The 288,358-nt window shown below is 40.2% G+C and overlaps 11 protein-coding genes across 24 annotated transcripts; 8 read left to right on the forward strand and 3 right to left on the reverse strand.

Moving 5' to 3' along the window:
• Nucleotides 1-1,180: 1,180 nt before the first annotated feature.
• Nucleotides 1,181-13,981, forward strand: marveld2a (MARVEL domain containing 2a). Of its 6 annotated transcripts, none has more exons than XM_085414556.1 (10): nucleotides 1,230-1,283; nucleotides 2,184-2,534; nucleotides 2,682-2,773; nucleotides 3,742-4,710; nucleotides 5,958-6,178; nucleotides 7,238-7,273; nucleotides 7,399-7,562; nucleotides 9,620-9,791; nucleotides 10,390-10,440; nucleotides 12,122-13,981. In XM_085414556.1, the coding sequence occupies exons 4-10, from the start codon at nucleotides 3,759-3,761 to the stop codon at nucleotides 12,239-12,241; spliced, it is 1,716 nt and encodes a 571-aa protein (XP_085270682.1). In that variant the 5' UTR covers nucleotides 1,230-1,283; nucleotides 2,184-2,534; nucleotides 2,682-2,773; nucleotides 3,742-3,758; the 3' UTR covers nucleotides 12,242-13,981. The 6 variants fall into 6 exon arrangements, with proteins under 6 accessions (XP_085270680.1, XP_085270684.1, XP_085270681.1 ...); XM_085414557.1 differs by having other exon boundaries at nucleotides 2,682-2,740; XM_085414554.1 differs by lacking the exon at nucleotides 2,184-2,534 and having other exon boundaries at nucleotides 1,181-1,283; nucleotides 2,682-2,740.
• Nucleotides 13,982-14,997: 1,016 nt separating this feature from the next.
• On the forward strand, nucleotides 14,998-25,601 carry oclna (occludin a). Of its 2 annotated transcripts, none has more exons than XM_085414561.1 (9): nucleotides 14,998-15,108; nucleotides 15,616-15,693; nucleotides 16,065-16,716; nucleotides 16,800-16,967; nucleotides 18,390-18,520; nucleotides 19,347-19,529; nucleotides 19,740-19,911; nucleotides 21,965-22,006; nucleotides 24,864-25,601. In XM_085414561.1, exons 2-9 carry the CDS (start codon nucleotides 15,641-15,643, stop codon nucleotides 24,885-24,887), a joined length of 1,425 nt encoding a protein of 474 aa, XP_085270687.1. In that variant the 5' UTR covers nucleotides 14,998-15,108; nucleotides 15,616-15,640; the 3' UTR covers nucleotides 24,888-25,601. The 2 variants fall into 2 exon arrangements, with proteins under 2 accessions (XP_085270687.1, XP_085270686.1); XM_085414560.1 differs by lacking the exon at nucleotides 24,864-25,601 and adding an exon at nucleotides 23,625-24,303 and having other exon boundaries at nucleotides 15,001-15,108.
• A 3,827-nt stretch (nucleotides 25,602-29,428) lies between these two features.
• ankrd34ba (ankyrin repeat domain 34Ba) lies at nucleotides 29,429-31,303 on the reverse strand. Its single transcript, XM_085411369.1, has one exon. The coding sequence runs from the start codon at nucleotides 31,301-31,303 to the stop codon at nucleotides 29,705-29,707; it is 1,599 nt and encodes a 532-aa protein (XP_085267495.1). The 3' UTR covers nucleotides 29,429-29,704.
• A 21,701-nt stretch (nucleotides 31,304-53,004) lies between these two features.
• On the forward strand, nucleotides 53,005-100,912 carry rasgrf2a (Ras protein-specific guanine nucleotide-releasing factor 2a). The gene is made up of 29 exons (XM_085414563.1): nucleotides 53,005-53,791; nucleotides 60,892-60,998; nucleotides 67,543-67,690; nucleotides 67,936-68,025; nucleotides 68,103-68,356; nucleotides 68,713-68,792; nucleotides 72,881-73,074; nucleotides 73,759-73,868; nucleotides 77,110-77,228; nucleotides 77,318-77,481; nucleotides 79,046-79,112; nucleotides 79,217-79,344; nucleotides 79,429-79,511; nucleotides 81,429-81,677; nucleotides 81,863-81,955; nucleotides 82,039-82,547; nucleotides 85,347-85,472; nucleotides 86,155-86,244; nucleotides 90,635-90,741; nucleotides 95,682-95,794; nucleotides 96,736-96,796; nucleotides 96,894-96,923; nucleotides 97,147-97,250; nucleotides 97,819-97,903; nucleotides 98,461-98,658; nucleotides 98,742-98,821; nucleotides 98,900-99,017; nucleotides 99,683-99,751; nucleotides 99,976-100,912. The coding sequence occupies exons 1-29, from the start codon at nucleotides 53,513-53,515 to the stop codon at nucleotides 100,069-100,071; spliced, it is 3,951 nt and encodes a 1,316-aa protein (XP_085270689.1). The 5' UTR covers nucleotides 53,005-53,512; the 3' UTR covers nucleotides 100,072-100,912.
• Nucleotides 63,712-64,851, reverse strand: LOC146666488 (uncharacterized). Its single transcript, XM_085411487.1, has 2 exons — nucleotides 64,601-64,851; nucleotides 63,712-64,284 (listed from the first exon to the last, which is right to left on the reverse strand). Exons 1-2 carry the CDS (start codon nucleotides 64,676-64,678, stop codon nucleotides 63,712-63,714), a joined length of 651 nt encoding a protein of 216 aa, XP_085267613.1. The 5' UTR covers nucleotides 64,679-64,851.
• A 1,682-nt stretch (nucleotides 100,913-102,594) lies between the features above and the next one.
• On the forward strand, nucleotides 102,595-111,513 carry ckmt2a (creatine kinase, mitochondrial 2a (sarcomeric)). Its single transcript, XM_085414564.1, has 10 exons — nucleotides 102,595-102,651; nucleotides 104,158-104,334; nucleotides 107,145-107,343; nucleotides 107,843-107,938; nucleotides 108,033-108,254; nucleotides 109,048-109,133; nucleotides 109,385-109,508; nucleotides 110,501-110,635; nucleotides 110,905-111,030; nucleotides 111,147-111,513. The coding sequence occupies exons 2-10, from the start codon at nucleotides 104,192-104,194 to the stop codon at nucleotides 111,261-111,263; spliced, it is 1,248 nt and encodes a 415-aa protein (XP_085270690.1). The 5' UTR covers nucleotides 102,595-102,651; nucleotides 104,158-104,191; the 3' UTR covers nucleotides 111,264-111,513.
• A 1,143-nt stretch (nucleotides 111,514-112,656) lies between these two features.
• Nucleotides 112,657-117,127, reverse strand: ube2l3a (ubiquitin-conjugating enzyme E2L 3a). Its single transcript, XM_085414565.1, has 4 exons — nucleotides 116,992-117,127; nucleotides 114,279-114,374; nucleotides 113,564-113,750; nucleotides 112,657-113,460 (listed from the first exon to the last, which is right to left on the reverse strand). Exons 1-4 carry the CDS (start codon nucleotides 117,016-117,018, stop codon nucleotides 113,306-113,308), a joined length of 465 nt encoding a protein of 154 aa, XP_085270691.1. The 5' UTR covers nucleotides 117,019-117,127; the 3' UTR covers nucleotides 112,657-113,305.
• A 1,848-nt stretch (nucleotides 117,128-118,975) lies between these two features.
• On the forward strand, nucleotides 118,976-166,458 carry zfyve16 (zinc finger, FYVE domain containing 16). 3 transcript variants are annotated; one of them, XM_085414567.1, is made up of 19 exons: nucleotides 118,976-119,164; nucleotides 125,509-125,618; nucleotides 130,465-131,507; nucleotides 131,550-132,557; nucleotides 138,394-138,490; nucleotides 142,868-143,044; nucleotides 143,134-143,273; nucleotides 149,948-150,164; nucleotides 150,316-150,438; nucleotides 151,132-151,287; nucleotides 151,378-151,602; nucleotides 152,007-152,089; nucleotides 152,443-152,547; nucleotides 154,116-154,266; nucleotides 154,384-154,464; nucleotides 154,552-154,714; nucleotides 154,861-154,966; nucleotides 155,105-155,281; nucleotides 160,482-166,458. In XM_085414567.1, the coding sequence occupies exons 2-19, from the start codon at nucleotides 125,549-125,551 to the stop codon at nucleotides 160,656-160,658; spliced, it is 4,299 nt and encodes a 1,432-aa protein (XP_085270693.1). In that variant the 5' UTR covers nucleotides 118,976-119,164; nucleotides 125,509-125,548; the 3' UTR covers nucleotides 160,659-166,458. The 3 variants fall into 3 exon arrangements, with proteins under 3 accessions (XP_085270693.1, XP_085270692.1, XP_085270694.1); XM_085414566.1 differs by having other exon boundaries at nucleotides 130,465-132,557; XM_085414568.1 differs by lacking the exon at nucleotides 142,868-143,044 and having other exon boundaries at nucleotides 130,465-132,557.
• Nucleotides 166,459-166,608: 150 nt separating this feature from the next.
• LOC146666492 (SEC14-like protein 2) lies at nucleotides 166,609-181,162 on the forward strand. Its single transcript, XM_085414569.1, has 12 exons — nucleotides 166,609-167,121; nucleotides 167,729-167,804; nucleotides 174,356-174,399; nucleotides 175,279-175,341; nucleotides 175,488-175,676; nucleotides 175,756-175,851; nucleotides 175,932-175,992; nucleotides 176,076-176,159; nucleotides 177,032-177,138; nucleotides 177,232-177,371; nucleotides 177,525-177,694; nucleotides 178,746-181,162. Exons 1-12 carry the CDS (start codon nucleotides 167,068-167,070, stop codon nucleotides 178,874-178,876), a joined length of 1,215 nt encoding a protein of 404 aa, XP_085270695.1. The 5' UTR covers nucleotides 166,609-167,067; the 3' UTR covers nucleotides 178,877-181,162.
• Nucleotides 181,163-181,223: 61 nt separating this feature from the next.
• LOC146666493 (metal transporter CNNM4-like) lies at nucleotides 181,224-223,009 on the forward strand. Of its 2 annotated transcripts, XR_014912775.1 has the most exons (8): nucleotides 181,228-184,018; nucleotides 193,642-193,785; nucleotides 194,794-194,928; nucleotides 195,209-195,378; nucleotides 199,228-199,324; nucleotides 209,224-209,399; nucleotides 210,251-210,323; nucleotides 210,437-217,651. XR_014912775.1 is itself a non-coding variant. In XM_085414571.1 (7 exons), exons 1-7 carry the CDS (start codon nucleotides 182,509-182,511, stop codon nucleotides 218,203-218,205), a joined length of 2,778 nt encoding a protein of 925 aa, XP_085270697.1. In that variant the 5' UTR covers nucleotides 181,224-182,508; the 3' UTR covers nucleotides 218,206-223,009. The 2 variants fall into 2 exon arrangements, 1 of the variants encoding a protein (XP_085270697.1); XM_085414571.1 differs by lacking the exons at nucleotides 210,251-210,323; nucleotides 210,437-217,651 and adding an exon at nucleotides 217,660-223,009 and having other exon boundaries at nucleotides 181,224-184,018.
• Nucleotides 223,010-245,887: 22,878 nt separating this feature from the next.
• cnnm3 (cyclin and CBS domain divalent metal cation transport mediator 3) lies at nucleotides 245,888-278,723 on the forward strand. Of its 5 annotated transcripts, none has more exons than XM_085414574.1 (11): nucleotides 245,889-246,612; nucleotides 246,703-247,037; nucleotides 248,137-248,313; nucleotides 248,731-248,888; nucleotides 249,967-250,110; nucleotides 250,186-250,344; nucleotides 254,708-254,877; nucleotides 268,020-268,116; nucleotides 269,900-270,030; nucleotides 271,767-271,893; nucleotides 276,007-278,723. In XM_085414574.1, the coding sequence occupies exons 1-11, from the start codon at nucleotides 245,917-245,919 to the stop codon at nucleotides 276,063-276,065; spliced, it is 2,253 nt and encodes a 750-aa protein (XP_085270700.1). In that variant the 5' UTR covers nucleotides 245,889-245,916; the 3' UTR covers nucleotides 276,066-278,723. The 5 variants fall into 5 exon arrangements, with proteins under 5 accessions (XP_085270699.1, XP_085270698.1, XP_085270700.1 ...); XM_085414575.1 differs by lacking the exon at nucleotides 276,007-278,723 and adding an exon at nucleotides 273,857-275,978; XM_085414576.1 differs by lacking the exon at nucleotides 276,007-278,723 and adding an exon at nucleotides 273,628-273,832.
• The last annotated feature ends 9,635 nt before the right edge of the window (nucleotides 278,724-288,358 follow it).

Below are 288,358 nucleotides of genomic sequence, written 5' to 3' on the forward strand. Positions count from 1 at the left end.
ACTCTGGTAGAGTTTAGAGATTATTGACTTACATCCCTTAAAGTATGTTTGCAAAATCAGATTCATTATTTCATTAGGTTGAGTATTAATTTCTTTAGTCACTTTTGAGGACAAATATTGCTGTAATTGCAGGAATCTGAAAAAGTCACTTTTTCCTAACTCATATATATTTTTTAATATTTGAAAACTTTGAAGGCCATTCTTATCCATAATTTCACAATATACATTAATCCCTTTATGTGACCAGTTTTTAAATTTTAAATCCATTTGGTTTGGTTTAAACTCACAGTCATAAGCCACCCACTTAAGTACTTGAAAATGTGGTTCCTTAGGTTTAGTTCTTTTACTCAATCAAACCAAATAAGCAATGTAAAAGATGCCAAGGGGTTCAGTTCTTTCTGACAAGCTGTTGTCAGTTTCTGATCTCCTATCAGGGCTTGTATTGGAATGACCCCACACATATTATATATTTCTTTTCCATTGGGCCTCACAAGTATCATCACACCATTGTATAACTATTTTGAGTTGAGCAGCAAAGTAGCAATCTCGGAGACTTGTGTGAGAGAAGCCACCTTTATCTTTACGAATTAATAATATGCTATATTTAATTCTAGGTTTGCACCCCCTCGACAAAATATTAATTTTACAGTACAAAATAAATAAAATAAAATAATAATTTAAGTGTGTATTATTGTGTCGTTGTTTTGTCACTGACGTGTTCTATTAACCATTCTGTCTCGTTGTGAAAATTATGTCTCTGTGTAGGTATACTGGATCTCTCTGTTGTCATACGTGTCTTTTTAGCTGTCTTTGAGAACTTTGTCATACTTTGTCCTTGATCATTTACTTTTCTTTGTACATCTAAGGAGAAATGTCAACAGTTCAAATTCCGCGCAGTTCAAAAAGCTGCCAGCTAGGACCAGTTCTCTCTGTTATTGTTGTGTTATTAGCGTGGTATTCGAAAGCACAGTATGTCTTATATTTGATTACTGTCCTGTCAGCAGCAGCAGTGACACTTTATTATTATATTGCAGATTAAAGTGGTAGCGTCTACATGGATGAAGATCTAAACGAGCCAGCGTCAGTTTGTGGTGGCGTCAGTTTGTGGTGGCGTCAGGTGAGCTGCTGCTGAACTTCTCTTTTTTCCAACCAGGTAAACTGCTCCTCTGTGTAGTGACGTCAAAGGGATGGGCGAGTCACGTGCTTGCCTTCGAGTGAAACCTGCGGTTAACGTTACTGAAATGGGAGAGAGAAGAACGGGAAAAGGAAGGAAAGCGAATAAGGTAAGCGACCTCCAACGCGATGGTTCCACTACACAGAGCGCGGAGTTATGTGTTTCGCAGAATAATAGAAGGAGTCGGTTGGCGTGTCGGAATAAAAGTTTTTATGTCGAAAAGTAGGCGGTAAACAGAAGGCTGAGTCAAATTGTTGAGTGCTCGAGTGAAGTTTACCTCCTGTTCACTCAGCCAAACATGTGAAAACAGCTGTGTTTGGAAGAAAAACTCATATCGCGGTCTCCAAACTACGTTGAAAACGATATTAGCTTAACATAGAGTCAGACCAGAATATTGGGCTGACCTGTTCTCTTGCCCGAACCCTCATGCTGTGTGCCAGCTCAAACTATGAAGTCCACAGGTCCAGGCCTCCTTCCTTGCGCGCAGTGATATCATTTGATACGGACTACAAAGTGATCCTATTTTCTCGTTACCTGTTTATTATTAAAGCAAGTAGAGCTTGGGAACAGCTTCGTGATAACAGTAGCAGGCGTCTGTCTGACTTGAACTGGTGATAAAGTCAAAAGTGAACTAACAGTCCTCGTCGTGAGCCGCTACTCTACAGTTTAGTCACAGCTCAAGAATTCAGGTCCTTTACTCCAGCTATGAATACCATACTAGAATTTAAAATACTACTCTACGGCTGATGATAATAATCTGTTAAATAAATTAATAAGACGGTTATTTTCATTATTGACCCTTTATGTGATATTAAAAGAATATTTTTCTCCTTGCATTGACCAGTTGTGATAAGCCTGAACCAAAGGAGACGTTTGATTGGTCAATACTCTGAGAAAGCTTAAAGTGAACCTGTTACACTTTTTATTTTACATCTTTTTCACAATGGTGAAATTAGTTGAACATTAACTAGTTAATGTGACTTCTTCCTCATTACTTATGTTGTTGCAGGGCAGAGTCAACATCTTCCCAGTGATATTGAAAATGGTATCGAATAGCAAGTCATTTCCTGGGTATGGGTGTAGAGTTTGAAATTCTAGTGATGTGACAACTCTGGAGCTATGTCCACCCCAGTGTACTTTAAGGTCCTGTACCTTGGATAGTTCTCATAGTACAACAGTAAAATTTTGATTGTTTAATAGCTTCATTAAGCATAATTAGGTCATACAAAAAACAGCCGATTCTGAGATGGTCAGGTGAAAGGCACTCACTGACTGGCAACTCAATTTATGTTAGTTTTGGCTGGAGAGGCGAGAGGGAACAGAAGTAGCTGGTTAGCAGAGACTGAACTTTCAAACTAAGGTAAGGTTAATGTGCTTGTGTGAGAAACATTGCCAGCTTTCGCCAGTTTAGCTTCAGCCTAAGTACAGTGCATTAAATGATAAGACAGTTGATCAAAGCATGGAGTTTACAACTCATCTTCATATCTTCCCTTGTCTGTCTCTACAGGTGATTCATCTGTACACTGTATAGTCATACAAGGTTTGCATTCTGACCTGCAAGCCAATGTAAGTCGTGTTGAGTGACTGCGTGTAAACGAGGTATTCAAGCATACTTTTTTTAACCTCTCAAGATCAAATCTGCCACAAGAAACTGTCTTTCAAAGGCTCATTAGTTAGTAAGAATGTATTTTTGTGCTGTCTGCAGTAGCAGCTTGCAGTAAGTAAAGCATTCCTGAATAGCTTATTGAGGCAACAGGGGAATTCATGCTCCATACTTGTTTGCAGCACAAAAATACAGTCTTTATTCAGCTTGCATGGAGGAGGCTTGGATAACATCATAAATCACAAGGGCTTTTTGTATGAAGAGGGTTTTTGCTGGTGGCTTCTGGTACTCTGGGGCTTATCTTTTTTAGTTTGGTGTACTTTTTTCTCCTCGTGAATGTTGGGCTTGAGTATCATTTATGAGATCATCATCAATCTGAGACTTAATTAGATTTTTTTCTTCCTTTTTTCTTTCTCCTTTTTTTCTTTCTTCTGTTATTTAAGTTGATAATAAGAATGAAGCTAAAACAAATGCACACTTCATAATTACTTGATGGATCACACTTCATTGAATACTTAATTAGGGAGTGTTTATTCAACCAGTCAACTATGTTTCAAGTCTCAAAAATTAATGGACTTGCTCAGTGATGAATTGTTAAGAGAAGTTACAATTAACAGGATCAGAAGGCACTGTCTGTTAGGGACCATGTATGTTTAAATAGTACATGTATATATATGTATGTATGTGTGTGTGTGTGTGTGTGTATGTGTATATATCTCTATATCTCTCTCTCTCTCTCTCTCTCTCTCTCTCTCTCTCTCTCTCTCTCTCTCTCTCTCTCTCTCTCTCTCTCTCTCTATATATATATATATATATATATATATATATATATATATATATATATATATATATATATATATATATATATATATATATATATATATATATATATATATATACACACACACACACACACACACACAGTACACCAAATATTTACTTATAAACATGTCTGTGCATTTAGGGACCATCACCATCCTCATGTCCTATGGAGGAGGCTCTTACGGACGCACTGAGCGTGTCCGCCATGCGCCCCACTATGACCAGGTACCCAGCTCTTTACCCCGATCAGACTCCTATGATCAACAGCCCCTGAGAGAGCAGAGAGCTCCTCATCTTGCTCAGAGCACCGACCCTCTTCCACCTCCGCCTTTGCCTGCTCAGCCTCCTGTTGGCCTTGAGTTTGACCCCAGTGGAAGTGAAGACAACACTGATCTAGAGCCTGATCCTGCCATTGACATCAAACCAGTCCACCGCTTTATCCCCAACTCATGGAAGAACTTCTTCAGAGGAAGCAATCGCAGTAGTAAAAAGACGTGGTCCATGCCTACGTCTTCAAGCAATAACAACAGCACAACAGACGGAGTTCGCTGCTCCCCCCCACACTCCCCCTCTCTTCCTGCGTCATTCCAAGATAAATATGGCGGATCAGGCGGCAGCTACAATTCACGCAAAGAGCTTCTGGAAGCAAGGGATGGGCACGACTCTGTGTCTGGGCACACCTACCATACAGGTCTGACCTACAGTGAGCGAGTGCAGGAGTACCATCAGCGCTATGCCTACATGAAGTCCTGGGCAGGACTGCTGAGGATTCTGGGCTGTGTGGAGCTGCTGCTGGGAGCAGGTGTATTTGCCTGTGTCTGTGCTTATATCCACAAAGACAATGAGTGGTTCAACATGTTTGGATATTCGTCTCCTGGTGGAGCTTATGGAGCAGGTTACTATGGTGGCAGCATAGACGGGACCTCCTACTACACAGGCCCCAAAACCCCTTTTGTGTTGGTAGTGGCAGGGCTGGCATGGGTGGTAACTGTGATCATGTTAGTGCTCGGGATGACCATGTACTACCGCACCATCCTGCTGGACTCCTCCTGGTGGCCTTTGACTGAGTTTATCATAAACTTGGCCTTGGCATTGCTGTACATGGCAGCAGGTAGGAAACATAGCTGCATCTTGTCAGTGAAGACAGTTCAGTGGATTATTCAGAGAATCTGTTGTTTAAAAGAATATTTTTAAATAGTTTTTTTCAGCGTGGTAGACACCATCAATGTAATTTCATTGAAGACTTTACAGCAAGGGTTATAGAAAGTACCCAGACATCACCATAGACTGCCGTGCTAAAATCTTGGAATTTTACTGTTTTGTTTGTTTTTACTCAACCTGATAAATTTTGTTAAAGCAATTCTAGGTCTAGTTACTTGGATTTTTACCCAGACAGCTGTATGTTCTTGAAATTAGAAGAAAGTTGAACTCTTTACAGTGTGTTCTGTGGCTTGCTAACCAAGTTTGCCAAGACTCCTTTGACAACTAAGGACTTAAAAATTATGCATTAATTTCAAAATGCATAGTCCAGAAGTCAGTGGGTCACTTTTCAATGCCTACATTCATCTTTTATATACAGTGAAAGTTGTTCCGGGGACCTAAAAACATCTTGTTTTGTGCAGACAGTGAACTGAGAAATGCACCATGGCCCAGTATGAATGATTATTTTAAACTGTGAATCATAGAAATCTTCTTTAATAGAGTCCAGAAATAAATAATATCAAGCAAGAAATTGGCACAGTACTCCCTCTTAATTAAAGCTTAAGCGGTTATGATGCATGATAGGCATGATAGACTCATTAATAGGCAAGTCCTGTATTTCAAACCCAGTTATTGGTGGAATGCAGTTAAAAATGTAAAAGAGAAAACAATTTTCAGTTCAACTATTTTGCCATTGTAGCAAGGTTGAAGTGAAGCTATTAGGTATACTTGGGTTAATGACAACTTGGTTCTCAATATATATGTGGAGCCAGTCTGAGTTAATCAGTAACCCAAGGGTGTGTGAAAATTGACAAAGGAAAGACAAAGATAAAGGCTGTGATTTGGGGTTCTGGGTCATGTCATGTACTTCTCATACTCTCTATAGAACCAAACACTGAATTGCAAATATAAAGAAGTCAGATATGTTAATATTAACTACAACTCTGATTAATTTGCTGTGCTTAGAAATACAGTATTGCAGAGATTGAAGCATCAAGTAAAAAAAAATAGATTCAGGTAAAACTGAGGTAATTCCAGTGCATAACTTTGTCTGGTGGTATAATGTAATGATTTTAAAATTAAAATGAATTAAATATTCAGTCTCTTTTTAAATCAGTTTTTGATCTGCATATATAATAGAATATTTTTATTCTCCAGGCATTGTCTATGTTCGAGACACAACTCGTGGAGGTCTCTGCTCCTACCCAATGTTCAACAATGGTATTAACGGAGCGTTCTGCAGAACGGAAGCAGGCCAGATTGCTGCCATTATCTTCCTCTTTGTCACAATGCTTGTGTATCTGATTGGAGCCATTGTGTGCCTCAAGCTGTGGAGACACGAAGCTGCACGTAAATACCGGGAGAGGTACGGCCAGGAGGTAAGCTTGCTTTGTTTAGGTTTGCTCTGTTTATGAAATTGGGTCTAGGGATTCCTTACATTCAGTCAAGAGTTCTTCACTTTGATAACTTAAAAACAGTCTCAAACATGTCCACACATGCAGACGCAGACTGCACTGCAACAACAAACCACATAATTTGCACACAAGCTCCAGGGGAGTGAGTGAGTGGGTGGGGTCTGCCAGTCCTGCCCATGTGTTGCCAAAAGGGGTACACATAGTTCACTCTAGTTTTGCCTTGTATTCTTTCTCTTTTATTAATTGTGCAACATGCAAGTGACCGTTTTTAATTCGGAGATTTAAAGGAGATGATTTATGCCACTGGTCATAACTACACTAGTCATTTTGCCTAGTTATGCACTAAAATTGGAAGCACTGTTAACCTACTGAAATTGTAATTGTGAGGGACAGTTTGTGTAGGTACTCTGTGCGCACATAGTGGGTGAAAAGAGAGAGGGAGACACCAGGGAGTTTATTTCTTAAGTCATTTGCAAGTAAGCGCCTAATCACAGTTAACATTGTTCACATGTAGCAAAGAACAATTAAGCCTTCCATAATTATTGTTTACAAGTGGAAGGATATCAGACAAATGGGTATTAATGTAGTTTAATTGGTTATTAATTATTTTTTAAATTTCTTTATGGTATTTTTGTAATGGCTAATGGCAACAGTTGGTTAATAGTACAGATTAGCTAGCTTATAGTTGTAGCTTTAGTATCCTTGCTTGCAAAACCCTGAATGAAGGTTAAATACATGTGTGCTGGATGTATAGTCCTGCTTTTCACACTAAGCCAGTGGGCTTGTGGTCCATTTGAGGGGTTTATATAAAAAATAAAATAAACATATTTGCCGTCAATTCAAGACATATGAGCTCAGTAGGCACACAAGACAACATTTTAAAAATAACAGAGCAAAAACAAAATTTACAAACTCCTATTGTTATTGTAGGGTTTAATGGCAGCTCAAAAGTAAAACATAGAGATGTAAAAAATATAAATCACATGTTAATGAATTATATTTTTATATATCTTACATGTGCAGATGCAGCCATCAAACATACGAGCTGTGCAGTCATTGGTAAGGATTCTGTAAGAAAAGACTTCACACATTAAAGATGGAATGCAGAAAGAATAAATGCTTGTTTGATGATTTCTCTGTAAGTATTACAGTAATGCAGTAAACATGTTGCTGTGTCTCTGCAGATGGTAACAGATTCTGCTCCTGCTCCCAGAATTCCAGAAAAGGTCCAGGGCTCTTCAGTGGTTCCCATCCATACTGCACCAAAAGCAGTTCCTGCAAAGGTTTTGCAGGGAGCTATACCTTCGGGGCACATTCCTAAACCTGTTATAGTGCCAGACTACATTGCGTAAGTGTTACCTAGAAAATAGAAAAAAAAAGTCAAGAGAGTCAGACAAAAGTAGATACAGTACACAGTCAATCTGCAGTTGTTCCTTTCAAATGTTAAATAAAAAGGCTCAGACATCACAGAAGACGAGGGAAAATCACACCTGCACACACTTAAACATAAACATATCTATTCAATTCAATTTTATTTATATAGCGCCAAATCACAACAAAAATCGCCTCAAGTAGATACAGATCATATGACTCCCTATGAGCAAGCACTTTGGCGACAGTGGGAAGGAAAAACTCCCTTTTAACAGGAAGAAACCTCCGGCAGAACCAGGCTCAGGGAGGGGCGGCCATCTGCTGCGACCGGTTGGGGTGAGAGAAGGAAGACAGGATAAAGACATGCTGTGGAAGAGAGACAGAGATTAATAACAGATATGATTCAATGCAGAGAGGTCTATTAATACATAGCGAGTGAGAAAGGTGACTGGAAAGGAAAAACTCAATGCATCATGGGAATCCCCGGCAGCCTACGTCTATTGCAGTATAACTAAGGGAGGATTCAGGGTCACCTGGTCCAGCCCTAACTATATGCTTTACCAAAAAGGAAAGTTTTAAGCCTAATCTTAAAAGTAGAGATAGTGTCTGTCTCCCGAATCCAAACTGGAAGCTGGTTCCACAGAAGAGTGGCCTGAAAACTGAAGGCTCTCTCTCCCATTCTACTTTTAAATACCCTAGGAATAACAAGTAGGCCTGCAGAGCAAGAGCGAAGTGCTCTAATAGGGTGATATGGTACTACAAGGTCATTAAGATAAGATGGGGCCTGATTATTTAAGACCTTGTATGTGAGGAGCAGGATTTTGAATTCAATTCTGGATTTAACAGGAAGCCAATGAAGGGAAGCCAAAACAGGAGAAATCTGCTCTCTCTTTCTAGTCCCTGTCAGGACTCTTGCTGCAGCATTTTGGATTAGCTGAAGGCTTTTCAGCGAGTTTTTTGAACATCCTGATAATAGTGAATTACAGTCGTCCAGCCTGGAAGTAATAAATGTGTGAACTAGTTTTCCAGCATCACTCTGAGACAGGATATTTCTAACTTTAGAGATGTTGCACAAATGGAAGAAAGCAGTCTGACTCCAAGGTTCCTCACAGCGTTACTGGAGGCCAAGGTAATGCCATCTAGAGAAAGAATCTGGTTAGATACCATATTTCTAAGATTTTCAGGGCCGAGTACAGTAACCTCAGTTTTATCTGAATTAAGAAGCAGAAAGTTAGCGGCCATCCAGGTCTTTATGTCTTTAAGACATTCCTGCAGTTTAACTAATTGGTGTGTGTTATCTGGCTTCATGGATAGATAGAGCTGGGTGTCATCAGCATAGTAGTGAAAATGTATGCTATGTCTTCTGATGATACTGCCTAGGGGAAGCATGTATAATGCTTTTCTAATAGGAAATTTTTTCTGTGAGTTTTCTATTTTGTTTGCACTGATTTTGTTTTTACAAAGTCAAACACACTGAAACTCAACTAGCAAATGGTTTTAATATAAACTGGCAATCATTTTGTCAGTTACCATGAAGTGTATTATTTGTAATATAGGTGTTTCAGTAGTAGATGAATATCAGTTTGTCCACCACATCTTGTCCTCCAGCAACCAAACAGCAATTTTTGATTAACACTGAAGTTTTTCCTTTCACAGTGTGCATTAAATACAGCTGTTTACTCGGAACACATTTGTAAATACAAAGAAAACTGATAAACCAATATACACACATAGATGTACAAGGCAATTAAAACTCCATGAAAATAAATCGCAAATTAAAAGCTTTTCTAATTTGTCTAACTATTTACCATTTTTTTAAACACTTATGAAACTTTAAATCTTTCTCATATTTCAGACAAAAAAAATACTTATTTCATTTAATGAAATAAATGAATAGTAAAACACTATAAATAGAAAACACAACCATGATAGCATATTGGATCTTTATCTCCACTATCGCCATGTATAACTTAAATATGGTTAGGAAAAGATGTGACATTAAAACTGTGCTCTTTGTATTCCTGTTTCCTACAGTAAGTACCCAGTGATCCGGTCAGATGAGGAGCGGGACCAGTACCGGGCCGTGTTCAACGACCAGTACGCAGAGTACAAAGAGCTCCACTCAGAGGTGCAGGCAACCCTCAAGAAGTTTAATGAGATGGACGCTATGATGGGCAGTTTACCTCAGCACCCTACCAACCAGATGGTGATTGCTTATATACACCTCTTAAATTTAATTTAACAAGAACTGATGTTGATTTGCTTAGCACAGCTTCACATTAAGCTTAAACTACCCATTGAGGCCTTTTTGGATGTGTATAGATGTCTACAAGACTGAGTTAGCCACCGTCAAAAAGTTCTGTTTGTACTGTTATATCTACATTGACTCCCTTAAATTTTGCTTGTTGCATTTGGCATAAATACAGTAATTATTTTAAAAATAAAAGGCACTAATAGGTTACACTGAAACTAATAAAATGAAACTAAAATTAAACATTTTAAACTATAAAAGCTAAACTAAAACAAGCAAACCCACTCAGGAATCAAATGAAACTAAATGGAATAAGGATGCATTTTGATTGCATGTTTGGAATATTACACTCTGTCTTTTTGTTTTGAAATTGTACCTCATTTCCTCATCCCGTAACTTCCCCTGTTTGGACTTCCTGTCCCCTCTGCATTTCCCCTCCACCCTGAAATTCCTCACTCTCATCAGAAAGCTGCTGGTACTGCGTCACTGCAACTCATTTTCATACTGAGTTTCAGTGTTTGAGTTAACTATGCCTCTCTTTCTGTTCTTGTAGGAGGTGGATCGCATTAACAGAATCCTCCAGGAGTACCAGAGGAAGAAAAATGTGAGCTTATTGTCTTGTTACTGTTTTATACAATGGGGGGAAGTAATTATTTCCCTACCAAATTTGTGATTTTCTTCACTTACAAAAGTATAAACAGTCTCTACTTCTTCTTAGTTTCATTTTAATGCAGAAGAGACAGATTGTCGACCACAAAATTCCATAAAAACACATTACAGAATTACAAATTGATTTCCTTGTCACTGAGTGAACTAAATATTGAAACCCCTACAACCCAGCCAAAATTTTGGCGCTCACATATTAATAGTGTCCCTCTTTTGCATTGATTACAGTCAGTCAGTCATTTAAAGATATTCCTGATCTGAACTCATCATGTGTAGAAAGAAAACCTGTCCACTTTCTGCTAATGGTGATGGCTTAACTTACATGGGGAGCAGCTATGTGCTTTAAAATGGATGAGAACCATAGTCATAGATGGGTCTTTTAGCAGAATAGTGACCCGAAACTTTCCATAAAAATTTAATTACCATAAAACGCTTTTCCTTTCTTTGAAACTGTGCAACAGCAACATTAACCATAAACAAGGGAGGAGCAAAAAAAAACAAAAAAAAAAACCCCCCAAAGAAAAGATCAGATCATCAAGAAGGATTGCATGACAAAGACTGTTTGTGACACTGCCCCCTGGTGACAGTAAACAGTTGCAACATGTAGACAATCTTTCCTTCCCACTGCTGCTATGTGCTTTTTTTTGTCTTCTCAAGGGTTTTCATTCTTACATTGTTGGGTTTTTATGAAACACCTTAAGGGGACTTTTCTTGATTAGGTGCTATATAAATAAAGTTTAATTAAACTGAATGGAAATGTTCTCAGGTCCACAGCCCTCTGATACTTTTTTTATACCTTTATAAAGTCTTTATTGATTAAACATGGTGTAATTTTTACAGACATATCTTTTATTGCTCTTACATATTTTTTTATTGCTCCATAAATGATCAGGTTTAACAGAGCTTTGAAGGGCTAAAGGTCGACAAAGGTCCTATGCGTATACCTCGGAAAAAAACTGGAAGCTCTTTCTATGTCAAATACAGCTGGAAAAATGTCCAGAGAAACAAAAGTGAGCCAAAAGCTGTAGACAGAAGAACTTTTTTAAGAGTTTGCAGGAAAAGTACAGGATTCTTATTATTCCTTCAAAAAGTGACCCTCTGCAACAAATTTTTTTTGTTCAGTTATTTTGAAGCTAAATTAACTTTAGTTTCAGTGGTCACTGGGATATAATAACCTGTCAAATTTATAATCAAAATCAAAAAGATTTGCTGTCTCTGCTGTAATGTATCAGGTGTTAATGCTGGCCTGATTCCTTTTGGGAGAGGATCCACTGACATAGTATATTGTAACTTCAGCCATCATTAATTCTACATGTGCTTTTTTTGCATTTACAAGTCAAGAGGTCTGTTATGAAAAGGTCTACTAATCTCCACGGATATTGTGTAATTTTAGAATGTAGTTATTGTTGTGTTGAGTATTTGGGATAGCAGGACTATCTATGGAGTCATCGAAAACCACAGTGTTGTAATGAAGCAACATGTTGCCTATTGCAACAGCGTTGCACATTGTTTTTGATGGACAGCAATGTCAGATTTAGGAGTTTATTTAGGCTTTGTCTTTTGGTGGTTAAAGAACAGTAGACTATAATCTGATCACTGTTTCTGCCTTACCTTTACAGGATCCCACTTTCCTAGAAAAGAAAGAGCGTTGTGAGTATCTGAAGAACAAGCTATCACACATCAAACAGAAGATCCAAGAATATGATAAAGTCATGGAATGGAATGATGGCTACAGCTGAAAACCTCTGAGAAATTCCTGTACTGCAGCACAAATACTGAACTGCTGTCGCCATCTCTACATCACCAGTGCTGAAAATGAACACTTGATGTTGCAAGTTGATGCTGAATGCAGTCAAAACCATGAGCTTATCAAGCTTTCCCTGCCTTTTGAAATCTGTTCAGCGACAATAACTGGAAGAAAACACATCTGTCAACAATTTCTCTTTTGAATGTGTGGTTTCTTAAAGCTTTAGAGTCCAAAGCAAATGACCACAATGTTTCATCTTTAATAGGAATACCTTATATATATGTATAGCTTGTTTTTTTTTTTTTTTTTTGGGGGGGGTTGCGTGGATGATACAAACTTGCAGCTATAGTAAATCTTAAAAAAATGTGATGCAAACTGGAAATGGAGAATGTTTGCTTTCAGAGTGAAAGTTGTCCCTGACTTCTACAACCAACACATTTCAAAATCTGCAATTTATACTTTGAAGGTGAATTGTCTACATTTCTGGTTTGCTACTGCTTAGTGAGTAGTTTTGTGAGTGATTGCAGACAAGTTAGCGTCTTCAATGTAAACTACTAGCACACTTAGATCAATGCTAGCAACTGAAGCAATTGCAAGTTTTCCGGTGCTGCACCATATACCCTTATGCAACCAATGTCATGCTAACAATTGTCAGCAATTTCTAGCAACTACTTTCCAACCAGTTAAGAGTGTACACTTTTCCCTAGTGAATAGAGGTTGACAGTGTGTCATTAACATGTCTTTAGGCCTTAGTGAATAATTCTTTAGCAGTTGATTTCACAGTGACTGCCAGCAATCTTCATCACCCATGCCAGTTAGTCTCACATTGCTATATGAGTGCTCACCACTCCCTAGGCTACACTCTTAACCCTGGAGAACCCATGGGGTCAAATTTGACCCTATGGTTTCCCTAGAAAACCAATGGGGTCGACTCTGACCCCATTGGTTCTCCAGGGTTAAATTTGGGTGATTAGCTTAGCTGGATATTAAGGAACTAGGATAAATAGCACGGCTAACTTTAATAAATCCCTAACTTGAATAAAAAACCCAAATACCCCTCTCCCCAGCCAGACCACAGTTCTGTCTATGTACCACCCTTTAAGCTTGCTGTCACTTTGTAGCTTTATAATTTGATTGAATGCAAACCAAAAAATTCTATGTGTGTGATGCTGTGACTAAAAAATGTAGCTGAGGTTGTCCATTTAATTTCATATCTGACAATAGTTTCAAGTGAATGTCTGTATAATTATTGATAATGCTACATTATTTCTGTCAGGGTTTAATCCGTTGTTTGTTTGTTTTTGTCAGTTGTCTGCGTAATTTGTTTTTTCTTACTTTTAACCTCATGAAAACCACTGTTTATATACTCTTTTAAGTGCACGTTTTCAGAATCAGAGTCTTTATTTATCCCCAAGGGGAAATTAGGATACATTACATTAGGATACATTTTTATGTTGCGGTGTCTGAATCTGAAAGTAAGGAATTGTAGAATTGTAGCTGTTTGCTATGTGTACTTTGGATGCAACTTGCACAGACTTTGAGTGGAAAAAAACATTTTGTACATTATAGTCACGTAACTGCCTAAAAATCTCAATTTATTTGCTTTATAACACTGTGAACCTTTTCACTGAACAGAAAATATTTTCCAAGGTTTTTTTCTCTTTAAATGTGTATAATTTTTTCATAATTTCATGCTTTCTGTTCTCCAAATACAGTTCTGCTTATTGGACAATGGTGTAGTTATATTCTTTGTTAATCAGCAGCCAGCCATTTTGCTTTGTGGCAAAAAGTAATAAAATATTGATGGGCAAGAACACCAAAGAAAACAAAAGGCTGGATGGGAGATGAAAGAAGTGACTGAGTAATCAACTGATTAAACAAATTTTATCTTTTGAGTTGCTTTCCCAGTAATACTTTTTCTGGCTTTTGGACTTTATAGTGCAAATGAGCCCATTGAAATACTTTTTCAAAAAAAAAAAAATATTAAAGAAGCTCTTGCTTTAGATGTAGTGTTAACTTAAAAAAACATTTTGTAGACAAAAATAGGACAATTCTTTAATTAGTAGTAAAAATATTAGTTGATGCAAATCTGGACTTAATCATAACATGAAAATCCTGACTCTAAAGTTAAATGTTTAACCAATTAGGTAGATCGACATCTGGTCACCTACCAAATTGAAGGTAAGTGGTTCGATCGCATCTCCTCCTCTCTGCATGCCAAATATCCATAGACAAGGTGCATCCATGTGTGTAACTGTCAGAATGAAAAAAGCTCTGATGTGAATGAGAAAAGTTGTGTTAAGTGTTTTTGAGTAGAAAAGCGCTATATAAGAACCAGTCCATTTACCATTATTAAAAACATTTTGCACTGGGTTATGTGCGAACATTAACAGAAAATCAAAGCTCAGAATACATTCAAACTTGTTTCTTGTCATTTTATTCAGTTCGTGTTAATTAGTCTTCTCTTGCTTACTTGTGTACGAGGGATACGTTTGTTGGAGTGACACTCAAAGATTGGCGAACTTCTTTATAATGTCACTCATATTAGTTTCCTTCTTTGCCAGGCGAAATAGGTTTGCACGTAAGTTGTTGGACACGTTTGTTAAAATACATTGGTTTAACATTTGTAAGAGACATGCACAACCAACTTAAAGTATTTATAGAAACGTTTTGTTTTTTAATTCAGAGGGAAAAGGCTGACTTCCGCTCATGTTCTGTAATGTGACCTCTGTGATTGTGAGGCGGGGCGTGCTGTTACCGAGCGAGAGACGAACCTGTCTAGGTGTGGTCAGGATGTTTTTATTGGAAGTCGCAGTTTCACTTGAGCTGTTTCAGCTGAGGACTCTTACAAAGCAGCAGGTTAGTGTATCGATTTGAAATTGTGGGACTATCAGCAGAGGCTTCTTTCATTTTAAAATAACGATCTAAAGATAAGTGTGTCGTTGGATACTCAAATCAATTATCCTATTAACCCTATTATCTCTTCTATGAAGCAAAATTGCTAGGAGGATTGTCATGCTAGCAATTGTAATCTTGGGTTTTTATCGCTGCATACTAGCACGGTTATGCTGTGGGGAATAAGTCTCTGAAAATGTCTTACAAATATCTTACTATGTAGGTGTTTGCAGCAGAGTAATTAATAGAGTCAATCATTGTAAATAAAAGAAATGTTCTGTTCCACTTTTTAGTTGAAATGCTGCCTTTTTTTTTTTCTTGGTGAATGTCATAATAAAGTCAGCAGATCCATGGACCTTAGGAAGACTTCAGTTATCACCATTTAACAATGATGATACTTAATAGCTATGACAACACTTATGAACCCTAAATGAGATCTGCTTTAACCATAAATATTCTTGTTTTTTACAGATCAGCACCAAGTGGATCAGAAGTTATGTCTTCCAGTCCCGTAGGAAGCCCTCCTCCTTACGAGGCAGATGATGACCAGTGAGTGTTTTTCGATTAATATTTCTACTGCTGATCATTTTGTATTGTAAGTGTTCATCAGAATGTTCAAGATGATAATATAGAGTATTTACGTTTTTCTTTCTGACTTTGTCATTTTTTTTTTAGTTTGTCTTTATTTTGGGTTGAAATCAGTTTTGTTAAGATTTTTGTTGTAGCTTTCATTTACCTTACATGCAAATAAAAAAGGTATATAATTAAAAATATTTACAAACTAATTAACTTTGACAAATCTTGGTAGAAATGTTGTTTATCTTATTAAATAATCACTATCACTATATATATGTGTGTATATATAATATATATATATCTCACCATAAACACTGTCTCTTTTGTCTCTCCCCCCTACACAGTAAAATCGTTCCGCAGCCTGCCTATTCTTACTACCCAGATGATGAGTTCCAGCATTTCTACCGCTTGACGTCTCCACCAGGCATCCTCAAAATCATGGCTGTCATTTGCACTTTTTTGTGCTTGCTTATATTTGCTTGCGTTGCCTCCACACTGGCTTATGACTCTCGGGGAGCATTGTCTGGTTTTGGAGGCATTGGTGGCTATGGTGGCGGCTATGGTGGCGGCTATGGTGGCGGCTATGGTGGCGGCTATAGCGGTGGCTTTGGCGGCGGCTATGGCGGTGGCTATGGATATGGAGGATATGGTTATAGTTATGTTGAACCACGTTCAGGCAAAGGGTTTATGATCGCCATGTCAGCCATTGTGTTCATCTTCGTACTCACGGTCTTCATCGTCATTGTATCCCGTCAAAGCCTATCAGAGAGCAGGAGGTTCTACCTGGCTGTGGTGATCATCTCTGCCATCCTAGCCCTGTTTATGCTTATAGCCACCATAGTATACTTGGTGGCAGTGAACCCATCGGCACAGTCATATGGAACACTTCAAGGCAACACCCTTACTGCATTGTGTGCTCCCTACCAACAACCGCAGTCCTCAGCACTATTTGTTAATGAATACCTTTACCGTTACTGTGTATTTGAGCCACAAGAGGTGAGGGCACAGATTTGATTTATGTCCATTTCTGTCTTTAACTTTTTTCTGTTTCTAATGTGGTGGTTTATTTCCCATTCCAGGCCATTGCCGTTGTGTTTGGCTTCCTGGTGACAGCAGCTCTGCTTATCATGCTGGTTTTTGCACTGAAGACGCGGCAGAAAATCCAAAATTTTGGCAAAAGCAACATTTTGTGGAAGAAAGTGAAAGTCATTGATGACTTGGCACCACCTCAGGATGTAGAGGCATGGGTGAGTGACAGCTTTATATGGGCTTTTGTAAAGATACATTTTCGCAAAAACATTTGTTATTGCAATGACATAAAAAAACAAAACAATTCGTTTCCAATGACGTAAAAACAGCTATTTTTTTGACAAGGACAGCACATTTGAAGCCTTTATTTCATTATTTTTCATTGAGTAATCAGTTCAATTTCTTAAGATCCATTGTTAGGCCTTTATGTTTAGTGTTAATTCCACCCAGCAGTCCAAAGCATTTAGTTTACAATGATTGTTTTGTGGTATCACATATGAACACATATGATAAATATGATAAAGGATTGGAGCATTTTTGCCATTTTCTGAGAAGAGAAGTTATAGCCCAGAACTGTCTTTGTGATCTGATGTCATGCAGCAGTAGAGGACTGGTAAAACCAGTTTGATGGTAGTCACTTGTTTATCAGCAGAGAAGGTGAAATGTGGACCAATGAGCTCTTTCTGTCTAGCACTGTATTTTTGGTTTCAAGGTGTGGCGTGCTCTCAGATAACAGTTTCAGTCTCACTCTGGCATGTCTTTAGTCACATGCTGGCATGTCATGAAGTAAGGAAGGAATTTACACAACATGAACCAGAGCTTATTATTGTTACTATGTTCAAGCATTAAAACAAAGGTATTTACATTTCACAATGAATGCTGTAAAACGAGTTTCATTGGGGTTTAGCAATATATTCTAGTGAGTAGCAACGAGACAGTGAGTCATTTTGAAAGTCGTGATGATATTCACCACAGCCAAGTCCTTGCTGTACACTTCACTTTACAGTAGTGAACAGGAAAAGCAGGTTCTACTGGTACTTTGAATTGTATTTATTAAAAAAAAGAACGAAAGAAAGGAAAAAGTCATCAGTTAGCCCATGCGTAACTCCACATAAACAAGTTGATTCTTAGAAAGTATTTACTTTACTGGAGCTTATGGGAACCTGCCTGAAAGTGCTGAGGCAGTGTGAATGCAGCACACACAGTACATGTAGACAGTTAAAGTGTATCTCATTTGTGATATATAGTTTGATTTAGCTAACTAAAATGCATATCAAATGGTGAGAGAAAGTATCTGAAAGAAGAAAATGAATAGTTGGCTAAACTAAAGCTAGCTGGTGAATGGAAAAAGTGATGAGGTTTAATAGTTAATGATTTTGCTCAAACTTGCAAATGACCAGTGAGTTTTGGCTAGATGTTGGCACTGTAACCTTTACACATTCACTTGACAAATGAAAGGTTGCTGCTTTCCTGCCAGAGACACTAGTCCCCTTTGGGGTCACATGAGGAAAAGCATCTGGCGTAAATGTGCCAAATCAAGCATGAAAGTAGCTACTTACTGATGTGCAGTAAAAGTTTTGGATATGGGTTTTATATATTATTTAAAAATATGTTGCTAATTTGTTTACATTTTTGGGAAGGTGAACCATGTGTCTGCTGTGCCTGGAGAAGTTCCCATTTCAGACTACCCAGAAAAACTAAGGAGCTCGAGGAGTCATCTGGATGATGAAAGCACAAACTACGACAAACCACCATACAGCTACAGCCCTCAGTGAGTATGCGCCCTGATACAAGTGCAGGTGTTTATTTCTCAATCCTAATTCAACACTGAATCTCATTTTGTAAGACTGAGGACAGCACCCTAAGACCACTGAGATGTCACAGATACGCATCACAGTTTTCCTCCCAGAATCAGTACTGAAGTCTTGATTCTGGGAGTCTAATTATCCATGTGTTTGCAGCCATGCTAGCAGTCACTGCGGTTACTGCATATAACCGTAGAGTATATAAAAAATGGACATAATGTCTGGGTTTGAAAAGTGAAGCCAGTGAGGAAGAAAGCAGGAAACCTGCTTTCTTCATAACGGCCTGCAATTATGATTCCTCTGGTTCCAAAAGATTTCCAGTTGTGTAGACGTCTGTGGGGAAACTGGCCCTGCTCCTAGGTCACAGTGCTATCAGTACAATCTGTATGACATTGGTCTGCTGCAGTGTATTGCAGACTCAGCTTGAGCCTTGTTTATGCAACCTTGTTTTGCTCCTCGAAACTGATTGAAATTTTTTCTCATGACCCAGACCTAAGCAGAATGAGCTGATTATTATATTATTATACAGAATATGAAGAAAACATGTCAGTGCTGGCCTGGTATTGATGAGGTAACACACCAAGCTATAAGGAATTAGGAGGTTATTAAAGGTTGTCTCATACAGTATGAATTTGCAGGTTATTTATGGCGGTGTTTTACTTCCTCCTACATTAGTAGAAGTTTCCTGACACTCGTCTTACATTAAAATCTTCCATAGTCAACATCTTCTATTAATGTACTAACCTTTGACATCGATTTTCTAAAGTAATTATTGTTATTATTGTCACACAGGCCTGTTGTCCAGGAACTGCCACTGCAAAGCAGGCCTCCCTACAGCAGTATCTCAGAAGTGGCAAGTTCAGCCGGATATTCCAGAACGAGACGACCAGGTCGGCCTCGCCACATAGACGGACAGGACTACGACACAGATTACAACTCGTCTGGAGACGAGCTGGATGACAACGACTTTGACAGGTAAGACATAAGTTTTAATCCTCATAACCAGACCGCTGGAACTGATCATCTTTGAAACATTATTACCCCTCAAGTCAAGTCTATCATATATCGGTCTTTTTTTCTTTTTTCTTTTAATTTTTTAAGAATGTTTTCACATATGAACTTCTAATATTATTATAATTATTTTCATTCTTTTCTCTTCTCTTTCTTCCCATTTCCTTCCTCCAGTGAATTTCCTCCAATTGCAAATGAGCAAGAGCGCAATGACTACAAGCGTGAATTTGACCACGACCATCAGGAGTACAAAGATCTGCAGGCAGAGCTTGATGCAATTAACCAGAGCCTTTCAGCAGTGGACAGAGAGCTGGATGAACTGGAGGAGGGAAGCCCACAGTACCTGGTGAGATTTTAAAATATTTCTAGTACTTCTGACCATAGCTGGACTGGCCATCGGGCATACCGGGCATTTGCCCGGTGGGCCGCTGGCAATTTTTTATTTTTATGGGCCGATGGATTTTTTTTTATTATTATTTTTTTAGGAAGGGTATATATAATGAAAGGTGTTGGATTGGCCAATTGGTCATGATCGACTCTGGGCTGGACCAATTACAGCCGAGGAGGCCGAATGCACCCGCCCCCTTGTTTAGCAATCACGTGATTTTTCGCGCATTGCAGGCCGGGAACTCGTGGCGAAACAATCCAAGTACCGCATCAAATGCAAGCATTTGCAGCACCACAAAACGTTCATTCTCCGGTTCCAATGCCTTCTTGTTTTTTCTTTGCCGCACAAAAAAGGAATGTACAAAACAAAAGTAGAACAATGCCGGTCCGTACAAAGACAGACTCGACGAAAAGACAAAGAAAAGATACGAGGAAAAAATCAAAGGTGTGAAAGGGTTACCCTTACGAGCACACAGAGGGACAAAAGACGTCAGCGTGCTGCCCAACTTTCACCACGCTCATATTTATAATTATACGGTTCTTGGAGTGAGTGCATACACTCATGAAGTTTAGTAACTTCAGGTCACTGCAACAAGCCCAGGTACAGTTTACCGCCGGATGGGTGCAGGACCTTGAAATGCACCGTGTAGAACGAAAGACCATCGTACGAACAAAGGTAAGTTTACCAGTCTCACAAATCGTCTTCATAAATACACATTCGTTAACAGTTTATTAATAGGACCTTTGAGCTCAACGGTAATTAATTAGTAGTGGAAATAATTTCTGGTTCATTACAGAAATGTAGCAGTGACAATAATACTGTATGCTGTAATCGTACTGGGCAATTAGTGATACAAAACAACTGTTTTATCCTGTGAATAAAAGTATGTTTTTGTCAATGTACCATGGTAATAACAGAAGCGAAACACAATATTGTGTCAGGACAATTTACTATTTATGCACAATAAACAAAGGAGCATAGCGCGACAATTTCTGTTCAGCGCCAGACTTGCTTGTAACCTATATCACCAATTATGTTAAGAAAAATGACGTATTAACTACTACAAAACTCTGACCTTTGTGGGAATGCTTGGAGCAGACTAACCTGTGAGCTGGAGTGTTCTGGGACGTTATATTTGGTATATCCAGACCATCCGTCGGCTCTTACTTCGGAAACATGGTTTAAAAAATTTCTCTTCAACGACGTAATCCGATAAAAAAAAACAAAAACGATCGGCTTCCCGTGGCTGTCATGCGACCGGCTATTGCAGTTAATAATACAACAGCTTCTTGCCATTTTTTGTGTTTCTTTTTATCGCTGTGTAACTGAGTTCAATTGAAAGCCTGCGTGCGCTAGTACCTCTTGCCACAAGTTCCCAGAATCCTTTGCGGTTTTACCCCTGAATGACGTCACATTTTCAATCTTTATCCTGGTGGGCCGGTCTCTAGTCAAAATGCCCGGGCCGATTTTTTTGTCCCAGTCCAGCCTTGCTTCTGACATTGATAATCTGAAAACCCAAGTTGCTGATGGATAAATGTTGGATATTGGATGCGTGATGATGAAAAAGTGCTTTTTCACTAAATTAAAGCTTTTCTAAACAAAAAAGAAAAAGTAATAAATCAGTAATAAATTGACTGCTACTTATGTAGCACCATTTTTCTCAGTTTTTAGCACTCAAAGCATTTTCTACTGCAAGTTTCATTTACCCATGATGTCCATGGTGTTACACACACACACACACACACACACACACACACACACACACACACACACACACAGTCATGCGGTACTTTTATCTAAAATTCACACACTCGCACTCCGATAAATGCATCGGGTGCAAGTATTTTGTATCAGTATCAAGGATGCTTCAACACATGGAAGGAGAGACAAGAGGCCGAGCCTTCCAGTTGGTAGACGCCCGCTCTACCACCTGTCACCCAATCAATGAAAGTTAAATGTGAGACTTTAGTAATCTGACTAAACTTGAAATGTTTGTCTGCCCTTTCAACAGGATGCTTTGGATGAGTACAACAAGATAAAGAATATGAAAAAGGTATGTGGGGAATATTTAATCTATACTTGTCAGTTTTCATTTATTTTTTATCTATGTCCTGTCACTGTGATACATGTGACTGGACACTAATTTATCATGCTGGTGTCTTGTTAGAATCCATATCAGCTGTAGACACATTCTTGTAATAACTCAGCGCTGATGCATAGTAGGGCTGCCATGATTAGTCGACTAGTCACGATTACGTCAACTATCAAAATCGCGTCGTTTGAAGCTTTATAAGATCCCTAAAGACGCAGGAATAAGTAGTAGGATTTATGAGTGTAATAATGGACTGAAACAGAAGATGGCAGCACTGCGTGTACAAGGATGCCAGCTGTCGTTAAACTCCGAAGAAGCAGTGTCCAGTATCGTACCTGTGTCCAAATTCAGGAACCGCATCCTCCTGTGCCCGCATTAGTAGGCCAATTACGTTACAGCGACACGACGAAGACTGTCCAAATTTGAAGACTCTGACAAATGCCGCCGACAAATGCGTCCTTTATTTCCCTAGATTTGAAGGATGGGTCGGGCATATACTTCGTGGCCCAACCTATCCCAGAATTGATAGCGCGGCCCAGCTCATTTTCCAACAATGGCAGCAGCTAGTTAGTTTTAATATTACTGTTATTATTCTTTCTGGGTCACAACATAAACTTTTAACATATTTTCAGGCGAGAATGTAGCTGTGTAAACTTCAAATATCTGCTCAGTTTATCAAGACACCACATATTTTCAAAAGCGCTCCGACGTTTTCGGAGACGTCTGTTACCCACCAGCTTGATAGCTAGCCGGGGTTCAAGGCTCACTAGAGCCGGTGAGAACACCGGACTCCCGGCAAATCGTTTTCAAACCCACCACCGTCTTTCGCTACTCAGGTTAAACATGATATATAAGACACTTAGATAACTTAAAAATGTTATTGTTTGGCTTTTTTCAGTATTTTATTTGTTCCTGAGTAAATCGGTTTGGCTGAGATTAAAGTTATAGTTTTTAGACAGCTGAATAAACGTCAAGCAGACGACTGATTATCAGAAGTGTGAGATGCTTGTGAATATACTTCGGTGTCCTGTTATATTTTAGATAGCAAGGAGCAGACGGCTGAGTTTATTAAACTCCACCAAAACAATCTGAAATTTCATTAAAATGTAATAAACCATCATCTTGTCTTTATTTTTAGTTAGTACATACCTTAAACACTTAAAGCTGTAAGCTAATAATAGTTATATAATTGCAGATGCATGCTGGTGCAATAAGCTCTAAGTTTTACGTCCAATGGATGCACGATCTGATTAGTCGACTATTCACAAAAATAATCAGCGACTAGTTGACTATCAAAATAATCGTTTGTGGCAGCCCTAATGGATAGCAGAAACGTTATAGACAAAATGGTGACTCTCTAAACTGACCATACGTGTGACTGTAAAAAGTTTTCTCTGGACAGATTGGTCATCTGTCCAGGGTGCACACTGCCTCTACCCTATGACAGCTGGAATAGGCCCCACCCCCACCTGCCCATACCCATCCTGAATTGGAAAAGAAAATAGTTGGATAGACGTAAGATATATAGGTGCCTTCTGCTGTATGTATAATTTACAAGCTTCACCTTTTTTATCCACAGTCTTCAGATTATCAGGTGAAGAAGCGCAGGTGTAAATATCTGAAGTCCAAACTGAACCATATCAAGAAGATGGTCAGTGATTACGACCGCAGGACCTGAAATAAAAATGTGTGAGGACTGTACGCCTGTCTGAGACTGGATCGAGTCACTCTGGGGTTAACGGCTGGATAAATCTACTGTGACTTACACTGAAAGAGATAAAACTGCCTAGCTGTTCATATTTTAGCAGAAAAAAACAACAACAACAAAAACCCCAAATTGTATTTCTGTCTTGTATTTTGTGCTACTGTTTGTATTGGTATAAGTAAGGACTTTCATAGATTATATTGTATGTGTTTATTTAGCCCCATTTGATCAGTCCTACTACGTGGCTATAGACTGTTGAGCACAAAATCACACACAATTCCAAGTTTGAATGTTTTTTGCTCACAGTAACTTGCTTTTACTGTCTCTGAAGTTTTAAGTCCATTCTACTTTTACACGATAAACAAAAACATGTAAATATGTAGCAAACAATGTTTTTAGCAGTTTGTGGTAATAAGTGACCTTATGTGTTAAAGTCTGTTAATTGAAGACAGAATAGACATTTTGACTAAGCATGTTTAATGCATAATGATGTGTTTTTAACAGTGGTTTGTGGTACATTTTTAATATAATAAAATCATTTTTTTCCTTCCAATTCAGTGTCCTTTCCAGCTGACAGTTTTTTAACTGATGTTTAATTGAAACAAGCGTAACATTCAAAGTGGTTGATTTACCTGCAGGGAGCTATCAGCTAATTTGGCCTGTCACAGATACCTTACATAAACATATGTTACCTTACATTTGCCAATAAATATGTTTTGCATAATAAACCAAGCATAATATAAATAATGCTTAGTGCTGTTAGAAAATTGTAACATCACACAACCTATAAAACAGTGTGTCTCCAATTCTAATCTACAGGGTGGGCCATTTATATGGATACACCGTAATAAAATGGGAATGGTTGGTGATATTAAAGTCCTGTTTGTGGCACATTAGTATATGTGAGGGGGCAAACTCCTCAAGATGGGTGGTGACCATGGTGGCCATTTAGAAGTCGGCCATCTTGGATACAACTTTTGTTTTTTCAATAGGACGAGGGCCATGTGACACATCAAACATATTGGTAATGTCACAAGAAAAACAATGGTGTGCTTGGTTTCAACATAACTTTATTCTTTCATGAGTTATTTACAAGTTTCTCTTTGTTCACAGCCACTGACATGTCGAAGAGGTTAACACGTGAGGAGCGGATCGAAATTGTGTTAATATCTGGTGAACACAGTAACCGGGTCATTGCAGCAGATTACAATGCAAGACACCCTACGAGACCACCCATCTCCCATGCTACAGTTAGCAAACTGCTTGCTAAGTTTCGTGAAACTGGTTCAGTGTTAGATTTGTCAAAATGTGGACACAAGAAAACTGTCACTAATGAAGAAACATCAGTGGCTGTCCTAGCTTCATTCAGCAAGAGCCCACAGCGTAGCACTCGCCGCATGTCACTGGAGAGTGGCATAAGTTGAACATATTAGCAAAGATAGTGGGTCCATTCTTCATCAATGGAAACCTCAAGGCCACTTGATATTTGAAATTGCTACATGATGATGTGTTTCCCTCTTTATGCACTGAAGCTGGCACGTTCTCTGAGTTTTTCCAGCAAGATGGTGCACCACCACATTATGGGTGCCAGGTCCAAGCATTCCTAGATGAACAGTTTCCTGGAAAGTGGATTGGTCGCCGTGGGCCGGTTGAATGGCCCCCAAGGTCTCCCAATCTGACCCCAAGAGACTTTTATCTTTGGGGTCATCAGAAGGCAATTGTCTATGGTGTGAAGATATGAGATGTGCAGCACCTGAAACTACGGATACTGGATGCCTGTGCTGGGATTTCTCCTGCGGTGTTGCTATCAGTGTGTGAAGAGTGGGAGAAGAGGGTTGCATTGACAATCCAGCACAATGGGCAGCATTGAACACATTTTATAAGTGGTGAGAAACTTGAAATATGAGTAAATAACTCATGAAAGAATAAAGTTACGTTGAAACCAAGCACACCATTGTTTTTCTTGTGACATTACCAATAAGTTTGATGTGTCAAATGGCCCTCTTCCTATTGAAAAAACAAAAGTTGTATCCAAGATCCAAGATGGCCGACTTCTAAATGGCCACCACCAGAGATGGGCAGTAACGCTGTAATCTGATGACTTTTTTAAAGTAACGAGTAAAGTAAGGGATTACTATCGCAAAAACGGTAGATTACCGTTACTTTCCTGTAGGAACGCTGCGTTGCTTAGTTACTAAAACCGTGATTTTTTTGCGAGAATGTCTCATGACAGTGACGTAAGCGAGTGTGACGTTCGTGACAACAGCTATGTGCAGATCAACAATGGATAATATATCGAGTACGGGAGAGAGTATGAGCGTGCAGCGTTTAAAGTACTGACCTTACTTACTGAGTTTGATTCCATAAAAAGTGAGAAAAACATTAGTGTCCGTTGTGCGTGGGAAGAAAACTTCTTTTTACAGCGAAAAAAACCCCCTAAACTTCCAAGCAAGCACCGAGTGCGCAACGACGTAATGGGAAATTCACAGAGAAACTCGTGGATTCTTCCACTGACCGCTGCCGCACACCTGCACCAGGGTAAACCTCCGCATACCCCACTCCTGCTTTACAGGTGAAAATAGAGCAAAAGGACCGCTAGTCTTTGACTTTATTTATTTTCTGCTGTGTTTTACTTGCATCTATTTGAAAGAGTGAGTGTAAACACAAAAAATATTTTATTTTATGTGCTGGAATGTGCAGAAAATAGGTTTAAATGTTAAACTAATTTATTCAAGTCAGAGAATGGTGCATATAATTTAATATTTACTTGATGCATAAAGTAAAAAGATTAAAACTGATAAAAGTAAAAGTTAAAAAAAAGAGACTTTTCCATTTGATTACATTTTGTATGATGGATTATGCAGAAAAAGTAGAACTGGGCTGAAAGATCTATCGCTGTATCACCTATTCAGGTTGTAAATCGTTTTTAAAAAGTAACTAAGTAACTAAGTAATTAATTAATTTCGAAAATAAGTAATAAGTAAAGTAACGGGATTACTTTTTTGGGAAGTAATCAGTAATTAGTTACTGATTACTTTTTTCAAGTAACTTGACCAACACTGGTCACCACCCATCTTGAGGAGTTTGCCCCCTCACATATACTAATGTGCCACAAACAGGACTTTAATATCACCAACCATTCCCATTTTATTACGGTGTATCCATATAAATGGCTCAACCTGTATATAATGCACCATCTGCAGCACATGAACACATTGCAGCTGAGAAGAATGTTGGATCATTTCATTGGACTTTTTTGTGAAATGTAATGAAATAAAAGTGAAACTATAATCCCATCATTACCTGATTTAATTCGTACATAGATCTGGAATTATTTGAACAGTGACAGTTTTGATTCTGTACTTAACAACAAATATAAACTGAAACGATCCAGATTTTAGCTTTAAGAGGACGATCGAGCAGATTGTATTAACTGTTTGTTACAGCCATTTTTATACACAATACCCTAATTTCAAGAGTACAAATTAACTGCAACACTTTTTTAAAAGCCATTGGTGGACAATTGCAGGGTATTGTTTCGTTATTCTAATCAATTGCACAGTTGAACTCCAGAGTGTTTATTCTGGAGTTCAGTTTGCATTTTGAATCCATTTCTTTTAACACACGACATGAGCTACTGCGGCAAACCTAACAGGCAATCCTTAAACCTAAAACAAGAAAATAGCAAATCATTAGCATAGAACATAGAGAATGAAGAAAACAACTGATCTTCCAAATTCTGCAGGATCTACAGGATCATTTCCATGGTATAAAAGAATGTTTCTAAACACCCTGAAAAGGAAGGTCAACGTATTATAACCTTACTTCTACCCAAAAAGACATTATGGGAGAAAATGTAGAGGGTTAACAACAAGGTACAAATTGGACATGAGCTATTCTAAAAAAAAAAAAGAAAAAGGAAAAAGCATACTAAATCATTCAATTTAGTGTGCTTGTTTTTAGTATTCAATAGTACTGTACTGGAATCATTCAATTCCAATTGAGCCCCTGAATGTAAGGACTGTGTCTAAAAATGACTTCAATTACTCAAGATTTAACATAGTTGTTTTCTTTAACAGCCCAAATTAAAATTACAGTACATCTAGAAAGTATTCACAGTGCTTCACTTGGTCCACAGTTTGTCATGTTACAGCCTTATTCCAAAAATGCATTTTAGTTTTTTAGTTTGTTTTTTTTTTTTTTACAAGAATGATCTGAAAAGAAAACTATGGAGAAGGACTGTGTCACTGTGCTGTCTGAAGGATACCACATTATCTGCCAACGATTGTGCAATGTTATGGTATGTGCTAACATACACATGCCACAACACTGCATTGACTATACTCTGCTTAGATTCAGCCAAATGCAGCAAAACACATTTGCCAGCACTTTACGGTGCAAATACAATGCAACCCAAAGCATTACAGTAAAATCAACCTAAGAATTCCTCATGATAAAGAAATGGTATATTCTGTAGTGGCCATGCCAGTCACTTCAACTCAACTGAAAGGGAGCATGCTTTTCAGAGCACTTTGCTCTCTGACTGCAGGCTTACTTGTTCCTAGAGTATTTAAAAGTAGAATGGGAGGCAGAACCTTCAGTTTCAGGCCCCTCTTATGTGGAAACAGCTTCCAGTTTGTATTCAGGAGACAGACACTATCTCTACTTTTAAGATTAGGCTTAAAATTTTCCTTTTTGCTAAAGCATATAGTTAGGGCTGGATCTGGTGGCCCTGAATCCTCTTTTAGTTACACTTTTGGTGCAGGCTGCTCAGGATTCCCATGATGCATTGAGTATTTACTCTTCAGTCACCTTTCTCAGTCGCTATGTGTTAAATAGACCTCTCTGCATTGAATCATATGTGTTATTAATCTCTGGCTCTCTACCACAGCATGTCTTTTATCCTGTCTTTTGGTCGCAGCAGATGGCCACCCCTCCCTGAGCCTGGTTCTGCCAGAGGTTTCTTCCTGTTAAAGAGAGTTTTCCCTTTCCACTATTGCCAAGTGCTTGCTCACACGGGGTCATATGATTGTTGGGTTTTACTCTGTATGTATTATTGTAGGGTCTACCTTACAATATATAAAGCGCCTTGAGGCTGTATAAATAAAATTGAATTGAAATAAATTGAATAAAAAACAATACTGATATTTAAAAATACATTTATTTGTCTGATTACTTTAGACCCTCTGAAAATGGTACTGTGTATAAAAGTTGGTGTAATTACTAAACTGTTAATGTAATATTTTTGTTACACCTTTTCAATGAAAGCTGAAAGTTTTGTTAGCACATTTCTGCACATAAAGATTTTAAAGCTGCATTAACTCAGCTCTTGAGTGTAGTTTAGCATTTCATTCGATTTTGAACTCACATACTCTTATCGATGTCTTGTGGAAAGAAGTTCTGGTGTGTAATGGCCTACAGCAATAAAAAGATGATTTGCAAAGATAACAAGTAATTAAATTAAGAGAGTGGAATGTCCGGCATTTTTTTCTTTCAGCTGTTGGTGAAAGAAAAAGCTAAACTAAAAAGAACTGAATATTAAACTTAAAATTGTTAAGTAACCAGAGGCATGCCTGCAAATTAAAGCTAACATTTCTTTAACTCCCCTGGATATACTTTCTACTAACTTTCTTCCACCAGAACAATTTATTAAAGTCAAACAAGCAGGTTTTTAGCTGGACTTTCTGTCATCCGAGTGACCAAAATGTCTAAATATAATTTGAGAGAAGATCTATATTTAAGAACTGCACACTAAAGCTATTTGACAAGACAGCACACCAAAGCACAGAAAAATCTATAGTTTATATGTTGTTAAATCCATGAATGTCTGAGGATCCAATAATTTTGCATACACTCTTTGGTTTTCCTCAATTAATATGCACACACCATGGCTCACAGGAGAACAGAATTCACGTCGGAACACGCTTGCACTTTTCTTGCATCCTGGCTAGATTTCAAGCTGTGGCCTTGAACTGTTCAGTCTGCATTGAGTGTCTTCTTAGAAGCATCCGCCTAGTAAGCTCTTTCCGGGGCCCAGGAGGAGCAGAGGGAAAAAATTGCTTTTGGCCAGACTCTTTCTCAGAAAAACTACTTCCATTGCTGAGGTTACAAACATTAAGGATGGGGGTGTTAGTAAGAGGTGGGAGAGATCTTGGTCTGGCCTGTGAGTTAAGATCCAGCAAGAAGGCACCAGAACCTCTGCGCTCATATCCAGAAAGGATTCTCTGACTCGTTCCTGATACCAACTCCCTGGAACCCATTGTGCTAGAGGAATGCAAAGGCGCCAGCCTCTTGCCATCTGTCAGGTCTCTAGCTTTCTGCTCTTCAGGGACATTTTGAATGTTTACAGCTATTTGTGGGTCAGAGTTGTATATGTCTGCACCTAGCTTGCGTCTTTGAATGACATTATGAAGGCTTGATGAAGCCATGCAAGGTTGCAGTTGTGTTACAAGAATTTTACCAGTGGAAAGCGAGGAGGGGACTGAATCTGTACCAAGGTTTTCAGAATGCAGATTAGGATGGGAGGCAGAGTGAGATGAAATGAGACCTGGTAGTGGTATCTTTTGTCCAACTTGTTTGGCACTATCATTTTTTCCATCTCTTGCTTTTTCATTACTTGCTTCACACCATTTGTAGCTGTCAGAGTTTTGGCTGTTATCCTCATCCAGTCTAGGAACTCTGAATGAGAAGTTATCAGTCCGACTTAAATCCTGGGCTTTTTCTGAGACTGAAGCTTCAAGAGGTTGCTGGGTGAGCAGAGATGCTGGGATCTTCAGCCAGGGTTCAGAATTCAGCCTCAGTAGAGGCTGCTGCAGTCCATTTAGAGGTGCTTGGCAAAGCCCGCGAAATCTTGACGGGGAGCACGGATGGGAGCTTATGCCACAGATCTGTGCTTCTTTAAAAGAAAAGACTGGTTTTGGAGGGCACAAGGTAGAGGAGGTGCACTGGGGAGATGTGATGAGCTGGATTTCAGATGGAGATGCAGGAGCTGGTAATGTCATTTTTTCTGCCTGGTCAAGAGGACGAAGGGGAGGCATGCTGAGGTACTGCTTGGTTTGCAGTTTACCACATGGGAATTTGTCAGTTGTTATGATGATCACCTCCTTTCCCTTGTCTTTGCATGCATCAAGCAACAAGTTCAGCACCTTTAGGTCTCCAGTCATGACTGCGTAAACCAATGCTGATGTCCCAGACTGATCCTCCAGACTGATGTCTGCCCCACTGGCCAAAAGCAGAGAGACCACCTCTGGGCCAGCCTGCTCCCGGCAGGCATGCATCAGTGCAGATCGACCTTCTTTGTCCTGGATGTTTGGGTCTGCTCCCTTCTCTAGAAGAAACTGTATCAGCTTGACTCGACTGGCACTCTGGGCATCAACATGCTGGGTACGGCAGGCCACCATCAGTGGGGTCTGGCCTTGGCTGTCACTCTCATTGATGTAGGCTCCCCCTTCCAGGAGCAGTCGTGTGAGCCGCAGGCGACGGAGAAACACTGCTTTTAGTAGTGGATTACCTGAATCTATGGTTACACCAGGATTACAGCCTTCTGCCTCCATGCTTCTTGGTCACAGATGGTGATTTTGAAGATGTAGAAAGACAGATTTCTGTGGAAAATAACAAAACTATTTAAGGTTCTGTAGAAGAAGAGCAGTTGCTTGCCATGATGACGATATCAGCAGGAAACCTGTCGAAAAACAGTAGCAACCCACACATACAACTCTAGAAATCTTCCTTAATTCTATACCAATATGATTCTTGTTTAGTTACGTCAAGGTGCAAAAGGACACAGTTAGAGCTTAGATAAGTGTCATGGTGTGGGTTAAAATTCCAGTCTTCGGGCTGTTGTTAGAAAAGTTGAAAAAAAAGAAAGTGCCAGGTAATGCATGGCGACACCTGTCGCATATTATATGTATGTGCTAATGTATTTGTTATCTTTAGTCTTACTTTACAATTTGCTTTTTAATTAATTAACTTTTAATTTAATCTACTCTGTTTATAAGTGATAATTTCAAATGAATTGCATATATTACAGTTTCTTTACCAAAGTGTGAAACAAATAGTCAGGAAAAGCAAGAAACTGATAATTGTCATCTTCATTTTCAGCAGTTCTATGTCTGCAGCACAAGCAGAGCCAGCCTCTTTCTATCCGCCTTTGTGCTGTTTGTCCTTGCCTTTTTCTATCAGGCGAGAAAAGGCTGCAGTTAACAACGTCTCAGACAGTAACACAACATTTTCTTCAGTTAGTCACAGAAACCAAAACACTACAATGAAAAACATTCCTAGACTGTTTTTTTGGTAATTCTTCTGCTTTTTGTATGTAAAGTAGCAACAGTGGGTTGTCGTGGTTCGGATTTTTGAGGAAGAGACATACGACTGAAAGTCCATAGTGAGTCAACACAAATGATTTTATTAAAGCACATATATGTGGTGAAGATGGGCTCTGCAAAACATCTGCCTCGATCTCCTGCCTGACAACAGGTGGGTGTGATATTTACAGTGGGGCAAAAAAGTATTTAGTCAGCCACCGATTGTGCAAGTTCCCCCACTTAAAATGATGACAGAGGTCAGTAATTTGCACCAGAGGTACACTTCAACTGTGAGAGACAGAATGTGAAAGAAAAATCCATGAATCCACATGGTAGGATTTGTAAAGAATTTATTCGTAAATCAGGGTGGAAAATAAGTATTTGGTCACCTCAAACAAGGAAAATCTCTGGCTCTCACAGACCTGTAACGTCTTCTGTAAGAAGCTTTTCTGTCCCCCACTCGTTACCTGTATGAATGGCACCTGTTTGAACTCATCATCTGTTTAAAAGACACCTGTCCACAGCCTCAAACAGTCAGACTCCAAACTCCGCCATGGCCAAGACCAAAGAGCTTGCGAAGGACACCAGGAAAAGTATTGTAGACCTGCACCAGACTGGGAAGAGTGAATCTACAATAGGCAAGCAGCTTGGTGTGAAAAAATCAACTGTGGGAGCAATCATCAGAAAATGGAAGACATACAAGACCACTGATAATCTCCCCCGATCTGGGGCTCCACGCAAGATCTCATCCCGTGGGGTCAAAATGATCATGAGAACGGTGAGCAAAGATCCCAGAACCACACGGGGGGACCTGGTGAATGACCTGCAGAGAGCTGGAACCAAAGTAACAAAGGTCACCATCAGTAACACACTACAACGGCAGGGAATCAAATCCCGCAGTGCCAGACGTGTTCCGCTGCTGAAGCCAGTGCATGTCCAGGCCCGTCTGAAGTTTGCCAGAGAGCACATGGATGATACAGCAGAGGATTGGGAGAATGTCATGTGGTCAGATGAAACCAAAGTAGAACTTTTTGGTATAAACTCAACTCGTCGTGTTTGGAGGAAGACGAATACTGAGTTGCATCCCAAGAACACCATACCTACTGTGAAGCATGGGGGTGGAAACATCATGCTATGGGGCTGTTTTTCTGCCAAGGGGACAGGACGACTGATCCGTGTTAAGGACAGAATGAATGGGGCCATGTATCGTGAGATTTTAAGCCAAAACCTCCTTCCATCAGTGAGAACTTTGAAGATGAAACGAGGCTGGGTCTTCCAACATGACAATGATCCAAAACACACCGCCCGGGCAACAAAGGAGTGGCTCCGTAAGAAGCATTTGAAAGTCCTGGAGTGGCCTAGCCAGTCTCCAGACCTCAACCCCATAGAAAATCTGTGGCGGGAGTTGAAAGTCCGTGTTGCTCGGCGACAGCCCCAAAACATCACTGCTCTCGAGAAGATCTGCATGGAGGAATGGGCCAAAATACCAGCTACTGTGTGTGCAAACCTGGTAAAGACCTATAGTAAACGTTTGACCTCTGTTATTGCCAACAAAGGTTATGTTACAAAGTATTGAGTTGTATTTTTGTTATTGACCAAATACTTATTTTCCACCCTGATTTACGAATAAATTCTTTACAAATCCTACCATGTGGATTCATGGATTTTTTTTTTCACATTCTGTCTCTCACAGTTGAAGTGTACCTCTGGTGCAAATTACTGACCTCTGTCATCATTTTAGGTGGGGGAACTTGCACAATCGGTGGCTGACTAAATACTTTTTTGCCCCACTGTATACTTATGATGACCAGTAACTCGCGTCACCGCAGATGAAAAACAACATGCATGTTCAGTAATTCTATGTCAGGAGATAGTCTAAAACATAACAGTTCCTTTCTCAGTTCCTCTACCGCCTCCCAGATGCATCCTGTTATTACACTTTTCTGGACTTGCACAACATTTGCAATCAGTTTACCCAGACAGACTATGTGTCTGTGTTGTTAACCTAAGTGCATGACCTCCCTCTACGTCATCTGTTACCAGGCAAACTCCAATGCAGCAAGCTGCTGAATGCACACAGGCAATATGTGAAAGATTATTATGTGCTTATGCTAACACCTGAAATACAGACTTTAACATAACATCACCAGTTTCAATAAATGTGTCAATGAAATGACAATAATGATAAATCACAAATGATGCAACAGTAATAATAAGGATTAGGAATAGTAACATAGATTATGAACGTAAAATAATATTTCATTCCGACAGGGCGTTTATGTGGGACATACAGATACCTGCTTTACCAGTCATATTAGAGCTGTGATGACAGTGAAAATACACACACACACACACACACACACACACACACACACACACACACACACACACACACACACACACACACACACACACACACACACACACACACACACACACACACACACATATATATATATCTCAGGAAAACATTACTGCTGTTGTCTAATTTTTCTGGATTTGAACTACAGAATATAGTTATTGCGGTTTTGCATGAGAAAACAGACATCAGCTGTGCTGGGTGGGAATCACAGATGTTGTGCCACTTATGCATATAATGAACCTTACTTCTTGATTGCATTACCATTCATATGAGCAGGCAACATGTTTTCATCTTGCAACTGATGTCAGAAGTAAAGTCTGTCTGCTGGCAGCTATTACCCATCAGAAAAACACACCACCTACACCATGTTTGACAGATGAGGTGTAGGTGGTGTGCATTCAGTTATCCTGTTCCGTATTTGGTCAAAACCTCTTTGCTGGTGCCCAGGTCAATCACTTGGTTACTGAACTACAGGGAGTGCAGAATTATTAGGTAAGTTGTATTTTTGAGGAATGATTTTATTATTGAACAACAACCAAGTTCTCAATGAACCCAAAAAACTCATTAATATCAAAGCTGAATGTTTTTGGAAGTAGTTTTTAGTTTGTTTTTAGTTTTAGCTATTTTAGGGGGATATCTGTGTGTGCAGGTGACTATTACTGTGCATAATTATTAGGCAACTTAACAAAAAAATATATACCTATTTCAATTATTTATTTTTACCAGTGAAACCAATTCCACATTCACAAATATACATTTCTGACATTCAAAAACAAAACAAAAACAAATCAGCGACCAATATAGCCACCTTTCTTTGCAAGGACACTCAAAAGCCTGCCATCCATGGATTCTGTCAGTGTTTTGATCTGTTCACCATCAACACTGCGTGCAGCAGCAACCACAGCCTCCCAGACACTGTTCAGAGAGGTGTACTGTTTTCCCTCCTTGTAAATCTCACATTTGATGATGGACCACAGGTTCTCAATGGGGTTCAGATCAGGTGAACAAGGTGGCCATGTCATTAGTTTTTCTTCTTTTATACCCTTTCTTGCCAGCCACGCTGTGGAGTACTTGGACGCGTGTGATGGAGCATTGTCCTGCATGAAAATCATGTTTTTCTTGAAGGATGCAGACTTCTTCCTGTACCACTGCTTGAAGAAGGTGTCTTCCAGAAACTGGCAGTAGGACTGGGAGTTGAGCTTGACTCCATCCTCAACCCGAAAAGGCCCCACAAGTTCATCTTTGATGATACCAGCCCAAACCAGTACTCCACCTCCACCTTGCTGGCGTCTGAGTCAGACTGGAGCTCTCTGCCCTTTACCAATCCAGCCACGGGCCCATCCATCTGGCCCATCAAGACTCACTCTCATTTCATCAGTCCATAAAACCTTAGAAAAACCAGTCTTGAGATATTTGCCTTTGGCATTGATTAGAGGGGTTGACTCAATTTGTTTTAACATGTTTCAATTAATTTTAGTTTTTTAGTTATTTATTTTATCTTATCTCATTTTAATTTTCTTTACTTATGCTATTAGCATGTACAGCACTTTGTGAACTCTGGTTTTATGTTAAAGTGCTTTATAAATAAAGGTGGTATGGTATTTCTTGGCCCAGTCTTGATGTTTCAGCTTGTGTGTCTTGTTCAGTGGTGGTCGTCTTTCAGCCTTTCTTACCTTGGCCATGTCTCTGAGTATTGCACACCTTGTGCTTTTGGGCACTCCAGTGATGTTGCAGCTCTGAAATATGGCCAAACTGGTGGCAAGTGGCATCTTGGTAGCTGCACGCTTGACTTTTCTCAGTTCATGGGCAGTTATTTGGCGCCTTGGTTTTTGCAATTTTGCAATTTTGAGACTGCTGCATCCCTCTGCAAGATATCTCACTATTTTTGACTTTTCTGAGCCTGTCAAGTCCTTCTTTTGACCCATTTTGCCAAAGGAAAGGACGTTGCCTAATAATTATGCACACCTGATATAGGGTGTTGATGTCATTAGACCACACCCCTTCTCATTACAGAGATGCACATCACCTAATATGCTTAATTGGTAGTAGGCTTTCGAGCCTATACAGCTTGGAGTAAGAGAACATGCATGAAGAGGATGATGTGGACAAAATACTCATTTGCCTAATAATTCTGCACTCCCTGTATACATGCATCTCTTGGGTTCTGGCCTTTGGCATTTGTGTCTTCATAACCTTTTCAGCCACATTATTACAGTATTAGCAGAGGAGTTCGAGCAGTATCTCACAAGCCCAGATGTGACACTGACATATATAATTTATAGTGTGCACATTATAAATGTGGATCTCTAAGGTAGCATGAAACTAGCATACAACAGATTTGGGATAACAATTTGGGATGACAATCTACAATGTAGCTTAAAATCTTCACTCTACCCTTATGCTGTCCTTATTTTCCCTTCAAATGCTTACTAACTGCAGTGCAAACATTACACCTTTTGTCTTCCTCTCTGCAGATCTCTAACAGTTCTGCACATTGAATATCAAAAAAATCCACCTCACCTAAACAGTATTAGCTCAACATTCATCCTGTGGAAGACCACTGTGTGTGTGTTTGTGTGTGTAGATATATGTTTACTGCAAGTGTGTTGTTCATGGTGAGGATCCTAGAGCCATATAATTACAATGCTATCTTTGTTACTTCAAAGATTAACATCTTTTGTGCATTAAATTCCATTCAGAGTTATTAACTGGTTGTAAGATAAGCAAAATAATAAAATTAAGTTGCGAAGTTGAAGAATCGCTACTGTGTATCTGTGTGACTCACCAGCCTCCAGTCAGTTAAGATTAGTCCTCTCCTGCAGACATTCACTCTCCTGTTGCAGAGCTGCGACTGGCGTGATGCTGGAAGGATTGTGTCACAATAACTGAGAGGAGAAAGAAACTGCAGCAACCAAGGTTTTCCAGAATGAGTCTGCTTCTCAGACAAAATGTGTTATGAGCGCGAGTGATACAGACTTGATTTCAGGGAGGTCTAAGAAATGGTTAATCCATCGCTACAGCAGCAGCAGCAGCAGTTGCAGAGAGAGAGAAAACAAGGAAGGTTGACAAAGATGAACGCACAAGGTGAAGCACTATAGCAACAACATGTTCTTTCATCAAAGGGGGTCTGATTCAGCAAAGGCTTATTAATTGTGAAATTAGCCACAAAGGACTTTTTTTTTTTTTAACTTATGTACAGAAAGGAAACTGCATTTTCTCCACCTTATCAATGACATCTCCATGACAACCATCAAGAAGGCTGAATGACGGCACACATTGTAATTGTGCTGGAGGAACTGTTCTTTGTCTGTATGAATGTGTGTGGGGGGAGAGTGTGTACACACCTCTGTGAGAACCAGATTCTTTGCATGTACCTTATTTTTTGTAATATGAATGCTTGAATGTGAAGGCTTGTAACAGGGACTCAAGAAAGACAAGGATTACTTACAATTTATTCACCATAAAAAGACTTGTAGATCTTAACAAATAATTATCCTATAATTATCCTATTATTATTTTAAGTCTGATGTGTTTCCCATTAATGCAAGTAATGTGGCTCTATAGATCATATTTACTTTGTGTTGTCCAGCCCAGCTGGACCAAATGTTCAGTTTTCCATATAGTATGTAAAAGCTGTCTGTGGTTGTGTATGTTTTATATCTATTTTACTGTGATCCACCCAGTAGGAAAATATGCTCAGCAGGAAGCTGTCAGTAGCCTCATAACAGTTTTCAAAAGCTTCAGTTTCTCTTGTGGCTACCTTAGGCTGGCTCCAGAAGTCTCATAGTAAAATGTTAAAGCTAAATTAACTAATTAAAAGCTTTAAATGCAGATAGAAAAAAATTGTTTTAGTGTCAGTGAATAGTTCCCTCATTTAAAACTAATTTACAAATTATAAATTGGTTTTATAACATACTTTCTTTCTTCCGTTCTTTCTTTTAGTTTAGTTTTTAAGGCCTAAAGTTACAACTGCAACAGACCCAGTGCCGCTACTGCCAAATATAGTCACTTCTGGCTCCAAAAAATACCATGAAGGTGGCCAGAATGAGTTTGAGGCTTCAAAATGTGAAGTTCAAAAACCATCAGGTGATATCACTGTGGCCACGTCCATCTTACATATACAGTCTATGCACACTTAAACAAATCAGCAAGTGCAGATAAATATGCCATTTCAAGGTGACTGGGTTGGATCATCCTTAATTCACTCACTGGCTACTTTTAATCAAAAACAATAGTTTTAAATGGTTCAATAAAAGATCATGCCAGAGATGGGGAAACAATTAACAGGTTATAATGAAATGAATGGCCATAAATAAATGCAAAACCATTAGAGCACAGTATTTATAAAAACTGCCATGCTTCTGACTTTTTTATATTCTTTGCACATTCTGCTAAGGCTGTTTGTAACCCAGCTGTTACAGTAATTGTCCAAACAATGGTACATGGTTTTTATCACTTTGCTGTAGCCATAGAAACAAGTGTGAGGTCACCTCTGAAGTCTGAGCTAGAAGTGATGTCACTTCCGAGTTGAGCAAAGAAAACAGGGTTTTGCTGCTTACAGCAACAGTGTAGAGCAATTCATGGATTACTCGGAATAGGTATTTTTTCCTCTACCTTTCTTTTTTAATTCTATTGTTATTTAGCAAGCCACACCCACACACTAGTGACAGTATCCATTGCAAGTTTTACTTATATTTGCAAGCCCAGTCTTATATCTTAGATTGTTAGGTAGGCTGTAAAGGGGTATTCCAGTTTGAAATCCCAAGTGGGAACTCGGAAAGAGGAACTAAGAGTGCAATATATAATCCCTCCACAAGATGTTAGCATCGGACAGCGTTTTTCCATATGAGGTCTTATTGATATTTTATGGTCATTTGGATTTTATTTATCCATAATAAAAGCAAAAAATGTAAACACGCCTTTTGTTTGTATATTAAATCAAATACTTTTATTATTCAGTTTTTGACTTAGAATATAAATAAAGCAAATTATTTGAGTAAAATGCAATTTTACTGAGCCACTTCTGTGCTACTAAGTCTCTTGTAAAGGTTATGTCAAATTATGGTCCTTCAAAATACTTATATTTAGTTTAAAAAAAACTATTTCAAAGTATATGTAAAAAGAATCCTTAAACAAGCACTTTATATTAACTCATGCAGCTCATATTTATTATTTTTTAATTGCTTTTTTTCTCATTTTAGTTAGTAAAAGATTAAACATTCCACCCATGATTAAAAGAAAATGATAAATACACACTTGTAAGTTATTGATATTTTTATTGTACGTGAAACAGAAATTTCTCTAAAATCTTGAGATCTTTGTATGTGTGTATATACACACTAAAAAATGCTGAGTTATTTTCATAGCTCAACTTTTGGGGAAAAGTCATGGGTAAGTTGGATTAGTTTGACAAAATATTGGTTTAAAAGTCATGACTCAGGAGTTGGGTTGGCAATATGCTGGGTTCTTTAATTAACTCCCCGGTTTGAATAATTAAGTTGGGTAGCTTTGATCAAGTATTGGGTCAGAATTTTACCCAATTGTTTGCATTGAAGACAATCCTCAGAAGAAGCAACATCATTCTTCACAAACTGCCATTTTCAACTACACTGTGACCTGATCAGATATCACTGGACTTCTCCTCTACTATGAAATAAAACATGGTAAGTAAAAAGTGAATTCTAACAATTTCAAAGTCATGCGCGCTGGGGTAATGAAAGAACAATCTGCTTTGAATCTAGTTTTTGTATGCTGAATTTTTTTTTCTTAGCCTTATTAGACAGATACAGTGAAGACTGACAGAAAAGTAAAAGGGGGAGATATGCGGCAAAGGGGAACAGGTCAGACTTGAACCCAGGCCGAACTGCTTTCAGCCATGCAGCATATGGTTAACTGCTCATCTAACTGAGCTAAACCAGCACCTAGTAAATCGAAGATTAACCCAAATGTTAATGGTAATATAACCCTCATGGAGCGTTATGAGTTTCAACCCAATTTTTGGTCAGTTTAACCCATTTTTGGATAAATATCCTACCACAGTGTGCTGGGTCAAACCAATAACCCAGCCCTGTTACAAATTGGGTTATTTTTCACCCAGCGTTTTTGGTGTGTATGTGAGTGTGACTGTTCTTTGCTTTTTGACAACCTTTGCCCCATCTGCTTCAAAGCAGTAGTACTGGGAACCCGAGTATGAATTATGTTGCATTCCCAAGTTTAACCAGTAAATCCTAGTGTAACCAACTTTAGAGATGTAAAGGTGAATTACAGCACAATAACTACTTGGGCTCGTAATAAAACCCTGGCCAGAATCAGAAGACACCAAATTCATGAGGGGACAAAGTATTGAGCAGCAATAATGACTCGGACACGGAATTAACTTTTGAGTAGCCACTGTTGTATTGTTACAAAGTGTAAAAAACAGTGTCCAATTTGTACAGGGGAAAGAAAAAGAGTATAAAATAAAATAAATAGTGTGCACACTTAAACAAAATAAAAGTACTTGTTGGGGCCCTTTAAGAATTCAAGTTATGTTGACAACAGCCAACTTCAAAGGTCCTTTTGAGTGTAATTAGAATATAAGTACGAGTGTGTGGGTGTGTATCTTCTTCAGGGTGAATTGTCCTCAAAATGGTTGGCTCGCCATTAGCGCAGGGCGATATGACCAAAAATATTTATCACGATATACATTTGAAAATTTGCGATAACGATATAACTGACGATATAATTGACACTTGACAAAATACTTCACAACTTTATTAGTGCAAAAAAACCCCAAAAACCCATCAATGTATTTTCACTTAAACAAGCAGCTGTTTTTTATGTCCATTAAAGTTATATAAAAATTTAACAGTGCAAATTCCTTGCTGACAGTTTAACCAAAAGGTATTTCCAGTGGAAATTGGCCGACATATCCTCAGCATAACCATGTATAATATCCACAAAACTTAAAAAGAGGTTATACACACAATACGGTAATATTATGTTGAAACACAGTACGTTTCACTCCGCGAGGCTCCTGCCTACGATAGCAGTAATGCTCCGACAATCCATCAAGCGGTGCGGGTTTGTAGCTTAGCACAGTCGTACTAAAACATTTGACAGATTTTCGAGCGCCGTGTACGATGTAAAATCATTTCGAGGTCAGTAAACACAACCAGAATTCATACATAAGGCACACGGGATTATAAGGGGCACTGTCGATTTTCAGAAAAATCAAAGGATTGATTTTAAGTGTGCCGTATTTTCCAAACAACACGGTAATAACGACGGCCCGCTAACATGCTCTACCAAAAGTAGTGCTTTGTTGTGTATCTGACGGACGAAAGCTAAACCAGTTCCACACCACTTAAGTTGCAGCATTTTTACAAACCAATTCTGGTTCATCCGTTTCATTCAACGATCCGCTTTTGCCCTTCTCATTCTCCATTTGCTGCCATACTTTTTCCGCCATGTGCGTATGAAAAGGAATAACACTTGTCTTACCAACGTTGCTTCTCTCCTTCATCCAGCCACTCAACTGTGGACTTCCAGCAGGTAAGTATTCTTGCTTTCCTTCCTCTCAATTCTGGATTATTGCTCTCTTTCGTCCCTGCATTTCTCAGTTTAAGTAGGAGATGCCTCCACTCCTGTTCCTGAGATGAGAAAAACCGGGGAGGACCACGCACCTTCACCTCACTTCCTGGCTGACAAGGTGAATGCGGCCTGCATAGGCTCTGATTGGTCGCCGAGTGCTAGGTACCCCCACGTGGGGTGAACTGAGAGGTGCATTTAATTGTCATAGGACTTATGATGCTTTGTTGATGTGAACAGTTAAGGTAAAGGAAATAACACCTCCTCTTCCTTTATCATTGGTGTAAATATGTTTTTTTCATCTGGGCTACACCCTCCCCTCCTGAACTCATGCACATCCCTGTGCATGGTAAACAGTTAAATGATGATTATTCAGGGGGTCAAGGAAGGGGGTGGGAACAGGCTCTTCACCATCACTGATGACCTCTGCCCAAGCTAAAGACAGTCCTTGCACGAATGATTTTGCTGCTGTGATCAGGGGATTCCCTAACTCTGTATAATCAAGCTGTCGTGGCGGACGACGGTTTCTCTCAGATCTCCTGACAGAATCATTTGTATCTGTTGTTTCCCCTGTATCCATTGGGACCCTTTCCTCCATTCTTTCCTCAGGATTCGCACCTCTGGTGCCAGCCTCCTCAACTGGAAGTTGCTTTTCTTAGACGTCTGGATCATCAACGGGTGAGTCATTTTCAGTCGAGGCTGTTTCATCCACTTGTTCGATTGATGTGACTCCATCGGTGGGTAAGTACTCAGTATTATCTGTAGTACTGGCCGGCATATCAGGTATGTTGCCAAAATGAGATTGGCTGTCAAAATCAGGTGGGTTGTCAATATCAGGGACATTTAGAGGACTCTCACTGACCGTGGGGACAGGGGTGCTCAACCAAACTGGGATGAGCAGATCATCTTCTTCATCTGAGGAGTTCTCTTCCTCTAGCACAGGACTTGCATGGGTTCTTGGCCTGCTGACACTGGATTCTGTACATGCTCACTGGTTTCCTCCACAGGTAGGTAGCCACATGATAGCAACAGATCCCAGTGTAGTGTTCTTAGGGGACCATCTTTGCTTTCAGGCTTAACTGTATATACTGGGAAGTTGCCTGCTCTACCCACCACTACATGCACAGTGTGTTCCCATTTGTCTGAAATCTTATGTTTCCCCCAGATGCAGACATTCCTGACCAATACTTGATCTCCAGCTCCAAGTCTGAGGCAGTTACATATCTGTCAAACCTCATTTTGTTCTTGTGAGCTATCTTTGCAGCCATGTCCGTAGCTAGCCTGTAGCTTTCTTTGAGACGTGACTTGAGTTTTTGCACATATTCAGAGTGAGACGAGTGCTGTTCCTCCTGAACACAAGGTCAACTGGTAACTGATGTTGGCGTCCGAACATCAGTTCGTATGGGGTGAAACGAGTCACCTCATTCCTGGTGCAGTTATAAGCGTGGACCAGGGGTCTTACATGGTCACGCCAACAGGACTTATTTTGATCACGTAGAGTGCCCAACATGTCAAGCAAGGTACAATTAAATCGTTCCACCGGGTTGCCCCTAGGATGGTATTGGGTTGTCCTCATCTTGTGGATACCAGCCACCTGACAGAATTCCTTGATTGTGCGGGACTCGAAATCTGGACCCTGGTCACTATGCAACTTTTCTGGGATGCCATAGTGTAACATAAAGTTTTCCCACAGACACTTTGCCACTGTGCGGGCCTTTTATTAGGTATTGGGATAGCAACGGCAAATTTAGTGAAGTGATCTGTGATCACCAATATATCCTTGGTTACACTTTTTTCAGCTTCCAGGGAGAAGTCCATGCACAAGAGTTCAAGAGGTCGTGTTGTGGTAATGTTGACCAAGGGGGGCGCTCTTTCAGGTTGTGCCTTCCTCCACACGCACCTGCCACATGTCTTCACTTTCCTTTCCACGTCCAGAGCCATCCTTGGCCAATAAAATCTGGTCCTTACAAGGTCCAGTGTGACCGATATGATCATGCAGGCTGGTGAGGACTATGTTGCGAAGCTCAGCTGGAAGTACAAGCTGGTAGGTTGTCTGGGACCCCTCTTGGCGTCGCCTGTACAAGACATTGTTGCGGAGCTCGAGACAGTTAAGCTCTCGGAGGAGGAGTGGAAATTCGGGGAGCTGTGTACGCATGGTTGGAGGTGGTGTGTCTCTATGTTCGATCTGGGAAATAACATGCTTTATACACTGATCGGCACTTTGCACGTCTGTCAGCTCTGCCTCAGTTAGATGGGGACTGGTTGGCAGACCTCCAAACTGTTCCTCTTGCCCATAGCTATCAGGTACAGCGTTAGGAGACATTGCAAGAACCTCCACCAAGGCAACACAATCTGCATCTGCCCCTCTTTCATCGTCAGGACTGACGCTGTAGGTGAACTGCCTCTCACAGATTGCTTTCACAACAGACTGATTGACTCCATTGACGTTGTCTGGATCACAAAGGTGATCTTGAGTGAACTGTTGTATGCGTTCAATCTCTTTTTGTGATTTCAGCTCATCCGCTAGCCCTCCATGTCGTCTGCGTGATAATCCATCCGCATCTCCATTCTGCTTCCCTGGATGTAGAGGAGTTTGAAAGAGAATGTGGACAGTGCTGCTAGCCACCTATAGCTAGTTGCGCCAAGTTTTGCTGAAGTCAGAATGTAAGTCAGCGGATTACTATCCGTTATCATGGTGAAGTGGTTGCCGTAGAGATAGTGACTGAACTTTTCTGTATCTGACCACTTGAGTGCCAAAAACTCCAACTTGTGCGCTGGATAGCGATTTTCGCTCCGTGGCAGCCCTCTACTTGCGTAGCCTATGACTCTAAGTTGGCCTTCTTGCTCCTGATACAACACAGCACTGAGCCCGGTGGTACTGGCGTCGGTGTGCAGTATATAGGGTTTCTGGGGATCAGCGAAGGCAAGTACAGGGGCTGTGGTGAGCCTTTTGATGACTGACATGAAGGCTTGCTGGTAAGCTGGCGTCCAGCGACCTCCAAAGGACTCCTTTGGGTCATGGTACTGATGTGCATTTTGTCTTGAGTTTTCTTTTAATTTCTTGTGGCTAGGTGGATACCCCGAGGTTAAGTTGTGGAGAGGTTTCACAATGCTGGAATACCCTTTAACAAACCTTCTATAGTACCCACCAAAACCAAGAAACGACTTTAACGTTCGCACAGTCTGAGGGACAGGCCATGTTTTAAGAGCCGAAATTTTCTCAGGGTCAGTCTGAACACCATTTCTGGAGACCACATGTCCCAGATAACGGACTTAAGTCTGGAAGAAGACGCATTTCTCTGGTGACAGCTTTAACCGAAACTCTTTCAGAAGAGTGAGAACTTTCATGAGTCTTTCTTCGTGTTCCTCAAGGGTTCGGGAGAATACTATCACGTCATCAAGGAAGACCAACGCTTCCTTCAAATGCATATCCCCCATGCTCCATTAACCTCTGGAATGTGCTGGGGGCGTCAGTGGTCTCGACATGTGTGGGGGAAGGATCTTCAGTGGTAGGTGGCATGGCTTCCACATCCCCCCCCCCAATATGACACATCATCTCCTTCAGCACCTCACCATAGTCTTTGCTACTCAGCTTAGCTAGTTCCTTGAGCTCAGCTAAGTAGGTCTTCGTAACATTACTCCCAACCTTGGTAGTGTACACGCTACTGAGTGTCTTAATTTCATAGACAATGCTGGGGTCAATGAACTGTTCGTCTTTTTCAGATACCTGTGTTATCCCAGTGACAACAACTGCATTAGATATTTTAACAGCAGACTTTTGTATGAAATCCAAACTGGTCATCAGTGTTGGGTAATTAACTTTAAATGAGTAACTTAGTTGCATTACTAGTTACTTCTATCAAAAGTAACTCAGTTACTTCAAGTTACTCGTTACTTTCAAAGTAACTAGTTACTAGAGAAAGTAACTTTGGTTTTACTCAGAATTCTCTTGTTAATGTGTTGCTTCCCTAACTTCCCCAGCAAGATTGCCAGTCTTCTAGCTTGCTTACTTGCCACAAATGCACTGTACCATCTACCAACAGAAAGGAAAAAATAATGTACATATTTCCACGACAGAAATCCCACGCCTGGGCCCTCATTGACTGCCGCCATGATTCTAGCCTACGTCACAGCGTCATGTGCGCTTTTTACATTCAACACGAAAACTGCAGTCATGGTGCTTTCGATTGTACTCAGAACTCAGAACTCGGAAATTCTGCCTAGATTGATATATATATATATATATATCAATCTATAAATTGTTTGTTGTAAGATTCAGATAATTATTTTTTAAAAGCTAGATATTTTAAATGAGAATAAGAAAGAAAAGTATTTCTTTGTGCCCCCCTCTGATGTGAACAGTTAAGATAAAGGAAATAATACCCTCTCTTCCTTTATCATTGGTGTAAAAGTGTTTTTTTCATCTGGGCTACACTAGTGTTTAGGAAACACATGATTTATATTCTTTTATCAATGTGTCATTTTTTAAATTTTATTTCAGTCTAACTCTACAGTATCAGTAGTAAATGTTGTTTATCATGCATGCCTATGCAAGGATCCTCTGTGGTTCAAAAACCACAAAACTGCTGCCTGATATAGCCATATGGAGTGTTTGAGCCCTGCACAGCAGCAAAAACAAGTGCCTATTACCTGCAGTTTCTCTACCCTGTTCTGATGAAAATCACCACTCTGAACAAGTACTCTCAGCTGGAAGCAAGAGACACCCACAGCACTGTATGTTTAGCCATCATGACTAACCAGGCACCTGCTTGATTTCCCTTTGAGGGAAAGAACACACTTTTGATATTTTTTTTATAGCTAACTTTATAGCTAAGTTCACTGAATAGCAGGTCTATTACTGACACTCTGCTTTGGAAGAGAAAAGAACAAAGAAATTATGGAGGTGTACATGTATCTTTTTACATTAGCGCAACTCGCTTGTTCATTTGTAATTAAAATGCATTACAAAATTACATATTACATATTCAGAGAGAAAAAAAGATGAGGATATCCAATTCATGTGGCTAACAAGGCTCAACACCAGAACTTCTCTTTCACCGATTCCCTTTGTTTGTGTTATGTAGTATAAGAATGAGCCATATAAATCATTGTCAGCTTGGTCAGAAACTGTTGATGGATCAGTCCCAGGCTATGGAGTTATTATATTACATAATATTACACTGGTGGAAGAATCTTATCTTAATATCTCTTTGGCTTATGATTGCCTTTGATGATAATGAGACTTGTTTTTCCAGAAAGGAGACGCTGCTCCACATCATCACACTGTCTAAACAAAAACCTTTTACCCTAATGGTCCAGCAGTCAGAATAGCCTTCTCACCTTCTTCTCCATCCATCGAACCTATGATCCAACTGCTATAGGCAGAACCTGGACTCATCGCTGAAAACAACCTTCAGATTCCAGTGCACAAGTTGTTGACACCAGTCCAAACATTCCTGATTGTGAAAGGCACTAATAGCAGGCCTACTAACTAGCAGTCCTGTGAGACTAGTTGTGTGCAGTCTGTTCTGGATTGCCTGGGTACACAGCTAGATTGGCGGTATCTGGGTGTCAGCAGCTCAAAACAAGAGTGAATAACAGAATAAGTTGTTTGGCATTGGCAGGGAACAGTTGGCAATTTTTTCATGGGTATAAACCACCCTTCTGCTGCTCAACACACAAATGCATTTTCATTACAAATGTGGCACCATTTAAGCGAAAGTAAACAGGCTTTCCAACAGTATACGATTTATTGCCAAGAAGCACTGTTACAACACTTAATACATTGATCAAGCATAAATTTCCTAACTTTTGTGTTAAGTTTAGCTATGAAATAAGAAAACAGTAATATATATTCTGCAAAACTGGAAGCTATTACACTTTTTCCCAATAACATATGGATACAGATTATGGTCAGTAATGTTTAGAGATGTATAGTATATGTTTCAGGCATAGTGGTAGGCATGTAGTAAATAGTAATCCTCCTTAATCCTTTGCCGGCTATATCTAAAGTTGTCAGATGGAGATCTACAGAGAGTATTAAAACTCTGTATGGCCCCACTAAGGACCACCCACCATGCAATGCTGCTTGCATGGTGTATTTTACTGCCTAAAATGTAAAAAACATTTTACTTTATTTTGACAGGCAGAAGGAAAGAAGGAACGGCACACAGAAAATTTATGGATATAGTGAAGGAGGTGCATGCAGAGGGTCTTCACAGTGCTCTTACAGTTTTGATGAAGGGAAAGCTGAAATTAAGAAATAATTTTGGCTGACAAATTTTTACCACAAATGAGCCTACACATGGCTCTGTATACATACTCAACAGTTTTCATAACTTCAAAAGAGAAATTAAAAAGAGAGTTACTTGTGGTGAAGACTATTTTAACAGCACTTTAACAGCTTTATTTTTTTCTGTTTGCCATCATCATTATTATCATCACTACAAAAACCCACCTCTGAACTCTAGACATCTGTTAGATGTGTAATAAAGTAACTCTTTTCTAACAATGAACAACTTCCATGCATAAACCCCCAAACAAAACAGCCATAATAAAAGTAAACAATTATTACTGTTTTATTATTTTAAGATAACGCTGTAAAACCTTGTCTTTATGAGTACATAAATGCCTCTGTTTACATTGTACATGAACACAAAGAGACATGCAATGGATTATACAGTCTTGCTACCTGTTTCACTCTCCTTTGCTGATGGAAGGTGTAAACAATGTACAATATGAATTATCCAACAGCAGATGTTGTGTAAAGATAAAAGAACACTTTCAGTACATTTGTTAGTTATTAAGGTACCCACAGTGCATAAAAATAATTTGTTAGCTTGCCCACATAGTCTTTGCTGTATAATGTTTAGCTTTTTATTCTAAATGATACAGGTTCTTAGCCATTTAGTAGAGGAAAAGCTTCACTGATGTACATTCAAAATTGTACATTTATTACAGCATACTGCTACAGTGTATAACAAAGGTGTGTTCTGACAGTTGGTGTGATGATTATACTGCTTTTAAGCTTACAAATTCTCAGAATAAGCAGTATTCCCCTCCAAGCTAAATACAATTTAAACTGAGCACTATGTGTCTAACGGCAGGCGCTGATGCAACATGTCCTTGTCCACTCCTTTAACCTCACAGGGTTTGTTTGCCTATTTGCTCTTCCCCTTGTAGCTCTGCTCATGATATTAAGCTGCAAAGGGACTTTTCCCCCCCAATTGTCAGCATTGCCACTGTCTGCCTGTGGACACAGTAGTCAGATGTGGCCTTTTAATGCTCTGAAACTGATCAGACATGACAGGATGAGGTTAATCTACCTCAGGAGTTAATGGGCTAGCTCACCAGGACTTCATAGTCGGCTGTTTACAAAAGCGGGGATTATGTATGTGCAATATCAGTATTTTTTTTAGTATTTATTTATTTATTGTCATTGTCAAGAACAATGAAATTGCGTTTGGGGCTTCCATACAACCCAAAAAAAAGAAGAAAATAATAAATACCCCTTAAAACCCAATGCCTTACTTTCAGTCTTAACACATTCGTTAATTCTCACTTTTTACCTTTTTAGGGGGAAAAGAATGTGCTTACAAAGTGCTTACTAAAACACTTCAGCATTACCAGTTGATCATTATAAACTTAGATTTAAGGAAGAGTTAAAAGGCAATACAACTAGGAGAAATTACACAAACACATACACACACACAGGTGCAAATACATAGAAAATACTTTCTACAGTTTTTCCAGTTACATTTTTCCCTTATTAGCTTCTCATTATTGGCTTCATTCAGAACTGCATTTACAATCCATCTCCTCATATACTATATCTTGAATAATCAGGACCCATTATATCTTAAAGACCTTGTAGTATCTTACTATCCAAAAAGAGGACTTCATTCTCTCATTGTAGGTTTACTTGTGGTTACTAGAATTTTCAAAACCCTCACTCAGTTATGCTGCATTGTGCTTAGGCTGTTGGGAGGCCTCCCATGATATACTGTTTCTTTTTCATTCATTTCTTTTCGCTTCTATGTATTTATAAACCTCTACTATATTTAATCAAAAATACTTATTAAACATCATAAATACTTATTAAACTATTAAACTAAGCTATTTCTTCCATAGTGTGTCTTTTGTCCTGTTTCTTTCTGCTCTCTCTCTCTTTCCCCTCACCCCCGACTGGTTGTGGGGAATGGCCGCCCCTTCGTGAGGCTGCTTCTGCCTGAGATTTTTTCTTTGTTAAAAGGGAGTTTTTCATTCACTCTATTGCCAGTAGCTTGGTTGTGGGGTTCCATGTGCTTGAGGGAGTTTCTTTCTAATATTGTAAGATCTTAGATTTATAATATAAAGCACCTTGAACAGAGTCTTGCTGACAGTTTATGTGGGTTGTATGTAATTTTAATAGAACAAATATGGATTAAATTAGATTTTTAATAACAAAAAAAATCAAACAGTGGCAGTGTTTTTCTACTTTTCACACTCACATTCACACCTATGGACGATTTAGAATTATCAATTAACCTAACCTCACCTCCCCCCACTCCATGTCTTTGGACTGTGGGAGGAAGCTGAAGTACCCAGAGAGAACACGGGGACCACGGGAGAACATGCAAACTCCACATAGTAAGACCCTGATCTGATGGTAAAATTGAAGTCAGGACCTTGCTGTGAGGCAACAGTGCTAACCATAGCTGCTCCATGATGTTATTCAAATTTCTATTATTTTACAGTACTATTTTGACCCCTCTCAGAATATAACCTTTTTAACAGGTCAATGCAGAGTGGAGTGGAGTTAGACTTCATCATGGTAACTGATACTAAGCTGCCTAACAGATTACACAGGCATTGGCTCTGTTTCACTGTGCCTTTTGATAAAATAATCTGTAATAACTGAAAGTAGACATAGATGATTAAACTAAAACTAGGTATAAAAAATATATTATTTAACTTTAAACTAACAAACAAATCCAACAAGGGCGGAGGTGGTGCAGTGTTTGGCACTTTTCCCTTATAGCAACTATGTCTTGGGTCCAAATTTACAATCCGACTGGGGCCTTTCTTTCTTTCTTTCTTTTCTGGTGGGCCTTTCTGCATGGAGTTTGCATGTCCTTTTTATGTCTGTGTGGGTTCTCTACAGGTACTGTGACTGCTCCCACAGTCCTGAGATATGCAGATAGTGGAGTAAGGTAAATTTGTGATTTTAAATTGGGTTTAGATATGAATGTTAGTGCGAATGGTTGTCTGTCTCTCTGTGTTAGCCCTGTCCAGGGTGTACCCTGCCTCTTGCCCCATGGCACCAGCACCCCTGAAACCAGAAGAAGATGGATGAAATAAAAATAAAAAATAGACAAGAGCTAGCTGAAATTATACAGTGTGCTTACAAAACTATCCTAAATAAAAGAAATTTAAAAAAATAAAATACAGGAACTGCTTTTTACTTTTTGTCAGTCTGACATAAAGAAGAGGTTTCCTAAGAGGTTTTGAACAGAGATCTACGCACACAAGTGAAATGCAAAGTCTGTGGCACCTTAACTCCGTCAGTCATTTGTCTCTGCATGTGTGCGACACATACAAACACTGACTACTAAAGCATTACAACATCTGTTTCAGGCTGGATGGGACTTTCAACAGCCATCTTTTGATGCAAATAACCACTTTATAAAAATAGAAACTTCTGCTTTTGTCCACCTTACAAATGTGTGTTAGAAATGGACACACAGAGACACACACACACTTATTAGTGCTGAAGGCATATCTACTCTAAAGGGAACTTCCATAAGAGTGATAAATATTTATTTTGTTATATTTTAAGACTCCTTGAGAACACAAGTGCTCAAAGTGATATGTTGATTTTAAAGGTCAAATCTTGATACAAATACACTTATGCTTAGACATCACTTAGTATAACAACTTATTTTGTAAAAGAAATAATCTGAGAAATAAGTAAGTAGGTTTGCTTTTGATTTAGGTGATTTGGAGTCTGAAATGTATATCAGTCAGACTATCAGTCAGACCTTTGAAAAGTCACTGCAATACTTGCTATTTCATGGAACAAATTTCACCAAATGTTTTGGAGGACTGCAATTAACATTACTCATAGAGCCACATGACTAAGTTGAAATAAATCACCAGAGTTGTTTATCATGCTATTGTGATTTGCACATATCCATTTCTCTGGCCACTTTGTTAGGTATACCTGATCAACTGCTCCCTAACATAAACATCAATCAGCCACACATGGCACTAGTTTAGGTAGGAACCACAGACATGGTCAAAATGAACTGAAGTTCAAACTGACATGGGTTTTTAACGTGTGCTGTTTGTCTCAAAAACCCCAATACAGCCTGGTTTGAAACTGTTGGTCTGCTGGAATTTTTGTTACACAACCAACTCTAGGTTCCTTGCTGATTTCAGAGGTCAGGGAATAATGCTCATGTAAATGTAACAAAATTAGGCTGAAATAGCTGGTAACGGACCCCCACCTCCCCCCCAACACACACACACACACACACACACACACACACACACACACACACACACACACACACACACACACACACTTAATAGCAATACACCTTACATATACTTTGTAAGGTGTATTGCACACACACACTTAATAGCAATACACCTTACATATACTTTGGTCTCTTGTTTTGACAAAATTGCTTGCTTTTGGTCATCAAAAACCAAAAAGAGGCATTTGGAGAAAAAAGTAGGCTACAAGATTTATCCGGTTTAATATGGGCACCAATATCCAAACTGCTGAGTAAAAAAAAATCCCCAAGTTTGATGTCAACAAACCTGCGAACAATTTTATACCAAACCTCTAAAGGAGGCAGATTTCATGAAAAATATCACTATCCACCTGAGAGAACCAACAAACTGGACCTGAGCAAAGCGGGAACCAGCCCTCCTCAGCAGGGACGTCTTTTTTTTGTTTTTTCACAGCGAAACGTGTGCTGTGTAAAACTGTGGGTGTGTAAACTTTGGTGCACTTTGGTTTGCGCTGCTTAAATGGAACTCCTGCGAGGCTCCGCGCTCAGAGAGCAGCGCGCGGGCTGCGGCGATCTAAGTTGATGTCAAAGCCGATTAGCGCTGATGTCCGTCGTGATTCTGTTTTCACCGTCTGTTCACTGAGTCTATTTCTGTGTGCTGTTGTTGGCGGTACTACACACTCCGTCGTTTTCCTCATTTTTTTAACCACCAGGACAGAAACACACTGGCTTTCTAGGTCATGTCCGAACTTTGCAGCATGGAGATGTGTTGAAGCGGTGCTGCTTTTCAACGGTTCAGCTGACACTGGAGCGTGTATTTGACAGTCTGGTAAGAGTGATGCACTCTCCAACTTTTTATGCCATGGTAAACCTGGATTACCTTTTTCTGCAGTTGAGATGTTAACCACTTTCTCTTCAGTATCCATCCGGTAGAGATAACGGTAGCGATATCGAGGATGCGTGATGTGATACATATGTTTGCTCTTTGAAGTTGGGACCAAAATAAGGACAGGACTCAGTGTAAACATAATGCAGAAGAGCGTGCGGTACAATGAGGGCCACGCTCTGTATCTGTCAGTGGTTGCGCGCAAAGAGGGGACCAAGCGCGGCTACCTGAGCAAGAAGACCACAGAGAACAGTCGCTGGGCTGAGAAGTACTTCGCCCTCTACCAGAATGTGCTCTTCTACTTCGAGAACGACCAGAGCGCACGGCCCTCAGGTATATACCTGCTGGAGGGATGCACATGCGAGAGGGCGCCGGCGTCCAAAGTGTCCGCCATCAGCAAGGATGCTATTGAGAAGCAGCAGGTGCGTCCCACGGTAAACGTGCTTTTAGCGTGAAAAACCGTCAATTTTCTTTGCTCTTTCATTTCTGTCTTTCTTGAGTCCCTTTAAAAAGTCCTCACCACACATACACGGTGTCATGAGTCTTGCTCAGCGTTTCTTTATTTTCCCTCCCAAAACTCTAGCTATCAGGAATTCAGAAGGTAATTAGATATCCTTCATGATACAACCTTTAACTTATGGTGGAATATCCCACCAGGTAATTTTGATGAATTTAGGTTTAAAGCTTTTGCGCTTAAAATGAAGTGTTATGTCCTAATTATACTTAAAAAGTATTTTCATTCGAAACTGTGTCCCTTTTGTACTCAATGCATACACGTTTACATTCAAATATACTTATAAAATAATTCGTTTCTGGTTTGTCTTAAAACTGGCAGTTGCTCAACTATACTTATGCAACACTATTAAATGGTGAGTATTTTTAGGTATGAAAAGTTACACCATCATTCACAAGAATTACTTAGTAAAAGTTGAGAAAGAACACCGTCATTAAAGTTAGTTATTAACTTTACTGACTGACTAACTAACTAACTAACTAAATAAATACAAACATTTACAGTGCTTATAAAAACATACGAACCATTAGTAAGAATTATGTATAGCGGTTTTAGTTAGTAAATAATTCTGTCACTATTTAAACAGCAGAAATTTCAAGAGAAACCTATTAAACAAGTCACACAAAGGGAGTTGTGTTCATTGTTGTATTCTTTTGTGATTTAAAGTCTATATGTCAGGCATATGTCAGGGACCAATTTTGGGGGCATCCTGTTTTGGGGTTTAAAAGCCACGGAGACGCGGTGTTTAGAAAAAATGTGTCTCAACTGTTCTGATACTCCTGCCACATACAGGATACACCGTGGAGAGGTGGCCAGTTGGTTGCAGGGCTAACACAGAGAGACCATGCGCACTCGTGGGCAATTTAGAATCACCAATATAAATCAGAACAATGAGCTGAAAGAGGCTAAAATGAACTGTCAAATAATATTAAAATAATTGCTAAAACCGTTTGTACTATAGTTAGTAGTAGGAAAATATAAAGCAACTAAAAGATCTTTTTTTTCTTCCCCCTTCTCACCATGCTTAATGCTAATGCTGCTGCCCATTATAGCCTCACCTATGTGCCACTTGACTGATGTGTTTCCATAGTGATGAAGTTGGTAGTTGGTGAAATGGGACATACAGTAAGTTTGACGTTACACAATCAGAGATATGAAAATATGGACGTTTTCTTGAAAGGATATTTAACTGAGGCTAAAGGCTAAATGTGATAAATCACACTAGTGTGCTTTTAAATAATGAAAATTGATTCTGCTGTGAATATGTAATACTTTCTGTTTGTGAGTTTGTATCCGACATGTGGTACTGCTCTAGGATGATGCTGTGCTAGACTAAGAATAGCATCCTTGCTCGTTGTTTTGCCTGCAGTCACTGTCTGAATACCAAGTCAACACAACTGCATCTCACACATGGATGCTGCTACGCACTAGTGCTACCTGTGCTATTGGGAGACTACCTTTTACTGTACTCTACTGCCTTTCTATGAGTATGGTACACGTGTAACCAAATAACAACAAAACCTAGTGTAATTTCTTCAAAATAAGTTAAGTGAAAAAGTCCAAAACAATGTACGTATTTTAAATATGGCACAGTCCTCCTTGGTATGTGTTTGCACAGTGAAGTTGTGATGTAAATCCTGTGTTTGATCATAATGCTTGATCTGTAATGCTTATTTCTACCTCAATATTTTTATTCTTGGATTCTAGTAAGGTAGCTTTGGATGATTCAGAGTACAAAATAACCAAAGCTTGGGTGCTGCCCCGCAACTCTTCTTTTCCTCTTGCCTTTTTTGATTGGCTCCTTCTTAGAAATGGAAGTGCACTGTGTGGACCATATTAGGGAGATCCACTCATACTGACAGACATTCGGGAATAGAGAAACTGTTTGTAACTGAGCTTTAATAGAAAATCTATTTGATCTATTTCAACAGTAATTTTTATAACCACAATGTAGGTTGATCATTTAATGAGTGTGCATTTTTGCTCATTTAATAGCATTAAAAAGTGCAATAACATGAGATCAAGTTTTTTAGTAGTCTTTTCTAATACAAATCATCAAATATTCCCATTTTCTAGTTTTCTGAGCATTCATAATTGTTGCATTACTGAGTTTAGCAATCATAACTCCTAACTCCTGTTCATGTCAGTTTAAGTTCAGAAACAAGCTAAATGTCACAAAAACACTGTGTTGTGTTTTATTTCTGTGAGTGTTTAAACACTGAGACCGGTTTCCAGTTTATAACCACTTTAGCTGACTTATTATTAGAATTAGTGCTTATGAATCACTTTTCTAACTAACGAAGGCCTCTCTTCACAAACAGCAGCTACTTATTACAACCTGGGACAGCTGAAATGTTAGCCAAAAAATGAGACAAGAAGTTACCTTAGCTCAGATCAACTAAATATTTACTTTAATCTTCCATGTGTGACACAAGCACACTGCTTCATCTTCATTTCAACACTTTTTAATGAATTGAGTGGGGTACATGTGAATTTCTCAGTCCCAAAGGTGTTTTTGTAATTACCTTGACATTTTATTGACATTTTATTTAATTACACATTAAATAAAATTATTTATACTCTTTATACACAGATGATATTATCTTTGAAAAACAGATTTTAATGACATCCTAATAATATAGTTAATGTCTATTATATTTTTTATATAATTTAAAGACAATGATTCATGAAAATAACTGTAGTGAAAACCACACAAATATGTATTGCATAGTATAAAAAGTAGCCCAGACCGCAGCTTATGTCCTCAGAGAGACGAAGGAAGTAACACAGCACCATTGTCCTGCAGGTCAGGTCGTGTTGAAAGTGGTCCTGGCTGTAAGCGGGAGCTCTCATGTTTGCATCTGTGCATAGCAGACTGATGAAGTGTTTTTTTGTGAGTGAACGCGGTGATGCTCGATGCAGGGCAAGGCAGCTTACAGCTCCCTATTTCTCACTCTGTCTGTCCCTGTCCGTCTGTTCGTCTCACTTATTGTTATCCTTGTGCTTAAAGCAGGCTTGTGACCAGGGAAGCCGCATTAGCAATGCAAGGATGCTGCACAAGCCTTGATGGTTATGTAACCCCCACCCTACCCCCCAACGCACACAAACAAGCCCTTAAGCCTCTCTGGTCTGTAGCCGACACACGCTAGCAAGTGTCCCTCACCCGCTTTTTGTTACATCATTACTATACAGACCTGCTTTCTCTCTGTGGCACCCTTTTAGCAAACTATATTGTCAGACATAGGAAAGGAAAAAACTGATATTCAGCAAGTAATTTATATGTTTATTTGACCCATATCTCATGGATTAGAGGGTTGTGACTTTGTTAAGGACTTAATGTTTGGCAAATACAGACTATAATGACTTAAATACAACTCAGTTTAGTAACATACCCATGTATGGGCTGGAGGAGCCAGAGATTCATCTCCTACCTCCGGATTGGTAGATGATCTCTACTGCCTGACCTCAGAGAAAATCTATCGTATTTCTCTGAATTAATAAAATAGTAATTTTCCTGGAAAATTAGTGCATAACCATGTTCAAATTTCTGCAGTCGTATTGGGTTAAGTTGTTCTTGAGAAAAAACAGCAATTTATTTTGAATTCATATTAATTTATTAAATAAAAAACAGAGTTTGTCATGTGAATGCACCTCTGCAGTTTCTACTTTTAACATATTGCCTATTGAAAGTTTGTGTCACTCCTGGATAATTCTTTTTTTTAACGTTTTGTTGTATTTTTTTTCCTCCTGAGCCCGTAGGGTCCCTTATGTTTATGAGCTTACCAGTGTGGAACATTGGTAAGACCGTAAAATATAACGCAGGGGTGTGTGTTAAAGCTCAGTTTTAATTATTTTTTTATGACAAATGCAACAATACAAGTTATTTTATGTGAAATGTTGAAATACAGGGTTTAGCTAAGGTAGTTAGAGACATGCTAAAGTTTTCAGGTTACTGTAAGGTTATTTTTGTGTGTCTTTTGCTTTTAAATGGATAAGTACTCCTAAAACTGCCATGCAAAGGAGTTTGGTGTATTATGAAATCCAAGTCTTGATGAACTGCTGTTCCTTGTTACACGTGCTAACCTCATTAGTATGGTTTAGCAAACAGCTGAAGGGACAACGATATGACAAATGAAAAAAAAAGGACTGAAACATGCATTGAGTTACTGGTGACTGCTTTTTGAGTATTTGATGATGGGCTCATTCCTGTCAGACTTTACTTAGTGCATTTTTAAAAAACAAACAAACTTGTAAATGAAATATGAAATTTGAAAATGTGATATGGGATGGATTTTCACTATGATTTAAAGGGATTAGAATCTTGTATTCATGCATAAAGTGGAACAGGTGGAGTCAGGATTTGTATTTGTGTCTTTTCTAAATTATGTATACCCTTGTCAAATGCCCCAGTGAACTTAAACACGATAAGTACTTGTAAAAAATAGATTTAGCCTGCAATATATAGAAGTAGAAGTCCCTACTGAGCTTAAATATTACAGCATATTCATAAGCTTAGGAGTCAATGGTGGTATTGTTGTCTTCAGAAACGACACAAAAAGAGAACAAATTGGCTTTAAAATGAGAAGTTAGGCAGTCTTTTACCGCAGAGGCAGCAGCAATCTATATCAACTGGACGGCCAGCTAATGCTAATGTAAAGAAAAAATCAGCAAAAACCATGTGCATAATTATAATCATACATCCAGATTATACTCAGAAAAATGTGATCAGAGTTCTAAAACTGCAAAGATCTCAGCCTTAGATTGCAGAGGCAAAGTGGGAGAAAACCTGGAGACATTTTCTCTAAATGCAGAAGGGGCTCAGCGACCTCACAGGATAGTTGATTGTGAGCTCACAGAATCCTTAACAAATTTCTATTTATTTTTGAAATTTTCCATTAAGACCTTGCTGTAAAACTAGCTTCACAAACAAATGAATGACTGTGAACATGACCCAGTTGTGTACTGTACATTTTTATTGTTCTGTGCACATCAACACCACCAACCCAGTCAGGACCCAGTCCCATATTTAAGATGGCGAGGCATGATTGTGGAAGCCGCGCAGGTGCGTCCACCTTCCCTGCACAGCACCACAGGCCACGCCCCGCCACATACCCCCATCGCCAGGCCAGGGAGCCATCCGGCTGATCCTGCTCCCCTCCCCCCGCGAGGGGAGCAGGCATCCCTAGCCCCTCTTCCTGCCAACGGCGTGCTACCACCACCACCTGCTACTGCTGCGTGGCCGCCAGCTCGGCCACCATTCTGGCCAGCTCCTCATTCTGCTGGCCCAGTCCTGGGTCTGCCGTGCCTGGGTCTGCCTTTGAGAATACAATTCCCGACTTTCTCATTCATTTGCTCGAGTCTTGGGAGTTGTTCTAAGGGTCTTAAGACACATTTTTCTCTAGTTTTCTTTCCTGATTCTTTGCAATCTTTTACTCCAAACCTCTTCCAGGAGAGTTCTGTACTGTGTGGCTTTCTTAAGTGACAACTCTTGCTGAAGTTTTACACTGTGTGTGGAGATAACCAAACTAAAGAACATCATTGCACAGAAAAGATTTTCATGGGCTAAAAATGTTGACCCTAGTAATTTTTTTCTGAAATAATAATAATAACAATAATAACAATAATAAGAATACTTTAAAGAAAACTAGTATGTTTAGAATTGCCCTTGTTGAAAATTTTGACAAAACTAGGGGTAATACCCTCCTATTGGGATGTGGACATTTTGGAATGTCCAGACAAAAATACTTAGGGCCTGATATCCACTTACGAGGACATTATACTGCCACTGTTCTATCAAAATTTAAAACGAATGTCCTCATATGTAGATCTCATTTTTCTCAGAAAGAAAAATTAGGTTAAAAAAAAGAAGTGGTAATTCTTTGTTTTTACATTCATCAGGTGCCAATCAGCCCAAATAGCAAAGTAAAATTAAAAATGCATGCTGTGGAAGCGTTCAGGTCTTAGGAGGATACTAATCATTTTGTCCTCATCTTTACAGATGCATGTGTGTAAGTGCATCTGTATGTACTTCGTATTATTTGCACTAATTCTCATTTTGAAGTGGAGTCCTTGTACTCTTCCAATTATTACCTCCACTCATGAGGAAGCAGGTCTGTTTTCTGTGTGCTATTTTAGTGTTACTTGTGCTCTTTGTGCTGTTACTTGGGGCAAGAACTCTGACGAGGAAGCTGAATATGAAAATGTGAACCAAGTGTGGATGTTCCTTAGGGCTGCAGCCAACAGTTATTTTCATTAGTCCGTGTATACAAGGTGTATAACAATTGGCTTAAATTATGGAATTTATCACCGCAGCTGGAGGATGTTCATTCATCTTTTCTACTTTGTTGCCAATAAACAAATAACAGATTTGACACAAAAACTCTAATTTTTGAGACATACAAGGAAAGTGGCTTTTTGAGGCATTTACTTACTGATAAAAAATTATATTTAAGCTGGTTCTAGTTTTCTCTTTTGAGAGATCAGCTTTATAGGACTCTTGTCAAAGACAATTTCTTTCGATTTCCACCATAGAGTTTCAGCTGGATTGAAATCTGGACTGTTTCCTGGCCTTGTCACTGAATTATTTATGTGTCCAACACTAGACCTTTAACAAACAAAAGATAATAGCAACAAAAAATGACATCAAGCAAGAATTCACAAGACAAGTGAAATTAAAAAGGGAAATTAAAAGTGCGTTGGTGTCTCACTCCCATTTCTTCTTGTTGCATGTTGAAGCTCTACTTGGAACCTTGTTAAGATCCAATCACGCAAAATAGTATTTCTTTTTCCATTTTTCAAGTGGTCTTAATCTTTTGATTTGGACTGTATGTTGCACACATACATTAATGTAGTTTCATTAAACTTGAGTTAAAAACATATAATAATTCTGTCATTGTCTAGATTGTAAGCCTGAATAAACCTGTTGAAAAAAATACTCTGACCTAAGATTAGAGATCTTTTTTCCAAGCATGAAGTCACATTACTTTTTGTCTCTTTTCTTTCACATAGTACTACTTCATGGTCAATTTTGGCCACGATGGGCAGAAACCTCTAGAGATGCGAACAGAGGATGAGTTGGACTGCAATGAATGGGTGGGGGGCATCCAGCAGGCCAGGTATGAAGTGACAAGAGTTTTCACTCTTTTACAATGTTATAAAATATTGTAATTTATGTATTTTCATCTGTATACGACTTGATCTTTCTAATGGCTCCATACTGCAGTGGTTTAGATATTTCCTTGTAAGTGAAAGGTTTTTAGTTTAATTCCAGCCAGCGATTCAAATTTCTCTTGGTTGCATCAGGAAGGGCATGTAGCATAAAACTCTGAAAAATACCTGCTGTAGAGCAAGAGTGTGTTTATTTCCTTTTTTTATGCCTGTCTCATTTGTTCTGTATAGTGTCCTTGGGTATTTTAAAAGGCGCCTTTAAATAAAATGTATTATTATTAAGAGATGGGAAAGCCATGCAGCAAAGGGCTGCAGGTCAGACTCAATCCTGCATTGCTCCACTCAGGCCATGTAACATATGGTTACCAGCTCAACCACTGAGCTAAACCAGCACCAGACGGCTTTACCTGTCTAGCACTCAGAGTCCCCCGAGAGCAGCACTGCCCAGCCTTCTACCTTTCTACCTTTAAAACTCGCCTTCCAGCCAAATGGCTGGTAGGCTTTTAGCTAGGCTTTAGCTTCAGCCAAGTGGAAGCTAAATTGTCTAGTCATTCATATGTAAATTAGGTTGTTATCTGGGAATTCTGGAGGGGAGTGGGGGTGTGTGAATGAGGGGGTGGGGGAGCTGCTAAAAGCTGTGCACTTCCTTTTGTGTTTCATCTTGATGCATTCTCAATCATCCAGGGAAATAAATCTCTAAAAGTCACCAACTTGGAGTGTTTCAGTTTGCCATCTTAGGGAGAAATCAACACACATGGGTGTATGTCCTTTGTTGCTGAGATTTATTGATAAAAACAGTACAAAAAACCAACCATTTGTACACATATTTACAAATAATAATAAAAAGTGAGTGAGTACATTTCAACATTTTCAGCAATCACTCACAATCCTGGCACTGCCATGGTATCTGTAGTCTGCATTTACCACATGTGTATCTGTAGCAGTGAACACATCGCACAGTGGCATGATTGTTCTTGCATTTGTGTTTGACCTGACACATGGCTCTTTTTCCAGGGCTAGGTGTGGAGGGTTGTGCCCGAAGCAACTGTTCTTTTCTTGCCTTTTTCCCAGCTACATGAGAGTGAGCCAACTCTCTTGCAAGCTCCACCAGGAAGTCCACCCGTCTTTCCTTCGTCCCGGTGTATGCTTGATACAGCACATGTGCATTCAGTGCTGCCATGTCAATCATGTTGTAAAACACGGCAACTGGCCAGTGCCGTGTTCCTCTGCAGACAGTGTACTCCCGAACCATCTGGTCCATCACATCCACGCCACACTTTGTTTTGTTGTAAAGGGTGACAGTGTTTGGCTTCCTTTTGGTAGTGTTGGGAAGCTGGGAAGAAGGCAAGAAAAGAACAGTTGCTTTGGACACAACCCTCCACACCTAGCCCTGGAAAAAGAGCCATGTGTCAGGTCAAACACAAATGCAAGAACAATCATGCCACTGTGCGATGTGTTCACTGCTACAGATACACATGTGGTAAATGCAGACTACAGATACCATGGCAGTGCCAGGATTGTGAGTGATTGCTGAAAATGTTGAAATGTACTCACTCACTTTTTATTATTATTTGTAAATATGTGTACAAATGGTTGGTTTTTTGTACTGTTTTTATCAATAAATCTCAGCAACAAAGGACATACACCCATGTGTGTTGATTTCTCCCTAAGATGGCAAACTGAAACACTCCAAGTTGGTGACTTTTGGAGATTTATTTCCCTTGATGATTGAGAATGCATCAAGATGAAACACAAAAGGAAGTGCACAGCTTTTAGCAGCTCCCCCACACCCTCAATCACACACCCCCACTCCCCTCCAGAATTCTCATGTAACAACCTAATTTACATATGAATGACTAGCCAATTTAGCTTCCACTTGGCTGAAGCTAAAGCCTAGCTAAACACCTACCAGCCATTTGGCTGGAAGGCGAGTTTTAAAGGTAGAAAAGCCAAATGGCTGCTCTCGGGGGCTCTAAAGCCCTCTGATGCATGAATTATGAAAGCCTTGGTCAAGATTTTTTTCTTAAGTGCTTTTATTCTTCTCAGGACATGAAAAAAAATGTCCAACTCTTTTTTTCCCAAAAATAAGTTTTTTTTATAAAGTTATAAACTTGTCCACTCCAGTGGACTACATGCGCCCGAGCACTTAGCATGAAATACTGTGAATTTACTGTAAAAATTAATTACCTTGTGTTCTATTGTAAATATACAAACACTTGTTTGCTTGTATCCTTTGAAAAACATCTCAGCAATTTTTTTGGAACTTTCAACTCATAAGGCCCCAATGTTTAGACGTAAATAACAAAACCAATCAACAGTCCTAGCTGTGAATCCTACACCTGAATATGGCAAACTATCTCCAACAAGAGAAACATTTTTGAGTCTACACAGTTCTATAACGATGCAGGACAGTATTACCAAGCCCTTATTAGCATGCTGGAAGAAAACACAAACTGACATCTTAGTCTCTGCATCTCCGAACACTTCTATGTTCATCACAGCTAGGCTGTGTGAAAGTTTGCAAAGCATCCAGGGCACAATGGCACACAGCATTGCATGCAGATGTATTTGGTCTTCCGTGTGCACGCAACATCATGGCATCTGTTTGCATTTTTCACCTCGGTCAGTTGGGGCCAGTGATATCCTGTGGCAAACCTGACCTCACAGGCTACTTTGGTGACTGCTCTCCGCTTCACGGGTTGTGGGGTCCCACTGGGTCTTCCTCTTTTGCATTGCTGGAGGGTGAATCTCTTCTCCTGTTACTGACAGTTCTTTCCCATACAAGTTGGTGTTGTATGTTATATTATCAATTAGATCTGCTGGAAACAGATGTCTGAAGAAATCTATGAGATCCTTCCCCTCCACATTCAATTTCCACTCTCCTAGAAAAGGAGGCAAGTCTCCATCAAAGTCATTGTCTTGGACTTTCCAAATATTTTTGCGGGCTTGAGTATGGTCAGGTGCCATGTACCCATCTCCCACAGCTCCCTGATCATGCTGACCTTCCTCTTCATCCTGCCCTTCATCGTTCTCACTTTCTGCATCCTGACTGTTTGTGTCTTCATCATCCGTAGCTCCTATGTCTCTGTTCTGCTCTGGCAGCCACTCATCATCACTGGACTTATCACTGAACTCATCATCACTGCACTCATCAATGAAATCATCATCACTGGAGCTGGATGGAATTTCCTGGACTATTCTGTACCCTGCCTTATTCTTTGCTGCATTTGAAGTCTACAAAATATGATAAAATAATTATTATAGTAACTCAAACTACAGCTGATCTGCACAAAAATATATATTTTAAATGAGTAGTTTATAAATGTAACAATTATATGCTTACTCATAACCAAAACAGTCCCAAAAAACAGTGAGACAATTTATGACTTATGTTAAAAAAAATATAGTGGGTAATGCATGATGTCCACTTCATTGGACACATGGTTCATCATAGTTTTCTACATATTAGACACAACAATTTCTTATTCCAAACAGATAATATCCTTCCCTAGATGTTACTGCATATCATCTTTTTTTTTTTTTTTTTTACCTGTTGGGCTCTTTTAGCATAGAAGGATTGACAGGATATGCCAGCAGTGGTCGGCAGGGGTGACAGTTTGTCTGCCATCTTTGATTCAGAGGAAATTTACTTGCAGTTGCACTAACTGAACACTGAATTGACCTCAATGGAGCATGGCAGCAGAGAGCACTCTAGAGGCTAATATGCAGTTCCACCATAGAAACCAATGCATTAAAGAGATATGTACGTTTTAGTAGCTGTCCACTCCAGTGACCACTATGCATCAGAGGGCTAGGGTAGTTTTAGAGTCTCAACGTGAACCTTAAAGTAGATAACCCATAAGTAACGCGTAAAAAATTACATCTCACTAATTTAGAAGATCTTTATTTTGTGGAAAAAAGCTTTTTTGCTCTATAAAAAAGCCAACTGTGAAGCTAAGAAGCCGTACTACTCCTCACTGATTGAAAAAAATAAGAAAAACCTTTCTCTCTAGCACTGAAGCCATGCTGGCCAAGAGTCAGAGCTCTGTTGGAACTTAACTAGTAATGACGTCATGAATTTCTTCAGAGGTTTTAACAGTTGCGAAAGAAATGACTCATAAACATCACACATACTATCTATACTATTGATACTAATTTTCTTTCCGCCTGATTGATACTGATTCTGATTCTGAGTTAACTTCAGTAATCATTTCCTCCAAACCATCAACGTGTCTGTTAGAGACCACTCCTTCATTACTGCTCAAAGTCTTACCATTGATTATTGTTTTAATCTTACATATGATATTATATCCATGACACAATATACTATAAGCCAAATGTAAGCACAAAAGTAGTCTAGGTATTAGTTTCCTTGAAAACTTGCACTAAAAGTATAAAATAACTGCTTAACACTTCAGTTTAACAACAACTAAAGTAACTTATCCTTGTAGTTCATCAGCAACCTGCATCCATCATGTAAGTACATAATTACTTTCTATCCACCATTTACTCGTCCAGTTATGGAGGGTAGCTTAATTCAATTCAATTCAAATTTATTTATGCAGCGCCAAATCACAACAACAGTCGCCTCAAGGCGCTTTATCAATATAAAGCGCCTTGAGGCGACAGTAGATCCTACAATAATAGATACAGAGAAAAACCCAACAATCATATGACCCCTATGAGCAAGCAGTTTCGCGACAGTGGGAAGGAAAAACTCCCTTTTAACAGGAAGAAACCTCCGGCAGAACCAGTCTCAGGGAGGGGCGGCCATCTGCTGCGACCGGTTGGGAGAGAGACAGAGATTAATAATAAGTACGATTCAATGCAGAGAGGTCTATTAACACATAGTGAGTGAGAAAGGTGACTGGAAAGGAAAAACTCAATGCATCATGGGAATCCCGAGCAGCCTACATCTATTGCAGCATAACTAAGGGAGGATTCAGGGTCACCTGATCCAGCCCTAACTATATGCTTTACCAAAAAGGAAAGTTTTAAGCCTAATCTTAAAAGTAGAGATAGTGTCTGTCTCCCGAATCCAAACTGGAAGCTGGTTCCACAGAAGAGGGGCCTGAAAACTGAAGGCTCTCCCTCCCATTCTACTTTTAAATACTCTAGGAACAACAAGTAGGCCTGCAGTGCGAGAGCAAAGTGCTCTAATAGGGTGATATGGTACTACAAGGTCATTAAGATAAGATGGGGCCTGATTATTTAAGACCTTGTATGTGAGGAGCAGGATTTTGAATTCAATTCTGGATTTAACAGGAAGCCAATGAAGGGAAGCCAAAACAGGAGAAATATGCTCTCTGTTTCTAGTCCCTGTCGGTACTCTTGCTGCAGCATTTTGGATTAGCTGAAGGCTTTTCAGGGAGTTTTTAGGACTTCCTGATAATAATGAATTACAGTCGTCCAGCCTGGAAGTAATAAATACATGAACTAGTTTTCCAGCATCACTCTGAGACAGGATATTTCTAATTTTAGAGATGTTGCGCAAATGGAAGAAAGCAGTCTTACATATTTGTTTAATATATGCATTGAAGGACATGTCCTGGTCAAAAATGACTCCAAGGTTCCTCACAGTTTTACAGCTTAGTCAGTGCGAGTGAGATTCGGAGAACCTCAAAAAGTAAAGTGTGCTGTTAGCACAATTCAGTGGAATTCTGAGGTGTGCAGAATAGAGAATAGAGACTGGACTGTCCCCCCTCTCTGTTCCTGAGAGAAATGTTGTCTTTCTTTCTAGGTATTATTGTTTTGTGTTTTGGATCAAATGAAGGCATTTCAGGGATGAAGACATTTCTTATAATGTTAGGTGTAACATAATACTGCAGAAGTTACTCTTGATACTTCTGGTACATTTTGATGGTAAAACTGACAACACAGGGCCTTTATTTGTAATGAAATATGTATGTACATGATAATGCTGTTTGTTTCACTACCTTCCACTACAATGAAAATCTTTTCTTTCTTATTATCTTGTAGTAAAAATGTTCCACAATTTCATCTTGTTGTTCCTACACTTTTTGTGAGAAAATGTGCTGTGCTGAAAAGTGCGACTCAAACTCTACCTTCTGCTCTTTTTGTGTGTTTATGCAGATTTGACACTACTACCTCATGTTGTTCCATATTTGTTTAACATGCCTGTGTGCATTTGTGTGCAAGTGTGTGTTCTTTCTGCTCGCAGCGGTTCACATTTAGGTCACACTGGTGCTGTAGTGCTGCATGGTTACATCACAGACTTGATCTCGTAACTCGACCTCTGTTTTTCTCTGGTCTCACTTTCTGTGTCTTTCCTATTTTTAGTGTAACATTCAGTAGAAAGTATGCCTCTACTTGCCCACAATGACATATTACTGCAGGTGTCAATAATATCAGGTTACTGCCTGATCATTCGTTTAAGTCTATAACTAAAACAAATTGGCACACAAAGCTCTCTGTACATGTTAAATTACCACACTAACCGACTTCAGTACTGTCCTCCTGTGCTCCTTTTAGCTACTCTGGTATCATCATTGAACGTGACATCCTGATGCAGAAGTACATCCATCTGGACCAGATCATGGAGACTGAGAAGGTTGCAGCCAATCAGCTTCGTACTCAGCTGGAGGACCAGGACACAGAGATTGAGAGGCTCAAAGCAGAAGTATGCATGAGTGCATCTGCATGGCTACATAAATGCACATACTGTCACACACAGGCACCCACATGCACTCTAAAATCAAAGCATGCAGATTCCTAAATTAAATCACAGCAGGACTCCACTGATTCTGGGGCCTATTATTTGGGATTTTTCTTTTTTTTACCTTTTAAAATGTTCCCATGAATGTTTTATATTTTGTTATATTTTGCACATTTTTTCATATGGACGCTGTTGTTGTGTTGTTGCAGATTACAGTATTGAACAAAGCCAAGGAAAGGATGCAGCCGCACCAGAACAACCAAGACGAGGAAGACCCCGATATTAAAAAAATTAAAATGGTAAAGAATTGTAACTGCATATTAAAATGTAGAGAGACAAGGTTGTGAGAGAAACTTAGTGTGCAATGGCTATACAGGTGCAGAGTTTCATGCGTGGCTGGCTGTGTCGGAGGAAGTGGAAAATCATTGTCCAGGACTATATCTGTTCCCCTCACGCTGAGAGCATGAGGAAGAGGAACCATATTGTGTTCAACATGGTGGAAGCAGAGACAGAATACGTGCAGCAGCTTTCCATCCTGGTGAATTGCTTCCTTAGGCCGCTCCGCATGGCTGCCAGTTCCAAGAAACCTCCCATTCGCCATGATGATGTTAGCAGCATCTTCCTCAACAGGTGCAACTCTCTTTTTTTTGTTTTGCGTAACTTTTCACACAAATCCTGTATTTCAGCTGTTTGTAATAGTTTATAATAAAGTTTGTAATAAACTATATACTAGATATAAAATACTGATGTCACACATCAATTTCTGAACAAATATGAGAATGTAGTAAGTCATCAGCTAACACTTGCCAGCCTGGTTAGCAAACGGCTTCTATAAACTGTCTAGGTGTAACGCACCAAACCTAGATCCTTCTTGCGGCCTTCCTGGCCTTATAGTTATACTACTAAACTCATTCTTGGTGAATTGAACTCACTCCTCTCTCTCTCTCTCTCTCTCTCTCTCCCTCTCCCTCTCTTTCGCTATGAAGTGAGACCATCATGTTTCTGCATGAAATCTTCCATCAAGGTCTGAAGGCCCGAATTGCCAACTGGCCTACTCTAGTTCTGGGTGAGTGTTTCCAAGCTTACACTTTTTTTAACATAAGCTGTGGTCAGAAGGTTCTACTACTACATGTATAGAGACAAAAAAAAACCAACAAAAAAAAAAAACCACACCTCTGATTTACATGTAGCTCATCTCCTTGTATATCAAAGCTTCCAGTGGAGCTTTCTGACTGCTTGCATAGAACAGGGTGGTCTGTGGAAGTAGACTAGAGTGGTACATGATAAATGAACTGGTTCTTTTCTGCACTTCCTGAGTAGTCAACAAGTTGCTTCATTCAGTCAAGCACTTTTTTAATGCAAGTGCTTTTTGTCTAACATTCACACAAACATTCATATGTCCAATGGATGCACTGAAGAGCAACTTAGGAATGGCATCTTGCCCAGGAATATTTGGCATGTAGACTGCAGCAGTGTCAGGGATTGAACCACCAACCTCCTAATTAGTAGATGACTTACTCAACCTCCTGAGCTACAGCCACCCCAAGTTGCTGTCTGAAATCTTGATTGGATAGAAGGCACGTGGGTAGAAAAAGCATGGAAAAAAGTGCCGGTGTTAATGGGTGAGTTAGACATGTTGTATATATTTGAGTGGTAGAGTAGAAAGTGCTGTACAAGAATCTCTCCATTTTTCATTTACGATGGTCAAGGCTAATGATGAGAACTGAGTTTCTGACAGCAAGACAGAAAACAAATAGAAGTTTTAAGTTTGGAAACATGAAGCCAGCAGGAGCTTTCACCGGGAGTGTGTTAATGGTTTCTTTGTTAGATTCACTGGGTTGTTCACCATTAATGGATGCAAACTTCTACTATTACATCCTAAGGCATCTGAGGAAGAGCTTTTGGTGCAAATGAACTAAAGTGCAGCATGTGTCATCAGGTGCCTGCTCATAGCATATCAAAGGAGCAGGATTATTTGCAAAGTTTTTTTTTTAGGTGAATGCAAAATTAGATTGTTTAATGGATTTTTGTTTTGGTCAGAATGGGACAAACAGGGATCGATCTGCAAATTAGCAGAAGACATGGGATTGATGCAGGAATGCTTGAACAGATAACTTGAAAGGGAGATCAACCAAACTGATCACTTTATCAGGTGTGCCTGTCTAGTTGTGGGTTGGACCTACGCTTGCCTTCAGAACTTCCTTAATTCTTCATGGCAGTGATTCAACAAAGTGCTGGAATTCCTCTGAGATTTTCACATTTACACAATAGCAGCATGCAGCTGGTTGCACGTTTCCCGTTTTCACCAAATCCCGAAGGTGGTCTATTGGACTGAGATCTGGTGATTGTGGAGGCCATTTCTAGTACATTGAACTAAACATGTAATGTGATGGGATGAACAGGGTTACCAAAAGTACTGAAGCAGGCTGTGGTCCTAAGGAGCCCACAGTGTGCCAAGAAACCATCCTGAACACCACCATCATCAGCCTGAACATGGCACATGATAGATGGCAGGACAGATGGCCTGTGTGAATTGTGGGCTCACTTTCTTGTTCTTCACTGACAAGACTAACACCCAGTATGGTTTTCTGCTGCTGTAGATCATCTGCTTCAAGGTTTGATGTGTTGTGTGTTCAGATTTCAGAAATACCTTGTTTGTAACAAGGTGAGTTACTGTCGCCTTACTATCAGTTTGAAGCTGTCTGGCCATTCTATTCTGAAGTCATCAACAAGATATTTTTGCATCGCGCCAGATATGTTCTCCACTGGCCATTTTCCATGAACCCTAGACATTGTTATGTAGAACAATATCAGTGCATCAGCAGTGTGTGAAATACTCAAAGCAGCCTGTTTGCAGACAATAATCATACCACGCATCAAGTCACTTAAATCTTGCTTATTCAATACATTGTTTGAATTTAGCAGGTCTTCTTGACCATGGTCACGTTGATAAATGCACTGAATTGCTGCATTATGATTTGTATGAAGTAGATTAGGGGTGCAACGATATTCGTATCGATATTGAACCGTTCGATACAGTGCTTTCGGTTCGGTACGCATATGTATCGAACAATACAACATTTGTAATTTATTTTATCAATTTTCCTTCTGACGATGCTGTCTGTGTTGAGCACTCAGTGAATCTGTGTTCGACTACTCCGCCTAGGCTGCACTGTCCAGCGCAGATCCAGTGAGCGCTCAACACAGACAGCATAGTCAGAAGGAAGAGCGCAGGGCACCTCCCCCACCCTCATTCAGATCTGGCGTTTGGAATTATTTTGGTTTTCATGTGACGTATGACCCTGAAGGTAAGCGAGTCATGGACTAAAGTAAAACAGTATGTTGGATGTGCCATGCAATGCTCAATTACATTGGTGTGAACTAGTGTGCTAGCGCAGTTAGCTCGTTAACGTGTTGGCCGTCTAGCCCCATGCACAGAGCGATCGGCGGTAGCTCGTTAACGGAGATTTGCCGTGTTGTGGCGTTAAGGTCATTTCAACGAGATTAACCTGAAAGCACTAGTGGGAACACAACGAATATGACTGCACATTTACGCCGACATCATCCTAGTGCAAAGACAAGTGGAAGCAGACAAAAAAAAGCAAGCATGCTACTAACTTTAGCCGAGTCATTTAGACAGCTGTTAGCACATGATTCTCCTTATGCTGCTGAGAATATAGCCCAGAAGAAGCGGATAGTATAGCTTTTATTTTGGAAAGAGCCATTTCTCTGCAATAAACTCTCTTTTCCAACGATGAGTGATTCCTCAATCAGATACAGGGCTTGCAATATCGCTAGCCCGATGTCCCGGAGCTAGCGATTTTTTCAGTTGGGCTACCAAAATCTATCTCTGCCCTGCCCGTCGGGCTATTGTAGGAAAAATATATGTCAATGCTTTTGCATTCTTTCAGAAATGTAGCTGGGTAATTATGTCATTGGCATCGGTGAGCCACTGTCAATATGTGACATATTGAAGTCGCGTTTGAATTTGCGCTCGTTTTTTTGCTTTCACTTTGCAATCGTGTGAACTGTGTATAGAGAGCGACAGTACTGATCTGTGAGTGATGATAATTTGTGCACCAATTCCTCTGACATCGTCTTATTAATCGTTAGCTTACTATGCAAACATGACAAGTGAAATCTCCCGCAGCAAGCTTAAACATGTGAGAGGTTGATCGCACAGAGAATCGCTGAGCTTATGTGAGTGAGTGTGTAAAAGCATTTCAGTTCTGCTGAGCCAAATAAGACAGGTCAGGGTGAAGAAGTGACAGCCAAAGAAAAGCTTACCACAAAACGGAGACGTTATGACAAATCAGACTATAAGGCAAAAAGAAAGTGCAGCTTTATGGTTTCATGGACAAAAGAATTTCTGTGGCTGCGATATGACGAGCTAAATAACCAGGGCTGCACATAAGTGGTCCGCAGGTGCGCATTCGCTGTCAAAATAAAAAACAAGCACAAGGGTTAGGGTTAAATTTAAAAACTGTACTTTTGAGTTAAAATATATATTTATAATTTTAATAAATGACAAATTAAAAAGGCATGAACATTTTTTTGTATCGAAAAAATATCGAACCGTGACACCAAAGTATCGAACCGAACCGAACCGTGAATTTTGTGTATCGTTGCACCCCTAAAGTAGATATGTGTGGGCCACAAATAAAGTGGCCCATTATTATAAATCACTTGTTTTTTTGCTTTTTATAGTAGAACAACCTTTTGATAATACATTGTGTAGTATGCAGTATGCAAGACCTGAACTCTTCAATGGCATGCATTTTAAGTTCTCTTTGATATTTGGACATATTGGGACATGATGAATGTAAAAACAAAGAATTACAAGATTTTTTTTTCTACCCGATTTTTGTTTCTGAGAAAAATGAGATCCACAATTGAGGGCATTTGTTTTAAATTTCGATAGAACAGTGGCAGTATAATGTCCTCGTAAGTGGATAGCATGCCCTTGTAGAGCAAAATTTAGTATTTGGGTCTAGACAACCCAAAATGTGATGTCCACCACATGTGGACGCCAGGTCCTAGGAGGTTAAATATACATCTTGGATTTTTACATGTGATCTTCTTTTTTTTTTAAGCTTAATAAAATCTAGAAAACCTTCAATGATGTTGTCTTTTAAACTTCTTTTTGACACCCAGCGGACCTGTTTGACATTCTACTGCCGATGCTGAACATTTACCAGGAGTTTGTGCGTAACCACCAGTACAGTCTTCAGGTGCTGGCAAACTGTAAACAGAACAGAGACTTTGACAAGCTGCTGAAACAGTATGAATCCAACGCAGCCTGCGAGGGTCGGATGCTGGAGACATTCCTCACTTATCCAATGCTTCAGGTACTTTTTACATTAAACAATGTAATCCATTAGCTGCTGTTATAAAAACTATGTAATATGCTTAACTGTAAGGCTTAATAATTTGCAACAAACACTGATGATACAATAAATAAAGACAGCGTTATATAGTCAAAGTATAATATTTAGTCATATAACATGGTTACTTTTAAATGCCTTGACCTGATATATTTGCCCTCATATACTGATATACTGTGTATGAGCTCAAATGGCAGGATAGTAAATTTATTTGCATTAATCTAAATAACTTTGTTTTTTCGTCATTCAAAGATCTCTAATATCTTCGTTTCAGTCTGTGGTGGGGCGTGGTCTGCAGTGCCACTGCAGGGGAGGCAGACACCTGAGCGGCATCTGCAATCACGCCTCGTCGGCTTAAAGGCTGAACTAGGTCCTGCAGTGTTGGTGTTGTTGTGTGTGGCTGCAAAGCTGCAGCCGTCTGAAGTGTATTGCAACCGTATTAATAATAGATGCTGAAAAGCATGAGTACATGGTTTGGTCTGTGGTGGATCTTTCACACAGTCTCTTATTTAAAAAGTTAATTTCCCATTCGGAACTTTTTTGGAATAGCTTGGATGGGATTTCATCGTTTAACCATTTACAATTAATTCTTATAGAAGTGCTGTGTGTATTTCACAAATAGTCACATGGGTTTTTTTTACATTTTAGATTCCCCGTTACATCAGAACTCTCCACGAGCTGCTGGCGCACACACCTCATGAGCATGTGGAGCGCAAGAGTCTTGAGTTTGCCAAATCCAAACTGGAGGAACTGTCAAAGTGAGTGTGTGCTTATGAATACAGTTTAAGAAAATGATTGTATTGATTAAATACTCAGACTGTTGTTGAATAATAATAATAATAATAAAAATATGGTTAGCTTGAATCAGTTATTTGGTTTCTGAGGTTTATATGAACCACATAAACATGAGTTACCAGTGTTCTGCTTAAAATTGGCTTCACCTGCAGCACATAACTGCCTCAATAGCCTCAGTACTGATGTAGTACATGAAAAGTGACAGTGCACTAGACTAGAGCGTGCAAAAAAAAAAAGAAGAGATAAAAACAACAACAGTGTTTGAAAAGTAGTGAAAGTTCTTAAACTCTTCATTATATAGAAACAATTACCCCATATTAGATTTCATATCATATTAGAAACAAAGTGGCTATTGAAAGGAGAACGGTAAAGATTTTATGCTGGCAATAATTAGGTGGAAAATGAAATGAAAGACAAGTATCTACCAAGCTACTTAAGTGAAATGGCAACACGCCATCTAACAGAAGTTAAGCAATCTCTAGATGTTGTTTAAGTAGTAGGAGTACTGTGAGTCATGTTGTTGCTTTAAAAAGTTACATTTCTCAGAACAAGAATGCTATTTTAAGACATTGTTTTAATCCTGAGAGCAGTGTATTGAAAGGTAATGGTTTGCAATTATTCTTTAAAAACTGCAAAATGGGAATCTGCAGGTTTAAATCTGCAGCGTGTGAAGTGCATGCTGATGATGTAGCCAGTAATATAACAGCAAAACCTTCTAGGAAAAAAAAATAAACCCACAAACTGTATCAGTGTGTTCCTCGTAAGTAAACTATGGAATAATTATTCAATACTTATAGATCAGAAATAAATTAATTTAAAAGTTTGGGAGTAATACTTGGGCCAGGCAACCAAATCAACAATGTCAAGCTACAAACAAGCTTTAAAAACATTTTGGATTAGAAACCAGTCATTTTTAATTTTGGAGGTTTATATGTTAAGCTTTGATGGATGTCTGGCTGTGTAATCTTTGGACTTCTATGAAATTGCTGTAGGCAAACCTGAGTTCGTGGATCGAATTAGGTTGATGTCTACTCTTCGTTATAGTCAGCTTTCAACAGGCTTTAGGTGTAATGGTCTGTGTGCAGCAGGCAGGAGTAGAGGACCCAAAATGCAGATTTCTGGAGGCAAACATGGAGGCACAGCAAAAAAACCCAAAACGCTGACTAAACTGAGAAAACAAATAACTAGCAGCCAGGCTGGCAGACACAACACACGGCAGAGAATGATGGCAATCATAGATAAATCAAGGAAAACAGAGGGCTTAAATACAGAGAGTGATAACGAGGGAAATTAGACACAGGAGGAGAGCACAGCTGGGAGTAATCGAACATGACAAGACCAAGGGGAAGCAAAACTGAAAATATTAACATGGGACGTAGAATGGCGATGCAGACCTGACACTGAGATAGAGACATGAAAAAGGCATAACACTGAATAAAGGAAAGGCATATTAAACAGAACCTAAGACTGGAAATCAGGAGATACTAAAGAACTTAGGGCGCTAGAAATATAAACAAACAAAATAAAAACTAGACCTAGGCACACTAACATTAGCCATGAAGGAAAATATTTTTAAAGAGCATGACTAGCAGACCAGGGCCCTGTGCTTCGTACGTCGCTTACTACATCCAAGATCAAATGAAACATCCAAGACCAAATCATCGCGCTAACTCTGAGCTCGCTATTCCGGTTCCCCGAACACACCTGTTGTTGACGATTAGTATAGCTGGATGAAGTAATGTGAGATCACTGGGTGGCCCAACAGGGGCTACGCATCGATAGTAGAAACATTGATCGGCAACCCTTTGATTGGTCGGCGAAAATGTCGAAGGAGCGCGCTCGGTATTTTTCGGCAGCAGAGCAAGAACTCTTGAGTGAGGGATTTCAGGAGTTTCAGAGTTTAATTAAAACGCAAGGGAACACTGCAAAGGCTGCAAAAGCAAGGAGAGAGGGCTGGCAGAAAGTTGCTGACAAATCAAACTCGTAAGTAATTCAATAATAACAATAATAATGGAGTGGATTTATATAGCGCTTTTCAAGGCACCCAAAGCGCTTTACAATGCCACTATTCATTCACTCTCACATTCACACACTGGTGGAGGCAGCTACGGTTGTAGCCACAGCTGCCCTGGGGCAGACTGACAGAAGCCAGGCTGCCATATTGCGCCATCGGCCCCTCTGGCCAACACCAGTAGGCGGTAGGGTAGATTTATAATATCACACCATATTATCCAATATTATATTACATTATATTATATTATAATATGTTATATTATATCCCCTTTCACATTAGAGCCACAACAGGACCCACTAGAACATGGGAACAAGTAAAAGTGAAATATAAGAATATTCTACAGAATGGTAATATTTATCACTTATATTGCTTGTCGTCTCTTGGAAAGAGACCCTGGAATACTCTGTTTGTTTGTTCATAACAGCAACCAAGAAAAGGGCAGAGCAAAAAAAAAGACAGGTGGTGGTCCTGCACCCCCTCGTCAACAAGTTGGTTAAGTAAATAATACCCTCACGGGAAAATCGATATCTCTCTATGAGCACACTGTCGCGCTGAGCTAAAGGATCCTGTCTGTCCCGCAATATACGCTGAATTCTGAGGACTCTCCTTATCAATCTTGCACCTTCCGCAATGGGTTGCTCGCGTAAACTGACAGGATATGACTGCGACAGACTTCCCAAATCCACCTTCGCTTTTATAGCCGTGGTCTCTCATCTTGATTACACGAAGTAATTTACAATTACTACTCTGAAATATGAATTACATCTGTAATAATCACATACATGTAATAGAATGTTAATAGTACATTTCCCTTTTTTAGGGAATGACCTGTATGTATCTGTGTGAAATCAATAAAAGGATCAAGTGCTGCATTATCTTTAGTTACATTGATGTTATTTATTTATGGTGAAACAGTGGTGGAATATCGCTGTTGCTTTCGTATGAATGACGCGGACATACCTGCGTGGCCGCGATCTAATCCTGTTTACATAAAGTAAACCTGCTCCCCAGCAGGTTTACGCTTACGGCTCTGTTGCTATGACAGCAAGTCCCGGATGGGCTTCGGGGAACCGAACGATCCAGGATCACGCGAAATCGTCAACAATCTCATCCAGCTAACTCACTTAGCGCGGTACGAAGAACAGGCCCCAGAACATCCATTGTCCATCCATCATTGTTTGTTTTGGCAGGATGATACATGATGAAGTCAGCGACACAGAGAACATCAGGAAGAATTTGGCCATTGAAAGGATGATTGTAGAGGGCTGTGACATCCTTTTAGACACAAGTCAAACTTTCGTCAGACAAGGTGAGCTTCTGTCTTTGTATTTCATGCTTTACCAAGTCATGTTATTCCAGTTCTTAATCAGTTTACTCATTCTCATTGTTTGTGGGCAGGTTCTCTCATCCATTTACCATCCAGCAGTGAACGGGGTGTTCTCAGTAAGGTGCGCCTGGGCTCTCTCTCACTGAGGAAGGAAGGAGAGCGACAATGTTTTCTCTTTACCAAACACTTCCTCATCTGTACCCGAACATCGGGAGGGAAGCTTCACTTGCTCAAGGTCAGCTTCACCTGTTCACAACTTTGCATTTTATTTATTCAGTGGGCAGTGCCCTTTGGTTTGAAAACTCTTTGCTAAGGTAGACCTAACCAGCACTGATGCATTAAAAGTTTTAAACCACTAAGCATAATATCAAAAATAAAACAATAGTAAAAGCCAACTGGTGGTCTTTAAAGGTTCAACAATTATACCATTTTTCAAGGTTAAAATGAGCAAAATCAAAATGAAAACTAAAAGGAGCCATCTTGGTTCCATTGTGGTTAGCATGTTCATGAATATTATTTCCCATCAAAGCAGAAAACTTGAATGCCTTCCTTGCTCTGTTTTTGCATCAGCACACACAAAAGATAACGGTCTTGTGATTTAAGATAATAGGGAAAAATATTAAAGGAAACATATGCTAATTCCCATCTCAACATTTTTATTATTGGAATCTTCCATGATTCATACTTCAAAATATTTTTAACTCACACCAGGCTTTGGTGTAGCCCCTCAGTTTGCTATCTGTCTGATACAAACCATATCTATATGATCCAAGCCACAGACTTCTAGTAAATGGTCGGTATTTATATAGCGCTTTACTAGTCCCTGAGGAAAGTGCTTTACACTGTCCAAGTCGGGGCTCGAACCGGCAACCTTCCGATTACAAGGCGAACTCCCAAATCTTGAGCCACGATCGCCTTCTCTGTTAGTTGCAGAGAACACAAGGATGTCTCTAAGTGCACATTGTACCAGGACATGTTAGTTCGCAGGTTGATGATTAATATTGTAATTGCATCATCAGATTTGCAGCTGCATGTTCTGGACACTTGGGTGAAGAGAGGAGCTGTGGTGGTGAGTTGGATCAGGTGATGGGGGAGGATGCTGGACAGACCTGGCACACCCAAACATATTGTGAGGGTGTGTTGGGAACGCCTGGCAGAGGCCCTGATCTGTGAGATCTATAACTCCCACCTCCTGCTGAACTTCAAAAGCATTCCAAGGGAGGCTGGGGACATTGAGTCCAAATGGACATTGTTCAGCACCTCCATTGCTGAGGCTGTAGCAAGGAGCTGTGGCTGCAAGGTGGTTGGTCCCTGCCATGGTGATTTTGGCCAAACCAGTGGGGTTCTGGAAATACTGTCTGGAGCTATGGGGCAGCATCTCTGATTTGGCAGACTGGGGTGGTGGTTCCTCTCTTTAAGAAGGGAGACCAGAGGATCTGCTCCAACTATAGGGGTTCACACTACTCAGCCTCTCTTGGAAGGTCTATGCCACCGTACTAGAGAAGAGAGGATGTAGATTAGTTGAACTTTGAATACAGGAGGAACAATCCAGTTTTTGTCCTGGATGCAGTACACTGGACCAGCTCTTTATCCTTTCAAGGATATTTGAGGAATATTTGAGGAAATGTTAAAAACAGCAATCAGCTGCTTCCTAATTTTTTATTTAGAAATGTTCATATTATAATATTAACGATTATTTTGAATTTTTACTTTGCTTTTCCCTCTTCCTTTGGGAAATATTCTTCTAAATAAAAAAATGACATAACTAACTTAAGCTGTGTTTTCTCTTCCAATAACAGCAGGGAGGAATGTTGTCCCTGATCGAGTGTACTCTGATTGAGGAACTGGATGCCACTGATGAAGACTGTGAGTGTCTTTCTTCAGTCATTATTTCCTTTTTCCATGCATAATAGCTCAACTGAGGTGCGACTAATGTTTTGGTTTGTTGTTTGTTATTTCCGACAATGCAGCAAGTCAAGGATTTAACCATCTGGAGTTTAAAATTGTGGTTGAGCCTCCTGATGGTCAGTCCTTCTCCATTGTTCTCCTGGCTCCTTCCCGCCAGGAGAAAGCTGCCTGGACAAGTGATATCAGCCAGGTAAGAAGTCAATGGTACAAAGATGGAATTGAATTTACCTACCTGTGGCAAGGTTTCATGCTTTTTTTCTGCTTTGTGTTTTAGTGCATTGATAATATCCGATGCAACGGCCTGATGACAAGCGTGTTTGAGGAAAACTCCAAAGTTTCTGTGCCACACATGATCAAGTAAGAAAAAATGAGTGAAAAAGTGCAGTATAAATAACTACAGTCGTAGTTGGAAGTTTATATATTTGTCATGGTCATAAAAAGAAGAATTGGTTGTACAACTCTGAATTTATTTTGGGAGTTTAACAATGTTAGAACTACTTCAAAGAAAGTTTCACTAACGCTGGCTAACAGCAAAAACAGAAGCACTTGTCCGATAGAAAAGTTCAGTATATGCTCAACAATTCACCTCAGTATTGCTACCACTGAATGGAAGTGAACTTAACTGAGTCATTGACTCATATTGGACTTCTTTCACAAAGATTTACCAGAGCCAGTTTTATAGGGGGAAAAGCCTATACTTTGTTGACTGCAGTTTGCAATCTTACAGAATCTAGCAGTGAGATGTTGTATCTTTAAATTAACAGTACTGTGCTAAAGTTTTGAACCATTCCTGATTTCTTAAGATTTGCAATGACAATTGAAATAGAATATGGGATGAACCAGACTTTCACGTCATCATGTAGTATATTCTTAACATCCTCAAGAGGACATCCTGGGCTTTCTATTGATGCCACATTTGTGGGGGTTGGGGTACCAACGCATATGAACTCTGTTTTAACAATAACAGGAATTGCAGTTTTTTTTTTTTAAGTGATCATCGTTTTCAGATATTGTGATTCTATTGCTAAAAATCTGATTGTTTCTTCAATTTGAGAGCCTAAACTTTGTTTTGGTAGGATTTCAGAAATAGGGTAATAGAGGAAAGGGTGAAATTGTGGTAGGAGACCCAGACCCAGAGCTGTCAAGAGATGTTGTGAAGGAAGGCCAGACATTAGAACTGGAAGGTGAAACACTCTGGAGAAGACCAGTTTTTGAGGCACCCAGGTTGCAGTCTAGGGCTCTGAAGGTTTTAGACATGTTTAGAAAGGGAAATAAGAACTTGTTAATTCCAATTCACACACTCTTATCTTCCAGAGCTGTCCTTGTCCATATCAACCTAGGAGGTTTTCATTTTGCCCAAGCTCACTGTCCTCAAAATCTGGCATGTCTTCCTCTGAACTTTCACCTCTGCTGTAATGTCTGGCCTTCCTTCACCTCACCTCCTGATAGCACTAAGTATGACTCCCTTCGACTGTTCTACATAAAATCCTATGTGCCTGACTTAGTCCTCTGTTATACCATCCGTGGTCATTGTCAGTGCCGTGGGTGACATGACCTAACAACCCAGGTTAAGATGAATATTAGGTATGGACATTAATAAAAAAGTTATTCGTTAAAATATATGTTTTAGTGTTCCATTTTGTTTTCATCATCTAACTGTTTTAATATTCAGTGAATGGAAATTTTACCAGAAATGCTGGAGAACAGCCTGCAGCATCTGTTGTAGTTTTCAAGAAGTCTCACACGTCTCCTGAGCAATCCCAGCTTATTCTTCTTTGACAAATCTGCCAAGCAGATACAGATTTGATGGTCTCTCCTCTCCCTTCCTGTGCAGGGTTCTAGAGATAGTCTTCTTCAAAACTACAATTCCCAACTTGGCTAAATTACTCACTAGTGTCTTGGCAGTTGTTATGGGGTCTTTAGGCACATCTAAGTTTTCTTTCGCTTCCAACTTCTGAACAAACAGAACAGCTTGTCATCTCTCAAAAGCAGCACATATATTATCAACTACAGATCCTATGAAAGATAATATATGGTTTAAGCTGCTGCTACATGCTGGGTGTTTTTCTGGTGGAAAAAGTCAGTCTGTGCAGCTGCATATGGGAGAACACCAGGGCTGCACAACACTATGGCTGATTAACCCCCCTAAACATCCATCCATCCATCCATCTTCATCCGCTTTATCCGGGGCCGGGTCGCGGGGGCAGCAGCCTAAGCAAAGACACCCCCCTAAACATTCTGATTTAACCTGACTGTGGTATTTTCTTTCTGAAGGTCTGATGCTCGACTGCATAAAGACGATGTTGACATTTGCTTCTCAAAAACGCTCAACTCCTGCAAAGTCCCGCAGATCCGATACGCCAGTGTGGAGCGCTTGCTAGAGCGTCTGACAGACCTGCGCTTCCTCTCCATAGATTTCCTCAACACATTCCTCCACACTTACAGGATCTTCACCACAGCTACTGTGGTCATCGACAAGCTGGCTGACATCTATAAGAAGCCGTTCACCTCCATACCTGTAAGGTACATGTCATCATTTGTAACAGGCATCCAAATATTCATGAATCCTCTATGTATTTCCCCCCCTTCATGTTTAGCACGTATAGCTGCCTGCAGCACGTCTTTCCATTTCCACATTTTGTGTTGCTCCTTTCATCCTCCTCATTCCTTCCTTTTTCCATGCTCTTTTTGTTCTGTCACTGCCCCAGAATTGAGCAACATTCATGTGACCGTCTGTCCATCATGTCACTCTGTCCTGACTACAGTCTGAAGATCACACAACTTGCACTGGACCAGTCCAAGTAAAGACCCTCAGTAGGACTGATGAATCATTTGAGTGTGTTCTTGTCAAGCACTGCACATCAGCTAGTTTCCTTTCTCTTAGATCCCTGGAGCTCTTCTTTGCAACCAACCAGGGCGTGTGGGGAACTGACCCTTTGAACAACAAATCGCCAAGGCTGTGCCGCAAGTTTTCCTCTCCTCCTCCTCTGTCCATCCCCTCTCGTACCGCTTCCCCTGTGCATTGCCGAAAGCTCTCCCTGAACTCCCCTATCAGTGTGAAAACAGGAGCCCTAGACCTGTCCACCACTCGTTCCTCTTCTGCAGCCAACTCCCCAACCTCTAGTCACAGCCCATCCATTGCCTCTCCTCCACCTGGCTCTACCAGAGCGCCCTCTGGCTTTTCCTCCCCTCCACCCACCGCCACAAGGTCTCCTAGCCTCCCCCAGGCCTCTGGGGTATCCTCACCACCCCCTGTCTCCACCAAGGCACCGCTGGATCTCAGCCGTGGTCCTAGTTCCCCAGAGCTGAGTCCAGCTGCAGGGGAGGATGCCAGTGGAGAGCCGCCTCGCATTGATGCCTTCTGTGGGAAGCTGAGGCGCAGCTTCCGCAGGGGTGGGTATCTGCAATACAAAGACATATGAGTCACACTCTGTGAGACCCCTATATCAACACATTTGTAAGCACATGCCTGAGAGTCAACTACTATAAAATAATACATTAAAAACAAGTATGTTTAAAAATTTGTATCATCTGTTTCAGAAGTAGTCTTACATTTTTCTCCTCTAATGAACTTTTTCTCCTCTAATCATTCATTTATTCCTGATAAGGCTTGCCCACCTAAACAGACTCAGTGAAAGACATAAATGGGTCACCATTACCCAACACAGGAATAATCGTGCTCTTACATCACCATCTGGCCACAGCTGACAGCCTGCTCACTATAAAAACAGCACTGAAGCATTAGATCAGAAACTCTCTAACAAACAACAAGGAAGAGAATGACAATAAGGAGATAAAGAGAGCTTTCTACTTTGCTATTGACCCTCTCCAAAGTCCAATAGCAGTCAGAAGAGCAGCTTGTAATCCACAAGTTCAATCATTCACATGAACACTCTGTCTGGTGTTCATTTGAAGGTTGCTTTCTTTTTTGAATACATAGCTTAGTTATCTGTGGAGCCTTTTAGATTAAAAATAATAACAATTATAATTTTCTAACTGTTGGTACGATTTCTTTAAACTGTCACAAAAGATATGTAGAGCTGTACAATTAATGCAGACATGTTTTTTTTTCCTACCATCAAAGTGTTTTCCATGTAGACTTTTCTTGGGTGGGTGGGTGGAAGGGGAGGGGGGGGGGGGGGTGTATATTAATGGTTTAGCATTTTAGGGTTGTCTGAGACCATGATCAATTTACTAGTAGACAGTCCTCACACTTTTATTTTGTAAACCTTCACTTTTATTTTTACAGCAAACCAGTAAGCCACTGGCCTTGTTATATCTAGTTTTTCCCTACCAGCAGGCAGGTTGCTTTTTTTTTGTCACAGCCAGGCGGAAGCTGACTGTGTGTTGAGGGAATAATGGACCCAAATGCAGACAAAACGGAATGTGGAACGTCACTTGAATTAACAAAAGGCAAGCCGTTTATTGAGGCTAATAAAAAGGTGCAAACGAAGGGGCAAGCTAAACTGATGCAAAACTAAACTTAGTAGAAACACATGGAGCTGATTAGAATAATGACACCACAGGGGAAGTGAAACTAAACAGAATGAACATGGGACACCACAACTCTTCAAACTAAAACAGGAACATAACCCGTTATATTCCTGTTTTATGACATGACATGACATGACATGACATGAGCTTGACAACATAGGACACGCAGACATGAAACGCATGACAGGCTAAGACGCGGACTTAACATGGTGCACAGACAAGGAACATGAACACTGTAAAAACATACAGAGGGAAAAAGGGGCTGGAGATGACACAGGGACATAAGCACAAACAGAACAAGATGACTGGGGGGGAAACAAATGACAGAAGGAATGGGTCACAAGGGGAAAACGTGTAAACAAGAGGAGGAGATGGGAGACAAAGACTGAAACACATGAACGGTTAGGGAGACTTAAACACAGGGGGTGAAGATACAAGGGGAACCTAATAAACAAAGAACTAACATGGCAACCTAAGCAAAATAGAATGAGCTTTAGCTAACTAAATGAGACTAAAACATAAACAACGAATATCAAAATACAAGGAAACTCAAAACACTGGGTCACACAGCAATTTTTTTTGGTGGTCTTTGATGTCACTTAACTGCCTCTACAGTCTCTTGACCCATGTTCCAGTGTCTTGGATTATAGGTGGCCATGACTGTTCTTGTTCTGCTCTGGGGTTTCACTGCAAACTGGAGGACCATTCTATCCTGAACCTGCAGCAGGCAGAGAACAGGTTTATATGCTGCCTTGAAAAGATTACTAACACTGCAGAGCAGAACAAGGGGGGAAGAGGGGGGGGGGGGGGGGTCTTAGGGACTAGGAAACGTTTTGTATCAGAGACAACACAAACTTCAGTACTGTCATGACTAGGTTCAAGCTGTTAATCCCCTCATTATCCCTGTTAATCAGAATATCATTTTTGGTTTTTCTTACATTGTTTTCCCCAGTCTTAGGAGTCAGGCAGCAAAGAAAGAAATCATTCTGATGCACATCATAAAGTACACACATTTCTCCTAAATGTATGTTTAGAGTACAGTTAGGGCCTTTGAAATCTATGTCATCATAGATAAATGGTAAATGGCCTGCATTTGTATAGTGCTTTTCTAGTCCCTAAGGACCCCAAAGCGCTTCACACTACATTCAGTCATTCACCCATTCACACACACATTCACACACTGGCGATGGCAAGCTACATTGTAGCCACAGCTGCCCTGGGGCGCACTGACAGAGGCGAGGCTGCCGGACACTGGCGCCACCGGGCCCTCTGACCACCACCAGTAGGCAAACATGGGGTTAGTATCTTGCCCAAGGATATTTGGCATGCAGCTAGGAGGCAGCCTGGGATCGAACCACCGACTTTCTGATTAGTGGCTGACCTGCTCTGCCACCTGAGCTACAGCCACCCGATCTCAAAGGGTTAAGAGACTAGGTTACCAGTGTAACAGTAATTGGGGTTGTGTTTGGTCCATGTCACTTGGGATTGCTTGGCGGCTCAGTTAACTTGTTAATCTTAGATAGGAGATGGCTTATTTTCAGCATGTGCTCGATAGTCCCTAATAATATTTTAAGTTACTTTTGTTCTCTGTGTGTTTTACACTCCCACGTGATTGTTTTCTACCCTCAGTACTGTATACTCATTAAAAAATGCTCCAATACTTGTTTCAGATGTTACATGCAGTATATTCCTTAACAGCTGTCCTGGAGTCAGTATCCCTGGACAAATTCATTCCTGAGTCACCAGCTACCAGTGAGCCAGGTGACACATCCCCCTGCCGCTCGCCTTCAACACCGAGGCATCTCCGTTACCGTCAATCGGGAGGTACCAAATACACACACACACACACACACACACACACACACACACACACACACACACACACACACACACAATTTTCTAAATCTCTAGAGGCATGGAAAACAATGAGTACACTAAACATGGTTTTATTTTTTCATGGTGCAGCATAGAAAATATATTTGTTGAAACTGATTCATTTCATTATTTCATGAAAAATATTAGCTTATCTTAAATTTTATGGCAGCAAGATGTTTCAAAAATGTTGGGATCTGAGTATGGCAGCATGGCAGCTGAGGCAGACCCTTTTTAATGGTCAAGGTGGCTGACAATAGAGGTGTAACCCCTACCAGTTACACTTCTATTGTAATTTTATAGCTATAGTAATTTTTTTCCTGATTTGAGGTTTGATTGCTCATTACACTGGTTGCTGGTGTATGCTGGTACTGTGTGTGAAGAGCTGTGGAAACCCCACAGGTACCTTCACAACACCACTTATATTTGTTTAATAATTTTATTTTTGGTGACTTTCTTTTTTGTCCCCATGCCAAACAACTTTCACATGAGATGACTATGTAAACAGATTTGTCCTCATAATATGATGATTACCAATAACACAAACATATTTACACATTATTTATAACAGACTGTGTAAAGCGAGCAGGCTCTCTTTTTCTTGCTGTTTTTTAATGTTTTTGACTCCTTGCAGTTACATCAGGGGAGACCTCTCGCTGCTCTATGTCACCAGCTTCAGCTTTTGCAATCGCCACTGCTGCTGCTGGACATAGCAGCTCCCAGGGTGAGCATGTCAACTCATCAAGATCCAAAGATGCACACCAGAGGAAGGGAACTGTTGCTTTGGTGTCATTTAAATTAATATTAAGAGGTTGCTAGATGTAATGATGGGCTCAAATCATCTGCTGCAAAAATGTTAGTGCTTAGAAATTCACAGCTTCTACTCTTGTACTCAAGAATGTTATACAGAAGGTAAAAAAAAAACTTTGATTCAGAGGATATTGAAATTGTTGACCCTATTTATTTGTCTCGGGACTCCATCAGGATTTTAAAAACAGTAGCTAAAAGCCTATATTTACAAACTTTTATTAGTTAAAATGTATGTGCAGTCGCCTTGTTGTGATGATGTATTTGATTGTAAAAGTCTCAAAGTTCTAATACTCTTCCATTTTTAATAGTACTATGCCTTTGTTTGTTTTTTGACATTTATATACTGTTACACTGGTGAATGCTCATATTCCATTCCCAGGGTTCCAAATTATGAGATAAATATGATTGTAAAGAAACTCTGTGAGCCCAAAGCTCAGGAAACAAACTCAGGCATTTTGAGGGAGTTTTTTTTCCTACTCTGGCTCTTTATGATGTCACGGAAAGTAGAAACACTATCCTGCCAAAAATATTCACTGGTCTGACTTCACACCCTCATGAACTTCAGTGATATCCCATTCTGAATCCATAGGATTTCATATGATGTCGACCCATGTTTTGCAGCTATAGTAGCCTCAGCAATTCTGGGATGGCTTCCCACAAGGTTAAAGAGAGTGTTTATGGGGATTTTTGACGATTTTTCCAGAAGTGCATTTGTGAAGTCAGACACTGATGTGGCTACCTAGTTTTCAAAACCTAATTTTTTGGAGGCAGAAAATCGAAATAAACTGTTTCCTTTAGACCAAGGGTCTCAAACTCATGGCCCACATCACCTCTGCTCATGGCCCGTACATTGACATGAAGAAAAATAATGCAATTTAGCCCGTTACTTTTTGTTAGGGAGGATTTGTTTGTTGTTTGTTGAAATATTTGTGGGTGTTTTCTTGTTTGTTTGTTTGCTTTTTGTACTACTTGAGCAATAAAGATGACAGTGTCAGCAGTGGCCCACAGCTCATTTAAGTTTGAGACCCCTGCTTTAGAAAGTTGAGGAGCTTCACCAAGGCCCAGTATAAGACAAATATGCATCAATAAATGAATCATGCAAAGCTACTCTATTAGAGTCCAAGAAAAAATATATATAACTGGAAATGTTGTTGTTGTTTTAGTGGCTTATTATTAATTTCTTTTTTTCTTTTTTTGTTGTCCCGTTTGGATCTTTAGCCATCAGAATTGTTGTCTTAAGGCCAAGAAAGATGCCAAGCGGATTTATTTTACCAAGTGGATCATCATGGCCTTGCCATATTGGTCCATTTTATTGACCTTTATTATAATTATGTATTTATTTTATTTTATTTTCGGTTGCTACAAACGGGACAGAAATGACAGGGAGATAGGACAGGGAGAAAGAATGAAAGAAAGAGAGGGAGAGAAAGAAAACCAAAGGGGAGAAGAGACAGTGAGAAAGGGGGGAAGAAAGAAAGAAAAACAAACAAAACACCTGGATCACCTGTATGGAGAAAAAAAAAACAGAAGCGAAAACAAACAAAAAAGAGCAACATAATAAATACAGCACCATCACAATAAACTAGCTAGCAGTAGATAACAGTTTAATACTAAATATTAAACGCTATTGTGCAGCACGCAAGATAGACAGCGCACAATGTGCTTTGAGGCAGCAGCCAAGAAAGGTGTAGTCCACGTCTGTGAACACCCGTGGGTACACCTGTGTGCACACCTGTGTGGATCAGCATGCTTGTATTCCAAAGGTTTCTCCATGTAACGATCTGCTAGGGAGTGTGGGGAGCCATAGCCCCGTCCCCCAGGGCATGAAGCAGGTATGGAGGAGATCCAGGCCCCAGACATCCAGAGGCCCCAGAGTACGAGGACCCGAGGAGGACCACCAAAGGGGGGGAACCGTGCCACCCTCCTGGGAAGAGCTGAGTAGAGCCCCAAACGAGAGGTCACCCAGCAGCTACGGAGCAGAGGCCAGAGGGGGTTGCAGTGGCGTGCCCGCGGGCTCTGCCGGCAGCCAGCTGTGCCAGAGAGGACCGAGCTTCCGGCCCAGAGGCCCGAGGGCACCCCACCCCCCGGAAAGGGTCCAGCCGGGCCACAGGCGCCAGGCCCCGCCAGTCGGCCACCAGGAGTGAGCCGGTACATACATGAGCGCCCAGCCCCAGTCAACAAGAACCACCAACACACCAACGTCTGAGGGCATCAGCCACCGGCAGGGAGTGTGGTGAGGGGAGATAGGCCTCCGTACTTTGGAGGGCCTGAGATGTACCCATAGAGGTTGAGTCTAAGACCCAACCTGACATATAGACACAGACGAACAGGTGCACGCGGACACAAACGTGCATTGCCACCCCCATATACACAACCAAATACTCGGCACTCACCCAACGTGTAGACAGACACAAATAGACACTGCACAGACAGTCACACTCCCCAAACATACTCTATATCCCAGGTCCAGGTACCCCCGCCCTCAGAGGTGCAAGCTGCACCTAGACCCAGGAGATGTAACCCTTCTCTCTGGGGTGGAGGCAAGCGGACCACCTCCTTATCTGCAGTAGCAGGGAGGCCCCACATCCCAGACCCCAGTCTGAGGCCAGCACCTCCTCCCAGCCCCCCAGCCCTGACGGCTAACAGAACCGGGGTGAGTGAAGACCCCAAACCTCCCTCCACCCGCTCATATGTAGTGCTGCTGTGTGCTGTTCTAAAGTGCATTTAAAACACAGGAGAGCATGGTACTAGCTTCCTATCAGAGAGCAGCACGGCTCCTCCCGAAAACCCTCAGTGTCTATATGCATTTAAAATTGAGGGTAGGGCACCAGCGCCAGAGGTGGGTTGGAGTACACCGACCATCCTCTGGATGCTATAAAACGTGCCCACCCCTAAGGCCCTATATGTATGTGTTATGTGAGAGTGTGAGTAATGTGGATGTCTAGGTTGCAGAATAAAATTGAGGCACAGGTGGACAGAAGGGGACAGAGGGGGAGTACCTCCCCTGCACCCTGGTGGCATACCTGCACCCCAAGCCCTGCGTGTGTGTGTGGGTGTGGTAGAGCGGGAAGAGGGAGGCAGCTGAGGATGGGGAGGGAAGAAAGGGAGGGGCAAGCGGCCTACTGGGGCCAGCTCCCCTGCTGACCCCAGTAGGCACCCCCACACTCTGGAACCCACCAGGGCAAGGGGGCCCAGGCCCATCCGGACCGGGGCCTGCAGCAGCAGCACCGCCCAGCCCCACAGAGTCCGGGGCAGCCCACCCGACTCCACCCCAGAGAAAACTGCACCCACCCCATCATCCAATCATCTCCCAAACTACACAAGACAATAGACACCCAGGTTGAGTTCATTCTCTACCTCTCCTATATATCTCCCCCACCTGCAGAGTGAGCTCCTGTAGAGAGGAGACCACCTGCAAAGATATAACAGCCTCCCCACCAGCTAGAGAGCCCCGTAGTTGGGCCGATGCACCAGAGGTCCCCTGCACTGGGGCTGAACCCCCTGCACCCACCCGCCCACAGCTCCGGCAACACAACAGCCAGGACCCAAGCCCCCAAGGCCCAGCCAGAGCCCCAGACCAGGGGCGGAGCACCCCCAGACCCCCAAGCCTCCCCGCCCATCCCGGACCCACCCAGGGGCAGCCAGGCTACCAGGCCAGTAACCAACGTCCGCCAGCACAGACCCTCCCCCATCTCCGCTGTACGCAGCCACAAGGAAAGCACCATCTAAGAGCCACCAGAGCCCCTAACTAGGTCATGGCCACATCCCCCGGGTTAGGCCCTCCAGGGAAAACGTCCCTAGGGAATCCCCAGACGCCCTAAGGCTTATTATTAATTTCTTACAAGTGGCACCAGTATTAACCTTTGCACCTTGTAAACTTTAGCAACACTTTATGATTTATTGTCTTCTCCATTTTTTGTAAATAATTCTGCTGTTTTGGTGCGGATATAGCTCATTTAGTTGAATGGACCACTTATATGTTATAAGGCTACCTACTGGACAGGTGCAGGTTCAACTCTGCCCTGGGAAATTTACTGCATGTCATTCCCTCTGCTTTATTGTCAGTAAAAGCTAAGAGCCAAAAATAAATATGTATTAAAAAAAATACACACACCACACACACACACACACACACACACATATACATATACACATTTATGAGTAGGTTGAGTAGTGCTAGTAACTTAACATTAAAATGAAAGCCAAACCCTGAAAGGACCATGAAAATTCTCTTGATACCAAAATAATAAATGTTGCCTGACATAACATCTTTAATGGCCATGATCTCTGTTTTGTCCTTCTAGGTTTTAACAATTCTGAGAAAGCCTGTGACAAAGAATTCATCATCCGCAGAGCTGCTACTAACAGAGTTCTCAATGTGCTGCGCCACTGGGTTTCTAAGCATTCCCAGGTAAGTCTTCCAGTTAAGTTATAAATTCACCTATTTAAGGACTCTGGTGATTTTCTGTTTCAGTATAAATAGTTGTTCCTGTGTAATGTCACTGTAGCTGTATAGTTGAGAACTCTGGGTAGTAGAGACAGGAGTCCCCAGACAGCAGTCTTCTTGTCTTGCGTATATATTTAATATTTATACAAAAATATTTATACATGGGTAGTCTTTGATGGTGTCATTAGAACAAGCAAAAGCTAAATAACAAAAACTTGCATGTAAGTGACTAATGAAAACCTTTTTGTTTTTAATTAAGAGTAATGTGGTATTTTAAAATGTGTTTTCATTAGCTGGAAACATAGTTGCAAAACTCCTTGCATGCTTCACACTAGTTGAGAACATATGGTCCAACACACATTAAAGTTAAGCTAATTGCCAAACTAATTTTTAGGGAAAGGCGTTATGGACCTTTGATCTTCTGGAGATAGCTCTTTATCAGGAGCAGTGTATGTTTTGGGTCGTTAGCAATTTGGTAGATTAAGCAACAACTCAGACCCAGTTTTCCTGCTGACTGCTGGAAGTTTTCATTCAAAATCTTTGCATATCCTTCTGTCTTCATGATTTCTTCCACACTGACAAGATTCCCATTTCCAGATGCACTGAAGCATCCCTACAGCATAATACTAGTGTGTTTCACTATGGGAGTGAAACCTCTCTCTTCTTTCTATAAACATGGCAGCATCTGTATAGGCAAAAAACGCAATAATTTCTTCTCATCTCACCTAAGAATGCACTTCCAGTATGCAAAATCGGTCTCCAGGTTGTCCTTCGCGTACTGGCTTGAAGCTGTGTCTTCTGCAGACGTCTGCACCCTTATAGTTCACTCTCGTCCAGGGCTCTAGTGATTGTCTTCTTTGAAACTACAGTTGCTGAAGTTTATTTATATATATATATATATATATATATATATATATATATATATATATATATATATATTCTATAACATATAACAGCAAGCCCTAGTGCATGGTGCAATAAACCACTTTAGCTTCATTTGTGAGGGGTGAAAGTGGTATTAGTCAGTTTCGTCCATTCTATTAAAGCTTCTTTGGAGGAAGAGACCTGCTGAATAAAGACGTTTTATTGCCACTGCAGAGAGAAGTGACACGGTAGATCTGTTGCCATTGAATCATCAAGCATTTTGGACCCATCACGACAGAAAGATTTTACTACATTAACAGAATGAAGAGCTGGACTTTAGGTGTTCTCTATAAAGCTAAGGTAGTAGAAATTGGTAGCAATTATACTGAAGATAAATGTTGCCTTCATGGCTCTTGTCATCTCCATGAAGAAGTTTTTAAAACACTGTTGTCTGTGGGAGGAGGAACTTCATGCTGAGCATCTAACCAAGAATAATACTGTGCTGCTGCCTTGTGTGTATATAGCTGACAATAAAAAAGTCAGCCATGTAAGTAAATGTGACCTAAGTAATGACTCATTTGCTCTAGAAAGTTTATAAGAAACCTAGAGCTGGCTAACTGGACCATTGCTCAGCCCACCTGAAAGAGTTTGTTGTTGTGTTTGTTTTGATTGTTTCTTTTCTCCCGTCACTTTTTTCCCTCATGGAGGTACTTTTTGCTCTTCATGTCTTGTCTCCCACCCAGGAAGCATGGAAAAAGGTCAGCATCTTCCCCAGGGTAGCGAAAAGATTATAATTTTCATTTTACATTATATAAGATGCTATTTTTGCAACTGAATATTTAGCTTGGAAAGTAAACTTCTGTTGGTTGGTCCTAGGTTAAGTGTTATGTGGCCATGACCTTTAATTTTTTTTAAATATCATCCTACAAAAGTCAGTTCAGTTTGTGGCTTTTTACACGCTACTACTGCTGGTCTTATAGTTTTGATGTAATTTTCTAGACAGTTTTATTAATTTTTTATGATGCTTTGCCACATCTAACTTATTATAACAACATTGTAAACAGTGTAAAACTGCTACTTCTTCCTAAAAACATGGTCTTAATTGTTAACACTTATCTGCAAATTGCAGCTCTAACAGATAAAAAGGAGCCTAAAAAGTGACAAGTACTTTTGGGATTGTTTTGTTGTTGCATTTCCAGGACATCAGCAGTCACTATCATTTTCAAAGCGGGTGAAATTGATTCACATTGACCTATGCTTCATAACTGGAAAGATTATTACCCCTGAAGTTGGCTTTGTGTTATACTGTAATGATCAAGTGTTGTCATTTATTTATTTATTTATTTATTTATTTATTTTTGAGAAATGTACTTTAGAGCCTCATGCTAACCATCCAGTAAGGTCTAAGGAATCTTCCAAGAATGGTGAGACAGAGAATTAATGGATCATAATTTCATTGCTCTAGAGGAAGTTAGGCCTGCAGTCTATGTTATCATGGCAATGTACCCCAATGGGATGTAAAAGATGCTGGGAAATTTAAAAACAAATGAACACAGAAAAATTAAAAACCATTGGTAAAGTTTTCAAAAGTGCATGTTAGAGTTATAATGTGTCTAATTAGTAGGTATATCTGATATCCCTGTGTTGGTGTTGTTCCTGTGTCGTCATTATAGGAGCAAGGTAGTTGTATTCACCTGTTTACCATACCTGGCATTGACAACTATAAAGAGGTGAGCACGGGTCAGATCAAAGTACCAACAGCTGACTTGGACCTGTTATTTCTCTGGTGGCCCTGTGGCTCTCCCATGCAGATGTTAAGATGCTGACTCAGTCAGAACCCAACATTTTAGCCTTAAATCTGATCCATGTTCACTCTACCTTAATGTTCATCAACACCAGGTCAGTTAGAATGCAGAATGGCAGTACAGATTTGCAGGCACCTCATTTCCAAACTGTGTAAGTTTTGTTTTGGAGAAATGCACAGAGGATAACAGGCAGCAATTCAGACTAGAGGTTGTAGTCACTCTTCTATGTGGTTTTTATGTAGATGATTGTCTTGTCACTATTGGTTCTGAAGAGGAGGCAGCTTCAAGCATTTGGTCCTCTCTGTGCTTAAGGAAGCTTTAAGTTCACCAACAAGCAACAGATTAGTAACAGACGAGTTATGCTTGCTACCATACCTCAGCAGGAGAGATCAAAGGTTAAGGACTTGGATTTGGACAGTGAAAACTTGCCAGTAGAGAGAGCATTGAGTGTTTAAATAACATTTAAGAGCAAACCTCTCACAAGGAGAAGGATATTATCCACTGTAAGTCCTCTCTATGACCCATTTAAGTTTTCGGGACCTGTTATGTTGTGTTATGGTATCTACTAACATCTGGGCTGGGATGACATGTTGCCACCCACTCTTGCACAAGCATGGACAATCTAGATGGATGACAGCTTGTACATTATAATACTGAGAGGCCCTTTAAATCTTATAACTTTGGAGATGTTGCTTCTGCTTCTGCTCAGTGTAATTCCACTGAAACAAACTAGCATTCCTCACATGCCCTTGGACATGTACAGCTCATTTAGCTGCGAGTAGAATGGACAAGGTGTTTAGAAAGGAGTCAAGGCAGTGATGTAAATTAATATTTGGACAAACTTTTGGATTTCATCATTTAATTTTCTTTCTAGATTGATCCGGGGGAGGGTTGCATGGTTAATTAGGTTCATTTGGAGCTTAGGAAGGAGACAGCTAAAAACAGCTTTGAATCTAGCCTAGGTCAGCTTGCCTGGCTTGAGGCAAGGCTTCAGAGTTAGTTGCTATTTGCTAATTCAGAAGAAGAAATATTCAGATGAGATCAGTGGTTTGCAGAAAGGTGAAATATGAAGAAGAGCAGTCACCTCAGTAGGCTTATTTTCAAGCTTATGGATGGCATTTTGAGAGTTGGGTTAGGCTTAGTAGAGCGCTATACCAGAGGAGGCAAGGCATCAGGTTTTATTGGCTTGGGATCTTCACACTTCTGACCTTGTGCTTCAACATGTACATCCAAAAACATGGCAGAGTGGACATTATCACATGCTTTCTCAGTTTCAGCAAAGCTTTTTGTTTCCAGGTGCAACTACTGCTACAATATAAGGAGGATTTTAGCTAAATATAGACTTCAAGCAGCAATGGGACGTCAGCTGATGATCTTTCCAGATGAATCTCCATTTACTCAGATTAGAGAGGATTGCTTTGGGCCTTCTTAGGTTAAGTGTGAAAGGCGTCTTACAGCGAGAGCTGTGCGACTGGAGGTGCTGTCATCTTTGAACACAGACGCCTTTATTAATGGTCTTGGGGCAATTTATTTCAAGACATGAGAATTTGAGGTATGATAGGATAATGTCAGTAATGAATGAGAACTGGAGTAACTGGAGGATGGAATCGGGCACAAATACATCAAATTTTTGCTAAGGTAAAGGTGTAGATAGGTTTTCAGTCCCCCCACTGGTTCACATCATAGTGAACTGCTAATAGGGTTTGTTCTGTCTCGAAAATACAAAATCTGGATGTGTCTGTCTCGCAGACCTGCATCTCTTCACCTGCTTCCTGCTCTCACTATAGATCACAATGTCATCTGCAAACATCATATTCCACAAAGACTATGTCCTTGCATTTTTCAGCCTTTCAGATTCCACCTTCTGTGTAAGATGTAGTCCAGCTGTGTTCACTTTCCTCCATTCTTATGCTTCACCCCATGTTCCTCCCTATCTTAAAGCACATGCTCACTAAAGTCATTTCCATCTCCTTGGCAAATTCTGGTTACTATTTGTTCCCCTGTATTTCTCTTCTTAACACCATACCTATCCAACACCTCTCATCACCTCTGTTCCCTTCACGTACAACCTCACCCTTTCCCCTTCCCACTGTCATATATGAGTGCAAGCTTAATTAGATGTTAAATACACAATAAACCACTGAAATGAATCTTTCTGTGAGTGCCCACTACTCTAATCTTAACTTCAAGTCTAAGCTTCCCTATAAATATATATGCATGTGTTGTTTCAATCAGGACTTTGAAATGAACAGTGAGCTGAAGGTGGGGGTGATCAGTCTACTAGAAGAGGTGTTGCGAGATCCAGATCTGCTGCCGCAAGAGAGGAAAGCTACAACAAACATATTAAGGTACAAAGGGATTGCTGTAAATATCATTGTGTACTTCTTTTTATCTACACACTGTCCTAGAATTTTTTTTCTGCAATAGGCAAGGTGAAGCCATAGACTGTGCATGCAAAATAGACTTAGTTAACATGTTGTCACCCATTAGTTTGCAGGCGGAAACTTCAGTGTAAGTGTTTAAGACCCTACCTTGCTTTTTCTGTAGTAAAAGTTTCCATATTTGGAAAAGAAGCTGGAGTGCTAAGATAGCACATTCTAGTGGGTTTGGTTACAGCTGTTATTGATAAACTGTAAGGGGGCAATGTGCAGACAAAGTGCAATTAGTAAATATCTGTAATTAGTAAAAGACTTATCCAAGACAAGAATTTCAATCGTCAAAACTGAAGCACAAATTTCTTGTGATGGTCTATCCAGAACAGCTGCCTGTGTCTGTGCACCTGTCAGTCCAATCAGTTTAAGTCATACAAGTGTAAATCTAGGATGAGTGAGTTAAACAGGGTTTTGAGTGCCGTTAACCTAGGCATTTTAACACTAGAATTTATGCAGACAAAGTCACATTTATAGCAGATTGCCTCTAGGGTGAAGTAGGTAAACAGCAGATTACATATAAAAAGAACTGATACTGCTAATTCAGCTCCCTGTGTTGTTAGCCTCATGACCCTGCTTTTGCAGGTCCCTTTCAATAAAATAAACTTTATCTGAAAGATAGGCATAGCTACTGTGCTGTCACCCATTAGTTAGTGAAGACCCTTGTTGTTGTCACGTAACTATGGATGAATTACTTTTTCAAAAATTCATGCAAATTTTAGATCATGATTTTGAATGTTTAGTTGAGTTATTTTCATTGCAACACAAAGTGTTGTAGAGGTTTACATAATGTTCATGAGATCAGCTTTCATATGACTGGCACTGCATGTATGTAATGCTATGTCATTTTTGGTTTTCAGTGCACTTTCTCAAGAAGAACAAGATGATGCTCAGCTCGGGATGGAAGGCATATTACAAATGGTCAGTACTGTCATTTAGCAGAACGAGTTTCATAAAAGATTTTCCTGACAAGTTTATAACTTGTTTGTCGAAATCCTTTATCTCATGAATGACACAGAAGAGCTGCCCGCTTCTACACTTCATTGTGGTAAGAATAATGTCAGTAATGTCATGTCCGTGCCTTGTGAAAAATAGCCGCTGTGGTTACTCTGTATTGAGGAGAATTATGTTACCTCCCTCCTCAAATATCCACAGGTCGTTTCCTTATATGTGGACTTAATTTGTGTTTGTGTGGTACTGTAGTCCCCTGAAGAGCTTTGCAGTTTAGTACTGTTTTTTACACATGCAGTTTGTTTGTCTGTGTTTTCAAGGCGGAGAGTCCTAAATCAGAGTGTTTTGAGTCACTCTCAGCCCTAGAACTAGCAGAACAGATCACCTTGCTGGATCATATTGTGTTCAGGAGTATTCCTTATGAGTAAGTATGTTATACAAGACATTCAAGCTCTCCTTGCATCACCCTGGAGTTATTTAATATGATCATCTCTTTAAAATGTCTTTGTACAGCGCATTTGCCTATATTGAGTCTAGTTGGGTATCTCAACGTGCCTTAAGAATACAGCTGCCCAGTTTATAGTAAGTTAGCAAGTTAACAAATTATACAGTAATTTAACTAGGATTTATTGGCCTGCTAAAACACCTTAAATTAGATGTGTAGAGGACTATAAGCCTGGATCCCAGCAGAATAGCTGATATCATTGGCAGCCTACATCTAGTTGATGTAGGCTGCCAATGATATCAGCTGATCTGCTGGGATCTAGGCTGTTTGATTTTATGGTCTACCTGAACTAACAATATCCTTGATTAATATGATTAGCATAAAACAAAATTACACTTAAAGAAATATAGTATTTGACTCAAAGATAACTTCCCATAGGGGGCTAAAGATTTGGAGGAGTAAAGCTCAGAGATTGTAGGGAACAGATTATGACATGTGGACATACAGTATGTGTAACCTATGATTTTGGATATTTTCTGTCCTGCAGGGAGTTCCTAGGTCAGGGCTTTATGAAGCTGGATAAAACGGAAAGGACTCCATACATCATGAAGACCACCCAGCACTTTAATGATGTAAGACGGTGACTTTTTATCCTGAGCAGTGATGTAGTGGTGGGGCTTATAGGGAGTTTTATAAAAAGTCTGTGGTACAACAGTTGTCTCTCTTGTTCAGTCAGGGGCAAAAGCCAGACAGTTTCTTAAAAAGTGGCCAGTGACCACTACTTAGAGTCCAGTACACATGACATCCCTCTGTAAGCTAGAGGGAGACAGAACTGAAAAAGAGGATTTAACAGACTTAATAATACAAAAGCATTCAGTAATCAAAAAGTGGAAATGGAAAAATACAAGTAAGAGCAGTGCCTTTAATTAAAATATATTTCTACATTTTAAATACTGGATTCTCAATGCTGAAGAATCAAAGGACGAGCTGCATTTAATAGCTGTCTTTCCTAAAATTTCAGTCTATAAAGAAGAAAGCTTTCACAATCAAACTAAATATATATGATTATCCACATTAGATTGGTGGTGTATTCTTTTGCCCACTAATATCAGTGACATAATTTGGCATATCACTGAAGGCAGACAGATTATTGGACACATCTCTCATCTCTCTATACCTTGCTTCACAGATGAGCAACCTGGTAGCGTCTCAGATAATGACCCATACTGATGTGGCCTCCAGAGCCAGCTCCATTGAGAAGTGGCTGGCAGTGGCTGACATCTGTCGCTGCCTCAATAACTACAACGGAGTACTGGAGATCATTGCTGCACTCGAAGGCAGTGCCATCTACAGGCTTAAAAAGACCTGGGCAAAAGTCTGCAAACAGGTTGATTCTCCTTTCAGAGAGCTGCTGAAAATAATACCACATCTGTGTACTGAAAAAATTACTCTTTTTTTCATTATTTTCAGACAAAGGGACTGAGGGACAGACTTCAGAAGATTGTGTCATCAGAGGGACGGTTCAAGAACCTCAGAGAGACACTGAAAAAGTAAATATAGCCAGTGAGCAGAGGAAAATGTCTCAAATCAGTTCATAAACACTGTACATTTCTGCTTTGTCTGCACAGCTGTAATCCTCCATGTGTCCCTTACCTGGGCATGTACCTCACTGACCTGGCCTGCATTGAGGAGGGGACACCCAACTTTACAGAGGAAGGCCTTGTTAACTTCTCTAAGATGAGGATGGTAAGGATTACACTTTCCTAAAACTGAAATTTGGCACAAAACTCACAATTCACTGTGCCTTAATGGTCTATATAGCAGAAAAAACTTTAAAAACATAAAATTTGAATCTGGATGTCAGTTATTGAGCTGCTTAAATCCGTTTGAGGCACATATGCCATACTCTATTGAATACTGACTAACGGTCATCTAGGACTTGATTATGATGATCTATTTAGACATTGAACATCTATGCACACAGCCCCTGTTTTTGTCCATCTTTGTGATATGATACTACAATACCTAAAGTCACGGTTTCCAGAATTTTGTCTTAAATAATTTAATACTTGCACTGAATATCTACCTTTACTACTGCTGGAGGCCTAAACAATACTATTGAACTGGCTCTCCAAAAGGCCTGTACTCTGTGCATCTTTTTTAATGAGCTTGTTTTAGATATTTCCTTCGAAATACAAGCATGTAGCAGGGAGTAATTTCAGGTTATTGGTTAGAGACTAACAAGTCTCTTACCAGGACAGCGAGTGAACCCCCCACCCCCCTCACACACACACACACACACACACACACACACACACACACACACACACACACACACACACACACACACACACTCTAGAAAAAAACATCATGTCTGAAGCATTCCAGTAACTTTGTCCTTGGTATCTCAGATTTCTCATATCATCCGGGAGATCCGTCAGTTCCAGCAAACACCGTACAGGATAGAGCACCAACCAAAGGTGTGTCTAATTAGATATTTGTAACGTGTAATTATTGTTAATGATTTTTTTAAGCAGATTTATATGAGCTGTTTACATAATTAAAAAAATATACTGAAGCCAGTTTAGCAGGAAAATGTGTTTAATAACAAACAATCAATATCAGAGTAAGTGTATAATTTTTCACTGCTTAACCTTCAAAAAATCCAAAATCTTTAAATTTAACTTATCTCATTCCATTCCAGGTGACTCAGTTCCTGCTGGATAAAAGCCTAGTGATTGATGAAGATACCCTTTATGAACTCTCACTCAAGATTGAACCCCGACTACCACCTGGCTAACTGCATCTTCTAAACAGACATATAGTTGATATATATACAATTTCTAGCTCAGAGCAACACATTCATTCATTCATTACACAGCAGGGGTTGTTACATAGAATGCCATCAATCACTGCGCTTGGGAAACTCAGGAGAAAATGTGCCTTACTGAAGTGTATATTTAGTGAGCAGACTATAAAACAGTGGTACAGTTCTGTTACCTATTCAAAGTTGTCCTTACAACATATCAGTTTTCTGTAACACAAATCAAATGAACACAAACTAGTTGCACTAGTTTACACAGTAAGTTTGGGGTTGTTGGGGTTGTTGGGGACCCTGTAGCAAGTAATCAAGTAATTGCATAATTGAGTAACTGAGAAAGTCTCTCTGTGTGTGTGTGTGTGTGTGTGTGTGTGTGTGTGTGTGTGTGTGTGTGTGTGTGTGTGTGTGTAGACATGCTGGGTTTCCTAAACAGCTGGAGTACGTCACATATTTTATCTACTTTAATACTGTCTGTTTCACAGGAGACGTTATCTAACGCTTCGCTTTTTATCTTTTTTTAATCTTACGCTATGATAAAAAGGAAAAATGAAAGCTTTATGTTCTTACAGATTCTCTCGCATGTCAGAGCAAAAATCCTTAAAGTTTAAACACATTGCAGGTTTTGAAATATGCTCATTACAGTTTTTAAGACATTTTTCTTTCTCTTTACAATCAGATCCTGTCTTTTGAGTTTTTTAATGTTTATGATTTTGTACACAAAACTTTTTGAGCTTCACTTTTTGAGAGTTGGACTCAAGGGGTTCTTTCATGCTACAAAAGCATAGTGCCACATATTCTTGATATGTGGCACTATTCTTAATAGTTCCCGTCAATGTGATCAATTTTTCATATTCATATTTCAAACTCTATTGAGTGTATTAGTGAAATAGTAAGATCTTTGCACTATTAATTTATTATTAATTCAAAGATTTTCATTAGACTGTAATTTTGATTATAACATGAATATAGTGTGATTTCCCCTGAACTTAAAATTTTGTGCTTGTTTGATGTCTTTGGGATGTGGTAGGGATGGGTTATTGGGTCTGGGGGCGTATTTTTTGCCATTTCAAAGGTCCGGAATCTGCTTTCTTACACTGCTGCATACTTTGAAGTTACAGTTTTGCTAATGTATTTATAAGCTTAAAAATAAAATAAAAAATAAACTGTTCAAACTGTAATTCTGATGCACATTGTTGTTTTATCAAGCAGAAAGAGGACACATAAAATCATCAAAAAGAAAAAAAATGAACACACATTGTTGCCAAAATAAAACTTGCACACAGACTAATGCAAGTTCACTGAGAAGAGATCACTTGGAAGAATTGAGCATGATTTACTGAGATATTGAAAAATAATGGATTTCATAATTAGACTCATGACCCATCATGGCAGACCAGAATCTCAGCAGTCATAGGATTTAGGACGCCCCCACCCCCCACCCCCCCACCCCACCCCACCCCCAAAGTCTAGATGCTGGTGGTTGCTGGTGAAGATGAAGACTGAGGGTCTGTGAGGTTTAGACGGGGAGCAGGTAGGTTGTATGAAGGAGAGCCTGAAAGGGAGAATGACTGAGAGCCCATATTTAAACTATGCGAAACAGGGGTTGGTTTAACGATTGCAAGAAGATGATTGGACTAGATTAATGATGTCAGCACTGAGAGTGACAGTGTGGGAAAATGTCAGTAAAAAACATGGCACAAAAACAGAAAACCAAATAAAAAGTGGGTTGAAAATTGGGTTGCAGATGTGCAGCAACTGTAAGGAAAGCAGCCAAAATTGTGTGCCCTACATAAGCATAAGCAGGGTATGAGTTGAGCCATCGGCCATAATATTACACTCTCTCTCTCTCTCTCTCTCTCTCTCTCTCTCTCTCTCTAAATTCATTTCCCTCTCGCCCTTGCGGGGGTCTTTACCCCTACTTAAAGCTCGGTTCCTCTACCAGATTCCTGGGACCTTGAGGTTCCTGCATCTTTGCTGTTCCAAAGACTGAAGTCTTCTGGACAGAGAGTCTTCTGGGATCTGCTGGATCTTAATCAAATAAAACAAGCTGCACTGAAGTTTACCCATACCCATGCAGCTTATTAGCTGACAGTGCATTGGGAGGACAGTACTTGTGTACAAAACTCTAAGGTTTATACTGGGAGATCTAGTTTCTCTTGGTATTGGCTACAGTGAGTCTAGTTTAACTACCTATCCACATAGGATTTTCTCACTAAATTTTATCCATGGGATTTTTGTAATGTGCAAATATTGAATCCTCTAACTCAGGGCATGGCTGCTGCTGTACATAGCTCTCATGGTCACAGAAGTGGAACAAGAGATCATTTTCAAATATCAAGGTCAAACTGGACAGTGATATTGGAGCCTTGGTGGTCATGGTTAATCATGGCTCAGCAGAAAGCATACTATACGTCCATTGGCTTATAATTATTTCTTTCTGAACTTTTGATTGGCTCCGACCTTCTAATCCCACATGACGGGGTGGAGCCTTGTGTAAGAGGAGAGTGAAAAGCTGTTTAACAAGAGACCCTGAGCAAGAAGGCAGCAGCTTTTCTACAGGTACTGTATCTCCTTTCTCTTATTTCTCCTACAGAAAGCCTTCATTTGCTTCCAATACTTGGGAAAATTATTGAGCTGGTTGTAGAGCTAGTATTAAAGATCCAGGCTGTATACAAAAAAATTGCATGCTTTTGACATTCAAAATTAATGTGAAGTTTAAAAGCTATGGACAAGGAAAGCAGGTGGAAGGTGAAGCAGGATTTGATGATGATTTCAAGGTGATATGTAAGCAAACAACAGGAAGAAACGTAGAAAATCAAACAGAGAGTAGGTGCTTTTTTTTTTTTACATGAAAAGTTTCCAGTTAAAAGGTCACAGCAACCAGGGGAGGGGACAGTGATCTTAGAGCATCTGTAAGATCTCATAATTTTCAGTGTTGGTTAGTAGAGGTGGTTTCTCACAGGCTGATCTCTAGAAAGAACTCTTGCACTCTCTTTCCACCTGTTTTTCATCCTGATACATCAGCTCTCCTGTACACTTCACCTTCCAACTGCCTTGTTTCCATCTGTCTGTCCCACTGCCTTATGAGGTTCTGGTCTTATGACCAGTTCTGAATGTCACCGTCTGAGCCAGGCATGGCTTGGATCTTGACACTGAATCCTGGCAGTGCAACCGCCTTCCACCAATCTATAAATACTACGCCCATTGACCCACAGAGTGAACTGCCTTTAACCTACACAGAGAAAGGAAAAGCCTTAGAGTGGGACAAACGGAGCTCATAAAAATCATGTGACTAACTGAGTGACTTTTAATTTCAGGTCTGACTCTGATTAATAGGACTAACAACGACCTCACAGCTCCCCTCTATATAAAGACACACTCTCATGGACACAATCCACAGAGGATAAGCTAAAATTTGACCTTCCAGGCCAGGTCCATGAAACTAAATGAATTGCTTTTGTGGGACATTTCGACAAAATTAACAAGAATGATTATTAAAGCCATTTCTTTTTGAATAAATGTCGCATTTTTTGTTAGCTTACGGCTGACTTCTCACTGTTCAATAGCAAAGCATTAGTGTCATATGAAACCTGCCATTCTGTGTCATATGAAACCTGCCATTCAGACTGCGATAATAACACTAAGAGTGTTTGCCAGAGCCTCCCATGGTCTAAGCTTGATATAATATTGAATAAAACTTTTCATGGGTGAAAGGTCATTAGATAAGAGCAAGTTAGGCCTAGATTGTTCTGGGTATCCTACCTTAATCTTTAGAACTCTCACTACAATCACATCCCAATCCTCAGCCCTAACCCTGACCTGATCCTTTTTTGGATTTTTTTCGCAGTTTTATTCTACACCCCAAAACTATAACATCATGACAATGTGATTGGTCACTTGCAATGCTGAATTTACAGCAACATTTATTATGATGATCCAGGGACACCACAACATGAGGATACTAGATACACATCAGGTGTCCATTTCCACTTTGCCTATACGTGTATATGTTAGCACCATTCACAAGTCATCAACAAAACCTTGCTTTTGTGTTTTTATATGTAGTCCTTTTGCTACTGAAAACCCAGCTAGCAGAAAAATGGCAAGCTCTTTCACACGCCTGATCTCCAAGCGCAATACAGCTGTGCTGTTGGCCGGCTTGGGAGCAGGAACAGCTGGATTCTTGTTGAGTGAAAACAGTTCTCTGGCTGCTGAGGCAAAGAAGAAGCTTTACCCTCCCAGGTAAGACAGGTCAACATTAGCACCACTAATGCCACCAAGGGGTGACCAGTTGTAAAAAGAACTTGGTTGGCTAGAAATCTGTTAGAACATTACCATTTGGCTTCCTTGTTCTATGACCTTAATAGTTTTTTATTTTTTGAAGAATTTATGATCTCAGTGCAACTAAAGCTTTACTTTGTAAAATATGACAACAATTTAAAAAAGGAGGATAAAACCAGGGGTGCTCTAAGATTCAGCCTACATTACCTTGTTATTGACAGGTTGTTACAGTATATTTACACATCGCTCAGTCACATCTGCCCCTCACTGGCTATGTACGGCAGGGGTGTCCAACTTCAGGTCTCAAGGGTCCTGCCAGTTTGAGATATCACCCTAGGTCAGCACACCTGAATCAAATGATTAGTTCATTACCAGGCCTCTGGTGAACCTTAAGACAGGCCATTTATATAGCCCTATAAATCAGCTATGTTGGACCAAGGACACATCTAAAACCTCCAGGACACCGGCCCTTGAGGCCTGGAGTTGGACACCCCTGATGTGTGGTTTCAAAATACCAAGTGGCAAATGATACAATTCAACTAGTTAATCTATGGGCATGTCTGAAAGACATGAAGTTCCTGAATGACATTCTAAATTTAGAGAAAACTAAGGTTATTTTACTCTACCCTAAAAATATTAAAACATGGCCTCTCACCAGAATCTTATGCTAGGTGGCATTACCTTAGCCCCCAGTAACAGTGTGAGGAATCTTGGAGTCATTTTTGACCAGGATATGTTCTTCCATTGATAACATTTGCAGGGATATCTTCATCCATTTGCGCAATACCACTAAATTGAAAATTAAGTTTAAAACTTTTCTTTTTGATAAAGCTTATAATTACTGCTGACTTAGTGACCCTGAACCTCAATCCTTAGTTCTGCTGCGTCATCTTTTCACTCTCTGGTGATGCTATACACCACTATTATATTTAACCATTAATAGTTAATGGCTCTCTCTTTCATAGCGCGCCTTTTGTCCTGTCTCTCCCTGCTCACTTCTATTTCCCTTTCCCCCAACTTCCCCTTGAGCCTGCTGGAGGCTTCTTCCTGTTAAAATGAAGTTTTTCCTTTATACTGTCATCTAGTGTTTACTCATGGGGTTGACTTTCTAATATTGTTGTGCCTTTACACTAAAATATTGTAGGGTGTTTACTGTTCAATATAAAGTGCCTTCAAGCATGAGTTGGTACTACACAAATAAAACTGAATTGAATAGAATGATGTCACAGTGGCTTTGTACATCTTTCATATACACTCTATGCTTAAGCAAGAAGAAAGACAGTCAAAAGTGAGGTGAAAGAGTAGGTTACATCATAGGGACTGATGACAATAAGAGATGTGAGGATTGAAGCAAAAAGTTCTTTCTGCAGTAGATGACCTTGACCAGTCAGTGAGTAGGTATTAGACTGCAATTATCTCCCTTAAAAACAGACAGACCAACTACGTGCCTCACATCACTTGCACATTTCATAAGAGTGACTCACTACAAAATGTTTCCATAACAGAAATAAGCAGAAGGTGACATCACTAGACTGTTTATGAACTGATTCATGTGTTCAAAGTAAAAGTACCCTGTATACTGTTTTGTATTTTCTATATAACAAGTTATTGTTTCACAGCAATTTTCCAACTTCTGGGATAAATAAGGGCTTTCTGATCTCATCTTATGCACTGAGCCTGCAGCATTAATAAACATGTGTGGATTGTGTCAACACAGTCCAACTAAACATCTGAGAGTTTCAAAGAGTACACAATGTCATGTCAGATATGCTGGCGATGTCTTGCAAGATCAGTGACGCTCTCACATTTCATCTGGGTTACCTTTGGCTCACTCTCACTTACTTTTTCACACTGTATTTTATGCTCTCCCCTTTTACTGCCTTTACCCACTCATCCTATGCATACATAGAGTACACTTGCTTCTCTGGTGGCTGAAGATAGATTTTTCTGATAGTGTGCTCATATTTAGGCTCCAGGATAAATTTGGAATGATTTGAAGCCTACTTAGTGCCACTGCATGCTGGATCAGAATCTAAAAGCACCTTAAGTTCCTAATAGTTTTACACAATATAAAGATTCAGAATTTAGCCACTGACTCCATATACTCTTTGTCCAATATTAGATTCCTGATATTGATGAACTCTCTGATTCCAGAGTTATAGTACTCTTACCCCCTAAATGGCAGCTAAGTTTAGCAGCTAGTTGAGGACAAATGGGAGCCACCAGTAGCTATTATCAACCTCTGGCTCTCTTTCATTGCATGTCTTTTGTTCTGTCAAATGGCTGCCCCTCCCTGAACCTGGTTCTTCTGGGGGTTTCTTCCTGTTAAAAGGGAGTTTCTCCTTTCTACTGTTGCCAAGTGCTTGCTTAGATAGGGTCATTTTATTGTTAGGGTTTTTCTCCATTATTGTATGGTCTTTACCTTATAATATACAGTGTCTTGGGGTGACTGTTGTTGTGATTTGGCGCTATACAAATAAATAAATAAAAACCCCTAAGTTAGCAAAATAAAAGAACAAAAATTACCTAAAAATCTTTCCCCCAACCCCAAACCAACAATGTACACATCAAATTGTCTATTTGCTTACAAATGAGATATCTCCAGGTTAACCAACTGGTATTCTGTACCACAGCTATATGCTAGATCAGCACTGAATACGTTGAAGGGAAAATTATGTTGTCAACATTAGCTGGAGTAAGAAGGAATATTATTCCAGGGGTGTCGTAACTCTCAAAACTTTTACATTTCTTCAATCCGTCTCCTCTTGAAGCTCTGATTACCCTGACCTGAGGAAGCACAACAACTGCATGGCCTCTGCTCTTACTCCAGCTATTTATGCCAAATTGAGGGACAAAGTCACCCCCAACAACTGGACCCTTGACCAGTGCATCCAAACGGGAGTCGACAACCCTGGACACCCTTTCATCAAGACAGTGGGTTGCGTGGCTGGTGACGAGGAGAGCTACGAGGTAAAACAAAGTGGGTTTTGTTTAAATTATCCACTGAATAACCTGTGCTTATCTTAATAATAATCAGTATATTGATTAATTGTAAATCTGGTAATACGTGAGAACTCAAAAACTGAGGCAGTAAGGTTAAAAAAAAGCATGCCTCATATCACTTGCACATTTCATAAGAATTACTCACTACAAAATGTTTCGACAACAGAAGATAGCAGAAGACTTTTTATGAACTGATTCATATGTTCATAGCTAAAGTATCATGCATACTGTCAGAAATGATGTGTCATTATACAGAGTGTAGTACCTGAATGAAAGTATGGTTGGAACAGTCTTTTTTCCCCATTAAGCCAGTAACTGTTGATTCTTTGTCATAGAGCTGATGATTATCCTTATTATAAAGGTGCAATTCCACACCGTCTATATCATAAGACATCAACTGTCAAAGTAAACTTCTGACTTCCTGAAACAAACCTACACTGCAGACTTTGTTTGCTGGTGCTTCTAGGTGTTTGCTGAGCTCTTTGACCCTGTCATCAAAGACAGACATAATGGCTATGACCCCAGAGTCATGAAACATCCTACTGACCTGGATGCCTCCAAGGTTAGACCATAGCTTCTTGCCACTATAATTTCAGTGCATCCATATTCGATTTCTACACGTATGAAACACTTGTCTTTGCCTTTGTCCTTTCCAGATAACCCATGGCATGTTTGATGAGAATTATGTTCTGTCATCCCGGGTGCGTACTGGCCGTAGTATCCGTGGGCTTAGCCTCCCCCCAGCCTGTTCGAGGGCTGAGCGCCGTGAGGTGGAGCGGGTAGTAGTGACAGCCCTAGCTGGCCTTAAAGGAGACCTGGCTGGACACTACTACAGCCTAGGAGACATGACGGAAAAGGAGCAGCAGCAACTTATTGATGTCAGTTAATCATTTCAGAGAAATGTATACGCTTTCCTTTATATTTAAACTTATGATTTAATGTTATTTGTAATTATTATTTTGTGTGAATGGTAAATTTAAAAATGGTAAATATAGAGATTTATGGGGTGGATGTTTCTTTGGCACCCAGCACTTTGTTGGGTATCCGTTTAGCTTACTGGTTAAACAGGCACCATATGCCTTACAGCTGAAATTCAGTGGCTTGATTTCAGTCTAACCTGCAGCCCCTTGCTGTATGTCTTCTCCTTCTCCTTCTCGCCCTCTTTCCTGTCTACTCTTCACTGCTGAACTGCCAGATAAGGACAAAAATAAATCTTAACAAAATATGTTGCTTAAATAGAGTTTAAAACTTTCCAAACTGAAATAAGGCTTTCAACAGAAGGTGAAGAAACAGCAGCTGTGGCTTTATGTTCAGGTCATCTGCAGGGATATCAACTGACAGTGAAATGGGATAAGCTGTACTCTTGCATAATACCACTTTGAACCACAAGATGGTGCAGCAACCCCGTGTAGCTTCTGTAAAGGCTGTTCATCTATATTTATATATATATATTTATTTATTTTTTGAGAATATATTTTTTAAATCCATTTTTTAAAGACTAATCTCATTGCAGCCTCAACAATACCTATTAAAAAAGACCAATGCCCTTTTATATATGACTCTTTGAAATCTTTTCATCACCAAATTGTAAAGAAGTCTTTCTTCCCTTTAAAATCTAAAAATCTACATCTCTTTCCTTCTTGATCCTCCCTTAACCATTCCCACCTGTAGGATCACTTCTTATTTGACAAGCCTGTCTCTCCACTGTTGACATGTGCCTTTATGGCCAGAGACTGGCCAGATGCCAGGGGGATCTGGTATGGTCTATTCAGTTCTTGTGCATGTCCGCTGCTGTGTGACCATGTATGAGTTATTATTGTGCCTGTTCCTGGAAACTGAGCCACTAAAACAGCAGGAAGTTTGATGCTGTGTTTTCCATTTGGTGTGCATAGCTTTTTATAAACGCATGTTTTTGCACAGACGACAAGTGTGAATATCAAAGTGCCTTGTGTCATGAGTCATCAGCAGTAATGAAAGACGAGTAGTTTTCTTGTTTTCTTTTCCTCAGGCACAACAATGATAAGACCTTCCTGATCTGGGTCAATGAGGAGGACCACACCAGAGTTATCTCCATGGAGAAGGGCGGCAACATGAAGAGAGTGTTTGAGAGATTTTGCAACGGACTCAAACAGGTACAGTGGAGTGTGATGTCAAACAGAGTAAAGGGATATCATTTTGATAATTAGACAGTCTTTTTTGTGGCTGCTAATGTTGCTGAGTTGTATCAGGCTGAAATATCTCAATTATTACTCAGTTTATAAACATTCGTGTTTATACACGAATTGTGTCAAATTTCATATTTGACACATCTTCATTTCAGTCATCAAAAAGGATTATTCTTTGTGACACATTAAATCCACTGTGAGGTGCAAACTCAGCTGTTGTAACTCTGTTTGGCCACTGGTTTAAAAAATAAATGCATCACACTCCCAAACTGTATATAAAAGATGGGCAAAGCCACCATTCCATTCCTGACAGGTTTTAATAACGTTTCAGCATTTTAGTCATTGTCATGTTGTTTTTGGGGACCAAAAGAAACCATATTTGGACAAGAGGGTAGAACTTATTAGCTAGTACTACCTAGCTCGATTAGCAGGTTGGATCCATTAACTATTCAAAGACATATACCTGTTAAGTAGCAGACTTATAAAATACTAGAATTTCACTCACCAAAATTATGTGCATTGGCTTGATTATGAGCCAGGCTCCAGTGGCCACTAGAGGAACTGCATTTCATTAATTTAGCTATGTTACTTCACATGTCAGCACTATCCAATTTTGGTCATTTGGGGCATCTGAAAACAAGTGTCATAATTCTGAGTCTTTGATCCAGCACTTTGAGTGTTTTAAAATTCTGTTTATTAATAAATAATTTCTGTTTGATGACTAGTTTACTTACAGTCTACGTTTGAAAAAGGGAACAAATGTTATATATTATCTATCCTGACTCATAATAAAAGAAAACTGCATTTATTTCATTATGTACTTATTTTGTTAACATGAAAACTCCTCAAATTTCAAACTTCTCAGCTCTCAACTAAAGCGCTGCAAAAAGTGATTATCTTGCTCAACTATTATGTATAGATAAAATGTGATTGGGCAACCATGAACATACTGTTTACAGGTGGAGCACCTGATCCAGGAGAGAGGGTGGGAATTCATGTGGAATGAACGTCTGGGATACGTCCTCACATGTCCGTCCAACCTGGGCACCGGCCTCAGGGCGGGTGTCCATGTACGCCTGCCAAAACTAAGCAAGGTAATATAATGACACTATAACACTATAATTTTAAGTTCTGTTCACTTTTATTTAAATATTTTCAATTTACGACAACAGTTGTCTCATGGGACTTCTGTCAGCTAATTTTTAAAGGTTTCTATAATCCAAATTCTTCCTCATGATCTCATCTAGAATTTTTTTTAAATCCCCCAAAAAACCCAACTTCTATTCATGTTATTATTTCTGTTCTTGAAAAAGAAATCTTTTAACTACAGTTTCAACATGTTATAAATGATTCCAACTTACAGGACACACGTTTCAGCAAAATCCTTGACAACCTGCGGCTGCAGAAACGCGGCACAGGGGGAGTCGACACGGCTGCTACTGGTGATACCTTTGACATTTCCAACCTTGACCGTCTGGGCAAATCTGAAGTGAGGAGATTCTTTTGTTGCCCTTTGCACAATTTATTTTTTCATGCTAATAAGCTCACATGCATCAGTTCTATATAACGCCCTGTCTGAGCTATTCTGTTGCTGTGTGCTTCTAGGTGGAGTTGGTCCAGTTGTTGGTTGACGGCGTCAACTACCTGATTGAGTGTGAGAAACGGCTGGAAAAAGGCCAGGATATCAAAATCCCATCTCCCATTGTTCAGTTTAGGAAATGAAAACTGAACTCCTCAGTTTCCTCGGTGACCTGATCAGTCCTCCCTCTCAAACTGAGCCTGCTAGAGCACCTGAGAGGGACTCCCATCAGCGAGGAGAAAGCATTCTCTTTAAGTTTCCAAGACAGAGTGCATTTCTTTAAGATAAATCATCTTAGACGTGTTCTTTAGAGGAAAACTCTACCTCAAGAAAATTGTAACCCCAAGTTCAATGAATAAACACTATACAACATTTTATTGCTTTCATTTTGTTTTTTGCTGTTGTTGTTTTTCACTTTGGCTGAGCAATAAAGTGTAGAAAGTGGTTCAGAATTCTTTCACTGAAGCACGGTCTGTTGTTTGTATGAAGATAATGTCAGTTTTGTAGTTATTAGATGTCAGTTTATTTTCCTATCATCATCAGCCACTTTATTAGGTAAACCATGCTGGTGCTGGGTTGGAAACCCTTTTGTCTTCAGAACTGTCTTAATTATTAGTGGCTGAGATTCAAAAAGGTGCTAGAAACATTCCTGAGATTTTGGTTCATACTGTCATGATAGCGTCAACCAGTTGCTGCAGATTTTCCAGTTGCACGTGATGGTTATAAAGGAATGGACATGGTCAGCAATAATACTCAGGTAGGCTAATAGTGCTCTGTTGGTACTTACGGGTCCAAAATGTACCAAGAAAATACCCTGCGCACCATTTCACCACCACGATCATCCTGAAACATTGACACAGTATGGATCCATGCTTTTATGTTCATGCCGATTCTGACCCTACCATCTGAACACCACAGTAGAAATAAAGATTTTTCCTGTCCTCTGCTGGCCAATTTTGGTGAGCTTGTGCACATTGTAGCCTCAGTGTCCTCTTCTTAGCTGACAGGAGCGCCATCTGGTATGGTCTTCTAATTCTGTAGCCTATCAGCTTCAACGCTTAACATTCAAAGTTGGTGTCGCTGTAACAAGTAGTTATTTGAGCTACTGCCACCTTTCTAGTGGCTCAAAGTAGTCTGGTCCCTTTCCTCTGACCTCTAAAAATCTATAAGTTAACTGAATACGCTCTCCTTTCCTAACCATTATCTAAACCGTAGAGATGGTTGCGCAGGAAAATCCCAGTAGATGTGCAGTTTTTGAAATCCTTAGATGAGCCCATCTATAGCATCAACAACCATGACATTATCAAAGTAATGTCAATCGCCTTTCTTTACCTCTCCAAAGCTGGACCCAGCTGTAAATCTGGTAAGGATTATGCCTAAAAATCCCACTACAGGAATAGGAAAGATCCTGCATATGCCTCTGTATTTCCTACTGGCTTCTCACATTTGTAAGCATCAGTAATTTTGTATCTTGTTTTTACATCAGTAATAATGGATCTGTTCACTGACAACATGCACTTTACAAAGGGGCCAACAGAGGTGGAAGAAGTTTAATAATATTTCTAAAGATACAAAAATGATTCAATGACTTGAATGTTGTTGCATTTTCAGAAGTTTCTTTGCTCCTGTGTGAATTTTGCATGAGCAACAAATTTAAATTCTGCCACTGCCACGGGTGATTTTACAGATCACGGTGTATCCTAGGGGGAAAACGACTGAAAGGAGTAGACGACAAATATAACCCACAGCATAAATGCCGTCAAGATTTGAAACAATGCTTAAAAATCTGTAAACAGGTGTGCATAAGCTAATGATTAATCTAAGAACACATTCAGCATTAAAGTAAGCAGAACAGCACTTTTCAGAGATTTCACTTTCGACGATGCCACCTCAGAAAATTTTATTTTTTCTAAAAAGGAAAGAAAAAAAAAATCAGTAGAAAGAAGTCAAAAACAACCAAAAGGTGACACTTTGAGGCCAGAGCCTGCCTGTGCACCAAAAAGTCCTGCTTTTCTTTTTGGCAAAGTGAAAGAGCAACACAAGCCTCTATTAAAGAGTGGTTGGACAGTGCTAAACAATGCAGGTTTGGAGAACAGGCCATCTCTGTGAAATAAGGGGATAAGAACAGAGAGTCAGGCTGGGTTCTTTGAACAGGAAACAAAAAGGAAGTCTAAGAGGCGGATCGTCAGTCCACAGGTCGCTTTTCACTGTGTTTCTTTGTGAACTCCTCTGCGTTCTTCATGAATTTCGCACGGTCTTTAGTGTACTCCTCTGCCAGGTCAGCCCTCAGTGGATGCTCTGGCTGAGGCATGTTCACCATCGCAACCAGACACTGAATCACTGGCAGACAGAGGGAATGAGAAAAGAACATTTGTGAGCATATTTGGTACTTTTTGGAACAGATATAAGAAAACAATAATAAGATGTGGATGTCCATTTTCACCTTGGCAGGTTTTCGTGGCTGGCTTCCAGTTCTCCACACTGATGATGGGCAGGCAGACCTGGCCCTTTTCATCAATGTTGGGGTGGTAGATTTTTGTCTTGAAGGTTATCTTAGGTGGCTTGAAAGGATACTCTGCAGGGAAGATGATCTCAATCCGAAATGCTCCTTTGTCATATGGAGGACAGTCCTTGAAGAAAATAAGTATGTGTTAATTTCAGGAAAATCGGAATAATATTTAGTCAACAATAATTACATAATTTAATTAATAATGCTCTTTGACTTTAAGATGACTTGGTGGGGGTCATTTTTATGTGCGCTTTGATACTTTTAATAGTGAAAATTAAAAATGTTGCTAAAATGATTTCAGTGTTCTTCTCTAATAATGTTCTTCTTTTTTATACTTCTGAACATATCAAGGATGCCCCTCTCTACAGCATTAAACAGAACCAAAACTTGTGTCTGACACTTACCAAAACAGAAACCTTAAAAAAATAAAATAAGTGAACAAAAAACAAGTAAGCTGATAATGTACTGTTCACAACAGATATATATATATATATATATATATATATATATACACAATATTTTTCATACAAGTCAACCCAAATTTCTACCAAAATGTTCTTCTCGAACTTCACAATGTGTGATCTGAAATTTGAGCCATTAGAGAAACAAAAGTGGGAAAAATGTATAGTTACATAGGGTCAATACTTACAGGAACAATAAGCCCTTGCCAGTTCAAAATATTAGATTCATCCACTTGAATGATTCGGAAATTCTTTATTCCAGAATCGCGAATGTCTTGAATCTCCTGAAACGAAACATAATTGATTGAAATTTGGTGCAAAATTATGCAGTGACAGAACAGGAAGAACAAACAGACAAATGCGTGAATGTATAACGTAGAGTAATCAGCCACAACATCTCCAAACTGGTAGCCAGAACCTACTAAAAGTGATCCAAGGAAGGAGAAATGGTGACTCGGCAGGTTCAGAAAGGGCAGTACTGGACCATGCCGTTTTAGCCCACAGAAAAACAGTCTTCAGCTGGCTAGGATAAAAATGTGTCAGCACACAAATTGCTGTGCATGACGCTGCACAAATGCAGACTGTCAGAACCTACAATGACCACATGAACAACACAGTGCTGACTTGGTCCCCAAATTTCCAAGATCTCAACCGAGACAAGCATTGTTGGGATGGGCACACACGGACACACACACACTGACTTAAGGTGTGTTCTTTTGGTGACATTAGGGTGAGCGCCACATTATGAGGTTGTGGTTTTAAACTTGTGGCTGATTGATGTCGATAAAACGTGAGGAAAAGTCAAGAAACCAGCTAAGAAATACAATCTGCTGGGTGTAGGTGATTCAGAGGAACTGTGTAATATGGCCCTGATGGACCGAGTCCCGTCAGACAGTAAACAGTTACATCACTTCCTCCACAATGACTCATACCCGCTCATTCCTCGGTTCAGATTACTATTCACACAATGCATTTTTCCTTCCAGGCTGTTCACATAAATACTGCAAAAACAATTATGGTGTTTTAAATTTTATTAACATCGGACAATGATGGCCTGTGTGAGACCTTCACCTCCACTAATACAGTTCTGCATACTTACAGGGCAGCAGTCATAGATTCATACTAATTAACAATAAATAAATAAATTAATGAATAAATAAATAAATTTAATTAAATAATGGGTTGCCAAAGTGTGACCTTTGCAATGACATGTGTGTATGGCAAACAGACAGAGGTGGAGAACTCAGTTTTTTTGCTATGAAGGCCTGTGATGTATGAAACACTCAAGGATTCATATAGACTAAGCTTTTTAACATAACCCTCAACAAATTAAAGAAAAAAAATTAAAAAACAAAAACCTGAAACAGCTTCAAACTTAAATGGGTATTGCATCTTTAAAATGTGCGTGTGCAGCAACATTGGCTGAGGACTAATGGTTCCATGATGGTTACTTTTAGTTATTTAAAAAAACAACAACAAAAAAACAAAAAGTGTTTAATTTGTGACTTGTTAACCTTGTTTGCGGTTGACTGATTTCAGGTATAAAGCAAAGCAGTTGCAGAGAATATCAAGGAGCAGCCTTGTGATAACAGTCACCTTCAACCACCACAACCAGCTGTTAGCTGAACACTAGCACTAGCATTAGTTTTAAAAAAAAAATAGCGTTACAAAACAAATCCATCTGGTTACTCAGATCAAATATTTTTCATTCATATGGTCAAAAAATCTGCCAGTATAAATTTCAGAAGAACATATAGGTGAGATAGACAAACAGGAGGAAGAAACTAGTAAATGTTATCAAACCACTGAGGTCCTACAGTTGCAAGTGATTGGCAGAAAGAAAGTGACAGTCATAATATTTTATACCGATCAATTCAAGCTGTACATGCCCTACAGTCCCAGTCATTTCAGATAATTCTCTTGCAACAGTTTTAACTGAAAGCAAATAGTAGTTATTTTCTAATTCCCAGTGGAATTTGGAATTTACGTGAACTGTAAAACTGAACTGTCAGGAGATTTCAAGAAGTCGTGACAGCACACTTCACCATTTTCTTTTTGGTATGAGGAAATTACTAACATACAGCAAATCAAAACTAAAACGAGTCAGAACAAAAGAAAGTATGAACGCCTGGCCAGCCACTACACTGTTTACAACATTAGCATACAATTCATTTTTTTCTCTCTTTAAAAATAAAAATCAATGTCTACAATAGCCACATTTTTCTACTTACTCTTTTAACTTACAGGAACAATTCTTTCCAATTGTTACACTTAATTCTTCATAATTTATTGACTACTCTATTTTGTTGCTGAAAAAAGCTGAATAAAGGCATTACTCCTTCTGTTTGTTTTATATTGCGTTTGTTTACATGCAAGTACATGACCAAGTCAAAATAACTTTGTATACTGTTTTGCAAATAACTAACTCTTAATCCCCTAAACAAGAGAATAATGTCATTCATATATATATTTTTTATTATTATTAAACGTTTATTAAACGTATACGGCTCAGATGAGGTCTGACGTCACGTCCCAACCCCAAAGTCTCCATGTTTTCGCCTCCGCGGCTGCCTTCAGACGGCGAAAGCGGTTAAAACGAGCTGCTACAGTTTCCACCATGCTTGCCTATTAAACACCAGCTTGCTTTCCGACTTAAAGCCGTAGATGACAGTTTTATCTTAAAGCTTAATCACGCTCTGCTGGCATTTCAAATTAACAACTAAACCCCGAGTCACCGTCTATCGGCCGTCATTATCCTTTCGTTTTGTCAGACACTTGAGCGACAAACACCCGGACATTTTCTCTTTGCTCACGAATCTGTAGCTACACTCATAAAGTCGAAACCATTGTTTAAACCATGTCAAAGTTGCAGAAATCCAACAACTAAGATCTTTTTCTTACCCTAGTTAGTCTCCGAGCCGAAGTCATTGTGGTACCGATTCTGTCTTCTCCTTCTTCTTCCTTTTTCTTTCCGCTCTACCTCGACTTCTTTTCAGTTTGTTTTAAAACGGATGACGGGCGGGATTCTCTTGCGTTACCGCCCTCTTTGGGCCCGGAGGGTTACAGATTTTAACCAAATTTTTACCGCTTTGCTTTGGATATGTGTTCCTGTTTCCTTTTAGGTATCACCATTTCTTTAAGACATCCTTTTAGAATAAAACTATTATATTTATCCATCTATTGTGGTAAGCTAGTCCAGTATTTAGTTCTGTTTATCTAATACATTCATTTAACCATGGCTCATTTAAAGGAGATGTGGAAAATCGATGCAAAACCGTTATAAAAAAACAAGCACACATGAATTATTTTGAAATTAGAAGACAATTAAAGAAAAAAAAAAGATAATTTCCCCACATTTCAAAGTGATGAAATGGTGAATGTCCTTTTATCAAAAAGTCTTTATGGATTTTTTTGAAAAGTGATTCTATTAAATTAAATTTTTTGTCACCTGTTTTGTCACCTTGCCTCTCTGCACTGAATCATTACTTGTTATTAATCTCCGCCTCTCTTCCACAACACGTCTTTTGTCCTGTTTTCCTCCCCTCACCATGAAGCAGTTGTGGCAGATGGCCACCCCTCCCTGAGCCTGGTTCTGCTGGAGGTTTCTTCCTGTTAAAAGGGAGTTTTTTCTTCCCACTGTCACCACAGTTCTTGCTCATAGGGAGTCTTATGATTGTTGGGTAGGCAATATAAATTGCCTTGAGGCAACTGTTGCTGTAATTTGGTGCTGTATAAATAAAACTGAATTTAATTGAATTGATGATACAATGACATAATAATGAAAATGCAAGAAAAAGAATCACAGAGTCTAAGAACATCCTACTCTCACTAGCTATCAGAAATGTTCTAATTTACTCATAATTCTCTAAATTACAACCTTTTAAGTGTGACTCACAGTGAGGAGCAGTTTTCTTTTCAGTCGCATCTTATATCAGGTGACCTCAATTGTTCACATGTTAGGGTGGGTTAAGGGATCACGCTGATTTCACCTGAAACCACAAGTGGTTTTTTCACACCTTATGTGATGAGTCACATGACTAATAGTGGGTCACTTACCCCCTCCTAAGGGACACTACCAACTAAGATTTAAATATCTGTGACTCTCCACTTTTTAGCCTTGGATGAGAGGTGAAATGTCTTCAACAAAATTAAAGAAGTCCAGCTGTTTCTTTTTAAGGTCCTAAGATTCCTCTGGGCAGAAATACCTTGTTGATGCTACAGGTCAAAAGAGACAGGCCAGGCTGCTTTGAGTTCACAGGACGGACACAAAAATACAAATAACAACTTGTTATAACATATATGTTATAACAAGTTGTTATTTGTATTTTAGGTATGCAGCAGATGACTCTTGTTGTTTCACAGTAAGATCCACCATTGCTTGTCGTTGATAACTGTGAACAAACTCATCTGGAGCTATCACACATGACATGAAAGATGGCTATCGTGTTGCCATCTACTCATTTCTGAAGTCCCATTTTGAAACTTTGAGATGAGCCTTTCCAGCATCACAATCTCAGTATTAAAAAAAGAAGAGGTGATGGGAAATGGAATGGTTCTTATATAGCAAAATAATAAAATAATAAATTGCTATTACACAAAAGCACAAGGCAGCCCTTGTTCAACTTCCAATTTTTTATTCTTTATTTTTTTAGAATAGAAAATTATATTGAAAAAATTAACAGAGAAATTTACAGTGATTACCTTTAAGAAACTCTAATGTTTCAGAACTTGCCTGAGAAAGATTTTGTCAAGTTTTTTTTATTTTTTTTATTTCTCTTTTGTATGTAGCTCCCAGGAAGAACAAGTTTACTCACCACCACTTCTGCGCTGGTGAGTAAACTTGTATGCCAGCCACACAGCCTAACCATATCCTGTGACCTCCCGACAGTCTGCATGTTCAAGATGGCCGCTTAAGTGGAGAATTTACACCTCTCCAGTAAAACTAATCCAGCAGCTAGTTGGCCGAACGACTTTTACCGTGGAATTACCCTAAGATACCAGCAACGTTTTCTTATGCGTTACATCTGAAGAGATAATAATTGTTGAGGTTCGACACATGGAGTAAAACATACTGGTAAGAAATTCGTTAACCCCCCCCCCCCATCTCCATAGTTTGGTAGCCACATTAGCCAGCTAGCCTGTTCAGTAACAACTAACAGGCTAATTTTTAGCAACACCTGGCGTAATCGTGCTAATTTCAGTAGACGTACAACAGGCAATCCAAAGGTGGCTCACCTTTAAACAGTTAGCCAGAGTTAGCTGTAAAAATAGGACTCTAGCTAACTGCTAAGTGGGGTTGTTAATGTGAAATGTAAGTGCTAATGTTACCTGCTAACGTTTCATATATGATGGGTTTGCTAGTTTTGTTTACCTTACTCGCTCTTATACTGCCTTTTTGGTTTGTGAAACTGTTTTAAATGAGAGCAAGAAAAATGTATGTAGTATGTGTTGTTTACGCCACAACCGATATTTGTAACTTCAGCTCTAAACAGCCATAGTGAATGTGTTTGTACTTCTCGTTTCATATTATTTGTCATTGCATTTTGCCAGTCTCATAAGCAATGAGCAGCAGAACGACATGAATTTTAAATGACAGAATACTTATCAAACCTCAGTTCAGAGGGTTGTTGAGACTTAATCCTTCCCTTAAATATTAAACCTTGTGGGAAAGAAAAGATAGTTACTGAATGACAGCAGCAAAAAGAGGCTCTCTAAGTAAGACCGGAAAAAGAAGTTCTTCCCACTTTGTGGGAAGCTTAGTGAAGTGAAATAAATTTTTTCTTTTTTTCTAGCGTTCCAAACGTCAGCTTGTTACTGTAATTACTAGAAAAACATTTACTGAGAAAAAGCTGGTGGAATTCCTTAATTAAACCACGTGTTCAGAAAGCTCCAACGTGAAGAAAAGTGAAATTAGTATCTGCTCCTATCCACCACTGTTTAGTGAAACATCTTCAGCAAAACTACAGAAGATAAAATAAGATATGGAGACATTAGCTTAGTCTGACAATGTTTAAAGCAAGCCATCCCTAGGGCTGGTTGGTTTGGACACTGAATTATTATAAACATTAATTATTTTTGTACTATCATCATGTCTGTATTCTGCGACAGGAAAGGTTGCATAAAAGCACAGGGCTAAGCATAGTTCTGAGAATGTTGATATGTTTGATTTTCTTCATTGCAGCCACCACATACTCATTTAAAAAGCTTACAGAAACACTCACTGATTTACTAGCATAGTTAAACGTACAGAGGCACATACACAAGAACACACACCTAATCTACCTCACAGAAGATACAGTACTTACGGACCTATTTTCAAACATATAATATAGGGTATATAAATACAGTGAACACGTTTAACTCTTTGGCAGATGTTGTATGAAGTTAAACTATTAAAAGCATTGCTATTTCTTAAAGGGAAACCAATGAGTAGTTCATTTTGAAAGACCAGTATTTTTTCTCTTTTAAGTATTTGTTATTATTTCTTGTCCAATTACTTGGTTAATCAATGGCATAGTCAATTAGTGAAACAATCAATAGCTGCATCCCTATTTATTTCCTTTTCTTTGTTCATGGACCTTTACTTTGAGAACTATGTAGTGATAAGCTTTATGAGTTAAGTTGAGACATTGAAGTTGTGGGAACTGCATTCTAGTACCAGTCTGTACCTTAGCACTACTGTGAATCATTCATACACGTATCCTTCTTGTGGTGTTCCTGTTAAGTTACCCGAGGATTGTATATCACCTAGTTCTCCTTTCATTTATCGCTTCCGTCTGGTAAAACTACAGCTGAACTACTACTACTTCTACTACTACTCTTCAGCTATAGACTATTGCGCTACACAAACGAGACATAGTTGTCATTAAGTAGTGTAAAAACCCACAAATCACAATGAGTAATAGTTGAGTGACATCAGAACTCACATGGTTCATATCATGTGATGGCTGTGAAACTGGTTTGTGTGAGGGTGACAATTCATAGTTGATACGGGTTTGTATACACTCTCAGCTTTTTGAATTCATGTTGGACTAAATTCTAAGTAAGATGGAGGCTTGCTCTGAAAACAATGACTTGTGTACTAAGGCTTGGCGATTGGATGAATATATCAGCTATCGATGATAGGCTTTTTGCTGATTGTTTTTACAAGAGCGATTTATTTATTTGACCATGAATAAGTTTGCTAATAATGTTGGTTGAAGCTAAGAGTCAACAGAAAAAATAATAACACTGTTTTAACAGCACCCTCTTCCAGCTTCCAGCAAATGCACCCTCCTCAGAGTGCGCACAAATGCAGCGATTCATTTACTCCAACTTATAACAGAAAGAAAGAAAGGCAGTAGCCTATGTTCAGAAAAGGAACCCCCACATTTTATTTAAATTAAAAACTCCACAATGCTGGGGAGGGAAACAAAGAGAAATTGGCTTCTTTTTTCCACCAATGGTTACAGGCTGTTCCAGTGTTTATCTGTCTTACACACTTCACCAAACAAAAAATACAAAATTAAACAAAAAGTTAAAAATCTCCGATAAAATGGTAAGTCTTTTGCCAATTTGGCGCATCTCAAGAAAATAAATAAATACATTAATTAATTCATAATCTAAAAAGTAGCTATATTAATACTGAAACAAACAAGAAAAGAAAGTAAAATATTCCCTCCAAAAAAACCTTTCTAAATGGGCAAATAAGTTCATGGATGATTGCTCTGCCCATCAAAAAGTCTGTGCCTGCGTGAATATATTGCCTAACGTCGGTTGGAAAATTTTTACATATCTCCCAACCTTATTTTGTTCATAATACAAGATAATTTGGTACAAGATTCAATGATGTACTAATTGATATTAAGATTAATGTCTTTGTCACCAGTGCTGTCTTTACTTCCTCCAGCTGACACTCAGCTCTACACAGTAATGCCCCATAGGGCTGGGCCATATTATACCGTTCACGGTAATACCGGTATAATGTTAGGCAACAATAGGAAAATGAAATATCGCGATAGAATATGAGTAAAACGCGCATGCGCAGTGCCTTTGTTTTCATACGCACATGGCCGATTGTTGAGTGAAACAGATGAACCAGAATTGGTTTGTAAAAATGGTGCAACTTCAGTGATGTGGAACTGGTTTGGTGTTTGTCCGTCAGATACACGACAAAGCACATTTTTTTGCAGAACATGCAAGCGGCCATCGTTATTGTCGTATTTGTCGGACTAAGATGCTCTTAAATCTGGGAGTAATCTGGGTCCTAAACTCCTTATTCTTCAGTTCAAACGAACACTGCAGCATCACTGAGCGTTAAAAACTGTCTAAATTCTTTCATCTTTAATAAAACGATCAGCATTGCTGCTTTACCAGGTGTAACTATGAAGTTTAACTTCCAGGCATCCATTAAAACAAAATTTATTACATTTAACAGAGTTAGAAGTTAGCGGGAAGCTAGCGGAAGTTAGCTCGCTAGTTACCTAAGCATGATATTGCATGTTCTGACTGAGAGATTTCTGAAAAAAATCAAACGTACAGCTCTGCTATCACTTCCAACATAAATGAAGACAGGAAACTAAACAGCAGTGACGTTTGTAGGGTTACTGAAGTTGGGCTAGCTGGTATATAATGATGTGCTACGTAATCGCTAGCGACACAGCTATGTTAGCATAACATAAACAGGGAAGCTGGAGGACGAACACTAACACTTTTCCACTTATAAAAGTTAACGTTAAGGTTCCTCATGGTTAGAGACAAATGCAATCGCATGGCAGGGTGCTGTAAACAGACCAAACTTCTGTCAGGAGAACAACTGAGATAATCCATCCACAATACGAGGTTAGTCATTAATATACTGCAACAACATGGGAATAGAGCAGCTGCCAGAGAATTCAACATTAATGAATCAATGGTACAGAAGTGGAGGAAGCAAGAAGAATGAGTTTAATAAAGTTTGATTTATCTGACTGCTTTGTTTCGCTTGATGTGCGTTATAATCCCGTGCACCTTATGGTCCGAAAAATACGTATTGCACACTGCAGTTTAATTTTGCAAAGCACCTCTTTTTAACTTCAGTGGATATTATATATGGTTATGCTCAGGATATGTCAGCCCATTTCTACTGGAAATGCCTTTTGGTTAAACTTTCAGCAAGGAATTTGTATTTGCACTGTTACATTTTTATAAAGCTTTAATGTACATAAAAACCAGCTTCTTATTTAAGTGAAAATAAATGGAAGGTTTTCTTTTTGCGCTAGTAATGTTGTGGAGTTGTATTTTGTCTCGCATCAATTATATCGTCAGTTATATCGTTATCGCAAATTTTCAAATATATATCGTGATAAATATTTTTGGCCATATCGCCCTGCTCTAATGCCCCATCTCCTCAGTAGTTTGCATTAGGGCTGGGCCATATCATACCGTTCACGGTAATACCGGTATAATGTTGAGCAATGATAAGAAAATGAAATATCACTAGGGCTGCTCAATTAATCGAATTTTAATCACGATTACGATCTGGGCTTTCAACGATCATTAAAAATGACTGAGCCGATTATTAGCCCCTCCCTCATTTATCCGCGACACCTTAAAGGCTGGTCCGTGAAAATATTGTCGGGCATAAACCGGTCCATGACGCAAAGAAGGTTGGAGACCGCTGATTAAGAGGACCCGAGGGAAGCTCGGAAAGCTAAGCAGAAGTTATTTGGAGAGGAGAGTGACTGCCGTTGGTTGAAAAGAGAGGTAAAAAAAACTTCAGTGGTGTTGCACACTATTTTATATTATTTTTTTTAAAGTCATTGTTAACCCTTTAAAGCCGGTCAGAGCAGCATGCTCCGTTTTGCGTAACTATTTTTAAATCCCTGTAGAACCTGAACCGTGTAAGCTAGCGCAATAATTTGTTTTGCATATGAAACCAGAGGAGTTGTACTTACATCTTATGCCATCAGCTTGTCCTCGGTCACGGTTTCCTTCCACATAAAGCTTTGCAAAAATTGCATAAAAAGCGCTTGCAGGAACAAAAACATAATATTCCAGAAACACGCTTTGCCGATCCGATCAGCTGTTCGTAACACTTCCCACAGTGAAACAGACGTCAGCGCGAACTATCGCATGTCCACCATTTCCTGGCCGAAACCGGAAGTGATGTCATTTTCGCTGAAAATGTAGTTTCTTTACTTGTAGGCCTTAAAAGCCTATACTGGTCATGTTTGACTTTTCTGAATAGTTTCTGGGATGCTTAGAACTCAAATTGCACTGCTGGAAATAGTTTATTTTGATGCACCTGCTGTTTTCTTTGCAAATTTGCATCATAGGATTGTTTTTTCGTTTTTCCTGTTGCTGTATCTCCAAAATAAAACTATGAAGACACTCAAACTAAATTTCCTGTTGTTGTAAACTATTTTTTGCAACTTTTTTGTATTTAAAGTTTTGAGGGATAAACCTCTTAAATTTCTCCAAGTAGAAATATATGTAAAAAAAACAAAAACGATTTTCAATTTTTTTGTAGTTTATTGCACTTGTTTGCAATTAATGCAGTTACTATGGACTTAATGCATACATATTATTAAAATATGGGCTATAACAGTTGATGTATAGCAACTTGAAATGCTCTCACAAATGGCACTACAACATGTAAAAAAAAATAATATAAGCTCTGGCGGACTTGGTTCTATGGTAGGTCTTAAAGGGTTAAATAAATAAATATCGTCAAATAATAGTGATCTCAATTTCAGTGAAAATAATCGTGATTATCATTTTTGCCATAATCGAGCAGCCCTACACAAAACTCTACGTCCAGATGAACAGAATCAACTTTTGGAGATTAATTGTTATGGTTTTCCATTGACTGTTTTGTGTTAATCTCTGGGTTGTAAAGCATTGTTCTTTTTCTGTTAGCCACTTTGATTCTTTTTCCTTATTTATACTTGCTTTTCTTTTTTTTATTTGTTACCAGAGGGGATCTCCTAAAGAAGAATATCTAAATTTTCACTGCAACATAATTATGGAATTTTAGTGTTATATGAAACTGTGCTTATTTAACACTAATGGAACACAGTTATTGCTGTGTCTTAAGCTGATAAAGATTATAATGTCAGAGATTTCTGCTTCTTCACCTCCAAACAACAGCATTATCAGCTCATTTTAGCCACTTCACACTATCGTCATGTCACTTTGTGCAGAGTACTGACAATCTGCCACTAAATGGGATGATCCCTGCTAAAGATGTTCATTTGCAGCTCAGCGTCATGTGCATTTGCACTTTTGTTGTCTTTACCGAGGTCCTTGACTGGTGTAGTAAATGTTTACTAAGCTGTGGTTGGCATGTTAAGTGGATTTTTACTCCACCACCCAAACACCAAAGAACCTGAAAAACAATCCAACATTTGAAGTAATCCTTTCTTCACCCAACAGACCTGTTTTTGTTTTTCTTTTCAGAAACTGTAGGGCATAAAAAGCCTCTTTCCTTTAGTGCAGCATGGACAGCTTCTTCAAGGCAGCTGTATGTGATCTGGACAAGCTGCTAGATGACTTTGAACTCAATAGTGGTAAGACCAGTCACACATCACATGGACAGTAACATCTGATAAGGGATAGACATGATTCATTGTTAATGGATTTATTCATTTTATAGTTTATCTCAGTAAAGATATAACAACTGATAACACAAGTAACAAAGAATGTGTATGGAATTATTATATTATACTATTATAAGTCACGTGCGAGAAAAAACATAATCTGAGCAAATAATTTCATTTCACAGGTGCAATTAAATTCCCTGTGTTTAAATTCAATAACTCGCATGCGTAGAACTTAGCAGCCATGCACAGAAAGAAGCCATCGCGAACACAAGAGTGTCTGCTTTGAGGCTGCTGCAGTTTCACACTCTCGTGGGTAGTCCTCGGCAGGATTGGACTGACTTTTGACTGTTTGGAGGCGGAGCCCAAAGGAAGTGCGTGTCCTATTGGTAATTTTGATGCTCAGTTCCGGTTTCGGCATTAAACTGAGTTACACTGTAGCAGCAACAGAAGCATTGTTTAAAACTGTACTTCTTTGCAATATGGAAAATAAACTTTGCCAAATTAATTATCAACAGTTGTTGATTGCTGGGTAGCAATAAAAATACTGACAACTAGGGCTGGGCGATATGACCCAAAATTCATATCTCGATATTTTTTAGCTGGATGGCGATATAAGATATATATCTCGATATATTTTTTTTTAAAGCCATAAAGTAAGAACAAAAGGAGAGTTCTTAGTCCCAGATGAAAATAAATTATGAGCATTTATTAAATAATTAAATAATAATGCTCCATAAATAAAAGAAAACAATGTTGTTTTTGTGCATAACAAAAAGCTCACAATTGTGCAGTCAAAATGTAAACTAAAAGACGCCGAGCACAATAACAAAGACAGATTTCACAGCTGCTCTGTTCCCAACTTGACTGACAGCCTGGAGTTTGTAATCCGCTTCGCAACCACGTCTCTTAACAGGTGCCATTTATGGTCCTTATACACAGTAGGGTAATACTACGTTGAAGCACAGTACGTATCACTCCGCGAGGCTCAGCCGTAATGCTCCGACAATCCATCAAGCGGTGCTGCTCCGTAGCTTACCAAAGTCGTACTAAAACATTTTTTGACAGATTGCTGAGATTGTTCCACATGAAATCTGTTCGCGGCCATCAAGCACAACCAGAATTCATACATAAGGCGCGCTGTCAACTTTTGAGAAAATGCAAGGATTTTAGTCCGTGCAGCACCTCTGGGCTGCATGGCGTTAGCGTGGTTAGCTCGTTAGCCTGGTTAGCTAGCTAACACGTTGATGCCGTCCAGCCCCACGCACGGGGCGATGCGCAGTAACTCGTTAACGGAGATTTGCCGTGTCCATCTTGTCGCTTCCTGCAGGTGAAGCGATGGGGGAGGAGGGGGAGTTGTGTTCAGTGAAGGAGAGGCGAGGCCGAGTAACGTTGCGTAAAGACGAAAGTGGACGAAAGAGAGGCAAATTTGCGGTTCCACAAGTATAATTATAACGTAACATAGACTATATCGATATAAAGGATATTGTCACATCTTGTATAAAAATATATCGATATTTTTTAAAAACTCGATATATCGCCCAGCTCTACTGACAACTGTCACTGAATTACTTTGATGCTAAAGAAAATCCTTTAAACCAGAGGATTAAGGAACTTTTGAAGCTATGGCAGTGCTGTTGTCCCAATGTGTTGTACAGTACTCCATAGCTTTTATGATTTAAAAAAACAACAGCAAAAAAACCCTAACTCGTAACGAGAACCAGGAAAGGGAGTGAGAAATTAGAACTTTCGCTAAAATACGTACATTTAAAAAAGTTGCTCAATCTGCAGCCAACACATGTAACTGTACATACCATAAGTTGGAGTGTTTCATAATGTGCCCTAGATTTCTGCGGTTTTAGCATTTTTTTTCTCCCCAGTGTTAAAGTGAAGCCAGTGATTTAAAAAGTCAACAAATCCTCAATACAGATGTGTATCAAAGATCAAGTCTTTCATACTGATTTTTGATTTATTTAACAACTGATAACACAAGGAACTGATGTTTTTGTTTATCATACAGCAGATTAATGGGACAGCAGTGCAGAGACTTGCATTAGAATCTTCTGCTTTTAAACATTTCTTCAGCATTAAAGTAATTCAGTGACAGTTGTCAGTATTTTCACTGCTAAGAGCAACCAACTAACTTTTGTTTTTGTGAGCACTGCTCAGAAGTGGCAAAACAGTAAATCAGACAATCTTTACATCTTGGGAAACAAGATATTTAAAAGAGATGATGTTAAAAAAACACCACATTTTGTGTAACTTCTTGGTCTGTGTTACAAAACTAGCAACCTTTGTCACACCAAGTTAACATGCATACGTTATACACACACACATCTATATTTACTCACAGACACGCGCATAGATGTACATGCATACGTACACATTTATCAGTGTACCTACAGACAAATATTTTCTCTTATCAGCAACATGTTGATATTTTCATTCTATACAATAGTGCCCAGTGACTTCTTTTTTTGGCCAGGCAGTGCATATAGCAGAATATATATAGCAGAATCTCTGTCAGGTCTGGAAGCCAGGAAGGAAGACTCTCACTCAGGCAAAGCCGTGTCCCATCTGGAGACACCGGATTTTATACTCAAACCTGTGATTCAATGATACTTTGTCAAACATCCAAGGTTTAGCCAAAAATGGTGTTTCTTCTAGAACTAACAACAACTGCAGTGTGTTTGTACTCTTAGCACATTTAAATAAGTTTTACACATTTGTCTTTATGAAGACAAATGGCTGTCTTCATTTGTCATGTTACTGGCATGCAGTACCGTATTTTCACGACCATAAGACGCACTGTACTAAAAGGCGCAGTCTCAGTTATGTGTGCCATTACTGTATTTAACACACACATAAGGCGCACTGGATTATAGGGCGCATACAAGTACCGTATGCGTATTTAAAAATAAAGCGGGAGCAAACCTGAGTTCGGTACCTTACTCACATTTCTATTACCGGTAATCGTCATCATCAACAACACACAAGCATACAAGTGTGCGTATTTAAAAATAAAGCAGGAGCAAAACGAAGTTTGGTACTCACATTTTTATCATCAATCAAACCCATCGAAGTCCTCATCCTCTGTGTCTGAATTGAACAGCTGCGCTAAATCTCCATCAAACATGCCAAGTTCACTTTCTTCACTGTCAGAGTCACTTTCCGTGCCGTGCGGCTCCTGGGAAATGATGCCGGCTTTTGCGAAAGCTCGAACAACAGTGCCAGCAGACATGTTAGCCCAAGCATCTACAATCCATTGGCAAATTGTGGCGTAACTCGCCCGGCGCTGCCTTCCACTCTTGGTGAAACTGTGGTCTCCGTCGGTCATCCATCGCTCCCAGGCCGCTCGCAGCCTTACTTTGAACGGGCAGTTCACACCGATGTCCAGCGGTTGGAGTTCCTTTGTCAGGCCTCCCGGAATGACAGCAAGCTCACAGTTCATTTGTTTCACTAGTTTTTTCACATTGGCTGTGAGATGGGCACGCATAGAGTCACAGATTAAGAGCGATGGTGATGCGTGGAAAAAACCACCTGGTCTCCTTACATACACCTCCCTCAGCCACTCTTTCATCATTTCCTCATCCATCCAGCCCTTTTCATTTGCCTTAATGATGATTCCTGCTGGAAACTTCTCTTTAGGCAAAGTCTTTCGCTTAAAAATCACCATAGGCGGCAGTTTCTGTCCATTAGCATGGCAGCCAAGCACAACAGCAAAAGAAGACTTTTCATACCCCGTTGTGCGTATCGCTACCGTGCTGGTCCCCTTCTTCTCCACAGTGTGACTCACCGGGATGTCAAAAGTGAGCGGGACCTCGTCCATGTTTGTGATGTGGCTGGGCTGGATGTTTTTGTCGCTGATGTGTTTGCTGCAGTAGGAGCGGAAGATGGCCAGCTTTTCCTTATAATCCGCTGGAAGTTGCTGCGCTACCGTAGTCCTGGTCCGGATGGAAAAATGGCACCGTTTCATAAAACGAAAGCACCAAGACGGACCTCCTTGGAAATGTTCAATGTTCATCTCTTCAGCTAGTGAAACTGCTTTTAGCCGAATGGTGACCGTCGAAACGCTTCTCCCGCTCGTTCTTTGCTCGATGATCCACCGCTCGAGTCTTTCCTCCAACTCGGGCCACCTCGCCTTATGTCCGCGGAAACTCAGCTGCGTTTTCTTGACCTGCCGGAGCTTGTTTTCTAGCTTCCTCCATTTGCGAACCATCGATTCGTTAATCTTAAATTCTCTCGCCGCTGCTCGATTTCCATGTTCCTCCGCATAGCTGATGGCCTTCAGTTTAAACTGTGCTTCATAAGCGTGTCTCTTTGCCATTTTCAGGGTTGTTAAAACAACGATGTTCCACATAATGCACATACCTGTCCTTTTAGACAGGTATGTGCGATTGTCCGGTATATACGATCAACGCCCACACTTCACCCTTTAGCGTTCTCATGGTGTTCTCTACTACGTCATCCTTACAACACACAGGGCGCACTGCGCTATAGGGCGCGCCGTACTTTTTGAAGAAAATCTAAGACTTTTAAGTGCGCCTTATGGTCGTGAAAATACGGTAGTCTGTTTACTGGAGGGTCACAGGATGCCTAAGTAACCAAATTACTTTATTAGAACTTAGCATTTTTTGCAGTTAGTAAATATAACCATGTATTTGTATTTTAGCACTCATGGTTCGGATAGCAGCACAACTTTGACCCCAGAACCATATTACCAGATTGGGGGGGGAAAGCACCAAAAAAACCAGTGTATCAAAAGTACAGCTCAAGTGTAATTGAATTAACTGTTTTCCTTTTTTTTGGATTGCAGAGGAACACGAAGGCAGGCCTGTTTCCCTGAAGCCCTCTGTGTACCCCTTCTCCTCACTTGGCCCTCAGTGTTCACCTATAGAGCTGTCCCCAAATCCACCAAGCCTCCCGGACCTTAATTCTCTTCATTATGGATTGACACCTGGCTGTCCTGATGGTTCTGCCAGTCATAACCATAACCGCAGCACTGATAGAGAGGTCAAAGGTCAGCCTCTCACTGGTGTGGACCTTCTGTTGTCTGTGGATCGCAGGTCAGCCAAAAGCTCTACCCCTCCCTGTCCAGACAGAGCTTTGAAACCTGTCTGCGACCTTGTGAATGACACAAGCTCAGCCATTCTGGTCAGGTCCAGTAGCCACGATGCCTTCAGTAAGCTGGACATTGTGGAAAAGCAAATGGAGGAAGAGGAAGCACTGCTTGTGGATTTTAACAGCCCCGAAGTAGGACAAGAGCAAGAGGGTGCATGCCATAGTCGAGACACTCAAAAAGAGCAAACCCTTGTAGGGAAGGGAGAGGTACTGTTGAGTCTAGATTTACATCAGCAGAGTGGTGGATACTCTGCCTCACTCAGTCTGCTTGATGTCATTCTCCCCGCAGCAGTGGAAAGGAGCTGTGATCCCGCAGATCATTCACTATCTTCAATAGATACTGACTTAGCTAATAAAGAGGAGGGGGACAGTGACGGGGGGGATATCTCTGAGCAAGTAGTTGAGAACTCTGTGGAACAGAGTGATCTGGATCCTGTTGATGGTGTTAGGAAAACTAGAACAATCAAAGTTAGTAAAGAGAATGAGTCTCATGAAGCCTTGGATGAATGTGAAGCAGAGGGTCTTCCAGGTCAGGAATCCAAAGCCTCACACAGCAAGCCGGTAGCCCTGTCATGTTTACCCATAGCTGTGTCCATGTGCGGCGCTCTTGTGAACCCAAAGACCACAGAAGATGATTCAGGGGAAGCTGAGCTATGCATTGATGCAGATGTGTCTGAGAGCACAGAGGCAGAATCCCTGTCAGGCCTGGAAGCCAAGGAGGAAGAGTCCCACCCGGAGGCACCCGCTTCCCACCCGGAGGCACCCGCTTCCCACCCGGAGGCACCCGCTTCCCACCCGGAGGCACCCGCTTCCCACCCGGAGGCACCCGCTTCCCACCCGGAGGCACCCGCTTTACCTGCTTTTGTGGTCCAGGAGGTTGCAGAGGGCAGACAGTCTCCAGAGGGGCAACAACAGATTTTTCTTGAAGCTTCTACAGATCTTACCTCCACCAATTGTTCAGAAACCAGCCTAGTAGATCCTCCAGAGTTTGGTTTCCAGTACCTGCCTGAGAGCGACCAGGCTGAGCTGCTGGTTACAGATGAGGAGTTGGATGCTTTCCTGCAAGCACATGCTGAAGCAGAACAGGGTGTTTCTTATCCTGAATCTCTCCCAGAATCAAACAGGGCTCCAGAGGAAGGGCTTGTAAAACAGGACTTAGGTCTACCTTTTCCAGAAAGTGATCAAGCAATATGTGTATCTGCAGAGGGGAGCATTAACCCTGGTGCTCTATCAGTATCAGAGGACTCTTGCAGACCTTGGCAAGACTATTCTTCTGGGGTAAGCTCTCTGACCAGCAACACTTTCCAGTCCCAGCACAGCAGTAGCCCTGATCTACAACCCTCCTATGGAGGTGCAAGACCTAAACAGCTGCACTGCCAAACTGCAAGATCTCCAGCAACAGGAGAAGAGGAAGAGGGGGAGCTGGCTCAGATGTTAAGTGCTTCTACAACAGTGCCAAGTACTGCACAGGATGGAAAACGTTCACCAATAAACCCCAGTATTACAGATGAGCATTCCATCAACTTTAGGGATTCTAACCCTTCATATGCAACTCAGGAGGATCAGGATTACAGTGTGGTGTATGATGAACTGTCAGAACCCCCACCTTACCCTGGGGAGTTTACCATAGACAGTGCCAAGGCAGTGAGCTGCAAAAGGGAGGGAGTGGAGGAGCTAGGGAACAGACAGCCTGCTTGGGTGCCAGACTCTGAAGCTCCCAACTGTATGAAGTGTAATCAGAAGTTCACTTTTACCAAAAGGCGGCATCACTGTCGTGCCTGTGGGAAGGTATGTTAGTCACTGAATAGAATGTATTTTACACTTGAATATTAGATTGTGTCAGCATTATTGTCAGCTGTAAATACAGTGTGGCTGCAATTAATGGTTGTTATGACATGTTGTCAAATGGCTTTTTTCTCTGGCTTGCCGTTAAAAAAAATCCAGTGGCTTTCAGTGAGAAAGAGTCAGATTCATTAATTTAGAGCCACATAAATTTTGTGGGGTGTGTTTTTTTTTTTTTTTTTTTGTGGGGTTTTTTTGGCCAACACAAGTCATTCCTTTTTTCCCCGTTAAGGCCCTTGGCCTAATCTGATTTCAGGGTCAACTTTATCCTGTATTATGATACCAGAGTTTTGTTTTAATTATACCAATAACCACAGTCAGCCTTGAGGAGTCCATATTGGTTGATCCCTAATGTATAACCAACTGTTACTTTCCACAATAACAGTGGCTCCATAGTGTTAACGAATAGTTATGTCTATAACTTCAATTCCCTTTCAGTTGATTCACTCGGTACAACACATACAGTTGTGGTCAAAAGTTTACATACACTTGTAAAGAATATAATATAATGGCTCTACCGAGCATCCCGTTATTTCTAAAACTCTGATTTTTCTCTGATAGAGTAATTGGAACAAATACTTCTTTGTCACAAAAAACATTCATGAAGTTTGGTTCTTTAATGACTTTATTATGGGTTAACAGAAAAAGGTGATCACATTTTCTGGGTCAAAAATAATCATACGGCAACATGAATTAGCAATTTTGGTGACTTAGAAAGTTGTCAGTGAACTGAGCTTCATAGCATGGCCTCTTAACTGCTTGTGAGTGATTATGAGTGATGACAGCTGGTGACTTCTCTTAGGCCAGTTAAATAGGGCTCATTGGATACAAACGCTACAATAGGAAAGTCAAAGGAGCTCAGCATGGATCTGAAAAAGCGAATTATTGACTTGAACAAGTCAGGAAAGTCACTTGGGGCCATTTCAAAGCAGCTGCATGTCCCAAGAGCAACAGTGCAAACAATTGTTTGTAAGTATAAAGTACATGGCACTGTTTCGTCACTGCCAAGATCAGGAAGAAAACGCAAGCTATCACCTGCTGCTGAGAGAAAATTGGTCAGGAGGGTGAAGAGTCAACCAAGAATCACCAAAAAGCAGATCTGCCAAGAATTTGAAGCTGCTGGAACACAGGTGTCATTGTCCACAGTCAAACGTGCTTTGCATCTCCATGGACTGAGAGGCTGCCGTGCAAGAAGGAAGCCCTTGCTCCAAAAGCGGCACCTTAAGGCTCGACTGAAGTTTGCTGCTGATCACATGGACAAAGATAAGACTTTCTGGAGGAAAGTTCTGTGGTCAGATGAAACAAAAATCGAGCTTTTTGGCCACAATGCCCAGCAATATGTTTGGAGGAGAAAAGGTGAGGCCTTTAACCCCAAGAACACCATGCCTACAATCAAGCATGGTGGTGGGAGTATTATGCTGTGGGGCTGTTTTGCTGCCAATGGAACTGGTGCTTTACAGAGAGTAAATGGGATAATGAAGAAGGAGGATTACCTTCACATTCTTCAACATAACCTAAAATCATCAGCACACAGGTTGGGTCTTGGGCGCAGTTGGGTGTTCCAACAGGACAATGACCCCAAACACACATCAAAAGTGGTAAAGGAATGGCTAAGTCAGGCTAGAATAAAGGTTTTAGAATGGTCTTCCCAAAGTCCTGACTTAAACCCCATTGAAAACATGTGGACAATGCTGAAGAAACAAGTCCATGTCAGAAAGCCATCAAATTTAACTGAACTGCACCAATTCTGTCAAGAGGAGTGGTCAAAGATTCAACCAGAAGCTTGCCAGAAGCTTGTGGATGGCTACCAAAAGCGCCTAATTGAAGTGAAAATGGCTAAGGGACATGTAACCAAATATTAGCACTGCTGTATGTATATTTCTGACCCAGCAGATGTGATCACTTTTTTCTGTTAACCCATAATAAAGTCATTAAAGAACCAAACTTCATGAATGTTTTTTGTGACAAAGAAGTATTTGTTCCAATCACCCTCAGAGAAAAATCAGTTTTAGAAATAACGGGACGCTCGGTAGAGCCATTATATTATATTCTTTACAAGTGTATGTAAACTTTTGACCACAACTGTAAGTATGGGACATATATATACGCCCCGCAGAGCAGCCACCGAACCGGAATCGGACCACCACCACCTTAGTGAGCGATAGATCCAGCAGAAAGGACAGTATGAGCCACCGAAGGGGCTATAACGTCCAACCGATAAAACCGTACAAAAGTTTTTAAAAACTTTTAAAAGTTTGGCATGAGCCCGCTGGCGGGCTCATGCCAAGCTGAAGCCCGCCAGCGCTCCTGCATGGTTTTGGCTCGTCATCAGCTAACCTGTCAACATGTTCCATGTGGTCAGCCCAGCTAATTGCCCGGACATCGACCGGATAATTCTCGTCTTCGGACTCGGACGAAGCCAGGGCTCCAGACTCGGAAAGGAGAGGTTCATGCCGTGCAACAGCAGAGCGTCCCAGCACTATTTCCACAAACGCCACCGCGTGTTTCCAGGATCGAGCGCCGGAGCTAGCGACAAAACGCACAGGCTTCAGGCTCCGTCAATGCTCTCCTAGCGTGGATGATCCCCAGGCAGACAGGGCAGGCATTGTGCTGGTCGCTGTTGTGCAAAGAGAAACCGCATCCCTGAAGACGGGGGCGAACAGAAGATTTCTGCTTTGCTCGCATCAGTTTGGAGTCCATTCCAAAACGCAAACCCAAACGCTGCACTCCGCGGGCAGCCTACGGACCAACTGCGTGGTGGAGGTTGACACCAACAGGGGCAGTTAAGCTAAGTTCAAGTCCGCAGACAGTGGAGCTAACTAGTAGCAGCTAGCTAGCCCAACTCAGCAGAGGTATTCTCAGCGAGGTGAAGAGCATAAGAACTGAAGCATGACTGTGATGACAGCGGCTATATGTGCAGGCGGGTCCGTGCGCGTGTCATCACATGTCATCCGCCTTAAAGGCGTGAATAAAGGTTTCTTCAGCCAAGACACGCAAGGGCGTGATATTAGGGGTGGGTTCTTATAATCGATTCATCGATTAAAATCGATTCTGGCTTGGATAACGTAAAATCGATTCATTAAAATCCTGAATCGATTTTTTAATATAAATTTATTTTGCCCAAAATGCCAGAATCTCAGGTGAAATCTCACAAAATTTCAAGAACCACCAAACAGTTAAGACAGTAAATGAGAGCAGGAACACGGATTCTGCACAAAGACTTAAACACACAGCGGGACCCGCGGATCAGAATCAGTTAGATGTCGCTTTTCTCACAGTCGGGGCTGAAAGCCGACAGCTCGCTGACTCTGATCTGTCGGCGGGTCTGCGCTTTGTGTGCACGCCCTTTATGCGCCGATTCTAAAGCTGTTAGTTTGATCTCTCTCCAAACAATATTGACCGAACCAGCAGCAAAAGAAGATCCAAACGCTTCACATAAACATCGTCATGAATTCACTCAGACTTTTACTGTTTTGCTTCCACTGTGATGCACAGCTCTCTCTCTGTACTTCAAGAACAGTTTCCCTTTCTTCATTATTCGCTTGCTTGTTACGCACAAGTCTACTGTTGTTTACAGGCTGTCGGCCGCTGTTTTTTCCCTTTTACATTCTTCCGAAAAGAAAACCTCATTTCTGCTGTTCAATACTGAACAAATTTAAACTTTTTAAAATTATTCAAAATGCAAAACGCTGTGTCTGTAATAAAACCGCTGTAACTTCAGAGGTGATGTTCATATGTTGATTAATGGTTTTCTTTCGTTTTTGATGTACTGCAGAATATTTTTATAAAATCCCAGGCCAGGAAAATCACCTTCATGTTTTTCTGTGTTTTATCCTCAGCTACTTTGACACAAAGGCCTCTGCTGTGATGCTCACACCTGTGATAAAGTCTTGCGTGTGTCAGCTTCCTTTTTATTGATACAAAAATATGTAAATGTACTGATCTGAATTATAATATTTCTGACTGTCAAAATTTCCCAGATTTAAATCGAATCGAATTAAATCGAATCGTGGATCGAATCGATTCGGGGCCTTGTGAATCGGAATTGAATCGATTCTAGAAATCAGTGACGATACCCAGCCCTACGTGATATCCCATACTTAGGTGTTGTACCGAGTGAATCAATTGAAAGGGAACACCAGTGCCTAGCATGCGAAGGTATCACTTTCAAAACTGGGAGGTGATGCAAATTCCTGGATGGGTTGCGTCAGGAAGGGCATTTGGCCTAAAATTTATACAAGTTCAGACATGCAGATCTATTCACTGTGGCAACCCCTTGCAAATAGCAGCTGAAAGAAGTCAACTTCTGCAGTAATAGCAAAGTAAAGTGTAATTAGTCAGCCACTAGCCGCACAGCATTTACCTGACTTCGGTAGCTTTGTTAAATGCAAGTGTTCAGGTAGACAAAGAGTGCTACATAATAAAGCAATACAGCTGTTGTTTCACATAATTATTATTCCTTTATTTATCCAGGTAAATATCTCATTGAGATTAAAAATGTCATTTGTAAGAGAAACTTAAACAGTTTAATGCCGTTAAGCTGGGCATACACTGTGCGTTTTTTTTCAGTCACGTTATTCAGCTCCTGCTCAAACTGTACAATTAAATCGCAGGGGTTAGAGGTTCGTCGGTCATGATGCAGGGTCTCACACTATATGGCCCGATGCACTGATGTGACCTGAGTGCTCACACTGTGCGTCCATAACATGAAGCTTATAACACTAAATCTGTTTCTTGCTCTCCCTCTCTGTCTTTACTCACACAGACACACACACCACCACCATCAACTTTGCTAAATTGCTTATGAAAAACATTGACCAGGCAGCTGCAGTTGAGCAGCAATGTCCATACAACTCTTTTCATAGTTGGTGCAGTCGTGATAAAGTTCTACAAGTTATGCCTCTATCGCTTGTGTCCAGATCACACGCTGCACTTCTGTTTGCGCATGCGCAGTGTGAGAGGCTGCGTTGACAACCTCACAAGGGCCAACAGGATTTCAAATAGGTTTGATTTCCTTGCGAGCATACGATTGATGATCGGGAGCTATTCGTGAGGTGTTAATCGCTTCTCGTTACCCCATGTATACTCCACGATGCACGACACACAATTAAGGTGAAACTTGGGCCGATCCCCAAAACGGTCGCACAACTGAAAAATATGCTCAAAATGGGCCAAAGATCACACAGAGTATGCCCAGCTTTACAATTAAACAGTTAATTGACTCAGAAATGCAGAGTTCACTGTTGAATAATCAGATTTTTCCTGATTACTTTATACAAAAAAAATCTGAAAACTGTGAAAAGCATCCATCATAAAAATCTAGATCCCAAAAGTGATTCTGATAAATAAATCACCATAGAAGTGATTACCTAATGAGCTTCTTATAAATGCCTGTTTTGCATTGCCTGTTTTTTCTTCTTGTGTAATTCAAGGTATTTCTGGAAGTTTTTAGCATGTAAGGGTAAAATTTCTGATGAAGTGAGGACCAAATATAGCACAGTGAATTGATGTAAGCAGAGAGCATGAGTCAGCAGTTCTCTTTTCAGCTTTTCTATAGGTCTGTGCTGAGTCAAGTCCCTCAAAGGCCTCTTATTAAATCAGACATGATTAGGTTCTACTATTGATTATAGCACAATCTTATGCTGTTTGAAGGACCAGATAGACAAACACGTTTCAACATCCTGTTAATTGTTGTCTTCTTCCAGACGTGAATTTACTGTCCATGCAGATTGCTGTGTAGCGTATCTATGCCGTCAATGTCATCCTCTCTCCTCTGTGGCAGGTTTACTGTGCTGTGTGCTGCAACAGGAAGTGTAAACTGAAGTACCTGGAGAAAGAGGCTCGTGTATGTGTCCTCTGCTTTGACACCATTCACAGAGGTAAGGTTCTTGTTTGGTTTATTTGTATGCCTTTATTAAGATCCCCATGTGTTGTACCATTATAAAATACATGATAATATAGCGAGTCAAACAGGTGGTGGGCGGCGTGTAAGGGGTCACCTGTGATGGCCCTGGTGAGAAATTGAGACAGAAAGAGTTGGCAATAGCCTCCAGGGGTGGCAGAGGGCAGTAAATGATTTAACTGCTCATCCAAACATGAGTGAGTAATGAAATTAAACTGTATTATGAAAATAAAGTAAATAAAACACAATAAATAAAGACAATAAAAATATTATTTGTCCTTTTGTGAGGACCAGTTTCAGCTCATGAGAAAGTTAGAGCATTTGAGCTGGCCTTTATATTTTCCTCACATTTCTTTAAATGCCTGTTTTGGAGTCAAAGCTTTTAGAGTTAAAGTTGAAATCAAGTTTGGACGTACTTAAATCTAACATTGTTTGCATTGTAACAATGGGTTGTGTTTCTTACATTAGTAGAAGGGAAAATGAGTTCTGATGGTTTTGTAGATTTGGTGTGTGTGTTTTTGTGCATGTATGTCTGTGTGTTCAACTATGCTAATGAATGAGTGAGTTTGTCTGTAAACGTTTAAAGGAAGATGTGGTGGCTGCATTGAAGAAAAACAAAGTTTTCCTCTGACAAGAAAGCCTAATTTCTGCTGTTCAGTACTGGAGGAATTTAAACTTTTACAAATTATTGCTTAGCTGTGTCTTTAATAAAACCTCTGTAACTTTGCTCTGCTTTACTTAAGCAGCATCATGTAATGTTCTTATGTTGATTCATGATTATCGATCTACTGCAGTATATTTTTAAGGTGGTTATCTGCTATAAAAATATAGGCCAGGAAAATCTCCTTCATGCTTTGTTTTGTCCTCAGTTACACAAAGGCATCTGTCGTGATCCTTACACCTCTGATGAAGTCTCACAAGTGTCAGCTTTGTTTTTATACATAGATATAAAAATATGGATATATACTGATAAATGATCAGAATTATATTTCTGACTGAGTCAAAATTGAATCGAATCGACCTTGCAAGGGACCTTGTGAATTGGAATTGAATCGATTATAGAAATCAAAATCAATACCCAGCCCCATTTCTATCCTAATGAAAACACATACAAGCTTTCCTTTAGTATTTAGGTAGGAACACAAAGCTGACAGCACAAAGCAAAGATAAGAATCCTAAATTTTGGGCGATGTAAATCAATTTACACATTAACATATTTCTGAAGTTTCTTCGTTACAGTGATTCTACTGTATAAACATGAACAGGTAGAAACAAAGGCTGCAGCCTGACTGCTCATCCATTTGCTACCTGAAGTTTAGGGTCTGGCTGCTAGGCTGGCGTGTGCATTCAACATCATTCTGGGTTCTTGGCTAGCTTAGTGTTATCATGCTGTATAGGCAGGTGCTTGCAATGAGCTGAATAATATGATGAAAGCCTTGAAATAAATATGGTCTAGTACACCTTATGCCCCTCTTTAGATTTACTCCTGCTTGCTCCAAGTATCAGTGCAATAGAGAGTGGTATAGCTGCCACAGTCAGCCTTCAACAGGCTACCTAATTTAAACATCAGACTAAGTTAACAGTTCATTTTTCGCTGTGTAAAACAAACAACGGTGGATTGGAACAGTTACAAAGTTAGCTTTTCCTCATGCCGGAGCTTGGTGATCAGGTAGTTTCGTTTACTTTTTCCAGTAAAAGTTTAATGCTGATTACAGGATTAAGTGATGCTGTTTTGGAGACTGGGAAAAACATTTTCTTTAACTCTCCCTGAGGTCACCATCTTGGTAACAATAAAAGACGTGGAAATAGGCACCTTTTTTTTAGCTGGACTGCAGCAGTGATATGGAGAGAGATGGGAGTTGATTGCAGAGGAAAGTGATAACAGGACACTATTACTTGTCCTTGAGCTTGTGAGTCTATGTAGTACAGGACCACCGAGTGCAGTGGACATGTGATGCTCACATGCTGTCTAAATTAAGGAGGAGATGGTCCACTTTAGTGGCTTTTGGATGCTCGGGCAGTGTGTTGCAATCCTTCTCTTCTCTCCCTCACACAGCTCCTCCTCTCCTCCCCTCTCTTGCTTTCCTCTCCCTCACTGACATCAGTATACGAGGCTTACTGCATACACCTCAGCCTACAGCTAATAGCCTGTTATTATTTACGAGAGGAGCCACTTCAGAAAAGCTGTGAGGACTGGTCTGATGTCAGTTGGCGAGAGAGATTTGTCATAACGTGGATTAATTGTGTTTTAGTTGAGGAGGAGATGATGAGGTAAGATGCTTCTTACTTGTAATGAATAAAATGTTGGAAACTTTGTACTGCTGCTGTGCTGGATTGTTTGAGTTTAGAATGTGTGCATATATTGCAAATCAGTGTTTTGTCTCCATTTTAAGTAATATATTTGGTTATGTTACCGTTGCACTGAAAATGGGGTCAGTAAATAGCCTTAAGCCTTGGTTGACTTTTTTTCTGCCATGTCATCCTTTCGTTGCACAGCAAGGCGAATAACTGTTCTTGCATTGATACTAATTGAATTATTGATACTAATTGAATTACTTAAAAGAAATTATAGAAACAAGGATCTAAATAACAATAATATCTTTGTAATGTTTCAATCTGCTGTGGTTGCATTCCTGTGTTTTTGAAAGCGACATTGTTGTTGCTGTCATTACATACTGGATAAGTAAAGCTATGTGATACATAATCAATATAATACGACATAATTGCTTGATCAGCAGCGCTGAGAAAAGCTGCTCTGAAAGCCTCTCCACTATAGCCAGTTTTCCTGAAAGTAATAACTCATCTTATAGCAATGTTGGGGACTAAACCAATATCCAACTGGCACAGCTTTAGAAAAGCTGTTATGCTGATGTACGCTACAGTCCTACACCCCAACACTGAACTTTATGAATACAGAAACTTGAGAACAAGGCAAGAAGGAGTTTCAAATTTATACGTGTGTGTATATATAAGTGTACGTCCTAAAACTTGACCTCATGATCAAGGATAGCGGTTACATTTTGTGAACATCTTGTGAATGTGATAGTTTGAGAACGTAGGATTTTGGAACTGATACCATCGGTGTATCGGCTTAAGGGTACCACTGGCTGCCACCAATTTTATTCTTTTAGTCAGTGAGCTAGAGGAAACATGTAGCGGCACTCTTCTGTATCATTCACCTGCTGCATTAAGAGGGACTCCAACTCCACCATCTTGGACTGCAGCTGGTAATGATAGCTAGAGAGCCACACTTAAGGGAATGTGGAGCAGGTGGAAAGTGGTTCACGTTCCATAACAACACAATCACCGAGGCAGCAATACAGATGGAGGGCTACCAGCTGCAGGCCAGGACAATGGAGTCGATGTCCATCTGTAAGAGAACTAATTTGAGAGGCGTTTTGTTATTTGTCAGGATTTTCTTAATTAAAATTCCTGCAGTGGAAGTCTGTGTGAATATTATATACTTGACAAATTCAATATTTAAACTGCATTTAGACGCATTTAGATATATATCTGTGTTAGTCCATTATTGGTCAGATACTGCTAATATACTGTCCAGCTTTTTTTCAACAGGCTTCTCTGAAGAAACTTACTGATAGAGATGCTTTTTCCTTCTCCAGTGTCCTCACTTATTTTCCAAATCTGTAACAGAACCGCAGAAAGTGGAAGTCCTTTTTAATTAAACCAATGAAATATAGCTATAATAATATGTTGCAGTGCTTTCCTTTGTTCTCCACCATTTGCACTTTCTAAACACAACTTATTAATTACAGGAAAATTATTCACAATCTTGTAGCCATTGCAGTAGACATGCCCCCCCTTTTATCTTCTGTATGCTTTTTTTAAATCTTGTTTTAATTTTTGTAACAACCATTAATTAATTGTAGATTAATTGTAGATTTTTTTTTTTTTAAAGCAAAAAGAAATATCCTGGTTCTTCGTAGCAGGGGACAAATTTAGGCTGAGTGGGCCTTATAGGCCTCAGTCACACAGACCTGTAAACTGGGCCACTTGGGAAAAATGTATGGATTGCATTCAAAATAAAAGTTGTGCCTTACTACTAAAACCAGCATGTTTCTTCAAAAGGCACAGCCTTTAATTACTTCTCCAGAAATACAATAAACTTTAATAACGAAAAATCATTTGACCACTGAAGTTTAGTTTACTCTAAAGAGGACTTGAAAATCTAAATAAAACCTCAGATTAGATTGCCACCATTTCACAGACATTCATATTCAAGAAACTAGTCTCTACATCTAAATGAGTCGGGTAACTAGCTTTTTAGACTCGAGTTAACACCTTTAAAAAAAAAAAAAAAAATGAACATGCTTCTAACAGCATCCTTCTGTTGTAGCCCAGGCTCTGGAACGGATGATGAGTCCTACAGGTCCTAGCCCAAACCCAAATGTCCCATCTGAATACTGCAGCACAATCCCCCCTTTACAGCAGGCCCGTGCTGCTGGTACTCTAAACTCCCCACCACCTACTGTCATGGTGCCTGTGTCTGTTCTTAAACACCCAAGCAATGACGGTAAGGTTATTCTTACACAGTCTGCTTTACCTTTCACTTGTTTTCCTTAACTGTACCCCTGAAGACACTTCCTTTTTCTGTGTTATTAGGTTGTCCTCGTGAGCAAAAGCGCGTGTGGTTTGCTGATGGTATCTTACCCAATGGAGAGGTGGCAGACACCGCCAAGCTGTCTGTGATGAGCCGCAGGAGCTCCCAAGAGTTCAGTGGTGCCACCCCAGATGAGACAACAGTAATGCAATCATCCTCATAGCTCATCTATCAGGATTCCACCTTTTTAGAACTTTATAACCAGGGGTGACCATACAGTAAGTGGTCCGCAGGTGCGCATTCACTGTCAAAATAAAAGATGCGCACCAGACAAGAAGTTGCAACGCGCGTTTGCGTACATATAAAAGGCACTGTTTTTGTCCGCTAGAGTGGGATTTTCATTGCATATTCTGAACCACATCTCTGTGCGTCCATCATTTGTTTGAAGCCAGCTCACCACCTGCAACCACTTTTCCGAGAATACGTGCTTCTTTTGCGGTTTGGACTCCTTTGGACATTTCTTTGGAGATGGAGGAACACCAATGTAATTGCTTAAAGGAGCTTGCTTCTTCAACATCTTTAAGAGTTCTGAACAAATGTCTGTCCTCCTCCAGAAAATCCTATGTACCCAAACACACGTTGCAACTTCTTATCTGGTGCGCGTCTTTTATTTTGACTGTGAACCCGCACCTGCAGACCACTTACGTACACCCCGGTTTATAACTCAACAAATGGCTCAAATTACTGATCCCTTGTTTTGGTATAAATACATTGTAAATACCTACACTCATTTAATAGCCAGTATTAAAGTCAACATGCCCATCTGTCTTGAAAGTTCAGTCACTACTGACCAACTAGTCCCGGCTAACTTGGGTTTCTCATTCTGTGGTCCCACAGACTCCACTCCTATGGCGTTATTTTTGTGCCACTATTCTGAGCGCACGTAAAAAAAATTTGAGCACAAGTAAAAAAAAGTTTGCAGGTGCAAGTGTTGTATTTTGAGGAGAAATTTATTTTGAGCGAAGAAAAGCTGAATTTGAGCGAACAAAATTCATTGCTGTGTGCAAAAAATGTATTTCAGTGTTTGCTATTATCCATACATACACACACACACACACACACACACACACACACACACACACACACACACACACACACACACACACAATAGCAGCCCCTCTCGCTCAGTTTTTGTATTTGCGCTCGCTCGCAATTTTTTTTTTTCTGCTCTTACTCTTGACGAAGGCGGTCGCACTTTTCTCCTCTCCTCCTCTCCCTTAGCTTCCCTGCTTAGCCTCTTATGTCCTAGTCTAGTCTCGTGGTTTTTTGTATTACTTTTCCCTGGAACACTCTCTCACGGTCTGTTCTCTAAAACCTAAAAGAGGAATTATGGATTTGATCAACTGGTCCCTGAATGCAATTGACACCCCTTTCTCAACGAGAAGTTTGGGCTTGGGTGAGCCTGAGTGCTGAAGATATTTACCTATACGGAACCATGGTAACAGGGTTCTTGCTGATCGGAGCTGGCTTGGTCCTGACTTATTGAAGAATTAAGAAAGCGGAACCGGCTGTTCAAACCCCCACAAGGCTGCCCGCTGGGATTGAAACAATGGGAGAGGCGTGAGTTTCTCAAAATGGACTCATTGAGTGCAGCACGGATAAGATCTTGGAAAGGCTTACGGCTGCCGTGAATACTCAGAATAAGATCTCTGAGTGCAGACTGGATTACATCTTAGAACGGCTCGCTCGGAATAACATCTCTGAGCACAAATTGGATGACATCTTGGGGAGGCTCACTGTGGTCGTTAGTTCTCAGAATCGGCTCTTTGAGAACAAGAATGACAACATCACAGAGCGCAAGTTTGATAACATCATGGCAAAGCTCACGGTTCTCCAACAGGAGATTGAGAGACCAGTGTTGGACTGTTAGAACTGCTTTGAAATTCATATGAGCTGTTCGCACTAAAGTAAAAAGCACCATCACTTCATGCGGATACCCTTTCGTCACCAGCTGCGGTCGCAAGGCTGGAGCCGAACAAGAACACCCTGATAACGACTGTGTTTAGTCTGTTCCTTCCCATTCCATGCAAGGCCACCTGGGTTGGCTGGAAGACTGTTTACTTAGCCTAGCAGGGCGAAGGACACTGTCTCAGCTGAACTCTGGACACGCACACACATACATACATATACACCGATATGCACACACTCATCCCCCCTCCCTTTCCAAACGCCTTCGATGTTGTGCTGTGGACATTTATGTGCTTTTTTGTTCTCATGCTGTCCTCCCAGGAGCCCAGCATGAATAGAGGTCTCTTTTTTTCCTCTTGTACTTTCCCATTGTAGTGTATATTTCAGTGTTTTTTTTTTCTGTAACGCTACCGATCTCCGACCTGTATCCCCATGTGATGTCTGTGTTGTGTGTGTAAGGGGGGGGGGGGTCCTATTTCACTGCAGGGCAACCTGCACGTGGCGAATAAAGCCTTGATTGATTTGATTGTTGCTCACGCTCTCAACATTTCTGCCCGTGCGCGTTCAACTCTTTGTGTACGCCGTTATATTTGTGCCACAAAACCAGCCAATCACAGACTTGGATGCAAAAATATCTGATTGGCTGTTCTGGTCTCCAATCAGCTCGAAATGATGAAATGCAATATCCCAGAATCCATTTCGTCCAAAACTCAAACGAGGCAGTGGCGGAAGAACACAGAGTGGCGGAGTTTGAAATCATCAAGACATCACATATTTCAATAATGCTCTAACGTTTTCGGAGATGCCTGTTACCCACCAGCTGACCGTGTAGCTGGACTGGCCATTGGGCATACCGGGCATTTGCCCGGTGGGCTGATGGTGTTTTTTCATTTTTATGTTTGTTTATTTTTGTAACGGTATAAACAATGAAAGGTGGTGGATTAGCCAATTGGTCATGATCAACTCTGGGCTGGCCCAATTACAATACATCCGTATTGAGAGGAAAAGGAATGCAATTAGTACCGTACTTCTATGGGCTCAAAATATGGTCATAAATATTTTGTACTTGTAAATCGGTTTTGTACTTGTAAATCAGGATTTGTGTGTGTGTGTGTGTGTGTGTGTGTGTGTGTGTGTAAAAAAAAGATTAGTGCGTGCGTAAAAACGATTTGTGCGTGCGTATAAAAGATTTGTGCGTGCGTAAAAAAAGATTTGTATGCGTAAAAAAGATTTGTGCGTGCATAAAAAAGATTTGTGCGTGCGTAAAAAAGATTTGTGCGTGCGTAAAAAAGATTTGCGCGTGCGTAAAAAAGATTTGCATGTGTGTAAAAAAGATTTGTGTGTGGACTTAGCCAAAAAAAACCCCCTGCAAGTTACAACTACGAATTTTGACCCTATTTTTCTTCCTTTCACATTGGTGAATGTCATGTCAATCACAAATGTAACAATCCAATCAGAGAACAGATGGGTTTGGCTGTCGGAGGGGCGCTTTTTTTTTAACTGCAGGTCTTTGAAGGGAATAAATGCCCTTTTACATGCCAACCCAGCGTTTTCCTTCATCACCACCAGTGTTGGTCAAGTTACTTGAAAAAAGTAATCAGTAACTAATTACTGATTACTCCCCCCAAAAAGTAATCCCGTTACTTTACTGATTACTTATTTTCAAAAGTAATTAATTACTTAGTTACTTAGTTACTTAGTTACTTTTTAAAAACACGATTTACAACCTGAAGAGGTGATAAAGTGATAGATCTTTCAGCCCAATTCTACTTTTTCTACATAATCCATCATACAAAATGTAATCAAATGGAAAAGTCTCTTTTTTTAACTTGTTTTATCAGTTTTAATCTTTTAACTTTATGCATCAAGCAAAACATTTAATTATATGCAACATTCTCTGACTTGAATAAATTAGTTTAACATTTAAACCTATTTTCTACACATTCCAGCACATAAAATAAAATATTTTTTGTGTTTTCACTCACTCTTTCAAACAGATGCAAGTAAAACACAGCAGAAAATAAATAAAGTCAAAGACTCAGCGGTCCTTTTGCTCTATTTTCACCTGTAAAGCAGGAGCAGGGTAGGCGGAGGGTTACCCTGGTGTAGGTGTGCTGTGGTCAGTTGAAGAATCCGCGCGAGTGTCTCTGTGAGTTTCCCATCACGTCGTAGCTACTCGGTGCTTGCTCGGAAGTTTAGGGGTTTTTTTCGCTGTAAAAAGAAGTTTTCTTCCCACGCACGATGGACGCTAATGTTTTTGTCACTTTTTATGGAATCAAACTCAAAGTAAGGTCAGTACTTCCACACTTTAAACGCTGCACGCTCATACTCTCTCCCGCACTCGATATATTATCCATTGTTGATCTGCACACAGCTGCTGTCACCAACGTCGCGCTTGCTTACGTCACTGTCATGAGACATTCTCGCAAAAAAAATCACGGTTTTAGTAACGCAGTAACGCAGCGTTCCTACGGGAAAGTAACGGTAATCTAATTACCGATTTTGCAATAGTAATCCCTTACTTTACTCGTTACTTAAAAAAAGTAATCAGATTACAGTAACGCGTTACTTGTAACGCGTTACTGCCCATCTCTGATCACCACGAAGGACAACAGTCTGTGGTCGTCCGAGTTTGGTGATTTTTGTGTCACAGGACTATGTGTTTAATAGAGGGACTTCCACAGCCTTTTCAACAGCGCTGCGGACGCGGGGGGGGGCGGCAGTGTTTTGGAAATGACAGTCTTCATTACAAAGCTTTCTTCGTTATGAATTAGCATACATGTTTTTATTGAACATTTGAAGAACTAGCAAAAAAAAAGCCACAAACTCTTGTAGTTCACATAAAGTCAGAGATAAAAACGACAAGGAACAGGTGCATCTAGTACAGGTAGAGCTGCTGCAAAAACCCACAGAGCCCAGCAGCCAGCGTAACAAATTCTGGATCCTTTGCTTTTAGTTAGCAATTAGCATTAACTAATCCTAAAGTAATAATGGTATTTCTAACCACTGACATACCACAACTTTATCCTTTCAACTGCTGCTGAAAGTAAGGGGACCTAACTGCTATCGGATATTTATATAGAGATTACTCTTCAAGGACCTGCAGTTCAAAAAAATGCCCCTCCGACGGCCAAACCCATCTGTTCTCTGATTGGATTGTTTAATTTGTGATTGACATGACATTGACCAATCAGCTTAAAGGAAGAAAAATAGGGTCAAAATTCGTACTTGTAACTTGCAGGGGTTGTTTTTTTTGGGCTAAGTCCACACACAAATCTTTTTTACGCACGCACAAATCTTTTTTACGCACGCACAAATCTTTTTTACAAGTACAAAACCGATTTACAAGTACAAAATATTTATGACCACATTTTGAGCCCATAAACTTCAGCTAGAATGAAAAAAGACAAAGCTGGAGTTATTCTGTCTTTACGTTGCACAGCTGCCTCTTCTCCCATCATTCTCTCTCCCTCCCTCTCCTGTGGCTACTTCAATCATAAAACCGATCAATGATCAGCTGTCTCTCTTGTTTGTTTATCTCCCACTTTGCGCCAGAAACAGGAAACCAGCGGATGTTGTGCTAAACAACAACAGCACGTTCAAGCTTGATAAGCTGTTGTTAGAATTTATTTAAAATTAATTTCTAGTATCAGCTGATGTTTGCTGGAGCCACAGCTGTAAAACTGCTGGTCATGGTATCGGTTTGGAAACATGAAGGTGATACAAATCATACATATATACCAACAAGACGGTGTACATCACTGTCACAACAGCGTTTGTTTTAGTTCAAAGGCTTTATGGTTTTTCCTATAATACCTGGTGGTGTAGTCGGCCGATTTTTTTGTCAGTTGAGCTTTACATATTATGTTTAACCCGAGTGACCACCCGGTCAGCTGGTGGGTAACAGGCATCTCCGAAAACGCTAGAGCATTATGGAAATATGTGATGTCTTGATGAATCGAGCAGGTATTTGAAGTTTACACAGCACCATTATCGCATGAAAATATCTTAAAAGTTTATTTCGTGACCCATAAAGAGAAATATTTCAAACTCCGCCACTCTGTGTTCCTCTGCCACTGCCTCGTTTGAGTTTTGGACTAAATGGATTCTGGGATATTGCATTTCGTCATTTCGAGCTGATTGGAGACCAAAACAGTCAATCAGATATTTTTGCATCCAAGTCTATGATTGGCTGGTTTTGTGGCACAAATATAACGGCGTACACAAAGAGTTGAACGCGCACGGGCAGAAATGCGAGCAACACGTTGAGAGCGCGAGCAACACGTTGAGAGCGCGAGCAACACGTTGAGAGCGCGAGCAACACGTTGAGAGCGCGAGCAACACGTTGAGAGCGCGAGCAACACGTTGAGAGCAGTGGATTTCAGTGTTCAGCAAACACTGAAATACATTTTTTGCACGCAGCAATGAATTTTGTTCGCTCAAATTCAGCTTTTCTTCGCTCAAAATACATTTCTTCTCAAAATGCAACACTTGCACCTGCAAACTTTTTTTCACTTGCGCTCAATTTTTTTTTACATGCGCTCAGAATAGTGGCACAAAAATAACGGCATACACTCCCAGTGTATTGAACTGCAGCTAAGGTCGCTGGCCCTTCTACTCCATATATCCATGTCAATTATCAGGGCCAGAGGTCCTAGAAACTCTTTCATAAATTGAAAACAAGTGCTGCCAGCTGCTGTCCAACATGGACAAGTTGACGTTCATACACATGATGAGAAACTCTTGAGAAGCAGCTGATTTATGTGCTTCTTGGCAACCTGGCATTTTCTAGTACTGCTACACTAAAATAGACAATTAGATAGACAATAAATAGAAATAAAAAAAAAATGGACAATAAAAATTAGTCCATTGACGATGGTATTACATGAAATGACATTCTTATTTCAGCCTGGCTTACCTGGGGCAGAGACCGGAGTTAACAGTGCATCTTCCCCTGAGGCTGCTGTGGCAGCAGAGGTAGCTTGCCGCCCAGTGTCTGGACCCTGGGATTTCGCGTTGCTTTGTGGAATTGGTTCTTCAGTGAACAGGTTTCCCAGTCTGCTGCCAGACAATGAAGACGAGCTGCCTCCACTGCTCATTGCCACTGGAGAGGACGAAGGAGGAGGTGTGTTTTAGACATGAATCTCTTGGTTTATTTTTGCACATCTGGACATCTTATGTCTTTCTGTTGTGCTTGGATCAGAGTGAAATGTAAGTCTCACACTGGCTTTTATGCGAAATGCTTTAATAATCGCTCTGCTGTGTTTTCTGTTTAGATGTTTTAGTTGAGGAGAATCCTGCTCCATGTCAGATTCTGCACTTACTAGAAGAAGGCGGACCCCGTCCTCTGACATTCATTCTTAATGCCAACCTGCTAGTCAATGTCAAACTGGTGACATGTAAGTGAAAAATGAATGAACAAATATGGAATTATGTAGTACACTAAAAAGTGTGAAATAACTCAAAACATGTTTTATGTTTTAGATTATTCAAAATAGTCATCCTTTGCTTTGATTACTGTTTTGCACAGTCATGGCATTCTCTCCATGAGCTTCATGAGGTAGTCACCTGAAATGGTTTTATGCAGTCTTGGAGTTCCCAGAGATGCTCAGCACTTGCTGGCCCTTTTCCCTTCACTCTGTGGTCCATCTCATCCCAAACCATCTCCATTGGGTTCAGATCAGGTGACTGTGGAGGCCAAATGAACCTGACAAGGCACACCTTTGAAGTGAAAACCATTTCAGGTGACTACATCATGAAGCTCATTGAGAGAAGACCAAGGATTGGCAGCGCTATCAACAAAGCAAAGTGTGGCTATTCTCAGGAATGTAAAATATAAAACATATTTAGAGTTATTTATCTTTTTTAAATTATTTTTTTTGCTACATAATTCCAGATATCTTCCGTCATATATTTGATGTCTTTAGTATGTATCTACAATGTAGCAAACAGTAGAAATAAAGAAAAAAACATTAAACAAGAATGTGTGTCCAAACTTTTGACTGGTAGTGTATCTCATATTTCCTCTTTCAAATTTTGTGAATCCTCACATGCCTTCCAATGTATTAACTCTTGTGTGTTTTATCTTCCAGACTCTGGCAGGGAATGCTGGTGTTTTGGCTCTAATGGGCTGCAGGCTCTGGGACAGAAAGAGTTAGTATTTCTGTTGGAGTGTTTGCCTCAAGAAAAAACTCTTCCCAAAGACCTCTTTACCATATATCTCAGCATTTTCCAGGATGCCCAAAAAGGTAATACCTGCCTTCAGCCTGCCTTTGCAACTTTTAATAACTACACCTTTAGCTTATAAAGGATAACATAATCATTATCTTGTGTTACAGGGAGGTTTGTGGAGGAGCTGGATAATGTGACTTTTACAAGTAGTTTCTTGGGCAGTAAGGATCATGCTGGGATGGTATTCTTCTCTCCCACCTGCCAGTCTCTAGACGGCCTCACTCTCCCTTCACAGCCATTCTTGTTTGGCCTGCTCATTCAGAAACTGGAGGTGCCCTGGGCCAAAGTCTTTCCACTGAGACTGCTTTTGCGTCTTGGAGCTGAATACAACTGTATGTAAATCTTTGTTGCTCATGACAACACTGAGTGTTATTTCATATTAAAACATAGTAATCTTAAACTTTGATTTGTTGAAAATGAAAAAAAAAACCTGCTCTTCTGAAACCTTATGGTTATTAGTTTATTATTATTATTGTTAAAATGATTAGTTTCAGCAGTTTGCTGAGTAAATAAAAATACCCCAGTTCCACCTTCTCATTTGTAAAGAGCTTATTTTACCAAAAGCAGTCACACTAACACATTTTATATCGTAAGGTAAACCCTTCTACAAGTTAAATTACTAAACCATTGTAAATTACTGTCTGTAAGCATATAGGCTGTTCTAGGAGAAAGACACAGGGACAAGTGATACATATTGTGCTTTTATGGTTTATTTACATATGTTTTTGTTTTTCAGCGTATCCCACCACACTGATAAGTATCCGTTTTCGGCAGTCAGTGTATCGAGAGACAGGACACACCATTATGAATTTATTGGCTGTAAGTAGTGCAAAATAAGATTTTGCAATAAAGAAAATAAGATTTATTTATAATTGAGAAGCTTGGCAAAATTTTGTTAGAGCTAAAACTACACATAATTCTTAACTCCACTCAAGCCACATTTTAAGTAATGCAGATTTCATGGGTGTCTGGCAGAGTAGTTTTTGATTTTGATGATTGACAGTTTAAAATTAATTTGTTTTATACTGGGCTTTTGGTGAAAGGTTTTTGAACATAAATGTTATTAGGACAACAGTCATAGACACTTTTTTGATGCTGATTATTGGCAGACTTGAAAAAAATTGATTAGAACACTTTGATGAGTTCAGATTCTATAAACTGTTCTCATCCAGGATCTAAGGAACTACCAGTATAGCCTGTCAGTGGTGGAGGGCCTGAGGATCCACATGGAGATGGGCCACAGCTACATTGATATTCCCAAAAGTAGCTTCAGTGAGGTAAGAGTTCCTTTAATTTTGTAAAATAAACTTGTTCAGATTCTGGTTAGGATTTAGATAAACATTGATAATGCTTGAATATGTCATTTGTCACAGTTGCAACTAAAAAAAGAATAACTTCCCAGGTGTTTTAGTGCCCAAGCTTCATGTACTTGGTTTCAGTAGATGTTGACTTCTTTATTTACAAGTGCTTTGGGTTAATTTTTTGGTAATCAAACTACAAACAACCCCCAAAATTTCTGTAACTTCTAGAAACATATTGGTTTAGAAATTAGGTTTTTGTGGTCGTCCTCTAACTCCCTTCAAACGATAACTGAAAAGGGTACAAAGTAGATTAAATCAGTTGAATGATCAGTACAATATGTTTTTCTTTACTTTCTTTCGTAAATTGTCCTGCCACATGTTGAGAAATTGTCTTGTACAAACAAGTCAAAGCTACTTAGTTTCATATAGTTGTATCGTGGTGTTTTAGGGCCATCATTGGCAAATAAAAATACGTTTTGGAGGCTGAATATAGAGGTAGCATTTAGAGAAAAAAAACCCTAATAAACCCTTGATAAATTATCTATTAAAGAATGTGTAGTAAGATCTGTCTTGAATGAACAACCAGAAAATGATTCCCTTGTCGTTTTAAAATTCTCTTTACAACATAAAACCGAAGTCCTCTTATGCGCCCCAGATAGACATATACCCAGTATAATAAATGGTCTTGGTCCTCTTTCAACGTTTGTAAAACCATCTGTCAGGAACTTGGGGATTATCCTTGATCCTGCTCTTACGTTAGATAGTCATGTTAAATCTCTTGTTTGGTCTTGCTTTTATCATTTAAGAAATATTTCTAAATTGAGCTCTATAATATCCTATACCGAACTGGAGATTGTTATTCATGCTTTTATCTCTTCACGACTGGACTATTGCAATTCCCTGTTTACTTGTCTAAACAAAGGTTCTTTGGAGCGTCTGCAGATCGTTCAGAATGCTGCAGCAAGACTTTTGACGAAAGCTTCTAAATATTCACATATAACACCGTTGCTTACGCAGTTACATTGGCTTCCTGTCGAATTTAGAGTCCATTTTAAGATTTTGGTTTTAACTTTTAAGGCTCTTCAACATCAAGCACCACCATATATTATTGAACTTTTACAGCCCTATGCCCTTAGTAGGTCTCTGAGGTCGAGTAGTCAGGGCCTACTTGTCATTCAGTATACGAGATTGAAAACTAGGGGTGATAGAGCTTTTGCTACTGTGGCCGCCAGACTGTGGAATTCCCTTCCTCAGGACTTACGATCCGCTGATTCATTGATTACTTTTAAAAAACAGCTAAAAACACATCTTTTTAAAATTGCTTTTTGCTAACTTTGTTTGTATTTTGTCTTTTTAATCTGTTATATCTTGTAAAGCACTTTGTGATCTCTATCTAGAAATGTGCTATATAAATAAAATTTTACTTACTTACTTACTTAGGCCAAAATCAAACAATGTATGTATGTAAAAATAATAAGTAAATAAAGCAAAAGTTGGCACACAGCAGTGTTGTACAGAAATGTATATTTTTCTGTATTTTTCAGGTGCAGAAGGTGATAAATGCATCCAATGAACATGTCATCAGCATTGGAGCAAGATTCAGCTCGGAGGCCGACTCTCACCTGGTCTGTTACCAGAATGAGGAGGGAAATTACCAAACCCAGGCCAACAGCATGCCTGGGAAGTCTCGGACAGGTGAGTGTCTTTAGAAATGCTCCATACTCCTCTATTTTTGAAAAATAAAACATTAGAGGCAAGCATTTTGTTGTACCATGCATATATGAACTTCTGGGGGTTTGTGTTTTGTTACAGTCACTGGGGCCAGTTTTGTGGTGTTCAATGGAGCACTTAAAGCCTCCTCAGGTTTCATTGCGAAGTCCAGCATTGTAGAAGGTACTGTGACTGGTTGTTGGCTCTGAAATACTTATGTCCATTCTGTTATTGCTGGGCCAGACTAGTCAATTGTTTTGTTTTTACCAGATGGGTTGATGGTGCAAATCCCTCCAGAGACCATGGAATCTCTTCGCTCTGCCCTCAGGGAGCAGACAAACTTCCACATACCCTGTGGCAAGATTAATGATGAGCAGGTCAGAGAGAATGTGACTGTCCGCTGGGTGGAGTGGAATCCACCTGTCAACACAGGGTAACTGCACGCAATGATTTACTCCATGTGTGTATGTGTTTGCCAATGCCAGTATTTGATCATATTTTAACTAAAACACGATGCAGTTTAAATCTCTGGGAAAACAGTACTTTCTACTGTGACCCTGTGAATTTGTATTCCTGCAGCAAAACTAGTGGAGTTGATGGAAGATCCCTAGATGGAGTGTGTAGTGTGAGGATGCAACAAGACACTGAGTTTGAATCAGACAATCGGCTGATTACATGCACTGAGGTAAATTTTCCTTTTTTCACATCAAATTGTTTGCTCCTATCTGACACCTTCTGTGAACTGAATGAGGTTTCCATTCTGAGTTCTAAAGCCATCTAAAAGTTGTGATGTGTGCATGACCTGAACTGTATTTCTGTTCAGGTATTCTACCAGCTGAAGTCTCCAGACTGCAACCTGGCATCTGTCTTATCGTCCTGCAGTGTTTTTCAGAAGGAAATAGCGTTGGCAACCTGCAGTGCTCTCACTCCTCACCTCGCCGTTCTCACTTCCAGCGGAATCAACTCACTCTCACTGTGTGTCTCGACACAGGCTGACATGGTAAACAAGCAGTGATTCAGGTTAATATTGTAAAACCTTTTTAAGACGCAGAGTGGTCTTACAAGGTATTTGAAAATGCAGATGCAACAATAGTGATGTATTAATGATGACTGACTGTATTTAAAAATCACACACTAGTATCACCACTCTAATGGTCATTTTTGAATTCTCTTGGTCAGTTATGGTTACAGACTTTCTCACCACCTTCATATGCTTGTGTTTTGAGTTTAACCGTGTGTGTGTGTGTGTGTGTGTGTGTGTGTGTGTGTGTGTGTGTGTGTGTGTGTGTGTGTGTGTGTGTGTGTGTGTGTGTGTGTGTGTGTGTGTGTGTGTGTGTGTGTGTATGTATTAGGGGTGCAACGATATTCGTATCGATATTGAACCGTTCGATACAGTGCTTTTGGTTCGGTACGCATATGTATTGAACAATACAAAATTTGTAATTTATTTTATCAACTTTCCTTCTGACAATGGTGTCTGTGTTGAGTGCTCAGTGAATCTGCGTTCGACTACTCCGCCTAGGCTGCACTGTCGAGCGCAGATCCACTGAGCGCTCAACGCAGAGAGCATCTTCAGAAGGAAGAGCGCAGGGCAAGCTAGCGAGAAATGGTAAATGGCCTGTATTTATATAGCGCTTTACTAGTCCCTAAGGACCCCAAAGCGCTTTACATATCCAGTCATCCACCCATTCACGCACACATTCACACACTGGTGATGGCAAGCTACATTGTAGCCACAGCCACCCTGGGGCGCACTGACAGAGGCGAGGCTGCCGGACACTGGCGCCACCGGGCCCTCTGACCACCACCAGAGAAAGAAGTTAAGCTCTGGTTGCAAGCTCTGGTTCTCTCCTCCTGCTACCCCCCCCAAAACCCATCTCCATAGAGACTGTGTCAGCTCCCAAACAGACAAAAAACTAACTAAAAACCAGCAACAAACAACTTAAACATAAACAATTACAAAGAAAGAACAATAAAGTATCCACATCTGAACCAAAGAGTAAAACAGTGAAATGTGGATTATTAAATATTAGGTCTCTCTCCTCCAAGTCTCTGTTAGTACATGACTTAATAATTGATCAACAAATTGATTTACTCTGCCTTACAGAAACCTGGTTGCAGCAGGATGATTATGTTAGTTTAAATGAATCAACACCCCCGAGTCATTCTAACTACCAGAAACCTCGAAGCACAGGCCGAGGGGGCGGTGTGGCAGCAATTTTTCACACCAGCCTGTTAATCAACGAAAGACCAAGACAGACTTTTAATTCATTTGAAAGCCTGATGCTTAACATTCTCCACCCCAGCTGTGAAACTCAGAAACCAGTCTTACTTGTTATCATCTATCGTCCACCTGGGCCTTACACAGAGTTTCTGTCTGATTTCTCAGACTTTATATCTAATTTAGTTCTGAGCTCAGATAAAATAATTATTGTGGGTGATTTTAACATCCATGTAGATGCTAAAAATGACAGCCTCAACATGGCATTTAATCTGTTATTAGACTCAATTGGCTTCTCTCAAAATGTAAAAGAACCCACCCACCACTTTAATCACACTCTAGATCTTGTTTTAACATATGGCATAGAAACTGAACATTTAACAGTGTTTCCTAAAAACCCTCTCCTGTCTGATCATTTCCTGATAACATTTACATTTACAATAATTGATTACACAGCGGTGGAGAGTAGACTTTATCAAAGTAGATGTCTTTCTGAAAGCGCTGTAACTAAGTTTAAGAATATAATCCACCCACTGTTATCATCTTCAATGCCCTGTACCAACACAGAGCAGAGCAGCTATCTGAACGCTACCCCAACAGAGGTCGATTATCTTGTTAATAATTTCACCTCCTCACTACGTACGACTCTGGATACTGTAGCTCCTGTGAAAACTAAGGTCTCTAATCAGAAGTACCTGACTCCGTGGTATAATTCTCAAACACGTAGCCTAAAGCAGATGACTCGTAATCTGGAGAGGAAATGGCGTGTCACAAATTTAGAGGATCATCATTTAGCCTGGAGAAAAAGTTTGCTGCTTTATAAGAAAGCCCTCCGCAAAGCCAGAACATCTTACTATTCATCACTGATTGAAGAAAATAAGAACAACCCCAGGTTTCTCTTCAGCACTGTAGCCAGGCTGACAAAAAGTCAGAGCTCTTTTGAGCCAACCATCCCTTTAACGTTAACTAGTAATGACTTCATGAACTTCTTCACAAATAAAATTTTTATCATTAGAGAAAAAATTACCAGTAATCATCCCACAGATGTAATATTATCTACAGCTACTCTTAGTACCATTGATGTTAAGTTAGACTCTTTTTCTCCAATTGATCTTTCTGAGTTAACTTCAATAATTACTTCCTCCAAACCTTCAACGTGTCTTTTAGACCCCATTCCTACAAAACTGCTCAAAGAAGTCCTGCCATTAATTAATTCTTCGATCTTAAATATGATCAACCTATCTCTAATAATCGGCTATGTACCACAGGCCTTCAAGCTGGCTGTAGTTAAACCTTTACTCAAAAAGCCATCTCTAGACCCAGCAGTCTTAGCTAATTATAGGCCAATCTCCAACCTTCCTTTCATATCAAAAATCCTTGAAAGAGTAGTTGTCAAACAGCTAACAGATCATCTGCAGAGGAATGGTTTATTTGAAGAGTTTCAGTCAGGTTTCAGAGCTCATCACAGCACAGAAACAGCTTTAGTGAAGGTTACAAATGATCTTCTTATGGCCTCTGACAGTGGACTCATCTCTGTGCTTGTCCTGCTAGACCTCAGTGCAGCGTTCGATACTGTCGACCATAATATCCTATTAGAGCGATTAGAACATGCTGTAGGTATTACAGGTACTGCACTGCAGTGGTTTGTATCATATCTATCTAATAGACTCCAATTTGTGCATGTAAATGGAGAGTCCTCTTCACACACTGAGGTTAATTATGGAGTTCCACAGGGTTCAGTGCTAGGACCAATTCTGTTTACATTATACATGCTTCCCTTAGGCAGCATCATTAGAAGACATAGCATACATTTTCACTGTTATGCCGATGACACCCAGCTCTATCTGTCCATGAAGCCAGATAGCACACACCAATTAGTTAGACTGCAGGAATGTCTTAAAGACATAAAGACCTGGATGGCCGCTAACTTTCTGCTTCTTAATTCAGATAAAACTGAGGTTATTGTACTCGGCCCTGAAAATCTTAGAAATATGGTATCTAACCAGATTCTTACTCTGGATGGCATTACCTTGGCCTCCAGTAACACTGTGAGGAACCTTGGAGTCATTTTTGACCAGGACATGTCCTTCAACGCACATATTAAACAAATATGTAAGACTGCTTTCTTCCATTTGCGCAACATCTCTAAAATTAGAAATATCCTGTCTCAGAGTGACGCTGAAAAACTAGTTCATGCATTTATTACTTCCAGGCTGGACTACTGTAACTCATTATTATCAGGATGTCCAAAAAACTCGCTGAAAAGCCTTCAACTAATCCAAAATGCTGCAGCAAGAGTACTGACAGGGACTAGAAAGAGAGAGCATATTTCTCCTGTTTTGGCTTCCCTTCATTGGCTTCCTGTTAAATCCAGAATTGAATTCAAAATCCTGCTCCTCACATACAAGGTCTTAAATAATCAGGCCCCATCTTATCTTAATGACCTTGTAGTACCATATCACCCTATTAGAGCACTTCGCTCTCGCTCTGCAGGCCTACTTGTTGTTCCTAGAGTATTTAAAAGTAGAATGGGAGGGAGAGCCTTCAGTTTTCAGGCCCCTCTTCTGTGGAACCAGCTTCCAGTTTGGATTCGGGAGACAGACACTATCTCTACTTTCAAGATTAGGCTTAAAACTTTCCTTTTTGCTAAAGCATATAGTTAGGGCTGGACCAGGTGATCCTGAATCCTCCCTTAGTTATGCTGCAATAGACTTAGGCTGCCGGGGATTCCCATGATGCATTGAGTTTTTCCTTTCCAGTCACCTTTCTCACTCACTATGTATTAATAGACCTCTCTGCATTGAATCATATCTGTTATTAACCTCTGTCTCTCTTCCACAGCATGTCTTTTATCCTGTCTTCCTTCTCTCACCCCAACCGGTCGCAGCAGATGGCCGCCCCTCCCTGAGCCTGGTTCTGCCGGAGGTTTCTTCCTGTTAAAAGGGAGTTTTTCCTTCCCACTGTCGCCAAAGTGCTTGCTCATAGGGGGTCATATGATTGTTGGGTTTTTCTCTGTATCTATGAAGCGCCTTGAGGCGACTTTTGTTGTGATTTGGCGCTATATAAATAAAATTGAATTGAATTGAATTCAACATGGCAAATTGAACCTCCCCCACCCTCATTCAGATCTGGCGTTTGGAATTATTTTGGTTTTCATGTGACATATGACCCTGAAGGTAAGCGCGTCATGGACTAAAGTAAAACAGTATGTTGGATGTGCCACGCAATGCTCAATTACATTGGTGGAACTAGTGTGTTAGCGCAGTTAGCTCGTTAACGTGTTGGCCGTCTAGCCCCATGCACGGGGCGATCAGGGGTAGCTTGTTAACGGAGATTTGCCGTGTTGCGGCGTTAAGGTCATTTCAACGAGATTAACCTGAAAGCACTAGTGGGAACACAACGAATATGACTGCACATTTACTCCGACAGCATCCTAGTGCAAAGACAAGTGGAAGCAGACAAAAACAACAAGCATGCAAGCATGCATGCTACAAACTTTACCCGAGTCATTTAGACAGTCGTTAGCACATGATTCTCCTTATGAGGACCTGATATGTTTAATATGCTGCTGAGAATATAGCCCAGAAGAAGCGTATAGTATAGCTTTCATTTTGGAAAGAGCCATTTCTCTGTAATAAACTCTTTTCCAAAGATGAGTGATTTCTCGATCAGATAGATTAATTTTTTTATTATTATTTCGTTGTTTCAGCAGCATTAAATTTAAAAACTGTACTTTTGAGATAAAATAGATATTTATAATTTTAATAAATGACAAATTAAAAAAGCATGAACATTTTTTTGTTTCGAAAAAAGTATCGAACCGAACCGTGCATTTTGTGTATCGTTGCACCCCTAATAGGTTTTGGGAAGTTTTTTGACCACAGTAATTGTGAAGTGAACATCTGGTATTGTGACAGCCCTATTTTATTGTGTTTAGCACTTAAAGCCTTTTGAATATTTCTTTACTGTTTTTTCTCAGGTGGAGTACCAGGCTGGCTCCAAAGGCAGTCTTCTCCCACAGCGCTACATGAATGAGATGGACAGCGCTCTAATCCCTGTCATCCATGGGGAGAGTGCAAGTGTGCCACAGACTGCCATGGACATGGAGTTCATGTTCTATATCACACATGCCATTGAATGTGCATGTAGACCATGACACACTCAAAGTTTTGGAGGCAAAAAAACAAAAACATAGCTGCAGCTTCAGGCAGGATGCTTGTTCCCAGCTGGAGCAGCAGCCACCCACACAGGAAGAAAAACATTTCCACCCTGAGGTTTGTGATTTAGAGGGATCAATGATTGGATGATGGTCTTCTGTTAAGAAGCCATTGTACTTTTGAGTGTTTCATGTTCACCAAAGCTGCTTTAATACAAGAAGCCAAACACTAAACAAGAAATATGACAACATGACCAAAAGCAACCAAACTATTCAAAGCGCTTTCCTCTGCTCTGCCTTCCAGACTCCCTGCTGGCCTCCGTCAGTGTGGAGTACCTCAGTGAATGTTTCCTACAGACACTATGGAAATGGCTCTCATTATTTTTTACATTAAAAGTAGGGACATTAATGAGCGTAGACATGTGATCAGGTGCTACTATAGAGCTACTTGACATACATAGTTGACTTGTTCTAAATGCAGACATCACAGGGCTCACTTTCTCTCAAGGTACTATGCTCTCATTTGACATGATGGTTGTGATGATACTGCACAAGAAAACAATGGGCCTTCTGCAGGAAACCTTTTTGTAACTATGTCCTGGGGCTGGGCTGATGAATGATATTTGATTGAAATTCCAAGTTTGCCTTTTAATGATAATTTATAAAAACTAAACCAAACTTCATTACAGTGCACTGCTCTAAAGGACACCTATCCACGTGCCCAGAGTTTCTCCCGGTTTAACTCAACTCAAGCTAAGAAAAGTAGAGTGTTTGATCAACAAGGTCTATCTACAGGGAGGATTAACAATCGCCAATTGCTCAGGGTCTGTTTTTTTTTTTTTCCCCTCAATTGAGTCTGCTTTCTGCAACAAGTAACAGTTGGATAGCAGAGGCTTCAGCTCTCTTCCACTCACAATGTAACTGCTATGCAGGTCTCTTGGTGCACACACATCCACTGCTGCTCCCTGCCCCGTTTGCAGCAACAATCTCCCAACCAGCATGGCATGGACCAGTGATGCTAATTTTAGCTTTATGTTAAAAACAACTCCCAATTATTTCCCAGCTGCCTACTAAAACACTCTGGTACTCTCACGACTCTCCCCTTTTTTCATTTATTTATTTGTTTTTCATTTAAATTATATTTGACATATAATTTATATGTTAAATTATATGGCAAATATAATTGACATATAATTGTTAACTGTTAACAATTATTGAGTTTTTACATAATGCTTAAGTGTGTTCATTTTGTGTGACAGAATCACTGGTTTAATTGACATCTAGACCTGTCATGCTTTGTTACTTGTTCTGCTTTATTTATTGTCAGTTAAGTGTTACACAACAACTAATCGTTGATGCACAACAACCTAACAAGCTGACAGTGAATAACGTGTACAAGTTACCAATCTTATATTCGCCAATAAAATGTCAGACTTTAAAGAAAAACGACAGCCATTATGACAAAAAATCCAATGAAGATGTATCCAAGTCAAAGAAACACATTCCAATGTGGATAAAAGCAGAGACTGTGCACTACATTAAACGACAGGTCTAGAATATACATGAATTTCATACGACAAAAGTGCAGGATGCAACTCATTCAGGGGAGGCAGCCTCACCAGTGTAAACGGTTAGCTCAACTGAGCTGCCCAGATGTTTGGCTAGCTCAGTGTCTAGATGACACTTCGTAATACTCTCAGCTGAAAGCATCTGAAAAACATTTCTCTGAGCCCTGATTGTACAACAGCAGCAATAATCAAGGATTTATTTATTCTGTCAATTATAATTCGTAATTATAAGGCCACACTTTCCTTACAGGCAATGAGAGTGATGGAAACAAACCTGTGGGAGTGAGTCTTTCCTGCATGAGGCCCAGTGTGTGTGTCAGTAACATGGCTGAAGTTTGCGTCTGGAACTTTACAAATGTTTTTTTTATTCCTAAAAAGTGAACATATGACAGGTATATTTTGGCAGGATTAAGAGTGTTGACCTACTGACCTTGATGAAACTACAGAACTATTTGGATAATAGTATTACAACTGGTGGAGGTGAGGGGTTAAAATATTCTCTTGTAGTTGAATATGTCTTTCTTGGTGAGTAGCTGACGTTAAAGCTGCTCATTACTGAGCTTGCAGGTGTAGCTCTTCTCAGAGCTTTAGTTTCTGTTTCCATCATCCTGCTGGCACAAAATTGATCCAATAGTATGTTTGTCTTAAAATCTTTCCGTTATTATTTGATCATCCATCTTCACACTGAGGTTTCATTTCACACTGAGATCTTACAAAAGAAAAGATGATGTCAATCCCGACAGTTTTTATTTCTCAGAAGGAGGTGTAAATTTAACAAAGAGGATGCTATATTAATTGTACACACTCTGCTTCTGGATGAAAATGTCCAGTCAGGGGAGTTAAAACAAAAAAATCCCTCCTGTTTTTCACAGAGATGCTCTTTCAGTGTTGATGACTTCTTGCCAGATCAAACACAAAATACTAATGATTATTTTCTCCTTTAAGATGTTTTACGTTATCTGCTTCAGTCTCAGTTAAATGTTGTTTTTGCACAGCTAATGAGAACTCTTTCATTCAGTTCATCTCACAACTTTTACTAGTTATTTAAAAAAATGAAGATGATTCTTTCAGATGAGAAGATTGATTACACTATTATCAAGTCACGAACACAGATTGTATATAAGCAATGGAATTGGCCATAGTAATGTCACCAGTTATGTGGGACTGAAGGTGCCTGTTTTCATTGTGAGCATTGTAGTGTTTTTGAATTGGATGTGAAGCGTGATGGATGGATCAGACTGAAACTATTGCTATTCAGTCTGGTCGCCTCCTGTTGGCCATTTATAGAAATTCAGAGTTAAAGCTCTTCCACATTGGCTCCACTTTACAAGCCCAGAGGCTACCTCTATCTTTTATATAGTCTATGTTCACGAATTAGCTTAGCTTAGTTCAGTGTGATTGGTAGAAACGGGTGAAACTGTGTAGCCTGGCCTCATTCAGCCTTCAAGAACCATCAAAGCTTACAAATTATTCTGTATATTTTGTTTGATGTTTAGAAAGAAGGATGAAAACCACTGGAGTTAATTGAGTTAATTGGTGGTTGGTTTTTAGGCTTTTTACATGGATAGAGCAGCTAATTGTCTTTACCAGCTAACATCAGACTTAAGGGCTGCCATTGACTGACACATTCAGTGACAGGTAACAATAGCAGTGACACACTCAAGTATTGTCACCTTAATTCTGTGCTGACTATAAGATGCTGAAACAACTGGTTATTTTGTTCTAATGAAGACTTTGGTTTCTGTTGCAGAAAAGGCAGAACAATAACATTTTAATTATCAGCCAAATTATTATTTTTAAGTGTTGTTATTGGCCCAACTTTTCAGAGCTAATTCTCTATTGACCATTTCTTTTAAGATAAATAATTCCTATGCTTGGTCTCAATTTCGTTCATAATATTAGTTCACTTCATGTAGTACTAAAACTACTACTACATGCTGACTTGTCTAGTGTGTAAGTTTGGACTGATTAATTCTCAAATGGACATGTCACGTTCTGCTCTTAAATGAAATGACATTCTGAATGTTGGACTCAGGTTGTCCCGCGATTTACTGCATGTTCTAAACTTGTTCTGCCTTTTACCACCCATATGGACAATTTGCTGTCTGCTGCTGTTAGCTAGTAAGCTAGCAAAGCCACTATCATCAGTGCTGATGATTACAGCCTCCTGCTGGCTGAACCTTGTTTGGTGGTCCTTTTCTATCATTCAAGTAGCGAAGAACTGAGACACGACGGTGGTTTCCAGTCTAAATTCAAGTCTCATCTAGCAGCTTTGTGGCTTTAGTTTAAAATTAACACACAAATATAAGAGTGGTATCAATCTTCTCATCCAGGTTTTGTGCAGAAGGACAAAAAAAGCTAATTTCCTCAGTTTATTGATTGGAGTAGGAGCTGTTTTATACTGGGTTCATATTTTAGCATTATTTAATGTCTCTATAACAGCTTTAGGCACTTTATAAATATCAGTGTGCTGATGTGTTAGAAAAAAAAGGTTTGGTTTGACAGATGCCCGAAGGCAATCTGTCAAACCAAACCTTTTTTTTTTTTTTTTTTTGGTAATGATATTTCTGGATCCAAACTGGCAGTTATCTCTTATGAGTCGGAATAATAAATGCTCCTGAAACTTAGAGTACACAGAGGTTATGTCCCTGTAAAATGCATTCACTTTTGTGTCCACTGTTTGTAGCAGTGTTTTGCAGCCTCCATTTGTCTAAAGCTAGGTCTGAGTTTGTTTGTTTTGTTTTGTTTTTTAGGGCAAAGTGCATTGTGTCGCATCTCATCTCACTTTTCAGTTAGGACTTTTTTTCCAAATGTATAGATGATATCCTGTATACATAGAGATTGTATCAAACCTTGTGCATTTTTTAAATATTAAAAGTTATTTTTGAAATGTTGGTATAAAAGAAAAAAAAGTTAATATTTTTGATAGAAGGTTGGCTACATTAATTCTGCAGTTTGTGTAGCAAGCTGTTTGAGAGGAGAAACAAATCAAGAAATGAATTAATTGTTAGAAGGTGGAAATATCTAATCTCAAAATACATGAAGCGCTTTCGTTTGACATGAATGTTTTTGGTAAAAATCTGAATACTGAGCTTAGTTATGAACTCTTCTGCAAGTCGTGCTCTAATTCTTAGCAACAACTGCGTTATTATGAATACTCGTGTAAAGACTTGTAAACCTCCAGGTTGATTGCAGTCTTCTAGATGTATGAAGGTTTATACAGTTTTTTTTAATCACTGAAATCTGTGAGTTGTTGATTAACTTCTCCATGTGAGATATGTTTATTAAACACTAGAAAGGTCAACTGCCGTAACTGACTGTGTTGATATTTAGCCATGCATGCAATGACTGAATGTTAAATTGGGAGGCTTTTTAGCTTCAGTAGAAATCTCTCACCCTTTGGAGAGGCCGTGATCTATTGCCTGAAAACTGCATTTATGTACACCTAATCTGCAGATGATATTTTCTGCTAACATAAAAGGTTGTCCAAAGATTTAAATTGGCTATAAATCTGACCTGTAAAAAACCTATGCAAACGAAATGTGTTCAGTGGACTGAATAAGCTGAGTCTGAATCTGTATTTATATTGAATCTGTATTTAAGGTCCTTTACTAAACACCAACCACACTTTAATCAGGAGCTCACAAAGACTTACTATTTTCCACCTAAAGCCACTTTTGTTCTTTATGGTGGATTATCTAAAGTTGTTATTATTACCATTACCACCATTATCATCATTATTATTATTGTTGTTGTTATTGAGTAGTTTGAAAAAGGAAAAATGTGAGTTTTGATTCTGATGTAGAAAGCGGGTATGAGGGGAAATTGTGCCGTTTATACTGCCGTGCAAACATCTCTGAAACGTACGGCAGTGGTTTATGTAAAACTTATTGATTTTTACAAAGTCCACCTTTTTTCCCCTCCATTACAAAATGGACATGTTCTCCTTCCACAGTCCAAAGCCTAATAGCTTTGGATTTTGGGACGAGAACATGTCCATTTTGAGAAATATTTTGGGAGGCAAATTATTCAAATTTCTTTCTCTCTCGTTAAAACAACCTTCCACTGTGTGAAAATGAGAAGTATTGATTGATTTGATGTAAGTTTTTGTAAATCATCCATTTATTCATAAGACCAGCTTTACTTTTTGAGGACCCTGCGGTCTGCATCCTAACCAGTTTCTGAATAGCCTGTGTATTTAAAGAATAAAAGAATTTTATGAAAAAACAAAACTCAACCTGCCTGTTATCTTTCTGAAAGTTAAAAAAAATAAATAAATAAAATATTTAACTGGAGTTTCCACTTGCTTCACAGAGTCAGGCCCACAGACTCGCCACTGTTGTATGCTGCACAGCCAGGCCCTGATCATATGCTGGGGATGTATATATGTACACTGGTGCATGTCTATACAAAGCTCTAAAATTCAAAGCCCCAATATTAAAGTGAACTCCAAAGTTAATGGGGATTTGGTGTAACTTAATTAGCAATGGTGTGATAAGTGAGCACTTGGAAGAGTTGCACTTATGGGCCTTACTGAACTGGCCCAAAAGCGAGGTGAAAGTGAATTAGTTTATCGGGTATTCACCCGACTCTCCCTATTAGTCATTCCATCCCTGCCTGTAATCAGGTTTCACAAGGTGACAAAATATAAACATCTTTAAGCTAAAAGATGAAAGTCCACCTATTTGTGTGAGTGTTTGGTGTGTGGGCAGATCTCTGTGTAGGGATGGGTCGGTGTGTGTGTGTGAGGGGGTGTGGCTTTTTTACTATTCTATCTCAATTTTCCCCAAGTGCTGTTCATTCACATAGGCTGCTTCCATTAAACACACAAGGTCACAGAGATGAGTGGACGAATAGGAGACCTGAGCCCAAAGCAGGCTGAGATTTTAGCCGAGGTAAGACATTTACAATTAACGTTATGCAGATATATATGTTCAGTTGAATGGTTTAATTGTTCTTATCTATCAAATTGTTGTATCTGTGGGCTTGAGGTAGTGTCATATGCAGTAACTCATTGACTCTGGTCTTTGGTCTCATCAAAATTGGTTGATATTATGCTGTGAGTTTACTGGGGTGTATCTTTTTTTTTTCCACACAACGAAACACACCACTTTATGTTAATGTCTTGTCTTGTAACATAAATTTAGGGTGGTGGGTTAAGCCTTGAGGAAAGTTTAACTATTCTCTTTTTGAATAAATTGAAACTACAAATAAATTAAAAAAATCATTTTGTAGCTTGAACTGATGAGGCCAAGTTAGTACTTTTTGGGCCATTAACAGTCTTTATTATAAGTTAGGTATCTCCTGGTTGTAGTTTCATATATTTGTATGACCAACATATATTTGATTGCCTGTGATTGCACACTGTTATGTACAGACATGAGAGTGGTATCAAACCTCTCTTACTTTGCAATAAAGCGACCAAGTCTAATTTTGCAAATGTAAAACTGTTCCTTAAATAATAAAATAACTTTGTCTTCTCTCTGGTTCTCTCACTTCCAGTTTCGGGAGAGGATTCAGGACATCCTTCCAAGCTTGCCTGCGCAGCATGATCACTACCTCCTGCGCTGGCTCAGAGGTGAGACTTGCATTTATGTACAACACACACTGAAACCACCTGTTTATAGCAACAATCACCCAAGTCTAGAGTGACTAAAGACGAATGTAAAAAAACAGAACCAGCTGGAAAAGATGAGTGACAATTAACAACAAAAAATCACGTGGAAAGGAGAGCTCTTCGATTCAGTACACTAAATGTATGCCAGTCTCTCTTTTAAAGAGGCTGCCATATGTTTAATAAATCGGTTTTACTTTGACACATATTTCATATATGTTAGTGTTCTGTGTATTTACAAATATTTCAATGAAAGTGCTTAAATATTGCCACTTACTGTTAATTTATTCTTCTGCCCTACTACAAGAATGACTTTGTCAATCCAATTACTTATCAGACTCCAACCCTGATATGAAGTGTGCATTCTCACTGTTCAGGTGTGTTGAGAAGCTGTAACTATCTTAAGATAAGAAAGATAAGATACTTAACGTTGAGTGAAACACAACAAACATATAACAAAATAAGTGGAAAGGTATGAGGGTCAATAAAAGTTAAAAACGAAACGTAAACCAAAGTAAATTGACTCAAATAAAATAAGGATGAAGTCGGATGCAAATATGAAATTATTTATTAAATAACAAAGTAAAATGTTTCAAAAATCAACAAAGGAAAAATCTGATTTCAAACGGCTTAATGAATATAAACAGCACATATCAGATGGCCCAGCGTAACAGAGGCCAGAGCATTGTGTTTGCATCTGTTCTCTGCTGTAACAGTGAGCGAAAAGATGATTCTCTGCTACCCAGACATGTTGTATTGTAAGGACTATTGGGTGACATATTAAAGATTTCCTGTATCAGTACTTGTGGCAGCTAACAGGCATAAAAGCTGTTAAAGACCCTCATATAGAGGCTAAACAACTAATAATGCTATAAATTAAAGATTTCAGTAACACGGGATATTTTTGCACAGAATGAAAGCTTGTGGTATACCACGAACTTTTCATGGCTGCCATTATACTCTACAAGTATACTGGCAGCCTTATAATGCCTGAGGCTACCTTCAGTCTCTGGTAAACTCTGATATTTAAAGCAGTTGAGTAGGAATAAACAAACAAACCTGTTCCGAACATGAAACTAAATCCAGTTTCAGTGCAAGAGTGTAGCCATACCAGAGATGGAGGGTTCATCCATCCATCCATTCGCTTCCGCTTATCCTTTTCAGGGTCGCGGGGGGCGCTGGAGCCTATCCCAGCTGTCATAGGGCAAGAGGCAGGGTACACCCTGGACAGGTCGCCAGTCTGTCGCAGGGCTAACACATAGGGACAGACAACCATTCACACTCACATTCACACCTAGTGGCAATTTGGCTTATCCAATTAACCTATCCCCACAAGCTGCATGTCTTTGGACGGTGGGAGGAAGCCGGAGTACCCGGAGAGAACCCACGCAAACACGGGGAGAACATGCAAACTCCACACAGAAAGACCCCGGCCTGATGGTGGAATTGAACTCAGGACCTTCTTGCTGTGCGGCAACAGTGCTAACCACCGTGCCACCGTGCTGCGGTTCAGTATCGGCAGAATACTTCTTTCAAGGGACTGATCTCATAGATATAACCTATGCGTTCATGTTGATTATCTATTATTGCCTACAAATTTGAGTTTTTCTTTTCTTTTTTGGGGGGGGAGGGAATACTGCATTATATTAAATTTCATGCCTCTAACACAAGAGGGGCAAAACCTTTTACGTAGTAAGTTTATTGTGTCATTTTACTAAACGATCTGAATCTGAAGTGCGTGGTATAAGGACTCCAGACTTTTAATAAGGTGGTTTTAAATCAGTCTTCTTGTTAATTTCCACTGCCAGTGAAATAAAAGTCATTGAGTAATGCATTAAACATGTGAGCTTAGAATGAGGGAGAAGGCCTCCCTTTCTCTGAATAGCATTGGAATTGCATTCTATCTGATGCTGTGTTTAAGGGTCCAGTGAGACCTAAAAAGAAATCAAACCTGACTGGAGATAAAGAAACATAGTATTTTCACATGGGCTTATACTTGGAAGGAAGTTTACTAACATACAAAAAATAATTAAAGATTTTATATAAAGGAAGTGGAGTAAATGAAGTAAACATAATTTAAATGTGGAAATATACCTACCTCATACAGTACTCGAGTAAATTCAATTATCGCAACTGATTATGTAAAGTGTAATAAATCAGAAATTAGAAGTAACTTCAGTTTTATTATGCTAACTTGTGTTTCCAGTTATTAAGGTTTAATGAATGGTGATGATTTTTATCCCCATCTATTCTTTCCATACAAGCAGAGCAGCTGCAGGAAGAGCTGATATACATCAGAAAACATTGTTGTTGTTTTTTAAAAAAACCCAAAAAACAACCTTTTCTGGCTGCATTAACTGACTTTCCATTCTTTAGAAAGTCAGTTTATCGAATAACCTGTCAAATTAATATTACTGAATCATGGTTAGTGTTGGCTCAAACAAAAGAGGACTCTTCTATCATAGAAATGTATCAGGATAAATTCTGAATGTATTTATTTGCATGAATAGTCAATGAAAATGTGCCATATGTGCAGTTTTCACATATGGCACATATAATCATTTTAGATTTTTTTGTACATTGCAGTTGATTGACTGAAATAAATATGACCCAAACTGTTAATTTTCACATTTTCTGTTTCTACATTTTTAATCTAAATTTCAGATTGATGTAAAAATCAACCTGAAATTTGACCTCATTCACTCTGCATTCACTCTGAAAACTTCTAATCTGACATATTATTCTGTGGTTTGCATGTGACATTAGTTTCTGTTGATGAGTAACTTGTTCCATGTGTTAAACAGCCTGTAGCTCCTGGTGCCCAAACACCAAGAAGCACTGCAGAATGAATGTAAACGTTTGTATACTTATAAATACTAAATTAATTAATTATTAAGCATTTACTTCAGTGATAAAGCACAGAAACTAAGATCATAAAGAACTGTCAAATGAACATAATACCAAATGTGAAAAAAGTACTACCTGATTAGGATGAAATAATTACTAGAATGCTCAATTAATAAACAGTAGCTTTAAACTACCATCAAAATGGGTTAAAAATTGCTTCCCTAACCTTAAAGAAAAATCACTCATCTTGGGTTTCTTGGTGCCCTCCTGATCCACCACTTGAAACTGATACTTGAGCTGTCAGTTGCATTAGAATTTGCATTACTTAGGCTAGCTAGGCATGTCTTGAAACTAGTTTTTGTGAATGCAAAGGTGCTAATGACAGGGGGGGGGTTTACAGAGGGAATTCATTTGTTGTTGAACAAGTGCTCAGATGTTTCATTTTTGGGGAATAAAAAAGAAAGCTTACATGTTCTTTTGCCTACTAATGTTTAGATTAAACAGCTGATAGATGTAGCATATTGTCTGATTTGTAGTTAAATCGGGATTAACTGCATGGCACGTGTAATAAAAGATATTTAAACCTGCTCACATACTCCCAATGGGTATAAACTACCCAAAAAAGCAAAATAAGACAGACAAAAAACAAAAAACCTTTTTAACCTACATATTTGAAGCATGGGTTCAGTCTGTATCAAAGACTGAAATGTTTTTTATTTCCTGTAATCTGATGGAAAACATGTATTAAAATGAAGTGCATTTACATGCTGTAGCTACAAATGTCACTCTTTTGTTTACCCTCCATTCCATGCAGCTCAAGAGGGAAAAACTGCCCAGAAAAACAGACATGAAACATGTTGTCCCGAAGACACTTGTGTTTTTAACAGAACTGCATTTTAAATTTCTTGTACTGATAAAAGCTGGTAAAGACTCACTGCTCACTGTTGCACTCTTTAACTGAAACATGATGCTCAAACTTGAAAAGACTTTCCGATAGAACATGTCTCCTCCAGCTTCTTAGCACAGACAGGCTACATGATGTATATAAAATATGGGCATGGATAAACCTGGACTCTTTCTAATGGCCAGCAGTGAGCCATTACTGAGTCAGACTCAAAGAAGTCTAAGCTATTGACTCATCAACTCTTGTGATCTGTGACCTCAGTAAACAGTTTGTGGTTTCAGTGGCTTACTGAACACATCATGATGTTTACTTTTAGTTCAAAGGGAGGATAAAGCACAGTGAAACTGACCATTGGGCTTGCAGTGTCCCTCTGTTTCTCAGTAAGATCCACTCAACTTTAATCATGACTGAGTTTAAACACCAAGATGCTGACAGTGAAAAATCTCAGCCTGAGTTCTCTGCTGTTCAGTTTTCTCAAAATCCTGTGCTTTAGTTGGTATTTGATGATGTAAAGACAAGAAATCAGTAATTAACTGTCCTGCTTTTGACTACTTGCATCTGTTCTGTGTCTGCTTCAAAAAGTTAACCATATATTTTATACTTGAACCAGAGCAGGATGATGCATTATGATGCATTCAGGGAAACAGCCCCCCCCCCTTGCAAAAAAACCCCCTGTGAACTCAGTTATGCCATCTGTTGCCTCTCTTTCCGCTAGGCTAATGACCTACTGGCTGCCATCTTTACATGTGACCTGTAATGTTTTAGCATTTAGTTAGATAAGGTTACCTTCCAAAAAAGTTGTGATATACTATTTTTATGTGAGATATAAAGTGGCATATATGGCATAACACTCTCTACTAAAATGCGGTGTAGTAACAACAATACCCTTTGTTTGTTTGTTTTTAATCAGGTTATTTATGAAAGCCTTAGTCGTCTTTCAGTTAATCATTGATTTCTTACCTATCAGTTTTGTCTGACAGTTTAAAGAGAATGAACATGGAGTCAATGCCATTCTCAGTGTAAATGTTTGTTTTCTGCTGTGCAAAACCAGACTTGGTCTTGGTCTCCAAGCTTGATCAAGAGTAAGCTTCAAAGCACTGACTGCTGCTGTTTCAGCTGAGCTACAATTTAATTAAGTTGTCCTGGTGATTTTTAAAAAGACTGATATTTTTTGTCTTCCTGTATTTAATAACACAAAAGTCAAACTGAGTTCTAAATCTTTATGAAGTATCATGAAATAGGTAGAGCTTTGAGGGCAGTCCCTGCGAGAATCTGACATAGTTTCTAATCATTTTGAAACTTGACACTAGCTTTAGTTTTGTCAAATTGTAAACTGCAGTAAAAGTATCATGTCAGCTGGTCAGTGCATTCACTCCTTGATGCTACCATGTGAAAGAACACATCAGACTATACATTAGAGTTTGACTGATTAGTTTAAGGTATGGTTCGAGTGAAGAACAGATTACAGTCTGGGTGATCTGGTTTAGAAAGTTAGACACAGATTAGAATGCTCGTTTGGTGTTTTCACCTTTCACCAACTACAGCACCCATTGTACATGTGTACATGGGTACTGGATGATGCTTCAACAGAAACCAGAACAGTTCTACAACAACCGCAGTCTGACACTACATATTACCATCAAGGTCTAAATTCCCTCACTCCACACCACGCATGAATTGATTCCCTGAATCCAGGAGAACATCTGGATCTGAAAGCCTGTGATATGTTCTTGACAACCTCAAGAAAATGTCTCACAATTTTGCTTATTTCAATTTGATATGTATTTCAAAAATGGTAAATAAATCTTTGGTGAATTTGTTGATTAGGATTGCGTCCAAAAGTCACATTGTTATTCAAACCTTTTTTTTATTATAATTTTTAAAATAATCTGACAAAGAAACTAACTAAAAGACACACAACACCAATTAATTTCCCTGTTGAAGCTAATAATAGGGTAAAATGTTTGAAAGAAGACACTTTTCTAGCAAAAGTCAGCTCTGACTATTTCAGATCTTTCTGAACAGAGAGCACAAATGCTCAGAAACAGTGTTTTCTTGGTTGGAGATACTGTTACGGCATTTTGAATCAGTGACTTAGGTGATTTATGCTCTGATCAATAATGCAGGGCCCTGTCTGTTCACTCACCTGTTTAAAGGTCCATAGTTCAGAGGGACTCAGATAAACGGGGTCTCTGTGTCTGCAGTTCAATATTTGTGTTAACCTTGGCCAGTCTCTTCGCTTGAGTAAAAAAAAAAAAAAAGTATCATAAGGTTTCTGTTTTATGATCATCAGATATTGTTGATGGTCTTTTAAGTTTACTTTCCTCTTCTGTATGCAATCATGATCAATCTACTTAAAGGGCTAATTATTTGTATTAAAATGTTTAATATTGCTTGGATAGTATCATGGCTAACTTTTTAAGGATTCTTTTTGAAAAAAAATTTTCTTTATCTTTTGGTGGTGATTTGTTGAGATGTTTGAGAAAAAAGGGGAGGGTGAAGAAAGATTTCTTTTCAGGTGTCCTATAGTTTTCCATTTAAAAAGTAATAAACTGGCAACCACAAACCAAATTTAAAAAAAAAAACTATAAAGGAAGAAATGTATTTTCTTTGTTCTTAGTTAAAATAGGTATTTTATTTTCCCAGAAGATGGTGTCTTCTCATAGTGTCTCACAGTAACCTGGCATTTCAGTGTTACAGAAGTGGCGTTGTCAGTTTGATTGTATGTGTCTAATGTGGGATTTTTTTCTTTTCTTTTTTCCAGCCCGTAGCTTCAATGTTCACAAAGCTGAAAGCATGATCAGGAAGGTAAGCTCTGTGTTGTTCAGACGGTGAGAGCCTGTTTGCTCTTCAAGTACCCAACTAACACCCAACACGTATTTCTACCTGGTGCTGCTTTTCAAATCTCTGTACTAAATGTATTAAATCCATTAAAACTGTATTTACCTTTTAGATATTACATAAAATGACGAGTTTATATAACACAGTGCAATGTTAAAGATTAATCCAGTGTTTGACTTGTGGCCCTCTTTCTAGGGAATTTAGTTAGTGACTCTTTTCATGTTCAAGGACAAAGTAATATAGGACAATGTATAGTAAAGTAAATTCATGGAATTAATGGATCAGACTTTATGCCTATAGTTTTAGGGAACCTAGTGCACATATTTCCAGCTATATATCTTTTCAGAATTCACAGTTTAAAATAATCCTCATTGTGATTGGCTGAGTGATAAAGTGATAAAGGCACAGGTGAGTTGGGCTTATGAAATACACCACCAGAACTGTGTAGTTGAGATGATCATATTAGTGATATCTGCTCTCACTGACATCAAACAAATCCAAGAGTGGAAAAACTTAGTGAAAGCAGAATGTTTAGAACAGTCTGAGGGCAGAGCATTGGGCTCACAGAGGTTACTTAATGGACTCTTTGTCTGAAATTCTAGACATATTTAATATAAGCAGCCAACCATTGTAACAGTATATACTGTGTATATGAAACAGAAAATAAAGTAAAGCATGAAAAAAGCTTCTTCCATTTCAAAACATGAAATCATTTCTAGAATAATAGCTATAGAGTGTCTTTGACAGCTGGAGCATTTGTGGGGAAACACATTACTCTGTGTTTGCCTGGTTTTTGTAAGCTTTAGTCTTTAACTTACCCAGCCTTGTTGTCTTCGACCTCTGCAGCATGTGGTGTTTAGGGAACAGATGAAAGTAGACACCATCCTATCTGACTGGAAACCTCCAGAGGTAACCTACTGCATTTTCTTTTTAGCTAATATTTGTGAAAAAGTAGTCTGAACTGAGGATGAAGGGGACTGTTGTTAAATGAGCAGTCTTTCAGACTCTTTAGTTTTTGAAGGTCACATTTTTTTCTTTATGAATCCATCTCTCAGGTGATTGAGAAGTATGTATCTGGAGGGATGTGTGGCTATGACCGTGAGGGAAGTCCAGTCTGGTACGATGTGATTGGCCCTCTGGATCCTAAAGGTCTGCTGATGTCAGCCACCAAACAGGACTTCCTGAAGACTAAGATCCAAAACACAGAGATGCTACGGCAGGAATGTCAAAAACAGTCTGAAAAGGTCAGCCAGGAGTTCTCTGTTCTTCCCTTTCCACTCCTCTCTGCTCGTCTCTTCTAATGTTACTGTGTCTCTCTCTCAGTTGGGGAAGTACATTGAATCCATCACTCTAATCTATGACTGTGAAGGACTTGGATTGAAGCACATTTGGAAACCTGCTATTGAGACCTATGGAGAGGTTTGTTATCAGCTTTTGTAACAATCACCCACTCATACACACGAAACATCTATGTGTCATTACTGCTTTCGGCCATGTAGATCCTCACCATGTTTGAAGACAACTATCCTGAAGGCTTGAAGAGGGTGTTTCTCATCAAAGGTACATAAGACCATTTGTCTGCATATTTGATTTCCACGTTCTGTTTCAGAATTTTGGTTGATAATTTGTATCTTTTGCTGCAGCGCCCAAAATGTTTCCTGTGGCCTACAACCTGATCAAACACTTTCTGTGTGAGGAAACACGGCGCAAGATCATTGTTTTAGGAAGTAAGACAACTTTTCTTTATCCCAGTGTTTTCTGAGTCTTTACTTGATCTTGATGCTAACATTAGCATGCTGAAGTAACAAAGTACTTGCAAAAAGCAGAAACGGGATTCTGAGACCACCCATGTGAAAGCCTTCCATTACTTGGCTACGTCTAGAAATTCTGTCCATAAAAATTACAAACAGAATGGATGACAAAGGGCAGCCCTGGCAGAGATCATCATGAACTTATCGCTGGCTATGCGGACCAAGCTCTTGCAATGTTTCTATAAGGACTGAATGACCACAGGTCTGGTGATACAATTATGAAATCGATCATCGACCTACTGCCTAGAGCTTCCTGGTGCCATGTGGACCACCATGTTTTAACTTATGCTAAAACATGGTGTTTGTTTTGGACAAACTGTGGTTTGGACAGAAATCCAACAATAAAACACAGCTTGGGTTCAGATCCAGGAGGCCATTCCTCCCAATTATGCCTCTCACCCAGGGCAACTCTAGACTAACACAGAGTCCATCCCGGCTCCAGGAGACTGGTTCTAGACCCCAAGCCGTGCGTTGAGGTGAGCCCAACTATATCTCATGAGGATGAGCTGGGACGAATCTCTGGTGGGCTCCTTCCCCGCCAGAGAGTTGACATCCCATGTCCCAATTTTGGTAGCTGGGGATCGATCCACCAGGGCTTCTGTGCTACCTGGCACACATTGCACCTGACCCCTATGGTCAATATGCAGTCTTTCTTATATTTACTATTTAGAGTTTATAATTTTACTCTTTTCATCTACACGAATGTCAACCTATAAAGGAACTAAGGTCATGAAACAAAGCAGTCTTATTAAACTAAAAAGTTTTAAATTACAATATTGTGTTTACAGGTAACTGGCAAGAAGTGCTACGTGAACATATTGACCCAGATCAGCTTCCAGTGGTGTATGGAGGAACTCTGACTGACCCAGATGGAGACCCCGAATGCAGAACCATGGTGAGAACAGAGGGAAAGACTGATTAAATACAATGCTGTTCCTCTAAAATTGGAGACTAAAGTGATGCGTGTTTTTGCGTATTGTGGTTGCAGATCAATTTTGGTGGTACAGTTCCCAAGTCCTACTATGTGCAGGATTCAGTGAAGGTTCAGTATAACAAAAGTGTGACCATCAGCCGTGGCTCTGTCATCCAGCTGGAGTATGATGTTCCTGCAGCCAGCAGCCTCCTGAGGTACAGCAGGTTTATTCTGTGTTCTGAGAACAATGAATCACTGACTTGTAGTGTGTGTTTGTGGTGATTTAGTGATATAGACTTTAAAATTAAATTAAATTTAAAAAAAATACTAAAGCTGCCACTCATGATGAATTCATTATTGCTTGTCAGGTGGCAGTTTGCCAGTGATGGAGCAGATATTGGGTTTGGAGTGTACAAGAGGACTAAAGAGGGCAGCCAACAGAAGATAGCTGACATGCAGCAAGTTCTACCCAGCGAGCGCTACAATGCACACTTGGTCCCTGAAGATAGCTGCCTCACCTGTCCTGAGCCCGGAGTCTGTAAGTAACTCACAGCTGTGTGTACAGGTACTTTTGCAGTAATGTCTGCAAAATTAGTCTGTAACAATGAAAATTGCTCATTTCATTTTGCTTCCAATGCGCCAGACTTTCTTGTTATTTTTTCTTTAAGTGGACTTGAGCAACAGTCCTCCAGCTTTCTAAAGATCTTTCAAACTCTATTCAAAGACCGTTTATATAGGAATCCTTTTTGTTTGTTTGTTGAGGCACTTTAACAATTGACATGTGAATCATTTAAGCATATTCAAGGCTCCTAACTCAATGGACATAACGGATAACTTAAATTCAATTTTAAATTGTAACTTTACGTACCTCGTTACTAGCAGCCTGTTGTAAAAACACAAAGCACATAATTTATTCCCTTTTCCTTAGCTAAATGTCAGACTGCCTTTCAAACCACCAAAGATAACAGTTTAATAGGCATACAATAGTACTTTTGCACTAACAAGGTGATTCCCAAAGAGCTATTGGCCAAAAACTTGGCATATCTCAACATTGTATGCAGTGGGTCCTTAGAAAATGTGAGGAAACTGTCAAGTGGAGGACAAAAGAAAATGTGGCAGACCTAAAAAAATTACCTACAGCAGATGAGAAGTTGAGGTATACCAAATTACATAAAAACTGGACTGAAAATCAAGTGCCAATAAATGTTATGTAGTGATGACTCCAGATGTGAAATTTTGGTTTAAATTGTCATTGATATCAGGACAGAGGTACAACAGTGAGTGTCTTACAGTCATAATACAGTGAAGGCTCTCGCTAATCCAGTATGACCTTTATGTGAAAGCAGTGAGGGATCATCTGGACAGAGAATGTAGCAAAAGGCTAGCTCTTCTTTGGATGCTATAGGGTGTTCACATATTCAGAATCAACAAAATTCTTATTAAAACACAACCTGTCACATTTATAGAGTGATTTAGAAGTGTAGCTGTAACGCGGTGATTTCCCTTGTGGGATCAATAAAGTATTTTATGCGTTTACAGGATGATAGCTTTTCTTAGCTGTTAGTGACTGTATCCTTTGCTTTGTGCAGATGTGCTGTGTTTTGATAACAGCTACAGCATCCTTCAGTCCAAGAAAGTGAGATACAAGGTTGAAGTTATTCCACCGGCAGATGTTCTGATGCAATATCCACGCAGCAGTGGTGATGGAAGGCTACAGTGAGGACACCCACAGCTGAGAGGACACAGTTCTGATCTTTGTTACTAGTTAGCTATGTCATCCCATCGGGGCTAAATTACCTCCACTTCTTCCACTGCGTTCAGTATGTATGAATTCATGATACACACATGCATACATTTGTTGTAATTTTATTACGAAGTGACTTAAAACCAGGCTGAATTTGGGAGTCACAGCTGAATCTGCAGCTTTCTTTATCTTTATAGAACTTTTCACTGATTAAAACTTGAAGTTTACCTGACTAATTGCTAAACAACCCATGATAGCTGATTCTACTGGTCACTTTGAATCAGCAAAAAAGATGTTTTTGTATACATCTGATTCATTTTGAGCTCTATTTTTGGCATCTACCCCCTCTCAAGGGAATTATCGCTGGGGGGGGGGGGGTTCAGCCCCATTTTGATCACAAACTTCATGTAATTCATCTATATGTAGTCTGTGAGTTAAGCTTGTGAGGGAAGTTAAACAAAATATCTAAATCATCAATCAATATATATTTCTCAATCAAACGCTAAATCATGAGATCATTTCTGAACATGTATTTACACATACATTTAGGACACTGTACACATTATAATTAAACACTGTTAGGTGTGTTTGGCTTGTAGTTAATGTAACAGATGAGTTACTTTAATTGGAGAGCTTTCCACAGACTTCTGAAGGTTTACTTCAGCATCTTTTAGTGGTAGCTTTAGCTAGTATTGAGTGGTACATACAGTATTATTAAGGGAAATATTAAACAAATTGAGAGAAATAACAGGGTTGGTTTGCCCACGGTGTAATGTAGCCATTGTTTTCCACTGCAAAGAAGAACCATTCAGAACAACAGTAACAAAAAGAAATGTTTACTTTATACAGCATTTCAAACCAGAACCACAATTAACTGTACAAGCTCATCATTTAATACTGAAGGACCACATTTGTAAAGATTTACTGTGTTCTAGTAATTTTTGTAATTAATATGGTAATATATTAGTAAGATGTTCATATATACGTGCTTTGTGAAATATAGTATAATATAAGTGCTTTGTATAAGTGCGTCAGTTTGGGATGGATACAAGAAAAAAAAGCCCTTAAGTTTTAAAAGGCCCACAACATCATGTTTTTGTTGCCATATTTGTCTCTTTATAGTCATCCTGTCTGTGTAGATGTGTTCAGCTCCTTGTGGTAGTTTTGCATCTTGTACATAGTTTCTCTGTCTTAATATTGACATGTTTTGTTTTTGTAATCTGGGCCTGTTCTATGAAGAGAGTTGAACATATCCAGGGTGTCTTTTTGTAATCTGGATTCATCCACTAACCTGGTTATTAGCTGGTTATCAGCTTGTACATTTCATTATTTTTTAAAAGAGAGTTTTAGGTTTTATTCTGCTGCCTGGATTGTTATTAGCTGTTTGAGAGCATGTAAAGAATAAATATAAAAATTGAATTCAAATGAATGCTTAGAGCTGGAATTTGGAACATATCCTGCTCAACAACAGTACAATTTACCATGGCAATATACCCTCATAAGAAGCTAACTACCTTCATGATACAAAACACGCCAGGATTAACCAGTGGAAATATGGTTTAAGAGGTTAAGTAATACAAACTTCCGTGTTAGAGAAAACACACTGTAAAGTAATACAGTATTACAAGTGTGCATTTTAGGCACTTTGGTGGGTAAGATTGGAACAGAGCTACTACATTTAAAAAAAAGTTTAGCCTATTTGAAAGAAAGGTGTCATAAATGTAGACTGTGTAAATTAACCAACTTAGCAATATCACAATTCTATCTTTTAGACATGTGAGAATAATGGATTGTAACTGACTATTTCTTTAAATTTATATTTAAAAGATAGTGTTAATTTTTCACCTATAGACTCAGTTGTGTTTAACAGCCTAAGAGTAAAAAAAGAAAAGAAAAATAACACCAGAACGTAATGGGTAGGCTTAGTTTATGTGCCAATTGCATATAAAGTCCACAAGTACAAATAGTTTTTCTGGTACAAACATGCACAGAGGCAAAACAGTCAAATTACTTTCTGGGGCTATTTATCAAATCAAATTCTGAAGTTTTGTTTGATAAGTGTACCTCCACTCTGCTCAAACTGGATAATAATGGCCTTTAAAATTACTGATTGCTGCACTATAATCTCTTGAAATTAAAGATGTACATAATTATAATTGATCCACAATCTAAAGAAGCATGACGTCATGATGTAAAATGATGCTGGTTTATTTCTTAATCATTGGAAACTCTGTCATTGTGGAATTTTAATAAATAAATTTTTATTCATAAATACAAACCTTTTGTACTGTTTTTTAATACAGTATCCCTTATGTTCAAGCACATGCAAGTGTGGTATTACAGAAACACATAATAATCAGTATGTGACTGCAAACTTTCAGCTTTAATTCTGTTTGTTTAACAAATACTTTAGATTAGACACTGTTGGGGAATTACATACATTTTTTTACATAGTCTCTCATTTTCTGAAGCGTCAGTGACTGCCTGAAGTCTAGAAGCCATAGACATCACCATGAAATCAAACCATGTGAAAGGAACAAACGTTCATTTCGTTTTAAAATTCGCATGCTGTGACTAAAGAAAAATGTCTGTGTCTGTGCACATCGCTTTAAAAGAGGAAATCGGTCAGAATGCTTCGTAATGTGTTCAGTTAGGGTTGTTCCCTGGACCCAGGCATCGGCAATACAAAATAACAACAAATAAACACAAAAAGACTCACATAAAGAGACAAAATAGACAAAATGGCACGGAGACAAGACGATATGATAACCATTGTATTTGTATTAATTTTGGCACGCTCGGCCCCTCAGAAATAATTTTACCTCAGACCTAAGTACAGTTTTGATAAGTGGTGTGGCCACTGGGTGACGCTACAGGAAAGGACTTTTAACGTTATTGGCTTATTACATAACAGCTAATTAGCGAATATTAGGATCTAATAATAAATAAAGATGGCTAATAAACACTGCACTGGGAAAAAAATCCGTGACAATGCAGTGATGCAGTAATGTAATAGTCAACCTCGGAAATTATTAGGCTTTTCCACATCTTAACTGAACTGATACAGACAGCTTATGTAATTATTATCATTATACAAACGGGCTATATCCTGGCTCCACAGAGTTTGTCTCTCAGGAAATAAATAAACGTCCCCTGCATCTAGCATCCCTGGCCGGGCATCGTGCCAGCGGGATGCAGGCTGGTGCAGGATGAGGATGGAGGGCGGGGGGATGTACACAGATGCCATGTGCCTTTACATAACCGCAACTGGCTTTGGATACAATTGGATGAGAAATCGGTGGCCAGGGACAGCAGCAGCAGCAGCAGCGTCCGTCCTGCTGTGTGCCGCAGTGCCCCGAGCCCAGCGGGGAGTAACGTGGCCGGGCACTGAGGCGGGGGGAGTGTGAGTGTTGCTGCAGAAAAATGATAGCGAAGCGTCACCAGGAGCGTGTGTGACCTGCAAGGAGCGTGAGTGTGTTTGTTTATCAGCTCTACATGTCGCTGTCCGGCAGTCGGTGTTAATGTGTGTATGTGTCCGTGTATGAGTGAGCGTATGTGAGAGATAGCGGGAATGGGGGGAGAGGGAGGAGCTGCTTGGACATGAGTAAATGACGTCAGCTCCCAGGTCGCCGAGCACAGAAACAAACATGGCGACAGAATGGAGTGGACAGCAGGGTTACATTCTCACCGTGGTTATCTGTCTGTGGAGCGGTCGGACAGAGTTGGTGGCAGCCGCTGGGCCCGGTGTCAGCGGTGGAAGGGGAGGCGGCGGCGGAGGCGGTGGGAGTCAGGTGCTCGGCATGAGGCTGGAGAGGAGCAACAAGCCGGCCAGCACCACTGACGAGGGTGTCATCCAGGTGACCGAGGAGAGCTCCGTGCAGCTCCGGTTTTACGGGGTCCAGCTTCACTCGGGCGCCTGGTCTGAGATCCAGTTCACAGAGGTCAAGAAGGAGGAGGAGGAGGAGGAGGAGGAGGAGAAGGGGACGGTGGTGGCGGCGGCCCGGGGCGGCAGCGGCATGATGGACGCGCTCGATAAAACTTGTGCGGATTTCACGCAGGACATCACCGTCGGGAACTTCATAAACGTGAGCAGCCGGGGCACGTCGGGACTGCTCAACGTGCACATTAAGCCGCTGCGCAAAAGCGACCAGAAGAAAGAATACGCTCTGTGCACGTTGAGCACGGACGGCAGGTGGGTGCAGCTGGGGGACAGCGATGGCCGGATGCTGGTGGTGGAGGAGAAGAAGTCGCTGCTACCCATGTGGCTGCAGGTCATCATGATCTCGTGCCTGCTGGTCCTCTCGGGCATGTTCAGCGGGTTGAACCTGGGGCTCATGGCGCTGGACCCCATGGAGCTGCGGATCGTTCAGAGCTGCGGCACCGACAAGGAGAAGAAATATGCGAGGAAAATCGAACCGATCCGCAGCAAAGGCAACTATCTCCTATGCTCGCTTCTCCTGGGTAACGTTTTGGTGAACACCACCCTCACCATCCTCCTCGATGACCTCATCGGGTCAGGTCTGGGCGCCGTGGTCGCCTCTACAATTGGCATTGTCATATTTGGGGAGATCGTCCCCCAGGCGCTGTGCTCGCGTCACGGGTTGGCTGTGGGAGCAAACACGATCCTGGTCACAAAGTTCTTCATGTTCCTTACCTTTCCTCTGTCCTTTCCCGTCAGCAAGCTGTTGGATTTCCTGCTGGGACAGGAGATCGGCACTGTGTACAACAGAGAGAAGTTGGTGGAGATGCTTAAAGTGACAGAGCCTTATAATGACCTGGTCAAAGAGGAGCTTAACATGATCCAGGGAGCCCTGGAGCTCAGGACCAAAACTGTGGAGGATGTGATGACTCCCATAGCCAACTGCTTTATGATCCAGGCAGATGCTGTGCTGGACTTCAACACTATGTCAGAGATCATGGAGAGCGGATACACGCGCATACCCGTGTATGATGAGGAGCGGTCCAACATCGTGGACATCCTGTATGTGAAGGACTTGGCCTTCGTGGACCCGGACGACTGCACAAACCTAAAGACCATCACCAAGTTCTATAACCACCCTGTGCACTTTGTGTTTCATGACACAAAGCTGGATGCCATGCTGGAGGAGTTCAAGAAAGGTGGGTGTGCATTGACATAATCTAACACCTGATGATGTTTTGTTCTGAAAATCTGCAACCTTCATATCACCAGGGACCTAAACCTGTGTGAGCTCAACAGCCCCCCCTCTCTCTGTTCACCAGCACTATTGATTAGTGGAACACCACAGCCTACACACACACACAAAGCACATTTCATCATCGGGGCACATGTTGTACTACTCTTATAAGGGGTCAGGGTTGAGCTTTTAACCTGCACACACCTGATAAGGCTGTCATGAGGGCAGTGTATGTTTATGCATTCACTTATTAAAGATTGGAGAGCTTTAATTGTCCCATGCACAACAATACAACTAGCATAGCTGCAGTATAAAATTGAAACCCAATATGAAAAGGAATAAAAAGAAACTAGACAAACACTTATTTGGATAAACTGTCATATAAATGACAGTTTATTAAAAAAAATCCATAATATGTTTCTAACATGTGAAATAAGAAGTGCATCTAAGTTAATGTTATCATTGTGTCTGCTGAATATTTCTTTCATTAATCAAGTGATTAAGTCAAACATTAGATTAAACCTTAAACCTAGATTAGTGGCTACATGGCTGTTGGCCGTTTGGTGCCACTGGCTGATTTTGCAGGGTACAAAAATTAGCAGTAAGGTACATACATACATTTTTCACTGTATGTGGAAAAAAAGTAGTATCAAGAGATAACGAGATTAGCTGTGGTCCACCCACCCAATTTCTGAAATGCTTTTCTAATTCGGTGCACATCTGAATATTTGATGGTTTTCCCTTCATCCTAGTGACCAAAATACTACCCAGAGCTTAAACCACAATAAGATGGTTACAGTCAATGTGCACTGCTGGTGGTCTGTTTGATATCCTAGCATTTTTTTTTGTAATGATGTTAGCCTGGCTCAGTGTGGAAAAAGTTATTGACCACATAAAGCTAATCTGAGAATCTAATTAAGCTTTATGTGGTGAGGGTGACACCCCCAAAGTGTTGGGTCATAAAATTGCTTAGCAATATCTTGAACCCGCAGTTCACACTGATGTAAAGAAATGCAGCAACTTGCAGTTCAGACCTAAGAAAAAGTTATCTTTTCTATTATTTTTGTTTGAAAAACATTAACAATTAATTTCTAGAAAAACTGCTGATCTTGTCCTTTTCAGTGTCAGATAAGAAGTAGGGCAGCATTTACTTTTCTTATCAGTAAATACGCATATTTAGATCATTAATGGAAATTCATTTTTGCCTTCGAATAATTCAGTATACACTCTTCAGCCACTTGGAACACTAGAAATCTAATACACAGCTTATACTTTGTTTTCCAACATTTTAGTTCTTATGTCATATTCAGATATATATCAATACATTTTAATATAAGAAACAACAGTAAAAGGTCATGTTTCTGCTGTTATATTTTTATAACCGATAAATCTGTTCATTCTATATTTTTGCAGAGAACTGACACATCTCTATGCTATAAGAGTGCAGTTTCCTTGATTTCAATTATATCCACCCCTCATTTGTTCCAAGACACCATGATTGTTATGACAAAAATCTTCATTTAAGCCTTCGCAGTGGAACTTAATGACTCCCATGGGTGATGTCATGGTGGCTATCTCCATCTTTTCTGTTCATGAAGAATATGCCAAACTTTAGATGTTCTTAACATTTTATCCATTTTCAGTCATTTTTGGTTATTCTGGTAACATTCTGGCTGTCTGTCAGGGTTATATTGTTGATTGTCATTTATGCTTAGAAATATTTAACCATATATGCTTAGAGGTGTATAATCGATTGTGTAGTGATAGGATGTGTGATCCTTAGTAGTCTGCAAAGACTTTGTGTGCATTCCAGAGTGTTCTGGCATACACACTCACACCCTAGGGTCATGAGAGATCTCGTATCTTCTCTTACTGATATTCTGACCCCACAGTTGGCCATATTATTTTGCAAATTATTACATTAAAATGCTCCAGAAGGGATAGACAGTGCAAAGATAGTGTAGAGGACCAGTTCATTGACTCCAATCAGGTATAACTGATCCCGATCAGTTATACCTGATACCCAAATTAGCCACACCACTCCAGCATCCAAATGGATATATTGGTTTTTTTTTCTTTTTTAATGTCACCCACAGTACATTTGTTATGAAGGAGGAAAGGGTTCATAAAGGACAAAACCATTTTTATGCTAAATAGTAAAAATGCTTTTGATAATGTAAAGTTGGGTATCAACCTCAAGTTACTTCTAGAGGAACTGCAGTTTTTGTCACTTCACATTTACTTCATTTTTCACCCCAAAGTGAACATACTTGAGCTGTGCAAGTTTGCATATAAGCACAGCTCAGTGATAAAGATAAAGCAGAATCCGCACCGTTTAAAACAATGTCAGCAAAAGTTAAAAATGAATTTGTGGCAGGGCTGTGATGTTAGATTGCATTGAATCTGCCTAGTAAAGTGGCTTTAAGTGAATGTAAAAGTAATTTTTAAAAAATGGGGAAAAATCAAGAATACAAATGTCACCATCAGAAGCATTTCAGCTTACCAGAAACGACAAACTAAAATATTTATAATTGTGTGCTGCAATGACTTAAACCTAAGTGGCCACAAGTTACTCCTTTAATTAAATCTGGCTGTGGATACCACTGATCATCTCTAGTCAGAGATCATCTCTAGCCTAATCACTCAAATCATCTGATTTGTGCTGTTTGATGGGACGAAAATCGGCACGTTCAGCCGTACAGGAGTAGTGCCAGAAATCCACTGATATACACACCTTGAAAGCTGAGCTTAATATCATAACAGCCTTGGCGCTGCAGCTGATTGTGATGGTCTTGCAACATATCAATGTGGTTTTTTTCCCCAGAGACATTAAAAACATTGCATTTCATTCTTTGACATTACATTTATAAGACTGTAGATATGAAAAGAACTACATTATGAAGCTCAGTCATTGTGGAACTGGCTGCATGCCTCATTTCCACCTGCTGCGAGATCGATCAACTTTAGACCAGACAACAAACTACGGAGGCTCCGGAAAAGTGCAATCAAACGATGAGTTTTATTATCACAGGAGAACAACCAACCATCAGCATACGGAATGGGTTGCTCTGACAAGAATACATTGGGTTCTGGTTTTATAGGATAAAATATCACACCTACGTCAATACAGTTCAAAAATACATGGTGACAGACGGGCAAAAGTTCAACCCGTGCAGACAAGGGTACATCACGTACACTTCTAATAACCATACACTGACATATTACTTCTCTTTTCTACATTACTTGCCTTTTAGGGTAATAACTTCAGGTCTCAGCATCTCTGAGAGCTAATAATGGACCCTCGTCCTTAATCACTAAGTAGAGTCCTTTGCAGCCAGTCTCAAACTGAAGCAGAAGACGCTTAGGCCTTCGCTCAGACCTGCTACTAGATTAATATGTGTATCGTAAGTGTGCATGCAATTAACCTGCTATGTTCTCATCTCCCCTCAGCATGTATCATCTGGACACTCTCACCAGTGAAGCTTAAAACCTTCTAGAATGGAACATCAACTCTAACCAAGCACATTTATGCATTGTGTATAAAATGAACTCAACCTGTAAAAATAGAAAGGTCAATGTGATGACAGACATATTCAATGCAATATAAACCCTGTAGGAAATATTACTGATAAATGATACTGTGAAACATGTTATTAATACATTCTTCATAAGGCAAATTATATGGTAGCAATAAAAGAGTCTCTGAATCCCAACACACCCCAAATTGCAAAAGAATTAGTGTAATTTCAGCTGTCATTGCAAATAAGCATCACCTTCAGCTGTGGCTTTTTATAGCATCAAAGCCCAAGTCCTGCATGCATGATGCATAAGCCTAAATAAAGTGCCATTTGTCAAATTACCATGATAATAGCAAAACAGGAAATCAAGGTCTCCATAGTATTTTAGGCAATCTGATGTCAACAATTCAGTTTAAAAAATTGGATTTTTATATTTCAGCCCATTAATCTTCAACAACATGAGCACATTTTTGATGAGAGACACTTTTTGTTTAAGGTTAGAAACTGAACTTGTCTGCTAAAAATGTGCTGCAAGGAGATGGCGTTCAAACCTTCTGTGGGGGGTGGGACTGATGGTGGTAGTAGTGCTGTCTGATGTATGAGTCATGTTTTTGGCTGCTGGCTACCACATTGCTAGGACTGCACACTACAGTGCTAGCAGTCGTGGCTTTGTTTGGTCATGGTAGGCTGTCTTTATGATGGGTCATAAGAGACTAATTCTCACTTTAATAGTTTCATAGTTCCAGGTGAAATATTTTGAGTGGGAGGGAATAATTTATGGGAGCTTGAAGCAAATTAGTGAAGCATCTGTGGTTTTGTGAGTTACCCAGTGGTCTATTTTCCTACCTTTACAAGTGGGTACAAGTGGCAGGAATGAACTTGCTTTGAAGGGTGCCTAGGCTCAGCATTAGAGATCATCAGGAAGGGCTCAGAGTAGAGCTGCTGGTCCTCCACAGTGAAGGGAGTCAGTTGATGTTGTTCAGGCATCTGTCTAGGAAGCCTCCTAGGTAAGGTGTTCCAGGCATGTCCAAGTAGCAGAAGACCCTGTGACAGACCCAGGACATGCTGGATGCGAAAACCTCTGTCTCCCCAGGCGTGGAGGAGGGAAGTGGGCATCTCTGCTTAAACATGTCAGAAGAAAATTGAGGGATAATTTTTTTTTTTTAAATTTTAGAATCATTTCTTAACACAGAACATTTTTTAAAATGTTTTTAAAGCACATGTAGGAAGAAGAAAGCTGTTTGATAGAAATCTTGATGTCAAAGTCATTTTTTTTTGCCTCATGGGGCAAATGTTTGAATCTGTTGGCTGAAGCTGCTCACTATTCAAACTACTGATGATATATTGATGCACTGAAAGCACTAAGCCTCAAACAGTGGCTGTTTGAGTACATGAAGAACTATAAATTATATAATATATTTATATGTATGCCGTGAATCATTCAGTCATATTCAGGCTCTTAACACCAGGGATAAACCAGTGTCATGTCTACACGTAATGGACAGCTTGGCAATTAATCAATTTTAAATTAAATTATTAGGCACCTTGTTGCTTGGGGCCTTTTGCAAAAGCACATACGGTAAGTTGTTTCCTTGTATTTACTGAAACTATAAAACTTGTGAAAGATAACAGTTTCACAGGCATGCAATAGTATTTTTGTACCATTAAGATCTCAAAAAGCTATTAGCCCAAAATCTGGCATATCTCAGCATGGCATGCAGAGTGTCCTGACAGAGGACCTGAGAGATACATCAGCCTATGGTGTCAAGGTTGCTGGTGAAAGAGTGGCTTTCAAGAAGCTATACTTAAGGATGGGAAATGGAGAGAAAAAGCTGAGGTATGCCATTACACTAGAAATGGATTGAAATTCAGTGGTAACAGGTTTATGGAGTGATGAATCCAAATTTGAAACTTTTGGTTCAAGTCACACAGAGGAAGTTAGAAAAGAAGTACCACAGTGAGTGTCCACAGACATCTAGAAAACATGATGGAGGTTCTTTCATGGGTTGGGGTTGCATTTCAACAAGTGGTATTGGGAATATGGTCAAAAGTACAGTCCCAATTAAAATAAATTAAAAATTTTGCATGGTGGTAGAGCTTCAACATGCAACAAAAAGAAATGGGAGTGAGACAAAAAAAATTTTGAGCATTTTACAGCTGATCAAAAGTTTAAGATCACATGCCTTTAAAAGGCCAAATCTGTGCAAAAATGTGGATTAATTGTCATTTTCTGTCAGGTAGTCACACTGACATTCTCATTGCAAAGGCAAAAAAAATTTCCCTTTTTGAATGTGTTCGGTTGTTGAACTGCATAAGCAGTTTCTCTCACAGTGTGCCATCACTGCTGAGGTGGGACGCATTAAGACAGTCATTTGGAATTCCTTAAATGATCCGGAGGATTATGGAACAAGAAAGTCAAGTGGAAGACCCCCAAAAATTTCAGTGCTGGTGTCTTGACAGACAGCCACTGGACGATTCTCGACCCAAATTAAAGCCGTTACTGGTGCAGGCTGCAGCCCAATAACCATCAGATGGCATCTGAGACTGAAGGGCTTCAAAAACAAAAAACGTCTTCAAAGGCCTCGTCTCCTTGAACTCCCACAGAACCGACAGTTTGGACTTTGCAAGAGAGCAACAAACATGGGATATTGGAGGTTGAAGAAAGTTTTATTCTCTGACGATAAAATTTTTTACCTTGATGTTCCTGAATGTTACCCACCCCAGCCCGCCACCTCTCACCATGGGGAAATTCCAGACTGAGACAGAGTCCAGCCCCTCTCCAGGAGGCTGGTTCCAGAGCCCAGGCCATGCGTTAAGGTGAGCCCGACTATATCTAGCCGGTACCTCTCAACCTTACACACTAGCTCAGGCTCCTTCCCCACCAGAGAGGTGACATTCCATGTCCCAATAGGTACCGACATGCAAAGCGGAATGCGGCGCGGGTGGTGGCTGAAGCAAAAACTCGGGTCTAGGAGGAGTCCGGAGAGGCCATGGAAAAAGACTTTCAGGCTGCCTCGAAGAGATTCTGGCAAACTGTCAGGCGACTCACTAGGGGAAAGGGGTGTTCTACCTGCACTGTGTATAGTGCGGGTAGAGTGCTGTTGACTTTGACTGAGAAAGTTGTTGGGCGGTGGAAGAAATACTTCGAGAACCTCCGCAATCCCACTGGCTCGTCTTCCGTTGCAGAAGCAGAGTCTGGGGATGAAGGGGATGACCCGCCAATCTCTGGGGGCGAGGTCACTGAGGCAGTTAAACAACTCCTTGGTGGCAGAGCCCCTGGGGTGGACGAGGTCTGCCCAGAGTTCCTGAAGGCTCTGGATGTTGTAGGGCTGTCTTGGTTGACACGTCTCTACAATGTTACGTGGAGATCAGGGGCAGTACCCCTGGACTGGCAGACCGGGGGTAGTGGTCCCCATCTTAAAGAAAGGGGACCGGAGGGTGTGTTCCAACTACAGGGGAATCACACTCCTCAGCCTCCCTGGGAAAGTCTAAGCCAGGGTGCTGGAGAGGAGAGTCCGTCCGTTAGTCGAACCTCGGAAACAGGAGGAACAGTGCGGTTTTCGTCCTGTTCGTGGAACACTGGATCAGCTCTTTATCCTCTTGAGGATGCTTGAGGGTGCATGGGAGTTTGCCCAACCAGTCTACATGTGTTTTGCGGACTTGGAAAAGGCATTTGACCGTGTCCCTCGGGGGTCCTGTGGGGGGTGCTCCAGGAGTATGAGGTGTCTGGCCCATTGCTACGGGCCATTCAGTCCTTATACAACAGTTGCAAGAGCTTGGTCCGCATAGACGGCAATAAGTTGACTCGTTCCTGGTGAGTGATGGGCTCTGCCAGGGCTGCCCTTTGTCACCCATTCTGTTCATAATTTTTATGAAATTATAATTTTTATGAACGGAATGTCTAAGTGTAGCCAAGTGGGAGAAGGCTTTCACTTGGGTGGTCTCAGGATTTCATCTCTGCTTTTTGCAGATGATGTGGCTCTGTTGGCTTCATCAGGTGATGGACAGCTTGCCTTGGAACGGTTCGCAGCCGAGTGTGAAGCAGTGGGAATGAGAAACAGCACCTCCAAATTTGAGGCCTTTGTCCTCAGCCGGAAAAGGGTGGAGTGCCCATTCCGGGTCAGGGACGAGTTCCTGCCCCAAGTGAGGGAGTTTAAGTATCTCGGGGTCTTGTTCACGAGTGATGGGAGAAGAGAGAGGGAGATCAACAGACCAATTGGTGCAGCGGCTGCAGTGATGCGCACACTGTACCTGTCCCATGTGGTGAAAAGAGAGCTGAGTGTAAAAGCGAAGCTCTCAATTTACCAGTCGATCTACGCCCCTACCCTCATCTATGGTCACGAGCTGTGGATAGTGACCGAAAGAACGAGATGGCGAATACAAGTAGCGGGAATAGGGTGGCTGGCGAGAAGTTCGTCCATTCGGGAGGGGCTCAGAGTAGAGCTGCTGCTCCTCCATTTCGAAAGGAGCCAGTTGAGGTGGTTTGGGCATCTAACAAGGATGCCTCCTGGGCGCCTCCTGGGTGAGGTTTTCCGGGCATGTCCCACCGGGAGGAGGCCCCAGGGCAGACCCAGGACACGCTGGAGAGATTATATCTCTTGGCTGGCCTGGGAACGCCTTGGTGTTCCCCCGGACAAGCTGGAGGAGGTGGCTGGGGAGAGGGAGGTCTGGGCTTCTCTGCTTGGGCTGCTGCCAACGCGACCCTGCCGCGGATAAGTGGAAGAAAATGGATGGATGGATGAATGGATGGTCCCGAATGTTTCCAACGTTATTGGCATGACTGGAGGTGTGGAGGTGTGGTCCAAAACTTTTAATCAGCTGTATAGCAGCCTGCTTCAGTGTAAGAGTTGTTTTCAACAAATTGCATGCTCAAAAAATGTTTTTTCTCTCTCCCATTTCTCCTTGCTGCATATTGAGGCTCTACTTGGAACCTTGTTAAGATCCAAGCATGCATAATATGCTTTTTTCTTTTTGTTGTTGTCATTTTTCGTGTGGTCTTAATCTTTTGATTTGGGCTGTATCATCAGATTTTAATCTACCATGCAATACGAACTGGAAAGTGTATGATGGGCAACTGCTTCGGTTTTCAGTATGAAAATTATCCAAAAGATATTGTCAATGCAGTAAATGCATAACCTGGACATAAAAACACACAACACTTCAGTAAGTCACTGTGCCTGTTTCCTTGCAAAATATAAAGAAGTAATGGGTTGCTCAAGACCTTTTCAAAGCAGATCAGGTGAAAAAGGCTGGGAATGAAACACTGTTTAAAGGTTCACCACTGGAGTTGATGAAACCTATTGAAACAAAATAAATGTTTTCTTGCTGAAAATGGACGTTTCTGTTTCTTTTACTTCATACAAATCAGTGAGCACCATGGAGGCCAAAAGTAGATAGTGCTTCTGCTTCTGCTGGTGTTTGATGACCATGAACTGTGACAGGTTTCCATCCTGCTGACCTGATAATGTTTTTACTTAACTCTTACTGGCAGCCATTGCTCATCATGTTGTATCAGGTTTAGTTGTTTGCACACAGTGCTGCATGCAGTCGGTGCATGTGGGGAGTGTTGTGAGAACAATGCAGAGTCATGAGTGCAATAATGCTTTGTGTCCTCTTGTTATATACCTCTTTCTACTTAGCTTCGTTCTCCTCCTGCCTCTCTCTCTGTCTCACTTCTCTTTATCTCATTCTGGCAGTCCTTCCAACTCTTTTCTCTTCAAAGCTCTTAGCCTAGTCTGGGCTATATTAAGGCATGAGTCTGCCCTCTCATCAGTCAGGATAAATCCACTGACAGATCGAATAGCAGTGTGACTTTTGTAAAACAAAAAAGGATGTTTTCTTGTAGCAGGAGCTAAATCTGTCTAAAGGCTAGATGCTGAAGTTAAAGACGCAGCAGCTGCACTGAAACTCGCTAACTTCTTCTCCTCTGTCGTGTTTGATGCTGCCCCACTTTCATGTTAAATGATTTCTGGAAACATAGGGAATTTAAAATGATGAGAAAAATGATATGCATGTTCTACAGTGCTCTTGTTTCTCATAACCTTTAGGTGATCTGTGTCCTCACCAGGTAAATCTCATTTGGCCATCGTCCAGAAGGTGAACAATGAGGGGGAGGGAGATCCTTTCTATGAGGTGCTGGGATTAGTCACCTTAGAGGATGTTATCGAGGAGATCATCAAGTCAGAGATCCTGGATGAATCTGACCTCTACAGTGAGTCAGCTCTTGCTAATTGCTGACTGCAGCACTCACATAAATGTTATAACACATAAACACTCACTCACCGACAAAAGCACTGGTACAGTGATACAGCAGCACATGTACACAGGACCTGTACTTAGAGATGATTGCTGTGTTGTCCTACTCATAATATATATAATTGTATATAATTTAAATGTTAAATAAAATCCCCACAGCCTCCCATGTTAAAGTGTCCAACTTTATGATATTTATATTGTTAATGATCACATTAACATGACTAAGGTCTGAAAAGCTCAACCTTTAATAACTCACATGATGGAGTGTTTTTATGTCCCTAATAATTTGACTTGCTGTAAGTTGCAGACCACAAAAGTTGTTCCTTTAGTTTTAATGAGTATATTTTTAATATTTTATTATTCATTTGCCTGACACGTATTGCTTTGCGTTACACCTGTATAGCTTATGAATTCACCTTGGTAAACAAGCTGACTAGCATTACCTTATAACTTCTCAAAGTCAAAGTAAACTTTATTGTCATCTCTGCTATATACAGTACAGTACAGACGAGGCTCCAGTTCCATTCAGTGCAAAAGACAACAATAAATATAAGAAGAGAAATAAATATACGCTTAGGTACGTAAGGTAAAAGGATCAATAACAATTTAAAATTTACAATTTACAGGTTTAATGATTTAAAGTGACCAGTGTAGCAGCTTGTAAACATGAGATTCTTGAGGGTAGAATTGTCCATAGAGCAGCATCTGCATTACAAAGGCAGTGGTATGTGGAGTGCAATAGAGTCAGTTAGTTAACGGTTTGTGTGGGACACCGTAAAAAAACACTGAAATTGCCGGAGTGCTATCAGCTGGTGCCTGCTCGTGCTGCCTCCTCCTCTTTGACTTTCACCTTTCTAAGTTTAAACTTTTTTGAAATTTTAACAGAGCAAAACATGACTTTTCATTTAATTTCATTCATTTTTACTATTATTTAAACTCCTATTTCTTTTCTTTCTTGCCACAGCTGACAACAGGAACAGGAAGAAGGTGGATCCCAACAAAAGCAAACGCGACTTCTCAGCGTTCAAGCAAGAAGGGGACAGTAAGGTGAAGATCTCTCCTCAGCTCCTACTGGCAGCTCATCGTTTCCTGGCCACAGGTGATATTCACTAGGCAATAATCTTACATTTAGCCAGCACACATTTGTTTCAGTGCCACTGACTATTATCCTCTGCTGAATCACAGCCACTGTCTGTACATGCTATCTTTTAGTATGCAAATTAACAGGGCTTAAACTAATCAGCTGATTTTTATTTATTGACTGTAAAATGCTATAAAGTTATCTACTAAAAACCTCTCAGTCAATAATTAGTCCAAGGCCTGTATTTTCTGCTGTTTTAATTTGATCGTTTACATTGCCTTTTTTTCTCTCCCATTAGAGGTGAGCCTGTTCAGCCCATTCCAGATCACAGAGAAAGTCCTACTGAGGATCCTCAAACATCCGGATGTCATCCAGGAACTAAAGTTTAATGAAAATGATAAACGATCGCCACAGCACTTCCTCTATCAGAGAGGCAAACCTGTCGACTACTTTGTTCTCATTCTGCAGGTAAAAACACATTCATATAGTCTGTAGAAATGGTGACATCACCTATATGATTTGGTGGTAATCAGGAGTATGTCTGGGACTTTTGAAATACTGTTTCACTACCAGTTGGTGAGTAATTGGTGAGTGTTTGCAGACAAATTGTCATGTTCCATACAACCTATTGACAATCTCCTGAACACCAAACACCGTTTTTGATGCAGCACCATAAAATTCTTTATGACCAAGTACACTTTGGTCAAGTTCTCACAACTGGCTGTGGAATAGTCATTTTTTTCCCCTAGGGCATAGGTGTCAAACTCTGGCCCGCGGGCCAAATTTGGCCCGCAGCCTAATTACATTTGGCCCGCGAAGCCATACCAAATTACTATTAGAGCTGGCCTACTGGTATTATACAGCTAGTATATATATTGTTTAGTATTAAGCTTTGCTTGTTCCATATTCAGTTTTTCAGCAAAACGTGTTTTAGTCCATAAGAAAAGATTCATTCTTATATCTGGAGGAATAAATATATTTCAATAAATATTAACATTAGCCCGCGACTTTGTTCCAGTTTTGAATTTTGGCCCACTGTGTATTTGAGTTTGACACCCCTGCCCTAGGGACTGGTGGTTCCCAGCTAGTCTCTATGAGATTTCTGCCCAAGTATGCTAATAAGTTAAAAACACTAAAGTTGCACACCACTCCAAACCTAGCTGACTAACCAAAGATAAAGTGACTGTCATTGCTAACAGAGTCTGATGGCTTTGAAGCTAGAGATAAAGCCTTGAGTTGCGCATTGGTGAAAATATTGCAAAAATATCATACACTTAGACTGATAAAGATCATTTAAGGGGTGACTACAATAACAGTATGTTTTGTGGTTTTACCACTGCTCATTCATCTTAACATCAGTCAGATAATAGGCAAAAATCTGACTCCATGTGACACTTTCACTCATTGCCTGCTTCATTTATATATCAAAAAATAAATGCACAAAGAAATGTAGAAATAAAAAATCAGAAACAATGCATGTGGAGAATGATACAGGCAGAGAAGTACAAAATCAAATGAATGAATACATAGTGTAAGTGTTCACTTCAATTCAATTGTATTCATTTAGCATCAAATCATAGTTATCTTAACGTGCTCATAGTCTCCTCAAACCACTGAAAATGTGAAAGTTTATACATTTGTAAACCAAATGTCAATTAAATTGACACTAAATAAAAAGTACTCTACATTGTATTTTTGGGATTCATGATTTATTCTTTTTTGAGTCTCTTATTGATTTATCGATTCATTTATCTATTTTCATTTTGGCATAGATTTCAAGGGTCATAATGTAGTCAGACTGGATGACGTAGATTGACCTGCTTAATCTGGTGACCAACAGGTTTATCTCTGGTTGTTAGAGTGGTTGGTGGGTGTGTGTGTGTGTAGGGGTGATTTGCACACATGCAGGCTCTAAACACCTTTCGAGTCTGTACCTGACTTAAGGTACTTACAGTGTACAACAAAAGTGTGCATGCCCTTAGGAGGGTATTTGGAGAATTGAGTACGAATTCTCTATTTAGTGTTTCAAAGCAAGATGCAGATGAATACACATACGATGGCTGTGTCTGCTGTGCTGAGGCGAAACTGTTGTTAGTTTCTGTAGGCTTTGTTGTCAACACCTGAGGTGTGGATAGAGGGACTCTACATGCTCAGTGTGCAACCTGAGCAGAACTGCTCCCATTCCATCACTTGGCAGTGTGTGTGTGTGTGTGTGTGTGTGTGTGTGTGTGTGTGTGTGTGTGTGTGTGTGTGTGTGTGTGTGTGTGTGTGTGTGTGTGTGTGTGTGTGTGTGTGTGCGCGCGCACACGTGTCTGTCTTGGTGAGGACCAGTTTGATCCTTATACCTTGGAAAATGTAGATTTTAGCTTGTCTTTATTGACAGACCTCGTGGCGCTGCATTGAGTTTTAGGTTGGAATCAGATCAGTGCAGCATTTATGTTAAAGGTTAAATTAAGGCAGTGTATTATCGGGAGTCCTGAGAGCAAGGAAAGCACAAACGTCTATGTGTTGATTTGTTTGAGGTAAAGAGACACTGAACCCTACACTGGAGTGCCTGCGGCAGGATGTAATATTTATAGGAGGCTAAGGTGTTTCTCTTACATGCCATAAGACCCGACTCGTGGATTTTTCACTGCAGAGGCTCCAGGTCACACATGTATCACATAGACAGTCTGGTTCCTGCAGGTCCTGGAAAGCCTGAAAACCTTTTGAGGTTTTGATTTACTGCCCTGGAGGACAATCCTGGAAATAAGGGAAATAGTAAAATGTCCTGCAAAACAGGGTGTGAGGAAAGATGTTCAGCAACATGATTAAGGTAATATAGCTGGCTGAGAGTATTACTGGAAATGTGATACATTCAAAAGTGCAAAAACATTTGGGCTTTTGCATTACTAATCATGCCAGTTTGGTAAAGGCAACATGGATCATTAAACAACAACCCAAAACAACAACTAATGAAATGCTATGGAAGTAACTCTATTTTACGCCCTTTTAAATTCAGTAAAAGGACTAGATGTTGTACTCCCTGATAATGCATAGCTTTAAATGGCGAGAATCTTGAGGGATGACTGTTATGAGGAAAGGCAGCCCAGAAACGTTGTGTGCCTCAACTTTTGGTCTTTTACCAAGCTAATCTGCCATTGTTTGGGGGGGGGGGGGGATTAGAGATCTGATCTAGGTTATCATATTGAGATTTGGGACACATCATCAGTAGTGGACAATCCAAGGAGGTCCTGCCAGGGTTGATCAGGCCCTGCAGTGTGTCACTGGTTTATGTTAAGTTGTTATTTCTCCTATTCTTTCTTCTGTTTATTTTTGTACAGTTTATTTTCTCCTATCTATTCACTGCAACTGAGAAATAATACTTACCTCTTTAGCATTTATGGAGCTTCACTTCTTCAAAGGGATAGAAAAGGTACAAGATAGGAGAGAGCAGAGAGGAGAGCCGGAAGGGGGGCATCCGATCTGGCTTCCCACAGCTGCCCGCTGGATTGGGCTGTACGCTCTACCTCCCCACCGCCTCCCAGAAAAGGGAAGAAGAGCAGAGGGGAGAAGAGCATAATATTTTCTTTTCTCTCGCGGTTAGCTGACTGCTGTAGCTGCCCAAGTGATGTCAGCCCTTTTTAACCATATCCAGTGACTGGTCCTCTCAGCAGTGTTAGCTAGTTCTCTTATAGCCTGCCGTTGCGCCTGTCCTCTGATCCCAATCTCTCTAAGCAGTTTTGCTGTTGTACTGGCAACAAAGTCCGTGCACTCCACTTCCACCGGGCGCACCTTGATCTTCCAGCCTCTGTCCTCTGCCTCAGCTGCCAAGTTGGCATACCACAGCTTCTTATGCTGAAATGCTTCCTCTAAAAAAACATTTTGGATCTTTCAGACTTTATATATTCATAAAAACAAATTGACCATTTCTCATAAACAGTAGACCAAGCCTAGCGTTGCTGACATATTGAGTCAGGATGTAGTGGTTTTAGATCTTAATGTGGTCTGCATGGTAGAAGTGGAGGCTGTGTAGTTACAGAAGCCAGTAAACAGGCTGATGCTAAAGTTGTGCACAAAATTTTCTGCAGGAGTCAGATGTGGTTTTCAAGGAGATGTCTCTGTTATTGTCTGATGGAAAATCTCTTTTGGTCATTAAATGATAGACATATAGAAGACCTTTCCACAAAGATAGTTTTAGCTTAGCAGCCTGGTCCCCATCTAAGCCTTGTGTTACTGAAAATGTTTGGAACGGTCACTTCTTCATCAAAGATTTCCCTAGTTTGTGTTTGTCTCTGTGTTTGTGTATTTACGTTTGCATTCGTATTTGTATTACAGGGACGGGTGGAGGTTGAAGCCGGAAATGAGAACATGAAGTTTGAAACTGGCCCGTTCTCCTACTATGGAGTCATGGCTCTAAGCACACCAACAATGGGTGAGACACACGTATACCAACACATGTGCATTTACATTTGTACCATTTACTGACCCAAATACAAAATTGAAGCTGTGTTCTTCCTATCCCAGACAAACTTGTCAGTTCAGATAAAACTGAAGTCTCCGTGATAGTCACTGGGTTAGAGTGTTATAAGCTGTTTCTGCCCCTGTTCTTTGTGCCAACTTGGAGGTCTTGATATTCGTGTGTTTCAAATATGAGCATAAATGGCTTTGAACTTGTGCAGCACTTCAGTTTCATGGTCTGTAATGGAACAACCTAAGAATAAATTGGGAATTGATAAGAATTTAGCTATTCTGATTCCATCATCCATATCACTTATGTGTTGGCAGTATAATGCAAGTGTTTCTGTTCTTTACACTTTACCATTGCACTCTTGTAAAAATAAAAGTAATCTCCATATCCACACAGTAGACTGGGCCATTAATTTCCTTCTCCAGCACACAAACTGAAACCAACTGACAGACTAAATATTCCAAGGAATTGAATTTCTGGGTTCTCAATTTCCATCATGGAAGGACCGGCCCCTGCATGTTATGCATCACCGGCAGATGGAAGAAGTGGCTGACATCCAGAAATCCTACCAGGGGCTGGACTGAAAGACAGCACAGGAACAAGCTCTAAGTATAAAATCCATAGAGGCTGGAGTCTACCACACCAGGCAAGACCCCAGTTGCAGGCTGTGTAAAGATGCCCCTGAGACACTCCAGCACATCACAGCAGGATGCAAGGATGTTGGCAGGCAGGGCATACGTGGAACGCCATAAACAAGGCGCCGGCATAGTGTACAGGAACATCTGTGTTGAGTATGGCCAGGAAGTCCTGAGGTCAAAAGGGTGGTCGACAATGAGCCATGCTAAGATCCTTTGGGGCTTCCAGATACAGATGGAAAAAATGGGGGTGGCTAATCAACCAGACATAATAGTGGTGGACAAGCAGAGGAAAACGGCTGTAGTGATACCGAATGACAGCTACATCAAGAAGAAGGAACACGAGAAGTTTGAGAAATACCAAGGCTCAGAGAAGAGCTCGAGAAGATGTGGAGGATGAAGGTAACAGTGGTCCCAGTGTTAATCGGAGCGTGTTATATAGCGCTCACTCCGATGGATGAGCAATTTGGGGTTAGTATCTTGCCCAAGGATATTTGGCATGTAGACTAGGGGAAGCCAGGAATCAAACCACCAACCTTCCGATCAGTGGATGACCTGCTCTACCACCTGAGCTACAGCCACCCCTATATATACCAACTCTTCATGTGAATCAAAAGGAATGCACATTGCAAGAACTAAACACATTTTCTTGGCTCAAAGTTTCTGGGTGATAACTATGCACATAAGAATAATTAGTCACATGTAATTATGTCTGGTACCTTATTTGATAGAGATCTTTATGTTTTCCTGGAGGCTTATGGAAGCTGAAAGTTTAGAATCCCAATTCCCCGATTCCAAAAGAACTTCGATGCTGCTTGAAATATTAAAAAAATAATATTTCCGAAACTCATAAATCTATATTTATGTGTTCGCAAAGATTATGACATGTGGGGAAAAAAGGCAAATGTAAACATGATCCAGATCCGGATTCAAAGCTCATTTAGAATGGATTTAAGCAAAACCAAAAACTGTTTTGCGGTCAATGAATCAAAATGAGAAATTCTTTTGGAAAACATGGATGCAGCATTATTTTGAATTTTGTGCTTCATATGCAGGTAAAACTTTGATTAAATTTGAGTAAAGTTACGCAAGGCTATGTAAAAAATTTCTGAGTTCATGTAAAACTTATTGTCAGATAATGTAAAAGTATAGCAATTAAGGCAAATCTTATTTGGAACTGGCACACAAATCTTTTGAGGAACTTACGTTACCTTGTTGAAAGGTAATGTTTGCAAGGTAACTCTAAAATGTTGTAGAGTTATGTTAAATTTACCATGAAGTTGTGCAAATACATTCCCATGTACAGATCTCTCACTTGGTTTTGGCTCTCACTTCACTATCTCATTACCTTCTTTTATAACTCATAGTAATGTTTTGTGTAGCTTCATCTGTGTAGATTAATTAATTTCAAACTTTCATATAGTGACTTATTTCATATAGTAACCTATATGGGATTTATCAGAGATGTTCCTATCACATTTATCAGCTGTACATTCTTACTGTTCACCTGTTGTGTCACAGGTAATATGGCCTGCAGTTCTCCAGCTGTAGACTCATCTGTGTGCTTCCATAGTGTTGTCTGTTTGCTACAAAGATTTAAATGCATGATGATATTGCTTGGGTTTGAAGCATATCTATCTGACAGATTCCAGTTTGTGTATGTAAATGGGGAGTCTTCTTCAGCAGGGTTTTGTGCTGGGACCAATACTTTTTACATTATACATGCATTCCTTAGACAATACTATTAGGAAACACTGCATAGGTTTTCATTGTTATGCAAATGATACCCAGCTTTATTTATCCATGAAGCCATATGATACAAATCAGCCTGTAAAACTACAGTCACGTCTTAAAGATATAAAAGCCTGGATTGATCTGTTTTTGTTTTTTTTTTTAACTTTTACATTTCAATAAAACGGAGGTTATTGTACTCAGTCCTAGGAATCTTAGAAACACGATGTCTCACTAAATACTTGAGATGACATTACCGTGGCCCATCACTGTGTCAGAAATATGCTGAAAAGCTAGCTTACATTTATTACATCTAGGCTGGACTGTTGTAATTCAGTATTTTCAGGTTGCTTGAAAAACTCCCTTAAAAGCCCCTCAGTTGATCCAGAATGCTGCAGCGAGGGTACTGACAGGGACTACAAAGAGAGAGAATATTTCTCCTACATTAGTGCTCTTCACTGACTCCTTGTTAAAATCAGAATTGAATTTAAAATAATCTTTAGATTCAAAATCTTGAATAATCAGGCCCTGTCATATCTTAAGGACCTCATAATACTTCAGATATATCATATCATATATCATCCTATGAAAGCACTTTGCTCTCAGACCGCTGGCTACTTGTGGTTCCTAGAGCTTTTAAAAGTAGGTAGAGCTTTTAGCTGTAAGGACCCATTTCCACGGAACCATTTCACAATTTGGATTCAGAAGACAGATACCATTAATATTAAACTTAAAACTTTAATTTTAGATAAAGCATATAGTTAGGGTGGGTCATATGACAACAGGCTGAGGCTGCAGTGGGTGCCCATAATACATTTTTATCACTTTTTACTATCTGTGTTTTTATACACCGCTTCTGTATTTATTAATTAGCAGTTAATTGAATTAAACTCTTGCGCTCTCTCTCTCTCTCTCTCTCTCTCTCACTGTACTTTGCCCTCACCCACAACCTGTTCCGATGAATTGCTGCTCCTTTTCCTTCCAAGTGCTTGCTCATAGGGGGGCTGTGTGATTGTAAGCCTTACTTTGAGGCAACAGTTGTTGTGAATTGGGGCTATTTGAATGGAATTGAATTGAATCTCATGTTCCATCCATCCTATAAATTGCGTCTCCTATTGTATCTGGAACCTACGTAGCTTGAATTGGATCTGTAGGAAATTGTCATTTCTGTCATGAGTGTGTCTGTACCCCTGTTAACAAAGGGTTGACAGGAGACCAACATGTTAGACAAGCTGCCCCTGACTCTGCTTGGAGATCAGTTACAATCTGCATGTTATTATTCAAATACAAAAATATGGAAACAGAAGTAGCATTTGCAAGTAAATTAATCAGTTACTCAGTGACTTGTAATCTTAACACATGAGTTTTCTCACACCAAACATATTGGTTAACTTGTGATGTAGAGGAGTTAGAATGTAGTCTATAGAAGCTTTTAATAACTCTTTCAGCATAATATCTGTTTCTTTCTGTAAAACTCACTGCACTCCATCCTGTGCTAAAGTTGCAAGTTGACGCAAAAGAATTATGTAGTAATACAAGTGTTATTGTAGTAGTTATGCATGTATTGCATGATAATGTCAACGTAGTCCTCAAAAGAACTCTAGAAAACTGTTCTAGCTTTACATTTTTTCAGAACTTGTTGAAAATGTCTAAGAAATGAGAAATGGCCAAAATGAAGGCTCTAAAAAAACCAAAAGAAAAACCAATAGTCTGGTGGTATTTTCTGTGGCCAGTTTACAGATTAGCTGATTGTTTCTCCTGAGTTGAACCTCCCAGGCTGTTGAGAGGATTTCTGTTATAGAAGGTTAAAAGGTTAATCCAGCAGTTTAGCACTGCACTTGCCCTGCAGTGACATATTCTGTCCATAAGTGTGTGTCCCTATCCACACCTGCTCTTTTATATGCTTTTTGTTGTAAAGTCATGTTACTGCAGCCTAATTAGAGAAAAAAGCACCTTAAGGTTCGCCTTTTTGAGAAGTTTACCTGAACTTGTGTGGATGAAAGAGAGTCCTTAACACTGAAGCCTGTTTTTCATTGTATAAAGGAAGCATCAAATACATTAACACTTAGACCCGAGCTTTAGTCCAATTAAATGGCGTCCCTTCAGTGCTGTATTACAAGTTTTATGAACTAGGTCATGGGTTCACCATCATTGCTATAAAAACAAGGTATTTTTGATCAGTGTATCACAGGGACAACTAACAAATCATTTAATCTCACTTTTATACCTATGGCCAATTTAATATTCCCGCTTAAGCTAATCTATGCATTTCGTTGCCCTGTACCTGTGCATGTGCAATGACAATAAAGTTGAATTCTATTCTATTCTGTTCTTTGGATGGTAAATGAAGGTTGGAGTGCCTGGAGAGAGCACACTGAAATAATTTCCCCTGTATTTTTGTAGGGTCTCTACCTTGGAATAAGCATCTTGAGGCTACTACTGTTGTAATTCGGTGGTGTATAAATACAGTTGAATTGAAACAATTCAACAATTGAAAGCACGGAGAGAACATGCAAACTTGACGAGTTGACGAGTGAATTTGAACACAGAACCTTCTTGCTCTGAGGCAATAGTGCTAATGACTGTGGTTAGCACTGAAAACAGGTTGACTCAATGACTGCAAGATGCTCAGGTCCTATGGTTGCAAAACAAGTCCAAATCATCACTCCTCCACCATACTTGACAGTTGGTATGAGGTATTCGTGCTGGCATGGTGTGTTTGGTTTTGTCCAAACAGTTCACTGTGCACTATGATCAAACATTCCTACTTTGGTCTCATCTGTCTCAAGAATATTGTTCCACGAGTTTTGTGGTTTCTTTAAGTGCAGCTTTGAAAACTGAAGCCATGTTCTTACTCTACTTACCCTCTTAATTCCTGTGGAAGCAAGTAAGGATGTACTTGGTTTTTCACAGGGCTCCACAGAGTCATGTGAACCAAATAGACCAAGTAGATCATAAGAACAAAGTACTTTTTCACATGACTGTAGGTGACAAAAATAAGGAAGCAAGGGATGTTGCCCTATGGAAAGACACCTACAGACTCAAGCTAAGTTTGCAAGCTGACATTAACATGTATTTCAAAGTTTGCAGTGGTACATAAGCTTTTATTAAACTTTGAAACAAATCTGCATAAGGAAAATGAGAATGAAAGATTTGTATTTGGAAAAAAAGATTCAACTTGTCCTCCTTTCTGTAGTTTTCCATGCACACTTGAAATATGCCAGCAGAAAATATATCTCATATATCTTACACTTATTATAGTTAATATAATCTATAGAACTGCAGAAGCTACAGACACTGAAGACTGGATCAGTGCCAGCACCTTTTTTTTAGATCAGCAAGTCACAACAGTTTCCTATATAATGGCTATTAAATGTGACAGCTACTGTTTGTCCGACAGAGATGGAAACGGGGAGATGTATTAGCACACTTGAGTTGAAACAAAAGATCCATTTACAGTATGAGTCAGTGCCACCTTACATCCTGATAATATGTCCTGGAAATTTGCCTTGGGGCTCCCACAGAGAGAACAGCTTACCTCCTCATTGTACCACTGTGTGATATTCCAGTGGCATGGGAGGGTGTCATAGGTTTCCCTTAAAAGGAAAGTAAGTCTGGATTGTGGCATCCTCCAGATGTTAATAGCGGCATCCCATCTTGTCCAGGGTCCTTGGTGCCATGGAGGCAATGAGAACCCAATGACATCAAATCGATAAGTGAATCGGAATCACTAAAGTCTTATCAATTCCCATCGTTTGATCTTGTCCCACAGCTCCTTCAAGTGGCTTTCTCATCTGGTGCAGCTTTCCCCCAGTTCTGACAGAGCTGCCGGGTGTCTTTGATAACGTTTTTCTCTCTCTCTCTCTCCCCCTCTGTCCTTGGGGCTGTGGGCTCCATTCAACTAACCTCACCAAACCTCTCTCTGCATACCTTGAAGATGAACTTCCCAACCCTGTCATAATCTGTAATAAATTAGAAACATGGACGTGAAGGTCTTAAAGTGGATATCCTGCAAAGTACTGTTAAAAGTTTGTTGTCAGTGAGAACATATATCCCTAATATGGTCATCTGTAGCTGTGAGCACAGAACCTGCTTTTCAAAGCTTAAGTTTTGTAAGGGGCAGCCAATCAAAAGAAAGTTGGCTGAAAGCTTGAAAAGCTTGTGTCAAATAAAGGATGAACTGATGGGCTCCATCAAGGCCCAGTATGAATACAAATTTATCTTAGACTTATTTTGAGTTGTGAATCATGCAAAGCTACTCTTGTGCAATCCAAGAAAAATAATGTTTTAAAAAATGTTGGTCAGTGCAGTCATGTTTTTTGAAAGACTTTTTTTTTAATTTAATGAATTTCTGTTCAGACAGTCCTTGACTGTCTATAGCAGGTTACACTGTGAACATTTCATCTTTGTGCCACTAGTCACAAAATTCCAGACATTTACATTAAAGATTGAATCAGGTCACAAATATCTAACACTGTTAGTGACTTGTGTCATGGTAATAAGATGTCAAACACTTAAAGGGAGCTGTGATATAGCTACTGTCCCTTCTTCTCTTGTTTCTCTTCCCTGTTGGCCTGTTTCTGTTGCTCTGTCACCACTTGATAAACCGCTGCTTTATGTGCACGTTATCCACCTCAGTGTGTGGGATGTAAATGTCAAACACTTGACCATTTCTAATCCTGAAAACAGAGTAACTTTTATTCCAGTGATGCATTCAGATATCATGTAATCTAGACAGAGAGAGAATTATAAACTTGAACATTCCATTTATGTAGAAATTGTGGTGGGGTTGTTTTTCTGTAGGACATTATCTAATGCTTTGTCTGTTGTTTGTTGAATTTTACAATTCTCCCTTTTTAAGGGCTTTGAGTGTGTGAGAACTCGGATGTTGTGGTGTGTTGCTGAATAAGTTGGAAGTTGAAAAATTCTGAGTCTGAATTTTTTTGTGGAACGCCCCCTCAACTCTGAGGGGGCGTTCCACAAACCCAAAATTAGTAATCCAAGATGGCAGCACTGAACATAAACAGTAGTCAAATTGTAAACTATTAACTGTCCATTTTCCCCATTTGGGCACAAACCAACAAAATGAGCATCATGTTACATTTAATAGGACTTTAAACTAGCAATTGAGAGAATAAAGCCATTTAGAAAGTGTTGAATTATAGGTCAAGGGAGTAGGAAGAAGAATGAAGAAGACATTCAGAGAATCTCCTACGTTATCCTCAGAGTTCAATGGAACAAACTTCCAAGCTCTATGGTAATAAAAAATGAGTACGTAGAGTGATCCAGTCTAACTAAATCAGGAGAAAAATCATAAATAAATAAATAAACCCGCTCATGTCTCTCTCTGCCCCCTTTCTTTCTCTCTCAGCTGTCACCCCTCCTCTTTCCCCGTCAGTGGCCTCCCCCCCTCCACGACGCCTCTCTCTTAAGAGATTTTCTCTGTTCTCTCGTTTCCCAGGTAAATACTTGCATGGACCTGTGGAGGCAGAGCCCCGGGGGCCTGTATTTAATCAGATTTTCTCACCATCACCCCGCCCCCTTTCTTTTCTTGCATCATGTTCAGAGTCCTGATCCAACAAGTCAATGTTTTAGAACACATGTTTTGTAGGAAGTAAAGGTGTTTTGCTTTTTTTTTTTTTTTCATGCTGTCCCTTTTTTCTGGGTTTTTACTATTTCTACCAACAATGATTATATTTCTAAAAGGGTTATAAGGTGTAAGGTTTTTACACTGCTCAACCAAACTCATGCTTTCAAATATTTCAAACTTCTCCAAAGTTTGTGTCTTAAAGCAAGAGCTGGAAGTAAGAAAATCCCAAAAAGGAGTTGGTTAGAAAATTTTAAATCATAAATGAACCTTGGAAAGATTCAAAGGTTACAAAAAGCATGGTAAATTAAACATTTTTGACCTCTGATTTTTTTATTTAGCAGAAGAAGTTAAATGAAAACTGTTTGCTTTCAGCTTTGAAAACTCACAATAGGTATTTGTGATCATTTTCAGACATCTTATAAAGTAAGCTGATAATATAATGTCCTAAAATGTTGACAAACAGCAGCTTATCATGTCTTCTAATTGCTTGTGTTGTCTGATATACAGAGCGAGGATATTTAAAAAAAAAACATTTAATGGTCTCACAGGAACACTGCAAAATGCGACTGAAAGCTATGATCAGCTTGTAAATGGACCTTTAGTTAATATTTGGTTTTATTGTCCATATTCATTGATAGATAATTGATTATTCTGTAGTAAAATCAGTAGCTGGGTGCTGCTGTATATTTTGAACATGCTGAAGCGCTCACTGCTGATGCTGCATGTGGTCTGTTTGTGTCTTCTTCTGAAGGCAGGTGTGACAGTTAAATGAGCAACTTGTTGGATGGGATTCTTGATGCTGTGACCTCTAATTTCTAACCCTGTCAAAACTAACACCTCCTGCTAACCACTGATCTACGTTCAGATGGTTTTCCATCACTCTTGTGATATTTACCAACAGCTACACTAATCTGACTGCAGAACTCTGGTTAACAAAATAGTTTTGACACTTTGAAGAATGTGCTTATTTGTCTTTCTGAGGGCTGAATGAAATGTGCAAATCTCCTGTGATTTTGCCCATTTCCTCTACAACAGAAATGGGAATAGTATGTATTGTAATGGGAAAGCTTAAGAGCTTTGAACTGGATATCATTAATTTAATGGAAAAGCTCACCTCTCATCCCAGAGACTTTAGCTCTTCTTAATTGAAGAAGCTTCTCAAGCTAATCACACATGCAGTTTTTGCTAAATCCCACTGCAGGTGGTATCTGCCATCTTATGAAAGTGGGAGTTAATTTCTAAGTCTGAATTTCAGTGCCTCTTAGCTGTAATGTTCACATTGCATGAAAGCTTTTGTTCATGATCATCTGTATTTGTGGGTGGAACTTTGTAGAGTCTTTTTTAAGTGGCAGATTCTGTGATTTTTCTACAGAGGTAGGCTAGCTGTTCAACCCTGTTCCTAGTCTTAATTATAAACTAAGCTAAGCTAATTTTTATTACCTAACTCTAAAAGAAAGAAAATCAGCATTTTTTTTTTTTTACAGTATCTCCTCACTTACTAAACTTGCTCATCCAATTATGATAGGCCGTCCTCTACCCTAAATCATCTGTAAAACCAATGACAGAAATCTGTTCTCAGAGCTCAGCTGTAAAATGCTCAAATGATGCTCTTTGCATCATCACACAGCATGTTTGGCGCATTCTTTGCGTGACAAACAGTCTCCCCACATTCATGCAGTCATAGCACAAGTATGACATTTATATGTTTTGTGTGTGTTTGTGTGATCTGTTGCACTGTGTACTCATTACACCAGCCCTCACCACCTCATTCACCCAGCTGCCTTCACTTTTTCCTTGCTCATAATTATTTTTGTTTCCATTTTTCATTCATGTCAGCTTTGTTAATTACTTTTCTTTTAGAGACCCCTTGTCGTTTTTTGCTCACTGTTTTCTCTGTTAATCCTTAGAGTTCCGTTCTCCGTCACATGGGGGCAACCTCAACCGCTCGGCATCTCTGAGCTGCACCGAACGGGCTCCAGAGAGTGGCTCCGTCTGTGGAAGCAACACTCAGATCCCAGGCACACCCTTCCAGTACATACCAGATTTCTGTGTTCGAGCGCTTTCAGATCTTCAGTTTGTCAAGGTAACTCCCTGTTTGACTGACAAACATTTTTATATAAGCTGATTTTTAACTTACTATACTTCTGTATAACACAGACACCCATAGGAAATGAATTATTTATAATGGTTCTATTTCAAGTATAAGAAAAAAATATTTAAAAATTGCTTCCCACAATGCAAAATCTAAACATTTCTTCTAAAAGCTACATATTGAACAGTATTTAAATAACACTGAGCAGATGGAAGAAATAAGATTTTGTGGCATTTAAATCAGGCAAGTACAAATAAATGCTTGAAGTAGATGAAATCTTTCAAAATATCAAATTGTGAACCACACAATTTGTCGACACTCTCTCTCTGACATAACTATGTCCTTTTTGTGGATCAGTGAGTCAATGTCTCACTTACTGGCGAATGGTTTGACATCGCTAGTGTTCACTCCACTCCTGAATCTATATATTCGTATCCACTTTTCATGAAGAGGTGAATTAGGGGGTTACATTCACACAAAATGGCATAAGACTGGAATAAAATTTATTCATTAACTGGAAGACTCTATTAAAGAGACCGTGAGTTTACGCACCAACACACAGCAAAGAACCCAACAACCTCTAAAAGCAACTGGCTCCATTTTATACTCTACCTGATTCCGGTGAGCATCTAGAATAGCCCAAGTCTAGAGTTAGCAAACCAAATGAAAACATAAACATCCACATGAGCCATCATCAAACCACAATACAACACATGAAAGACACATTTATATTTTTACCAAGTCCTATAAATAATTAAATAACATATAGACTTCAACCACTTCTTTATAAATTAAAACACCTTAACCACACTCCCCTAACTTGGGATATTGGTTTGCTCCAGGAGCTCATAAGCAGGTGATTGAGCTGCTTCTACTCTTTTGCTCCACATCCTGCAAAAGAAACAACCAGGAAAGGTGAGTACTGTTAACACACTTATCTTAATACTTATATAAAGAATTTAGGTTACAGACAAATGATAATGATAAAATGTGAACAGCTCTAACTAAGGTTCTTTTTCCTGACACAGGTCGGATGGCCAGTCCCCCTGTTTCTTCACCTTCCACAAGCGATTCACTTAAATACTAGAAAATGAACCTAATAAAGAATCACTAACCACAAATGTGTTTTCTTTCTTTTATGTAGTTTTTAAATATGTAGTTTTTAAATACAAATCACTAAAATTAATAAAAATACAGGTAAGGGCTTCCAGCACTGTCACTGCCCACAGTGAATTTCATTAGCTTTTGTGTATTTCTGTGTAGGTTCTCAGTTATCCAACTCATACTAGTTTAAGGAGATTAGTAAGAATGTGACTAGATGTCTTTAAGTTTTGTGAAACTTGCAAAAGTCCTGCTACTTTTTTCCTAAGCTCCTTAGAAAAGCTTACTTGTAGTCAGTCCAGGCAGTGCTGAGATTGATATGTCTTGGGGTCCTGATCTACTGCTCTGTCAACCAGGAGCTGGTGCTTTGGTGTTATCTGCCATGCCCTTTTAACTGTGCTGTGTGTTGACTTTTGCCTAGTCAGCTTGGTTGCTATGATAGGAGCTTCCATGTTGTGGCGAGGTAGGTAATTCGCATGTGTCATACCTTTGTGGAAAACCTTAATGATCAGGATAATTCTTCTTGTTCTAGGAAGTTGTTGTTCTCTTAGGTTATTCAGCTACTTTCTCTTAATTATTCTTACAGGATTGGTCAGTGTCAGCTCTGGGTGAATCAGTATTGGTCCCTTTCAGCTGAGAGTACACTTTGGATGGCTCTTTGGAGAACATGCTAGTTATTTTCTTGGCTCTTGATTTTCTGGGTATCTCTTCAACATAGACACTATGGACACTTGTTTGGCCTCTGTTATGAACACATTATGGTGCCTGGTATTCATCCTGTTGTTCTGTAGCCTGTCTGTCATGATGGCGTTTTGCACCCTCTGTTAGCTGACTAACGTTCTTCTGGGCTAACAAGTTGAAATGAAAGCAGGTAGAATATCACCCTTAGGATGTTACATGAATAGGAAATTGTATATTTGGTAGTATTTGTGATATAGCACAATATTTTAATAAGGAAAAAAAATCTCAGTTATGTATGTAGCTACATTACGTTGAGCTATAAATTAGGTAGATCTCTAATGGAAACAGTTACATATCTGTTCTATGGGAAGCAGGGAAAGCTGTGATGAGAGGTAAAATAATTTCTTTCTCATCACATAAAAAGAAAGAAGAAAACAAAAATATTCAGGAATTAGAAAAAAACATTAAATCACTAGAAGAAACCACGCGTCCCACCAAGATCAGGAAACATTGAACAAAATACGCAAAACAAAACTAGAATTAAATGAGATAATTGATAAAAAAAAACAAACAAAATTCTTAGTACAAAGACTACACTTACAAAATTATGAACATGGTAATAAATCCGGTCAATTTCTAGCAAACCAGCTAAAAATAAATAAAGAAAAAACAACTATATGTGCTGTTCAAGATTCATCTGGGAACACAGTATATGACCCGAAACAAATAAACAACATTTTCAGGGATTTCCATAAAAGATTGTATCCACCACAAATAAACCTGTCTAAAAAGGAAATTGATCAGTTTTTAGACAACATAACTCTTCCGAAATTATTAGACACTCAAGCAATGGCACTGGATTCGCCACTGACATCAGGTGAACTCCAGGAAGCCCTGATAAGTATGCCCAATAATAAGGCTCCAGGTCCAGACGGCTTTCCTGCAGAATTCTACAAAGAAAAACGCACAAACCAATATCTCTGGGGTGATTTAATTGATAAACTCTTTTGCAAGAATATCAGATTACTCAATTAACTGGTCAAAATCTACAGTCCTTCCGATTAATTGCTCCTTCCATAATTTTTCTTCTACACCACTGCAATCGGGAAATATAAAATATTTAGGTATTAATGTTTCTCCCACGCTTGCAGTTCTAACTAAATTAAACCATACCCCACTTTTAAAGAAGGTAGAAGGCGATCTGGCTAGATGGAAATGTTTACCCATATCACTCATGGGAAGGGTTGCCGCTATAAAAATGATGGTCTTGCCAAAAATAAATTATTTATTCTCAATGATCCCAACTAAACCTCCACAAGATTGGTTCAGATCTCTAGATTCATACATGTCCAAATTCCTTTGGAAAGATAAACCCCCACGTATAAGCTTAAAAACACTACAAAAGACCAAGGATAAAGGAGGATTAGAACTACCTAACTTTCAGCACTACTTCTTAGTCAACAGGCTTCAGTTTATCTCAGGATGGCTAAAACATACCTTCTTAGATGAACCTTGGCTAGATGTAGAACAAGCACTTTGCAATAATCTAGAGATTTCAGATCTACCATTTATCAGCTCAAACATCCAACGACATGAATGCTTCAAAAGCGTCAACATCAGTTCTTCTCTGACAGCATGGTGGGAGTTTCTAAAATTGACAGAGTCTTCATTAATCCCATGCAAACATACACCTATCTGGAACAACCCTGACATATTACATAACAATAATATGATAAACTTTTCAGATTGGAGTGGTAAAGGAATCAAATATTTAGAACATATATTAGAAGGAACAGAATTTATTTCATTTGACAGACTAGTTACACAATATGGGATCAACAAGAATTTTCTTTTTAGAATATCAACAAATTAAATCCATAGTAAAAAAAAGAAATTTAAACTGAGTCAAGTTGAACGACAAACACCACCAAGTGTGGTTCAATTTCTTACTCTTAAAACCCCCAAATTACTTTCCAAAATATACAGAATGTTCTCGTTTGGCTCTCAGCGAAGGCGGTCACACTTTTTCTCCTCTCCTCCTTACCCTTATCTTCCCTGCTTAGCCTCTTGTGTCCTTGTCTTGTCTCGTGTGTATTACTTTCCCTCGAACAGTCTCTCACTGTCGTTCTCTAAAACCTAAAAGAGAATTATGGATTTGATCAACTGGTCTCTGAATGCTATTGACACCGTTTTCTCAACGAGAAGTCTGGGCTCGGGAGAGCCCGAGTGCCCTGGAGGGACTTTCCCTGCCGGATACACGATGGACGGGTGGCAGAACTGGAGGGTCATGTGCCTGGCGGGACTGTCGATCGAGGACCCTGAAGATATATACCTATTCGGAACAATGATAACAGGGTTCTTGCTGATCGGAGCTGGCTTGGCCCTGACTTATCGGAGAAATAAGAGAGTGGAACCAGCTGTTCAAACCCCCCCCCCCCCCCAAGGCTGACCGCTGGAATTGAAGCGATGGGATGAGGCGCGACCTCTCACAACGAACGCAGCATGGTTAACACCTTGGAGACGCTTACGGCTGCCGTGAAGACTCAACGGTGCCAGCTGCTCAGGCCCAAGGCTGGAGCCAAACAAAAAATCCCTGATAACGACTGTGTGATGACTATTCTTCCCATTCCATGCAAGGCCAACTGGATTGGCTAGCAGACTGTTTACTTAGCCTGATAGGGCGAAGGACACTGTCTCAGCTGAACTATGGACACGCACACACATACACTTACACTGATAAGCACTCACACATCCCCCATCCCCTTCCAACGCCTTCAATGCTTGTTGCCTCCTGGGAACACGAGGCGGGTCTGAGCCCGCGCTGGAGAGTCGGCGCAGTGGCAGGATGGCTGCTGTGTTGCCTGGGAGAACTCCTTATCCCCTACCCAACCCTGTTGCTGGTCACGTGCTCTACAATGTTGTACTGTGGACATTTATGTGCTTTTCTGTGCAGAGGAGTTTTTTTTTTGTTTCCTGTTCTCATGCTGTCCTCCTGTAGCCCAGCATGAGTAGAGGTCTCTTTTTTTCCTCTTGTACCTTTCCCACTGTAGTGTACATTTCAGTGTTTTTTCTGTAATGCAACCGTTCTCCGACTTGTATACCCATGTGATGTCTGTGTTGTATGTGTAAGGTCGGGGGGCGGGTTCATTCCACTGCAGGGCAACCTGCCACTGCATGTGGCGAATAAACTTTGAACTTGAACTTGAACTTGAGAATGCTTTCTAAAACAGATGAATCAATATCACTTCCTATTGCAAAATGGGAAGCGGATTTATCAGTTAACTTAGACTAAAACTTCTGGTCTCAGATTTGCTTAAAATCCTTTCATCTAATTAGAAATCCCAGTTTTCAATTAATTCAATACAAAATATGCACTATAAAGGTCATCGGATGTTCAAGATGGGCTTTACGTCTACCAACAACTGCTCACACTGCCAAACGAATTCACCGGACAATTATATCCACGCTCTTTGGTTCTGTCCACCAGTTCAGAAGTTTTGGCGCGAGATATGTGAAGACTTATCAAAGTGTCTGAAATGTAACATTCCAACTTCCCCTTTAGTGTTTTTGTTGGGCAGCTTACATAATGTCACTACAGAAAAGAATATAGCCCATATGGTTTTCACTGCCCTATGCATAGCCAAGAAAACAGTCCTCATGAACTGGAAAAATAAAAATAATCTTAATTCTAACCAATATAGAAATTATCTATTAGATTACATTAGTCTTGATACAGCCTCTGCCACCACATCAGATAAATTGCTCTGGGCTCCTTTGATCAGCTCCATCACTTAGTGGGGGTGGGGGGTCATAGTTTAGTCCCACCTTTGCTGTTGTGATTGGTGTGGGGGTAGGGACAGGCTTAGGGCGTCGGGGGGTTCCCCAGGAGCATCTTCCTTGGAGGGCTCAACCCGGGGTAGCGGTCATGGCCTATTAAGGGCTCTGTTGGCTCTTAGGTGACGGTTTCCTCGTGGCTGCGTGCAGCAGGGCTAGGGGAGGGTCTGTGCTGACGGACGTGGGTTACTGACCTGGTAGCCTGGCTGGCTGCCCCTGGGTGGGTCCAGGACGGGCGTGAGGTTCTGGGGGCGCTCCGTCTCTGGGCTGGGGCCCTGGCTGGGCCTCGGGGGCTTGGGTCCTGGTTGGTGTGTTGCCGGGGTTGTGGGCGGGTGGGTGTATGGGGGCCCAGTCCTGGCGCAGGGTGCCGCCGGTGCATCGAGCCACCTGGGAGGCTCTTCTACTGGTGGGGGATGTTGTTACATCTTGCAGGAGCTCTCCTCTCTTCAGGAACTCACTATGCAGGAGGGGGAGATACAGGAGAGGTGGAGGAAGATCTCAGCCTGGGTGTCTATTGTCTTGTGTAGTGTGGAAGATGAGTGGATGACGGGGTGGGTGCAATTTTCTCTGAGGTGGGGTCGGGTGGGCTGTCCCGGGCTCTGTGGGGCCGGGCGGCGCTGCTGTACTGGGCCCCGGTCCAGATGGGCCTGGGCCCCCTTTCCCTGGCGGGTTGCAGAGTATGGGGGTGCCTACTGGGGTCAGTGAGGGAGCGGGCCCCAGGGAGGGGTCACTTGCCCCTCCCTTCCTTCCCTCCCCATCTCCAGCTGCCTCCCTCTTTCCGCTCCACCACAATCACCCACATATGCAGGGCCTTGGGGTAAAGATGTGTCACAAGGGTGCAGGGGAGGCATCCGCCCCTCTGTCCCCTTCTGGCTGCCTGTGCCTCAATTTTATCTCACAACTTAAACATTCATATTACTCACACTCTCATAACACATACATGTAGGATCTTGGGGGTGGGCACGCTACACGGACTCCAAAAGACCATCAGGGTGTACAACCTCACCCCTGGCGTCGTTGCCCACCTCTCAATTTTAAATACACGTAGACATTGAGGGCTAGCAGGAGGGGCTATGCAGTTACCTGCTGCTCTCTGGCAGGTAGCTCCATGCCCTCCTGGGTTTTAAAGGCACCTTAGAACACACATGCATCAACACTACATATGAGCGGGCGGAGGGAGGTTTGGAGTCTTCTCTCACCCCCATTCTCTGCGGCCTGCTGGAGCGGGGGGGCTAGGAGGAGAAGTTGGCCGTCCGACTGGGGTCTGGAATGTGGGGCCTCCCTGCTGCTGCGGAGTCGGGGCGGTCTGCTTCTCCCCACCCCAGTGAAAAGGGTAACACCACCTGGGTCTGGGTGCAGTTCCCCCCTCCAGGGGCAAGGTTACCTAGACCCGGGGCTTAGAGTACACTTGGGGAGTGTGATTGTGTGTACAGTGTCTCTCTATGTCTGTCTCCACGTTGGGTGAGTGTTGAGTAATTGCATATGAGAGCATGAGGGTGGGAATGGATGTTTGTATCTGTGTGTGCCTGTTTGTCTGTGTCCATATGTCAGGTCGGGTATCAGACGCCACCTCTCTGGGGACATCCCAGGTCCTCCAAGGTATGGAGGCCTATCTCCCCCACCACTTCCCCTACCAGTGGCAGACACCCTCAGACATCGGTGCGTTGGTGGTTCTTTGTGTCCGGGGATGGGCGTCCAGGTACACACCGGCTCACTCCTTGGTGGCCCGCTTATCAGGGCCTGGAGCCTGGGGCTCGCTCGGGCCACTTCGGGGGTGGGGTGCCCTCGGGCTCTCGGTCTGGGGCTCGGTCACTCTGGCACAGCTGGCTGCCGGCGGAGCTCACGGGCACATCACTGCAACCCCCCCTGGCTTCTGCTCCGCGGCTGCTGAGTGACCCCTCATTTGGGACTCTCGTCAGCTCTTTCTGGGATAGTGGCGCGGCTGCCCCTCTGTTGGTCTTCCTTGGTCTCTTGTGTTCTGAGGGCCTCTGGATGTCTGGAGTTTTGATCTCGTCCATACCTGCTTGATGCCCTGGTGGACGGGGCTGTGGCTCCCCACACCCTCTAGCAGATCATTACATGAAGGAACCTTTTAAAACAAGCGCGTTCATGCTCACAGGTGTACACACACACAAACGACACCCTTTTTGGCTCCTACCTCAAAGCACACTGTGCGCTGTCGATCTTACGTGCTGCACAATAATGTTTAATATTTAGTATTTACAGTTATATTCCCATATATGTGATGGTGTTGTTTTTATTATGTTGCTCTTTGTTGATCGTGGTGATCCAGGTGTTTTGTTTGTTTTTCTTTTTTTTCTTCCCCCTTTCTCACCATCTCATCTCCCCTCTATTTTTCTTTCTCTCCCTCTCATTCTTTCATTCTTTCTCCCTGTCCTATCCCCCAGTCATGTCTGTCCCGTCTCTAAAAAACGAAAATAAAATAAATACATAATTATAATAAAGGTCAATAAAATGGACCAATATGGCAAGGCCATGAGGATCCACTTGGTAAAGTAAATCCAATTGGCATCTTTCTTGGCTTTCAGACAGCAATTCTGATGGCTAAAAATCCAAACGGGACAGGCAAAAAAAAAAAAAAAAATCTATTCACCTTTTGTTTTGTCTTGCATAGATCACTCGTCCTCAGTACCAGAATGGTCTGCTGGCATCGAGGCTGGACAGCACACCACAGTCTCCAGAGGGCAGTCACACACGCCTGGACACGTCGGTTTCTTTGCCCCCTGTGACGCCACCAGGGCCACACACCCCACTGCCGCTGGCCACACCTCCTGTGAAGCGCCCTGCATCCAATTCTCAGCCTACACCTCTGAGTGACCGTACCACACTGCCCCAAACCACCTCTTCTTCCTCCAGCAGAAGGCCAAGCCATTCTTTGCCCCAGGCCACTCCTTCTCCAAGCAACCACGCCCCTATCTCCCAAACTCCTCCTTCCTCCATGAGCACCGTCCTGTGTGCCCAAAACCCCAATCTAACTCTGAGCTCCACCCTTTCCTCCAAGTCTCCGCTATCTCCGCCCTCTGTCAGCCCAGAGAACGGGCCAGGAGAGACTACTTCTCTGCTCAGTGAGCAGCAGAACTGCATGGGCCCCCACCGGCCCAGCCACCCTCACCCACATGTTCACACAATCAGTCACGCACATACTGAAAGCACCATTTAACTCAAATCCCTCTGGGATTACCAAAACTACCTGTGCACTCACTATCTCACATTACATACCACACGGGCACTAATTCTGGTTCCTGTTTGCTTGCTGTCACCTGACCCTTCCTTTTGACAAGAAGCTGAGGAGATCAACAGTCTGTGAGACCAATAGACTTCCTCCTCTGTACCTTCCTGCATGTTTCCCTACCAACACTGAAAAAAGACCAAGGGGAGAGGAGAGAAAAAGGAACCCTAATGAGTATGGTATTGTATTCTTTACATGTTAAAATAGTATAACAGAGGAAAAAAGAGCAAACAAAGCAAGACAGAAGGAAAACAAAGCAATAATAATTATAAATAAATTGCATGTTCATAAAGGAGTAGGAAGAAGCATAAGCTTATTTAATCCCACTCACTTTCCAATATTTAGTAATTAATAGTCTACACTTTTTTCTGTTTATGCCCTGTCCATCAGAAATTCTTCATTACAATTACTTTACATGTTAAATGTATTTTTTAAATTATACATGTATATATGTATAAGTATATATATTAGTATAGTATATATATATATATATTTCTTTTAATTATATATATTTTTCATTTACACAGGGTTGTGTCTGTACATCTTTTGAAGATTACTTCCCTTAAGTTGTATCTGTTATGCATATAGTTGTGGGTTTTCCCTCTCTCCAGGTTTTTGACATTTTTGCTCCCACATTATTATAATAGGGTAAAAAGAATTGGGGCCAGGCAATAAATACAATTTTGTTTTTGCTCATAATTTTGGATTCTAGCAGTTATGGAAGCAGATCAACAAAAATGAGCACTACATGTGTTTTGGAAGAAAATACTAAAAAATCTCTTCAAATAGAACTAAAGCTTTGGCTGTTAACATCATCACATTAATAGAACAGACATCCCTACTATAATCCTTATCCCTACTATGCAGTTTAACATAAGACGTTTTTGCTGTTGTTTTATTTCAGTTGCATGGACGTTTGAGTTTATCTTTATCAAGATTGACATTTCCAAAAGTACTAGAGTTAACAGTTGAGGCTTATTCCATTAGTGATCATTTATTCAGTTTCTTGTTAATGACAGCCTTCTTGACTTGTTTTTTGAAACTGAGGCTGATTCTAAGAAGTCATTGTTGTGACAGATGAACACTTTTATTTTTCTTATTTCAAAAGAACCAGATTCACTGTATTGAACCGCTTCTTCAGTATAAGTATAAGTAAGTATAAGTTGACACATACTGAAAAACTGGTGGTGATGCAAGTTGTAACTTGTTTTAAACCAAATAGACACATTCTATTATGTCTGATCTTTTGGGGGGGGAAAGGCTGGACTTTTCCTTATTTCAGGAAGCCTATTTTTTTTTTTTGAAAAAGTCGTTATGTCAGGTAAATCAATCAGCACAAAAATTACTTATGTATTTATTTTATAAAACAAACAAACAAAAAAACCCCGTGGCTTCCTGAAAAAAAGCTCGAAAATTGTAGCTTCAAATTTGTTAATTGGTAATAAAAATCACGAATTAAGGTGTAATTAAGGTGCTAAAACACTGGTACGGTCCTTTAATGCAGTGTCACTAGATCTGTGAAGGTGGGTGTCGGTTTGTGCCTACCTCCTTAATGCATTTTTTAAAATTTATTTAATTTCCAGGAGCAATATTAAAATATTTATTTTGAATAATATCGATCTATGAGTATTTGACATTTAATTTGTTATTTATTTGACTTTTATTTATTTTTTGCTTACTTTTACTTTTGACAAGTTAGAGGACAGGCAGGACAGATAATATTTATCTTGACTGTCTTCCACTTCCAGTACATATCCCTCACTGTGAATATAGTGTCCATCCAAAAGAGGCTGAAAGAACTGGACATCAACTGTTTGCAACACTTTGTGTTCACTGTCTGATCTCTTTGTTATAAATTCTCTACTAAAGCTAAGTTTGATGCTGCTTAAACCTCAACAACATTGAGATGAGGATTTAAATATTCCAGAGCAAGTAGCATGTGTGCTCATGGTTTTTCATAGCAAGTGTATTCACAGCACATTTGGCTGCTTAAAAGAAACATTATCTGTTATCCAAAACTCCCAACCAAAGTCTGTGCTAGCTTCGAATGATCTTAAATAGGACTATAGTTAATTAGAAATATTGGTGCAATTTTTAGAATTAAACATTACATAAGCAGGTTAAAATCTGTTAGCTTTTCAAAAGACTGGAAACTGACTACCTACAAACATCTCTGAAGCCTTTGGAATAAAACAAAAACAGACTAACTGGAATCTACAGTGTATTTTCCTTTAAAACTGTAGTATGTTTATTTGGTTGGTTAACATTGTTTAGTTTTTAGCACCTTTAGCATTTAGGTCTTATAAAAACACAAAAAGGCAGATTTCCATTGTGATTTTTTGGTAATGTTTTCAAATGTAAGTCTTATTTTCACCCGACTACACACTGCACTGTAATCAAGTACATTTGAGACGTAGTACAAAGTACAGTTGTACAGTCAGACACGGTGTAGATCGGTTGTAATCTCGAGGTGTTGAAACACAGTCTCAAACTAGTGCTGCCCCCACTTCGCTGCTCTAGAAAATTGTTGAGTTGCCAGTAAGCACAAGGTTAATAAGCGATGGGCAAAAGTCGGCTTATGACTTGATCTTAGAATGTAGCTTGTTTGAATTTAATGGACAACAAACACTGCATGTCTTCACGGTGATTCACACCAGTAGTTTTAACCTTTCCCTTAAAAATCCTCTCTGTCCTTGTTCAGTATTCTAGACCAGAGATACATTCATATCCTTGATACAATGTGAACTACATTTTAAAGTGTATTTGTAAATAGTACTGTTCAGCCCATGTTAAGAAGAATGACAATGTTAAAGCTGCTAGTATGTAATCTATCTTTTTTTCCATCTGTCTAAAAGACAATTGAACTGACTTTAACGATAACATAAGAGAGACTATTTTTTTGAAGATCTAGTGAAAGATATTTATTTGAAAAAATACCGACGTATAAGCTAGTTTTACAAAAATGCATATGAGTTACGTAGCATAAAACTCTAAAAGTAAAAATTCCAAAACATTGGTTTTTTTCCCCCCCAGAGGGCTAAAAACTGGGTTCCTCTCCAGGAACCAAAAGGCCACAGATTTACTGTGAGTCAGTTGTTTTGGGTGTGAATTAATTTTTTTATCCTGCGATCTTGTTTTGAAGTGGATTCCATTGTAGTTTAGACCATCTTCTTAGGGCTGTAAGGGTACACAAAACTCACTGTTGGTCATAAGTGCAAACGAATACTTTGTTTAATTTATACTTAAAACTAATAAGTGTTTAACTCACACGATTTCCAAAACCAAGGAAGTCTTATCATGAAATGAACTTTTTATACCCTTACACCCATATTGTCATCATTTCAGTTTTGTACCTCAATGATGCATATTGCAAAACTGATTTTTGAGCATAGAGCAAAACTGTAGCCTTGTAGTATTCCATTATCAGCATACCAGACACTAGGGGAGGTCCGGGCAGCTAATTTTTGCCCAGGGGACAAATATAAGTAAAAACTAGCCATGGAAAATAGCTGCACTATGTGAAAATATAGAGTTTATTTAGCAGGATCTTTCTGACCAGGGCAAAAAACCTGTCTGTTTAAAGCATATATATGTATAGTCAAACTAGCCTTATGTTCTGTTTCAAGAAAATGTCCACTTCTGGTTAATACATGTCATGTAGCAATTAGTTTTACTGGTTTCCAGTAAAGCCACTGGTTGGCTGTTTGACTACCAGTTTGTGTACTGGGAAATGTGAAAACTTACTAAGTAACGTTGTATTTATTGTAAACGTTCTATTTATAATTTGTTTGTTTTTATGTGCACAAGGTATCTGTCAAAATGGGCTTCCGGCTGTAACACGCAGCTTTTATTGGGTTACTTTGCCCAGAAACACTGTGTTCATTTCTTCTTATTGTTGCTTGTGTTATATTACTGTAAATATTCTGTACATGAAGAGGTGCTGGGGACACATGGAAAAAAGAGCTTTACTTGTAATGGAAGATGAAACATGATTTTTCCCCTTGTTTTACTAGGAGGGCATTGCATAGCAATAAACAATGCACAAAGTTGGCCTCAAATAATAATTTACTTCTACTGTCTTCTATAGTATTCTTCATAAATGGCATGAAAACCAAAGCTAATTTTCTCTGCCAAAATCTTTCTTTTATTTTCTACTCTCCTCCTACACTTCCTTGTCACTTTTCCTCATGTTTTTTTTTCCAGCCTGTCTTATTTCTGTTCATCTCCTGCTGGATAAAGCTATTGAAATTCCTTTGGCTACTGGCTTATCAACAACACCTGCTGTGTTGGTTTTAACACTGCATTGGTGCTGGGATTAAACCTACACAAAGCTTAAACGTTTTATGAAGCACAGTGAGGTTTCCTGCACTGTGTATCACTTGAAATTGTTTGAGGTTTCATGCATTGAGGGTGAAATACATTTAGCAAATTCCAACTGCATGTTTGCTGTTTGATTAGTTTTTCTGAGTTGCAGACCAAATGTAAGAAAAGTCAGTGACAAACTGACAAATACAAAACTCCAGGCCCTGAAGGCAAAAAAGTCTGCTTTCCCTTTCCTTCTGTGCCCAGAATACCTGTTTAGCAGGTTTAAGTGTAACGATACATTTTTCTTTTATTGCAAGGGTTGAGCAGAGATGGAGCACTTCCAAATAAGGATTGTGTAATTAAAGCAATGTGTATATATTATTTTCTAACTACTGTAAGGCATAAAAAGCAAAACGAAATCTGAGGTTAATAAAGCTGAGATATATTTCTCTACAGAAAATCTGTCTGACTCTGTGTCTGCAGGAAAATGAGCTTATTTCACATTAACTGTTGTGAGAATTGTTAGAAGACATCTGAGAAAGTCCCAAGGCAAAGTCCAGTCCAAACAGTGGTTGCACACATGAAGCAAAAGAAGATTATTTCCATCTTCCAGTGCCAAGGCCCCAGCACAGAACAGAACAGGCCTCAGTGACAACAGATATGATATTAAGTGTGAGGTAGTACAAAATGAAGATCTGAGGTGGGCTGCAAAGTGGATTGCAAATGTATAGCAACTGTGTGCACACTGAGGCTAAAGCAGCCTAAGTAGCACGTCCTATCTGAGATTTACTGGATGGGTGATTTATTAGTTGTGTAGAAGGTCATAACCGAAGTAATCAGCTATTACTGTCCCCAGCTGGCTCCCTCACACCACCACAGATGCAGGGTCTTGAGGTACAGGTGTGTCACTGAGTTGAAGGGGAGACATTCCTCCTCTGTCCCTTTCTGAGTGTGTTAGTGGGTCTCCATGTTGGGCAAGTGTTGAGTATTTGCATATGTGTGCATAAGGGTGGGATTGCATGTTTGTGTCTGCGTATGACTGTTTGTCTATGTTTATGTGTCAGGTTGGGTCTTAGACTCTACCTCTCTGAGAACATTTCAGGCCCCCCCATATGTAGGGACCTATCTCCCCCCACCACACTCTGGTGATTCCTTCTTGGGCTCTTGTGCTCTGGGGGGCCTCTAGATGTCTGGGGCCTGGATCTCCTCCAGGTCCTGGGGGGCAGGGCTATGGCTCCCCACACCTCAGCTGTTTGTTTGCTGGCATTGAGAGCAGCAGAATTAACTGGGATTGCACCTGAGGTTGATTTTGTGGCCTACCTGAAATACTTCTTTGTTTGATTTACTGCACAAATATAAAAGAAAAGGAGAAAAGGGAGCACACATTGCAGGGAGGCTTTTATTCCTTTATATTAAACAGCATGAGAAATTAGTGAAAAATCAGTGACTTGAAATAAATAAAATTATTAAAAGCTTTACTGAGACACAAAATCATGTCACCAGGGGCGCTGCCTGAAAAATAGAAGATGCTAAAATATTATTTTAGATGATTAGACATTTGTACGGACTTATGTGGTAGGGGTTATCAAGTCTGAAGTCTCGCACTATGTTGAATTCAAAAAGTTCATTAATAATTACGAACCTATAAATGCTGTTGACAAAGCTGATTAGAAATAGGGTTATCTGAAGTTCAGGGTCAGGACCACACATCAAACATTCTCTACCCTATAAGTTTCTGTTGTGTTTTCATGCCATAGCCATTGCAGGGATCTGCAAGAAGCCTTTCCCCCCCCCCAAATATCTTAAAATGCTTTAACATGTGTGGTGTTGTGGTCCTTATTCATAATTTTCTGATAAGTCTGCTCATGGTAAGTAAAAAAACAGCAGTACAGCCTAACAGGGATGTGAGAGTGTTCACATTCTCTATCACAAGATTAGACCGTTATCACGCCTGACTTTTGCCCTCATCAATCCTGTCTCTCTTTAGGGCTAGTTAATGGTGTAGTTATTAGTGGATAATACTGATACTGAAGTTGAGGCTGCTTTGTTCTTTGCTACATGTAGAGATGCATGAAACACTCTCAGTGCAGTTGCTCAAGACAAAACTAGACCTACAGTCAGTGTTAAAATAAAATTGCTATAGTTTTTATTGTTGAATGGATAATGTGTAGACATACAGTCACAAAGTGTATATATATCTATCTATCTGGTTTGTTCCATGGTTCATCAGTTCCAAATGTCATTATAATGAGTTTCGTTACTAACGCTGCTCTTTTTAAGCCAAATGTTTTTCATAAATGAGAGAGGTTTTCATACCTTGGCTTGTTTGGAACAGGATTTGTTTGGGCATGTTGAGAGTATGATAGCAAAGGTTGAAAGGTTTTGGCCTGAAGAAAGAGAGGTATGACATTCCTTGCTGCTTTTATCAGGTAGGCTACTGCAGTTTGTCAAGGAGCAATAAAAAAAGGGACTGGATGTCATGGTCCCTGTGCCTGCCCAGCCGGCCTCACAAGGCTCCACTTGTGTTTTTGCTTTTTCTCTCTCTCCCCTACCTCTCTGCCTGGGCGGAGCTCACAGCTGGCTCCCACCCTTGGCTCACACAGCTGTTGGCGATCAGCTGATTACTGATCTACTATTTGAGGCTGGGTCACAGATCCTCTCATCGCTGGATGATTGAGCTACTGACGTTAGTCTTTCTTTTGGTCTTATACCTTTACGCCCTACCTTCGTGATTTGTGAGTGATTTCTCCCTTCCCTATTCCAGTTTATCTTCCCGGACCTGTGACCTCCCCGCGGTACGGACGTGTGTGAGTCGGATGTAAGGACGTGAGCGAGCGTGAGAGAGAGAGAGAGAGAGAGCCTTCCCCTAATCCCCTGGAATCCTGGACTTTCCCCCGTCACTGTATATAGTATTGCACTGGTGTGTAAATAAATAGTGTTCTGATACGTCAACCTGCTCTGCGCTTGAGTCCCTGCTTTCAGTTTGTGACACTGGAGGGTAATGCAATAATGCTGTGGCTCTGAAAAACTGACAAAGTTGATCTGTATAATGGTCACACTGGTTGCCTTGGATTTATATTTGCATTAGTTCTTGGTTCAAATGTCACATTATTTACAGAGTGATTAATTTTTCACATTAAATAAAAATCAGTTTTAGAGTCTCCTCATTTCTTATTTTTGGAGAAGAAAAACTGATGGCCTTAAGTTTTATTAAATTCTGACACATAAGTAATATACTCGAAACTGAGATCAAGACATTTTTTCAAGAGACACCTGTGTACAAAAAACACATAGAAAAACTGACAAAGACAACTCAAGACATATTATACATGATCACAATAAAGAAAAAAGTAGTTGCAGACAGACAAATACAACTTTTTAAATGCTTATAGGGAGTTTTTTCCAAGTCCAGTGTGAACAAGAGGCATGGCTAATGTTAAAATGTCGTGCAACCTGACACTGAAATGTTTACCCTTTTAACTAAACATCATACAATGCTACTGTCTTTGATTTTCTGGTCACTAAAAATCCTGCCGATGGCTTGTATAACAGAAATGTGATTTCCTTGTTACCAGGCTTACTTATGAGGGACAGTGCTCATGTTCTCTATGATAAGCATGTACAGGGAGTGCAGAATTATTAGGCAAATGAGTATTTTGTCCTTATCATCCTCTTCATGCATGTTGTCTTACTCCAAGCTGTATAGGCTCGAAAGCCTACTACCAATTAAGCATATTAGGTGATGTGCATCTCTGTAATGAGAAGGGGTGTGGTCTAATGACATCAACACCCTATATCAGGTGTGCATAATTATTAGGCAACGTCCTTTCCTTTGGCAAAATGGGTCAAATGAAGGACTTGGCAGGCTCAGAAAAGTCAAAAATAGTGAGATATCTTGCAGAGGGATGCAGCAGTCTCAAAATTGCAAAGCTTCTGAAGCGTGATCATCGAACAATCAAGCGTTTCATTCAAAATAGTCAACAGGGTCGCAAGAAGCGTGTGGAAAAACCAAGGTGCCAAATAACTGCCCATGAACTGAGAAAAGTCAAGCGTGCAGCTGCCAAGATGCCACTTGCCACCAGTTTGGCCATATTTCAGAGCTGCAACATCACTGGAGTGCCCAAAAGCACAAGGTGTGCAATACTCAGAGACATGGCCAAGGTAAGAAAGGCTGAAAGACGACCACCACTGAACAAGACACACAAGCTGAAACGTCAAGACTGGGCCAAGAAATATCTCGAGACTGATTTTTCTAAGGTTTTATGGACTGATGAAATGAGAGTGAGTCTTGATGGGCCAGATGGATGGGCCCGTGGCTGGATTGGTAAAGGGCAGAGAGCTCCAGTCCGACTCAGACGCCAGCAAGGTGGAGGTGGAGTACTGGTTTGGGCTGGTATCATCAAAGATGAGCTTGTGGGGCCTTTTCGGGTTGAGGATGGAGTCAAGCTCAACTCCCAGTCCTACTGCCAGTTTCTGGAAGACACCTTCAAGCAGTGGTACAGGAAGAAGTCTGCATCCTTCAAGAAAAACATGATTTTCATGCAGGACAATGCTCCATCACACGCGTCCAAGTACTCCACAGCGTGGCTGGCAAGAAAGGGTATAAAAGAAGAAAAACTAATGACATGGCCTCCTTGTTCACCTGATCTGAACCCCATTGAGAACCTGTGGTCCATCATCAAATGTGAGATTTACAAGGAGGGAAAACAGTGCACCTCTCTGAACAGTGTCTGGGAGGCTGTGGTTGCTGCTGCACGCAATGTTGATGGTGAACAGATCAAAACACTGACAGAATCCATGGATGGCAGGCTTTTGAGTGTCCTTGCAAAGAAAGGTGGCTATATTGGTCGCTGATTTGTTTTTGTTTTGTTTTTGAATGTCAGAAATGTATATTTGTGAATGTGGAGATGTTATATTGGTTTCACTGGTAAAAATAAATAATTGAAATGGGTATATATTTGTTTTTTGTTAAGTTGCCTAATAATTATGCACAGTAATAGTCACCTGCACACACAGATATCCCCCTAAAATAGCTAAAACTGAAAACAAACTAAAAACTACTTCCAAAAACATTCAGCTTTGATATTAATGAGTTTTTTGGGTTCATTGAGAACATGGTTGTTGTTCAATAATAAAATTATTCCTCAAAAATACAACTTGCCTAATAATTCTGCACTCTCTGTATATCAATGACTTTTATTCTGACCAATCCTGTGTCTGTTTAGGGTAAAATATATTTAATATGTTTAGAATTTCATGAGTACAGTGTCATTTCATAGAATTGTCATGTTTATTATAACTAAAATAAACTGAAGTCAAAATTAGGCCTACAAATAAACATAATACAATGCTGCTGTCTTCGTTTTGCTAGGGAGCACCATCCCACTTTTTCATATAAGATACATGTAAGTAAGAAAACAATCACCTGTGATTAATCACGATATACAAAATGAAGAGGCTTCAGCATTCATATAAACAGTACTACAATAACCAAATGCAGACAAAATCTGGTCTGTAATATGATCTTACAACTTGTGAATGACAAACAAAAATTAGTTTCAATATAAAAATCGTCATCTTTAATTTTCTTGAAAAGTGTTCCACGTGGTTTTCAAAAGTGAATCTAGCATCCAGCCATAGTCCTAAGTATTTATATCAGTCACGAGTTTCTATGTTATCACCATTAAAATCAATTAAAATCAAATCATCAAAATAACACAGCACCCTTATAAAGTGAAATAGCTGTGACTTAGCTCATGAATGGATACTGGACATATAATACTAACACAAAGACTCAGTATAATGATATGCAGTTTCAGAGTTATAGTATTTCCTGGATTAAACAAAAATTACCTGTCATACACGAGAGACAATTTGGAGACACAATAAAAAAAAAGAAGCCCCAACATATACAACAGCACCACAGTCACATCTGTTTGTGTGTGTGAAACCAAAATGGCCGCCACATAGCTCAGCCCCTGATAAGAGACAGCATATTGAGTAAATGTATTTACTCTTCAGTGCCCTTCTTGACTTCATTGTAGCTAAAAATTGAGAAAGCCATCTGTTCAATTTCACTGTTATCCCCACGCTCCATTAAACATGCAAACATCCCATCCCCAATGTAAACCAGGTCTGAATAACTACTGGCCCTTTGTTGATGATCCAGGGTGAGCTCCAGTTTTTTTGGCTCATGTGGAGTTTTGTTCAGATATACTCCTAGATCCTTTCTTTTGCCCTTATCATTTGGGTGTGAAAAAAGTAGCTATCTGGGGTCCTGACTTTGAAAATGAACATTGAAAGATAGTCGTCTTTTCTGTGTTTAGCTCCTGATTTGCTGAAGGTTTGTTGCCCATGGTTGCTATATGTGAGTACAATGAACATACAGGTGTAAGAAAGAAAATCTTGTAGGTGCTATTTGAGGATTATTAGATTGGCAACTTGCAGCTCTTATCAGTTGAGATCAGTGTCAACTGTTACTGGGTGTTGGTAGTTGATTATATATGGATTATATAGATAGCGTCACTTCTTTATGTAAAAAACAAAATCTGATAAAAAAAACAAAAAAACATTAACAATTATCCAAAATCTGCTGCCTGTGCTGCTCAAAGCAATGTTAAGTATGTTTTTATTTCCTGAACACAAATAATTCTATCCATGCAATTATGGATTTACACAAATTATAATCCAACATTATTCTTTTTTTAGTATTTTTTTGTGTCTGCTTTCTGTCATATTTGGCTTCTTATACAAGTGAGAGATATAACAATCTGTATTGTAAATATATCCAATCTTACTGTAGTAGTACAGTAGTTCTGTAGCTTCAAATTCAAATTGGAAAGCAGAAAATGTAACTAATATTAACCCCCAAAAAGTGTAATTAAAACATCCCACAACTGTAATAGAGCTCAATACAAACTCTGTGCAACAACTCACCTGCCTGAAGTGTAGACGGGTTGTGATTTACCGCTGAGTAATGACAGAACCTGTCGCTGCGTAGGAAGTCATGTATAGTTAATGATGTTTCTGTTGCTCTGGTATGTTTATAAATGTGCAAAACAGTGGTACTGCATGCAGATTAAGCCTGAAACTGACGGGGTGTGTCATGAACTTTACTCACTGGTTTAATCTGGAAAGTGCCAAAGATAATTCATTAGCTGCTAATGAGATCAGAATGCACAGAAAGAAGAACGCATTGAATCCTAAGTAGGAACATAATCACAGTAATGGCCCCTGAAAGATTTGGAGCTCGTTGCTAAAGATGAATGGGCAAAAAGCTGATCTGCAATTATAGGAAACATTTGATTGCTTCTCTATTTATTATTCAGAAAGGTATGAATAATTCTGGACATGACACCTTTTGCCCAAATGTAAACACAAGCTGAGAAATATATATTTTGTTTCAACAATGATGCCTCTTGTACATCGTCATTATCTTTTGGGAGACATCTGTGTCATTTCTGGTCAAAAAAAACTTGCTGGTTGAATAAAAGTATCTTTAAGTCAAATTTGCCACGGGTATGAATAAGTATGGGCTTGAGTGTGTGAGTGTGCATGTGTGTCCTTATTGAACTACAGTTATAGTTTAATACATTTGGCCTTATTTCTCAAAATCAGACTTCAACCATCCAGAGTGGGTTTGATAAAGTTCGTTCTAATAAAAGTCAGTTTTCCTCAATGTCCTAAAATTTTCTAAAAAATTTATGTTGTTTTCTGGACACTACCTGGTCAGCCAGCAGTTGAAGGGTGATAATTAACTGTCGCTTAGCTAGTCAGAATGGAGAATGTATCAGAAAAAACTCGAGTCCAATTTCACTTTAGAAGTTACACACTGATTCAGTGTTAATTTTAGTGACCTCTGACTGATGTAATTGGGTTTCATTACTGCCGATGTGAATTGCATGTTTATTTATGCTTATCTTTAGGCAGCAGTTTGTAATTGGATTCATTCTTGCCTGTTTTGGCCCCTGGAATGAATTTTACAAGGGTTTCTGGAGTTTCTAGCATTTCTAGATTAAAATTATAAATATATATTTAACTCAAAAGTAGTTTTTAAATTTAATGTTGCTGAAACAACAAAATAAAAAAAATAAAAAAAATCTATCTGGTCGAGGAATCACTCATCTTTGGAAAAGAGAGTTTATATATTTTTCCTACAATAGCCCGACGGGCAGGGAAGAGATAGATTTTGGTAGCCCGACTGAAAAAATCTCTAGCCCCGGGACGTCAGGCTAGCGATATTGCGAGCCCTGTATCTGATTGAGGAATCACTCATCTTTGGAAAAGAGAGTTTATTACAGAGAAATGGCTCTTTCCAAAATAAAAGCTATACTATACGCTTCTTCTGGGCTATATTCTCAGCAGCATATTAAACATCAGGTCCCCATAAGGAGAATCATGTGCTAACGGCTGTCTAAATGACTCGGGTAAAGTTTGTAGCATGTGTGCTTGTTGTTTTTGTCTGCTTCCACTTGTCTTTGCACTAGGATGATGTTGGCGTAAATGTGCAGTCATATTTGTTGTGTTCCCACTAGTGCTGTCAGTGTTAATCTCGTTAAAATGACATTAACGCCATAACGTGGCAAATCTCTGTTAACGAGTTACCGCGGATCGCCCTGTGCGTTGGGCTGGACGGCGTCAACAAGCTAACTGCGCTAACGCACTAGTTCCCACCAATTGAGCATTGCGTGGCACATCCAACATACTGTTTTACTTTTGTCCATGATGCGCTTACCATTAGGGTCATGCTTCACACGAAAATCAAGATAGTTCTGAATGAGGGTGGTGGAGGTTCAATTTCGGGTAGCGTTGAGGCAGTTGCCATCTTGCAACGAGCTTAGCTTCTGTCTTGCTAGCTTGTGCTGTGCTCAGTGGATCTGCACTCGACAGTACAGCCTAGGTGGGCGGAGTAAATGGTAAATGGCCTGCATTTGTATAGCGCTTTTCTAGTCCATAGGACCCCAAAGCGCTTTACACTACATTCAGTCATCCACCCATTCACACACACATTCACACACTGGCGATAGCAAGCTACATTGTAGCCACAGCTGCCCTGGGGCGCACTGACAGAGGCGAGGCTGCCGGACACAGGCGCCACCGGGCCCTCTGACCACCACCAGTAGGCAAACACGGGGTTAGTATCTTGCCCAAGGATATTTGGCATGCAGCCAGGATGCAGCCTGGGATCGAACCACCGACCTTCTGATTAGTGGCTGACCTGCTCTGCAACCTGAGCTACAGCCACCCCAGTAGTCGAACGCAGATCCACTGAGCGCTCAACACACACAGCATCATCAGAAGAAAAGTTGATAAAATAAATCAAAAATTTTGTATTGTTCGATACATATGTGTACCGAACCGAAAGCACTGTATCGAACGGTTCAATATCGATACGAGCAGAGGCAGAGGCAGACATTTGATACACCCGGGGCTTAGCCCTAAAGGGTAGTATGCATGTGGGATTTGCGGGAGGGTTAAAAATGACTTAAAGATTAATAGGCTCTGTTTTGAGTTTTGTTAAAAAAAGAATAACTTCATATAGGGAAAAATATATATCACATGTGCAGGACACCTTAAACTAGTTTTTTTAATTAAGCAGCAAGGCAGAACAAAGTCGGAGCTGTATCAAGACACGAGGACTAAACCCCAATTCAACCAGACCCAGAACTGATCCGGAATTATAACAGGACTACAACAGTTCAAAATCAGGACTACTTAGGATTTAACCAAGACAGAACCAGAATCAGAACTAGATGATAGTAGCACTAAAAATCATCATAGACCTGCACTACACTTATTTTTTAATTCTACCAAAGTCCACTATTTAGATTGAGAAAAGTTTATATAATTATTTAGCATTGTTGTGCAAACAAGCCTGCAATGAATATGGAATTTGAAAAATAACAAACCTAAAAAGAAACACTAGGTACGAGATACATGAGTACTATGATACGGTGATACTTTTGGTAAACAACCATTTGACTAACATGTCTGTCTCACCTGCTCTTGTTCCATCTCTGTTCTGTCCTCATTCTCCATCTCCCTCTCTGTTCCTCTCTCTCCCTTTCTCTCCTTCTTTGTGCTGACAATCAAGCCAAACACCAACATCCTCAAATATACAGTTGAAACCAGATATTCACATTCTCTTCAGATAAAAAACACTTTTTTAATTGTAACATCAAATCAGACAAAATGTTTATTTTTTTTAGATTGATAAATATAAAAACCATTTTTGTTAACTTTAAGAGTAAAGAGAGAAACTATCTGTATTTCTTAATTGTAAATGGCACCAAATTGTATTAAAAACTGAGCCACACTTATGGAGCTCCACAATTCTTTTCCTGGTGTTTTGGTTGATATCTCTTGATTTTCCCATTTCAAAGAAACGGGCTCTGTGTTTTGCTTTATATGCATCCACAGGTGCCACCAGTTTACTCACATGGACTCTACTAACCTATCAGAAGCTTCTTCAGCTCAGAATGGAGTCTGGAGTGTTCTTATTAATTAACAATAAACCTAGAGCAGGGGTCTGCAATCTTTAACACCCAAAGAGCCACTTGGACCCGGTTTCCACGCAAAAGAAAACACTGGGAGCCGCAAATACTTTTTGACTTCTAAAATGAAGATAACACTGCATATATTGTTTTTTATTTTACCTTTATGCTTTGTGTGAACAACTAAAGTAAGTAAGTAAAGTTTATTTATTAAGCGCTTTTCACAGACAGGCAGTCACAAAGCGCTGTACACAAATATTAAAATAAACAATACAATCAATAGACATTATACACAATGTAAAAGATCAAATGTAAATAATGTAAAGAATATAAAATACGTAGATCAACAAAAGGCTTGTTTGAAAAGAAAAGTTTTTAACTGCTTTTTAAAAGAATCCACAGAGCAACTAAGGTGTGTTGCTTATGAAATCCATGAAGTGCTACCGAGAAAATTACATTTTATTTATGTAATTAACACATTTTGAACTCTTAAAGAAATATAACAAAAGGAAAGACACCCAGCTGAACTAAAAGGATCCAGCAAACAAAAACTGTTGTGAGCCGCCACCCTTATATCGCCTTTGGGCTTTTGGAGCATTGACCTGACTTTTAAAAAGTAATTGGAAAAAAAAGCACTATGCTGCTAAAAAAAAAAAGATATTTGCAAAATTCTGCCTAAATATGTACTTTACCTGGTTAATGTGTGTGGCGGGACGTGGTCTGAAGTGCCTCTGTATGGAAGTCGGACGCACCTGAGCGGCATCCGCAATCACGCCTCGCCGCCTTAAAGTCTGTGTTCTCTATGCTGTTGTGTTGGTATGTGTCGGGCTGTGAGCTGAAAAGCTACAGCCGGCTGTATGCGTACAGCAACCGTGTGTGAAAAGCGGTCAATAAAGAGATGCTGAAAAGCATGTTCATGCAAATATCGTCGGGTCTGTCGTGATATGTAGTGATGGGCAGATGAAGCCCCATGAAGCACTGAAGCTTTTCATCCAATTGGTTCACCCCAACGCGAAGCTTCATGAAGCTTCATTTGCTCTAGCAGGACACCTACTGGACGTAAAAATAATAGCTGGCATGAATTTGAAGAGTGTGGCATTTTGCACACAGCCTGTAAATGTCAACAACAAAAGGAGTGTGTAAAACACCTATAGTGTAGTGATGGCAGTATACTGTGTATATTTATGCTGGCAGTATGGAAAATGATTATTTGCGGCAAAGTTCGAACCGCTTCATGAACCAGTCACGTGGTACAGCCGGGCAGCGAGGCTTCGGACGTCATCATTTTCAGCTCCTCCCATAAATGAAGCAAGCCTCGATACGCGCTTCGCGGAAACGCCCCCTCCATTACTCGACACACGCTCCGAAGCCTCGATACAGAACGTCCCATCACTAGTGATATGTTTACAATAAGACTTATGGTCCTGAACCTCTGCGCACAGCGTCTGCAAAACAGGGCTTTCATCTTTAAGCAGGACTGTAAGCTGTCATCTGTGGGGCGTGAGCGGTGTTTGTTTTTAACATAGTTCACGGTGGAGAATAGCTGCCAACATAATGTGGATCCGAAGATCCATAATTGGCCTACCTGGGGTCGAAAGTCTCGATAAATGCACAGCGTTTCGGCGGGTATACCGGCTTCCGCGAGTGTGACGCGTATTTTGAGCGATGCAAAAATAATAAGATATAATTTTATTTTTATATTTCAAAATCACAATAATCTTCCAATTTAGAACTACAAGTTTAAAAAAAAGAACTAAAAACAAATAAAATACACTTCAGCTAAATACTTCTAATTTATTTTCCCAAACCACCCGGAGCCGCAAAATAAAGACTAAAGAGCCGCATGCGGCTCCGGAGCTGCGGGTTGCCGACCCCTGACCTAGAGTATATGTACACCTAAATTTGATGAAAGTGATCAAAAATAGACTGCTCTGTCTCTCTTTATTCTGACATTTAACTAATTCAAAATATATTTCAATATTTATTTATCCAAAACAAAACAAGTTTACTCTAAATTGATCTTGTACAGTAAAAAAAATGTTTTGTGTTTTCCATAAAGTGTATGTAAATATCTGGTTTAAACTGTGAATATACTGCTGTGTATTGAAATTCCTCTTGTTTTGCATAGGAATATACTGAACAACATACAAAGCATAATATATAAAATAACATCTACCAGAGTTTTTTCTTTGAAAGAGGCCCCTTATGTCCATTCTTGTATATCAGTACATTACTGAAACCGATTTATTTAGCCGTGGAGGGTAACAACTGAAAATATGAAATAAACACACATGTAAGCTAAGACTCTCTAACGAAACAGCATTGTTGTTCGGCTTTTCATTTCGCCATTTGTTGATTCACTTTAAGAGCAAGTAACATAATATGGGTCAAGTGATCAGTTTGGTATCAATCTTTCGTGATACACTGTCATATTTACATTATTTGTACAGTACGAATGATTTGCTTTGGTACCTTGTCGAACTTCAGTTCTGTTCTGTCTGCCTGGCTGCGCTTCTCCAATAGCACACTCGCAGGCAGCAGCTCCCCCACCCCCTGGCTCAGTCGCTTAGTGTGTCTGAGCTCGGATCATACCAATATTAGGGGGGATTTATGCACAGTTGTAAATTCCCACAGTGTGCGCTATGTGCTTCGAATATTGTGTGTAGTTTTTGTTTTATACAGTTGTCAGCCAGGCATCTAACTATGAAAAAACTAGCTAGCATGACGGAGTTTCTCAGCTGGGTGGGTGCTATGTTACTGATGTTGAACTTTATTTTGTTCATATGGTTAATTATTAGAGTTGCCAACCATCCCATAAAAAAACAGAATCGTCTCGTATTCAGAGAAAATATTACGCGTTTTCGTATTGAGGTGAAAAGGAACATTTTGTCCCGGACTTCAGCTACAATGAAAAAGACACAAAGCTGGATTTATTCTGTGTTTACGCTGCACAGCTGCCTCTTCTTCTCTCATTCTCTCCTCTCCTGTTTCTACTTCAATCATAAAACTGATCAGTGATCAGCTGATCGGCTTTTCTCTCTTGTTTATTTATCGCCCACTTTGCGCCAGAAAGAGGAAACCGCGGGTGTCGCGCTAAACAACAGCAGCACGTTTAAGCTTGATCAGCTGTTCTTAGAATTTATGTAATATTAATTTCTAGTACAGCTGATGTTTGCTGGAGCCACAGCTGTAAAGCTGCTTGTCATGATGTCGGTTTGTATATGTGGTGAGAGGGAAACATGAAGATGAAACCAGGAGATGTCCTTACTGGATCATCAGAGCTGAACAGGTGATGGAGAAACAGGTTTACCTTTTAGGTGACAGGAATGAGTTGAAGGGAAGTCGTGAACTGTTTCTGAGAGACAAATAACACCAGGATCCTTTTCTAAGTAGCTGACAGCTGCTAACTGTGCAGGGGCGGGTCTAGCAAAGTGTTGCCAGGGGTCCATGTAGGGCATTAACGGGGAAAGGGGGGCACAAGGAAATACTTTTCTTTCTTATTCTCATTTAAAATGTCTCGCTTTAAAAAATTTTTTTTATCTGAGTCTTACAACAAACAATTGATAGATTGATACATATATACCATCAGAACAGTGTACATCACTGCCACAACATCACTGCAAACTACACAATAGGCAGCCGCTAAAGCGTTTAAGTTTCAAAATAGAACAAATGAAACAGACTACTAAATTGTCAGTTCCACTTAGAAACAAAATATTAATTCTAAAAATAAATCTTAGTTTGTTTTACAGAAGAACAGACAAAATTGACTAACTTTTGTCAATATCAAATAAACTGAGAACTAAAAGGAAATTCTCAATCTCTCCTTGTTGTATAGCTTAGCTTTTCAAACTGTTTTAACAGTTACTTTAGTCTGACAAAAGCCGAATGGCGAATTAGCGCTTCCAGTCAGTGATTGAGCATGCACCGGTTTATTGTATTTCCAGACTTGCTTTTGGCACAATTTACCGTGTGCGCTACTCTGTTTTTTGTCAGACTTGAAATAGCCGAAATACCTTCACACTACGGAACTTCTATGGCTCTTCCGTTCGACAATCTCTCCGGCATTGGAACCATCATCTGTTTTCTCTTCGGTAACCTTCGGTCACGCTCTCGGCACACTCATTTCCTCTCGGTAGATTTTTCTCTAGTCAGCACACTCATTTCCTCCATTACCCAGGCGGCATGGCGGCTGGCTGCTTGCCAAACAAATACACATGTGCGGCTTGGCACTTGTGCTGTACGTAACAAGTCACGTGACGTGACGCTGCGGCTGTGATTGGTTTGGCTCTGCGCTACTTGATTTGGATTGGCTGTTCTTCTTTTTTTTTTTTTTAAGAGGACAAGAGAGATGAGGCCTATCGCAATAGTTTAACTTTTCCATCGAGAAAAAGTTATTTCGCAATACATATCATTATCGTTCTATCGACCAGCTCTACCTCTGATCGAAAAGCAGATTTTTCTCGTTTGCACAAATTAATTCAGATTCACACTAATTCTGTTCACAACAACAGAATGAGGAAGAGGGGGGGAGGAACACAATTAGATTGAGTTACAATTGGATGGAAGTCGAGGACAAGGAGAAGGAAGCTTAGGATGAGGAGGAAGAAAAGCAGCAGGAGCATCTTTAGGGATCTCTATGATGTCATTGAGGTTGGTTTCATTAATATGGTCCTCTCACAAAGAAATATGACTTGTTTTAGTTCACCTACTTCCTGTATTAAATAGTGATGTGCAAAATATTGTGGAAAACCACAGAGCAGGCACGTATAGGGCATCTGCAGTAGGGCTGGGCTATATCATACCATTCACGATAATACCGGTGTAATTTTGGGCAACGATAGGAAAATGAAATATAGTGATAGAATATGGGTAAAACGCGCATGCGCAGTGCCTATGTTTACATACGCACATGGCGGCGACGCAGAATGAGAAGAGCGAAAGTGGATCGTTAAATGAAACGGATGAACCAGAATTGGTTTGTAAAAATGCTGCAACTTCAGTGGTGTGGAACTGGTTTGGCTTTTGTCCGTCAGATACACAACAAAACACTATTTTTGGTAGAGCATGCTAGCGGGCCGTCGTTATTACCGTGTTGTTTGGAAAATACGGCACACTTAAAATCAATCCTTTGATTTTTCTGAAAATCGACATTGCCCCTTATAATCCCGTGTGCCTTATGTATGAATTCTGGTTGTGTTTACTGACCTCGAAATGATTTTATGTGGTACGCGGCGAAAATCTGTCAAATGTTTCAGTACGACTTTGCTAAGCTACGAACCCGCACCGCTTGATGGATTGTCAGAGCATTACGGCTATCGTAGGCAGGAGCCTCGCAGAGTGATACGTACTGCGCTTCAACATAATATTACCGTATTGTGTGTGTATAACCTCTTTTTAAGTTTTGTGGATATTATACATGGTTATGCTGAGGATATGTCGGCCAATTTCCACTGGAAATGCCTTTTGGTTAAACTGTCAGCAAGGAATTTGCACTGTTACATTTTTATATAACTCTAATGCACATAAAAAACAGCTGCTTGTTTAAGTGAAAATACATTGATGGGGTTTTTTGCACTAATAAAGTTGTGGAGTTGTAAAGTATTTTGTCTAGTGTCATTTATATCGTCAGTTATATCGTTATCGCAAATTTTCAAATGTATATCGTGATAAATATTTCTGGTCATATCGCCCTGCTCTAATCTGCAGGTAAATGAACATCAAATTTCTCAGGCTAAAATCTGTATTATACTTTTAGTCTTAAGAACATATGTTGTATATTTATCACCCTTATGATAAAACCCATGTCAGCCATTGGTTTATGGACTTTGTATTTTGAAGCCTCAACATTTGCTTTATTGCTATGTTGGTTTTTGTGAGCCTTTTGGGACCATATTAGGATGAGGGATCAGAATCTGGAGTCGTGCACACTATTGTTTCATTTAGTGTGTATCTATAAGATTTGTACAGCAGATCCAAGTTGGGCCTTGAAAACAGGAACGTTGTCTGCATAGAAGAGAACTTTAATAGTAGGCTTGTAAAAAGTGAGGCCTTGTGCTCACATTTGCTGCAAACATTCGTTTAATTCTGTCACCCTGTTTTGATGCAGAATTCAGTTGAAATCAAGCAAGAACGGGACTTTCTTTTTTAATGTGTTCTTGTGAATTGATTGTGTATCGCATACATTTGATTTGACTTCCTGCGAGACAGCAGTTGTCCGCTGGCCAAAAAAGTTTTCCAAATACCTCCACGTGATTAAGCCTGGATTTAGAAAAGAATAGCAAAAAAAATCTGCACCTCCTGCTTTACATGCAATTTCTGATTGTGTGTTTAGAGGCGGCGGCGAAAGGGGAGACCTCGGCTCATCCAGCTGGAGAGCCTGACCAAGAGGAGTCGAACATTAACTCAGCTCTTCCAGGGCACCCTGCAGACTCAGCTGCTGGCATTCGCGAGGGAGTGCGGCCGCCGCTGGGATGACGTGACCGCCAAACAGGAGTCCATCACAGGTCGACTGTAGGTATGCGAGTCAGACCTTCTGAGGAGGGTTTCAGTTTTCTCTCTTCTTTATAATTGACCCTTGTTTTCTCTCTCTCAGCTCCTTGTCTCAGAGTGGGAGGGATTCGAAGCACAAAGGGAGGAGCTTGTCATTTGGTTAGCTGATATGGATGTCCCCCTGAGTGAGGTTGACCACTGACAGGAAACACCTGTGAAAAACTGAAACAACTGCAGGTGTGGGGTTGTTTTGATATAACATATATTTGATATGATACATATATCAGAGACATTGTCCTAAACTGGACTAACAAAGGACCATGAGTCCAACATGAAACTTGCCTTACATAACGCTGAAGTTCATTGATCATTTTAATCAAAAACTTGTTGTTGAAATATTTTTACTGAACATGCAAACATCTGCTGATGAAAATGTGTTGATTTTATTGGTCTGTTATGAAGCTATTGCTATTTCTAATGTGTTTTGTATCACTTTCTGATGTTTTATTAATTAAACAATACATGTATTGTTGTGTTATCTATAGATTATTACTGTTTAAATGACTAATATGTGACATGTATTAGTTGTGATGTTGTGCTGAGGGTTAAAATGCCTTTTTGTCTTTTGGTATACTACGAAATGGCAATAAACCATTAATATATGTCTATGCTGTGCTCGTATTTATTTTACCCTGCTCAAATTCAATTTATGTTAGATTTTATTTTGAAAGATTTAAAATGGTTTAAAATGGTTCATTAAAGAACCATTTCAAAAAGGTTCTTTAAAAAAACATTTTTAATCATTTTTAAAGAACCATTTTTAAAAAGATTCTTTGAAAATGTCATGGTGCTGGCCCAGCGTTTTGTGTTTTATGATTATGTCCCTCTGTTCTAGTTATTCTGTGTCCTCCCCCCTTGTGTCCGGTTTGGGTTCTAGATTTCCTGTTTTGTTCTGAAAGTCTGTGTCTGTTGTCATTGTGTTCAGCTTGTCTCCTCCGGTCCTCATGTGTATTGGGTTCAGCTGTTCTTCCCTCCTGTGTGTGATTACCCGATTACCTTGTGTGTGTATATTTAGTGGGTGTCCGTCTGTGTTCATTGTCGGCTCGTCTGCGTTCATCTGTGTATCTCTGCGTTTTTGGTATCCTCCGTCAGTCTGCGTCTCGCTGCCTTTCACCCCGTGCCCTGAGGATTTCTAGTTGCTCTTTAGTTTTCCCAGTTTAGGTTTCCGTTAGTATGTCTCATGATTCGTTGTCTGTTCCTGCCACTGTCACCTGTAAATAAACTCTTACTCATATCATCAGTCGGCTGCCTGCATTTTGGGTCCTCCTTTTCCTCCACACCACACGGCTCACTCCGCCAGCCATGCCAGAAAAACCATTAAAGGTGCTCCAAAGAACCATTTCTTGATGGTTCTTCAAAGAACCATTGTTTGAAAGGTTCTTTGTGGCACCAAAAAGGTTCTTCTATGGCATCAGTTTAAAGAACCACTTTTGGTTCCAGTTGGCACCTTTATTTTTCTGAGTGCACCCACCCAGCTGTATAGAAACTCCGTCATGCTAGCTAGCACGCAGTACGAGTTATTGTAACTGATGGTAAAAAGTCAGCATAACGGAAATAAATTACACCTAAACTTGGTTTATATCTGACTCAGATACACTGCAGGTCATAACTTCTTACCTGAAGTTCAGTTCACCTGACACTCGGACCGCCTCGGGTCTCTCCTCCTCCTGCCTCACCTTTCCATCATCCACCTGCTGGCCTCCACCACTTGCTAATGTTACTGAATCTGTGGAAGCTCCGCCATAGCCACCACCAAACAACTGAGTTATTTTTACACATCGGCCAGCATCTGGCCAATCCACCACCTTTCATTGTTTATGCCGTTACAACAAAAAAAAATCATAGGCCCATAAAAACGAAAAATCACCATCGGCCCACCAGGCAAGTATGCCTGATGGCCAGTCCAGCTATGCTTGCAACCCTGAACTTATTGTCTAATAAAGGAGACATGGAAATAGCTTTAGTTTGTTGTAGATCAAAGTGGAATTAATTTGATTGATTTAATAGGTATTCTTGGTGGGAATCCTGTATTCTAGTAGATACAGTCCCAGCAGCAGGAGATTGGAATCGAGCATAATGACATTTTCTAAATGATCAAATTAAAATGCAGACATTACCGTAGCACTGCAATGCAGAGTTTGCACTTCAGTGGTTTCAGGTACGGCAAACCTACACACATAAAATCTATCTCCTCAGCGCAGGACTGGTCTGGCACAAATAAATCGGGCCTGGCATTTTTGGTCCAGGCGACCAATCATGATCACTCACAAAAATGCATCAAAAATAAATCTATGTTGATTATGTACATAATTCATTGATATTGAGAGACTTTCTTTGTAATTGGTCCAGTTGTTGGTTGGCTCTTAGTTTCACTGCCCTGCAGCATATGACACTAAAAAGCTACACTTTAACTATTAGGTGTGGCTAATGATCAAAGCATCCATGCATTTTACCTGAATCCTTGAGTCCCTCTATCAATTTGGTTACCACGTTGATTACACCTTCCTCTGTCGCTCTGTGAGGCCTGGTTTCTAGTTGTTACTGGTAATATAGTTCACGATGCAGCAGATATTCTACATGTCGGTTAATTTGACACGTTTTCCTGCATTTATTTTTAGTTTCTATTTCTCTTTCAGCGTTTTAGCTCCACATTTTCGCCACTTCTTCCACACTAAACTCAGTTTTACAAGATGCGTAAGGGCACAGCGAAGGTACGGGAGAGACCAGTTGCCCTGAGAGATTTGATTGGGCAATCCAGTGTCGGTAATGAAAATAAACCAATGGGCTGTGTGTAGCACTGTATGTACTAATATTCTATAAAGCACTAGCACGTTGCTAGTTGCTACGATCAGTAAAACATGGCACTTCCAGACATAACATAATGTAGTCCCAAACGTTTTATTTTTATTCTTCCAGTTGCGGAGTTAATGCTGTTGAATTAAAAAGACGATTACATTTAATAACATAAGCTTAATCTATGTATGATTTTGATTTGTTTGATTTTATAAGTTCAGCAAGGATTCTGTCCTATGTTAGAATATATTGGCGTCTATAGAATAACAATACTGTTGAAAAACTGCTTTCTACAGAAAAAAATCAAGCAGTAAAGCTGCACCTGATGCTCTCTGCATAGTACCATCGAGGAAATACAAAGACTTCAGACACTACTGATCGCTTTGCTTTTCCGGGAGAAGTCCAAGGAATCTTCCAGTGGTCACACCACTTTCTGGAGACCTGATTGGTTAGTAAGTGGTGATTTTATACCTGGTAATCTCTAATCAAATCAAATCAAATCACTTTTATTGTCACATCACATGTGCAGGTACATTGGTACAGTACATGTGAGTGAAATTCTTGTGTGCGAGCTTCACAAGCAACAGAGTTGTGCAAATACAATAACGTAAACAAGCAAAATACAAGAATGGCTACATCTGAAACTAATAAATATATGTACAATATATAATAGTATATGCACTCCTGGATGTGTATACTAAATATTTTTCTACGTGTGTGTGTACACACATATTTTACAAGTTAAATAGAGTAAACAATAAATAAAATATATAAAAATATACAGAGTTGAGACATGTGCAAAACAGTGGCATTACTGTACAGTATGGAGTGCATAATGTTGAAGTTCCAGTAGTGAAGCTGAGGTGTCTATGAGGTGTTCAGCAGTCTGATGGCCTGATGGAAAAAGCTGTCTCTCAGTTTGCTGGTACGGGACCGGATGCTGCAGAACCTCCTTCCTGATGGAAGTAGTCTGAACAGTTTATGGCTGGGGTGACTGGAGTCCTTGATGATCCACCCCGCTTTCCTCAGGCAGCGCTTCCTGTAGATGTCTTGGAGGGAGGGAAGCTCACCTCCAATTATCCGTTCAGAGCACCGCACTACTCGCTGGAGAGCTTTGCAGTTGTAGGCGGTGCTGTTGCCATACCAGGTGGTGATGCATCCAGTGAGGATGCTCTCAATGGCACAGTGATAGAAGGTCCTGAGGATGCGGGGGCTCATGCCAAATCTTTTCAGTCTCCTGAGAAAGAAGAGGCGCTGCTGCGCCTTCTTCACTGTTTTGTTTGTGTGTACTGACCACGTAAGATCCTCAGTCAGATGTACACCAAGGAACCGGAAGCTGCTCACTCTCTCCACAGCAGCGCCGTTGATGGTGATGGGGGTGTGTACTTCTCTGCACCTCCGGAAGTCCACTATCAACTCCTTTGTCTTGCGACGTTGAGGGTGAGATGGTTGACTTGACACCAGTGGGTCAGGGCGCTGACCTCCTCCCTGTAAGCCGTCTCATCACCATTGGTGATAAGACCCACCACTGTAGTGTCGTCCGCAAACTTCACAATGATGTTGGCGTTGTTAGTGGCTGTGCAGTTGTAGGTGTAGAGTGAGTATAGGAGAGGGCTCAGTACACACCCCTGTGGAGCACCAGTGTTCAGTGTGATGGGGGATGAGGTGATGCTGCCCAGTCTGACCACTTGGCGTCTGTCAGACAGGAAGCTAAGGATCCAGCTGCAGAAGGAGCTGCTCAGTCCTAGATCCTGCAGTTTCCTGTCCAGCTTCGAGGGAACGATGGTATTGAATGCTGAGCTGTAATCTACAAACAGCATTCTCACATACGTGTCTCTCTTCTCCAGGTGTCATTTGATGACATAAGGACAAAAACTATGTTCCACGTCCAGTTACATTTGTTTTTGTGCTTCGTGTTCCCTCCCTAGTCTGCGTCTTTGAGAACTGTCTCATGTTTCCTGATTTACTTTGGTAGTTCTTGTCCTATGCGCGTTACTGCCCAGTAACGTTACTGCCCAGTAACGTTACTGCGTTACTTGTAACGCGTTACTGTAATCTGATTACTTTTTTCAGGTAACGAGTAAAGTAAGGGATTACTATTGCAAAAACGGTAATTATATTACTGTTACTTTCCCGTAGGAATGCTGAGTTACTGCGTTACTAAAACCATGATTTTTTTGCGAGAATGTCTCATGACAGTGACATAAGTGAGTGCGACATTCTTGACAACAGCTGTGTGCAGATCAACAATGGATCGAGTGCGGGAGAGAGTATGAGCGTGCAGCGTCTAAAGCGTGGAAGTACTGGCCTTACTTACTGAGTTTGATTACATAAAAAGTGACAAAAACATTAGCGTTCATTGTGCATCGGAAGAAAACTTTTTACAGCGAAAAAACCCCCTAAACTTCCAAGCAAGCACCGGGAGTGCGCTACCACGTAATGGGAAACTCACAGAGAAACTCGATTCTTCAACTGACCGCTGCGGCACACCTGCACCAGGGCAAACCTCCGCCTACGCCACTCCTGCTTTACAGGTGAAAATAGAGCAAAAGGACTGCTAGTCTTTGATTTTATTTATTTTCTGCTGTGTTTTGCACAGCAGAAAATAAATAATAACTCTTTCAAATAATTTTGCATCTATTTGAAAGAGTGAGTGTAAACACAAAAAAATATATATATATTTTATGTGCTGGAATGTGCAGAAAATAAGTTTAAATGTTAAACAAATTTCTTCCAGTCGGAGAATGTTGCATATAATTATGTTTTTGCTTGATGCATAAAGTTAAAAGGTTAAAACTAATAAAACAAGTTTTAAAAAGAGACTTTTCCATTTGATTACATTTTGTATGATGGATTATGCAGAAAAAGTAGAATTGGGCTGAAAGATCTATTGCTTTATCACCTGTTCAGGTTGTAAATCGTGTTTTTTAAAAGTAACTAAGCAACTAATTACTTTTGGAAATAAGTAATCAGTAAAGTAACGGGATTACTTTTTTGGGGGAAGTAATCGGTAATTAGTTACTGATTACTTTTTTCAAGTAACTTGACCAACACTGGTCCTATGTTAATGTTTTCAGTTTTGCTTCAATTTGGTCTCATCATGGTCGTCCGCCCGCCTAAAAAAAAGTCCAAACAGCCTGTGACATTTTCTCCCAGTACTGACAGCTGTATTAGTTTAACAGCAAGTAAAGAGGCCTAAAGTGATACGTTTTGAATTGTGACAGAAAATGGGAGCCAGAGTCTGTCGCGGTTTTAAATTCACTACCGGATGCACTCGGCTCTTCTTGAAAGGGATGTGACGCAATAAAAAACCGCAACATGTACGACAGATCCACACTCGCGGATGAGGCCTGTGCGCGCGCGTGTGGAACCGTAATGGCCGCCGTGCAGCTCAGTTGCGCTGTTTGTTTTGCTTCATTGGCTCAACCCTCCGGGGGGCGGGGCCGCTGCGGGGCTAAAGTCACGTGATCTAGGCAAAGCCAAACTGACCAATTCCAATATGGTGGCCAGCCTAGCAGGTCTACGGTTCCTGTTGATGGTAGTGTTGTTCTGCGGAATCAGGTACGGCGCCTGCAGCCAGAAAGCTCCGCAGGTTTTGGGGCTGCGGCTGGAAGAACCAGTGGATCCGCTGTGCATGAAGGGTCGTATCATTTCAGCACCAAAAGGAGCCACGTTTAAGCTCCGTGTCTTCGGGTTTAATCTGAATGGAAGCTTGTCGTGGGTCGCGTTCGCAGGAGCAGCTGGCGGAGCGGCTGGGGCTGTCGGTGATACACCGGACCCTTGCGAGGAGCAGTCCAACCGCCAGGACTCCAAGTTAAAGGTGACCAATTTAGAACTCGACGATGCGCACAGCGTGCTTCTAACTGTGGAGGTTAGCACCTCTGAGGGGGAAGCTGGCAACGAGCAGACCTACTACCACCTGTGTGTGCGGAGTGGAGAGACATGGACATCTGCGGGCCTGGACAGACTGCGAATAAACACTGACACGGATCTGCCAGCAGACTACATCCCGCCGTGGGGTCTGGCCGTACTGATAGTGCTTGTGCTTATGATCTGCGGATTGCTGAGGACGGTGAACTTGAGCCTTTTGTGGCTGGACCCAGTCGAGCTTTATGTCCTACACAGCTGTGGATCCGAGGAGGAGAAACGAGCCGCCAAACGGCTGGAGCCGATCAGGAGAAGGGGGAACTTCATGGTGAGTTTCTAAAAGCACGTGGGGAAGCCACAGGGAAAGAAAGGTGCAAATGAAGTAGTGTTTTCTAAACGCATGTCTTTTCCACCGCAGGCATGTTCTTTGTTGTTCCTGTGTGCTCTGGGGCATTCTGTCCTCGGTGTGCTCCTGTACCGGGCACTGGGCTCCATCGTCTCTGCTGTGTTCAACAGCGGCTTCCTTATCTTCTTCCTAGCTGAGCTGGCTCCTCACATCTTGTGCTCAGGTTACGGCTTCCAGCTGGCGCCTGGTCTGACCTGGCTGGCCCAGGTTTGCATGGTGCTTACCTGCCCCCTGTCTTGCCCTCTGGGCCTGATTCTGGATCTGGGGCTGAGGAGAGACATCAGTACCTGTGGGATAAGGGAGAGGGCCATGGAGATGGTACGGGCAAACGTGAATGATCCTTACAGGTAAATATAGTGGACTTGGGAGAGTATCACAGAGATCTGACATAGAGGTGCGATGAGTATTGACACTTGGTTTAAAAAAAAAACCCTGATCTGTTTGTTTGTTTGTTTGTTTGTTTTTTAAGAAAGAAAAAAACACATGATGCTTCTGAACATACAGAGTAAACAGAACTAGAAAAAAAGATACTATAGGACATAACCAACAAAAAGTGTGTTCTGTCATACTCTACAGTGCATAATTCTTATGGTACATTATGTTAGATTCACTGACATACAGGAACAATTTAGTGTTCCAGACACAGACTCTTTGCTAAGTTTGAGTTTAATATTTGATTAAAATGTCTGACACATTAAGATGCTTTGATTCATGATTAATGCCAGACATCCCAGTTTACTTTAACAGAAGCATTTGGTGTGATTTTGGCCAGTGCTTTCTTGTACTGTTTGCATAACCAATGACTAACAGGAACATCATTCGTAGAAACTTGAAATGTAACTTGAACCCGAAAGACTTGACTTTTAGGAGTTGTCTTTGTTTAGATCTCCAAACACTTGATATTCTAGTTGGATTAGTCCAAAAAAATTTGAGATTATTCTGAGGGTGGACTTCTTTTTAAAGACTTCACAATTGTTATATTCTTCTTAACACTTGCCCATGAAAGACCTGAAACTTGACTCACACGTGATCTGAAAGTCTTGAGAGTATTTTGAAATTTAGATTTTTTTTTTTTTTTTTTTTTTTTTTAAACAGACTTCACATTTGACCCCATAGTAGCCTTGTAATGATTTGAAACATGACCTGGCCTAACACTGTAAAAATTTGATGCTTGAACCAGATTAAGTCTCAAGACTCAGTTTACCATGTGTGTATTGGTCTAACTGTATTAACACCTTAGACAGATTAAGTATTGAGACTGGACTCAGACTCATTTTCAAAAGATTTAAGACTCGACTTGAACTTGGTTCAATAGACTTTTTAGGACTAATCTGCATTAAATTTGTAGGATTTGAGACCTGACTTGAAGTTGGTTCTTAAAGATTGGCCTAGAAGATTTGATAATTGACTTGATTGTTGACTCAGTTTTCTTCATTATGTTTGTAGTGAGTTTGTAAAGGAGGAGTTCAGTCGTGGGACATTGCGCATTAAGACCGTGGAGGACATCTTGACACCTCTGAAAGACTGCTTCATGCTGCCTAGCTCGGCTGTCCTAGACTTCTCCACTATGTCTGAGATCATGCAGAGTGGTTACACCCGTGTGCCCATTTATGAGGAAGAGAGGTGGGATCAGCAACACAACACTCACTTAATAGCTTAACAAAAACATGGCTTAAAAACTTGACATGGCAGCATTCGCCTCATCTGAACAGAGTATCTGTAGAATTGGCAGCTTTGAATTAGGCTTCTTGGTATAACGTTGAATAAATGTAAATCCTTGGATTCACTCATTTAAAAATGTCTATTCCTTGAAACCACCATGACAAAAAAGACAACAGCACAAGTGTATATTTTCTTATAATCTAGCACATGCAAAATATTCTTAATAATAACCAGAGTATGTGTGTCCAGGCCTTTTATAACTTCAACATTTTTACCAAAGAATGAATATAATGGTAGCCATAAGAGTGCAATGGAAAGGTCTTTGGGAGTTATTCACATATTCATACCAATCATAAGCCTTTGTTTGATTTCCTTCAGGTCTAACATTGTGGAAATCCTTTATGTGAAAGACTTGGCTCTGGTTGATCCAGAAGACTGCACCCCAATGACGACTATCACCAAGTTCTACAATCACCCTCTGCACTTTGTGTTCAATGATACCAAACTAGATGCCATGTTGGAGGAATTCAAAAAAGGTTGGCTGCTGTTTGATTTGTGGGAATGGTTGGAATCATAGAAAATTATAGAGTTGCCATGCTGCAAGCTTTTCACCTTTTTTATTTACATTTATTTTTATTTTGGAGCTTTCATTTTGCTCATATCCTGAATTATTAAAAGTCTCAAGTCTCATGACGCCTGATACATGCTTTGATCAAATCTTTAAAGTATTAGAGAGAGAAACTCGAAACAGTTAGACAGTCCCTTATGAGTTGGCCCCCTTTCAACAACAAGAGACAGAGGCAGAACCAGGCTGACTGCTGTGATCCTGAAGCTAATAAGCCTTGATAGATAAGTATATAATGTCATCCTTTTGAGAAGTGATATAAATAAAGTAAATAAATAAAGCCAGAGTAGCCTATATATTTTATATTTTTATTGACCTTTAACAAATGTATACTAAAGTACAATTAATTAGCTGTTGGCAGCTCTTATTGCAAAAGAATATGCTTGTACAGACAATCTTGAGAATAGCAGAGAATGCCAGCTAATCCCACTTCAGATTAGCTGATGATGATGATGATGATTCAACTGATTCCGTTTTACACATTTTATTAGTAAATCTCATATAGGGCACTATTTGAGTGGCTTCAGTGTGTCTGTTATGCATCTGTAAACTGCCTTACAACCCATCTCAACCCAAGATCCTGCTTTTTGTACTGTATCTGACTTCATTAATTAAATATTTATCATCATTGACGCCTGCCCTGAACTTTAATTTGATTTTTCTATAGAAGGTAAAGAGGTGCCAGAACTGCTATACTGCCAACTCTAAATTAGTGCAGGCCTGTCCTGACTAATGTAGTCCACACAGAATATCACTGGCATGTTGTGAATTTAATAGATGCTTATTTCTGTGATTTCTAAGAAGTTTGTACTGGAAACGACTTAAACAGTAAGTTTATCACACTGAATCTAAAGAAAATCACTCGTGTGAGTTATGACTTTGTAGCCCTCCTTCCTGTTATGTCTCCTTTATAATTCAGAGTTACTCTTTTTACTCCAAGTACCTTTTTCCTCACTATAATTTGCCATTAACCTTTATCCTTTAATCAGGCAACTCTCACATGGCCATCGTCCAGAAGGTGAACAATGAGGGAGAGGGAGATCCTTTCTATGAGGTGCTGGGTTTGGTCACTTTAGAAGATGTCATAGAGGAGATCATCAAGTCAGAGATCCTGGATGAATCTGATGGCTACTGTGAGTGTCTTTTGGAATATTGGCTTCTTTGCTTCTTTTATTGTTATTTATTGTTATTATTGACTCCCCTTGCAGTAGACAGGAAAGTAAAGCGTCCCCTCACTCCACTGGAGATTCCTCTGGAGCCTCGCAGCACCCATGAGGAGTTTTCTCTTTTCAAGCCTCCTGAAGGAGAACCCAAGATCCGAACTTCACCACAACTCCTGCTAGCCACACACCGCTTCCTGTCCAGAGGTATGTGATTATGTGTGTTTATCTGTAAATCTCTACTGACCGAAGCTAGCACATGAATAAAATAGTCACAGTTTAACACAGCACATGTAATGATTATGCCACGGACCTGGTCAACCAAGCAGTAACTGGTTAAAGGGGAGTTGAGACCAGTCTCTGACTTTGACATTTTCCCTTACAGGAAATGTGTAAATGTATAATGTGTAAAGATGTGTTTGTATTTAAATGTCAGAACAACAAAGTAAAGTTTTAGGTCAAACATCTCAAAAAAAAGAAAAGGAAAGGAAAACAGCAACAATAATTTTCTGCACAATGTCTTCAGCATGAATCAACATCAACAACACCAGATTTACTAACAGGGACAAATTCCGCAATTACAAAAATATGCACATGACAGTGAAAGGCTTGCTAATGATATCCTTACTGACTTGGCTACAGCAGTTCATTTTAATAATAACCAGCATTGTACCATAAGGTTGGAGTATGCTCTAATAACCAAATGACCACATTGTGTAGGTTGTGTAAAATCTTGTGTTAGGAATTGCTGGAGTCTGTGTGTGGATAAATGTGCGTGATGTCCAGATAAACCGCATAGCGTGAGTGGAGTGTAGGATTCATTTGGATAGGCTGTCCTATTACGAAATATTCCACTGTATAAATCTGAAATATCTTTTTGTCTGTAAAAGGCACAAAGTGTATGTTCTCAACAGCAGGTTTAATGTGTCTTTGTCCAAATTTGTTGACCCAGATTTCGCTTTCTGCAAACTAGTTTCCTTTTTCCAGAGAGTTAACCCTGGATCATTTATCATGCTTATTGACTCAATGAAGCTAATTTGCTTGTTGCCATATTTCTCTCATACTGTACTATGGAGAATAAAATGTAATAGTTTTACATTTGACTGTTTTCTCAATTTTGTAAGACAAAAACCATGGTTCACATTGCCACTTATTCATATTTAAATTTGAAATGGGCCTCTGCTCTTTATTTACCCAAATACTTGTTAAAATAGGTATCAGTTGATGATGGGGGTTGCCCATTTTTCCCATTTTCCCAAAACATGTTCACCCTTTAAAGGATTTTGCTTCTCAGATTGTATTAACGCAGAGGTTAGGTTACACCATAGTTACACTACACTAGCTTTTTGACATTACAAAAAACAACAACTTTAAGAAGCTTTGGGGCTCCGACTCTATTATTTAGCAATACGTGCAGTGTCACAGCTGTCTAGAAAGTGGTGCATAGTCAAGTAATGTCTAACTAATTTTAGAAAGTTTAATGCAGTGACCCCACCAATATACACTGTATTGACAAAAGCATTCACTCGTCTGCCTTCACACCATTATCAACTGTGTGACATCTAGGGCTGCCACAAACGATTATTTTGATAGTCGACTAGTCACCGATTATTTTTGCGATTAGTCGACTAATCAGATCATCATCCATTGGACGTACAGCTTATTGCACCAGCAGCATCTGGTCTTATATAACTATCATTAGCTTACAGCTTGAAGTGTTTGTGCTAACTAAAAATAAAGACAAGATGGTAGTTTATTAATTTTTAATGAAATTTGCAGATTGTTTCGGTGAAGTTTAATAAACTCCTTGCTTTCTAAAATATAACAGGACACCGGAGTATATTCTCCAGCGTCTCACACTTCTGATAATCAGCTGTATGCTTGACAGTTTTAGCTGTGCAAAAACTATAACTTTAATCTCAGCCAAACCGATTTACTCAGGAACAAATAAAATACTAAAGAAAGCCAAACAATAACATTTTTAAGTTATCTAAGTGACTTATATATATGTTTAACCTGACTAGCAAAAGACGGCGGTGGGTTTGAAAACGATTTGCCGGGAGTCCGGTGTTCTCACGGCTCTAGTTAGCCTTGCCCCCGCCTAGCTAACGAGCTAGTGGGTAACAGACGTCTCCGAAAACGTCGGAGCGCTTTTGAAAATATGTGGTGTCTTGATAAACTGAGCAGATATTTGAGGTTTACACAGCTACATTCTCGCCTGAAAATATGTTAAACGTTTATTTTGTGACCCAGAAAGAATAATAAGAGTAAAGTTAAAACTAACTAGCTACCGCCATTGTTGGCAACTGCGCTGGGCTGCGCTATGAATTCTGGGACACAGCTTCTTCTTCTTCGGGGTTTAACGGCAGCTGGCATCCTTGTACATGCAGTGCTGCCATCTTCTGTTTCAGTCCGTTATTACACTCTTAAATCCTACTACTCATTCCTGCGTCCTTTGTGATCTTACAAAGCTTCAAACGATGCGTCGACTATTAAATTAGTCGTCGACGATTTTAATAGTCGACATAATCGTGACTAGTCGACTAATCGTGGCAGCCCTAGTGACATCCCATTCTAAGCCAGAGGGTTTAAAATGATGTGGGCTCAGCCTTTGCAGCTATAACAGCTTCAAATCCTCAGTCTTCATGGCAGATTCACCAAGGTTTGTAAACATTTTTTAAGAGGTTTTGATTAATGTTGACATGTTACCATTTGATTTGTCCACTGCACATCTGTGATCCTCAAAAGATCTGGTAATTGTGGCAGCTATTTGAGTATGGCCAACTTATCGTCATGGCACCCGCTGTGCTCTTTTCCTGGTGCAGCCCGTCTGCTTGAAAGTTTGATGTGTTGTGCATTCAGACATGCTCTTCTGCATACCTTTGTTCCAGTGAGTGCTTATTTGAGTTACTGTTGTTTTATTATTAACTTGAGGTAGTCTGACCATTTTGCTCTGTCATCAACATGGTCTTATCACCCAAAAAAACGCTTCCATCTGGACATTTCTTGTTTTCGAACAATTCTCTGTGAACCTTAGAGGTGATTGTGAGAGGAAAAACACAGTATAGCTGCAGTTTCTGAAATATCCAGCCCAGCCTATTTGGCACCAACAACTATTCAAAGTCACTTAATTTAGTTTTCTTCTCGATTCGGATGCTCTGTTTTTACTGTACAAGTCATCTTGATCATGTGAACATGCTTAAATGTGTTGAGTTGGTGTAATGTAAAAAGCTGACTAGACATTTGTGTTTAAGTAGCTGAACAGGTGTACCTAATAAAATGTTCAGCCAGTGTACTTAAAGATGCTAGAGGAAACCTTCCAGACTACTTATTTCAGTTATTCAAATAGTGTCAGTTCACAACCAGTCATTTCAAACCACTTTAGATTGTAAGGTCAAGACTACAGTATTATTGAGCAAACACCAACAATCATAGACTATTCCCTGTAAGCGGCTCCTTGAGTTGATGGGAAGGAAGAACTCCCTTTAAACATGAAGCTACGCTGCATATGAGTCATGACTACGTTTAAGTCATAACCCTTCCTCATATTATTATTGCCTTGGTAAGCACAGCAAAAATGATTAGAGTGACCCTAACAACTAATAGTAGATTAATTAGTTCTCACCTTTATCTTTCCTCTGTCTGAAAACAGGCTTGTATATCATGACTCAACTCTGGACCTAAGGTCCAGTATTGATGTCTTTGGCAAAAGCTACTGAAGCATTCAAAGAATTGAGCCTCGACTGGTCACAGCTAGTAACACCACTTTATTGTTGTGTAAAGCACTTTGAGTGCTCAGAGTAGAAAAGCGCTATATAAGAACCAGTCCATTTACAGCCAATATTCAACAAATTTCATTGCGTCCAGTGGTAGAGAAAAGTGTTCAGATCCTATACTTAAGTAAAAGTACAAACACCATACAGAAAAAAGTACTTGGGGTAAAAGCTCTGGGGCCCCTTTAGGGAAGTGTCCACCTGACAGGTCATTTCAAATTATCCATTGACTTTCTATGGGAGGTGCGGTTGCAGTCACTGTAGGTCCCATGATGTGAAAGAATAGAATCTATTGTTAACCCAAAATATGACATGGTTAAAACGATATTTCCATCTATTAATAAACATTACGTGGAAGGCACAAGGAAGAAATCACACACTTCCTCGTAAATGCTGCCTCATCATAGGACCGATTCATAATCAACAACAAATATGACACATTTTGAGTCAGTCCAGTATGACAGAGAGGAGCTGAGGTGGATATGGGTTGCAAAGTTTGCAGATAGCCTGCCTAAAGCTGCAGGATAACTTTAAAGCAATACCTGTCATTAGGTTTACCATCTAAATCCATAGATGGTGAGGCATGACTTTAAAATCAAGTGATTTGTCCTAGCTTGACTTTGTGGCATGCTTGAGCTAATGTACTGCTTGATTTGGTAAAACAGAAAAAACTGTAAACTGCAAAATGGTAAAGGTAGAAGGAAAACGGAAATCGTCAAGTGCCTTAAACTTGTGTAAATGCATTTATTGTCCAGACAATGAGTTCACTTGTCCTATTTGACCTTTGGCCTCTGTAGAAGTGGAACACTTCAGCCCAGCACGTGTATCTGAGAAGGTCCTGTTCCACCTGCTCCGTCACCCCAGTGTCAACCAGGAAGTGCACTTTGACCCTAACAACCGTCTGAGCCCAGCACACTATCTTTACACCCGCAACCACCCAGTGGACTATTTCATCCTTCTGCTGCAGGTATTTGCTCATATACCCACACTTTTAAAAACTTTTAGCAAAACCAAATTTTGTCTGACAGGAACAAATATATGCTTGAACGTTTATACCACAGAAGATTCAACTTCAAAGTTAAACTGGTAGCTTAAGTCAGTCTGTAAAGTGAATTCAAAGAATAGCTTAATATCTTTATTTTTTTGCTTTCTTGCTTGAAGTAGAGAGAAGATTGACACCAGTTTTACACATGTACATCTATTGCCCTGTACTAAATGTGAGGATTCAGTATAACAGTTTAAAACTGGGGAACCAAGAGATCGTTTCCACATTTTACCAAAATACTTCTTATAATATCATGCATATTTTTCTTGTTTCCTTTGGATATAATTATTATTACCTTTTAGAACATTTTAGACCATGTTTGTCATTTATTTATTTATGTGTGTGTGTGTGTGTGTGTATAGATATATATGTGTGTATAGATATATATAGATATAGTCAATCCTTCAAGCTCGGGTCCTCTACCAGAGGCCTGGGAGCTTGAGGGTCCTGTGCAGTATCTTAGCTGTTCCTAGGACTGCGCTCTTCTGGACAGAGATCTCCGCTATTGTTCCCGGGATCTGCTGGAGCCACTCACCTAGCTTGGGAGTCACTGCACCTAGTGCTCCGATTACCACTGGGACCACCATGACCTTCACCCTCCACATGTTCTCGAGCTCTTGAACCGTTCGATACAGTGCTTTCGGTTCGGTACGCATATGTATCGAACAATACAAAATTTTTAATTTATTTTATCAACTTTCCTTCTGACGATGCTGTCTGTGTTGAGCGCTCAGTGGATCTGCGCTCGAAGGTGCAGCCTAGGCGGAGTAGTCGAACGCAGATTCACTGAGTGCAGGGCAAGCTAGCGAGACAGAAGTTAAGCTCTGGTTGCAACATGGCAAATTGAACCTCCCCCACCCTCATTCAGATGCGGCGTTTGGAACTATTTTGGTTTTCATGTGACGTATGACCCTGAAGGTAAGCGCGTCATGGACTAATGTAAAACAGTATGTTGGATGTGCCACGCAATGCTCAATTACATGGGTGGGAACTAGTGTGTTAACGCAGTTAGCTCGTTAATGTGTTGACGCCGTCCAGCCCCACGCATGGGGCGATCAGCGGTAGCTCGTTAACGGAGATTTGCCGTGTTGTGGCGTTAACGTCATTTCAACGAGATTAACGCTGACAGCACTAGTGGGAACACAACGAATATGACTGCACATTTACTCCGACAGCATCCTAGTGCAAAGACAAGTGGAAGTAGACAAAAACAACAAGCACGCATGCTACAAACTTTACCCGAGTCATTTAGACAGCCGTTAGCACATGATTCTCCTTATGGGGACCTGATATGTTTAATATGCTGCTGAGAATATAGCCCAGAAGAAGCATATAGTATAGCTTTTATTTTGGAAAGAGCCATTTCTCTGTAATAAACTCTTTTCCAAAGATGAGTGATTTCTCGATCAGATAGATTTATTATTTTATCCCTTTGTTTCAGCAACATTACATTTAAAAACTGTACTTTTGAGTTAAAATATATATTTATAATTTTAATAAATGACAAATGAAAAAGGCATGAACATTTTTTTTGTATCGAAAAAATATCGAACCGGGAATTTTGTGTATCGTTGCACCCCGTGTGTGTGTGTGTGTGTGTGTGTGTGTGTGAGAGAGAGAGAGAATCAATCTCTCGAACCGGCAACCTTCCCAACTCTTGAGCCACGATCACCCCCATATACACACACGCATACGCACACGTGTGTGTGTGTGTATATGTGACTATGTATAGTTTCTATTATGTATTACAGGTACAACTTATATTGACTGTGCCAGGCATTGCACTAAAAAAAGTAGATAAGCAGGAAAAAATACTTAAGGGATCAAAAACACACTTATTGGAGTCACGTGGGACCGCCGAGGAAGATGGCCGCACACTAGAGGCGCTCCTAAAGCCTGTTGATTAATGTTCTGAACCTGGAAACATACACTCCAGCTGTAGTCATAAATTGGACACCCTTTGTTGACTTTGAAGTTTTTCAAGAATTACCGTCTTTGGAAAATGGCAGGTAATAACAAAGCAAACTTTTTTTTTAAGGGAGCTACCACGAGGAAGAAGCAAGCTAGCATTAGCCTCGCTCCGGAACCACCCGAAAATACACCTGCATCTGAGGCCGCCTCTCCAGCAGTAGTTGAGGAAGGTATAGGGAGCGAGAGCAAAAAGGATGTTTTTGAGGAAATTAAGAAAATGAACGCTACTCTTCAGGTCGTAGCAAAAGATGTCACCACTATTAAAGAAGCCACTAAAGAACTGAAAGATTCGGTGGAAGATATAAAAGTGAGGTTAGGAGAGGTGGAACAACGTACCTCAGACATGGAAGATGCCAGCGTGCTTACCGAGGCAAAAGTGGACAAATTCCAGAAAAGGATGGAGGCGTTGTGGTCACGAGTGGAGGACCTTGAAAACCGTAGCAGGAGGAACAATGTACGGATTATTGGACTTAAAGAAGGTGTGGAGACACCCGGGAACGTGGACAAATATGTGACGGAGATTCTGGCCAAAGCACTTAAGCTTTCTGGAAGTGAATTTGAAATTGAACGTGCCCATCGTTCCCCTGTACCAATGCCGGAATCTAATGAGCCTCCCAGGGTGATACATGTCCGCTTTCTACGTTCATCTGCTGGGGAGAAAGTACTACGGGTGGCCAGAGAGAAGCGTGGAGTCGATTGGCAAGGCGCCAAGCTTTCCTTCTTTGAAGATGTTACAAGGGAGCTGGCGGAGAAGAGGAAGGCATTCAACCCGGTCAAGAAGCGTCTCCGAGAGCTACAAGTGAAGCATAGGCTGATGTATCCTGCAACACTCATTTTTACGTGGAACGGACAAAAGAAAGCATTCAAAGACGGAAAGGAGGCCGAGAAATTTCTGCAGGAGTCGACTTAGAGGAGTGCGGGACATGATGTAACAGATCGGAGAAGTGTATGTGAATTTTAAAATAAGGTAACAAATAAAAAAATGGGCACAACGGGGCCGCGGCGGCGGTGCTGCTATCGGACGATTAGCGTGTCTCACGGACCACGGACAGTTTGGTGTCTCAAGCTAAAGTTAGTTAGGCTTGGGTAGGAGGGTAGGAGGGGAGGGAGGGGGCGCTTAGCAACGTTGTTTTGGTTTGCTATGCAAAGAAGGGTGTTGGTTTTGTTCAGGTTTGTTTGTTTGTTTTTTTTAATGACGGCTAGTTTGATAGGACCAGATGGGTTTTGTAATATTGAGTGCCTATGCCTATATATTTGTGTTGTGTTGTAAAGCGCACAAGGTGTGCCTTAACCCATTTCTATTAGAAAGCGATGAACAGGTATACTAAAATAATATCGTGGAACATAAACGGATGTGGGGACCCAATTAAGAGGAAGAAGGTTCTAGCATACTTAAAATCTAAAAATACAGATATAGCGTTTATTCAGGAATCCCACATTGCTGGGGAAGAAGAGGCAAAAAAGTTTAAACGAGACTGGGTGGGCTCCATTTTTCATAGTTCATATTCGAGTAAACGAAATGGTGTTTTGATCCTTATTAATAAAAAATTAAGCTTCGTGTTGCTGAAGAAATATAATGATAAAGAAGGGCGCATTATCTGCTTGGAGGCCTTAATTAATGGGGTTTGAACAGTTTTGTGTAATATTTATGCACCTAATAAAGCAGAGCCAGATTTTTTTTTTTTTTCACAAAATTAACAAGATAATAGGGGATCATGAGGGGCAGGTAATATTGGCTGGGGATTTCAACCAGGTGATGGATGGGATAATTGATAAGAGCAAACCCAGGGGTACGTCTACACCCAGGGACAGAGAGGCTGTTCATTTACTGACAGAGGATCTTTGCCTAGTGGACATTTGGAGGTTAGTTAATCCCAGTTCAAGGGAATATACATTTTACTCCAATTGTCATAAAACATATTCGAGGATAGATTTCCCCTTAATATCAAAGTCTCTGGTCGATTCAGTCGTCGACTGTGAGATTGGTGCCATTGTCATTAGTGATCATGCCACAGTAGAGTTGCAAATTGATTTAAACACAGAACGAAGAGGGGTCGCTGGAGGCTTAACATGATGTTGTTGCAGAACAAATGTTTTAGTGAGGAGTTAACAAAGGATCTTAAAATTTTCTTCGAAATCAATATGGGTTCCACAGATAAAGTAGCCACAGTTTGGAAGCATCTAAAGCATATATAAGAGGAAAGATAATTGCATACGCAACAAAAGTTAGGAAAAGTGATCTAGAACGGGGAAAAAACCTTAGATAAAGAAATACGAGAATTGTAGAAGGATTTAGCGAGACAATACTCAAATTATAAATACCAGACTATATGTAAATTAAAATACCAGCTGAATGACATTTATAACAAAAAGGCATAATATGCCTTATTTAGGCTTAAAACAAAATTTTATGAAGGTGGCGAAAGGAATGGAAGACTATTGGCAAGGCAACTGAAGCAGCAAGATAATTTAAATAATATATCTATTATTAAGAAAGACTGCCAAGTGGTAACCTCATCGAAAGAAATAAATTCAATTTTCCAATCATTTTATCAAGATTTGTATAAGTCTGCTGGTGCACTTAATGAGGGGGAGGTGAAGACATTTTTTTCAGGTCTACAATTACCTACTCTTTCTGGGGAACAGAAAAAAAGACTGGATGAGCCTATAACTGAAGAAGAGGTCAGAGCTGCGATCTCATCAATGAAGAATGGGAAATCGCCAGGCTTGGATGGCTTCCCGATTGAGTATTATAAGAAATATATTGATATTTTAGCTCCAGTCCTACATAAAGTTTACCTTGAGGCATTAGAAATAGGTTCCTTGCCAAGTACGTTTAATGAAGCACTGATCTCCCTTATTCCTAAAAAGGATAGGGATCTATCGGACCCAGCAAATTACCGGCCAGTAAGCCTTTTGGGCGTCGATTGCAAAATTTTGACAAAGGTTTTGGCCTCCCGCCTGGATCAAATATTACCAGATATCATCAATGGTGATCAGGTTGGCTTTATTAAAAATAGGTCCAGGACCCGGCAGGGGTGCTCTTTGTCCCCGCTGCTTTTTACAATATTTCTGGAACCGCTGGCCTTGGCTATTCGAGCTAACAGGGATGTCAGAGGTGTTCATGCAGGGGGTATGGAGCACAAGTTATTTCTATATGCTGATGACATCTTAGCAGTATTAACGGATCCCATGCAGTCTCTACCAGCGCTACTCACATGTGTTGAGTCATTTTCAGGGTTGTCAGGTTATAAGATAAACTGGGACAAATCGGAAGGCATGCCATTATCAGCATCATGTCATTCTAGATGCGTTACTCCATTCAATTCTAAGTACTTACCTTCAGGTATGAAGTATTTAGGAATAGTATTAAAACCCAAACTGGAGGATATTATGCTTTCAAATATGGAACCTCTCCTCCTAAAGATAAAAACAAATCTGGATAAATGGGGTAAATTGAATCTTACACTATGGGGTAAAATTTATGTGATTAAAATGATGGTGGCCCCACAGTTCAATTATGTTTCCATGATGTTACCTGTACGAATTCCTTTACACATATTTAGTCAATTTGAGAAGTTAATTAAAGATTTTTTGTGGAATAACAAGAAGCCGAGAGTGAATATAAAGAAAATGTGGGCCTCTAAAGACATTGGGGGAATGGCCCTCCCAAATGTGAAGTTGTATAATTTAGCTTTTGAAATGTCAAGACTGGCCAAACACTGGACAGGATCGGACTCTGAGCTGAGCTGGATGAAGATCGAACAGGAACTAGTGAGCCCTTTTACACCCTTGGATGTTCTCTCACAGGGCTCGGCAACTAATGGACAAGACTTTCATAATGACCCAGTGCTCGGGTATTCCAAAGCTGTCTGGGTAGAGGTGCACAAGATGTGTGGAGCATCTCATTTAAGACAACCTTATACCTCGCTATGGAACAACACTGCTGTACAGATTGGGCGAAAAACTGTGCTCTGGAAGGAATGGCTTGTCAAAGGCAAACACGGGATAAGTGATCTTTACTCAGGGGGAGTGTTTATGTCATTCGTTGAAATAACCCAAAAATATGGTTTGATAAGAGAAAATAATTTTTGGAAATATTTACAAATAAGGGATTGTATTACCAAAGGGAAATTTACTCAAAGCTCAAATATGGTGGTGGAGTTTTTAGAATTGTCCAGTACGGCACATAGGGCAGCTGTTTTCTACAAACTGTTTAACAATCCAAAAAAAGAGATGTGTGAAAACTTAAGGATTATATGGCAGAGAGATCTGGGTTGTGCAATTTCTAAAGAAGACTGGCGCAGAATTTTGTCATTCTCTGATAAATATATAAGAGAGGTCAGGGGTAAATTTACTCAGTATAAATTAATACACAGATGGTACTTCACTCCGTCCAAACTTTATAGAATGGGAATCAGTCCCAGTAATGTATGCTGGAAATGTAGTTCAGATCCAGGGACCTTTATGCATGCTATTTGGGAATGTGGGAAAGTTTATCCCTTTTGGCAAAAAGTATTGGATAAAATAGGAAGGTGGATTGGTTTGATGATACCCCTGTCACCAAGACTGTGCTTATTAGGGGATCAGTCGGTGTTACCTGGGGTTTCAAAATATGACTTTGTGGTTATAAAGGTGGGGGTGATCGCAGCGGCTCGAGTTATTCTCAGTGTATGGAAGGAACCATCTCCTCCAGAATATAATAGGTGGAAAGAAAATATGCTGAAAATGGTGTCGTATGAAAAATTCTTTGCTAGGATTAATGATAATAGGGAGGGTTTTGACAAATCATGGGGACATGTTTTTGGCTGAGATGGCTGGAATTTATTTGGTCAGGGCAATTATCTTTAGTTAAATTTTATGCTTGCTGCATTGTATGTTTGTGTAGGCACTCAGTAATGGAACGACTTAAGAATTAGATTTTATTGTCCTTTTTTTTTTTTTTTTTTTTTTTTTTTACGGGTGTACCGATAGTTAGTAGGTATTGAAAATAGACCCAAAATATAAAGGTGAATTAACCATGGGATTGGAAGCTCTTTTCTTTATTGTTTCTTTTCTCTTGTTGTTTTGTTTGTTACTTTGTTTGTTTTCATGTTGTTAAATGTTAAAAACAAATAAAGACTTCAATTACAAAAAAAACCGCACTTATTAGTAAAAGTACAAATTTAAGACTGTAAAATACAGCCTTTTAGCCTGACGTAACCTGAAAATCACTGACAGTGGAAAACATTATCCAGAAATAAGGATATAAGTAACACAAGCAAAGCAGTAGAAGTTGCATGTGTGAATAATTTTTTTTAATACTTTCTCTTTATTGATTTTCATCTTATTTTACATACAGAACTAAAGAGGGCAAGGGAAACCAACACAGTCACATATGTTCGCATATTCCAAAATACACAACGCCTTGTTTTACTTACACATATTACATATTACACAGGTGCATGTCCCATTCAAACAAATTCGCAGCTGTCCCTCTGCATCACAGAGGTATCAGTTTCTAGTCTCTTGACATATAACGATCCCATCGTTCCCAAAGTCTCTCTCCTTTCTCCTTCTGTAGCCGCAGTGAGAGGGTAATCAGTTCCATATGATGAATTGTGTTAATAATGTCTATGACCAGCTTCCGTGTGGGGGGGCTTGTCTGTAACCAACACTTAGTAATTGCCTTTTTGCATGCAACCATAATTATTTTCAGTAAGTATGAGTCTCTGTTATTTATATCCTCAGGGATATTCCCAAGGTACATGGTACTAAAGGAGAAGTCCAGTATTACTTCCAGCACATCCATCACCATTTGTTTAATCTCCTCCCAAAAGGTCTTCAGTTTAGGGCATGACCAGAAGACATGGAAGCAACCTGCAGTGACCTCCCCGCACTCCCTCCAGCATGAAGCGCCTGAACCACTTATTTTGGATTTCTGCTTTGGTGTGATGAAGAATCTAATTAAATTCTTCCATCCAAAATCTCGCCATGTTAAAGAATTTGTGGTAGACAACACATTCTTCCACATCCGCAACCAATCTTCCTCTGAGATAGTTATACCTGCTTCTTTTTCCCATCGATGACTGACATATCTTGTTGAGGTCTTTTTCATGGCTGTAAAACTTCTGTATATTTTGCCTATAGTACCTCTTATAATGTTCTCACCATAAGCATCCATAAATATTTGGATCACCCCACTAGCATCTGCGTCAAGCATTCTAATTTCCTTCCGGAAGAAGCTCCGAACCTGCAGGTAACGATAAAAATCTTCCCTGCCGATCTCGTAAATCTGACACATGTCCTCAAATTTGATCAGCTCCCCATGCTTAACTATCTTACAGATCGCAGTGATTCCATGCCTGGACCACTCCCTGAATTTATGGTCTAACAATGCTGGAAGGAAGCGTGGGAGATGCGCTGGCCATCCCAGCAACCCTATTTCCCTATTAAGACCAAAAATTTTAATCACATCTGCCCATTTTTTCAGGGAAAAACTTACACATAAATTTTGCATCTGATATGCCTGTGGCAAACTCTCAAGAGACCCCAGAACAGACTGTATTGGGAAATCCATCAAAGAAAGCTCAATGTCCTTCCATTTTGCCTCAAACTTAGAGTTACACCAGCACACTAGAGGTCTGATCTGGGCTGCCAGATAGTAATCCTCAAAGCACGGTAGAGCCATGCCCCCCCGCTCACCAGGCAGCTGCATTGTTGCATATTTCACTCTCGGCCTTTTATTTCCCCATATGAATCTTGAGCAATGCATATCCCACTCCCTAAATTGTTTTGCTGGGACCTCAACTGGAAGTGCTGCAAACAAATATAGCAGCTTTGGGAGGATATTTATCTTTATCGCTCTAACTCTGCTGCCCAGATCGAGGGGGAGCAGACTCCACCTCTCCAGATCTTCATATATCTTCTTGTTCACCCGATTATAATTAACTTCATATAACAATGCAGGGTCTTTTGTCAGCAGGATCCCCAAATACTCCATTTGAGATTGATGCCATCCGAATCTATATCTTGCTACCAATTGTCTTGAGGGGTTAAAGAAGAATGTCAAGATTTGAGTTTTTTGAATGTTCAGTCTATAACCAGACAGTCTGCCATATTCTTCCAGTATTTCCATAAGCAGAGGAATTCCCTCTTCCGGGTTTCCTAGCGCTACCAGCACATCGTCTGCATACAAGCAAATTTTATTTTCCACATTCCCCGTTGTAACCCCCTCCAATCGAGTATCTTCCCTGATACATTGAGCCAATGGCTCAATGAAAAGGTTGAAGAGCAGTGGGCTCAACGGGCAGCCCTGCCTGCAGCCACGTTGTAGCGTTATCCGATTTGAGAGGCTTCCATTAACTTTGATCCTCGCTGTTGGAGACATATAAATCATTCTTATACACTGAATAAACCTGTCACATAGCCCAAATCTCTTCAACACATGAAACAGAAATTCCCACCCGACTGTATCGTATGCCTTTTCCGCATCAAGCCCAATGAGAACTGTTCCAGTTTTCCCTTTAAGTATCCGGTCAATAGTATGAATGGCCCTTCTGATATTATCGTGTGTTTGTCTGTTACCAATGAAGCCTGTTTGATCCTCCTCTATCAGCGTGGGCATCAATGTACTCAACCTCCTAGCCAAAATCGCGGCAAATAGTTTATAGTCTATATTTAACACGCTAATAGGTCTATAACCTCTGGGGTCAGTTTTATCCTTCCCTGCTTTTGGTATGACAGAGATATACGCCTCCTGCCACGATGGTGGGAGCGCCCCCCACTCAGAGAGTAATTAAAAGAGGCCTTTAGTAGCGGGATTAAGGGTTCCCTCATCTGCCTATACCACTCTGGTGGAAATCCATCACATCCTGGGGCTTTAAAAGTCTTGAGTTTTGAGATCCCAATGTTAATCTCTTCTGCTGATATTTCTCTGACGAGTTTTTCATTCTGCTGCTTACCTATAAATGGTAGATCTAGGCTGGATAAGAAATTCTGAATCTTATGCTCATCTGCTTTGTCCGGTTGTGTGTATAGCTCAGTGTAATATTCTTCAAATGCTCTCTGAATTTCTTCAAGTTTATTAGTTATCTTATTTGTTTTTAAATTTCGAACTTTATGAATAGTGTTCTCCTGTTGTTGCCTCCTGAGTCTCCATGATAATAGCCTAGCAGCTTTGGGTCCTGCCTCATACCACCGTTGTCTATTATATTTTAATTTTTTTTTCAATTTCCTCACTTAAAATTTTGTGGATCTCCTGTTTAACCAGCCTCATCTGCTCCAATACCTGGGGGCACCTTGTAACGGTGTGCAATTGTTCCAATTTTCCCAAATTTTCCTGCAAATCTGACAGCTTTTTTGCTCTGACCTTCTTTAGGACTGCACATTTTGCAATAATTTTACCCCTAAGGTATGCCTTAGCCGCATCCCATAAAATCGTAGGATTAACTGTTCCATTGTCATTGAGTTCTAAATATGTTTTTAACTCCTGTCCCATTTCTCTTTTAAACAAGTCATTATTTAACAGACCTGTGTTAAGCCTCCATAAGGTGTTTTTGGGGCTAGCTTTAAACCCAATCTTCATAGTTAGTCCCGAATGATCAGATAAATCTCTTTGTCCTATTATACAATCCTTCACTCTGTGGAGATCTTTACTAAAAGTAAAGAAATAATCAATCCTCGAGTACATATCATGTCTCGCTGAATAAAATGTAAATTTGCGTTCATGTTTGTGTAAATATCTCCATATATCTATAAGCCCCAACTCAGACAACATTGTTTTTACTTGTTTCTCTAATTTAGTTCCCCTCCGGTCTCGGCTAGTTGTATCCCATTTTGGATGGAGAAGTAAATTAAAATCTCCTGCACATATACATGTACCAACACTTTCTGCGGCAATAAGACTGAATATCTCCTTAAAGAACCCTGTACTACTACCAGGGGGTGCATATATATTACACAGCGTGACGTCTTCCTGTTCCATTTTCCCTTTCACCAACACAAATCTTCCCTCTTTATCTTTATGTTCTCCAGTAAACTCAAAACCAACCTTGTTCGGTATCAGAATGGCCACTCCTCTTTTTTTGCCAGATCTATGTGAGGCATAATAGATATTTTTGAATCCCATTCTCTTCCACTTCTCATGTTCTTCCTTTGAGAGATGCGTTTCTTGTAGAAATGCAATATCAATTTTTTCCCTTTTTAGCTTTGAAACTATCTTACTCCTCTTAATGGGATTCTTTATACCATTTACATTCAAAGACAATACCTTATAATACCGCATATGTTCTATATATTTCCAACTTATTTTCCTGCACCAACATAACAATACTCCCAGCCCTCAGAACACATAATAAACACACATGAACAAAGACAGAACTTGTCTTAACCAAATAAACCAGGTCTTCCATAAGAGAGGTTTTTTCTCTCCTCTCAGTCTGGGGGAAATGCCACAGTGTGGGGCCCCTCTCGTTTCCTATTTTAAAAGAAAAAGGGAAACTAAAAAACAAAAACAAAAAACATGTGAGTCACCTGCATCGGACCCTCACCACTCTATGATCAAAGGGGTATCGACGTGCCATATTCCATCACGGCCAGGGGAGGAGGCCATCCAACCATATATCCCCCTGTATTGATCAGCAGCCCGGCGCACCTGTTGTTCCGTTGGTCTTATGTTCATCTTAACAGCGAAACGGGGCGGGCGGGGCGCAGGTGTTACTCCTCCGTACCTTCAGCTTTTCCCGTGCGCTCCCGCGTAGATCAGCTGTATTCCCGGTGCGTCGCGGCCCAACCACGCTCGTCGGTAGGATACTGCTGATCATCTCCGCCGTAATGCCTTTGGGCTTTCTTGTGGCCACCGGTCCCACCGTGTATCCGCGTCTTCTTAGATCCGCCGCAGCTTCCTCCGCGTTATTGTATAGGACCATTCCCGAGTCAAAATGAACCCGCATTTTAGCAAGCGGGGTCTGGAACCGGATGGCGTTTTCTTTAAGTACTTTTTTAACCGGGCCATACTCTTTTCTCTTCATTTGTATGTTTTCGGCATAGTCGTGATCAAAGAAAATCCGTTTCTCCTTTATATATACAGGCTTCTTCCATGCAGCGCGTAGGATTTGTTCTTTAATATTGAACTTTAAGAAGCGCACCACCGTTGATCGAGGGGGCGCCCCCGGCGGCGGCCGCACTCCCAGCGCCCGGTGAGCTCTCTCTATCCCTAGGTTCTTCTCGCTGCCCAAGTCCACACCGTCCCCCAACTCCGATATCATCATGCTTTCCACATACCTTAGCATGGAGGTGCCTTCTATGTTCTCAGGGATGCCATATATCCGTATGTTATTACGGCGTGAGCGCCCCTCCAAATCCGTAACCTTCTCTTGGAGCTGCCTCTGGCAGCAGCTGAACAATGGCGTCCCATTTCTCCTTCCCTACCATGTTTCTTTCCATTTCTTCCAGATGTTTCCCCACCTCCTCGATCCTGCTTGTGGCGGCGGTAACCTGTTGATTTATCTCGTGTGTTAACTCGCTCATTTGGGCTTTCATGTCCTCTTTCAAACTTGTTCTCACGAGCGATAGCTCCTTCTTCATCTCTGCCTTAAGGTCTTGCATGCCCTCCGCCACTACTTCACCCACCACTTGTCTGAGAGGGCCTAGCGCTGATGTTGCGGCCTCCGCCGCCATCTTCTCGCCCTCTTGCTCGGAGCGTGTTTCATATGTCTTACTCTCAAGTCGCGTTTCTAAGCTTCGGCCTGGGGCTCGTCCCTTCTTATTTTTATTTCCGCTCATTATTCTTAAAGGGAAAATCGCTTTTAATGAATTATATTCTTGAATTGCGGATTATTTTAGCTATCGATGCAGGAGCTCCTGTTTATGCTGCTACTCTCGCCACCATGACACCGGAAGTCCATGTGTGAATAATTTTAAGGACATTCTTGTGAGTTTATTGTATATGTTTTCTCTTGTTTCCAAAAACAATGGTAAATGGTAAATGGCCTGCATTTGTATAGCGCTTTTCTAGTCCCTAAGGACCCCAAAGCGCTTCACACTACATTCAGTCATTCACCCATTCACACACACATTCATTGTGTGCATGTTTCTTGTTTGCTCCTTGTCAGGGCCGCGTTGAAGTGGAGATTGGCAAAGAGGGGCTGAAATTTGAAAATGGAGCATTTACATACTATGGCGTGTCTGCTTTGACGCTGCCATCTTCAGGTGAGTTTACAAAACACAGAATTGCTTCACAATGCAGGGACAATTCACCCGAAGACTGATCATACAGATTTCTGGGCATTTAAATGCATCATCATGTTTGTTAAGATTGTGTATACTTCATGAATTAAAATTAAAAGCCATATTTAAAAAGTTAAGATTACAGTGTAGTTTTAACACTCAAAAATAAAACTATTTACAAATTTTATTAAATTGTTTTAAGTAAGATAAACAGGGCAATTTCACAGCATTCCTGTAGAATACTAAAACTATTACATATACAGTAATGTACTTTACATTATATTAATGCATTTCAAAGCGCGCGTGTCACTCCGAATGGCCTGGAAAATTGTGTATTAAGCACTGAGAATCCTGATAATTATTTAGAGATATTGTATTCAAGAGTTTCATTTCACCACTAGACTTCCAGCTGTAAGTAAGAATATGTCTTATTATTTTCATTATTTTTCTTGGTAAATAAAATCCACAAATCATCTCCACAATTTTAAAAGCCTGAAGTGACATCTTTCATGTCACATTTTTGTCTGACCCCTAAAACATTTTACAACCTACAGAAAATACTGCAAATAAAATCACACTGAGCTGCTGGAGCAGTTAAATGTTGTTTTTGCATACATAGTAGACAACAGATATTAATAAATCACGTTAGGGCTAGGTTTATATGCTAAGTCATAAAAAATAAGAAAACAAATTGAGCAGGATAAATTAAAATCAGCCAACATGTCCTGTTTTACATGCATGGAAGTTTTAAAGAAGTTCTTGGAGTTTATATTTATGCCTGGAATTTAACCCCATAGCATTCATTTTCATATCAGCTAGGTTATAAAAGACTTCATGCATATAATGGTCATTTTAGGTATTCCCTTTAGGTTTGACCACATAGTATTATAATTATAACAATGTTTCTGTTTTAATCTAGTAAATGACCTTATTGCTCATTTTAAATGATTTATATTTTTGTTTGATAAATGACCAAAATAATTGCCTAATTTTAAATAAAGGCTGATAAATTCTTAGTCCTTGAATAAGCCATAGACTTGTATGCTCAGTGACATTGTTCTTTCAGTTGAATCAGGACCTTCCAAATATGGGAAGAGATTTTGAGCAGGAGTGACTCAAAACATTAATGGAGCCAATATGTAACATTTACAGTATCTGTAGCATGTTAGTTAAATCCTAGTTGAAGACATTAGAAATAGCAATTTAAAGGCACCTAACAAAAATTATGTGAATTACAGTTTAAAGCTAAACTAGTTGGCTGTAAGTGGGACCAAATTTTGTTACCTTTTTATTATTTACCTCTCATTTTATTTATACCAAGATTAAAACCTTAACTGTGATTTAAGTACATTAAAATTACATTATTTAATGGTCACTAAACCACGTAAATTTCCAATCATAAGCTACTGTTTCAAGTTAGCAGTTTTCTCTTAATAATTCTCTCCATAGCAAGGTTTGAAGAAATTAGATTTAAACTTTATCATATAAACTTACATATTAGTTAATTGATTTTTTACACATTCTTCATAATAATTATAATACTTGTTCCAAGGGTTTGTCAGTCGCTTCAGTCACACCTCAAAATTTTATCTTCAAACCAGTTAAGCATACAATAAGCTAAAAGTAATGATTTCTACTAAATCATAAAGCTGTGTTTCAGTGTGTTTTCATAACAATGAGTTGGTGACAATAAGAAGACAAAAGAGCTCAAATTTGCAATGCTCCAGATAATGTGCAGGCTGTGTGTATGATTGTGCAATTTCAGTGCACCAGTCTCCGGTGTCAACTCAGCGTCACTCTCCCAGGGATCCTTTTGAGTCAGCAGAAGCCACAAGCCCGTCCAGCTATTGCCCCGACTACACCGTCCGAGCTCTCACGGACCTCCAGCTCATACGAGTTTGTATATGTGTCTTTTCTCTTGGAAAGTATTCATCCATAACAAAGACTATTCGTAAGCATTAAAAAGTTTTAATTTAATCTGTATTGGTTAGTAAAGCGTATCATAGACAATATAAAGAATATAACAGTTTGACAGAGCCTACAATAATACAGAGAAAACCCCAACAATCAGATAATCCCGATGAGCAAGCTTTTGGTGACAGTGGGAATCCAGCCCTAACTAAATCATGCATTCATTACTTCTATGCTCGACAGTGTTGGGCAAGTTACTTTGAAAAAGTAATTAATTATAGTTACTAGTTACTACTTCAAAAAAGTAACCGAGTTAGTAATTGAGTTACAAGATTATAAAAGTAATTAATTACTTGCAAAGTAACTATTGCGTTACTTTAAAAAAAAAAGTTTAACCCACTGGGGTCCAGGGTATAATTGGCCATTTTTAACTACTTTTGATTTCCCCTCTACAGTTCACCTAAAAACTATTTACTTGCCTTGTTTAGTATCATCCTTTTTAGCACAACCTCACATGTCTGAATTTACAGTTATGTTTTTATTTTGATATACTGTATTAACACAATTGATCTAAAATCAGACAAAACATAAAATCCGAGTAGAAAAAGTTATGTTTTACTGTAACAACCACAAACATGTTTATTGAATCATATTTCATAACTTTAAATGCAATTATAAATTGTCAATTTTAAAATCATATGCAAAAGTTTTGCAAACAACAAAGTTATTTGCAGCCGTTTACCTTTTACCCCCTTTTTTTAAATAACCATTTCAAACTATTTACAGAACAATCAGCTGTTCTGCATTCAATAAGATGCCACACAAATTATTTGTGCCACTCCAAAAAAATTATTTCTAAGGTGACTACTGTCTCCAGGTAGAACCTGGAGACAGCAGTCACCTCATTGTTCTGACACACAACACAATACTATCCACAACACCTAACTACACAAGACAACACATTAACTACAGACTCCAAATATGCTGAACGTCACAAATCACTCACATCTCAAAACTCGCTCTCTCTCTCTTTTTCTGAGAGTGCTTGCTAGCGCTGTCCTTAGACATTAAACGTGACAAAACTATTGAGGAAAAAACGCCACGAATTTATTGTTTATCATGACTCTGGTTTTACGTGGTCTATCAACACAATTTAAAAACTGGTATATATCACCTTGTTGGTTTGTCATCTTGAAGTGGTCATGTGATTGGCTTACCACGACTACTTTATTCTTCCTCAGTCAAACAGCAGCACTCAAGCGATTGTTTTGCCCCCTTAGCTACAGGTGTTGTGCCAAAAAGTGATCGTTGGGCAGAAAGTGATTGCCGTCCGCGCAGCTGCTAAAAGCTGTAGCGCCCAGATTACTTACAGTTACTTCCGTGCAACTGATAAAAGATGTGGTAAGCTGAAGACAGCATCTGTTTGTTGAAAAATAGTAAGGCGACCGCACCGCATTTTCTTGTTAGTAACGGTAACCGCGTTGTAACGATAGAAATGGTAATTAGTTAGATTACTCGCTACTGGAAAAAAGTAACGCCGTTAGTAACTCGGTTACTATTATCCCATTATCGGTTACTTGTAATGCCGTTATTCCCATCACTGATGCTTGACTACTGTAATTCATGATTATGAGGTTGTCCTAAAAACTCCCTAAAAACCTTTCATTTTATCCAAAACCCTGCAGCGACATTACTAACTTGTGTGTACGTGTGTTTTGCAGGTGACACGTCTACAGTATCTCAACGCTCTCATGGCGTCACGCGCTGGCCAGAGTCCAGATCCACCTGAGATCAAGATTTTGCCGAACAGTCAGACCAAGCTGCTCAATGACAGAAACACCACGCAAGGTAGCTTTGTTCAAAATGATGTCTGACTTGCCGGGTGTGCTGCCCCATCGACTACAAAGCTTTGTTTTCCAGACGCCTTTTGTAAACGTTTACAGGAATGTGCATTCCTTTTTGCCTTCAGCTGAACTAAATTAATTTTTTCTCTTTCTCTTTCTTTTCCCTCCTTGCGCGCCTCCATGTGTCCTCTCTCCTCTGGCCTGTCCAGAGTTCCCTGTAAACTTTTCATTCTTTGATACCATTGAGAACTACTGTTAACACTTTTGTTTTGTTGCATGAGGTAAATGAAATGCAGCCTGTCACTGACTGTGTCCATTTCTGGTTTCTGGAACCATCTCACTTCTCCCAGTTTTACTGTAGTTAGCTGAGTCTCTTTGAATCTGCATGGCTGTTCTACTGAATTGATGCCCTTCACAAAGCTAATGACAGGAATCTGGGTGTATATAAAAACATAGGCGACAAATGGTGATGAATTGTGTCCTCTGGCATCCAAAATGTAGGTCTACACTTTACAATAGAGAACTTAGGTGAAAACTGTTTGTTTTAACCTGATATATTTCCCAATAATGTGCCTTTATGGATAATGCCCACTGTGTCCTCTCAGTTCAATTAACTTCAATTCAATTTTATTTTATACTTTCAGTTCACAACGTCTGATGTACGTGAGTACTGTCAGGTAATGACTGTGATGTTAGAGAGCTTCAGTAATTCAGCAGTCCACTATAAGCAAAGCACTCAGTCATGGTGGGGAGGAACAGTATCCTTTTTAATAGGAAAAGACATGTGAGAACCAGGTTCTCCAGGTCAGTTAGGTTCTATGTAAGCGATTTCTTGATTCAACTGCTCAGTTAGCAATCCTGCCTAGGTGTTAAAGTGGAGCTTTCTAATTTGGCTAAACATGAAAGGCATGAGTTCTAGCACAGTACCATGTGGAACTCCACGACTGGTTAATGTGTGGAAGGAACACACCTTGTTTACATGAACAAATTGGATGAGATAAATATAACTCAGACTGCCACAGTGAACCATCTTCATTGTACAGATTCCAGAAAAAGAAGAATCGCTCAGAACGGATTATACTGACATCAAAAGCACCCTGCAGCTGCAGATTGCTGTTTCAAATCACAGCTCTAGAAATGGGGAATATATCAGAGTTAAATAAAGCAAAATTATTCTTTGAGAATAATATTAAACCCCTCCCCCCAAAAAGGCTTATATTTTCAAAAAAAAGGTTAAAAGGTACAATATATGTTAGACTGTAAATTTGAAACTGCATAAAATAAAAAGAAAAGAACTAAAAAGATCAATATTATGTGATAAATTAACAGCTCTAACCTCATGTCAATCCCATATTGTGTTTCAGAGATATCTCTCCTAATTGAGCATGTTAGCCAGCTAGCATTTGGATGTTTCCTTTGTGTCTTGGTGTGGAATAAAAACTCTGTGGAGCCTCCAATATGATCTCTGTCCAACATGAGAGGAACTTGTAGATCTGTCCAGAAACAGTACTGTGCAAATATTTCAGGCAGGTGTGAAAAAATGCTGTAAACAGAGAATTTAGAAAATTCTACACAAATAGGGATGCAGCTGCTTCAGGATAGCAATTCAATGCACCTTCAAAACAGCAGGTACACTAGGTACACTTGCACACAGTTTTTGAAGGAACTCTGCTAGTAGGTTGTTCCAAACATCTTGGAGAACTAACCACATATCTTCTCTGGATGTCTGTTTCCTCAGATCCTTCTGTCTCTTCATGTAATCCTAACACGCTTGATGATGTTGAGATGCTGAAGATGGTTCTTAATGACTTTGTCTGTATGTTTGGGGTCGTTGTCCTGCTGCAGAATAAATTTGGGGCCAATTATATGCCTACCTGATGGTATTGCATGATGGATAAGTATCTGACTGTGTTTTTCAGCACTAAGAACACCATTAATCCTTACCAAATCTCTAACTCCATTTGCAGAAATGCAGCCCTAAACCTTCAACCAACATCCATGATGCTTCACTGTTGCGTGCAGACAATAATTATTGTACCACTCTCCAGCCCTTTGACGAACAAGCTGCCTTCTGCTACAGCCAAATATTTAAAATTTTGACTCATAGGTCAAAAGTCTAGAGCATGTGCTGCCATTTTTCTGCACCCCATTTCCTATGTTTCCGTGCATAATTGAGTCGCTTGGCCTTGCAGCCAAAAAGCCATACCTCCAACTTGGAAACAACTCTTCCATGAAGACCACTTCTGGCCGGACCTGGGTGGGTATACCTGGGTCCCACTGGTTTATGTCAGTTCTGAGCTGAAGGCACTGCTGAACATCTTCCAATTTCGAAGAGTAATAAGCTTGATGTGTCTTTTATCTGCTGCACTGTTTCCTTGGCCAACTACTGAGTCTACAATCCTCAACGTTGCCCGTTTCTTTGTGCTTCTTCAAAAGAGCTTGAACAGCACATCTTGAAACCCCAGTTTGCTTTGAAATCTTTGTCTGGGAGAAACCTTGCTGGTGCAAGGTCTTGTGGTTCTGCTCAATATTGCCATGACATGAAACGGTCTTTCACAACCTCACCTTGGTAGCAGAGATTGGCTGTTCCATATAATAATTGCTGATGGTTTGAAGGCAAAAGGTGGTAATACCAAATATTGATTTGATTTAGATTTTTATTTTGTTCTCTCACTTTGTTTATTTTTATCAATTTACAAAATACAATCATTATTCATATTTCTGAAAGCATTCTTTACAGCATTTTTTTTCACACCTGGCTAAAACTTTTGCAGAGTACTGTGTTTTTCTTTTAAACAGTCATGGTTCTGACTTCTCTGTGAGCCATGTAAAAACAAAACACATGGGCAGTAAATGAAACTGAGGTGACATGGCCACGTTGATTGGCATTACTGATGTCGTTGGCTGATATATTTAATGTATTATCACATCAGTTTTGTGATGGCTTAAGAAGTCTGTGTACCCCTGGCACAAGGATGGAAAAATAATCACCTGGGGAAAAAAAACCAAATATCATTAGCAGCTATTGATCATTGGTATTGCTATTGTAAAATTGGTATCTAACGCACAGTCGCTGGAGACTACAGCATGACCAAAATTATTTTTGCAGCCTTGTGTAATTAACTAGAAATTTCATTGCTTTTGAAATGGTTGCTTTAACAATGGGGACCAGGTGTGTAGCCACTCGCAGTCAGTTACCATCTTCAGAGCGACTTTGGTGCCCCAAAATGGTGATAAAGCAACAACAGAGACTCGACAACTCGACCTTGTAAACTTGATAACAGATTGTTGGACAACAATTTCAAATCTTTTACCATCATACATACACAGAATTAACTCATTACATTTATAGACTGGTCACAATCTCATAGATCTTAAACTGAAGTTCAAAAACTTCTGCACAAATAGGGATGCAGCTGCTGCAGGACAGCCATTTAATGCAGTTACCTGGTAACCACTGATTTGCTTATTGCTTCATTTGTTTTTGGTTTCCATCCTGTTTTTGCTCCAGTGTGACTGAGTCATCCGTGAAACCGTGACCACAGTCATTTAAAGTTTTTATTAGAAAGGAGGCAAAACATAACAACGGGAGAAAATGTGTTAGTCTATTATTAGCAAAAATTAATTTCAAACTTAACGGAGACCCGTCATATACCTATTGGAGGACTTGTTACATCACCATAAGTGTACTAAAAAAGACAAAAGATGGCACTAAAGTGATGACAAAGTCTGTGCTCCTGAGAAAAGCTGTACTTGAAAATATTTTTGAGTTGAATGTCATCATTTTGGCCCATGATATATCTCCAAAATGAATACAGCATACAAACTATTGTTAGTTATTTTATGTAAAATATAATACAGAGGGAAAGCGTGAGTGTATTTATAGACAAAGAACAACTCTTTCCTAATCACTGGCTTTTCTTCATCAATCGTGCTATCTTTCATGTCTTGAGGCAGACTATTGTTTCCTATTTTTATTCCCCTGCCATCATCTTTTAATCCCCTCTTCATATTACTGTAACACCCCACCCACCCCCACCTTAAACCCCCTGAGTGGGTTTACATAAGTGTGATGATGTGACCCCTTACTCATCCTAGCTCTCCTGTCATTGGTCAGATTCCACAGGTGGCACCAGAGCCCAGAAGAGCTCCCCAGAAGATGAGGCTCACGGGTAGTGCAGTTTCTGTCAGCCTGTTGTTTGGGGGGGAAGCCCTCCTCCAACCAAGTAGAGATTGGTTTTGTTTTTTTATATCATTGTTTGTAATTATTGATAAATCATCTATGGCTGGAACCTAGTTATTGGACAAGACTGGAGTGGAAGTGCTTTTTGTCTTTTATGTACATCTACTGTTCACACTGTTCATTTCCACCCACATTCCTTTATGTGCTTACTATTGGAATTATTATTTTATGCAATTTTTAATAACTTTGGACTATGTGTGTGCATGTTTATGTATATACAAATAAAAATGTGGTATAGCAGGAAAAAGTATATGGATCCTTTGGAATGACCTTGTTTCTATTGGGATTCATTATAAAGTGTCATCTGATCATCTTCTTTGCCAGAAGCGCAATGTGCTTCAATCAGCAATACAAAACTGTGTGTCTGAAAGAAGAGCTTCCTGTAGCTGCAGGTCAAACTTGCACTGAATTATGGAAAACTCTTTCCCTGCATTTTTTTTGTTGTTGTTATTTTAAAAACTGGGCTGATACAAAATGCAAATATCTCCAAAGGGTTCCATTGCTGTTTCTTGCCCTTGAGTATACATTTTAATCTGGTGGTGCCTTACTTCCAGATTGAGCCTTCTGTACTAAACTTGTTTTGCCATTCCTTACTTGCGTGTGTGTGTGTGTGCGTGCGTGCGTGCGTGCGTCCCTTTGAGACATTAAAAACACTCGATAGTGGGTTCTAAGCAGATTTGCACCTTACATTTGTGCACTGTGGAAGATGTTAAACTATTTGGTGAGATGCGAGGTACGTCCGAATTTTTTCAATTCATTTAACATTGATGCCATACTGTGTGTGTGTGTGTGTGTGTGTGTGTGTGTGTGTGTGTGTGTGTGTGTGTGTGTGTGTGTGTGTGTGTGTGTGTGTGTGTGTGTGCGCGTGCGTGCGTGCGTGCGTCTTTGATCTTTCAGTCGCTCATGGATGGTTTTCTAGGGTCTGGTTCTACTACCATAGACCTTGGATCTGTAGCAAAGATTTCTTGAAGCTTGACTGATTTTTCACAAATTCTGGATATAATGTTTTGTCAGGGTAGAAAACATGGCTAAAACAGCACCGGCCTTTTGAAAGAATTCTAGAAACATTTTGTTCAGTATAGGGGTTAACAGTGTAGACCTGTAGAGCTCAGGTGCTGTTGATTGTTACTATATACATAGAAGTGACTGACCTTTCTGCTAGTTTATCCCGTTGTTCTCTTTTTTTCCCCCCCAAACTGGCAAGTCAAATTGAAACATGCCTTACTGTGAGACAAAATACAGTGTGGTTTCTCCAAAAAAAAAAAAGAATATAAGGACAGAACTATAATTCAATATGAAACTGAGGATGAAAAGATGCAAAAGGATTTCCAAATTGACGTCACAAGCTGATAAACTGTTATTTGACATATCTTTTATTACTTCACATCACACATTCACCATAAAGACTCTGACATGATGGAATGGAGATTTGATAGTCTAAGAGAGGGAATTTTATTTGGCACCCCACAGTTAGACATCTTACAGTGTTACTGTTTAAAGGGACCTTAACACAAGACTAAACACCTGTTAGTGTTAATAATGTTTGAGACCTTTGTCGACATCAAGATTAGAGTGCACTGATTTCTATAGCCTTTCTGCTGTGATTGGTTATTATGCCTTCAGGCATGTGTGATTGAGTATGTGTGATAAATTCAGAGAAAAGGACTATAGAAATTCAACCAATATAGAGGTCCTTGCATGACGTCTAGCAAAAGGCCAACAGCACACCTAACAGGGGTTCTTTTTTCCCGACAAATTCTGATTGGTCGAAGAATTGGCTTTTACAGAAAGACTGCCACTACAGACTTTACCATAAAGGGGAAGAAATCCAGAAAGTATCAAAGCTAAAAAAAAATACTAATGAGATGCATAGACATTTATATGAACAAATTATATATATCCAAATATAGACAATTTTGAGGTTTTTTTTTTAGGTTGTTATTTTTTCCCCACTCAGTCTCTAAACAAAACTCCAGACTCGTGGTTTGTACTTGTACTTTGACTTTTGGTACTTTGTACTTCTGCTCCAAACTTTAGGTTGCAGCTTTTTAAGTCTCACCTACTTAGCTGCTATTACCAGGCCAAGGAGGTGAGACTATGTTGTTATCTTTTGCATCTCTGCAGGCTTAATTCAGAAACATTGAGTACTGAAAGAGCTAGAGATTTTTGTTGAATTCTTTTTAAAGATTGGTGTAACTTATGTGACCATACAATGCCTTTAGATAAACAAAAACATCCATCATGTCTAAAAGGACCTGTGGAAACACCAGTTGGAACAATAGACCGTATAGATGATATGGAATTGAGACAGATCACATTACTACCTTGTCAATCACTCTAACATTTTGACTCTAATGGAGACCGTAATTTCTTTTTATAGGACTTGAAACCATAAAAGGAGACCATAAAGTCATCAGGAAAAGCAAGATTTAATATAAAGTTGTGCAATCAGATCTGTGACACAGAAATGGGACATGTTTCTATTGTTGCTGTTCCTAGTGTTCCTTAAGTAAGTTCTAATATACATGCTGTGATGCTTCTACGAGTAGGTCTGCTTTTCATAAGTCTTAAGTTTACATGACTTATGAAAAGCAGACCTACTTAAACTTAAGAGCATACAGTAAGCAGCACAGCACAGAGCACTGTGGTTAAGTAGAGGGTCTGCTCCCTGCACTGTTCCCAGTGTGTCGTCTAATCCTTGCAACTGGAAATCAGATTGGCACTGAAAGGGTGAATGTGGTGAAATGTTGTTTCTAATATTGTTTAACTGCAGTTGCCCTGTAGTTAAACAAGATTAGATTGAACAAATCCCAAGCATTTGTTTGTGCTTCAGAAGCACCTTTAAGAACCTTATTTCCCACCTCTTTGAATTATGATGGCATTCCTGTGTGTGTGTGTGTGTGTGTGTGTGTGTGTGTGTGTGTGTGTGTGTGTGTGTGTGTGTGTGTGTGTGTGTGTGTGTGTGTGTGTGTGTGTGTGTGTGTGTGTGTGTGTGTGTGTGTGTCCCCCCGTATGAGTTCAACGCAGTATGTCACCTGTAGACCATGAAAAACATCCAGTCTGCACTGTAGTATTCATTATCCAGTATGCTGACAGTCTAAAATACATTTGAAATGTCTGTCAGTCATTGTTGCATGTGTGTAAACATGTGAGAAAGGTCAGAAGTGGCTTCTAAATAATCCCTGTGTTGATGATAAAATATTAATGATAACAAGGAAGGACAGGAAGAGTCAGTCTTATAATGGAAAGCTTTCACTGCATAATTAAATAAATGGAACTAGATGAAACAAAGCAGTGGGATATAAAACAACATCTTATTCTTCATTGTAGGACCTATTATCTCATTCATAGAGGAAATTAACTCAAAGGGAGCAAATACAGTTTTGTGAGGTGATGGAAAGTGAATTGGCAGAAAATCAAAATGAATCAGTGAAAGCACAAACGGGTACAGGTTCATCTTATGTTTATATGACAATCACAGTTGAGATGAAAGAGTTCCAAAAAGGCCCAGCAATCTTTAGTTTGGGAATGGCTGCTATATTGTATAAGGTAGATTTTGAAATCTAAATCTAACCCTTAAAGGATAATTCTAGTTAATTTCAACCTAGCTTACATCCCAGTAATTTGGCTCAATGGCTCATGCTAACTTTACCTTGTCAACTCCATTGTAGAGGTGGCAGTGTGAGAAGTTGCACAAGAAGTCAGCAAAGTTGTTTCTTTACATTGTGTTGATGACTATAACCGATTTTTAGAAACTGTTTTAAATTACAGACATTTAACTCATTTTAAATGTCTCCTTTCAATTTTTCAGATGCACGGGTGCCAACTTAACCTGAGAATTCATGGCCCATTAAGCCATTTCAATAGGAAACACACCATGTTAATCATTACTTAATCATTACATAATCAACCTAGTGTATTTCCCACATTGGTGTGCAGGGTTGCTTAGGAGTCGGCGCTGTCAGCTGTGACACAGTGTGTTTCTTTGTGTTTCAGATCCATGTATGTTAGATTCAGTCTGTGCACATGTATGCGTTATTATTCAAGTGTATTGCCATATTCCAGCAGAATCCCAGATTCCCTGATAATGGGATTGTGAGTAAATATTTTTTTCAGCAGTTTGCTCATTTTTTGTTCTAAAAAAGTTGATTTCTATCAAAAGATTGAATGTAAAAAGATAATCCTGATTTTGTGCGACTTGGGCAGTTTGCTGATGTTAAGAATGATGTATTACTAAATGACTACTTGGAGTATAAATCTAGGAAATATTTTATAGGTAATCAGTCTTAGTTTCCAGGTACAATACTGTTACCAGACGAGTTATTGAGAATTAAATAGTTCTCGCTCTCTCTCGCTCGCTCGCTCACTCTGTTACATTTGTATAGAACTTCTAAAGTTATTTTTGATGGTTTGTTTTTTCTGGAATGCTGCCAGTATTGGGTATATTGGGACTCCATTGAATTTAACACTTTCAATAATTTCTTAAGAAATAAAGTCAATCCTGTTCTGAACATGTTAATTATGATTGCTTTTTCTTTTCATACGCAGCATATGACATGACGTGAGATCGCTGACATGAGGTTTTTATACGGACATAGTGCGAATAAAGATCAAATAAAGCAGTTTGCTTGAAACAACAACTTGGAACCTGAACACAACATTCCCCCAACATTTTCAGTTTCTAGTGTGGTGTTGTCAACACCAGCCTAAACATGCCTGACGGTGTTCTCTGGATGAATCCCGTACTCTACCTGAATCTTGGCCAGAGCTCAGTGTTTTACTGTAGTTAAACAGAAGATGGCAGCATCTGTGTTGTAATGAGCGGAATTTTAGCAAGAGACAAGTGTATCAATCTGTCAGAAATATATGCAGACACCAGTATATGTTAGGGCAGCTAAAGGAAGCAGAATTGGATAAGCAGAAGACGAATGGAGGGAGGGAGCTGTGTAATGAGATGCATGCAGGTGATAAGAATCAAAGACATTGAGGCAAGTAAAACTGAAGGCAAGATACTGGAGACAGGTATCTACTAAAATAAAATAGGAAGCGAGAAGCAATAGCTAAACAGGAAATGAGACAAGAATTTAAGGGGAATTGACAGATGAGAAAGGGCCAAGAAACTGAGGGAACAAACTAAACTGAAACATAATTCGTGAAAGGAAATATATTAAGTTGAAAAGATAAACACAAAGAAAACTAAGAATTAAACATATTATTCAGTAAGCAAGACATGAGAGCACAAAACCTCAAAATGCTGGGTCAAAGACCTCTGATCATCACACTCCTTTCTGGCTGAAAAATGTAAAATATTATTATTACTTATTATTGTTAATACTTATCCAATTTTTATATAATATATATATATATATATATATATATATATATATATATATATATATATATATATATATATACTGTACATACATACAGGGAGTGCAGAATTATTAGGCAAGTTGTATGTTTGAGGAATAATTTTATTATTGAACAACAACCATGTTCTCAATGAACCCAAAAAACTCATTAATATCAAAGCTGAATGTTTTTGGAAGTAGTTTTTAGTTTGTTTTTAGTTTTAGCTATTTTAGGGGGATATCTGTGTGTGCAGGTGACTATTACTGTGCATAATTATTAGGCAACGTAACAAAAAACAAATATATACCCATTTCAATTATTTATTTTTACCAGTGAAACCAATATAACATCTCCACATTCACAAATATACATTTCTGACATTCAAAAGCAAAACAAAAAACAAATCAGCGACCAATATAGCCACCTTTCTTTGCAAGGACACTCAAAAGCCTGCCATCCATGGATTCTGTCAGTGTTTTGATCTGTTCACCATCAACATTGCGTGCAGCAGCAACCACAGCCTCCCAGACACTGTTCAGAGAGGGGTACTGTTTTCCATCCATCCACCCATCCATCGTCATCCGCTTTGTCCGGGGTCGGGTCGCGGGGGCAGCAGCCTAAGCAAAGAGGCCCAGACCTCCCTCTCCCCAGCCACCTCCTCCAGCTTGTCCGGGGGAATACCAAGGCGTTCCCAGGCCAGCCGAGAGATATAATCTCTCCAGCGTGTCCTGGGTCTGCCCCGGGGCCTCCTCCCGGTGGGACATGCCTGGAACACCTCACCCAGGAGGCGCCCAGGGGGCATCCTTGTCAGATGCCTGAACCACCTCAGCTGGCTCCTTTCGATGTGGAGCAGCAGCTGCTCTACTCTGAGCCCCTCCCGGATGGCCGAACTTCTCACCCTATCTCTAAGGGAGAGGCCAGCCACCCTTCGGAGGAAGCTAATTTCTGCCGCTTGTATCCGCGATCTCGTTCTTTCGGTCACTACCCACAGCTCGTGGCCATAGGTGAGGGTAGGGACGTAAATTGAGAGCTTCGCTTTTACACTCAGCTCCCTCTTCACCACGACGGACCGGTGCAACGTCCGCATTACTGCAGCTGCAGCCCCAATCCGTCTGTCGATCTCCGGCTCCCTTCTCCCATCACTCGCGAACAAGACCCCGAGATACTTGAACTCCTCCACTTGGGGCAGGAACTCATCCCCGACCCGGAGTGGGCACTCCACCCTTTTCCGGCTGAGAACCATGGCCTCGGATTTGGAGGTGCTGATCCTCATTCCCGCTGCTTCACACTCGGCTGCGAACCGTTCCAGTGCGAGCTGGAGGCCTTCACCCGATGAAGCCAACAGAACCACATCATCTGCAAAAATCAGAGATGAGATTCTGAGGCCACCAAAGCGAAAGCCCTCCGCCACTTGGCTGCGCCTAGAAATCCTGTCCATAAAAATTATGAACAGAACCGGAGACAAAGGGCAGCCCTGGCGAAGCCCATCACCCACCGGGAACGAGTCCGACTTATTGCCGGCAATGCGAACCAAGCTCTTGCAACGGTTGTATAGGGATCGAATGGCCCGTAGCAATGGGCCAGACACCCCATATTCCCGCAACACCTCCCACAGGACACCCCGAGGGACACGGTCGAATGCCTTCTCCAAGTCCACAAAACACATGTAGACTGGTTGGGCAAACTCCCATGCACCCTCAAGTATCCTGGAGAGGATAAAGAGCTGGTCCAGTGTTCCGCGACCAGGACGAAAACCGCATTGTTCCTCCTGTAGCCGAGGTTCGACTAACGGACGAACTCTCCTTTCCAGCACCCTGGCATAGACTTTCCCAGGGAGGCTGAGGAGTGTGATCCCCCTGTAGTTGGAACACACCCTCCGGTCCCCTTTCTTAAAGATGGGGACCACCACCCCGGTCTGCCAGTCCACAGGTACTGCCCCTGATCTCCACGCAACATTGCAGAGGCGTGTCAACCAGGACAGCCCTACAACGTCCAGAGCCTTCAGGAACTCGGGGCGGACCTCATCAACACCAGGGGCTCTGCCACCAAGGAGTTGTTTAACTGCCTCAGTGACCTCGCCCCCGGAAATTGGCGGGCCATTCCCCTCATCCCCAGACTCTGCTTCCTCCTCGGAAGACGTGTCAGTGGGATTAAGGAGGTCCTCGAAGTATTCCTTCCACCGCCTGACAATTTTCTCAGTCGACGTCAGCAGCGCTCCGCCAGCACTATACACAGTGCAGGTAGAGCACCGCTTTCCCCTCCTGAGACGTCTGACGGTTTGCCAGAATCTCTTCGAGGCAGTCCGAAAGTCTTTTTCCATGGCCTCTCCGAACTCCTCCCACACCCGAGTTTTTGCTTCAGCCACTGCCCGAGCCGCATTCCGCTTGGCCTGTCGATACCTGTCGGCTGCCTCCGGAGTCCCACAGGCTAACCAAGCCCGATAGGACTCCTTCTTCAGCCTGGTGGCTCCCTTCACCTCTGGTGTCCACCATTTGGTTCGGGGATTACCACCACGGCAGGCACCCACCACCTTGCGGCCGCAGCTCAATGCAGCAGCTTCGGCAATGGAGACGCTGAACATGGTCCATTCGGACTCAATGTCCCCGGTCTCCCTCGGAATGCTGTTGAAGCTCTGCCGGAGGTGTGCGTTGAAGATCTCGCGGACTGGGGCCTCTGCTAGACGTTCCCAGCACACCCTCACTACGCGTTTAGGTGCACCAGGTCTGTCCAGCGTCCTCCCCCGCCACCTGATCCAACTCACCACCAGGTGGTGATCAGTTGACAGCTCAGCCCCTCTCTTTACCCGAGTGTCCAGAACATATGGTCGCAGGTCTGCTGATACGATTACAAAATCGATCATCGACCTACGGCCTAGAGCGTCCTGGTGCCACGTGCACTTATGGACACTCTTATGTTCGAACAGGGTGTTCGTTATGGCCAAACTGTGGTTAGCACAGAAGTCCAATAACAGAGCACCGCTCGGGTTCAGATCAGGGAGGCCGTTCCTCCCAATCACGCCCCTCCAGGTCTCGCTGTCGTTACCCACGTGAGCATTGAAGTCTCCCAGCAGGACAACAGAGTCTCCAGGTGGAGCACCCTCCAGCACCCCCCCCAGGGACTCTAAGAAGGCTGGGTACTCTGAACTGCCACTCGGCGCATAAGCGCAGATGACAGTCAGGACCCGTTCCCCGACCCTAAGGCGCAGGGAACAAACCCTCTCGTCCACCGGGAAAAACCCCAACGTACCGGCAGCAAGCCGAGGGGATATTAGGATACCCACCCCAGCCCGCCGCCTCTCACCAGGGGCAACTCTGTTTTCCCTCCTTGTAAATCTCACATTTGATGATGGACCACAGGTTCTCAATGGGGTTCAGATCAGGTGAACAAGGAGGCCATGTCATTAGTATTTCTTCTTTTATACCCTTTCTTGCCAGCCACGCTGTGGAGTACTTGGACGCGTGTGATGGAGCATTGTCCTGCATGAAAATCATGTTTTTCTTGAAGGATGCAGACTTCTTCCTGTACCACTGCTTGAAGAAGGTGTCTTCCAGAAACTGGCAGTAGGACTGGGAGTTGAGCTTGACTCCATCCTCAACCCGAAAAGGCCCCACTCATTTCATCAGTCCATAAAACCTTAGAAAAACCAGTCTTGAGATATTTCTTGGCCCAGTCTTGACGTTTCAGCTTGTGTGTCTTGTTCAGTGGTGGTCGTCTTTCAGCCTTTCTTACCTTGGCCATGTCTCTGAGTATTGCACACCTTGTGCTTTTGGGCACTCCAGTGATGTTGCAGCTCTGAAATATGGCCAAACTGGTGGCAAGTGGCATCTTGGCAGCTGCACGCTTGACTTTTCTCAGTTCATGGGCAGTTATTTTGTGCCTTGGTTTTTCCACACGCTTCTTGCGACCCTGTTGACTATTTTGAATGAAACGCTTGATTGTTCGATGATCACGCTTCAGAAGCTTTGCAATTTTGAGACTGCTGCATCCCTCTGCAGGATATCTCACTATTTTTGACTTTTCCGTTCCTGTCAAGTCCTTCTTTTGACCTATTTTGCCAAAGGAAAGGACGTTGCCTAATAATTATGCACACCTGATATAGGGTGTTGATGTCATTAGACCACACCCCTTCTCATTACAGAGATGCACATCACCTAATATGCTTAATTGGTAGTAGGCTTTCGAGCCTATACAGCTTGGAGTAAGACAACATGCATGAAGAGGATGATGTGGAAAAAATACTCATTTGCCTAATAATTCTACCGCCTACTGGCGTTGACCAGAGGGGCCGATGGCGCGATATGGCAGCCTCGCTTCTGTCAGTCTGCCCCAGGGCAGCTGTGGCTACAACCGTAGCTTGCCTCCACCAGTGTGTGAATGCGAAAGTGAATGAATAGTGGCATTGTAAAGCGCTATATAAATCCGACACACATATATATATATATATATATCTGTGTGTGTGTATACATATATGTATACATAAAAATAGGGTTGCCAACTCCCTGAAAAATAAATAAGGGACACCTCGTGGCCAGGGCCGGGCAACCCAGTTGTCTTCACCCTTCCCAGTGTGGTGAATTTTCTAGCTCTTTTTTTGTTTGTGAAATTATTATTTTTTTTAACCATTTGACTTGAAGTTGATTTAAGTAGATGCATATTCTATTCTTTGTGATATGAACACATGTGAAACAAGTGATCATTTAGCCATTTATTTTCGATGTGTAAAAATAACTCAGTTTGGTGGTGGCTATGGCGGGGCTTCCACAGAGGCCAGCAGGTGGATGAGGTGAGGGGAGGCAGGAGGAGAGCCCCGAGGCAGCCACCAGTCAGAGTGTCAGGTGAACTGAACTTCAGGTAAGAAGTTATGACCTGCAGTCTATCTGGGTCAGATATAAACTAAGTTTAGGTGTAGTTTATTTTCGTTGTGCTGACTTTTTACCGTCAGTTGCAATAACTCGTACTGCGTTCTAGCCAGCTTGATGGAGTTTTTAGGTGGGTGGGTTCTATGATGTTACTGATAGTGAACTTTATTTTATTCATAAGGTTAGTTAGTAGAGTTGCCAGCGGCTCCTTAAAAAAATGGAATGGTCCCTCATTAAGAGAAAATATTACACGTTTCGTATTGAGCTGAGAAGAGACGCAGTTTGTCCTGAACTTTAGCTAGAATGGAAAAGGACACAAAGCTGAAGTTATTCTGTCGTTACGCTGCACAGCTGCCTCTTCTTCTCTCATTCTCTCCCCCTGCCTCTCCTGTTGCTACTTCAATCATGAAACTGATCAATGATCAGCTGATCGGCTTTTCTCTCTCATTTATTTATTGCCCACTTTGCGCCAGAAAGAGGAAACCAGCAGATGTCGCGCTAAACAACAGCAGCACGTTTAAGCTTGATCAGCTGTTGTCAGAATTTATTTAATATTAATTTCTAGTATCAGCTGATGTTTGCTGGAGCCACAGCTGTAAAACTGCTGGTCATGATGTCGGTTTGTATATGTGGTGAGAGGGAAACATGAAGATGAAACCAGGAGATGTCCTTACTGAATCATTAGAGCTGAACAGGTGATGGAGAAACAGGTTTACCTTTTAGGTGACATGAATGAGTTGAAGGGAAGTCATGAACTGTTTCTGAGAGACAAATAACACCAGGATCCTTTTCTAAGCAGCTGACAGCTGGTAACTGTGCAGGTGTGGATCTAGGAAATTTTTGCCAGGGGGCCAGGTAGGGCATTAACAGGGAAAGGGGGCACAAAGAAATACTTTTCTTTCTTATTCTCATTTAAAATATCTAGCTTTTATTAAATAATTATCTAAATCTTACAACCAAAGGTTTTATCTGACGTAAAATGTATAGAAATCATACATATACCAACAAGACAGTGTACATCACTGTCACAACAGCATTTGTTTTCATTCAAAGGCTTTATGGCTTTAATACCTGGTGGGCCGGTCTCTAGTCAAAATGCCCGATTTTCTGTCCCGGTCCAGCCCTGCAGGTTAATACTGGCAGTGTCACCATGCCAGCTGACTGTATTTCATCATCAGCCAGTGTTGTTCTTTATCAATATTACCAAAGAAGTGTATATGTATATATATATATATATATATATATATATATATATATATATATATATATATATATATATATAATGTGTGTGTGCCTGGAACGGTGACCCTGCAATCGGCAGTAAAGTCAAAACCTGGTCACCTGTACTAAACTGCTGCTCTTCAGAATGCCGGTCATAAAAATACTTCATCTTGATTAATGAAAACATTCTTGGCAAATGCTTTCGCTTTTCAAGGTTCTGTTTGGCCAACTGACCTGCCACATACAGTCTGTGCCGAAAACCATTAACATAATCTATCAAGTTCACCTGACAACCACTTATCGCACAGCACTGTCAACGGTCCCCGAACTTTGTGGCCAAAGACCAAGTCATTTGGGCTAAACCCAGTACTCTCCTGGCACACTTCACGCGCTGCCAACAGAAGCCACGGTAAACCTTCCTCCCAGTCACTCCTCATTTCGGTGCAATAGGCACGTAACAAGGACTTCAGTGTTTGGTGGAAGCGCTCTAAAGCACCTTGGCTCTGTGGATGATAAGGAGAGGCTTTATTATGCACAATATTCAACAGCTTAAGAACTTGTGCAAATAGATGTGACGAAAAGTTTGATCCCTGGTCACTCTGAATAATCTTCGGTATGCCAAATACAGAAATAAACTGTGTCAAAGCCTTCACCACAGACTTAGCTGTGATGGTACGCAACGGATATGCAGCAGGATAACGCGTAACCTGGCACATTACAGTTAACAGATACTCCGAACCAGATTTTGATCGAGGAAGAGGGCCCACACAGTCAATGATCAAATGTTCAAATGG

This window comes from Rhamphochromis longiceps, linkage group LG7 (genome assembly GCF_057381845.1).
Source record: "Rhamphochromis longiceps isolate RC_006_pf linkage group LG7, R_longiceps_female_GT1.1, whole genome shotgun sequence".
In the NCBI taxonomy this organism is placed as follows: Eukaryota; Metazoa; Chordata; class Actinopteri; order Cichliformes; family Cichlidae; genus Rhamphochromis; species Rhamphochromis longiceps.

Excerpts from the sequence above, each read along its gene's own strand:
- rasgrf2a (XM_085414563.1), top strand. The coding sequence starts at position 53,513 with ATGCAGAAGAGCGTGCGGTACAATGAGGGCCACGCTCTGTATCTGTCA. Across the intron at positions 86,245-90,634 it reads TGGACATAGCAGCTCCCAGG|GTTTTAACAATTCTGAGAAA; the intron begins GTGAGCATGTCA and ends TTGTCCTTCTAG. Across the intron at positions 95,795-96,735 it reads GCTACAACAAACATATTAAG|TGCACTTTCTCAAGAAGAAC; the intron begins GTACAAAGGGAT and ends TTTGGTTTTCAG.
- cnnm3 (XM_085414572.1), top strand. The coding sequence starts at position 245,917 with ATGGTGGCCAGCCTAGCAGGTCTACGGTTCCTGTTGATGGTAGTGTTG. Across the intron at positions 248,889-249,966 it reads GTTGGAGGAATTCAAAAAAG|GCAACTCTCACATGGCCATC; the intron begins GTTGGCTGCTGT and ends TCCTTTAATCAG. Across the intron at positions 254,878-256,993 it reads ATTTCATCCTTCTGCTGCAG|GGAGCTACCACGAGGAAGAA; the intron begins GTATTTGCTCAT and ends TTTTTTTTTAAG.
- ckmt2a (XM_085414564.1), top strand. The coding sequence starts at position 104,192 with ATGGCAAGCTCTTTCACACGCCTGATCTCCAAGCGCAATACAGCTGTG. Across the intron at positions 107,939-108,032 it reads CTGACCTGGATGCCTCCAAG|ATAACCCATGGCATGTTTGA; the intron begins GTTAGACCATAG and ends TGTCCTTTCCAG. Across the intron at positions 109,134-109,384 it reads CCAGATGCCAGGGGGATCTG|GCACAACAATGATAAGACCT; the intron begins GTATGGTCTATT and ends TCTTTTCCTCAG.
- LOC146666488 (XM_085411487.1), bottom strand. The coding sequence starts at position 64,678 with ATGGCAGACAAACTGTCACCCCTGCCGACCACTGCTGGCATATCCTGT. Across the intron at positions 64,285-64,600 it reads ATGCTAAAAGAGCCCAACAG|ACTTCAAATGCAGCAAAGAA; the intron begins GTAAAAAAAAAA and ends CATATTTTGTAG.
- LOC146666492 (XM_085414569.1), top strand. The coding sequence starts at position 167,068 with ATGAGTGGACGAATAGGAGACCTGAGCCCAAAGCAGGCTGAGATTTTA. Across the intron at positions 167,805-174,355 it reads CCTCCTGCGCTGGCTCAGAG|CCCGTAGCTTCAATGTTCAC; the intron begins GTGAGACTTGCA and ends TCTTTTTTCCAG. Across the intron at positions 177,695-178,745 it reads CTGTCCTGAGCCCGGAGTCT|ATGTGCTGTGTTTTGATAAC; the intron begins GTAAGTAACTCA and ends TGCTTTGTGCAG.
- marveld2a (XM_085414554.1), top strand. The coding sequence starts at position 3,759 with ATGTCCTATGGAGGAGGCTCTTACGGACGCACTGAGCGTGTCCGCCAT. Across the intron at positions 6,179-7,237 it reads GGGAGAGGTACGGCCAGGAG|ATGCAGCCATCAAACATACG; the intron begins GTAAGCTTGCTT and ends TTACATGTGCAG. Across the intron at positions 10,441-12,121 it reads AGTACCAGAGGAAGAAAAAT|GATCCCACTTTCCTAGAAAA; the intron begins GTGAGCTTATTG and ends TTACCTTTACAG.
- LOC146666493 (XM_085414571.1), top strand. The coding sequence starts at position 182,509 with ATGACGTCAGCTCCCAGGTCGCCGAGCACAGAAACAAACATGGCGACA. Across the intron at positions 193,786-194,793 it reads GGATGAATCTGACCTCTACA|CTGACAACAGGAACAGGAAG; the intron begins GTGAGTCAGCTC and ends TTCTTGCCACAG. Across the intron at positions 199,325-209,223 it reads TCTAAGCACACCAACAATGG|AGTTCCGTTCTCCGTCACAT; the intron begins GTGAGACACACG and ends GTTAATCCTTAG.
- oclna (XM_085414560.1), top strand. The coding sequence starts at position 15,641 with ATGTCTTCCAGTCCCGTAGGAAGCCCTCCTCCTTACGAGGCAGATGAT. Across the intron at positions 18,521-19,346 it reads CCATACAGCTACAGCCCTCA|GCCTGTTGTCCAGGAACTGC; the intron begins GTGAGTATGCGC and ends ATTGTCACACAG. Across the intron at positions 19,912-21,964 it reads AGGGAAGCCCACAGTACCTG|GATGCTTTGGATGAGTACAA; the intron begins GTGAGATTTTAA and ends CCCTTTCAACAG.
- zfyve16 (XM_085414566.1), top strand. The coding sequence starts at position 125,549 with ATGGACAGCTTCTTCAAGGCAGCTGTATGTGATCTGGACAAGCTGCTA. Across the intron at positions 125,619-130,464 it reads TGACTTTGAACTCAATAGTG|AGGAACACGAAGGCAGGCCT; the intron begins GTAAGACCAGTC and ends TTTGGATTGCAG. Across the intron at positions 150,439-151,131 it reads CAATGTCAAACTGGTGACAT|ACTCTGGCAGGGAATGCTGG; the intron begins GTAAGTGAAAAA and ends TTTATCTTCCAG.
- ube2l3a (XM_085414565.1), bottom strand. The coding sequence starts at position 117,018 with ATGACTTCGGCTCGGAGACTAACTAGG. Across the intron at positions 113,751-114,278 it reads GGCAAGGGCTTATTGTTCCT|GACTGTCCTCCATATGACAA; the intron begins GTAAGTATTGAC and ends ATTTTCTTCAAG. Across the intron at positions 113,461-113,563 it reads AGCCACGAAAACCTGCCAAG|TGATTCAGTGTCTGGTTGCG; the intron begins GTGAAAATGGAC and ends TCTGTCTGCCAG.
- ankrd34ba (XM_085411369.1), bottom strand. The coding sequence starts at position 31,303 with ATGGAGGCAGAAGGCTGTAATCCTGGTGTAACCATAGATTCAGGTAAT.